The sequence below is a fragment of the Leptodactylus fuscus genome, chromosome 10 (genome assembly GCF_031893055.1).
Source record: "Leptodactylus fuscus isolate aLepFus1 chromosome 10, aLepFus1.hap2, whole genome shotgun sequence".
In the NCBI taxonomy this organism is placed as follows: domain Eukaryota; kingdom Metazoa; phylum Chordata; class Amphibia; order Anura; family Leptodactylidae; genus Leptodactylus; species Leptodactylus fuscus.
The window spans coordinates 9,724,175-10,012,532 of NC_134274.1; the positions used below are offsets into that span (position 1 = coordinate 9,724,175).

General features: G+C 43.4%; 1 protein-coding gene across 1 annotated transcript; it reads left to right on the forward strand.

Annotated features, from left to right (window-relative positions):
* The first annotated feature begins 28,340 nt into the window (after positions 1-28,340).
* ZMAT4 (zinc finger matrin-type 4) lies at positions 28,341-236,161 on the forward strand. Its single transcript, XM_075257878.1, has 8 exons — positions 28,341-28,761; positions 70,829-70,933; positions 82,739-82,831; positions 107,178-107,337; positions 130,778-131,011; positions 189,306-189,402; positions 216,693-216,823; positions 234,868-236,161. Exons 1-8 carry the CDS (start codon positions 28,681-28,683, stop codon positions 234,993-234,995), a joined length of 1,029 nt encoding a protein of 342 aa, XP_075113979.1. The 5' UTR covers positions 28,341-28,680; the 3' UTR covers positions 234,996-236,161.
* Positions 236,162-288,358: the final 52,197 nt, after the last annotated feature.

Genomic DNA, 288,358 nt, shown 5'->3' on the forward strand with positions numbered 1-288,358 from the left:
CTCTGTGCAGCATCCCCGTGGCGTCTTCCGGCTGGAATTCACTCTGCCTAGGCATCCGGCCTAGGCAGAGCCGACTGTGCGTGCGCGCCCTCACATGCGCAGTCGGCTCTGCTCAGGCGTCGGGCCGGGCAGAGCCGACTGCGCATGTCCACGTATGACCGCGCATGCGCAGTCGGCTCTGCCTAGGCCCCGATGCCTAGGCAGAGTGAATTCCAGCCGGAAGAAGACATGGAGACGCTGCGCCGGGAGAAGACTTCATGGAGAATCCAGCCCGTCACTTGTGGACTTGGTAAGTATAATGTTATTGAATTTTACGTACCCCTGAAACGAGCATTTCCCCCCATAGTCTATAATGGGGTTCGAACAGTCGATCAGTGTGCGGCTGTTCGAATCAGATTTCGAACCTCGGACATTTTAGTGTTCGCTCATCTCTAATGATTAGAGATGAGCGAACAGTGTTCTATCGAACACATGTTCGATCGGATATCAGGGTGTTCGCCATGTTCGAATCGAATCGAACACCACGTGGTAAAGTGCGCCAAAATTCGATTCCCCTCCCACCTTCCCTGGCGCCTTTTTTGCACCAATAACAGCGCAGGGGAGGTGGGACAGGAACTACGACACTGGGGGCATTGAAAAAAATTGGAAAAAGTCATTGGCTGCCGAAATCAGGTGACCTCCATTTTAGACGAATAGTGGATTTCAAATCCGGGTCATATGAGAATGTGAACTTTGTGACTATGAGACAGGGATAGCTGTACAGGCAGGGATAGCTAGGGATAACCTTTATTTAGGGGGGAATGTTATTAAAAATAACTTTTTGGGGCTCTATCGGGTGTGTAATTGTGATTTTTGTGAGATAAACTTTTTCCCATAGGGATGCATTGGCCAGCGCTGATTGGCCGAATTCCGTACTCTGGCCAATCAGTGCTGGCCAATGCATTCTATTAGCTTGATGAAGCAGAGTGTGCACAAGGGTTCAAGCGCACCCTCGGCTCTGATGTAGCAGAGCCGAGGCTGCACAAGGGTTCAAGCGCACCCTCGGCTCTGATGTAGGAGAGCCGAGGGTGCACTTGAACCCTTGTGCACCCTCAGCTCTGCTACATCAGAGCCGAGGGTGCGCTTGAACCCTTGTGCACACTCTGCTTCATCAAGCTAATAGAATGCATTGGCCAGCGCTGATTGGCCAATGTATTCTATTAGCCTGATGAAGTAGAGCTGAATGTGTGTGCTAAGCACACACATTCAGCTCTACTTCATCGGGCTAATAGAATGCATTGGCCAGCGCTGATTGGCCAGAGTACGGAACTCGACCAATCAGCGCTGGCTCTGCTGGAGGAGGCGGAGTCTAAGATCGCTCCACACCAGTCTCCATTCAGGTCCGACCTTAGACTCCGCCTCCTCCGGCAGAGCCAGCGCTGATTGGCCGAAGGCTGGCCAATGCATTCCTATGCGAATGCAGAGACTTAGCAGTGCTGAGTCAGTTTTGCTCAACTACACATCTGATGCACACTCGGCACTGCTACATCAGATGTAGCAATCTGATGTAGCAGAGCCGAGGGTGCACTAGAACCCCTGTGCAAACTCAGTTCACGCTAATAGAATGCATTGGCCAGCGCTGATTGGCCAATGCATTCTATTAGCCCGATGAAGTAGAGCTGAATGTGTGTGCTAAGCACACACATTCAGCACTGCTTCATCACGCCAATACAATGCATTAGCCAGTGCTGATTGGCCAGAGTACGGAATTCGGCCAATCAGCGCTGGCTCTGCTGGAGGAGGCGGAGTCTAAGGTCGGACCTGAATGGAGACTGGTGTGGAGCGATCTTAGACTCTGCCTCCTCCAGCAGAGCCAGCGCTGATTGGTCGAGTTCCGTACTCTGGCCAATCAGCGCTGGCCAATGCATTCTATTAGCCCGATGAAGTAGAGCTGAATGTGTGTGCTTAGCACACACATTCAGCTCTACTTCATCAGGCTAATAGAATACATTGGCCAATCAGCGCTGGCCAATGCATTCTATTAGCTTGATGAAGCAGAGTGTGCACAAGGGTTCAAGCGCACCCTCGGCTCTGATGTAGCAGAGCCGAGGCTGCACAAGGGTTCAAGTGCACCCTCGGCTCTCCTACATCAGAGCCGAGGGTGCGCTTGAACCCTTGTGCAGCCTCGGCTCTGCTACATCAGAGCCGAGGGTGCGCTTGAACCCTTGTGCACACTCTGCTTCATCAAGCTAATAGAATGCATTGGCCAGCACTGATTGGCCAGAGTACGGAATTCGGCCAATCAGCGCTGGCCAATGCATTCTATTAGCCCGATGAAGTAGAGCTGAATGTGTGTGCTAAGCACACACATTCAGCACTGCTTCATCACGCCAATACAATGCATTAGCCAGTGCTGATTGGCCAGAGTACGGAATTCGGCCAATCAGCGCTGGCTCTGCTGGAGGAGGCGGAGTCTAAGATCGCTCCACACCAGTCTCCATTCAGGTCCGACCTTAGACTCCGCCTCCTCCAGCAGAGCCAGCGCTGATTGGCCGAATTCCGTACTCTGGCCAATCAGCACTGGCTAATGCATTGTATTGGCTTGATGAAGCAGTGCTGAATGTGTGTGCTTAGCACACACATTCAGCTCTACTTCATCGGGCTAATAGAATGCATTGGCCAGCGCTGATTGGCCGAATTCCGTACTCTGGCCAATCAGCACTGGCTAATGCATTGTATTGGCTTGATGAAGCAGTGCTGAATGTGTGTGCTTAGCACACACATTCAGCTCTACTTCATCGGGCTAATAGAATAAATTGGCCAATCAGCGCTGGCCAATGCATTCTATTAGCGTGAACTGAGTTTGCACAGGGGTTCTAGTGCACCCTCGGCTCTGCTACATCAGATTGCTACATCTGATGTAGCAGTGCCGAGTGTGCATCAGATGTGTAGTTGAGCAAAACTGACTCAGCACTGCTAAGTCTGCATTCGCATAGGAATGCATTGGCCAGCCTTCGGCCAATCAGCGCTGGCTCTGCCGGAGGAGGCGGAGTCTAAGGTCGGACCTGAATGGAGACTGGTGTGGAGCTATCTTAGACTCCGCCTCCTCCAGCAGAGCCAGCGCTGATTGGTCGAGTTCCGTACTCTGGCCAATCAGCACTGGCCAATGCATTTCTATGGGGAAAAGTTAGCTTGCGAAAATCGCAAACTGACAGGGATTTCCATGAAATAAAGTGACTTTTATGCCCCCAGACATGCTTCCCCTGCTGTCCCAGTGTCATTCCAGGGTGTTGGTATCATTTCCTGGGGTGTCATAGTGGACTTGGTGACCCTCCAGACACGAATTTGGGTTTCCCCCTTAACGAGTTTATGTTCCCCATAGACTATAATGGGGTTCGAAACCCATTCGAACACTCGAACAGTGAGCGGCTGTTCGAATCGAATTTCGAACCTCGAACATTTTAGTGTTCGCTCATCTCTACTAATGATCAGTAGACCCCTATTGATCTTTTCGTGATGACTTAGCTATAGGATAGGAAATCGATAAAAATTAATTGGACGACCCCTTTAAGATCCCTTTTAGCTTCATTGCAGCAAATGTATACTAAGTGTTCATACAAGAATAAGTGGCCCCTTACCCGCGCCACTACCAGCCCCCACTTCTGTCCTTCCTACTTGCCTTTCTTTATAGGGTGCTGCGCTGACTCTGCCCGACAATGATGATGCAGTTATAGAGCGGTTATCTGCAGGTTACACCTTCTATAATAAAGCGTGGCCCCGATGGCAGATATTTGATCAGTATTAGCTGTTAGGCAGAAATCTATATGTCTGCTTGTTCTGCATATTTATAGACCTCTGCTTGCACAGGACTTTTGCAATGTAGTAGGTTTGTGTGCAGGATTTTGCTATCATAGAAGGGTTGGAGTTGCAGCTTTGGTTATGCTAGTGCGCACACAAATACGGACACGCTCCTAACTGATGCCTATAATACAGAATCGCAGACGTGACCCATGTGGGAGACTTACCGGGTGGTTTATAAATGTTGTCTCACAGTGTATTAGTGCAGAGGGAGATCCGAGCGGCAGATCTGATGTCAGAGACCCCCATATATAAATCCTACTGTCATAACCTTTCCTGCATAACTTGTAATACATAGACAACCATGTATCTGACCACTGCCATGTAATGCTATGATTCCTCTGCAGTGATTCCTGGGAGGGGAAGAGAATTGTCTACTTCTTTAATATCAAATACATTTTTGACTCTATAATATTGATGATCTGTCTTTAGGATAGATTATTGGTATCAAATTGCTGGAGGTCTCACACCTGGCACCCTCACAGATCAGCTATTTGAGATGACCATGTTGAACAAACAAGTGGTGAGTCCTCTTCATTGCAGACTTGGCACAGTGCTGTGTATTGTATTGTATTCAGTTGTTGTAATATAGACATTTGACAAATCAACATGGCGTGACTGGCCTGAGAAGAGAAAGCTCAACCCAGTGTCGCAATCTCTTCAAACAGCTGATAAACAAAGCTGTTGAGACCACCACCCACCTGATATTGTTGACCTCTCCTAAGCAAACCATTCGCTTCTATATAGACTATAATATATTGCAGTATTGAAGGTGACTGTTCCGTAATAGCACATGATCTCTTGCTATTGGCCTAAATTCAGACGACATTAAAAATCGAGTCGTCGTAGCATTAAATTCACTATATTGGATTGGAAACCTTCACATGGCTGAATAGGTCACGTCCTATTTTTTGTCCATTTTCACGGATCCCACATCGCACTCAAATTGCGAAAACAGGCGCCCTCAGGTGCTATATTCTCCCATGGTCGTGTGACTCTTGGCTTACTTTACTGTTCCCTGTAGTTGTCAAACTTCCTGATTACACTTTGACGTGGAGCAGCTTGTCAGGGGCTTGCAGTAAAGTCGGAGTCTCCCCTGCCAGGAGGACGGTGCATAAATGGACTGACTGATGGATGTTATTAATGTCTCGACACAGCAGGATCTCTTTATGGTACACTGGAGACTTCTGACACCTGGATACATTTCCTATGGACACGCTTACCTCCCGGCCACAGCTGCGCTCAGACATTTATTTAGAATAATCTGTAACATTTTAGAAAATTTTAGTGAACTTGCAAAACAGCATTTAAGAATGTTATTTGTAATTTCATGGAATTGTGTAGGGACTGGCCAGGGATGTATATACAAATCATGGGAGTCTCGTAGCAAAAGTCAGAGTAAAGAAAGAAATTTGGTTCTGGAGGTAATGTGTTTTCTTGATATTTTGAATGATAAAAGAGAGTACAAACCGTTACAATTTTTGCAAACCAAAGCGATGCAGTTTTGCCATGATTTTGCACAAAACACTGCAAGAAATAGGGTTACAGCACATATACTGTATAGTGTATATAGTGCCCTGGTAACAATTTAACATATCCTTCAGTGTATGAGTTTATGAAGCTGTGTTCACATCTGTACTTGAGGGTCCCTCGGAGCATGTCCCACCCACGTCTAGAAAACTGGTGAGGCCAATGTGAAACCAACACTTGTAACCCTGTAGACCAGGGGTGCCCAATACGTCAATCGCGATCTACCGGTCGATCACGAAGGACGTATGGGTTGATCGCGGGATCGGTGTCTGCTTGTTGACAGCGCAGGCTGAGAATCTTCTCCGGACACTGGCAGGCCGGGGCCTTGCACTCGTTCGAAGTCAGGGCTGCGGCGGCCCCGCCTGCCACTGTCTGGAGATGATTCTCACCCTGCTTTGTGAACAAGCAGACACCGACCGGAGAGCTGTCTCCTGCTCTCACGCTCCGACCCGCCCCACCTCGCCCCACCCCTGCCCACAAGAAGTGGGTAGTAGATCTTATCGCTTGGTCAGTTTCTAAATTAGCTCACATGCTCAAAAAGTGTGAGCCCCCCTGCTGTAGACTATAATGGGGGTCCGTGCGCACTCCGCATGGAACATGTGGACAGAAAAATACTTTGTGATCTAATTTCATGTCCGCATGATTCGTGCGAGCAGCAAACGGACCCCGTTATGGGGTCCATGTGCTTTCACTGCACACTGCTTGACAATGTGTTTGGTATTCCGTTCGGGGGGGGGGGGGGGCGGGGTCCCCAAACGGACTCCCCAAACGGACTCCCCAAACGGACTCCCCAAACGGATTACCAAACGCAGATGTGAACGAGGGGTAAGGGGTCGGTTGGACTTTAGCTGATTTGGAACCCAGGTTGCAAAGACAAAACTTGGTAGAGCGAGAGCGTAACCTTATGGCAGACTGTGGGAGTATAAATGAGCCAAGGTCACACCAGCCTATGAGGAGAAGCCCACCACACCAACTGCAATGCAAACCACAAATTATGACTCATGTGGATCTGTTTTTGAAAAAAAGCAGCCATGTTTTTCTAACCTTGGACAACCCTTTATGCAGGTTCTAATATGCAAATCCTTGTTGTTGCAGTGAGTGAGATTTACATTTGCATCTATTATGTAACCGGATATAAAACATTCCAGATGAGATTGTAAAGAAGCCGCGGCCGTTACGGGCAACCTCACATTTTCTTATTAAACTTTAACGACCTTCAAAATGTTATTGAACTTTGAGGATTTTTTTTTTTCCCCCTGCAATCTGCGACATAAAATATCAGCATAGATGTCTCTCTGCTATTGTTACCTGCTCAGATTTCAGCTATATGCCAGGTCTGGTATTTCTGACATTCACTTTCAAGGGCGGGCGAATAGGAAGAACAATCAATGCAGCATCTTTACATGGTAACAATAAGGAGAATAACCTTTATTTCTAAGCACCTCTAATTTGTATGCATTAGTATAGAGTAATGTTTTTTTAATTTTATTTTGTGCTGTGCGCAGGGTGCGCCTACATTTTCTGTATTTATATATTGCTATGGTAGTTTAGCACCTGTTCACATTGGGATGTGCAGTCTGGATTTTCTTCTATCTATCTATCTATCTATCTATCTATCTATCGTGTTGGCCAAAAGTATTGCCCCCCCCCCTGCAATTCTGTCAGATAATCCTCGTTGTCTTCCAGAAAATGATTACAAGCACAAACTCTTTGGTAATATCTTCATTTATTTTGCTCGCAATGAAAAAACCACAAAAGAGAATGAAAAAAAAGTCAAATCATTGATTATTTTACACAAAACTCAAAAAAATGGTCCGGACAGAAGTATTGGCGCCCTCAGCCTAATACTTGGTAGCACAACCTTTAGACACAATAACTGCGCACAACCGCTTCCGCTAACCAGCAATGAGTTTCTTACAAGGCTCTGCTGGAATCTTAGACCATTCTTCTTTGGCAAACTGCTCGCGGTCCCCCCTGAGATGTGAAGGGGGCCTTCTCCAAACTGCCACCAAGAGATCTCTCCTCCCCCATAGGTGTTCTATGGGATTCAGGGCTGGACTCATTGCTGCCACTTTACAAGTCTCCAGGGCTTTCTCTCACCACCATTTTCTAGTGCAGACCTGAAGTGTGTTTTGGGTCATTGTCCTGCTGGAAGACCCATGACCTCTGAGGGAGACCCAGCTTTCTCACACTAGGCCCTACATGATGCTGCACAATGTGTTGGTCGTCTTCAGACTTCATAATGCCATGTACACGGTCAAGCAGTCCAGTGCCAGAGGCAGCAAAGCAACCCCAAACCATCAGGGAACCTCCGCCATGTCTGACTGTAGGGACCGTCCTCTTCTCTTTGAAGGCCTCTTTTTTTCCCCCTGTAAACTCTATGTTGAGGCCTTTTCCTACTTTTGTCTCATCTGACCAGAGAACATTCTTCCAGAACGGTTTTGGCTTTCTCAGGTAAGTTTTGGTAAACTCCAGCCTGGCTTTTTTCTGTCTCTGGGTAAGAAGTGGGGTCTTCCTGGGTCTCCTACCATACAGTCCCTTCTCATTCAGACGCTGACGGATAGTACGGGGTGACACTGTTGTACCCTCGGACTGCAGGACAGCTTGGACTTGTTTGGATGTTAGTCGAGGTTCTTTATCCGCCATCCGCTCAATCTTGCGTTGAAATCTCTCGTCAATTTTTCTTTTGCGTCCACATCTAGGGAGGTTAGCCACAGTGCCATGGGCTTTACACTTCTTGATGACACTGCGCACGGTAGACACAGGAACATTCAGGTCTTTGGAGATGGACTTGTAGCCTTGAGATTGCTCATGCTTCCTCACAATTTTGCTTCTCAAATCCTCAGACAGTTCTTTGGTCTTCTTTCTTTTCTCCATGCTCAATGTGGTCACACAAGGACACAGGAGAGAGGTGGAGTCAACTTTAATCCATTTCAACTGGCTGCAAGTGTGATTTAGTTATTGCCACCACCTGTTAGGTGCCTCAGGTAAGTAACCGGTGCTGTTAATTACACCAATTACAAAAGCATCACATGATTTTTCAAACAGTGCCAATACTTTTGTCCACCCCCTTTATGTTTGGTGTGGAATTATATCCAATTTGGCTTTTTGACAATTCTTTTTGTCGTTTTCCATTGAAGACAAATTAAATGAAGAAGATAATACCAAAGAGTTTGTGGAAGAAACTGAGTATTATCTGACAGAATTGCAGAGGTACTAATACTTTTGGCCAACACTGTATCTATCTATTCTATTCTTAAATATAAATCAGGACAATCTGTTCAGTGTATATTGTCCAGTCATTTTTGATAAAATTGCTTTAGGTAAAGCTAATAACTAGGCTTGCAGTGTAAGGTGAGAAATGTCTTCAGAAATTATTATACCTAATCTTTGGCGGACATACTATCTTGGTGCATTGTGATTTCTGCATCCAATAAATAGAACAGACAATTTACAAGGCCTGAGCAAGCAGAATTTCATTTTCTGCCTTGTATTTTGCCTCATGCTTAGATTTGTGTGTATAAGGAAATGTATACATGTAGTAGATCAGTATCTCCTATAGGTTATGTATATCTTTTTCGCAGTACAAAATAATGGGATAAGTCTTTGGTAAAGTTTCTTTTTTCTGAGCTTAACATAAACTGCTTCCCTAACACAGCCAAAGAGTGAAAGTGTAATTTATTTTTTTTTTCCGTTAAATGTATGGACTTTCTCTAGTAATGATAAGGTCAAAGTCGTGTTTATGACTAATTGACCTATAACCCTGGGTAACTGTTGTCCTAATTAATTAGGCTGAGTGTCAGGCGGTGAAGAAGTCACACCACTCTATATGTTGGTATTAGTTCCTCTCTCAACCAAGAAGGAAATACTGACGCACTTTTAACATACCTCCCACCTGTCCTGATTTCCGCGGGACAATCACGATTCCGGTGACGTGTCCCGCGGTCCCGGTTGGAGGGAGGTATGTCCCGATTCCAACTCAGATCTGCATCCAGAGGAATGTGAATCTGGGGGCAGAGATGGAGGGGACATGAATCTGGGGGCAGAGATGGAGGGGACATGAATCTGGGGGCAGAGATGGAGGGGACATGAATCTGGGGGCAGAGATGGAGGGGACATGAATCTGGGGGCAGAGATGGAGGGGACATGAATCTGGGGGCAGAGATGGAGGGGACATGAATCTGGGGGTAGAGATGGAGGGGGCATGAATCTGGGGGTAGAGATGGAGGGGACATGAATCTGGGGGCAGAGATGGGGGGACATGAAACTGGGGCAGAGATGGGGGGGCATGAATCTGGGGGTAGAGATGGGGACATGAAACTGGGCAGAAATGGGGGAAATGAATCTGGGGACAGAGATGAAGGGGGGACATGAAACTGGGGGCAGATGAAGGGTGTATATGAAACTGGGGGAGAGATGGAGGGGGGACATATAATTTACGGGTGACTGTAGGAGGATTATACTGTGTGCGGGCACATGAAAAATTTATGAGAATGGGCGGAGTCAACATAAAAGTGGGCGGGGCTAAATTTGCCACGGCACGCAGAGCGCGCCGCACATTTTGTCCCTCTTTCGGTTCTTCAAAAGTTGGGAGGTATGGGTACAGGGGGCAATGGAAAGATGTTAGAAGGTGTCCGCATATGTGTCAGCAAGAGAGGCGCGCAGCGGTGAAGCGAGGAGCTGACCTGCGTCGTAAGTCGGACATACCGTATAATGCACCGTCAGCACACGGTCGGCAACCGGGCCCCCCCATTTTTCAATTTGGCCGGGCCCCTGACGCCAGTAGCAGTAATACTGGCCTATCGGCGGCCCTGTACAGAATCACTACAGCTCGTTTCTGGGCTTATAAAATTATTGTAGAAAAATAGCGGGGTCAGAGACTGCAGCATTCAGACAATTGCTGCAGCTTCTTCACTGAAAACCAAAGACCATGCCGTACATGTATAACAGCTATGCCTATTCTTACAGCTATTACTGGAATAGGACTGAGCTACTAACACTCTGTATGATTGATATATGTGATATCACTTGGCTAATACAATAAGAAATGTAACCTATGATGCCTAAAAGGCATGCAAAATTTCCAGTTCCATTCCCCACTAATAATTACAATTCTTGCTAAATCTCCTATGACTGGTTACGTTGTATTACTGTTTAATACTGAGCGTTGCAGAGCACCCTGCACTTACATCTACGTGCGCTGCAGTCGTTTGTCTTCTGAATTCATTAAGGCTAATTTCTGAATAAAAATGAAATGCAAATATCCTGTCAATTCGTAAATGCACAAAACTATTGGAATGGAAGCAATTAAATGGGTGACTAACATTTCCATGGAAAATGTCACCTGACTGCATTTCAACATATTAATCGTTAAATTTTACCTTATCTTAGCGTGAAATACTCCAATATTAATTATATGATAAAACTTTGCAGCGGAGCATCTCGTAGGCTAGGTTCAGTGTAAGAAACAGACTTAAATATATACTTATATACACACACAAGGGTTGGCAGGAGGATGTTTAGCAGGTGAATACATTGATTCTTCCCAAATAAGTTAACCCCAGACAACCCCTTTAAGCCTTTTATGGCCTTACATCCGGCTTCCAGACTGATCAGATACAGAGACTCTTCCAGCACCCGTCCTGTTACACTATACAAGGTCAGAAGCAGAAAGCTCTGTCCCATGTATAGTAGACTGATGTCATCACTGCAGCTCTGATCTCATTGATCAAGCCCCTAACCGATCAGGTACTTATTGGCATACCCTGAGGATAAAACCTTAACCCTAGACAAAACCTTTAAGGTGACGTGTTTAGTTTGCACCATAAGACTTTGAGCCGTCACCAGTCGTGTCCTTTAACATGTGGATAGAGCTTGGACCTATAAAGTTAGCCTGAAATGGCATCATATCATGTGGCGTAATGTGGGAACGGGGACAGAGGAGGGTTAAATTTTAGGGATTCTAATGACGGTACGGAAGGGTTTACATAGGGAAATGTGATAGGCCTGTCTGAAAAGATGTGCCTTTAGTTTGCGTTTGAAACTGTAGAAATTGTGAGTTAATCTGATTGTCCGGGGTAGAGCATTCCAGAGAAGTGGTGCAGCTCGGGAGAAGTCTTGTATACGAGCGTGGGAGGTTCTGATAATAGAGGATGTAAGTGTTAGGTCATTGAGTGAATGGAGAATATGGGTTGGGCGGTAGACAGAGATGAGGGAGGAAATGTAGGGAGGTGCGGCATTATGGAGAGCCTTGTGGATGAGAGATAACTTTATATTTTATTCTATAATGAATAGGCAGCCAATGTAACGACTGGCACAGACCTGAGGCCTCGCTGTAGTGTCTAGTTCTTCAGTCCTAACTCCAGAGAAAGGAAGTTTATTTTGAACAACCTCATTAAAATGGTTGTCTGTTAAAGAAATTTCCTTCTTCTTAGGTAATAGATGAGTTGTCCAATTCATGGCCCTTCCAGAGAAGGATCATCCTGTTATTGTCTGGCAGTGGCCTATAGTCCTCCAACTCTCTGCATCTCTATAGCAGACATCCCCTTCAATAACTAATCTAACGATGTGCCTGCAAATAACGTATTCTAGCATTAACCATTTTGCATGCTCCGCAGTAATGCGGCTTCATTTCCAAAGAAAACAATTACTTTACACCTTTTATAACTTGTCGGTGCCATCAGTCTCCTTGGCACAAAGCAGTTGGAACTTTGTAGCTTGTACGACTGAACTGTCTGCATGAATTTGTCAGCGTTGATGTGGATGACTACGGAGTAATGTAGATATATTGAAGAAAGATTCATGGAACAATTAGCATGGAAGCAATAATGGCTCACCTATTAACTCTCGCAGGGTTCCCCTGTTACAGGGTGAAAGACTCGTACTGCTGTGCCATCATTCATTGTAAATTTACATCTGTTACATTTGCCCGAGCCCAGATTCTAGCCACAAAATTGTATTGTTTACATTTATACATATCAGACCCCTACCACAAATCTAGACCTCAGACCACCCCTTTTATCCTACAATTATAAATGTGAAAGTTTGTGTTTGGATGTTTGTGTGTCAATCACCCAAAAATGGCTGAATGGACTTGAATGAAATTCGACACATAGATATAGAATGTAACCTCGATTAAATATAGGCGACTTTTGATCCTGGTAAATTACATGGCTTCATGACTGTTATGAATTTATGTTCACATACTATATTACACTGCTCTTATCTCGTTTTCTGAGAAAGCCACCAGTGTAAACACACACTAACCCTCAGTGTTCAGACATTTGCATATTATCTGATCTGCTTCAGTCACTGATGACAAACTGACATGGGCAAACACGTTTAATCCAAATTGGAGGTTTGCCAATTTTCAACATGGCTGGAAAAATAAAATGTAATTTGTTGCAAACAACGAGAGCTATGAAGGTAACCAGAAGTCACAGAGTTTTCTTCAAACTGAGCTGAGGGGGGATCACACTCATTATATGGTGTCCCAGAGAGCTGTTGAGATACTGGAACAATCATGGGCACAGCTCGAGGAATGAATTTACCGGCAGGCCAGCTTGACAGCCAACGCCAACAACATGCTCATTATATGGCGTCCTAGCAAGCTGCTCACGTACCAGAACAATCACAGGCACAGCACGAGGAATGAGTTCAGCAGGAGACCAGCTTGACAGCTGTCGAAACGCCGGAGTAGGCGGATCATAAACACCAACAACATGTTCGTTATACGGTGTCAGCTGCTGAGATGCCTGAACAATCACAGGCACAGTGTGAGGAACAAGTTCAGCAGCAGGACAGCTTGCAAGCTGCCAAAATGTCAGAGCAGGCAAACCATCGACGGCAGCAATTTGCTGAATATAGTCGGGTCATCGACGCCAACAACCCACAGACGAAGTCGCAGGCAGAAGCTAGTACATACATAAGAACATTCCTCCGTATACACAGACTCCAGGTTGAGACCCCAGACCAGACCTATGTTTACAGACCACAGACAAGATTCCAAACTACCCCTTTACATATCCGATGTTTAACCACTCATGTATAAGTAGTAATTTTTTTCGGTTTCATTTTGCACCAGTATTGTTTAAAAGATTACTTGCACATTTTCACGAAACCGTGAAGTTTAGTCTACTCTACATGTTTTGATACCCAGTCTTTTTCAAGGATTGTGACCTTGCTTCCAATTGGGGAACCTTTCAGATTGTGCAGAACTCTCTGGGACCATTTAGCCTTAGGCTGTATTTGTGCATTATACGGTTCCTTTGCACATATTTTATGCAGTTTTTTTCCTTTACCACTTAAGGACCCGGGACCTTTTTGACCTTGAGAATCAAGCATTATTTTTCACGTTCCAAGTGGCATAACTTTTTTTATTTTTTCTGTAGCCCTGCAGGTCTTATTTCTTGGATGAGCAGCATTTTTCAGTAGCACCATTTTAGGGTTCAAATAACTTTTTAAAAACTCTATGGGGAGAATGAGGGGGAAAAACACTAATTTTTAACATTTCGGTTACATTTTAAATGAGGCCATCTCCTTTGATCGCACCAAAGAGCTATCTCCCTGACTGATAGGGCCGGGCGGTATACATACGGTATCATTCATAGCAGGGATGGCGGGACTGGGCACTAGCTCTTTGGTGCAACGGAGGAACTATTTAGGCACCCTGGCTTATGGTACTTATAGTTTGATAGGGACTGTTCTGGTGACGACTCTTTTAAATCACTTATTTTTGTGTTTCCATATTGTGAGAGCCATAACTTTTTTTTGGGAAGACAACAATGGTAAGCAAACACTTTACATATAAGGGTCTAAAAACATTGGATCTGAGTTACCTCCATTTGTACATTTCATAGCAGGGGGTCTGTTGTAGGTTACAGAATACATGTTCTACTGATGCTGCTTGCTCAGATCGTGAGCCAAAGCCATCGCTGTGCCGTAAATGTATGGCACAGAGGATTAAAAGACCTCTCTCTGGACCGTACATGTACGACGTGATGATGCAAGTGGTCTACAGAAGGCTAGATGAACATAGGCATGTGCCAGCTCCTTGGTAATGCATCACGTGCAGGGATGGAGCTATAGGGGTTGCAAAGGTAGCAATCACCAACGGGTGCTGGACCCCTAGAGTGACCCAAAGGTCTGTTTGCCACATTTACAGATTTTGCACTCGGACCCAGGAGCTACATGTTAAGTCTCTGAGCACATGGATGGTATCCATGTGCTGCCCGTTCTTTCATAGACCCATTATTTTGCTTCGGTGAGCCAAGGCAACAAAATGAACAGATATAGGCCTGTCATGAGCTTTGTCCTGGATTTATGGCCCAATACCTGGGTCAATGTGCCCGCCATAAAAAACACAACTAGCTTACTGAATATGAAGCCTTAGGATCTGTACCCATTATGCCTTTTACAAAAACCGAAGCCATAACATCAGTGCGAATAGAAATTTATCAAATTATTTTGCACAGTTGAGGAATTTGTGAGCCGGGCCTAAATGTCAGCCTGGACACATCAGATGTCGTGACTTTCCTGCAGATCTCTGGCTTATGCACCAGGCCTTATGAATAAAGTCACTCTCTTATGCACAGGAAGACTAGTGTATTTAATTTCCTATGATGATGGAAACCCTGCCTGGAATCCTTTACTAGAATTATTCCGAAGCGTTCAATACGGCAAAATCCTCAGAGCAAACAAGCAGCGACTGTCCTAGTTCTTGTGGTGGAGGCCGATGGCTCCTGTCTCTTCTGTTATAGATCACTGTGGCCTGCATGGAGGTGTCAGTATTTAGGGCTAGGATGGTTACTTAATGCACATATATTTCACTTTTACCTACAAGGGACTGCGGCTGCAAACACTGGGATGTGATGTAAGCAAAATGTAGCTACGGATCGCTGCTCTGCTAGTCATTGTGAATTGTGGCAGCGGTTATTGTCTGCATATTGTCAGGATCTGGGAATTCATGGGTGTCCGATAGCCTGTATAACAGTCCCAGAGAAGGCACAACTTTAACTTCTGACATCTTCTTTGCAAAGGATAACAAGATGCCTCTCTTTACCGTAGAGATTAGCAATGTTCTTTAAAGGAGTTGCCCTGTTCATTTTTGTTGATAACCTATTGATGATCCGATCAGCTGTGCCAAGGTCCCATGCCACTCATTCAAGTGGACTTGCATCTGGATGGCCCCTTTCATAGTTCCTTGTAAGATCTAGGACTCCCAGCATGCTCCATTCACTTATTTCAGAGATCCAAGAACAGCTAAGCAAGTGTGCATGACGGGAAGTGTACTTTCACAACAGTTCAAGTGCCAAAGGTTGCTGATCCCTGATCTAGTGGCTTGTAAATCCCCCATATAGCCTTAACACCTTCAGTCCTCTTAAAGGGATTCTACCATTGGACATCCTTTTTTTCTGACTAACACATAGGAGCTATTCTTCTCCTACCTTCAGATGTATACCTTCAGATGAATACAGTAAGGGAAGAATACTTGAGAGAACCTACAGAGGCAGAAAACTGGACACATGTGACCAAGAGATGCAAATGGATCACAAGGCCATCACCACTCACACAGCTAAGTAACCGATATGAAACTCTCATGCAGGCGGATGAAAATGACAAAAATAACCTATCAGCAAAAGAAGAAACAAAAGTCACCCAGAGACAATCAGGAGCAACAAGAAATGGTGTTGCAAGGAAGAAAAGAAGAGTAGTGGTTATGGGTGACTCACTGCTAAGAGGCGCAGAGGCAGCTGTCTGCAGGCCAGACTTAACCGCACGAGAAGTATGCTGCCTCCCAGGAGCAAAAATCAAGGATGTGGCCGATAGGATACCAAGCCTCCTCAGCTCCAAAGACGACTACCCATTCCTACTGATACATGTGGGTACAAACGACACGGCAAAAAATGATTTACCAACTATCTATAAAGACTTTGAAAATTTGGGGAAGACAGTGAAGGAACTGGATGCGCAGGTAGTATTCTCATCAATCCTCCCAGTTGATGGTCATGGCATCAGGAGATGGAATAGAATACTAGAGGTAAACACCTGGCTTCGACGGTGGTGCCGAGAGCAAGGACCTCTACGATGGACTTCTTGCTAGAGACGGGATACATCTCACAAAACCTGGGAAAAACATATTTGCCAGAAGACTTGCCACACTCATCAGAAGGGCTTTAAACTAGAAGAAGAGGGGATGGGAAGAAAAAAGAAAGACAAGAACATGCAGCTAAAAGACATACTAAACAAGGTTACTAGATGTGGTAAAGAGGACCCAAGACAAGATACTCAGAAGGAAATTACGAAAAAGGATACAACAGAGCACAATCTGAAATGTTTTTACACAAACGCACAAAGTATGGGAAACAAACAAGGAGAACTAGAGCTGATGATACACAAGGAAAACTATGACGTCATCGGCATCACAGAAACCTGGTGGAACGACATGCATGATTGGAACATACAGATGGAAGGATACAACTTATTCAAAAAGAATAGAACTAATAAAAGAGGGGGTGGAGTTGCATTGTATGTTAAAAAAGAACACATCTCCACAGAAATTACAGTTTTACAGAATGATAATCTACTGGAAATTATTTGGGTAGTAATTCAAGGGAAAAACAATGATAAGGACATCATACTAGGCGTTTATTACAGACCACCAGGACAGACCGAAGACATGGATGAGATTTTTTCACAGCAAATGACCACGCTCTCAAAAACATGAAATAGTGATCATGGGAGACTTCAATTACCCTGACATTCATTGGGAAACCCATACAGCCAAGAGTAAAGGCTCCATCAAATTTTTATCCTCTCTAGCAGACAACTTCATTGCCCAGCTAGTAGAAGAAAACACGAGAGGAACATCCATTTTGGACCTAGTCCTAACCAACAAAGAGCACATGGTTAAGGGACTACGGGTAGCAGGGACACTGGGATTCAGCGATCATACTATACTTGAGTTTGGGGTTGTAAGAAGAAGAAGACCTGAGAAGACACAGACTTCAAGGCTCGACTTTAGCAGGGCAGACTTCAAGAGCCTGAAGGCAAGGGTTAGCAGAATTCCATGGTGCAAAATTCTTAAGCACAAAAATGCACATGAAGGGTGGGAAATCTTCCGTAGGGAAATCATTAAAGCACAGGAACTAACAATACCTAGAAGGAAGAAAAATGGGAAGCACCTAAAAATATCAGGATGGATGACCAAAAAATTACATAACCTGCTAAAAAGGAAACATACAAAAAGTGGAAGATGGGAACTATACCTAAGGAAGAGTACACAGCAGTCTGCAGACTCTGCAAGACATGCATCAAAGGAGCTAAGGCTGAACACGAATTGAAGCTTGCAAAAGAGGCAAAGAGTAAGGTAAAAGGATTTTGGGGATATGTTAAAAGCAAAAGAAAAGTGAAGGAGACCATTGGAGTCCTGAAGAATGACAAAGGAGAAACAGTTAACATGGTGGAACAGCAGGTGGAGCTACTAAATTCATATTTTGTATCCGTCTTCTCCCAAGAAACTAATGGAAATATCGACATTAATGGAGATGAGGGGAAGGAGGACTCCAAGCTGACTATAAGCAAAGGTCTGGTAAGAGAGCACTTAGCCAAGTTACAGGAAACCAAGTCCCCAGGACCAGATGATTTACACCCTAGAGTCCTGAAAGAGATAGCAGAGGAAATAACAGAACCCCTTGCTATAATCTTCGGTAAGTCATGGGAAACAGGAGTGGTCCCTTTAGATTGGAAAAGGGCAAATGTTGTCCCCATCTACAAAAAGGGGAAAAGGGACAATCCAGGAAATTACAGGCCGGTAAGTCTGACCTCGATAGCAGGAAAAATCTTTGAGCAAATTGTCAAGGAACATTTACTTCGGTACCTGGATGGGAAGGCATTAATTAACCAGAGCCAGCACGGCTTTATGACCAATAAATCTTGTCAGACTAACCTGATTTCCTTCTACAACAAAATCACTGAATGGTTGGACCAAGGGAATGCCATGGACATAGTATATCTTGACTTCAGTAAGGCATTTGATAAAGTATCACATAACCGTCTTATTGAAAAAATGATTAAGTATGGCTTTGACAAAAAATCAGTTAGGTGGATTCACAACTGGCTTAATGATCGGGCACAACGAGTAATACTAAATGGCTACACATCGAACTGGAAGAAAGTCAAAAGCGGGGTGCCGCAGGGCTCTGTTCTGGGCCCAGTACTTTTTAATATCTTTTATAAATGATCTGGACGATGGAATTATTGGGGAACTCATATAAAATTTGCAGATGATACGAAGATAGGAGGAATAGCCAACACTAGAGAGGAGAGAGAGTGTATTCAAAAGGACTTAGACACACTGGAACAATGGGCTGAGGCAAACAAAATGGTATTTAACAGGGACAAATGCAAAGTTCTACATCTGGGTAACAGAAATGTAAAAAACATATATAGTATGGGAGGAATAGAACTAAGTGATAGCATAGGGGAAAAGGACTTGGGCATAATAGTAGATCACAAATTCAACATGAGCCAACAGTGCGGTGCTGCTGCAAAAAAGGCTAATAAAATTCTGGGATGTATTAAGACAAGCATTGAATCTAGATCAAGAGAGGTCATTATTCCGCTGTACTCTTCCCTGGTCAGACCACACCTGGAATACTGTGTACAGTTCTGGGCGCCTCAATTCAAGAAAGACATCGATATATTGGAGCAAGTCCAGAGAAGAGCAACCAAAATGGTGGAAGGTCTGCAAACCATGTCCTATGAGGAGCGGCTAAAAGAACTGGGATTGTTTAGTTTGCAGAAGAGAAGGCTGAGGGGAGATTTAATAGCAGTCTACAAATATCTGAAAGGTAGTCACAGTGCAGAGGGATCTCCCCTATTCTCATTAGCACAAGGAAGTACAAGAAGCAATGGGATGAAACTAAAGGGAAAGAGTTACAGATTAGACATTAGGAAAAACTTTCTGACAGTGAGGGTAGTGAGAGAGTGGAATAGGCTGCCAAGGGAGGTGGTGGGCGCTCCATCAATGGAAATCTTCAAGCGGAATCTGGATAAACATATAGCTGGGATGATTTAGGAAAACCTGCACTCGCAGGGGGTTGGACCCGATGGCCCTTGAGGTCCCTTCCAACTCTACCAAAAAAAAAAAAAAAAAAAAAGTCTTCTCCGCGACGCCGTTCGGTAGAAATTCAGGTTTTCTTCGTATATGCAAATAAGTTCTCTCGCAGCACTGGGGGCGGTCCCAATGCTGCGAGAGAAACCTCCAGTGACTCCTCCATGTTCTTCTGGAACCTCCTCTCCCTGAGTCTTCTTCCAACCTGGGTTTCAATCTTCTAGGCATGCGCAGTTGGCTCTGCCATCGGGCCTCAGGCAGAGCTGACTGCACAAGAAAATGGCCGCTTGCACAGCTTACTGTACCCCCCCCCCCAAATGGAAACCTATAAGCATTAAAAAGTGGTACCTGGGAAACCTGCAAACTCCATAGACTGTAATGGGATTCATGTGGTTTCCACTCTGTTTCCGCACAAAACATGTGAAGAGACCAGTCCTGCAACCAGCACTTTTCTCTCTGTTTCGTACGGAAACCACAAGGACCCCATAATAGTCTTTGGGGTCTGCGGGTTTCCTTTTAATGCGTATAGGTTTCTGTTCAGGGGGTCCCCAAGCGGACTCTCTGAACAGAAATCCGAACGCAGATGTGAACCAGGCCTAAGTTTTCAGAACGTGTGCAGGTACTTGGTATGCTACAAATATAACCATTTACTAATGAATCTGTCGATTTCTTATACAAGAAAGTAGGTATCAAAAAGAAGCACCTTTAACAAAATATGAAGTGTTTTTTAAGAAAATAATGCAGCCAAGATTTGTTAAGCAGAAGCCTATGGCAGGCTCACCGGGGAGTCAGTACATGCAGAACTGATTTACATTACATCAAGGTTAGAATAAGTAAACCAATGAGAAAATCAGCATTGGGTTATTGCCGCACATATATTGTGAGCCTCAGTAAGAGGAGCTTCATCCAGCTTGTCTTTAAAGTCTATATCCGTCTTAAACTATTTACTGCATTTTTTTTTATCTTTTCTACATCGCTCCAATTTCTGGTGTTGATTAATTTCTTAATCTATCTTCATATTGGAGGGATTTTCATTTTTCTGATTCAAAGCTCCAATTCCACTGCATAGACATAAGAGGTAAATAATGTCATTCAGACGACTTGAACCCCCATCCCCACCCAGAAGGAGTAATGCAGCGTACTGGTCTACATCTAGCTGCTAAATACTCTTTACTAGAGATGAGCGAACAATGTTCGGAACAGCCGTTCCGAACAACACGCTCCTATAGAAATGAATGGAAGCGGCCGGCACGCGGGGGGTTAAGCGACCGGCCGCCGGCAAAGTCTGCGTTCCAGGTGCTTCCATTCATTTCTATGGGAGCGTGCTGTTCGGATCGGCTGATCCGCACAGTGTTCGCTCATCTCTACTCTTTACTAAAGGGTTAAACTGGAAATTTAAAACATCTGGAATCTCTAATGCCACCGGTCATTACTACTTGGCCCTTTTAGGCACACAGTAAATGACCACCGGCTACGGTGGGTCAATAGCCAAATGGTCCACTACATGGAAACATTTTCAACCTTAAATTGGCTTTGTCATTTCTCTTGTCAGGGCTGCATAAGATTGAGGGGATATGTTGAATTTGGGAATATGGCGTTACCTGCGATTAGATATTCAGTACTTGTAAAAAGCTGCTTAAATACTGATAGGACTCACAAAGAAAGCCTGTGACTCCTGCTTACCTTACTCACGCAAAGATGGAGCCTGTGAGTCCTGCTTCCCCACCCACTCATATAGAAAGCCTGTGAGTCCTGCTTCTCCCACCACTCATATAGAAAGCCTGTGAGTCCTGCTTCCTCCACCACTCATAGAGAAAGCCTGTGAGTCCTGCTTCCCCACCCACTCATATAGAAAGCCTGTGAGTCCTGCTTCCCCCACCACTCATATAGAAAGCCTGTGAGTCCTGCTCCCCCCCCCCCACTCATAGAGAGAGCCTGTGAGTCCTGCTCCCCCCCAATTATATAGAAATCCTGTGAGTCCTGCTTCCCCCTGCTTGGAAAGATTTTGTATGAAATTATTTTTACGGTATATACCATATATGAAATATTTTGGTTGTGTAGAACCTGGCATGCATTTTTTTTTTTTTTTTTAAGTACAGCTGCACCCCTGTAGGAAAGCTCCTCCCCTTTGGCAGTTTGACAATCTCCCTTTCCTTGTCACGCCCCTGTTTGTCATGTGATAGGCCCACATCACATATAATATGGCCAAGACGCCTGCACATGCCGGCAGGTCACCCCTTTTTGCAGGAGCCTTCTGGATGTTTTGAGAGAATTGGTCTTTGTTTTATAGCCATGAGAGCTGTGAGTCCTGACAGCAAGCAGAGATGTTGAAAACCCTGGTGATTAATACAGAAAGTATTGTAGAAAAAGCAGACCACGTCTTTAACACTGATTTACAAGTAAAATGCGGTTGTGTAATTGGAATGAGCACATATCTCAGTAAACTGAACCTCTCCAGTATATTAAAATGTCACTTGCTGGATTCACTTAACCTTTCATATCGGCAGTAACTAGTACACTACAAGGCCCTGCGGCTGTCACATGATTATCCGGCGCAGCTCTCTTCCAAGCGAAATGTTACAGCGTTTACTTAGTCGTCTTATCGGTCCCGCGTCCCCAGAATGAATTTCTCTCTCCAGTATACATGTGTTTTCCTGGGGGCTCATTGAGCGCGCTCACTTCCACATTCATCTAACTCACTGCGTAAATGCAGGAAGGAAATAATAATTTCTTCAAAAATAAGATCTTGGCAATACGTTTACACTCCGAGCTGTATGATGTTTTTTTTCTGAGAGCGCCAAGAAAGACTCATTGCTCCAGGCCGGGCCTCTTTTCTGACATTCATCCCTTTGGCACTTTGCTAAAGCTGAAATAATAAGCCCCAGGATTGTCTTTTATAGAATAGAAAATAAACGGCATAGAATGACAAAGGAAACAAATCAGTCACTTCCTTGTAATCTGGTCATTGATAACACAGACATGCTGATAAGTGAAACACTAAAGGTCTATGAGCCTGTGTCTCCAAATCCTGTATGGTCGCACACGGAGTCCCAACAGGTTCGTATAGTAAAGCTATAGTGACTCCATGTGCTGTTGTATGAGCTCTGTGTTCTACCTTACAAGCAATAATTCTGGGAAAAAATACCACCATAATATGACATTCATTGGGACATGCCACAAACCTAGTTCAACTGGTCCTTGCCTTTGTATCAAATGGGATGCGAATAAGAGCCAGGGGTATAGTACAGTACGGGGTTAATACACACAGTGATGTCACAGTACAGGATAATACACACAGTGATGTCACAGTACAGGATAACACACACAGTGATGTCACAGTACAGGGAAAATACACACAGTGATGTCACAGTACAGAGATAATACACAGTGATGTCACAGTACAGGGATAATACACACAGTGATGTAACAGTACAGAGATAATACACACAGTGATGTCACAGTACAGGGATAATACAGTGATGTCACAATACGAGTATACAGTACAATCTTCCAGCTTTGTACACTATGAGAATATCATTCAGTGGGGTCCCGGGGCAACCCCTGTCGGGACGTTTCCTTGCTGGTAATGATGCAGCATCCATTCAGATATGACGTGATGTATGGTACTTACATATAGTTGTGCAATAGAGAGGCAGAAAGCAACTGCTTTAGGACCCAGTACTGAATTTTCTCATGGTAAACTGCTGCTGCACTTGCCTGTAGCCACCACTAGAAGGCACTCCCTGTCTACAGATTTCTACAGTTCCCATTTTATTCAGTAATGGCTACATAAATCTATGTGTAGTTAGCGCCTCCTACTGGTGGCTGCATTCAGTTAGATTTTTGTGATTAAGGCTAAGGCACCACATAGTGGGCTGCAACAAACAAGCGCTGCAGGAAAAACCGCTGCGTAAACACATCACAGAGCTTTTCACAAAGTTCTCAGATGTTTGTTGCTTCCACTATACCTATGGGGAAACCACCAGTGTTTCCAAATGTATAATTGACATGTTGCGATTTCCAAAACCGCAACTGCGTTTTTGCAATGTGTATTTTTTTCCCGCAATGTACGAGTGGCATTCACTAGAATCCCATCCACTTTGTAGTGAGCGGAAAATGCCACGGTTTTTATCATGCCCAGACCTCAAAGGGGGTTGTCCAGGGATGTAAATATTTATTTGGACCTTGCGAAAATTTAAGTGCTAGCTCTTGCTAATGGGCACCAATGCCTCAATTTTGGATTGAATTCAGCTATATACACTGGACAGGTACACAAAAATGTGTTCAGTCACGTCCAGCACAGGCATAAGACAAATGGCTGGCAGAATCCATATACATTATGCGAACCCAGGCAGCTGACTCATTTGTTGTAAAACAACCAAGTAACTTTTTATGTTCCCATACATTCCCTGTAACTCTTCTGAGCCGAGAGGGATTCGGGCTATATATGTGCAAGAACGTCTCTCCACCCTTAAGTAGTCCACAGATTTCCTCCAGGTCCATCCCTTCCCTCCATTCTCCAGGTACCTGCCACTTTGAGCCCTATATTTTTTGCCCTACTGCATGAGAAGAAAATTAGATTGTGCGGCCACCAGGGACGGGAACCAGCATGAGTAATACATTGTGCCTGTGCTCTGGAATATATCAGTATTATATCAATCGCAAATAGCAATAAATATTTCCTTATTAGAGATGATGAATTAATAGACCGTGCAGGACCCGGGCCAGGTGGGGTCTCTACAATGGAGGATTCACATGGTAATTACTGGACTCGCCGAATTCTGACATTTCCCTTTCTATTATCATCACTTTCTCCTCTTACTGAGCTCGACTATAATTAGAAGTTTTATTATTAGCACCGGGGCTATGTGATATACAGGAAGAATGTGAAATATAGCATCACTTACAGTATGCAGCCGGCCAGCTAAAGCAACCTATGTATATTTTATGACCGAATTTAAAGAGCACCTGTCACATCATACCCGCCAATAAAATGGAATATACTGGTGAAGAGCAATTTATATAGACAAGCTATTGACTGCTGAGTTTATTCCTTCCAAGAAGTGACAGAGAAGAGAGAATAAAATATTAGGCAACAGCTTATAACTCCTCGTATATTATTAAATATTAGCAAATGTCATTGGAATCTAAATCCGTTTTTAATAGGAGTATCCAAGCCACAAAATACTAAAATATTGCAGTTCTGACACTGTCCACTAGAGCGCTCACATTGGGCAGACTTTTTTTTTTTTGTAGCAAAAGCTGAGTCCTCTTCCTATTATTATTGGGTCTTCGATGTAAAGGGTACCCAAGTTTTCATGAAAAGTTGGAATATCTGTAGTCTTTTTTTCTGACTGTATAAACTTTCATACATGATGTCCTGTTAGATTATCTGCTGGTAATAGCCCCATTATGGCTGCAGCACACTTTGTCAGAAATCCCAGATGAAACAGTTCTGCAAGCCTGTCTGGTGCATTATTGTCAATCATTAGACAAATTCCTTCCTTTTTTTGCATCTTCTACTGACCAGATGAATGGATAGACAATGGCACAGATGCGAATGCGACTTGAGGTGTGACGTTTTTTTTTGTTTCGTTTTCCTAAACTACTAATCTGCTCCCTGCACAGTTTGGTGATATCTGGATTATGGGGGGTGGGACTGTTCTCCCTCTCTTCCTAGACTCTGTGGTAGGACCGTACTCCATCTCTATCTAGACTTTGGGGTGGAACCGTACTCCATCTCTTCCTAGACTCTGTAGTGGGACCGTACTCCATCTCTTCCTTGACTCTGTAGTGGGACTGTACTACATCTCTTCCTAGACTCTGTGGTAGGACCGTACTCCATCTCTATCTAGACTTTGGGCTGGGACCGTACTCCATCTCTTCCTAGACTCTGTAGTGGGACCGTACTCCATCTCTTCCTAGACTCTGTAGTGGGATCTTACGCCATCTCTTCCTAGACTCTGGGGTGGGACCATACTCCAGCTCTTCCTAGACTCCGTAGTGGGACCGTACTCCATCTCTTCATAGACTTTGGGGTGGGACCGTACTCCATCTCTTACTAGACTCTGTAGTGGGACTGTACTCCATCTCTTCCTAGACTCTGTGGTAGGACCGTACTCCATCTCTATCTAGACTTTGGGGTGGAACCGTACTCCATCTCTTCCTAGACTCTGTAGTAGGACCGTACTCCATCTCTTCTTAGACTCTGTAGGTGGACTGTACTCCATCTCTTCCTAGACTCTGGGGTGGGACCATACTCAATCTCATCCTAGAGACTGTATTAGTCTATTGATGTTAATTCTCATTCACTGTAGCTGCCATACAATAGAGGAGGGTAGTGTTTGTCTCCAGCATGGCTGGACTTGGAAGTTTTCCTATAAAAACATAAATAGTTCCAACATTAAAAAAAAGAAAAGCTAGCCATTATGGACAGTAAAAACCAGGCTGTATACTAGTGGCCATTAATGGCCCCGACATGAGTTGGGTGAACTGTACGGACATACTGAGCTCCGTTCTTCTGAGCTGTAATAAGGCTGGTAAATACCGCCATTACATGGGTTGCTTTCCAGGCATGTCCATCTCCTATAGCCCTAACAATTCATGTACATGCTAGTATTATGGCTCTATAAAGCCTCTGGGTTGCATAGAGCCTTAATATTGCGCCATTTATATTGTGACCTGCTCCATTAGACACAATTTTAGCTTCTTTCCTAAAATTTCAATAATTTTGATTTTTGTCTTATTTTTGGACCCTACCTTCCTGCCTGTCCAGAAAAATCTGCATAGTTTCCCAGAGACTCTCATTTTAAGCAGATTTGCTTACCCTACCACTGTTGGGTCCAGATCATGTGATAGTCCTACAAACAATAGGATGATGGCATGTGTTAGTGGGTAATCTTAGCTCAGTTGTATGGAGCACCATGGATTGCATGTGCCCTGATACAGCCTCCTGAGGCCTAGCACATAGACAGTGGCTGTCCATTACATGCCTTTGCTCTTGAGGCTCATGACCATAGAGCTTTATAACATATAATGATTGGTGGCCTCTTGTGTAACATTAGTATTAGACAAAGAAATCTATACAGTCATAGCACTTGAATCTACTAGACCATGAAGGATACTGCTGGCCTGGTAAGTGGAGGGCCCCGCCATATGCATGATCTATACAATTACAAACAAGCTCAGCAGGTAAGGTGCCCTCTATCACCTTCAGAGTAGCAGGCGACCGTATACTGTCTAGTAGATTACATGTAAATGATTGCGCTCATTAACGTCATCACTCACAATTACTGGAGAGGCAATGGGGATACTCTATTATTGGAGTGTAAGGGCCCTATATACTCTTTCTGCCGGGGAAGGCGGGTGATGGAGTGGGTGACGACTGATGTGTCAGCTGCAAATCTTTTTCTTGCATTCATAGATAGAAGTATATTTTGAGTCTGTGCTGTAAACAACATATGACTGTGTGTAGATTGTGGAATATCAGGACAGGTATTCTGAGCACACTCCCTGCATCAACCAATGGCGGCTTAATACAGACAGTAAATCTGGAGGCTGAGAAGCCTTGATAACCACAGAGAAAAGACACTGCATGAAACTTGGAATGAAATCAAAGCAAAGTTCTGTAATGGAAGCTTAATCCTTATATTGGCCTGAAATTACAGGGTCTCTTTGTGGAATTCAGGAAGCTTTTCCACAGGGAGTGCAAGGGTTAAGTGACAGACATGAAACAAACATCTATCTATCTATCTCCTATCTATCTATCTATCTATCTATCTATCTATCTATCTATCTATCTATCTATCTATCTATTATCTATGTGTCTCCTATCTATCTATCTATCTATCTATCTATCTATCTATCTATTATCTATGTGTCTCCTATCTATCTATCTATCTATCTATCTATCTCCTATCTCCTATCTATCTATCTATCTATCTATCTATCTATCTATCTATTATCTATGTGTCTCCTATCTATCTATCTATCTATCTATCTATCTATCTATCTATCTATCTATCTATCTATCTCCTATCTATCTATCTATCTATCTATCTATCTATCTATCTATCTATCTATCTATCTATCTATCTATATTATGTTATATCTACTACCCTGTCATATCTATCTGTCTTTAGATGGCATACTGTGTATTTGTGTACTTATACCATGTATTTATTTATTCTTTCTCTCTCTCATATCTATGTATTTATATATGCGATCTGTCTTGTGTCAATGTAAGTCATATTGGTCTATTAAAGTAAGCATCAGTAATAGAAATATAGGACATAGGTATAAAGATAACATGTCATATGTCATCTCTATCTATTCTCTATGTAGGTTCTGTCTGAGTATGTATCTATAATATATCCATTATATGTGCTATCTATCTCATGTCTTTCTATCTGTAATAACTATTATCTATGTTCTATTATCTATTTTTCTATTCATATCTATCTACAGTATCTTTATAATCTGTGCTAATTCATATCTATCTATCTATCTATCTATCTATCTATCTATCTATCTATCTATCTATCATGCGCTCTGTATAAGATTAGTTCCGCACTGCTATATCTGTAACTAATGTAAGTAATGATATGTATCAGTGTTATCTATTATCCATATACATTTGTATATGAGTGTATGTCTTGCATCTATATCTCTATTGCCTAGGCTTGTGGACAGGATTGTATAGAAGGTCTAGCTATTAATGGTCCCCATCAGTTGCTAGGACAGTCTGCTCAGTAATTATGACAATTACACCCTAGGAGCGGCATGCACTGTATATATTTTTAGTAGGGCTCTATATATAAACTCTATAGCAGGAAGCTCACACATTCAAGCCCGAGTCTTAATAACCCTAAATCTGCAGAGTGTTTGCAGCCTGCAGCTTCCGGATGCTTCTTATTTGCTGTCTGAACCACTCAGAGCTCAGAGCTGAACAAGTGTATGAGGACTTGCACTGAGCTGTCGGAGTGATTCCAGCCCCCAGCAGGGACACTGAGAGGAAGAGGAAGGAGGCTGTGAGGAGCTTGTGTATGTGGTGTGTGTGCACAACAGCCAGAGCCAGTCCAACATAGACACATACACTGCACAGCCATACAGTCTCATCTCTGGGAATCAATCACATCAGCCCTGCAAGGAGGACAGAGCAGCAGAGTGGCAACCGACTGGGATAGAATATCAAGGCTTGGATGTATTCAGCCTGTGCTGGGGATCCTATCAAAGAGCAGGACAGGACCTTCACTGGGGTGCCAGGGACACCGGCTGCAAAGGTAAGTTTCCATGCAGCTCCTTTGTTTGGGATGTGTCACTATCACATGGCTGCAGGAACGCAAAGTCTACGTCTTAGCAGCAGAAACAGAGCTGTGTGTGCATATGCCCTCTAATACGCCCCATAGCCTTAAAAGTAGTAGTAGCAAAAACAGGAAACCAGTGCTGTGCCCATCAGTAGAGGCATGTGCCTAGCTTGTCCATAGGCTTCCTACAGCCTTGCCTGGCATCTCTGTCTCAGTGCAGGGGATGGTACTACTGACAGTATAGCAAGAAGCAAAGCTGTGATCTCCTAGAAATGACCCTGACTGCACATCAGCCAACTAATAATAAATCTGGACATTTCACGTGGCGTATAAACAGATGGCGTACCCCAGCGCCTAGGTGCTTTCTAGGCGACAGTCAATGCTGTTTAACCAGAGCTGCTCAGGCTACGATTGTTGTTGTGCATCCCAGATGGGACAAGGGACATTCAGCATTGTTAGTGCTGGACAGCTCCGTCTATGCATTGTGCCCTGCATTCATGTTTGTGCCTGGGAACCTTCCATGTGCCAAGTGCTGGCTCTCGCCCATGCCACACTCAATAACTTTTTCTTCCCTCAATTAGACCATTGATGTTGAAAGCGCTGAAATGTTTACTGGGAAACAGGTGTCTATGTATTCTGGAGACAGGTGAAAATCAATAGACTTGGATTTTGTATGCAGAGTTTCTGGCTTCCGTGAAGGGAAAGTTTACACAGTTGATGTTACTAAACTCTGGGGAGTCTTTTGCATCTGCATTTAATAAATCAGTGCCAAGCTATGTCTTGAGGGATTGTCAGCAATTCATTGGCGGGGGTGGGTAGTGATTGTTCTGTTGTACCTGTAATAAGTCATATAACCCACCCTATTGTATATGTACATGGGGGTATATCCTGGAGATGGGAGGGCGTGTAATATAGTGTGTGTTCCTGGTATAAAGGAAGCCATCCCTGTACAAAGAGGGCAGCGATGTTTAGTAACATGGGAAGAAGGGACAGCATTCCCATCCTCCATCTGGATATATATACCATATTATGGAAACCTAATAATAATCAGTGGGTATAATGCTGGTATATAGTAGCGGAGGCAAGCATAAGGCGACTGGAAGTGGTGTTGACATGTCCGTATAATGTCACGTGTTAGGTGAATTCCTGTTTACAAGGATTAAGGATCTTTGGGGGGTAATAAAACATCATGAAATACAGAGTAGAGGGCCAGATACAAGCTCAGCAGATTCCTGTCTGCACATACGTATATATTTCATGCAGTGTTTTGCCGTCTACATAAATAGTCACTTACTATTTTTGCTACTTCTCAGACCATTTTGTCTACTAAAGTTATTGGGGCCAGAATCTAACCTCTCCATACTTGTCACACCATGTAAACTGTAATCTATGACTCCTGTACGGATCATTTTATTCTAAATAGGTCCAAAATCCTAATTGCATTCATTACTCTTTAGAACAAACAAACCTTGGTTTTTCTGATGCAAAGCTCTGTGATAAATCTTTGTCTGCAGACACCGCTAGTGGGACCCAACTGTGTCAAGGTTAGTCATTGCACTCAATAATAACACTGTAGGCAGTAGCTCCCTCTAGTGGTGGCGGAAGGCAGAGCTTCTGCATTTATTCTCAGCCTAGGCAGGGTATTTGGAGCTCTGTATCAGAAGGCGGCAGCACTGGCCGGTATTTAGTAAAGATATTTAGAAATGAATTTGTTCTGTTCTCTGTGTAGTGGCCATATCGGATATTACAGACCAGCATCCATTCCCTTGAAAGTTTCCCAAGCTGCAGTGACTCCGTTCCGCCACTACACAGAGAACAGCGCTGTCTGCTTCCTGTTCCATTCTCTGTATATCAGCTGATCGGTGTGGTTAGTGGGTTATGCCCCACTCATCTGATATTAATAGCCTTTCCTTAACTGAGAGGGGATTATTCAATCTAAGATTTACTTAGCTGGCAAGGATTGTGTACTACTTAAGGAGGTTTTCCTGCCTCATATCAGCTCTATATATGCTACTGTGGTCTGACCACTGTAATCCCCACCAATCCTCTTGGCCACTCTCCATTAAAGTGAATGGGACACCTGTAGACTCTTTGACTGACTCGCTCACTTGAAATACCAGAGCAATCTTTGGCGAGAAGACCATATTAATGTAATTCCATAAACCCATAGATCGTATTTACTTGTGGTTTGTGTCGGGTGAGTATTGAAGTTCCTGGTGTGAATACTCTCATCATCCGCTCTTAGACAATATTCTCATCACTGGGTGCACAATCCAAAATCCAAAATCTGCTCCTGTATCCAAAGGGAGGGAACTTGGCTTCCAATCTGCGGCTACTGGAAACTATTCCAAAACTACAAAGCTGTGGCTTGCGGTTGAAGAATGATGGGAGTTGTAGCTTCATCATCACGGTAGAGTCGCTCATTGGAGACGACACCGGATTACCTGGATTATCTTCTAATGAAATAACCTCTATATTATAGTCAATTGCAAGTGCAACGGACGGATCTTATATCTGCAAGGAAATTTACTGACTGCATTTATACATATTACTGTTCTGTGTATGGGAAGTAGGCGACAAACACTGCAAAAGTCATCAGTGCAGGACGCAAAGAGAAAAGCCCTCCTGTATAGTGTATGTCTGTGAAGGCAGATGTGTCAATTCTCATCCTCTCCGTATTCTGTCCTTAGGGTGCAGGATTATATTAAATGGAGTCACAATGTCCTAATTCTTACTGTCTAGTAGCAAAATGTGCTCTGGAAAAGCCACAACCACCTTTCTCAGACCACTTTCTTTCCTTGTTCCTCTTGACTGTATATGGTCAGTAGGGGGCGACTATGAGTACAGGAGAAAGCTCCTTATAGTGCAAAGATAATGTGAAGTCAGTGCTGCATCCTTGTGTATGGTAAGAGGGGCATGGAGACGTGCCATGTGTAATGTATGTGACCATGTAAGCATCATGGTTTTCTAGGAGTTCCCTATAAAAATGGAGCAAGAGTATAAGCTAATCCAATGTATAAGCTAAAGTCCAATAGCATATACAGAGTCTGATTGTGTGTTCATGTAATACCGCGTGTATATGTGCATTACAAAGGGCCATTACACTTTTTGCCCCAGATGCAAAACTGACTCAACATGCCCCTGGTCGGCAATGCAATTGGATAGTGTCATAAGGACATAATAAAGATGGATGCCCCGCTCAGGACTCCCGCTGCCGACCAGAGTAACCATTACTAACAAAATGAGTGGCCAGATGCAGATTCCCCTTAGGTGAAAATGGCTGACCCCGGGCAGGCCTGTGTTCATGGCCATACTGTATGTCTGCTGCATGCAAGTGGTGTGAGTGACATAGTTCTATTATATCCCTATCATCAACAAGAGAGTGGCATCAAAGAGTTAATTTGTGCAAGAATGGGTGCAAATCCCTTAGGTCAATAGATTTATTGACCAAGTATCTCCAAGAAGACACAGACAGCTCTACAAAAATGGTGAAAAAAGGAAAGCCTTTAGGGGCTAATAGTCATATTTTCACCATTTTTGGAGTTCTGCCTGTGTCTTCTTGGAGTTATCGGTCTACGATCCAAAAAGAGAGCGGCAAGTAAAATAAAAGGCTGCATACAGATCCCACAGTCCAGAGATGGCGACTACATAGCAAAATGCAAAAACTCATATCTAAAATCTATCTATCTATCTATCTATCTATCTATCTATCTATCTATCTCCTATCTATCTAGCCCTCCCTCCCTTACAATAAGCTTTTTCTTTTGCTATAAGAGAAGACATTCAGGTCTTCCTTCCCCGGACCCCTCATACACTCGCACACTAATTCTTCCATTAGCATGCAGCATTCCCAGAACAATTAATCTATAACCAGATTTTGAAAAGGTCAGAATCGTGACACCTCGAGAAGAAATAAAGAGGAAATTGCTTAATTCAACATGTAATTTGTTTAAATTAGCGTAGTCCGATAGAAGCTCTTGTGCTAAAGAAGGATCAGCCTGTCATCTCTTATTTACAGAAGTTTTTCTATAATTACAATGTCTCTATTTGTTATCTTCTATACAGAAATCTCTTATATTAATGAATTCATCTCCTATCTATCCATCTCATCTGTCTTACTGTTTATATCAAATCTAACTATCTATCCATCTCGTATCTATCTATCTTTAGGAAATCTTTAATATTTTACAGCAGGGGACGGGGATTTACTTCTTTGTGCTTATGCGAGTGCGGACAGTGACCTACGTACAGGACCATCACCATTTACCACCATCTATTCTCTGCATATGAGGTCATGACATACAGATATAAACAGCATTACTGTACCAAATGGAGCATGTCCATTGCCTCCTAGCACAGTATGAGAATTATAGGTAGGGGGAGGGTTGTGTATGTATGGTGGGCTGCATGTTATATGCTTTGTTTCTATACAGTATATATATGTATTTCTATGTATGTAGATTTGTATCTATAAACTCCTCATCATTGAAATTGCACCACCAAAGCGGACAAGCTGTTGGGTTAAGCGACTGATGAAATTTCAAGCAACTAACTCCAAATTGTGACATGTGGGGACATAAAAGGCCAAAAGCAAAGTTGTTTATTTTTTTCAAAAATAATATGAAGCGGTGTGGGTGGATTGTATGATCGATCTGTTTGCAGACATGCTGGTTATCACCGCTTGTCACAAACAGAGAAGGATAGAAATGATGAAAGGAGAGAACCTGGATTATCCCTCTGGCAGGTCATTGCGTTCCTGGGCCAAGATGTCGCCAGTGTTAAACGTTTAGAGTCCAGGTGATTGGAAGAACATTGATGAACAGGAATGAACCTCCGTATGGACGGAGTCATCCGATTGGTAAAAATGACGCGTAGTAATCCATTCTGTACATCCCAAGCCAAGAGCAGCAAACGTTATCGATACAACCCATCTGAAGGTGTTTGCAGGACATTGGGCTACGAGTCAGATGTCCACCTACCAGTCTACTTTTGACCTCATGCCACCGCTTGCAAAGGCTGCCATGATGCACAAGAAGATGCTTTTGTCTCAGATTCAATGATGGCCAGAGATTGATCTGGAGGCCTCGTGAACAACACCATGAAAAGTGCGCCATAAGGGTAGGCCACACCGGTCCTATCCCCGGAATTATGGTTTGGGGTGGTATAATGTATAGTAGCTGGATTCCTTGTAGTCTTCATTTCAGATACACCAAGTATGTGTCATATGTTACATATACAAATCAATGTTATATTAATTTTGGCCGGTGAACTCTATAGTGTCCAAGGAGCCATTTTTCAACAGGACAAGGTCAGGCTGAATTTTGGTTGTTATTATGAGCAGCCTGCATGGTATAAATGTGCGACCGTGGCCTTCAGCATCTCCAGATTTGCCTCCTCCTCTAGCACATCTAGAATGGCAATGCAAAGCGAGCGGCCAATGGTCAATCATGATGATCTATGTACACCGAGGGCTTTCAGCGTGGCATAACATTCCTCGGATAGCCATTATTAACCTCATTGATAGCATGCCAAGGCGAGTAAGTGCAGGGATTTCTGCTCCATACTCCATTTTTTATGATTTGCATATTATTAACCTATCTATCCATGCTGGGATTTCTAGAAAAAGACTTTTCCTTGATGGTGTTACAATTTCAAATTTGCTGAATGTATACAGGAACGTAAATGAAGGTAGTGACCACCTCCTAATAAAGTGGGATATAATAGAGTAACCTCGCCCTCAGATTTGCCAGCAGCAGTGACAAGAGCTGCACTTTCCCAGGATCTATTAGCAGCGCCTGACCCCATCCCTGTAACCTCGCTATTGATGTGATGTGCATCAGTCACATGACCTGTTCGCACCGCATTCCCATTCAGTTGTTTGAAGAAGCCGCAACTGTGCTTGGTAAGCAGTGAAGAAGCCACAAGGAGCTTGTGTGAATGCTGCAACCTCATGAAATAACTGATTGGTGGGGGGGCAGGTGTCAGACCCCTCCCCCCCCCAACAGTCTGATATTAGGGACATAGGTTATCATCATAAAGCTTTTAAAAGGAGTGGTCCGGCTTCACAGAAGAGACGACAGGTAGGAATATGTATAAAAAGGAAAACCAGGAGAAATGTGGAACGGGGCCTCTAGCTACTTTGTACAGTTTAGAATAGTGATATATTGTAAGTGGCAGAGGGACCTTTGGGCCCCCTCAGGCTCCAGTAGCAGTAACTGCTACTTCTGAATCCCCTATAGCTACACCCCAGGAAAGAAGTATATGACCAAACACAATCTGACACCACAGCCAACTATTTTTCTTGACCAGGACCTTTTGAAGCTTTTCCTATGTTCTCAGGAGACACCAGGCAATGGATCTCTGCAGGGACAGGGGCAGCAGGAGGTTGTTTGCAGGTGAGTAAGGGTTTATTATGGAACATACCCCTATTGAGCACTCGTACATGTGGCTTTCTGAGGATGAAAATTCCCTTTATGATGACGGGCACATAGGAATGAGTTGAGCATGGATTTTCTCTCTACGTTGGTGCCAGCAAGAGAATATTGTGACTGTCTCAAATGCATCAAATATTCTTGGGTGTTGATTCCGGTTGGTACTTAGAAAATCTAGATCTTACTGGAAACCTAAGAAAAAAGTGCAGTGCTAAGGTTATAGACCATCGACTTGGCTTTGGTTCCCATGTGCATGGTTATAGGTTTGTTCCGAGTCCCATGAGCTACCTTTGTTTAAAAGTCTGTATAAATACTATACGTTCATTGGACTGATAAAGCTGCAGTACCGTTCACGACCACTAGACTAGGCCTGTACAATGCATTGCTGCCTCTGCAGTCATCTGTGGGGGCGCCGAGGTTCGGCCCCCACCGCTCCGATATAAAGACCTATCCTATGGATAGACAATCAATATTAAATACGATTCATTTATCCGTTTGCCCCTTGGTCACAGTCTAGCGTATGATCCCCACTATGCCGTCTCGTCCTTCTTAGCCTTCTCCTGCATTGACTAAAGCTCCATTATACTTCCCTTCCTTGTTGTTCTCACATGCATCAAGTTGAACTCTGCCGTTTTAGACTGACGTGAATCTCCGCATGGTCCCGCAGACTTTATATTGTGCTGCTTGGCGTTGTTGTGAGATGACAATAATTGCTTTCAGAGGTGGCAGCGTGCCGTCACTCCCCGGTGCGATCAAATCTCCGCTAGAGATGCTGCAAAACTATACAAATCATCAGAAATGGTTTGTTGCTAAGTGACAGCTGCCAGAGCCCAGCTAAATAGTTTAAAGAGGGGGTCTACCTTCTGACAAGCCATCCGGAATATTTCCGAGTATGTCTGTGTACAATGTTTTATGGTGGGTTCAAAGGATAGTGGGAATGAAGGAGGCGGAAACATCAGTATGAGACTTGATCTTACTACAGAAGCATCAAATAGAAAATTAAAGATAAATTGGACACAAGTGATAATGTATGTATATGTGTGTGTGTATATATATATATATATATATATATATATATATATATATATATATATATATATATATATATTATAATAATTTGTATCTATAAGGAATCACCTGACTGTGGAGCTCCTGTGTCGCGCATGTTGAGTCCCCAGGCAATTCAATGATCATAGAGAACCAGTTGGCGTGCAGGTCCAATGAGCTATGTATTATGATGAGATGGGAAAACCTCACGAGACTCATTTCGGGAATATTCGTGAGGTTTGGCCCTTAAGTTTGCTGTGTATCGAACTTGTTTTTGTTATATTCTGTAGTCTCCTCAGACCCCAGATATAATAAACAGAAGGGAAGTGAAGGAAGATAACAGACTTCTTCTCCCTTTGCCTCGCCTCTCTTGGACATCGTTGCGGTGTCCGGCGGTCCCATGACATGTTGTGCAGACCTCTCCTGACCTCTGTGTGATGTCACTCTCCCCGAGATCACCACTGAGGCCTGTGATTGGGCCTGACAGATCACATGAGCATGCCAGGTATCATTACGTTTGATATACCCCATGTGACCCCAGAAACCCAATCATAGGCTTCAGTGGTGAACCCAAAAGAGGCCGAGAAATAGTGTTTCATGGGAGATGAACCTCAAAAGGTTTGTCTACAGGCGAACCTGAAACGTTTGGAAATTTGGGGTCTAATGACTGTGTATAACAGGGGTGTGTTGTGCGCACGTCTTAGTATCCTTTTCTATGAATGTTGTCTCATCCCTGCCTGTAGCTCCTCAACCCCCTCTCAAAATGCTAAAGCAAAGCTTATAATTTACTAATTATATTGATTGTGGGGATAACGTCACTCCTTAGAGAGAGACCACCTTCTCAGGTGTGTGGAGACTTATAGCCATAGTTGCTCCACTGCAAAGGAATATGGGAGAATATGCAAATCTGTCTCCCAAGATGTAAACAGGGAGACAGTGCCTCTGTTTGCTGCCCTCCTTCTGGGAAGTCGGGCATGTTGTTCAGGGTTGCTTGCTATAGAGGGCAGCAAAGAGAGGCACTGTCTCCCTGTTTACATCTTGGGAGACAGATTTGCATATTCTCCCATAATTATATTGAGTCTTAGAATATTAAAGTGGACGTATCAAACCATTATATTAATCCTTTCCAAACCCCCTGTGACAATAGAACATTAGAGTTGATATCAGCCATACTTGCTGTATCTTCTGTCTCCATAGGGGGTGCAGAGTTTGTTTTTGTACTAGGGGAGGGGGGCGGCTGTGTCCAGCCTTCAGCTAAAGCAAAATATAGAAATCACTACCATAACACGTGACGTCAAACCCCCTTGGTGTATTCACATGCCATCTACAGATTGCAGGCCTGTCTGCGTACGGCTCTTATCTCCGGGGAAACTGCAGTATACATAAAAGCCTTGCATGGCTCCCATTGAAGTGAATGCATAACCAATGATTTGCAGCAATTTTCCATAGCAGACTGCCACACTTGATGGCTCAGGCTAAGGGCTCATTCACATGTCTTTGTAAGTAGCCATAATGGGGCTGCCATAGAGACGTCCGTGGTACCTCCTTGTGTCTCAGGCTTCATATTGGTAGAAGGAAGCAATGCGTCTGGGGGAGAATACCTTGTATTACAAAGGCTCCATACTATGCATCCATACTGCTGCTATACACAGGACCTCGGCAAGTGCGGGAATCCTAATAGTCATTTGTATATAAAGATCACATGGAACTAGAACATAAAGAACCTCAAAAATTCTTAAGCAGCCCCTTACTGAAGTGACTTCCCCTCCGCACTTGATACTTATCTTTTTCTTGCAGTTTATGGATGGCTTGCACATTATCTTCCACCACCCATGTACAAGAGGATCCAGGTGATCTACTGAGCACTGTACACATTACATGGACCTTTTGAGACTGATCCTAAAGAACAGTAGGGGGCGTCCTAATCTGCATAAAAATGTGTGATTTGCTGTGATTCTCTTCTGATTTGGTGCAGCCAATGTAATTCTCTCTCTGCCATGTCGTAAAGCCCTGAGAGCGTCTTGTGGTCGGCAGATGGAGCGGCTTCAGGTGTTTTCTCTCATCTCTCCTTTTGACAATATCTCATATAGTAGAATTGTAGCACCTGCAAGTCAGACGGCTCCAGATGTTGTTCATCTCATATCACATCATGAAAGCTGCAGTCACCCAGCAGATATGGCTGATGTTTATATACATCCCTCCAGCTAGTTTGTCATTGAGACGCTGAAGGTCTGCTGCTTCTGTATGTAGGAGACAATCCTTGTTCTATGGAGACCTTGTTGTCTCCACATGTATTCCTTCTATTACTTAGAACTATTATAACATTCATTCTATAAGCTCCTCATCTCAGGCTTATGCTCTCTTCACACTTGGTTGGGGGTGAGGGTTTGCATGCAATGCTGTCCTTGCCAAGGATAGCGGCCTAAAACCCTGCAAAGCCCACTCAAGTCAATGATGGAATATGTGAAGAAAAATTACAAGAATCCAAGACAGGACATAATATAACATATTAAATCCAGGGGTGCACTGCTAGCTATGGAGAGGGTCCTCCTGGAAATTTAAGTGTAGGGCAGGTAATTCTTCTGCCCACCCGTGAACCCAGAAGATGGTGCTTGGCAGAGGTAGACCCGTACATCTACACAGTTGTTGCTTAAATTTGGAATTTTAAGACCACAACTGCTTTCCTTTTAGAAACCACGCCACATAGGGGAATGGGTTGACTCTAGTATTCCAGCACAGCTATGGGAAAGGGGCTGAGTTGTAATACCACATACAACCTGTGAATAGGTGTGGCACTATTTGTGTTTTTTTTGTTTAGTTTTTCAATGACAAAAGCAGCCAACCATGTTTTGTAAATCGTAGACATGGCCTTAAATGGTATCCTTTAGTTCCTGTCATCTTGATACCACCATACCTATAAAATTGATGATAAGATAACTCTGAGACTGAGAAGATGCAACACGATAACGCAAGGATCTATTTTTCCAAGTTCTTTTTTGACGATTTTCTGGGGGAGCGGGGAAATCTTAGAGGAGTTGCCTAATGTATAGCGCCCATCCAGGGGTGTCCAGGATCAGGAAAACATGGCTGCTTTCTTTTCAGAAACCGCAGCACACCTTGCCATGTGTGTATGTGGCATTGCGTCTGTTCTCTCTAAGGGAACTAAGCCATGGTTTTCTAATTGTGATAGTCATGGCCGGTGGCAGCCATGTTGGACCACACATATCCCCTCTATTACATATAATACATGGAGAGGTCATCTCTTCCAAAGAGGGAGCCACTCCTTATTTTGGCTCCATATGTAAGGAATATGAATATAGTAAACGCCCTTAAATGTGGCCTTATAAAGAAGGGTTAAATAGGATTATTTGGTTATTTTCTACTTCCATGATGCAAGTCAATTACAGAAGACTCGCAACGCGCGCCGATCTGCTCAATGTCAGTCTAGATCTGTACACGAATGGCCTCCTGCAAAACCAGACTGAGCTCTGGAGCAAAATGAGGAGGACAGATGGGTACGAAGGTTATAAAATCCTCACATCCCCCAGTCTCTCTTATTTCTCAATCCCAACTCCTCTTCCAATTTTCACAGCCTCACTTTCCACATATTTTCTCCCCGGAAACTCTGCAGGAAGAAATGGCCGTGATTCTCGCTGTTCTGCTTAGGGCTTAATATGAAATATGATTTAGACAAGTAGTAAATAAAGGACTGTGGACGGATTAAATAAAAGGAATTGTGCTGGTCCTGGATGTGCCGCTCTCCCCGCCTGTAGTCGCTCAGTCTTAATGTTCCAGCTTTTCCCTGCCAGGGGTTGGAGGGGGGGGGGGGGGGTAGCAAAGTTAATTTGCAAACCATTCATGGTTGGAAAATGTCATTTTATATTCATCGTACCAGCGGTTTGTGCCGGCGTTATCTATATGCAATGCAAATGAGCTTCTGCCCATCCTCAATCCAAGTTTCCATTCAGTAGGTCAGACGAATGGAGGAAAATATTTAGTGTTGGATAAAGAAAGCCGAGGATTGTGGGGGATTGTCCACTCCTGCTCTGTTCTTCTGTTTGCTGTATTTACTGTCAGAACTTGGTATAGAATATAGTGCAGATTGTGGGGGACATATATGTAAGACGGACACCCCCGAAGGTCAGACATTTGTAGTCCTAAAAAATTTAGTCCTTCAGTCCTTGGCCCTTCACTGGAAAGTCTGCCAAGTTGGCCTGTTCCAAAGTGACTGTCGGCCACTTATCCATGTTTCAGTGCCACAGCCTGCAGGGTTGCATGCCCGTCACTCTGTACTGGAATTGCCGTGTCTCATGGCTACTATGGCATTGTCTTTCTTTGGAGCCTGACTACTTTATGATGCAAGCGTGCAATATGTACCTGGCCTAAATACTGCACAGCCTCTGGGGACAGGGTGTAGAAGAAACGAATGTCCTAATCCCAGGGTCAGGAGGGGCACTATGTCTCCTATGGCCTCGTGGACACGCAGAAGGGTGCAGTCCAGCAGGGTTCTGATTTTCCGTTCCAGTAGCATGGAAGGCATATGGATGACATTCGGCGTCTCATCTGAACGCCTTCCATTAAAAAATGTGAAGCCCCTTGTCCTGTACCCTCGGTTGTGTGTGTGATTATGGAGATCACATCACAGGTCACCTTTTTCAGATGTGCTGTGACTTTAAGGCCGTACTTACTCTGCTAGGAATTCTGAGTAACAACATAAAAATATATTTTCCTTGTTCTAGTCCATATATATATATATATATATATATATATATATATATATATATATATATAAAAAAGTAATTGCTATAATTTTCTGGAATATAAGAGCTGTACAGAAGCCAGTGCTAACCTTTTGCCCCACCAGTCCACTCATTATTACGGTCATGTCCTCTGTACGCGGCCGTCGGAGCAGATGTTAGCGGTCAGGCCCTGTGAGCAGGATGCTGGATGGATACTTGATAGATACAAACAAAAGAGAATATGATGATGGATTGTGGACCTGGAGAAACAATATTTCCTCATTTGTTTTCTGTCGCTTCCTTTTTACACCTGCATTAAGACTTTCTCTTCTAATTGTGTTTGTGGTTCAGACAACATCCAGTGAAGCTTGTCTGGACCTATAGGGTTTGTAATGCTCCTATAGCATATACAGGAGGGTTGTGTGAACACCTGGACCCCATTGCAAAAATTGGTCCAGCTTAACATGCAAGACTGATGTGCAAACTTGTAAGTGTTGTGATATCCGCAATGGTACAGATATTGCCAATTCATGACCTCATACAGACCTATGCACATGACATGCCATATTGCAGAGTATTTTACTATGATCATTGTGCGTGATAGTCATTTGCATTCTGCCCTAACCATTTATATGGCAGAAAGCCTTTAGGCTGGGCTCTGTATACTATATATACTTTGTCACTGACAGTATAATATCTCTTGGGCACGATGGGCTTAATAGCTAATTATAATATACTATATTATTGTTGGTTCTGTTCCCATCATCCGTCATATTGAGGCGTCTTGGCCTACCTAGTAAGTCTCTCCACAGCCGACTAAGGGTAGGATTCTTTACTACTTGCATTTCTTTTTCTTATACTTCAATGTAATTCTACGTTGTAATGTTCTGTAAGTAGTTCTCTACTTTTTAGAGTCCACTTTTGCAAAAAAAAACAACACTTATCCCTATTCTGTCAATTGCTAACAAGTGTTTAGCACCTACAGTACCTAATACAAACCTACAGTACCTAATACAAACCTACAGTACCTAATGCAAACCTACAGTACCTAATGCAAACCTACAGTACCTAATGCAAACCTACAGTACCTAATACAAACCTACAGTACCTAATGCAAACCTACAGTACCTAATACAAACCTACAGTACCTAATACAAACCTACAGTACCTAATACAAACCTACAGTACCTAATACAAACCTACAGTACCTAATACAAACCCCTTTACATGTGGCCTCCGGTAGCTTGAAGGGTAGGACCAGTGCTTGCTGTATTGGATTTGTATTGTGCGCCTTGTCCTCTGCAGCATAGTGAATATATTCCATATCCTTGTTTGCTGCACTATGTATGCCAGACATGACATTTGTCACAAAAAATACTTCATGGCATACGAAGTATGATGTATCCCCAGCTAATATGTTATGTTAGGAGGTTGTCTTGTATCCCAGCATATCCTTTAAAGACTCTTGCTTTCTATTGAAGTTCTATGGAATAAAGCTTATGGCTTGTGCACTGATCTCACCCTGCCCAAATGTATTTGGCTCTCCCCTTCAATCCCGTTTCCTTCACAGCCGTTGCTATTTGACATCTTCATCTGCTGCACAGACGAACAATTCTCCTACACATTCATACACCCAGACGTTACAGTAGTACGGAGTACCATGTCTGAGGATTTACAATAACTTATTGGTGTTGCCCATACACTTAAAGGGGTTTCTCTGTCTTTTTCTACCCCAGTAAATCCATATTGCAATGCTGTACACCTCTTTAATATGCTTTCTATGGCGTCCCTTGCAATCTCTCTGCAAGTGTTTTAGGAAAGATTACATGTCGGACTTCCCATCCAGCTGACAACGCCGATGTATATGGCGTCATGATGTTTCCAAATAATGTACATGAGTCATGTTGCAACAAAACAAGTATGCAATGCTGGTGAGAGCAGGTGCAAAGCATTGTGGGAATTGTAGTTTATGGCTCACTGCTTGCTTGAATCTGGATGGTGGTTGTTAAAGAAGGGAATTGGTACATGCCAAGTACTTGGGTTGAATAAGATATAAAAACCGCAATGATTTATGAGTAAAACCACTTTATTCATAGTTGTACTTTGCCTTTTCAGTGCTGTGGTGCAATGGTAGTTCATTGGACACCCAAAAAATCCATTTAATGCCGTTGGTTCGGAGTCTTCCATTATTGAGGCTCGTATGGCTTTGAAATTTGGTGCCTTTGGAGATGGTTCTGGGGCGCAATCCACCTCTGATTCCATCCAGCTTCTGCCTTCTATTATATTGAATGGTAGGCAGTGACAGATACTACTTTTGAGAATATTTTTCATGTTGTATTACATTTACACAATACGAGGGTCTCAATTACTCACCTGAGAGTCCGTGAGAGTCCATAGAGTGGTTAACAACATGAGGCGACAGGATTTGCATTGGATCAATTTCGAGATACGGTACATGGGAATATCTTTAGGTTCCAATCCATTGTCGCTGGTCAGCTAGGCAATTTATTAGGCTTTACTACCTATCCAGGGATGGAGATGGGAATCCTGTGATCCTAGTACCAGCTGGACGAGCGGACTTACTGTAGCTCCTCTGCCCACAAATCACCAGAATGTAAAGACAATCTGTCAGTGGTTTTGTTCATTGAAAACTGACCGGGTCAAACGAAGACGGGGACAACCATGTAAACAAACCTGGGGTGAAGGTCGTGCAGGTTACACGATGATGGGTAAATGCCAGGTAGATACTCTATCCCGCTCACTGGCTTCCCATGGTTTCAGTAAGTACTTCGCTATTCCCAGGGACCCAGGATGATTATTAATTTGCAGCACACGCATTAAGCCACGTTTTTATCTTTCCTTTTTGCCATTGAAATCCTTTTTTGAAGTTTAAGTATACAACAATCTGGTGTAAAGAACCTCCATCTAATACAGAAGAAAGAAGCCGATACATTGGAAATGCATGAAATGATCAAATAGAAGGCTGTGTCTTTTCTCCGTTGTTGCCTTGAGAGAAATATATAAAAGTCGCAGTGATCTTGAGAACCACATTATTTTGTATTAAAGAAATGAAATTGAAGCCATGTAGATCGTTTCCTCATAGAAGTTCCACCTGGAGGAAATTGCAGTTGAAGTCAATATTCGCAGTATCAATAATTGAGCAGTTTCGGCAGACTACAGTGACGCGCCCATCACCGGGATGTTTATGGATTGGACGGGGGCTGCTTGTTGACTTAGATTGAAGGTTGAATGATAAATGAGCTCAGTGCAGCCATTGTGAGAAAATGAATGTCCACTTGGAGGAATGGCTTGGGCCTCCTTCTAAAAGGACACGTCCATTGTATCTTATTTATGACCAGTGTTTAGGGATCGGGGCATTGAAGAGGTTGTCCGACCCAATAAATATCAGATTCATTGCAGAGACCATTGACAGCATGTAAATGGAGAGTATAGTTAAAGGGGTATTCCCATAACTCTTGTTCTGCAGCCTGCAGGGCTCTGTGCTCTCTTCACTTCCTGGATTTCTCGGCACATTGGTGGGTGGGGTTTCACTTGCTCTGCTGTCTGCTATGTTTGCAGTCAGAAATGAGGGATTGGTTGTAAATGCATTACCACAGTATGAAGCTGATGTAGCAGAGCTGGATTTGAGTCAGCTTGCATTACATACAGAGGTAACGGACTCCATATCTCAGCCCTTATCAACCAAATTCAATAAAACCGGCTGATAAGTGGAAGAGCAGGAGATAATCTCAGAGCTCTCACCTCCCCCTCCCTTATCTGAGGAGCTCCGTTACTTTTCAGACATACACAGCTCAGAGCTGCTTCCAGAAATCAGCCCCTCCCTCCCCCCTGAGAGCAGGCAGCTAAGTCACTGAGGGACTGAACAGATAAGCCCGTGGTTCTGGGGCCCGTCATCATAGAAATGCATGTAAACAATGAAGTGAATAAGCAGCCAAACAAAGCAGTTTTGATAAAGCAATGCATATAGAAAAAATCTTAAATCCACATAAACTAGCCGTATAGATAGGATCCTTGCTATGGGACAACCCCTTTAATTTTTAAAGGGAAACTTTTCACAAACTCCAACAGCCTTCAATAGATGGCGCTCCACTGATTCCAGGACAATTGCAATCTTGTCTCTAGACTCCATTATTCCTGAACAATTCATGCGTGCTTATTAAGATGTCTATTGTCAGGTGGGCGGTCCCACGCAGGTCCGGGTAGTTTGAGACCGCCCATAGAGCCCAATTACCTTTATATGATGCTAAAACTAACAAAAATAATTGCTTAGTAATGGTGGGGGCTAGAGAAAAAATTCCAAGTGGAGCAGCAACTAAAGGTGCTAAGAAGTGGAGCTGATCTCAGCAGGGAACACCGTGGATCTCCTACAACTTTCAGCATTTGCATTACATTAAAGATTTGCAGATTGTGATGTCACATTGTGACAACATAACTCTTAACTGTCAGTAGGGTTACACTGCAAACCACAACCTTGCTTGACACAACTGTTGCAAAATATTCAACGCAATTGACTTCCGTCCAACATGTTTGCCTTTTGGCTGCTTTTTTTTTTTTTTTTTCTTACAACCAATTTACAACTGTAACATAGAAATATCAAGTCTTACATTGCTGATACTGAACACCTTGCTGTGATTTAGACAACACACGGGGATTCTTTGCATAGTTGTGCACAGAGTTGTATTCACAAAGACTGGTCACAAAGTTCCTTCATTCTTTTTCTTGCTCTCGTCCATCACAAATAAAGTTAGACCATGTACAGCGGACACATCGCGTCAACCACTTTATTTGCTGGGCAAGTTTAGACTAAAAACCAGAAGCGTCAGGGCAAGTTTTCCATTCCGATTTGTCACCGGGCAAAGTTTGTTCAATTACGGCAGATGAACATTTAAAATCCATTAACGTCTTGATAAGAGACCCGATCGGTGATGTAAGATGTGCGGACGTTATCTTGCAAGCGCACGTTCCATCTGAAGGCAGCGACTTGCAGAAAACAATCAGCCACCGCTTTCATTAAATAAAGTAGAGCCTGCTACAAATCAGATTATTGTTATTAGGTTTGCCGGCCGTTTTAGCCGACAATGCATCACGAAGGGCAGAGGGCAGCTGCTAAAAGCTAACACTTGCCACTCAAACCAAATGGAAAACGTAGCGTCTCCTCACTTTGGGATGGAAATAATCTGTATATAGCAGATCTGGGCCAAAGATTGCACACAGCAGACCGTGGCGGAGGCCCCGGAATTGTGGGCGCTCTATGCGGCTCTTGCTGAAATGGCTGCAAACAGGACTATTGGGATCTGCTAGATGTTTCTTTTATTCTTGGCCCATTTTGCTTTCCAGCAAGCCAGCTTCTGGAGTTTTGGTTCATTTAACATTGAGTTCAGTAGTATGGGCTGCTGTGCAGGAGGGTCCTTGGGGCTCAATTTTAAATTGGCCGTAGGAAGCTTGCAAGAATAAACCTCTGCATTTTATTAGTTTGCCTTATGTCGTTGCACTTAAGGAGTGACAAATTCAGGTTAATTCGCTAATCACCTTTCGCTCTGTGATGTGGAATTACATTTTCGGAGCCCTGTTTTTCATCGCAGACAATGGGTGCCGGAGTGCTACGAATCGTAACACTGGTGCATTGTCGTTTGTATGTAGGACTATACAGAGGGGTATAAATTCATGTATGTGGATGTTTGTATATTAAAATGAATGTGTATATATGTTTGGATACATTGCTGCACTATATATATGTGCATGCAGTGTCATGAAAAAAAAAAAGGCTTACCATCTGTGAATTCTCTGGTTATCAGGACAAAAAATTAGGTTCTTGAAAGTAGGTAAATACAACCTCAGATGAACAGCATATGACAGATGAGACTGTATTATTATTTAACAAAAACTAGGCCAAAATGCAGAAGCCGTATGTGAAAAATGAAGCACACCTTAACAGGTTGAATAAGTATTAAGAGGCTAAGTAGCAGCTAGGGGGTGCTAATCAAATGTCCATGATTAAAGGGGTTGTCTCATCTCAAGGATCCTATCTATACTGGTAGCTTATGTAAATTAAAGACTTTTCCTAAATATATTGCTTTAGAAACGATGCTTTGTTTGCCTGCTATGTGAACTTATTCCTCCCATTGTTTACCCAGCGTTGCGATAACTTGGACCTGTGAGAGAGGACAAGTGGCATCACTTAATCAGTGCAGGCAGGACAATCAGTTTAGCTATTTGCAGTTTGCTGATAAAGCCTGGTCTGTTATCTCGCTATGTAAACACACAGATAACAGAGTCCATTCTGTACAAGCATCTGCATATTATCTGATCTGCATAAGTATTGTTATACCTCATAGTGTCATTCAGCAAGCTGGGAGGGGAGGGGCGAGAAAAACGGGAAGTGAGAAGGCAAAACTGAAACTGTGAGATGGGAAAACTCGTTTAATTATCAGCAAGTGTGAACAACTCTAAAAAAAAAAAAAAAAAGTAAAAGTTTTAGCAGCTTGCTGATCTGTAGCATTCAGTATGTGTTAACATGATGTCAGGGAGGAAAGACATCAGCAGTGATCTTAGATGTTACCCATTACTCTGGGAAGAGTGATTTAAGGCCACTTGCAAACAATTTTAGGTCCATCATTCTAGAATGCTAAATATTATATACAAGTGGAAAGCATTCAAGATCGCTGACAAATCTTCCCAGGGATAGACATCCCAGAAAATACACCCCAAGGCTGGCTGGGCAGTGCTCAGAGAAATTGTAAATAACCCTATATGCTACATCTAAGGTTTGGCAGTTACTTAGCATATTAAAGGGAACCTATTAGGGTCGGTGCACTCTCTACAGAGGTCTATTGGGAGGCTTTTTTTGGAGGATGACTTTGAGGCAGATTCAAAATCAGCACCAAAAAACTCTGTGTGCCTTACCCTTAAGAGGTTTTTCCACTCCTAAACTGGCCCCAGTGGGTTCAGCCTAAAGTAATGACCTTTCCTGTGATTCTCCTAAGATTTCTATTGCCGAAAAGTCAAGTTCTAAGCTTTTAAAACCTAAGATTGGCATAAGCACAGTCACCATAACTAATCACTGGGCACGAGGAGCAGCTTCATCTGGCCATGGAGTCTTCACAATAAATCCCATCCTGTGTGGTATCGCTGTGTGTCAGACCCTCAGACTGTTACCATACCTATCGACCTCACAAATTGTGACTACATGACTAGATGAAGCTGCTCCCCATCTCCAGTGACCCACAAAGTAAAGTCATCATAGCCTTACTCACACTCCACATTCAACCTGAGCGTGGCCTAAATGTGGTTGGCACTAGTGATGGTCGGTACTACCATTCACTTACATGGAGATACTTTTGTGTATATATTAGAGAAAGGCTGCAGTCACACTAGCGTTCGAGGACTCCATCCCCCATTCTGCTTAAAATATGCGGAGAGAAAAGTCCTGCAAGCGATTGGTTAACACCTATTTTGTTTAATGTGCGCCGGTTGTGTTGGTTAGCTGACGGTATGTTGCACCTTATGATGCATGGGTTAGTGTACCAGTATACTAGCTGGTTAGCGGCTGGACTGTATATTGTGGGGACCCTAAGGATCAGATGATCTATAACCAATTGTCATTTCAAGCAAAGTTTATAGTTGTCCTTACAGTGGCTACTGGGCTCTGGACCTTGAGAGACCCCAGTGGTCCCTCTGCCACATACAGTATACTATTTTTGTAAATGGCACATGGTAATTTTTGCATTGTGGCCCGGGAGCTTCACATGACTCCTCTGGATTATTAGCACCTGGAAATTGTCAGCCCTGCTACAACTGTGTATAAGAAATAATCTGCAATGTTTGCTATGGAGCGAGACCACCAAACAACCCTGTGGAGTTCTGGGCCTCCTGTTTTCTTACATTTTGGGTAATAGTCTGGTGTAACTCTGTAAACCAAGTATTACACACTACAAATGAAATGCCACAGATGATTTATTTCTGTCGGTGAATGTGCAGAAAGAATTTTAGTTGGGAAATAATAGATCTTTAAATTCCTTCTTTCTAGCGCGGTATAGTTTCTCATTATACACATGGCTGCGTTATGTTTGCAGCATTATTGGGATGTTGGAAGGTCTCCGAGCTATGTAGTGGTGTCGGCTCAGGTTATAAATGCCCCTTGGGCAGAGCAGGAATGGTAGGGATAGGATGGGAACCAGGGATAGGAGTGTCCCAGTTTTGGGCAAGGGCTCGTACTTGTGTCTACCTGTAGCATTGCCTTGTGTCCGCCCAGATCACAGGGATGTGCAATACTTCAGAAATTTTGGGGTGTTTTTGTTATAATGATTTTGTAATGGTCTATGTAACCCCACCAAAGGCTTTGCTATAAGATTTGCAGAAGTAACAACCGTGCCCCTTTACCTTGAGAGTCTAAATATACAAAATAATATAACTAATCTATCTCTCTGTAAAGATCTATATAGATTCTATATAGCATTAGACCATTCTCCTTAGGATAAGTTACCAGTATCCGATTGGAGAGGTTCAGCAGCCCCCACACCCCAACTGATCAGCTATTAGAAATTGCGGCAGTCAGGCAGTAATGGTACATTCGTCGGTCACTTTGCCTACTTTCAGCTCAGTAGCAAAGACTGAGCTGCAATATCAAGTGCGACCAATGTGCAGGGTACGGTGCTGTGTTTGGTACGAAGTGAGGAAAGCTATGGCCTCATCATACACCTGATCAGCGTGGGTGCTGGGTTTCAGACCACAACATTATCCTAAGTGTAAGTCATCAACATCTCAGAGCCCCAAACCCCTTTACTTTTACATGTATAGTAGAATGTGAAGCTTTTGCACCAGGGATGACCTCAGTGGCCCCGACCTGAGGCTTTCTAGTTGCTGTGAAATCGGTAGGATGTGCCAGTTCACCCTCCTGTCGTTCTCATGGCCAACACTTTGTTCTGGTATTGCGCTGTGCTTACCACGGGATGCAGGCATGAACCAGCTCCTGGTCTCTTAAGCAGCCAATCTACACCTATCCAGACAATATCAAAGTGCCCCAGACCTCTTAAAGGGGTATTCCCACCTCACATACGAATCAGTCTTCACTGCTGTAAAATCTTCTCTCTTCCTGGTTTCTTGCATCATTTGGTGGGCGGGGTTTCACATGCAACCTGCCATTTAGTTCCGCCCCCAAATTCATGTGTTGCCACCCATATTGGACTATGAAGTACAGGCAGCAGCAACTCCATTCTGTGTTACATACAGAGACTGCCTGTCTCTGCCATAATGAACACAATTGAATTAGCTAGCCTGATAACTGGGAGAACAGAAGAAATGAAAGCAGCTCCTCTCCCCTATCTGAGAGCAGGACCTAGGTCACGTGGTGTAGACACAGGAATAGCTAGAAACACAGGCTCGCTCCCTGCACTTAGCCCCTCCTCCCTCCCCCCTGAGAGCAGCAGATACATCACTTGACTCATGAGCAGCTAAGTCAGAGCTGTGGCCACAAAGAATTCAATAAAGTAAGATAGTGGCCAAACAAAGCAGTTTTGCTGAAGCAATGTATTTAGGAAAAGTCTTTCATCCACATTAACAAGCAGTATAGATAGGATCCTTGTGATGGGACAACCCCTTTAAGGACCCTTCCCCTTTCATGTTATGCCTGAGCAGTAATGTCATGTTGGTCCCTGTGCCAGAAAAAGTGTGCTTGTTCATGTTCTCTCTCCTCTCAGTCCGGTGTTAGACCACGTCTTCTACTTAGACCTGCCTTGACCCCTGCACCTTCTGACTCCACAGTGCCTTGGCTCTAAACACCAGCCATTGCTAATGGAGACAACACTATCTTTTGGGAAAGTCCGTATTCCATAGTTCTGATTTAGCTCTAGGCCAAATCTGTTACCACATCTCCTTTTGGCTCTACTAGAGAAGCTAGGTCTTTCAGTATACCGGGAGTGGGAGCTTTAGAAGAGTTTGGGAGCTACATTTTGGGATCCGTTGGCTGAGGTCGTCTGAGATGCACCAAACTCCTTTGCTATAGATTATCCTAGGGTAGGAAACATACCCCACACGTACCTCCTTTTTGGACATTGCTGGCACATATACGGCTAGCAGTTGGTGGTGATGTTTGTCTTACAGGAGTGCACAGAATTTTGCGAACAAATTTTGCAATTTTTTCTCCATTATTTGCAAATGAATAGACTTTTAAATCCCTGGATAGAATTATATCCCTAATATAATTTTCATATGTAAGCTCTCCCCTTGGCACAATCTTCCAATAACCCTGCAGGAGCGGTTACCAGAATACAAGTACTGTGTAGAGTCTTTGTCTCCCATTGACAAACCACAGGCTGCCATAAACAGAGGGGTTAATTCTGCGGTGGAGTTACTTATAAGAGGGGCGATTCTAATGATACCATGATAAGAAGCAATTGCAGATGTTATTCTTGTAAAACCTTAGGGACAATCTCTATAGAAAACGGTTCAGGTTGGGGGTCCAAGCTCAGGGAAACTCCAGAAGCCGAGCGAACGTTGGTAAAGCCCCCGAGCTCCTATTAGCTTCCAGTTACTGTAAATCTCCGCCATAATTATTACACCATCTAAATAATCCATATAATAAGGCTTTAATAGAGCGGAGCATTAGCACAGTTGCCTATGTACGGCCGCACTTTCATAAACACGGAACAGTAATTGCCTCCTGATTTGTGCCTGGAAATAATGGAACTTGTGTTACTCTACAATGGAGCGCTATTAAGAAAGCGCAGCCTTTAATTGTTGCCTTGAAATGCACCTTGGAGACCAATTCTGTTAAGGACAAATTATATCCCAAAAAAAGTAAGTTAGCAGGAATCCATTTTGAAAGAACGTGTTGCGTTTTTATGTCACAGCCAGGGACACTTTGTAAGCGTTAGCAGATCCGGGGTGAATAATATCTGCAAAATATGACGGTTACCTTGCAACTCTATCTTATATAAAGTCCATGGGCTCTGCTCCGGAGAGCGCCGCAAGTCAGAACAAATATTTATCTGCTAGTGTCTGTACAGAGAATTCCTTATAGGACGGTTGTAACCAGCGAGAGCAGCTCTCTGAGGATATCTATCTGTACGTAATGTCTGCAAATATGAAAATCTGGTTTCTCAATAGGCAAAGTTTGGCAGAAAAGTTAAAAGGGTTTTCCAGAACTTTGGTCCTTAACATAGGTCACCCGTACCAGACACCTGGCACCTGCGCCGATCATCTGTTTGAACCAGTTGCACTACTATGTCATAGGTCATGTGATATCACATTCACTGGTCATATGGTCTGTTTGCAGTTGAGTCCCATTCCAGTGTCCCGCTGTGGTAGACAATAAAGAGAATGCAGCACTTGTGCAGATGCTGTAGACCAGGGGTCTCAAACTCGCGGCCCGCGGGCCGCGTGCGGCCCCCCGAACAATTTTGTGCGGCCCGCACAAGCCTAGGGACGCCGGATCCGAGTTGAATACATTGCGAGATGATTATATCCACTAGCCGCTACGTTCCGGCTAGTGGACATATAGGCGCGAAGTAATGACGTCACATCATCACATCGCGCCTACAGGTCTATTAGTGAAACTGCAGAGCGCAGCGGGGGAGCGTTGGATGGTGAATATAAGTGTTTTTTTGTGTGTTAAAGAGGACCTTTCACCATTTTGCCCACAGGCAGTTCTATATACTGCTGGAAAGCTGATAGTGCGCTGAGTTCAGCACACTGTCGGCTTTCCCGGTTTGAAGAGCTTACGGTCCGGTACCGTAGCTCTTCTATGGTCAGAAGGGCATTTCTGACAGTCAGTCAGAGACGTCCTTCTTCACAGCACAGCCAATCGCGCTGTGCTGTGGAGTGGGGAGGAATGCCCCCCTCCTTCCCTGATAATGCTCGTCTATGGACGAGTACTGCGAGCAGATGGAGGGGGCGTTCCTCCCGGCTCTCACAGCACAGCGCGATTGGCTGTGCTGTGAAGAAGGACGTCTCTGATTGACTGTCAGAAACGCCCTTCTGACCATAGAAGAGCTACGGTACCGGACCATAAGCTTTTCACACTGGGCCCACATCGGGAAAGCCGACAGTGTGCTGAACTCAGCGCACTGTCAGCTTTCCGGCAGTATATAAAACTGCCTGTGGGCAAAATGGTGAAAGGTCCTCTTTAAACATTGAGGTGGAATGAAGGGGCTCATGACACTGGGGGCAGACGAAGGGAGAGGGGAGAACGGCATGACACTGGGGCAGAAATCGGGGGACATGAATCTGGGGGCAGGTGAAGGGTGTATATGTAACTGGGGGAAAGATGGAGGGGGGACATATAGTTTACGGGTGACTGTAGGAGGATTATACAGTGTGGGGGCACATGAAAAATGAATGGGCGGAGTCAACATAAAAGTAGGTGGAGCTAAATTTGCCGTGGTGCGGCCCGCCGACTGGTTGGGATCTTGCTCTGCGGCCCACACGCTGAGTTGAGTTTGAGACCCCTGCTGTAGACCCTTCAGAAAGCTGATCGGTAGAGGTGCTGTGTATCAGACCCCCACTGATCTGATATTGATAACCTGCTCTAAAGAAGGGACATCAATATCCGAATCCTGGAGAACCCCTTGTCCATTAAGATATTATAAGTGAAGGCCTGTATGCAGTGTCTTACTGGTGTTGCAGGATATAGTCGGATACAGACGTGGTAAACTTTAACACAGCAAGTTAGGGTGGGTTCACACCAGCGTCCGGTCCCCTTGTAGGGATCACAGTGTACGTTTTATTTGTTTTTTCATTTGTTAGTATGTTTTTTTGTACAATGGGAGGAAATCCACGCAAACACAAGGAGAACATGCAAACGCCTTGCAGATGTTGTTCCTGGTGGGATTCGAACCCAGGACTCCAGCACTTCAAGGCTGCAGTGCTAACCACTGAGCCACCGTGTTGCCCCCCAGCGTCCAGTCTCTGCTTTAAAGGGATTGGCCACTTTCAGACCAATATTGAGAGAGAAAGGTTATGGTTTGTATAATAAAAAGATATACAATTTTCCAATATACTTTCTGTATCAATTCCTCAGAGTTTTCCAGATTTCGGCTTGCTGTCATTCATTCTCTTACTTCTAGTGGATAAAACTCTGACCATGGTCATGTGATTTTTTATTTTTATTTTTTAACCGGACACACAGTCCTGCATGTCCGACTTTGTGTCCAGTCAAAAAAACAAAACAAAAAAAAAACGGTTTTGCCACAGACAGGCACAAGACAACCACGGGCGACACAGCACAGGTGTAAGAGCGTGCGTAGGTGTGAACCTGCCCTTAAGTGTCAGGCTAACATTTGCTACGTCTTGGCGTTTCCTTATTTTCTAGATGACATGATTTCACGCCATCTCTATCCTATATTGTTTACATGTGGCCGTATTATGATTTCTAGTATGTTAAAAGCCAAGGTAAGGAAGGACACCACTTTATTCTAATGCAGCATAGAACAGATGAGCACATTTCTTTTAATGGAAATACAACTAAATAAAAGTGATCAAACATAAAAAATACACATCCAACCTAGATATCATTGTAATCCCCCCAAAAAACCCCAATAGAACCAATATTAGTTGTTTAAAAAAAAATCAATAAATAAATGCAACATGGCCGGTAATGTTGCACAATTCTTCTGCAAAATTCTATGTACCCCAAAACTTGTTTCCTGGGGAAAAAAAAAGCAAAACATCATAAAATAAAATTTAAAAAAAAAATGTATAAAATAATAAATGCGAATCATCTTTATGCATAATCCTGCTGTTAAATTTATGACCATATTGACAATTGGGAGTTACCACTTCCCTTCCCAAAGGAGGGTGTCCCTGCAATCTGTTACTGGCTGTGCGGTCCGATACAGTAGCGACAGACAGAGGGAGGAACTCCTCCTGGCAGCATAGATTGGGTCTCTAGGCCGAGTTCTACCAGGGAAATCCAGCCAATATTCTGGGCCCTCTCCTGATCGTCACGCCAAAGGGCCCTTCAGGGGGACATTTCGTCGGTGTCTTAGTCTTGCTGACAGTCTCTTTGACTCCCACCCTTTATTTACTCCCCGTTTACTCTTCTGTAGGCTCCATAAATGGGAACGTCGCTGCAGAAACATGTACAGATTGTATACAAACGGAAACTTTGGTTTAATTAACACGTTACTAGTATTGTTATCACACAGCAGATGGCTATATTAAAAGACAGCGCCACCAAAAAATTAATTAGGCTTATCTCCACTGCCGAGGACAAGGGGAACGCTGTCTGCAACATTTCTTCTATTCTGTCAAAGGGAGACGGCAAAATGTCTAGGAGCGGAATAATTGTTTTATGAAACAGACAATCAAAATCCGTAGAGACTTTGAGGTAATTTTCTCTGCAAAAAAAATGGAAATCTGTTTAGATTTCAATGGGAACTGTGTAATACATAATTTCCCCTGCGGGGGTGATACAGTAAATATCAATCATCACAGATTAAAGCCTGTAGCTGGGTTTCCTAGAAGAGGGACGTTGTGGTGATCATCTTATCATCGAAGGTCTGTTATAGAAATACTGGAACGTTACGATGGTCAGTCTCGATCCTTGTCCTCTGTTGAAGTCATTCTCTTCTTACCCCAGTCCAATCCTACACTGGTTGGGCCAAAACTGTAGAGGCTGAGGTGACCTCTACAGCCATTCACTGGGTACCAGTAATGTATCGGCCATGACATGGCGAGCCCAGTGATATAATATATACTGGTCACTTGGGCCTCCACACTTCCGACAAAGGAGCGAAGCCAATGCAAGCCACCAAATGCAGGACTTGGATGTAGGAGAGAATCACACGATGAGCATTGCAAGCAGTCTAAGGGCTAAGTTTTTTGGCAGCAGATTTTGAGGCGCAATCCGCCTCAAAATCGGCGCTGCACCGGCAACCCGATGCAGCTGGCGTGGAATGTTCACATGCAGAATGCAAATTCCGCTGAGGTCTCAGAAAATTCCCCGGTCCTGTAGACATGATCACTGTGCAGCGCGGTGACACAAGGGTAAAGTGGGCATTATACAATCTGAGGTTCCATCCTATGCCGTTGCACCTTCGGCCCAAATTTCTTTTTGACCGTTATTTGTGCAGCTCAGCAGTCTGAGATTAATACAGAGAAATACACGAAGCATTATGAATAAAACAAAAGGTCAAGGGGTCCGGCTCGCTGGAGCTCACAGTTTCAAAATGCGTTGTTAAATATTTCAATAGTGTTATTGGAAGAAACGCCGGTCCTCCGATCTCTGGAGACCCTAAAAAGCATTAGTTTGCAAATTATTGGTAAATGAAACAAGGATGTAAATCAATATGTCCATTACCTGGATGAAGCATAAAATTGCTTACACCCTCAAGCTGGACACATATCCTTTGTTTGTTGTTTTAGGGTCTGCTCACACTACTACAATTACATGAAGTATACACGTCAGGTGGCTGCTGTGTGTGTACATGTAGTAATGCTATCTGGTTATTAGTTGATTTATATTTTACATTATTGTGCAGGATCTACTTGTAGTTTTCAGTTCTCCCTGAGCTGCTGGTTGGAGATCAGTGCACTCAGCAAGAAAAGGAGAATCTGCTCCATAACAGTCTCTCAGAAACAGCCCCAGGGTCATGCACCGCATATGTAGAGAAGTACTGACCTGTACTGTGAATAAAGCACTTGAGCTGTGATAGCTTTTATTTAGCTACAGCAACAGCCTGAACGTGTAGGTCATCTTCTCTCACCCTCAGCTGCTGCTCCCTTCACTCCCTCTTCATAGACTTCTATAGGCATGTATTATCTGATGCATGTGACCTGAGGTCCATCTGGAATTGGATATAGAAGATATTTTATAGTGATTGTCAGCTTAGCAGTGGACAAATAAAGCCTGGTAAGAGGAGAAAGAAGCATTTTTCTCCTGGTTATATTACAAAGTTTCTTCTATTCTGTTGTAGTATCGATTTAAGCTAAATTTATGGCATCGGCTGTGACCATTTTAAAGGGATTTACAGGATTAGAAAACATGATTATTATTTTTTCTTCCATAAACGGTGCCACACTTACTCGCAGGTTGCTTGTGGTATTGCAGCTCAGCTCCATTCGCTTGAAGCCAGAGCTACGATACTAAATACAACTGTGGAGTGATTTTTGTAACCCTGGCCATGGCCTTTACTTTCCTGATGCTTGTTTCGGTAAATACCCTAAGTGTTCCCATAAATAACTCTGAAGCCTCTTCTCTCCAATCTGTATACATTCCCCTACACGGTCAGTGCAGAGTCTGTCTCATTTAAGAGACTCTTTTGGTTCTCAGTTCTGTCTCGGCCGGTGGCTGTGACTCCAGCCAAAATCCTTGTCTAGTTTCTAGGTAACTGGACGCTTTCGCCTTCCCTTTTCTTACTCTTTGCTTTTACGAAAAACCCTGTAATTTACTGAGGCATCAGGTTGTTGAGGAAACGGGCAGACATGGCGGCCTATATGCCATGTCTATGGTGTCTCGTTTCTTATGCTATTATTATTGATGTGATGATTGGTTTTTCCTGATCCTGACCTCGGCTTTGTTCCTGACCTTGCCTTGACCTTCAGATTTTTGTTCCGGTATCTGTATTTCTACTCCAGAGTCCTGGATACCAACTCTATTGTAGACCACACCATAGCAATTGCAACACCACAACGTGAACAAATCTCAAAAAGTTCACCATAGCATGCAAGTCCTGAGCTAGGACAATTGAATCTTTGCCCCCGGTGAAGGAAAGCCTTGCTAGGAGGTGTTGTCGTCTTCGGTAGCCCCGCATTGCAGTGATAAAGCCCAGCGATGAGCGCCACACAGATTTCGTAATTGTCACTATAATGAAACGGATAAGCAGAATTGAATTAGAGCGGTGTTAGCGGCCGAGTGAAATGATCTCACACTTCAAAACTCACGAAAATAGAAACCTTGGGACTGGAAAGAAAGAAAATCAAGCGCCGATACTCATGGTAAATTTCACTCATTAGTATTCAATCACATAAAATTACGTAGTAATTAGTTGCCTAATATCCAGGAACATGATTATTGTTCTCGCTGTAATCAGACGCAGTGCTCATATAATTACCACTCAACATAGTAACACAGCGGTGACCCAAATACGCTCCAACAGTCTCATCCAAGATGGAGGCTTGTCACTTCAAAGCTCAATTGATTGCAAAATTTAAAGGAGCGACCTGGAGGGCGTCAATGCGAAGTGCGATCAACATCTTAGCCGACGCCTTGTTTGTGTTATTCCGATACCCGTTTTCCACCATAGACTTCTTATCCGTAAGCAGTTTCTGTAACAATATTCCTTTTACCATTAAACTCCCCCTTTTGTACACTTCACCTGATTCCAGTTTTAGCCTTGTTCATTCTGGGCTAATAGACAGAATACCAAAACTTTAGGGTGACAATGCTCTTCATGGACAAAGCTATCGGAACAAAACCACTTGCTAGGAGCTCTTCAGTATATGGACAAGTCAAAGCAATGAGGTTGGCGCCAGACAATCATCGCAACATTCAACCTCTGCTTGTGACTTCGTGGTACATAACCCCATACCCGTTCACTCAGGTGTATAGTACTAAGCAGTGTCATTCATGTTGCGAACTTATTGGGTCACCAGTTCCTTTAAGTGATGTCAGTTTGTGATATACCCTCAAAGAGTGTTATTCAGTAGATGGGAAGGAAACTGGAGACAACAGCATCATTGATCCCTTCTCGTGGAGGAGGCCATCCAAAAATGTCAGGACAGGGCGCAACCGATGATGTGCAATATGGTCTGGAACAATTTCCCATGAAACCTCAGACGCCGAGCCCAGGGAATTAGAAAATCATATTCAACATGCCAAAGAACTGCAAAAAGGGCAGAATTGCTGATGTATCGCGTCATCGATGTTTGGGAACGCAACACTTGTTCAAAGCTCTATCTATTTAGGAGCACATTGCATGTCTCGTTCACGTTGCGACACTTATTATACAGTGTTTCGGGGCCTCTTTGGTGTGACTCTCCCTGTGTCATGTTAAGTAATAGGGGTAGTCAGCAAGTACTCCTGAAAATTCACCAGAATACAGTTTTGTATGTCTATGCATCTACTTGGCTTATATTTTTCATGACCCCTTACTTACATGATGATTTATTTTCAAATCAGATGTAGGCTTTCACAAGAGAGCAGTGCATTTTGGGAACTCGCCTGTTAGGTCACCTGAATAATAAACCATAGACAGATTGCCCATAATCCGTGTTGTATAGAATCTGAACAAGCGGAAAATACTGTTAGATATAAACTCAATTTTGAGGGTCCGTGAGGGTCAGTGGTGCCTGGTGTTGGGGTCGGTGATCTTTAGGGACAGTGAGGGTCAGTGGTGTCTTGTGTTAGGGTCAGCATATAGGGTAGGATTTAAAGAAAGCTAGAGTCAATTGTCTGGTTCACCATATCATACCTATCTGATACCCTGATCATTCTTTCCCATTCATCTATTGGAGAGTCCTGTTTCTTGTATTCTTGTTACCTGTTGGTGTTGTGATATGGATTTTATATTTCGTGTTTATTTCACTATCTCTTCATTACATAATTTGTCCTTGTCGATATCGGAGTTCCGGGCAAACCTGCTAGGACCTGAAAAAGAGGATTGCTATATAGAAGTATCATTCTGCCTTTGTACACTAACAATAATGGATGGACACACACAGTGGTATACACGTTTACAAGCATTGCACATAAAAGCAACATAAGCTGGCACACAGCCATTTCTACAGAACGATAGAGACTCTCTATGTGCCTCTGTATATACTCTTTCTGAACCCTTAGGGTGTATATTTACATGCCCCAATTGGCAACAAACATTTCTCTGACTTATACCTTCCATACCTCTGAATAGGGTTTTCTGCAGCAGATTCTTGGATTTCTTCAAACCCCTAAAGGTGATTGCTACAGTCAGAGAAATGTCTGCAACATATTGTATCTTCCATATGTGAATGTACCCGTACCCAACTTCTTTTCCATACACTAGCTTACATCTGTACTGTATATATACTATACATATGTTTGTGTTGTTTACTACAGCACAGTATATTGACCACATGGAAAGTCTCTTGTGTCCAATGACTGGTTCGCTCGGCTTTGAAGTCCCTTTAATTCAATTACCGTATCTGTGTTTTTTCCTCTCCTTCCAGGGGGTTGTCAATAGAATTCATTCCCTAAAGAGATTTCCGAATCTAGCTATAAAAAGAAGTGTGATTGATCCCAGAGTCTCCCCAATAGCAGCTGAGCAGATCAGTATAAGTTAATGAGAAGATCACAGTACGATGAGCAAGGTCAGCGGAGGGCCAGGGCTATCACTGAAGACGATCCATTGTATTGATCCTCCCTATTGTATCAGTGACATCCTGACAGTAATGTAGTGACTGAGGCTGTGAGTATACAGATGGTGAGCACCTGCACTAGACCGCACTACTACCAGACTGACACTGTGCGGGATTACATTGTGTGGCACGGTCACAATAAGTCCTGCTGTCACCTCTGCACTCCCAATATGGCCACAAATGCTAGGTTATAAGGTGATTCCCTTTTCCTAATCCGCTCTCTAATGCAGATGACCAGTTAATGTTTAAACAAAGTAATAGAAGACAAATAAAGGTCTTACCCTAGCTCGAAGCTTCAGTCCATTGTCATTCAGAGCTGCATTCACAATTCTGCTGGTTGTTACTTGGAATTAGTCAGCACTGCCATATACTGGAGTAATTCTGCAGGGGAAATGTGTTATTACAGACAGGGCTAGGGTACATTAACTCCAGCCAGTAACAGGCCCTAATTACTTACCGTTCCAGGCAGGCTTCAGGCCTACTTGTGTGACATCCCTGATGTCAAATGTCAGGGGCCTGTGTCCTTATGCGTTGCGTCGCACTCCCAGGTCAAGTGATCTATTGTATGTCTTTGAAGGTGGTCAACATCAGCAGGAACCTCTCTGGAGCCAGGGATAGATAAGTGGTTTTTATGTTTGTACCCTCCCCTGGGTTTCCAAATATTATACCCCAGAGTATAATAATTGTTCAGGGGTGTCCACAATGGGGCATAATACTGTGTACTGGGGCCAGTATGGGGACATAATACTGTGTGCAGGGGCCACTATGGGGCATAATACTGTGTGCAGGGGCCACTATGGGGCATAATACTGTGTGCAGGGGCCACTATGGGGCATAATACTGTGTGCAGGGGCCACTATGGGGCATAATACTGTGTGCAGGGGCCACTATGGGGCATAATACTGTTTGCAGGGGCCACTATGGGGGATAATACTGTGTGCAGGGGCCACTATGGGGCATAATACTGTTTGCAGGGGCCACTATGGGGGATAATACTGTGTGCAGGGGCCACTATGGGGGATAATACTGTGTGCAGGGGCCACTATGGGGCAAAATACTGTGTGCAGGGGCCACTATGGGGCATAATACTGTGTGCAGGGGCCACTATGGGGCATAATACTGTTTGCAGGGGCCACTCTGGGGCATAATACTGTTTGCAGGGGCCACTATGGGGGATAATACTGTGTGCAGGGGCCACTATGGGGGATAATACTGTGTGCAGGGGCCACTATGGGGCATTATGCTGTGTGCAGGGGTCACTATGGGACATATACTGTGTGCAGGGGTCACTATGGGGTATAATACTGTGTGCAGGGGCCACTATGGGGTATAATACTGTGTGCAGGGGCCACTATGGGGCATTATGCTGTGTGCAGGGGTCACTATGGGGCATAATACTGTGTGCAGGGACCACTATGGGACATTATACTGTGTGCAGGGGCCACTATGGGGTATAATACTGTGTGCAGGGGCCACTATGGGGTATAATACTGTGTGCAGGGGCCACTATGGGGCATAATACTGTGTGCAGGGACCACTATGGGACATTATACTGTGTGCAGGGGCCACTATGGGGTATAATACTGTGTGCAGGGGCCACTATGGGGCATTATGCTGTGTGCAGGGGTCACTATGGGGCATAATACTGTGTGCAGGGACCACTATGGGACATTATACTGTGTGCAGGGGCCACTATGGGGCATTATGCTGTGTGCAGGGGTCACTATGGGGCATAATACTGTGTGCAGGGACCACTATGGGACATTATACTGTGTGCAGGGGTCATTATGAACATAATACTGTGTGCAGGGGCCACTATGGGGCATAATACTGTGTGCAGGGGCCACTATGGGGCATAATACTGTGTGCAGGGGTCATTATGAGCATAATACTGTGTGCAGGGGCCACTATGGGGCATAATACTGTGTGCAGGGGCCAGTATGGGGCATGATACTGTGTGCAGGTGTCATTATGAACGTAATACTGTGTGCAGGGGCCACTATGGGGCATAATACTGTGTGCAGGGGCCACTATGGGGCATAATACTGTGTGCAGGGGCCACTATGGGGCATAATACTGTGTGCAGGGGCCACTATGGGGCATAATACTGTGTGCAGGGGCCACTATGGGGCATAATACTGTATGCAGGGGTCATTATGGGCATAATACTGTGTGCAGGGGCCACTATGGGGCATAACACTGTGTGCAGGGGCCAGTATGGGGCATAATACTGTGTGCAGGGGCCACTATGGGGCATAATACTGTGTGCAGGGGCCACTATGGGGCATAATACTGTGTGCAGGGGCCACTATGGGGCATAATACTGTGTGCAGGAGCCACTATGGGGCATAATACTGTTTGCAGGGGCCACTATGGGGGATAATACTGTGTGCAGGGGCCACTATGGGGCAAAATACTGTGTGCAGGGGCCACTATGGGGCAAAATACTGTGTGCAGGGGTCACTATGGGACATATACTGTGTGCAGGGGCCACTATGGGGTATAATACTGTGTGCAGGGGCCACTATGGGGCATTATGCTGTGTGCAGGGGTCACTATGGGGCATAATACTGTGTGCAGGGACCACTATGGGACATTATACTGTGTGCAGGGGCCACTATGGGACATTATGCTGTGTGCAGGGGTCACTATGGGGCACAATACTGTGTGCAGGGACCACTATGGGACATTATACTGTGTGCAGGGGCCACTATGGGGTATAATACTGTGTGCAGGGGCCACTATGGGGCATAATACTGTGTGCAGGGACCACTATGGGACATTATACTGTGTGCAGGGGTCATTATGAACATAATACTGTGTGCAGGGGCCACTATGGGGCATAATACTGTGTGCAGGGGCCACTATGGGGGATAATACTGTGTGCAGGGGCCACTATGGGGGATAATACTGTGTGCAGGGGCCACTATGGGGCGTAATACTGTGTGCAGGGGCCACTATGGGGCATAATACTGTGTGCAGGGGCCACTATGGGGCATAATACTGTGTGCAGGGGCCACTATGGGGCATAATACTGTATGCAGGGGTCATTATGGGCATAATACTGTGTGCAGGGGCCACTATGGGGCATAATACTGTGTGCAGGGGCCAGTATGGGGCATAATACTGTGTGCAGGGGCCACTATGGGGCATAATACTGTGTGCAGGGGCCACTATGGGGCATAATACTGTGTGCAGGGGCCACTATGGGGCATAATACTGTGTGCAGGAGCCACTATGGGGCATAATACTGTTTGCAGGGGCCACTCTGGGGTATAATACTGTGTGCAGGGGCCACTATGGGGTATAATACTGTGTGCAGGGGCCACTATGGGGTATAATACTGTGTGCAGGGGCCACTATGGGGCAAAATACTGTGTGCAGGGGCCACTAAGGGACATAATACTGTGTGCAGGGGCCACTATGGGGCATAATACTGTGTGCAGGGGCCACTATGGGGCATAATACTGTGTGCAGGAGCCACTATGGGACATTATACTGTGTGCAGGGGCCACTATGGGGTATAATACTGTGTGCAGGGGCCACTATGGGACATTATGCTGTGTGCAGGGGTCACTATGGGGCATAATACTGTGTGCAGGGGCCACTATGGGACATTATACTGTGTGCAGGGGCCACTATGGGACATAATACTGTGTGCAGGGGCCACTATGGGGCATAATACTGTGTGCAGGGGCCACTATGGGGGATAATACTGTGTGCAGGGGCCACTATGGGGAATAATACTGTGTGCAGGAGCCACTATGGGACATTATACTGTGTGCAGGGGCCACTATGGGGTATAATACTGTGTGCAGGGGCCACTATGGGGCATAATACTGTATGCAGGGGTCATTATGGGCATAATACTGTGTGCAGGGGCCACTATGGGGCATAATACTGTGTGCAGGGGCCACTATGGGGAATAATACTGTGTGCAGGGGCCACTATGGGGGATAATACTGTGTGCAGGGGCCACTATGGGGGATAATACTGTGTGCAGTGGCCACTATGGGGAATAATACTGTGTGCAGGGGCCACTATGGGGAATAATACTGTGTGCAGGGGCCACTATGGGACATTATGCTGTGTGCAGGGGCCACTATGGGGCATTATGCTGTGTGCAGGGGTCACTATGGGGCATAATACTGTGTGCAGGGGCCACTATGGGGGATAATACTGTGTGCAGGGGCCACTATGGGGGATAATACTGTGTGCAGTGGCCACTATGGGGAATAATACTGTGTGCAGGGGCCACTATGGGGAATAATACTGTGTGCAGGGGCCACTATGGGGCATAATACTGTGTGCAGGGGCCAGTATGGTGCATAATACTGTGTGCAGGGGCCACTATGGTGCATAATACTGTGTGCAGGGGCCACTATGGGGAATAATACTGTGTGCAGGGGCCACTATGGGGCATAATACTGTGTGCAGGGGCCACTATGGGGCATAATACTGTGTGCAGGGGCCACTATGGGGAATAATACTGTGTGCAGGGGCCACTATGGGGAATAATACTGTGTGCAGGGGCCACTATGGGGCATAATACTGTGTGCAGGGGCCACTATGGGACATTATGCTGTGTGCAGGGGTCACTATGGGGCATAATACTGTGTGCAGGGGCCACTATGGGACATTATACTGTGTGCAGGGGCCACTATGGGACATAATACTGTGTGCAGGGGCCACTATGGGGCATAATACTGTGTGCAGGGGCCACTATGGGGGATAATACTGTGTGCAGGGGCCACTATGGGGAATAATACTGTGTGCAGGAGCCACTATGGGACATTATACTGTGTGCAGGGGCCACTATGGGGTATAATACTGTGTGCAGGGGCCACTATGGGGTATAATACTGTGTGCAGGGGCCACTATGGGACATTATGCTGTGTGCAGGGGCCACTATGGGGCATTATGCTGTGTGCAGGGGTCACTATGGGGCATAATACTGTGTGCAGGGGCCACTATGGGGGATAATACTGTGTGCAGGGGCCACTATGGGGCATAATACTGTGTGCAGGGGCCACTATGGGGGATAATACTGTGTGCAGTGGCCACTATGGGGAATAATACTGTGTGCAGGGGCCACTATGGGGAATAATACTGTGTGCAGGGGCCACTATGGGGCATAATACTGTGTGCAGGGGCCAGTATGGTGCATAATACTGTGTGCAGGGGCCACTATGGTGCATAATACTGTGTGCAGGGGCCACTATGGGGAATAATACTGTGTGCAGGGGCCACTATGGGGCATAATACTGTGTGCAGGGGCCACTATGGGGCATAATACTGTGTGCAGGGGCCACTATGGGGAATAATACTGTGTGCAGGGGCCACTATGGGGAATAATACTGTGTGCAGGGGCCACTATGGGGCATAATACTGTGTGCATCAGGTGGGGGAGCCCGTGTCACTAGTTCGCTACGGGGCCTCGCCATTCCTAGTTACGCCACTGTTCCCTGGTTATATATTGTCTATAGGGGAGCACTCACTGCCTCAGACTCTGTTCACACTTTAGTAGGGGGCCCATTATAAGATGTCACATTTTATGGGAAGAGTTACACAGCATTCAGCATTATTCTTCCTACGAAAATGATGGGACACCGTAACAGAATGTGACAGATCTTCTGTGGATGTTGCTTGCTCCAATCCTTCTGGCTCTTCTTGCTCTCTCAGACAGACTGGACAATGTAGAGCTCCGGGCTCTCTCGGGCTATATCCTCCCTTACAGAACCCTCCATTACATAAGGCTTATGTATATGTCTGATTTCCTGCTGCAGAATATACTATTAACCTTTCTATTTCTGAAAGCATTCTAACTATGCTGCATCATCCCCCTGCCTAAAACTTTTGCACCTTTCTGTTCGTCAGTGCTATAGACTTTAAATGATAGAGCATTCACATTGCAAATGATTATTTTTTTAGCAGTGTGTATAAGAAATGACATTTCCATGAAGCCAAATGAATGTAATCTTGTTCCCAGAATATTCCATGCTGTCCCCATTTACGGCACACGCTGCTCGCTTATTGCCTTACATTACACTAAATGCAAAATGCAGACGTTATTCTGCAGCATGCTGTACTTTACCTAAAATTTATCCTGTAGTGTCAAATATAGAGGTAAATGCTTCCTGATATGTGATGGAGAGCGCCGTCATCTGTCTATATAGACCAGAACTGCAGCAAAACAAACCCCCAAATTATATGCCTTTAACCTGAATTTGTGACCCCTTGGATGATGCTGACGGCTGCATTTTATGACCATACAGCGATAAATAGTGCAGCCCACTTAAAATAAAAAGTGAAGCTTGGTTTAACCATTTAATCCCCCCTATAAGATGTATACATGCAGGCCAAGTCCTAACATCAGGGCTCAGAGATAGCAGGGGATATTATGGACAATTTGATGTCCGCGTCTTCTTTGCCCAGTGTTCTATTCCACAGACTTGGCGAAATGTAATTGAATTTCAAAAGCAATACTGCTGACTTATCAGCAAGACACAGGTAGCAGAATAGCACGTTGGCTTCTTCGTGCAGCAGAGACGGGCGCTGGGCTCTTGTCACTGTGGCAGGGAAAAAAAAATAAATCTAAGGACAATAGAAAAGTAACAAGGAAAAGCCTTGACACCCCAACATGGACACTCAATAAAGTGTTGTATGGAGAAATAAACGGAGAATCCAGGGATGGCTAATGCAATGCAAGAATGCGAAACATTCTCTCAGAAAGGAATGAATACTTTATGTATTATTTCAGAGAATGGCTTGTCACTGGGTGACACATTCTTTGTTGTATAAGCTGGAGATGGACCGTATATGGCACTGAATTGCGTGACTTTGACTCAGGCTGAGCTTCTAGCTTAGTATATGTATGATGCATTATAGAGACGTGAAAGGATTTGTGAGCTGGTACCATGTACCACGTTCATTTCCATCTTTGGCTCGCAGATCTTTATATGTTGGTTGTACGGTACATTTAACAAAGAATGCCAGTAAGTAAGAGCCTAGTATTGATGTCATGGTACTGAATAACAGCGTTATGAAGTTATGTGCTCACTCTGGAGCAATGACCTCCTGTGATGCACATAGTACTTCCTGAATGAACAAAAGTCAAACTGACAATACAAGTCTATTAGAGCCTCCATCTGGCCCTCATAGATGTGCATCAGTGTATGCAACATAGAGCGCCTCAGAGGGGAGCACATAACTTATCAATAGCACTGCAAAATACTGGTTTATTTAAAAATGGGAGGACAATTATTTTTATTTCTACAGGAATGTTGTTTTAACCTCCACCTCCCCCCCCCTGCTGCCGACCCCATCATATGCCAGAATTGATGTTTTCTGTTCATCTCGCCTCTCAAAAACAATAAGTTAAAAAAAAAAAACTGATCACAAAACTCTTATGTAACCACAAGGTCTTGTAAATCTGAAATAAAATATAAAAAGTTATAAAAGCAGGAAAGTAGAGAGAGAAAATGTTACTGTTGTACTGTAGAGCTAAAATGCTGTAGGGTTAAAATGTACATGAGTTATGTGACAGGAATATCTATTTGAGCCATAAATTTAAAAATTGCAAAAAAAAAGTGACTTTTTTTTTTTCAATACAGCACCACGATTATACTGCATCTGGTGCAATGCCAGCTTCCTAATAAAGCATTACTGTGCACATTCTATGTAGGTGTGTTATTGTTTGACAAGACCAAAAATTCTGAAATCTTATAAATGTTTTCAATTATCCCAATTCGTCAGCAACTTTTTCTTTTCTAGAGTAAAATTACCTGTGGGTCAAAGTAATACCAGTAATTGTAATGTTACTTGACGTTAACAATTCTTGCAGTGGAGCTCTGATATTTAGGTGTTTCTTAGATGAATAGATCTCTACAAATTGTCTCTCTGAAGTGTCATCACACAAATACAAGAATATAATACTATACTATACTGCCTCCTATGTCCAAGAATAAAACATTATATTACTTCCCCCTATATATGAGTATATGACTACTATAATACTGCTCCTATGTACAAGAATATAACTACTATAATACTACTTCCTATGTACAGAAATATATCTTCTATAATACTGCCCCATGTACAAGAATATAACTACTATAATACTACCTCCTATGTACAAGAATATAACTACTATAATACTGCTCCTATGTACAAGAATATAACTACTATAATACTATTCCTATGTACAAGAATATAACTACTATAATACTGCTCGTATGTACAAGAATATAACTGCTATAATACTACCTCCTATGTACAAGAATATAAATACTATAATACTACTCCTATGTACAAGAATATAACTACTATAATACTGCTCCTATATACAAGAATATAACTACTATAATACTGCTCCTATGTACAAGAATATAACTACTATAATCCTACCTCCTATATACAAGAATATAACTACTATAATACTGCTCCTATATACAAGAATATAACTACTATAATACTGCTCCTATGTACAAGAATATAACTACTATAATCTTACCTCCTATATACAAGAATATAACTACTATAATACTGCTCCTATGTACAAGAATATTACTACTATAATCCTACCTCCTATATACAAGAATATAACTACTATAATCTTACCTCCTATATACAAGAATATAACTACTATAATACTGCTCCTATGTACAAGAATATAACTACTATAATACTACCTCCTATGTACAAGAATATAACTACTATAATCTTACCTCCTATATACAAGAATATAACTACTATAATCCTACCTCCGATATACAAGAATATAACTACTATAATACTGCTCCTATGTACAAGAATATAACTACTATAATACTGCTCCTATATAAGAATATAACTACTATAATACTGCTTCTATGTACAAGAATATAACTACTATAATACTGCTCCTATATACAAGAATATAACTACTATAATACTGCTCCTATGTACAAGAATATAACTACTATAATCCTACCTCCTATATACAAGAATATAACTACTATAATACTGCTCCTATGTACAAGAATATAACTACTATAATACTGCTCCTATATAAGAATATAACTACTATAATACTGCTCCTATATACAAGAATATAACTACTATAATATTACCTCCTATATACAAGAATATAACTACTATAATACTGCTCCTATGTACAAGAATATAACTACTATAATACTGCTCCTATATACAAGAATATAACTACTATAATACTACCTCCTATATACAAGAATATAACTACTATAATACTGCTCCTATATACAAGAATATAACTACTATAATAATACTGCTCCTATATACAAGAATATAACTACTATAATACTACCTCCTATATACAAGAATATAACTACTATAATAATACTGCTCCTATATACAAGAATATAACTACTATAATACTGCTCCTATATACAAGAATATAACTACTATAATACTGCTTCTATGTACAAGAATATAACTACTATAATACTGCTCCTATATACAAGAATATAACTACTATAATACTGCTCCTATATACAAGAATATAACTACTATAATCCTACCTCCTATATACAAGAATATAACTACTATAATACTGCTCCTATATACAAGAATATAACTACTATAATCCTACCTTCTATATACAAGAATATAACTACTATAATACAGCTCCTATGTACAAGAATATAACTACTATAATCCTACCTCCTATATACAAGAATATAACTACTATAATACTGCTCCTATATACAAGAATATAACTACTATAATACTGCTCCTATGTACAAGAATATAACTACTATAATACTACCTCCTATGTACAAGAATATAACTACTATAATCTTACCTCCTATATACAAGAATATAACTACTATAATACTGCTCCTATGTACAAGAATATAACTACTATAATCCTACCTCCTATATACAAGAATATAACTACTATAATACTGCTCCTATGTTCAAGAATATAACTACTATAATCTTACCTCCTATGTACAAGAATATAACTACTATAATGCTGCTCCTATGTACAAGAATATAACTACTATAATACCTCTCCTATGTACAAGAATATAACTACTATAATACTACCTCCTTAGTGCAATATGCATTACACATATTTCATTGTTTTTTTTTGCATATCCTTGAGGTTAGCCCTCTCTAAATGATTTCCTTGGCATCTGAGTTTGCAGAAAATTAAACTTCCATACAAGTTTTTGGTTGTGGCGAGAACAATCCGCGTTCAGGCGTCAGTGCAGACGTGTGTTATGAAGAATGGCGATCGTTGGTTTGAGTTATTATGGAACTGACAGTCTGAAAAGTGGCGCCAATCCAGCTGTCAGTGATGAATTCATCTCCTCTCTCTCAGGTTCTCCCATCCTACCTCCTTCTTTTCAGCCATAAACTTAAGATCAACTTTTTTTTTATTGTGTTTTTCATAATTGTATTTTTGTTGTCTTTTCTGGGCTAAATTGCATTTTGTTCTTCCATTTTTAGATGAAGTCTGCAGAAGTTGAGGACAGAGCGCTGTTTACAGAGACTTACTGCAAAATCTGCAATGCGCAGTTAATATCCGAGTCTCAGAGGGTTGCACATTACGAGGTAAGCGCGTCTGACACCTGTATTTAACAAAATAGCGTAACTGGCGGAGGCTTCAAAAAGATAGTCGATGGTGATGAAGAACTTTGCTTATATATTGCATCGATGGTGGTTGTTTAACTCTTTAGGGCTGCATGACTTCTTCTTAAAGATGTCTGTCTGAGCTATGGTGATGCAGATGGTTTACCTGAGGTCTTTTGTAAAGGATTTTATAGTGGAACATGGGTTAAATAACAAATGTCTGTTGTCAAAATTTGAAGAATTGCACTGGAGTCTCAATCAGTAGTGTCTGTCGAAAATTGGTTTAAAAAGTTCTGTAGAGAGGACTTTTTATTTTTTTAAATTTTTTTAATGCACCGGTTTCAGTATTTAAACGTCAATGTGGTGCGCCAGGCTCTGTGTGTATCCGTTATTTTAGTGGTCCACATGTCCATTGATCTGGTCCTCAGATGTTAAATTGGGAATATAACAATTTGATTCAATGCATTGGGACCCGGTTAGGGTCCACTTTTAAATTGCACCAAATTTTCGAGAACTTTGCGTCAATAAAAAGTACAGTGTACATGAGGAGGAACACCATCTTTGCTGGCTTTGTTTCTAATTTTTAGTTTATCCTGACCTCTGGGCGTAGACTGGCAGCTCTGATGTCTCCCAAACACTGCACACAGAAAGTAGAGGAGAATCTGCTCATCTGACTCTTGTTCACTCAATAGCAGAGTCTTATAGGACGGCCATCCTTAAGGGTTTTTGCACCACAGACCAGTTCCGAGAGAGACAGATATATTTCACATGTTTTTGGGGAAAGGAGGTCATGTGAATTGGTCGTAGTGCGGTGGCAGGCAGCTCTGTATATTACACAGGTATATTACACATCCAGTGCCGGTCTTTGCCCATGACAGACCTTTTCATGTTTATTGCACAATTTGATTCGTTACATGTCAGCTCACCGCCAGACACCAACTGACCAGAGAATCCATGTACTGCACATACGGGAGTACTGCAACACCAGACCACACACAGCCACATTATAGGCGATATATGAGTGTATATTACACTATAATATATGCTCATACATCTGCTATAACGTGTTTGCATGTGTGCTGTTCTGTAATAATTCAAGAACTCCATTCTGATATTAGACAGGCCCCGAAACTGCAGGAATACCTCACTTACCTCCCCAGGCCTTAAAGATAATGTACATGACTGGCAAGGCTGTTCTATGTTTATAGATGTGGACAACAGCAAGTACCTGCACAGTCTGTACGCCCTGCTCTGCATATACACATCCTCTCCCGGTCCGTCTGCACACTCTGGTTATTGTGCGTCCGGGTACCAGGTGACGCACGGCCTGATAGTTGAGGACCTCTGATATTATAGAGAAGTATTGTTTTATATTGATAAGATGGTGGTGGTCCACGTGACGTCTGGAACATTACCATATAGGTCTGAAGCATGCTACGAATAACATCGGATCCAGGATAATGGAGACTGTGTTTATTATGATTCTTCACCTCCGATTATTAAACTCCAGGGTCTAAAAGGACCCCAGAGTATAATAATAGCGGTGGTTGTTTGGGTTTGTGGGCCTGGGTCTGCTCACAGCCACTTCTACTCCCTTCTTCTGCATCCTATAGCAGAAGGGGAAGCGGGGGCGGCCATATGCAGGCCTGGGGAAGTAGATGAATAGGCCGCTATCTGCTGTGAATACTCCTTCAGGTAGCGGCCTATGAATCAAAAAAGTATCCTTACTCAGATACCTTGTGATCCCTTGATGGACCCCCCGTGCTGCCACCTCCTCTTCTTCGCCGGTTGCGCATAAGATGTCTGCGTCTCAGCACGGAAGACATGATGACGTCTTATCACGGCCTGCGCTGAGACGCAGAGGTCTAAACTAGCTCAGGACAGGACTGCTCAGATTTGTTTTCAGAGTGGCCTGTCTTGGGCTAGTTTAGAGAAGAGGAAAAATAAAAAAAATAAAAAAAAAAATATACAAATAAATGGTGAAATCGCCGCCCCCTCCGTAAGTGCTGCCTCCCCTTGTCAGGTGCAGCCCTGGATAAGACAGAGGTGCTTGGGGTGAAATAGAAACTTCTTATATAGCTCTATAAGCCGAGGATGCTGCATGTGTCCTCCTTCTCACTCACCTCACGTTCTCTCCTTTCTCCTCCGCTATGCATATACTTCTATGTAAACTTATACTTTTGTGAGCTTTGTTCTGTCTTGCAAGTAAATCGGATTAAGCTGAAAAAGCAGCAGATTTCTCTGATAGCATCAGGCTAGTGAGGGCTCAGCACCCGATTCCCCTGCACTATGCGGTGGCAGCTCGTTTTACACGGTATACTGAGCTGGAAACAGACCATAATGGTAAGTGAATGGAAGCTAAGCTTCAGACAATGTCCATTCAGTTCAGCCTATTATCCTGCAATATTGATCCCAAATAAAGCAAAAACCTGATGAAGTAGAAACCAATTTTCTTCATCTAAATGGAAAAATTTCTTTCCTACTTGAAATTTGGCAATTCCAATAAATCCGTGGATCTCGGACTTATCTCCCTTAGTCTGATAAGGTTAACTAATAATAATATTACACCCCTGAACGATCTGCACGGCCTACTGAACTCCTAGATAATCTCTCACCCGTTCCATCTATTATGTTGGTTGCCGGCCTTTAAACTCTCTCGATTTCTGCCGTGTTTTTCTTGTGGATCCCTGTACGAAATATTCCATGTGTTATGTAACAAGTGATTTTTGTAAAGCAATGGAAGTAGGTTTGCATTTATTCGCATTCCTCTTTTGATGCACGCCATGATCTTTTTTGCCTTGGCAGCAGCTGCCTGGCACTGGTTGCTACAATCTAGAGAACTGTTAACTAAAATTCTTAAGTACTTTTCGATGTCAATTTTACTCAACGTTTTCCCATTTTTGGCTAAGGGCCCAGGTAGCAGGCTGTAGCGATTTAAGCGCGGCAGGAGAAACGCATAGTTTTTCCTCCAGTGCTTATCACAGAAAGTCTGCAGAGTTTTCCTCTGTGGACTTTCTGATTCGATTATACCTATACCGAATCCACCAGCATTTCCATAGGTAGAATGGACCTGCTGCAATATCCAAAAATGCAAAGGTATTGATGTTGCAGATTTTTCTGCAATGTTTGGATGCATTTCGCTAGAATCCCATCCACTTTGCAGGGACTGTAAAATGCTGTGGTTGATTTTAACGCCATGTGAGGCCCCGGCCTTAGTCATTTTGGCATGTATCCCCTTTCCCATGTGTGTAACATTACTTTATATCAGTAGTAAATCTCATTTTCCTCTTCTCTGTAACAACTTCTAACCTATCCAGGTCCGCTTGTAACACGTTATAGTCATCTTTTGGGTTCATGTTACACTTTTTAATAGAATTTACAAAAAAAATTGTAATCTAAGCTATGGATATACTGGAGAACAAGGCCCATTAATTCTCCTTGTTGGTAACCTACTTATAACCATGACCCTATCGACCCATGACCCAATGGAGTGCCAGTGATAATCCTCTCTGTTTTCTATCTCTGAGTCAGGGATCTACCCATGACAAATAAATTGATCTAAGTCTCCTATGAGCGTGACACTGGTTGTCAGAGGATTCTCTGCTGGCTGGTTGGCAGTAACTTTACTTAAGGACCCCTGTTTTGGGACATTTGCCAGCCTTCTCTGCCCTATTAGAGGTCTCTGTAGTCTCTTTATTCTGTTTTGTATCTCTACCTAGAATTATTTTTGCTGTAACCTCAATTCTAAATAAACTTTCATCTGCTTTATCCACCTGAGAGATAATTTATCTCTTGTTTTATATAAAAGGTTCCACCCCACCCATTTATACAACTTTTTCCCACGGTCTAAGCATTCTCATTTTGTGTACCAACTTTTTGTGGTACAGTATCAAATACTTCTGAATAAAACAAGGTCCACAACATCCAGAGCCTCCCCCAGGTCCAGTTTAGAGTCTACAGTTACTCATTTGTTTTCCTTGAGACGGGACCTCTTAGAAATCCTTCAAACAAGTTACTCACAACAGGATAATCTTACCAGCCTATATTTTCAGGTCGCCACAACCAACGACACTTCTCTCCGCTGTCTGCTGATCTCCCTGCTCTAATCGCTGTGTTACTCTTCAGAGTGGCCATCACTGCATCTTGCATCCAACCTCTGTACTGTCCCAAAGATCATACACCTGATCCCTGGTCAGCTATGTAAGGGCCAGTGTATGTATCCTGTCATCTGTCCATGGCCAATACTCTGTGTTTAGTATATATAAAGCACCTTACTCCAGTGGAAGGTGCCTGACCATAGTTAGACTGCTTGTGTTTTTACCTGTATACTTTTATCTGAACTGGCTAAGCCTGCCCCGACCTGTGCCTGCCCCGACCTGTGCCTGCCCCGACCTGTGCCTGCCCCGACCTGTGCCTGCCCCGACCTGTGCCTGCCCCGACCTGTGCCTGCCCCGACCTGTGCCTGCCCCGACCTGTGCCTGCCCTGACCTTTGCCTGCCCTGACCTTTGCCTGCCCTGACCTTTGCCTGCCCTTACCTTTGCCTGCCCCAACCTCTGCCTTGACCCCTGTTTGCATATGGTACCAAAAAAAAAAACTCCAGCCTGGCCTGACTCCATTTTGTCCACTAACCTCATCTTTGCCTGTCCCTTCAGTGACACATATCGATGTCTATTGACCAGTCTAGGTAAGCCACCTCTATATTGACACAGTGATCTAGTGGTTGCAGGGAAGACCAGATCCCTAGGATTAAAGGGTGAACGTGAGGCGACCACTAAGACAATGCCCTCAGGAGTAGCCCCGAGACACATCAGTGTTGTGGAGCTGGGGGTCTGCTGTGTTACATGAGGGTCACTTTTTGACCACCTTGAATATCAGCTATGAGTCTGAGATATTAGTAATGATTTCTCATACCTTTATACACAACTTATTGACTCCTCAGATGAAAGGCGGATCCATCTATCTCTCATGGTATAAATATTTTATCACGTTGCAGATTTGTTCTGACCTTTCCTGTTCACATTCGCTGTCAGGGGTCTTTCATGAAGAATCCTTGTTAATGTCACACCTGAGAAGGAGCCGCTCGTCACAAAGACCTTGAACTTCTGGCGTCTCTTGAAGCCATTATTTTTGAGAAGTCGCCTTCAGAGGGAATATATTCCTCCAAAGTGACAGTGTAAATGTGCTTTTCTCACCTCTGTTTGACTTCAAACTAATCATTTTTCTGAATGCTGCCACTAAATGCTACATCTAGAGTAACACCTTCTAGGAAATGTGGTATAAAGCTGTGCGTACATCACACATAACATCACAATGTCAGCCTGGTAATGCAGTCGCGCTGCCCGCAGAGCACAAGACAGATCCAGGTGCCATAAATACGTTTCAACTTCAATGCACCGAGATTGGCTCAATCCATTTTCTCTTTTATTACTGTCAATTGCTTCTGTTAACTTTTTGCAAAGTTTAAAGTGAGTCCTATTTTACCATTCCACGTTTTCGAGGGCGAGTTGGTTTGTTGTTCTTGGTACATGTCGCTTTTTTTTTCTTCTGCATTATTGGCATGCCAGACATGCTGAGGGCAATTCTCACATTCTTTTGGTGAACTTTTGCTTTTCAATGACTACTCCTTCACAATATCTCCTAGCTTTTTCCTGTGTTGCCTTCCACACAACGCATGCATCGGAGGTAAGGAAAACCGCTCTGCCTCAGGTACAGATGTGTCCTTAAAGGGGTTTGCCAGGCAGTTCCACTCCATTGGGACAGGGGAGTGGCCCTATTTCTCGCAGCTTCTTTAAGCAGCAGATTGGTGGGGATCCCAGATGTTTGACCCACATGGATCAAGAGGATGGGTCCTCAATCCTTAAGTCCTAAAAATCTCTTTAATCCTTTGTGCATGTTCTTCCTAAGGACAACGCCTTGTAGGGTCACTTGGATTAGGGTTACTTTGCGCCTGAATGCAGGAGGATGCTGTTGCAAGAAAGCAGTGTGCGCCATATGGACAGCACTGTTTTGGTCTTTTGGACCTCTTCAGCATAGCACTGTCCATAGCTGGGAATCTGTTCCTTTTGGAATAGAAATACTAATTTGGCAATAAACTCTGCATCATGGTAGTAGGCTTATTAACTGAGTCATGCATGATGTTAAGGGGGCTGCCCTCTAGAGGGCAGCATACATAGGCACTGTTCTCCTAATTACATCCTGGAGAATAGATTTGCATATTTTTACCCAGAATCCCTAGTGGAGCAGGAATGTCTTGTAAGTCTCCGTACGCCTATGTAGGCACACACTCTCCCTGCCAAAGTACTATCCTCTGGTCAATGCAGGGCACCCAATAGAAAAGGCTTTGTGCCCATCATAGTCCTGGCAGTAGTATAGCAGCATAGCCGAGGAGTCGTCTATGGTATGAAAGCGTTACGTGATGACTAACCCTTCTCACAAGTGGTCACCTAATAGCACAGTATTGTGAGGGTAATGGAGGTGAGCGAGCAGATATAGGCCAATGTCATGTAAAGTTTTGACTCGGGTTGATGCCAGTCACGCTGTGTAGGCACGAGTACAATTTGTCATAAAATGAAAGACTATACTTCCCAACCTCCAGTCATCATTATTACCTTCACAGCTCGGAGTTAACACATTACACCATTAAATGTGGATTATTAGTCATTAGCGATTAGTCATTTGTGAAGGTCTGTAGCCCTCGACTCCCTTTATTCCTGCTCATAAACAATCGGCTTTGTATTATTAATATTATACATCATTTTCCCAGCACAGATTTTTACAAGTCGGCATTGCCGTTACTTAAGACATCTTGATGTGAATTTTATTTATCTTACAAGACAAGGATCTGTTATAGGTTACAGGTATGACGCATAGAGTGGTAAAACACTATAGAGACGGGTTAGTAAGACTAGCACATCACACCAGGAGAACTTGTAAGAAGCCACAGCTCCTTGTAGTATTCTTAAGCATGAATGATGATCAGGTGATGGTAAAGAATTGCTTTTAGTTTTGGTGACTTTATGCTCTTTATCATTACATTGTATAGTATATACAGCTTGTAAAAATTAACTAAAACCTTACATGGAATCAATATACACTCCGGGGACCTGAATTCCTGTACACGTAAGCATGACTTGCACAAGGCATGAAGATGTTATTTAAAATGACATTTTTGGGGCATTTTTCTAATTGTACAGTGACAGGGGTTAATAAGCTTTGGCATATGGCTTCGGATATACCATAACACTGATGGATGAGGGGTCCGACTAGGGCTGGACGGTTATAACCTAAATCCAGATTGTGATTAATCAGGCACTTTACCTCTGTTATGATTAATGGCGATTATTTAGGCCTGTGATTGGGCCTCAGCGGGTCACGTGACATCAGTGACCCCTGACCTCAGGCCCAAAAAGATCAGGGAGTTAGGCCGAAGCCCAGGGCAATGACACAGTTTGTTTGATCATCTCCTCTGGGTCTGGAACTAGAGTTTTGCTTTTCTAGTACAAATCTCCTCCATAGACATAGAAATAAATGACACAATTCTCTGTCAACACCCACCACTATATAGTGGTATATATTCAATTTAAAGGGGTTGTCCAGGATTTGAGTCGACTTCAGGGCATAAAAGAAAGAAAAGCATACTCCTCTGTTCAGAGCGCTCTGTTGTCCAGTCCCGTTTCCTTTCCTTCATATGTTGGTGCTCGTTGACCCAGAGTCGTGAGAAGCCTATGGAGTCGCGGGATCGGTAATGGCACTTACATATGATCACGATTCCTCACCAGCCACTGGTTAGAACTAGACAATAGAGCTCCGGGAACAGGTGAGTATATAATATTTGTTTGTTTTTTGCCTCTTTTACATCCCCCTCCCCATACTTGAGGATGCTTCAAATCCTGGACAACCCCTTTATTATTATAAGCATGTATTCCTTAAGCTCACCTCCATTCTCCCACTTAGTTGTGGCTATGTGGTAAAAACAAAGCTCAGTTGATACCGGAAGAAATTAACTTCCAAAAATTCTGGATCTAAAAGCAACAACAACAATAACCTATGAATATTCACTTTAAGGTCCATGCACAAGGATGGCGCTGTTTCGTGGGGAATGGGTGGGTGGGTGAAGGGGACTTGATTTTATCCTCAGATGCCCTCTTTATTAGGGTAGGACGACCCGTTTAACCTGAGACCTGATGAATTGTGTCTTCACTTATAACATATTAGCAGACGTCCTTTTGATGGACCTCTGGGGGCTTTTTGCTTTCTCCTCCTGCGTTTTGTAGCCTTTGCTGTTCACTTTAAGGCTCAGACCGCTCTTTGATATTTGTCTTCCTTTCAAGCCTCTTGTTTTATCCCCGCCACATTTGCATTTGCTTATTTATTTATATCTGCCACTTGTGCTTGCAGGATGCTGTGAGCGAGCAATAATCAGACTTGTGTATGAGCTCGGAGGACACGCTTAGATGTGCTAATACCAGTCACACACAGACCGGTTAGACATGCGGCGGCGGCTGCTGCTTTTATATTTCATCCCCATACACACATCGCTGTTCATTATCTTCTTTACACTATGACTGCTTGCTTGCATCTGGTTACACCAAAAAAAGAAAACGTTCATGGCAAGTGTCATCCCCATGTAGTTTTGGGGAGGAACAAAATGACATGATTAATCCGCCGCACAGCCGCCTGGATGACAAGGCAACCTTGAGACGCCCAGAACAGATGTTTCTTCTTGCTCCTGATAATCTTGTGAATTACAGAGATTTTTGCAGCACTGATTCAGGAGTTTTTTTTTAAAGAGCACGGCCCCGGACTGAAGTTGTGTGAGGTTAGAAAGACTCGACAGCTTTCGTTTCAAAACAGGACCCTTTTCCATAGATTGTAGGAACGATTGTGGCCCCCAAATGGTATTGTACTACCACTTTACAGACTCCCACTCAGTAATTGCCCCCCACAGTATACTTCCCCTTTACAAAAACTCTTTAAATATTGGCCCCCTCTATAGGCCCCCACAGAGTGACTTCACCCCATTACTTACTGTGTTACTCCAGCAGGTTACGGCCAATAGTCACTTACCTATCCCCTCTCCTGCTCACTGCCTCCTCTGCTTCACCTCTTGTTGCATGGCCATCCTGATGCTAAAAGTGTCATTACATGATCATATTCCAGTCTCATTAAATGAATGTGGCAGATCTGCAAACCAAGCACAGCCTTATACAATGTACAGCGCTGTTCTCAGTAAGTAGTGAAGAAGCCAAAGCAATTCCATAACATATTGCTTAGGCACTGGGTGATTGGGAAAGTTCTTTAATGGGGTTGTCCGGGACTGAGTCCATGGTGTACAAGTCTTTGCTATAGTGTCCCACAGTTTTTTTTGCCTTTGCCATTTGCAGTGGCATATCGCAACGGGGCCGGCGGGGTATGGAGCCTGTGACCAGCTGGAGGTGGCCTGGGAACCCGGACCGCTATGATAAGTCGGGGAAAGAACTGGTTCCCCGACTGTTATACACACTGTTAATGGAAAGGGGCCCTGGTATATCGCCGGGCCCCTTTTCAATAGATTCCAGCCCAGGGGAGGTGAATTAAAATAATAAATACTCTTACTCACCTCCCCTGGGCTCTATGACCTCTGTAGTGCTCTTCTGTCATGTGACTGAGGCCATGCTGAGGCTTATTATTAGGCCCCAGCAGTCACATGGGGTGCAGCGGAGTAATTGCATCAGTGTGCCCCACATGACCTGCTTAGTCCCAATCACAGGCCTCAGCAGTGATGACTGAAGAGGGCCAGAGATGCTGAAGACAGCAGGACGGAGCAAAGCTGCCCAGGAATGGTAAAGCAAGGTATGATTGTTTTGTTATTTTTAATCTCCTTCCCTGGGCCTCCGATTATTATACTCTGTGGTCTGAGGAGACCACAGAGTATAATAATAGCACCAAAGTGGAGGGGGGCTGTTGGGTGTATATATTACTGGGTGAGCATATAATACTATGTGGGGGCCCCTGTGGTGAGCATATAATACTATGTGGGGGCCACTGTCAGGAGCATATATACTGTGGGGAGCATATATACTATGTGGGGGCCACTGTAGGGAGCATATTATACTGTGCGGGGAGCATATTATACTGTGTGGGGCCACTGTGGGGAGCTTATATACTATGTGGGGTCCACTGTAGGGAGCATATTATACTGTGTGGGGCCACTGTGGAATATATTCTACTGCCCCGGTATTGTTTACATGCTGGGTGCTCCTCACTCACCACCTTCTTGATAATTGCAGTTGTGGGTACTAAAGCTGTACCTCTTTCAAATATCTGTGATACCACTGCAGCACCTTTAATTGTCATGATCAAGAATTCACTCTAAGTAAGGTGTCCCAGACAAAACTTTTCACCAGGGCCCACAAGACTTCAGTTCCGCCACTGGGTTTGCAACAAGAGGAATCCTGCAGGTAGAAAATAAGGAGACCTGGGCACGGGAGCCAGACAGGGGTGGACAGAGCATATGAGGGGGAAAAGAAGAGATGATAGAGAACATGATGATAGTCCAGTAATGTAGGGTTTTTATTATAATTTTCTTGTGTTTTTTTTTTTTTTTTTAAGAATAGCTTTACAATTATGAATGAATGAGAAAAATACAAATTTGTCAAAAAATTTTTGAAAAAAAAAAAGTCAAATGTATTATACTTTACCACTAGTGATTGTAAATTGTTGTTCTCCTCCAGCTTGGGCACGGTTCAGGACAGTCACTAAGGCTACATACACATCCATTCAATATTGCCGGACAAGAATGTGCTGAAAGTCCAACTTTTTCGGCGGTTTCAGCTTAAAAGAATGGACACCCATCAGTTCCCAATTTAGTCAATGGTCTATGTGTGTCAGTCTTAACTGCAGTTCTGGCTTTCTTTTAATGAACCTAGGAGAACAGCCTGAGCAGGACTATAGTTCCGGACACTGAGAAGTTCCATCTGGTTCTGCAATGCGTGAAATAGTAGGAACCAGGGAAATTAAAAGGCAAATTCAAAATGTATCTGGTTTTATATATTAAAACAGGTTGAGAAAAAAGTGATAATAGTGATCTGTTTTTATTGTTAGTGTGTAGTTTTTTATTATTCTGTTTTCTGTACAGGATTACGAGGCCCGTCATTGTGCCTGAGCTTCTCCTCTGCTCTTAACAGCACTTAGTGATTTGCTTTACAGCAGGGCTGTCAAACTCCTTTTCACAGAGGGCCATATGAGGATTATGGTTGTCTTCAAAGGACCATGTTTGGTGTCACAATGCCGACGTATATTGAATTCCTTCAGCACTGACACGGCCTCATAACACAAAAGACACACTGTTTATTCTCCTTGAAACAGAAAACCTGCATTTCCATTCTCATCTTTCATTACATTGTCTTCCTTTTGCATCAGTTTTTGTCCTGTTGGAAAGTATTTCTCAAATCCACTTGGAAACCTGCCTGATGTCTTTCTGCTTGTCATGATGGCCCCGACCCCCTCTGGCAGGTGCAGCGTCCCCAAGTGTGACACCTCATATATGGATCTGCAACTATTGCAAACTCTACGCCAAGATGGCCCCCGCTCTTGTACCCTATCCTGGTGCCCCCCGCCTGACAAGTATTGCATCCGCCTCGAGATATTACTTCAAATCGAGTAGTTCCTGCATGACCAGATATCCCTCTCTCCTCACTACCTGCAGGATCTGTTGTCAGGTGTTAGAATTTTGCAACCACTGACTTATAGGGCCTGGAATTTTTTTAGAACCTGAATCTTAAATATTCCATTTTGTTTTGTTCTAGAGCAAGAAACATGCCAACAAGGTCCGGCTTTATTACATGTTACACCCTGAGGACGGAGGGCCTCCATCTAAAAAGCTTCGCCCAGATGACCCAGTAAGTGAATGAATGTCACTAAGACTTCTCCTTTTGGTTTGTGTTTTCTTATCTTTCCTATGAAGACTCCTTTGACAAGCAGCAGGTTTATCTTTAGTCCTTTGTACAACAAACTGCGATATTATTTGCAATATACGGAGATGGCAGCGAGGAGAACTTCAATATGAGGATTGTTCAAGTTAATACAGGAAACAGCAGAGGGCAGATTGGTTAAATCTGAAAATAATAAGACGTCTCTAGGTGTGAAAGGAACGACTTAAGGCCCTTTTTTTGTTTGTGTCTGAAATAGTGTTTGTGCATAGAGTAATCCTTAACTACTTGAGATATTGAGCTTCTCTGTAAGCTAGCCAGCTGGAGCGCTCGAGGCGTCCTACCCCCGCTCTCTGTTGTCCTGTTAATAATGCACTAAGGATACATCTTATAATAACATCTAGAGTGTCTCCCCCAGGGAAGTATGGACAGACTTTGAAGCAGTTGAGTCAATGTTAGATTCTGCAAACAAGAGTAACATTTGCAGTGCCTTCAACCAATGTTTGTCAGCCCTCTCCCGAGAGTCTCCCTCGCAGTACAGACCGTACCGATCTACAACTACACGGAAACCTGCAGTAATACAGGGGGATTTAGCCATGCTCGGGTAATGAAAACACCATTCACAACAGTAAAACTTGATTTTCTGGTGTTGAATTGCAATATGTGATTCTGGGATGAAAGGCTTCCAATAAGTGTGAGAATAGATGGTAACCTCAAAATAGTTTTTGTTGAATGCCACGTTACAAGGGGTGCCATTCCAAGGGTTTCCCAGTTTGGTAGCCACCCTATTAGACATCGCATAGGACCACAGGCATTTATTGGAAATGCTATCGCATTGGTGAGATTGTTACAGGTGTAGTGCTGTCTTGTGTAAGGACCATGGAGGAGAACCGCAGCAGATCCCAGTGACACTGACTTTGTACCGTCTGGTGCCAAACAACTCGATAAAACTCCTGTGACCTTGGGCTTCCTCCTGTAATATGCTTTGTTCTTCTCATCCATTGGATTTTTTTGCCTGGTTTTTGAGTTTTTGCTTCTGGTGTCACCTCTTTAGCACAGGTTCGTTTCATCCTCTGGCTTCTTTCACCCTGACAGCTGTTTTGTTGACCATCACTGGTTTCATTCTTGACTTCACTACATGTATTTGACTTCATTGTAGCCGCTGCACATTAGTGACCGTATGAGAGTGGCCATACCCCCTTGTTGGGCTAAGAACAAGAATGGGGAGATGCCTTAAGCTAGTCAAGTACATTAGACGTATTTTGGACCAACCTGCCGTTTTCAGCGGGATAGGTCGTCCATCTAATGTGTATAGATACTCCCAACTCTCCCCTCAAGACATATGGTACGCTGCATTTAAATCTTTGTCCTACTTGTCTTTACCCTTTCAGAACACATGCATGTTTAGCTTAACCAAGTGTGCATGTATGAAGAGAATCCGATGGAATAGCTATTGCCAAAGAGCTATCTAAACTGTATAGCCAGCTTTGGGCTTTGTGCCAGTCTAGCGAGAAGCGTAACATGCATGCTGACGACCATGGTGAAAATTCCTGTAAATGTATCGTAAGGGCTTTACCTAGATTTGGTAGGGCTGGGGTTTGTGGTCTGTACCTATAGAGATATAATGTAGCTGACGACCTTGGTGAAAATTCCTGTAAATGTATCGTAAGGGCTTGGCCTAATGAGTTGGGTGTAGACATGGTGGACCTGCTTCATTCTTATGCTCAGTGAGCGGAGCCAAATGAGCAGATCCTTGGATAGAATTGTCAGGAGAATGCAGAGTTTGCTAAAAAGAAAGTTGCTAATAGTTAGTGGTTTATTCTGTTGGAGATATGTATGTTTTCATGGTAACAGACTACAACCATAAACTATATAGTCTGATCCTGGGGTCATGTAAAACTCTCTTCTATCTAGTCCTGCCAGCCCGCACATCAAATAGTACGAAAAGGGAGTAATGCGTGACTGTAGTGTTAGCCTAGATTTGGTAGGGCTGGGGTTGTGGTCTGTACCTATAGAGATATACTGTAACTCAGCACGGGAACTGTATACACAAAGCAAAACATTCCTATATATATATATGTGTCTAATACTGTATATCTGCAGTGAGTTAAAAAAATATCATGAACCTCTGCCACATTTATTAATAATTGTCACATAAAAGCTTTACTTGTAGTCCATGCGGCTGGTAATCTTATTCCTCGGTGCTGGATATACTTGCAGTCAGCTCATATTAGCAGTAGAAATTACCGGTTATTCCCGCCGCACTAATTGGAGTCAGTTTTATTCTGCTTTAAGGACTGAGCTGCTTACCAGGAACTCTCCCTTCACCTTCCCTGCGAGCCGCTAATTGTCCGACTATTAAACAGTTCTGTTCAGAGGTAACGTAAGTTCTAAGGTGAGGAACACGCTGTAGGCAGGCTGTAGGTTTAGAGCATACCCTGACCTACAGGCCTATTGTAGCCATAGACTATCATTAGCCTGTTGTGTGTCCTTTGGGTATATACACTCACCGGCCACTTTATTAGGTACACCTGTCCAACTGCTCGTTAACACTTAATTTCTAATCAGCCAATCACATGGCGGCAACTCAGTGCATTTAGGCATGTAGACATGGTCAAGACAATCTCCTGCAGTTCAAACCGAGCATCAGTATGGGGAAGAAAGGTGATTTGAGTGCCTTTGAACGTGGCATGGTTGTTGGTGCCAGAAGGGCTGGTCTGAGTATTTCAGAAACTGCTGATCTACTGGGATTTTCACGCACAACCATCTCTAGGGTTTACAGAGAATGGTCCGAAAAAGAAAAAACATCCAGTGAGTGGCAGTTCTGTGGGCGGAAATGCGTTGTTGATGCCAGAGGTCAGAGGAGAATGGCCAGACTGGTTTGAGCTGATAGAAAGGCAACAGTGACTCAAATAGCCACCCGTTACAACCAAGGTAGCCAGAAGAGCATCTCTGAACGCCGCACAGTACGTCCAACTTTGAGGCAGATGGGCTACAGCAGCAGAAGACCACACCGGGTGCCACTCCTTTCAGCTAAGAACAGGAAACTGAGGCTACAATTTGCACAAGCTCATCGAAATTGGACAATTGAAGATTGGAAAAACGTTGCCTGGTCTGATGAGTCTCGATTTCTGCTGCGACATTCGGATGGAAGGGTCAGAATTTGGCGTCAACAACATGAAAGCATGGATCCATCCTGCCTTGTATCAACGGTTCAGGCTGGTGGTGGTGGTGTCATGGTGTGGGGAATATTTTCTTGGCACTCTTTGGGCCCCTTGGTACCAATTGAGCATCGTTGCAACGCCAAAGCCTACCTGAGTATTGTTGCTGACCATGTCCATCCCTTTATGACCACAATGTACCCAACATCTGATGGCTACTTTCAGCAGGATAATGCGCCATGTCATAAAGCTGGAATCATCTCAGACTGGTTTCTTGAACATGACAATGAGTTCACTGTACTCCAATGGCCTCCACAGTCACCAGATCTCAATCCAATAGAGGAGCATCTTTGGGATGTGGTGGAACGGGAGATTCGCATCATGGATGTGCAGCCGACAAATCTGCGGCAACTGTGTGATGCCATCATGTCAATATGGACCAAAATCTCTGAGGAATGCTTCCAGCACCTTGTTGAATCTATGCCACGAAGAATTGAGGCAGTTCTGAAGGCAAAAGGGGGTCCAACCCGTTACTAGCATGGTGTACCTAATAAAGTGGCCGGTGAGTGTAGGTAGCAATAATGTGTCTGTAGATGTTTTACCTGAACTCCGCACTTTCCAGTGTGACGATATGCAAAAAGATATGTGCATCGTACTCTGATGGCGAGTCCATGGTGGAAGATTGTTATATTCGTCATGTCACTGATGTCCGTACCAGTGGCCGGGCATTATCACGTATATGTTGTAGGGGAAGTTAGTGACATAGTGACTATGTCTATCTTGCATCCTCTGCACTCGTTTCCTTTTGGGGTAGTTGTCGAACATGGGCACCTTGGGAGGAATATGCAAATCTGTCTCCCAACATGTAAATAGGGAGACAGTGCCTCTATTATGCTGCCCTCTATAGGAAGCACCCTGAACATCATGCCCGACTTTCCCAGAAGCCTTTACTGCATAATGTGGGATTTTTACCAAGTCCATTTCTCAGCTATGGACGGCCGTTTCGGTCTGGTTGGACCTCGTCAGCGCATCGTAGACTTTGTAGAAGTGAGAGACCAGATTATGGGGATAATGTCACTCCTTAAGGAGAGACCACCTATTAGGTGTGTGGAGACTTATCATGGGAGGAATATGCAAATCTGCCTCCCAAGATGTAAATTGGCACCTGTCATTCTTTATGTTCAGGATATTGTTGTACTTCTTAGCACTAAAGGTTCCCATACTTGCTATAATCCCTCGATCCGCGTACCGATCCTGCGTACAGCGAGGAGGTCTCCGATAATGATGATATAGACTTTCCCTAAGCAGCCTCTCATTACGCTTTGTGCTGCCTTTTCCTCCGGGGCATCATGTTTTATGAGTCTTGTTGCTCCATGTTCTCCTTCTCTTTGGTGTATAGAAGTGATAATGAGGATTTGATAATGTCCTCCCCCCCTCCCCCACCTTTTGGAAAGATCTGAGATGATAATAGAGAAGCTTTTCTAGTCACAGTCAATGAATTTTGTAGACAAGAGTCATTGACATTTAATTGAGTGTAAATGTGCTTGAGAATGTGGACGCCGCTCTATACAAAATATATATTGATCATTGATTCTTCATTATGAAGTTACAGATTTCTCATTCCACTTAAGATGAGGCAACGTGTGAGTTACCGGTAATGGCTGATCTCAGATGTGCCATTGGCTCCAACTATAAAGTGCACAAATGTTTTTTGCTGATAAACTATGCCAGGTGTAGGAGAACGGAGCGATGAGGAGTTGTGTACGTTATCTTAAAGGAATCTTCCAGGACTTTATATTCTAAGCCTTTCTGTTAGGTTTATTCCGATAACATGGTCTGTTTTTTATGGCCCATTCTTGTTTGAACAGCGCCTGAGGCTTACTCTTGTTACCCATACCGATCAGCTGAATGAAAGGTGTCACAATAGAGCTCTGCTTCTTCATTATTTATCCAGACATAGCGCTATACATCCAGTTGTGGCTGTGCTTGGTACTGCAACTCAGTCCTACTTACTTGAATGGGACCAGACTCCAGAATTCTGCAATACTGTGAACCATATTGACTGATCTGGGGCCGTTCAGTGTACATGGTCTGTACAGATAGTGAAACAAAGTATATGTACTTTGACTGCTGAAATTTAATAGGATTTATTTACAAGGATTTGTCTTGGAATATTACAGTCTCCAGGGAGTGATGGGGCTGTATGCAGAGCTATGGCTAAGTCTATAGTGTTGCTATCATTCCCTATAATAGGTGTCCAGCAGTACAACAATAAATCCTATATCTTTTTACTATAGTGCTCTGTCCCAGTCTACACAGCAAAGTTCACAAATCAGTTGCAGAGAAAGGATGCAGTGGTCCATGTAAAAATAGGAATATTTTAAGATTTGTCTTTAAGAAATTTACATGTATCAATTGTGTGTACAAGAACAACAATGTGACTCTGACACATGTATATACTGCTCTGCAGAATGCTCAGTAACACGTAGCATTCCCTACCTCATAAGATGACACTGCTCACCTTGTTTATGGAGGCCTGGAAAGGTTCAGGTTCTGTGTGTGTACGTCTCTCCTGTTTGTCCGGAGCCCCTGGGATATTACAACATCGGGGCCATTTGTTTTCACCTTTTAGAATGAAGCTGATGTTGAGAAACATTAGTCACCATTGTAATTGCTAATAGATTGCAGTAAGTAAAGGAGCGTCTAAGCCCTTTTTATCAGTTTGACTAATTTAAGTCCATTGAATTGACTAATGAACGCTAACGAAACCCAATACGTTTCGGAGACGGTGATGAAATTCAGGTAATAACATCAATAGTTCTGCCTCAGGGTACACAGTGCAGAATCCTTAATGCATCCTCCCCAGTTTTCGCTAATGTGGGTGAGTTACCACCTTGCTGAGTCTGATCACTAGTAATGATATGTAATTTCTCCTCATTGTAACATAGGCACGGACGCTAATTAATGACAGATGGCGGTAATAAGTGCGGCGCATGTGATCCGCAGTGCTGAAGTTTGTTTTATTTGTAATTCTTTGTTTTATTCCAGTTTTAATCCCATATAACTCAACAATGGCGCTCACTGTGTTTTAAAATAAATAATACATTGTTTCAATAAATTTGCTAGACTTTGGTTCTCATCACGGACTTGCACAAAAATATACACAGGTGAGCAGTGGTGTAACTAGAGCGGTATGGGTCCCAGGGCAAATCTTGGACCTTGAAATTGGCTAGAAATTGGCATACCGTATATACTTGACTTTAAGCCGACCTGAATATAAGCCGAGGCCCCTAATTTTACCACAGAAAACTGGGAAAACTTATTGACTCGAGTATAAGCCTAGGGGGGAAATGCAGCAGCTACTGGAAAATATCAAAAATTAGAATGGTCAGAGTTTTTGGGTGCAGTAGTTGCTGGGGAAGGGGAGGGAGTGTTTTGGTTGTGTCTGCCCCCTTCCCTGAGCTTGAGGACTTTTTTTTCTTCCCCCCCCCCCACTTGGAATTCAGCCTGGCTGAATATAGGGGATCTGCAGTGCTCCTATTAACTCCTGCAGTTCCCCTAATTCAGTAGACCGGGCACTTTCAGACACAGGGATACATAATGTGTATAATGAGTTTCACAGTAATTTTCTAATTTTTTATGTATTCTACGGAAAGGAGTGATTTAGAACTTTTTTTATTATTTTTTTTTTTACTATTTTGTGGGAGATTATATAAATTACTATTGTGGCTGGTCATAGGACCCCCCCCCCCAAAAAAAAAAAAAAAAAAAATAAAAATAAATTAAAAATAAAATAATAATAATAATTTTTTTTTTGCTTGACTCAAGTATAGGCCGAGGGGGGCTTTTTCAGGACAAAAACTGTGCTGAAAAACTCAGCTTATACTGAATTATATATGGTAGATTTTAATTCCATCCCACCAACATAGGAGCATCTGCCTCCAGTGCCCAGTCTTTACCAATCTCCCTCATTATGTCCCCAATTCTGTGTACGATTTCCAGATTCTTTCCTACGCGTGTCCTCTTTCCACTTTGCCATTATAGCCTGTGGGAAACTGGATTTGTCTTCTCTAATTGTAGTCAATCACTTTGCCTTTTTCTTCTCCATCCAACCCAGACTACCATGACCACTCCTCTCTGAAGTGTATTCTGCTTAGAGATCCTGACCTTTCTAACTCCTTCTCCACCTGTACATGAATTCACCTTCTATAGTGCCCCCTTTGGTGCCCCGCACAGCATTAGAGCCCCTTTTAGACCTCAGAGTGTTACCATCCCCATATCCTGCGCAATACTCCACACAATAGTAGTCTTTTGTGCCACCATATCTGTCTTTGTGTGGAAAAGGAGAACTTGAAACTTGGCTAACTCTATTTACGCAGCCAACAACTCCACCATCTTGGTCTGTCTTTGGGTCTTGTACAGACAGTACGATGAAGTGACCTCCTCGGCCTCCCTGCCCCAGGGCGCAAACGTCCTAACTAATAGCCTGTGGCCTACAAGAGTGAGTGGCAGCCTTGGGAGCCAGTAGATAGTTTTTCTGCTATACTTTGTGTAGATTTGCGGGCCAAGGATGTGTATAAAGCGTCGCTCACCTCGGGTGACCCTGGACATGTTCCTTGGATGCCTTGTGCTAGTAACAGGCAGCCTCCTGCTCATGTTCACACCCCAGTGTTATGCCGCTGAAGATCAGGCAAAGCATGGGACCTATTCTTCATCTAGATAGAAATCATTACAAGTAACTGATTCTAGAATTATAATGGTGGTCAGCATATATAAAATACAACGCCAGTGCTCATGTTTGGTGCGGTATATGCTGACCGTGTTTCATTTTTACCCCTATTAATTTCCCTCTCCTGTAGGAACCAATTACTTATATTCTAGCTCCGCATCTTCTCTTTCCCGTCCACCTCTGAGAGTCTCAAGGTTAAATAAAGGACAGGATCAGTCCGCCTGGGAAAACCCTACTAAGTACATGTGTGCCTATATAGATATGTACAATTTATGGCTAATGCCAACCCACGGCATATGTTACATTATATTACACTATTTACAAGTCCATATTAAAGCCATTACTCACATTTTCATAAGAACATATGGCTCCTTTGGGAAGGGAACATCTTATCAATGATATTAGAAGAGAGGAGCGTGCATTATAACCGTGCCCTCCTGGTGATGTAGAAGAACCATCAATGGGGTATTCTCCAGACCCGGGAAAGGGCTTTGGCCGGGATTCAAGTCCCATATAATTAGAAACGTTCAGCCGCCTTGTTGGGATAGAATTTGTGAGCTGTCTTGTATAATAAACCTCTTCTCCGCACTTACTCCATGTAAACTGTGCTAAGATGTGGGGCTTCAGTCACTTTCCATGTAAATAGCTTTTGTGTAGATTTTTACTACCGCATTTCATTATTTTTATTTTCCATTTTCACAATATAAAAGTAATATTTAAAGGAAAGCTCGGCTAGATCGTAGATTTTCATGCCTGGCAATATATTGACTATAAATTTAGCATGGCACTAGGATTTATGAGAAGAATCTGGCCTTATTGTATTTTCAGTAGTGTTCCTTATGCTTGGTATATCTATGTAGCCTTATAATAAAACTAAAGCCACTACATTAAAGTCAAGGTTGTTCTGGTCAATGTATCGTTGGCTGAAAATCAGCCATTTTTTTGTTTAATTTTTATCGGTGTTGACTCCGTTTCGGTGTCCCATTTAGGAGTGAAATTTGGGTCATTAACGACCCCCAAACTACATCATAAATTGATGGAAAAATAGAAAAAAAAATAGTTAAACCTATTTCCCTTTATTTCAGACTAGCAATACCTGCGACTTCGTCTGCGGCCCTGTTCCCCCTGTGCGCAAGAGACCTGCAGCGTAGCCCCCACGACCCCGTCTTCCAACCCCCCTAACCTCCCCCCCTCTGGACCTCCAGCCGCACCACCAATTTCAATCCCCCATTCCCAAACCCCCTGCCCGCCCCCCCAGACCTCCAGCAGCGCCACCACCAAAATTGACAACATTCCTCGACCCCCTCGGACCTCTACCACTGGACCCCGGCCTCCACCACCCAGCAGGGGACTCCCATGCGCCTAGTGTCCCGACTCCACGGGTAGACGGTGGTTTAATGTATTTTGCTCCCGGTTCCTCCTCCTCTTTACAACCCCTGGGGCCCCGGTGGACTCACCCATCCACGTCGTGTGCTGGGCTTCACCGATGCCGGCACGTTCGGGACCTCGCATAAGCGCTGACATGTTATTTCTTTAGCTCGGCGGCTGGCTTGAGCTGCTATAGCTCCGCCCCCTGTATCGGCCGGCCTAATAAGAGAACAGTGGGAAGGCTGTGTGGCCGGCTTGAGTCTGCACAGCTCCGCCCCCTCCATCGCTTGCTCCAATCAGATCAGCGCGCTGAAGTCATCCCAGGTCCTTCAGCCTCCGCCGACCGTGATTTCGGTGCTCGCGGTTGGGCAAATCAGCAACCTACGGGGATGGTAAGGTGCCTATGTTTCCTTCTGGGCGCCATTCTAGGTATGTGCCAAATCTGACTGTAATCCATTTGGCCGTATCACCGTGATTGAGGAACAAACATCCAAACTCACAAACACACAAACTAATCCAAGACTCTGTCTAGGACTGGCTGATATCTTTAAGGCTGAATTCACACGGGGTATTTTGGTCAGGATTTTAAGGCTGAATCTGCCTCAAACTCCTGACCAAAAAGTATGAGCATGAAGCAACATGCTCATTCTTCAGGCGGAGTCGCCTCGCGAGTCCACCTGATGACACTCCCGACCAGGCTCATTCATTTGGGCCTAATCCAGATCAGAGTGCTGCGACTGGATGCTGGTGCTCCTGCATCCGGTCGCGGCTACCAATATTTTGGACTGGAACCTGAGGCGGCCTCTGCATCAAATTCCGGTCCAAAATACCCCCTCTGAATCCAGCTTAACACTATCTTCATCCATCTTTCGGGGTCTGCTTGGGGATACCCTATCCGCATAAAAAGCTCTTACCCCCAGACCCCATAAATTTTATAAGAAAACCGACGGAGCCGACGAGAAAAGAGCTTCCTTCTCCAAGGATACGGAGTTGCCCATATATAATCCCACTGAATGCCCAAAACCGGGTAATGTCTCTTTAAAGGAAGAATACCGATCCCATTTCTGCCCGGAGCTATCACTAGAGAGCGTCTCCATCTATCAAGGCCAATTTCCTTTTTGTGATTTCTACAAATAGTCGTGTTTGATATTGGTTGAGTCGGTCTTTTATTTAAAGCCTTCCTTTATGGCAGGGACGTCTCTTCCTCTCATCCATGTACTTAGTAATAAAGCGGTGCTGGCATGGTTTCACATTGCACAAATCTGTATTTCCCCCCCACACTCATGCAATGCACATTTCCTGCATGCTGAGAACTCGGAATATTTTATCTGTTTATCTGTCTGCAGATTTCCTGCTGGGCACCAAATGCTGCTGTCTAAATATTTTTAGTGTCTGTTACATAAAAATGGCTTCCCACTGTTAGATTGGAGAAGAGGCGACTGTGGGTGAAGGGCAGAGATGAAAGGATTTCTTCATTAGCAGAGAGCCGAGCACGGTGTCATACCGCTTACCCAGTTATAGCGACGAGGCATTGTGTGCCCTGACCTTTATGGAAGATAAAGAGAGTGGTCATGTCACAACATGGCAGACGGCACATCAATAAGCGCTGCCCGGGATATTGGTTTTGCTTCTTCATTTGTAGCCTGGATCAGATGACATTTTATGACAGCTCAAATCATCTCCATGATTTCTAAGGTTGTATGACACAGACTATAATGGATGAAGACGATAGCTTTCGTCAGAAGTCCCATGGAAAAGTGTTTTTTTTGTTTTTGTTTTTGTTTTTTGTTTTTTCTTTTTATATGTAGATTGTGAACCCAGGTATGTTTTTGGAGTATGGGAGGAAATCCACGCAAACATGGGGAGAACATACAAACTCTTTGCAGATCTTGTTCCTGGCGGGATTCGAATCCAGGACTCCAGCGCTGCACCAGTGCTAACCATTGAGCCATCTGGTTGCCCCAAGTCCCATAGAAAAGTATGTATCCCCTTCCAAATGCTTCTTGTGTGATAGTGACTAATCTTCACTGTGTGCATTGGTTTTCTGGTCTGAGACAAGTACCGCAATGTCACTAAATCTTCGTTCCTTCTGACATTGGAGCCGCCAATCTAATTTCTAGATCTCTAAGGCAAACAAAGCTGAAGTTTTGTGAAAGTGAAAGCAACATTCTCTCTTCAGACCCCAGGGGGGTGTAAAACAAAATACCCTAAGGCCTCCATTTGTTCTCCAATCTCCATTTGTTCAGTTTTGTAATATTCACGTCAAACCTTGCTTGGTATGAACCAATTCACCCATTGACTTTCCAACAAGTCATGGAAACCGCAACAGCAACCAATGAGCCTATACACCCCACCTGTGAAAGCGGGTGCACTTAGCTATGGTCTCTTAATCAGGGGACTGAGATCCCTCAAAAAGTAGCTTCAAGAACATAACACAAGGGGAAAAGGTGAAACCAAAAAACTTAGAGAGTACACAGGGGGTCCTTGGGTCCCTGCTAGCTCCCCTTAGGTTGAGCACTGTTTGAGGATAGAGAGATCAAAGGGGAGGATCTTCGGAGATTTCCCTTTCCAGGTACCAACTGATGATGTGGAGATGTGTTCCGGATTCTTATGGGTAAATTGCTACAAAACTCTGGTTGGACCCCCACCACTCTGATATTCCAGGGATAGGTCATTAATATATAAGTCTAGTTACTGTATATTGAACCTATTTATAAGTGAAAACTCTGCTGTAGTTTATATATACTTCAGCTATATGGGTGAGCGTATTCTTACCAGATTCCGTAGTATCCAGGGAGGTTGCGCTGTCTCACCTGGGACCTCAGGGTGCTCGATGGCCATGTAAGATGCAAGTACTATAAATGACACATGGTCAGTGTGAGCCAGCTACAGATTTTGCATTAGGGCTCCGATGCTTTAATGTTCACTTTAGATAAGTGCACCCTCTCCGTTTTGTTGATGTCGGTAGAGCAGAGGTGTCTGATGGCCATCTGCTGCGGGGTTATAACTTTGCTGCAATCTCAGAATAGCTGACACACCGCTCCGTACTTGGTCTAGATGGTGTTTAAAGATAACTTCCATGGCCAAGCCTTCGTATAAGCAAAAAATTTCTTGATCCAATCCTTTTTTTTTGCCAAGAAACATTCAGCCCTCACATTGACCTTTTGGATGGCATTGTAAATAAATTGACCACTAATGTATATTACAAAGACCTAAAGCCGCAAAATCAAACCTTTGCCTTTCTGAGAAGATACTTAGCTAGAATTAGGAAATTGTCGTGGGCTTTTACTTCCCCATATTGGGTCACATCTGTCCTTGGGTTGTGTCTGGAATAGCAGCTCAACTTTATTGGATCGATTTATATCTGAACTGCATTACCATAAACAACCTGTAAACTGGTGGGGTGCTGTTTTTGTTAATCCTAGACAAGTCTATGAACAAAATGCAGAAGGCAGTCATTGGTAGTGCTTTAGGGACTTGGTACCTGTATAGATGGAGTTTAGTGGAGGAAGTTCACCTTAATATATTCTGGGTTTTTTTAATACTTAACCAGTTTATTGGTGGAGATTCTGATGTAGAAGTGACATCATCAGCCCCATCCTCAGGCTCAGACTATGGACATGGGTAGCATTCATTCTACCTCACATGAACTATCTATCGTAGGTAGTGGAACTGTGTATGGTTTGTGACATTATTGCTTATTCTTATTCTGCTAGTCCTATAGTATGCGAACCCTGACATTGCTTTCTGATAAATGAAGCGTCAAGGTGCGAAAAACTTTTATTCTTGGTATAACATTCGTCTTAAGCTAGGCTGTTCCACCAACAATATGTGAAACATTAACAAGTCCTGTTCAAATAGGCTTACAACATGCTACAGAACCTAAGGGTGTGTTCTCACAACCAAATTTACAGCTGATTTTGAAATGGGTTAAAGAGGAACTACCAACCAACTCCGACATTGTAACTCCGGTTACAGCATAGTTGAAATTTGTTCGCTAGCCCTTACTGTTCCTGAGCAATCATTTGTTAGTTTTATCACAATTGTGCTCTCTACTGTCAGGTGGGCGGTCCTAGGTTTAGACCGAAAGACAGGGACCGCCCACCTGACAGTAAGGAGCATAATTATGCTAACAACACTGATTACTCAGGAATGGTGGGGGCTGGAGAAAAAAAAAATCAGCTGTTTACAAATAACTAAAGCAGTGCCTACTGAAGGATGGAAAGAGTTTGTGGGGTGGTGAAATGTCCTCATTAAGATTCCAAATTAACTCCAAATTCCAGATGGGGATTATTCCTCCAATTGTATTCAATGGCAAGCAGTGAAGAACACTTCTTACTTCATAACACCGAAATAAAGTGGAACCTGCTCAGTCTTCCTGTTGATTAAGCTGCAGAAAACAGGGCAATATTTGAGTCTAATCTGTAAAAAGCCAAAGCTTTAGGATTCCACTGTGGGTTACACAAGACCAGAATTTGGAGAGAAATCTGAGGAGGAATACAGCCTCAAATTCCTTTACAACTTGCCTTATGTGAACCTGGACTTAGAGGTTTTCCCATCTCTCTCTTCTTCTAATGTCCTGTATTTTTCAGCAAGCTGGTGGGGGGCTTTAATTGTCAACACTCTATGAAGTATCTGCATAAAGTATTGCCTCTACCATGAAAAATTATTTATCATGATTACTAATCCTCTAATAGAAATATCAGATATGAACAATAAATGAATATTACATTACACAGATGTGTAGAGAAAAAACTTAAATACCCCAGAGGAGAGAACGGGCTTGCAGTAAACTCAATGTTATCTTTGTGTTTACAGAGAAAAAACAACATTGTCTGAGTCTTTATCAGCAAACTGCATTTATATAACCTAATTGTCCAGACCACAGAGCAGAAGATAACCGCTCTGAGAGCAAGCTTGATCCCCAGAACTCAGCCCCCCTCCCCTCCAGAGAACAGTGAGTCCCATCATCCATCCTATAATGCTAGATAAGGAGAATAGAGGCTGGGTTCCTTAATCATGTTGTGGTTAGAATAAATTTACATAGCAAATGAAGTAGCATTTGTAAAACTCTTGAATTTATATAAACTAGCAGCATAGATTGATAGATTCCTTGAGATACCCCTTTAAAGAGGTTTCCATGATTGCACAATTGTTGACTGATCCTTGGCATAGGTCAGTGATGATAGAGCAGAGAGTAACCAACTACAAGCTCAGTCCTATTTGTGAGTTTGCAGTAGTTTTGTTGGCTCCCTCACATTCAAGTGAATGGAACAAAGTTTTAAGCACTTAATATATGGAGCTGTATAGTCCAGCAAACTGTTGGGCAGAGCTGTTGGAAGTCACAGAGTCCACCCTCCCCTGACTATCTACAATTGATGACCTATTTAAAGGATAAGTTGTGAATAGTGAAGTAGTGGAAACCCCTATAACCTTAGTATTGTCACTTTAAAGACGACCTTTTATGTCCTTGGGCGCATGCGGTTTTATATACTGCTAGAAAGCTAACAGTGCATTGAATTCAGCACACTATTGACTTTCCTGTTATGTGCCCCGGGGCTGGAGATCTCTGTGCCATTACCAATCTCAGCCCACTATCAGAAGGGTGTTCCTGACAGTCTAGCTGGGCTGTGAGTAACGCCCCCCCCCCCTCCTGATAGTACTTTTCCATAGCCTGGTACTGTCGGAGGGGACATTCCTTACTGCCCAGCTATGATGCTAAGCTGTGAAGAACGTGTCCCCCCCCCCCAGTGCTAGTCTATGGACGAGTACAGTCTCGTGGGTGTTCCTCGCAACTCGGCATCACGGCTGGGCGTAAGGATCCCCCCTTCTTACAGTACAGAGCTATGGATGAGTACTATCAGGAGGGGCTTTCCTTACAGCCCAGCTAGACTGTCAGGAACGCCCTTCTGACAGTGAATAGATATCTGTAACGGCACCAATATCTCCAGCCCCGGGGCACATAAATTCAAGCACATTGTTGGCGTTCTAGCGGTATATGAGAACACATGTGCCCGAGGACATAAAGGGTTCTCTATAAACATTACCCCGTACATAATGAATTCACATTCAGTGAGTTGAATATTTAGGGATGTTTTCTGTTAGGTTGGAGTTCTTACATCACAACACTTTGCAAGTCAATTATAGTTATAGGAGCCGGTCATATAAAAATTGAATATTTTAAGAAATATTTATTCTTGCAGTCTACCTTCCTGCTCCTTGTCTTCTCATTCTGTTTTTTCATCTGCAGATTTTTTCCTTGTTCTTGATGTGTATATCACATGTACTGTATACACTTATTCAACACATCTGTGATGGGAAGGACATGGCGTCATCCTGCTCCTTACCTTGATTCTGCTCCGCTCTAGTGACTCTGACTTTCTATCAGACCTTGACTGTGTATGGATATTGACCTTGATGTCAGCATAACTTGACCTTGGAAAGATTTTATATACTTGAGTTCTGTCATCTATAATTCAGGTTCATGCTTTACCTTCCTTGAGGTCAGGAATCTGCTAAGGGACAAAATTTGCAAATCTTTAGCAGTACCATCCCCCCTCCTTGAGGGAAATGCTTCTTTGTGATTCTGCAGGTTTGTTGTGTTTCTCACCTGTAATTAGTCACAGTCAATCCTATATGGTTCACTGTTCCAGTTCATTACAGGATAATTATACAATTACATGCAAGAAGTATCTACGTAACGTTACTTGTATATATTATTTATAGTGTTGGCCCCACATCAGATGCACACTCGATCGTATGAGTGCAAATGCTCTTGGATGATACTTAGTGACATCTGAGTGTATTCTGCAATGTATTCACGTCTATAATCTTCTGTGTCATTGGAACGGAGTGGATGAAAAGCCCATATAGAGTATTGTGTACAGCCCGTCTGCATTTTAGGTAAAGAACCACATAAAATCATTAAAGATCATCTTTCAAAAGGTAAAAAATATTGTACCCAGTTACTAAAAAGGCCAAAGTAAAGAGCCAAACCATATATTACCATGTACACTGTACACTAGCAAACTTTGCATAGATCATGGCTAGGGTTGAGCGATCGTGTTCGGAAAAGATCTGATTCCGATCGTCGATCGAGAAAATTTCACGATAGCGATCGAAATTCCGAACACGATCTTTTTAGGTGGGATCGAGATCGGTGATTATTTCCCACAATGCTTTGCTATTGGTCAAGCATTGTGGGAAAAGCTAACAATGTTAGCCTTACTATTGAGTATACTCTCCGTTCATTCTGAGTGGAGCGTATACTCGGTGTGAAGGCTCCGCTGCGGTTCCATAGGAATGAATGGAAGCAGCCGACACACAGCCTTAACCCCCTGTGCGCCGGCTGTGTCCATTCATTCTAATGGGAGACTAGCTAACATCTCTAGTAGCTACTTACCTGCAGAGATGGCTGGTCCGGTGCCCGGTGTTCTTGTTCTTCTTCTCCTTGCTGCCCCCCCCCGCCTCCCAGGTTAGTGTTAAAGAGCTAGGAAGAAGGCGGGGCTTGTGGCTTAGGAGAGTGTGGGCGGGTACTGGGAGACGTGACATCTCCCCTCCCACACTCTCCTAACGCACCCACACTCTCCCAACCTGAGAGGCAGGGGACAGCGAGGCGAAGAAGAACGAGAACACCAGGCACCAGACCAGCCATCTCTGCAGGTAAGTGGACACCAGGGGGGACTAAGCAGCCAGAGGATTAAAAAAAATCCTCTGGCTACTTAGTGATTAAAAAAAAATCACTACACAGCGTGGATTCTAACAATTAAAGCGTTCAATTGTTAGATTCCATGCTGTATAGTGAATAGGATTGTGTTTAAAATCCGATCTCCGATTAGTAAAAAAAATCCCATTGACTTGCATTGGGTTCGGAGTTGGGATTGAGATCGGGTTCGAATGAAAAATGATCGTAAATTGGATTTCAAAATCGATCCTGAAAAGCCAAGATCGGCTCAACCCTAATCATGGCACAAGAAAATGCTTTTTTTCCCACTTACCAGATTTTTTTTTCACTACTTTACTAACCTTCACTCTGAAATCTCTGCTGAGTTCCATCTTGGACTTCAAAGACAGTCTGTTAGTTTACTGATCGTATCAAATTACACATGTCTGTACAAGTCTGTGGAGAGGGGAGGAGGGACGCAGTAAAGAGAGTCACAGGCAAAGAGACTGCAGCAGCTAATAGGAACTTTTCTATCTCACCCCAAGTGCTTTATTTTCATAATTACTGTTCAGTACATACCTATAATGTCCCATTTGGTACTAAAGTGTGAAACTGTCGGAGAGCACATTCTACTGTTTTCTTCATGTGCAGTCTATGGGAGACATCATATATTGGGCAATAAAAATTTAGAGAGAGAGCCTGCAGGGACAAAACAATTTATTCCTCGTATATATCATCGGAAAGGTTAGATATTCTTTCAACTGAAAAACATGTCACTTGCAAGGGCGTAATTACCGGGGTAGCAGCGGTAACGGCTGCTACACGGCCTGGGACATTAGGGGGCCCCAGCGGCTGATGCTTCAACTTTATTTATTTATATAGGCCTTCACCTGCTAGAGTAACTCCAGCAGGTAACTGGCCCCATCTACTTACCGATCCTGCTCACAGCCGCTGGCGAACCCCACAAACACTATCATTATACTCGGGAAGGGGGGGGGGGGGGTCTTTCCAGAACACTTCCATGGTAGTGTAAGGTAGAACAGGAAGTCTATGGCGTATCCTTTTATTTACTGCAAGTCTTGGGCAGAAATTGGGTTAATTTCTGGTGGTCTAATGTAGAAAAGATTTTAATATTTTGTTTCCTAGTGATTTAGATCTCTGAAGCCGCTCGGGACCCTCTGATTTCTCCTTTTCTCTGACTGTGCATCCTAGTTATAAGAGATCAGCACAGACCTCCATATGTGCTTAGTTTAACCCTTGGTGTGCCAAAAGAGTAATATTTTGGAATAACTTAGTGGATCTATCATCTCTGCTTATAAGGATGTACAAAGATCGAGCTCCAGCAGAGAAATCTGCCATTTAGTTATGAACAGAAGACAAAAAGTAGCTTGTTCTGAGGGATTGGTGTTTCCTCGATGCAGAAATGTAAAGTATCCAACCTGTTATATATTCAGCTACATAAAGTAACCTATCGCTTTCAAGTAAATGTCTCAGCGGATATTGTGTATCAAAGCGTTGCAGCGTTCATCTGCATGTATCAAAGTGTGAACGTTCCCCGTAGTATTCAGAATCCCGGCTTTGATTTTTCTTAATTCTTGCAACTCCTTTCAGATGAGGACATAAAACCCTAAAGTGTAAGTCACAGATCTCAGGTCAGACACTCGACCAACATTCTGGAGTGGCCGTATAATGTTAGCAGTGCACAGCGCTGGGGACAATTGTACTAGATGGTAATAAGTTTAGGATTAGACAGAAAACAACATGGTGCCCAGTTCTTTCTAGAGTCTGGTTGATTTCATGGGAGGAAAACTTGGTGACTATGATAGAGGTCCAGCAGGTAAAGCACAGGTACTGATGGAACATTATTGTCTTGCCCTTGTCCTAACATTGTCTTCCCTGTTGGGTTTTATTGACCCAATTCCTTTAGAGTCAGTGACATTTAATAAGCATCTACACGAGGCGCCGCTGGTTCTAGTCCTGGTGACAAATACTGGGACATGTCATTTGTATATACGTTCTCCTGTATAAATCTGACCGATGCGAACCCAGAAGAGCAACAAGGCCGTGATGAATGTGTGTGACGTCCGCAGGCGATACAGGACGCGGTAGATATAGTACATTCCTTGGGCTCATCCATTCACTTGGTGTTGCAGTTTTATATCCCTGTCGTGACTGATGCCCGGCGTGGAATGGTAATTAAGCAGAACAGTCATCAAAGACTTATCTTAATGCGATGCGCGGTGGCGAAGTACTGATGCAAAATAGCTTTTTTCCATCGACGTAATAAATGATTGAGATGTGGAATAAATTAAACCTTAATACATTTGGGTTTGCTGAGATTTCAGCTGTTTTCTTGCCTTGTGCCAGAGGAAGAGAAGATATAAAAGAAATGAAAGGCCTATGGTGGTGGTTAGAGCAGTGGGCTGGAAATGATGGGCTCTCCTTGGCCAATAAGACGGGTGATTGCTTTTGATGCAGTGTCTTTTAGAAGATGCGCAGGAGATTGAGGGGGAAAGCAATGATACAAACAATTAAAATAAAATCTATAAATAAATATATTTCTCAAAGAGGTGTAGGAGTGAATATATCATATGTGCAACACCACCCAGAAAACCTCATTATTCTGTCCCCCTCCCCTCCTCATAGACTAATCGGGAGAAAGTAATTGCCTGAAAAGTGATATATCAAAGTTTCTTACATTCACCCACACTATTCCTTTATGATGAGTTGTTTATAACGGAGGTACGCTGTAAAGGGAATCTGTCAGGGTAATTTGGGACACAAATCCACCCCCAGACCCTTATGGACTGGGGGTTTAGTGTCACAAATCTCCCTGTAATATAGCCACCTGTGCCAGCAATAAAAATAAATGTGTTCCAGTCACCCTGCCGCTGTTCTCCTTGCGCCTGCACAGTTCTTCAGTGCACATGCCCCGCACCTCCGACACTTGCCCAGTGATGCCAGGGTATATGTCCTCAGCTTCACTGAAGAACTGCACCGCAAGCACCAGAGAGGAGTCCGATGAGACTTATCGCATTCATCTTTAGGTTAATATAATAGGTTTATTTTTTTAAATTGCAGGTACAGATGGATCTAATACGGGGCAACTTGGGACACTAAACCCCCAGGTGCCTCACATTGACCTGACAGATCCCTTTAAAACTTTACCTTTTTCCCAAGAAAATTTGGACCCCTCCCAGCAGGTTATGGGCTGTTGGCCAGTAGGATTTATATATCAATCAGCCATGGCATTAGAACCAGGCGAGAGAATAACCTGGATTATCAGGCCATAATGGAGTCTGTAATATTAGGCAGCAAATGAAGGCTCACTTGTTAAAGGGAGTCTGTCAGCAGTAAAAATCTGTCGTATCTTGTAGAGCTCGTTTTACACTTTCCAAAGATGCCTTTTTGATTCTGCATTACAGCTCCATTTTTAGTAATGTCAGTGTTGTATTGTTGAGGTAGTGACCTCCGCCAGAATACGGGTCACTTCCAGTGGTCAGTCACCTGCTTCAAATCAATCATGCATGTGCGCGCTTGCTAAGAGAGACTCTGACACAAGGTGGTTTAGTTTCAATCTCAGGCCATGCTGGACGCTCTGACTGCTCACACAGTACTGAGGTTTATTGAGAAAGTCACAAATCTTATACAGGAATGCAAGAAAGATAAGATAACGGCAGGCTGTAAGCATATACGTCTTGTATCCGAATACACTGGCGATCAGTCATTGGCTCTTAAATTTCAACATCTCTTAGCTTTCGATTTCCCGAGAAATGATACTGTCTTTCTTGTAAACCACATGACGATCGTGTGCGTCAGCATCTGGGTGCGGTACTGGATACGGGCGCCATCTTAATGTATAAACGTTGCACAAAGAAAAATATAATTTCTTAAGCAGTATAAAGCATGTATAAAAATAAGAATGGACATGGTCTACCTTCACAGTATCAATATGTGAATTAGCTGAAAAGGGCTTGAGGGCGTTTATTCCGCTGCTGGGACTTTGCATCCAGATAACTGCTCCTAACTGCAGACAAGTGGGAGCGGATACGCAAGCAATTGGGTGAGTAGCTGGGTGCCGGTCAGGGGACGTGATCTAATGAAGCTCCAGCAGGAGAGGACACGCCCCTTTTGCACTTTTCACCTAATTTGCATACAAATAAAACAATGATTTTCACAAAATTGGAGCTGCAATGGAGAATAAGACAGACATCTTTGGAAAGAGTAGAAGTTATCCTACCAGTTACTGTCATCAGTTAGATACCGCTTTTCCTGCTGACGACCTCCTTTAAAACTGATGTGTTGGAAAATGGTTGCAGGACCCGAAGGTAATTGATACTGATGAACCCAGTAGGGGTATAGCACCTGGACCCTACCCCAAACAAATGTTTGAGCCATTGGAAGCCATATACTAAGTATACGGACAGAGGCAGCCCTGCTCCTATTATAGTAAATGGCCTGCATTACTACACAGAGCTAGAATCTGTATACATTCTACAGAGGTCCGTATACTATAGTGGTGACACCTTAGACCACAGCCCCGCTCCCATTCATTTGAATAGAACCGTTTCCAGTCCTATACCTAGAATATGGCTTCCACTAGCCAAAACACCTGTTGGGATGGGGTCAGGTGTCAATCCCCAAATGATCTGATGGCCTATCAAGAAACTAAACTTCATTATATCTGGGGTTTATTGGCCCATATCGATAATTCCTATGGTTCATCTGCTAACTTGTTATAGGCCAAAGAGTGAACTAGAATTGATGTAAAATTAACAAATCCGCTGCTTTGCAAATAATCTTCCTTAAGATTCTACGGTTGGGTCTACAGCTGCTACATAGACTTATGTGTCTCCATTACAGACAAGCTAACCATATGTAGTCAGATCCTGGAGTCTTCTTCCCTTCACCTGTCATGTACCTCCTTATACAATTCGTGTTGCCTTGATTTTAATATTGGCTTTAAATGTTTTTTACTTGCATAAAAAAGCCAAAATAAAGGCTGTAAAGACAGAATCTAATAAGCGAGCGCTCGCGTTTACCTCTCCGCCTTGCAGCAGCCATCACAATTTGGTATTTGGCAACAGAGAGATTACAGGCTGCAGAATCTAGAACAAACACATTAGATGGGTTTTTTTCGGTCGCTGTATAAATCATTCCTGATTCATTTTGGTGTATTATTCACTATGACATTTTCACAGCTTGTGTCTGAATTGCCCATAGTCTCAGCCTCATTACACCTGGGAAATGCCTCTGCATTCTGTTTGCTACTCCCCACACCTCAAAAAACTGCTTTACAGTGCAATTCCAGGAGACGTTCTCTACCGAAATTTATTTTCACAATGTAAGCAAGATTTAGACAAAGGGGGTTGAGCAAAGTTTCCAACTTATCTACAGAATTTACGAGAGATAAATGTCTGGTTGGTTGGAGTCCGACCACTGGGACCCTCCCCAGTTATAAGAATGCAGGTCCCTTGTACCGCTGCCTGAATTGAGGTCACACAGGGGTGCGGCTGCTGTACTTATCTCCATGGGACTGCCGAAGAGAAGCCAAATACAGCGATGGTGATCTCCAGTTGCCAAGTCCGACAATTATCACCTGTACATTAATAAGTGATCACTTGTAAATTTGGCAGAACCCCCTTTAACCCCTTGACACTTTGTGTCATACTGTTACTTTGCACTGATCGTATAGTTAATGCTGTAATAATACGGCACCGGAACAATGCTCGCTACGTATCTTCTGGGTTCCATGTGTATTATACAGTCAGGACCTCTGACTATCTGCAGGAGTTGGATAATGCTTTGACTACAGCAAACTAACTCCTTAGATGACATGATCAATAGCGATCATGGGATCTGGGTGGATAGGACAACCTCTTTAAGGCTAAGGCCCCATGTAGCGGGCTGCTTTGGGGAAAAACCACGGTGGAAACGCGTTGCAGTATTTCCCTGTAAGTTTGCAGAGTTTTCCTCTGTGGACTTTCTGCCTCCATAATACCTATAGGTGGGAATCGCCACTTTGCAGAGACTGTAAAAATCACAGCGTTTGCGCCATGTGGGGCTTCAGCCTAATGCTCAAACTAGTCTGCATCCATAATGGGTTAAGTGTCGCGTTTCTCAAAGCTTCCTTGCAGACTGCCTTCCCCTATAGTTATGCGCCCGCACCTGTCATATTGCCTGGACTTGTAGAGAATAGTCGTTCTCGTGATGCTACCATGTGACGGCCGCACATATTATTTTTAGCGTATCTTCCAGTACCTGCACATTATATCCAGGGCTGCTGTTGTGTCTGGATAGTTTCCTATTAGACTCCCATTGTCTTTGGTTCTCTCGATTGTTTTCCTATCGATTCCTTCGCTCTCCCTGAGCTGGGTGCATTAGATATTCTGGCATTGTGTTCCTTTATAGCGGCGCTTTACATTAGGGAGGGGAGGGAGCGCTCACCTACAGGTTAGAGGTACATTCCCCTCCGTTATACGCTGCACCCATGCATTTCCCTATTACAGCGGCGACTAGTTTATTACATAGAAATGAATCCCCTGCTAATTGTGAATTATTCATTAGATGATTGGGATCAATTGAGATGGCAGCTTTACAGCTTCACGTAAGTGCTTTATGCCTTTCCCCGGTAAATTATGGAGACACTTTTACGCCAACATTTTGTCAAGATGAATATTTTCGATGTCATCCGTGGTGGTAATCACATTTTTGATAATTGCGAGCACCAGGTGGAACCTTTTATCATCTCTGATCTATCTCTCTGTATACCGCTGGTTACACGGTAAATAATATCACATTCCCAGCGGCTTATTGGGACAAGTTTTCATTGGTGATCTTGGAGTTTCATCGACTTGTAAAACCGGGAGGAAATTTATAGTTTCATGTCTACAGGCGGCAGAACCGTAAATCTCAGGGGTAGCACAGAATATTTGTCACAGTGAGATAATATAGAACAGGATGGCGGCCGATGGCCATACCTGTATGACTGACGTTCCTCTCCTTGTTTTACTGCCACCACCTCATAGGATTGTCTTAAAGGGACAAGTATGTCTGCTGGATAGCTGGCTGCCCGGGTCTCTGTTTCAATAAACATGTCCACATCTTACCCCTGCGACAGGGTTCCTCTGTTCCTTCTGCCAATCCTACAAGTTCACAGTATGCAAGAAAAGTTGCAACTATTGCTATATGTACACAGCTGGCTGCAAAAATCCCTGTTTCCAGGTGCAAAGCAACAAAAATACTGGTTAGATGGATTCCACATCTCTAGCACTGACTATAGGGCTGATATACATTGCACTTCTAATGCCGTCTGAATATTCATCATATCATACAGTTTTTCATTTACCTTATTGTATGAAGTAATGAGATTATTTTTTGTTATTGTTTCAACAGGAAAGTGACGAAACGGAAGTGGACAAAAATAAATGTTGTACCCTCTGCAATATGTTCTTCACATCCGCCATTGTAGCCGAATCCCACTATCAGGGGAAGACTCATGCGAAAAGGGTTAAACTTGTACTTGGAGAGTCGGCGGACATTCCTCCCCGAGCGGGTAAGAGAAAGCAAATCATTAGAATACAAGTGATATATATATATATATATATATATATATATATATATATATATATATATATATATATTAGGTGTGTGTGTATACAGACAAATATACAGATGTGCTCACACTAGCGCTCCGTCCGTGCTTCAGAAGAACAGACAGACTGACCGTTAAAACAGAGGACCTCCAACTGAGCTCAAGGGACCCCACTGACTATATTTGGGTCTGTCAGATGTCCTTTCTTCTTATCTGGTCTTAAAGAACTTTTTCATCCAGTGATTTTAGACAGACGGACGGAGATGTAAACCCAGCCTTACCGCTCTGAAATTTGGTAAAGGTCTAGAATACCATAACATGCTAGAAAAGAATTTCACAGGTTGCAATCCACATCATAACCACTGGGTGGCCACACAGACACATATAGGATAGACATCTTGTGACAGAGTATCGTAAACACATGTCTTTTTAAGAGCTGGTCATATCTTGGGCTTTGAAACACATCGATACCTAGTAGGCTGTCATCGCATTTATGTTCTTGATAGTGCTGATATCAATGTGATGATGTGGATGTCAACATCAGATTTGTCATCACATTGGCTGATTCTATCTATCTATCTATCTATCTATCTATCTATCTATCTATCTATCTATCTATCTAGTCTATGAAATGACCGTGGACTGATTTTTTTCTACTAGGAGTAAAGAAATGAGATCTAGAAACCTTGAGGAATTGATAGAAGTACATTGGAAATAGTACAACATTTCATTATACGAACCATAACCTTTGTGTCTCAATGTTTCTCTGCAACTGGACATCCCCTTTAAACAAACCCCTTCTATTATATTACTAGTAAAGTCATATTTCCCTTGAGGTTTTATTTTTGTGTGTTTTCTCCCCCCATGTCTCTGCCTCCGGAGTCTAGTACAGATAGCTGAGCCTTACTTGTTCAGCTTTGGCAGGCAGAACTGTGCAGATTTGTCTACAGGCCTTAAATATAACAGGACTGCTATTGCAAGGAAGCCAAGATTGCACATGACTCTTCATTGCCGAGAGCTATCCAGCTTGCTGAGATGAAAGATGTGCCAGCTTGCCAAGTAGGGCATTTGGCCTGGGCGCTGTATATTTCACTGGATACCTGGTACTAAATCAAGTCTCTTATCAATACTAATTTCTAATGGAGACAACAAAAGTTCAGCGCTGCGTTTGCTTCATCGATCATTTACACTTCTCGTACTGAAATAAACGTGACCAAACTGGCATTATTCTCATTAAGGAGCCACGTGAGGAGGCCTTATGGTCTGCAGTCACGATGCCGCATCGATCGCTGATAATCATCATATATTTTACCTTTTATTCATCCATTTACAGTCACTTTCTTCAATCTTCTTGTCTGGGAGCCTGAGAAATCTTATACATTTACTGCACACTAGGAAAGCTGCCAGCACACCAGCAAGTCATCTCCATAGGCCAAAATAACTATAGAGGTCACAGCTGTGATTGAACCCAGAAATCAGGGGGGTCTACAGGACACCCTCACCACACTAGGCTGGGTAACCCTCTTGGCTGGTAGGCAGTCCATGTAAATGTATTCTCCCTGCCCTCTGGTGCACTGGAGTGAGAAGATTTATGATACACAGCCTTCCACTGTCAGAGAGGAGAAAACGAACCCATAATGGAAAAAATAGCAATTGGTCTGCAGCATATAGACAAGGGGGGATTGTGTAGGGGACGCTGTGGTGCAAAAGGGACATGATTAGTATATGGAAGCACTGATCTGGGCACAGACATATTGTGAATAAGTCTTCATGGTGGTCGGCGGCCCAGATAGAGAAGGAAAGGGAAATGTAAAAACTGCTAGAATGTATAGATGGAACATGGCTGATGATTAACATATACTGTACCCAGCTGACACTGCAAAAAAAACAGTGTTTAAATGTAACCCTACAACACTGCTCATCCATGAATATATTAGGAGAGCAGTAGAAGGAAAGGAAATGTTAACTTCTTACCAATGCAAAATCGCATGAACTTTGGCCAGGATATTAAGTCACCATGACCCCATAGGGTAGTATATCAAATTTTGGATTGAAGCCTGTCTCTTGGTGTTGGTGGCAGGGCACAATTTTCACACCTGAGCTAACATACACTATACATGACAATGTGTATGGTCTGTAAGCTCCCAGTTTTTTCAGAACATGGCACCTCTAAATTGGACATATACTTTTAATGAGGATGCACATGTAAGTAGCATTACACCGTGCCCAGATACGTAGCACCATGTAGCTTTTGGCTACGCTGGTTTTTGATATATGTTAGAAAGCTACTTGTCATCTTACCCTACGGCCAATATACGTATTGTAGAATTGTAGCAATTGACAGTGTTTTTTTTTATTCTGCTTGGCACATTACTGCAATATGTGGATTTAGCTTTAGGGTGCATGTCGTCAGTGCGTCTGTAATTGTGCATTCCTTGGTGGCCACCACTGGTTCCCGCACGGTGAGCGCGCACCCTTAATTATCCCATATTCTTCGGGAAAAAAGTGAACTCCGAATAAAACCAGAGCATCAGCTGTGCTTCATAAAAACACAATGAATCAAACTGTTCCACGGGGAATTAACGGCATATGGACTGCATTTAGCCAATTTGTCCATGTGCTACTAAATATAATTCTCTTCTTAGCCCTTATGTAATCCAACAGGGAAGGGAAAAAGTTTAAGAAGTGAGAAGTGAATAGAATACAAAATAGAAAAGTATAATGTATGGTTGGGAGACTCTCCTACCTGCCCAGTCTGGCTGTCACAACCTGCAACCTGCCCAGTCTGGCTGTCGCAACCTGCCCAGTCTGGCTGTCGCAACCTGCCCAGTCTGGCTGTCGCAACCTGCCCAGTCTGGCTGTCGCAACCTGCCCAGTCTGTCTGTCACAACCTGCAACCTGCCCAGTCTGGCTGTCGCAACCTGCAACCTGCCCAGTCTGGCTGTCACAACCTGCAACCTGCCCAGTCTGGCTGTCACAACCTGCAACCTGCCCAGTCTGGCTGTCGCAACCTGCCCAGTCTGGCTGTCGCAACCTGCCCAGTCTGGCTGTCGCAACCTGCCCAGTCTGGCTGTCGCAACCTGCCCAGTCTGGCTGTCGCAACCTGCCCAGTCTGGCTGTCGCAACCTGCCCAGTCTGGCTGTCGCAACCTGCCCAGTCTGGCTGTCGCAACCTGCCCAGTCTGGCTGTCGCAACCTGCCCAGTCTGGCTGTCGCAACCTGCCCAGTCTGGCTGTCGCAACCTGCCCAGTCTGGCTGTCGCAACCTGCCCAGTCTGGCTGTCGCAACCTGCCCAGTCTGGCTGTCGCAACCTGCCCAGTCTGGCTGTCGCAACCTGCCCAGTCTGGCTGTCGCAACCTGCCCAGTCTGGCTGTCGCAACCTGCCCAGTCTGGCTGTCGCAACCTGCCCAGTCTGGCTGTCGCAACCTGCCCAGTCTGGCTGTCGCAACCTGCAACCTGCCCAGTCTGGCTGTCGCAACCTGCAACCTGCCCAGTCTGGCTGTCGCAACCTGCAACCTGCCCAGTCTGGCTGTCGCAACCTGCAACCTGCCCAGTCGGGTAGCTCATCAAGTTCAAGTATTGGGCTTGTATGAACATTTTGGGTGAAACACACATTGATGTTGACATTGGTGGTCACAATCCTACAGTGTCATGTGGCAGGTCCTTTCTATTTGTGGAATTTTACCACCAATTTCACCTTTTGCAATGAATATGGCAAATTAGTGGCATGACCGTGGTAAAACTCAAACACCGAATTTGCTGGAATTCACTGTAGAATTAGCTTTTATGTCCTCTTAGTACTCTTGTGACATTGTGCTCTTATCTATTTATTGAATAGTAACTTATAACTATTGTTAATGTCATTGGTTTTGTGATTTCTCCAACTTTTGGGAGTTTTGTATGTGTTAACATACGTTTGATGTTTTGGGCCATATTTTTTAGTGTGGACTTACTTAGTGTGTTTTGTTTTTGTAGGGAAATCTAATGTTCAGTTTATCTGTAGCACCTCCGCAGGAGAAAGAAAGTATTACATCTTTATCAATTGATACCTTTTTTGTATGAAATATTTTTTGCAGTTTTATCTGTGTGCAGACTGTATATAGTTGATTTTATAGTATGATATAAAACATTGAGAACTGTATTGATGACATTACAACACCTAAATGGTAAATTGATCGGATTCAAACCCAGGACTCCAGCACTACAAGTCCACAGTGCTAGCTACTGAGCCACGATTTGGATTCTCCTCCGGGTTCTTTGATGGTCCTTGCATTTCTTCAGGTATATTGCTCATCTCCGTAGTACACGGCCTTCAATATATGTAAATGACATGGGGACAAAAAGTCTACTTGTACTTTTATTAAAATGACTGAAATATTAAGCATTGTTCCAGCAGAGGATCAGAGTTCACAATTATCTCTCCGCGTTTTATGCTAATCTGGGAAACGCGAGTCCTGTTTTTGTAATAAAAGTATTTTCGAGGTCAACTTCTGTGACCGCACTTGTTGGTTAATGACGTGCACCTCCTCGGCGAAGGCCGCCGCGTATAACTTATTGGAAACGACTTGTTAATATGCTAAATAGGCTGTCGCATGTTCTAAGGGTCAAGATCTCTCAAACCTTCTCTTAAATAATAAGGACTTTCCTTAGAAATTGCTGTGAAGCTTTTTTGGCCGCTGCTCTTGTTCTGAATCTTTGTTCTGTTATTCCACTTGAGGTTCTCATTAGTTATTCATTCTGCACACGGTGTAAAATCCCAGGCTGGGTGAGAAGGAAGGGGAAGACGAGAAAGTAAATGTACAGTATGTATGACAAAAAAATCTGATAGGATGAGTTAAAGTGGTTGCGTACAAGGCAAGGTCAGTGCAAGGTGAAGCACAAAAATAAAAACCTATATTTTAGTACATTCCAAGTCTAGTATTGATATTTCTTTTACTTGCAGAAAACTTTTTGGCACGTTTGTATTTTGTTACGGCAACCGTTTTATTTTTACAGGTAGTCCTCGGGTTACGATGGTCTCGGGTTACGACTAGAGATGAACTAAAAAGTAAAGCTCCCTCGTAACAGAAAGCTCCCAGCACTCCCGACTAGCAAGGACGAGCCTGCGGCAAATCAGCGCTGGTTCTGCAGCAGGCTCGTCCTTGTTAGTTAGGAGAGCTGGCAGCTTGCTGTTACGAGGGAGCTTACTTTTTCTCATAGGAATGAATTGACCAGCGTTGATTGTTCAGTGTACAGCATTCGGCCAATCAACGCTGGTTCTGCCGGAGGCTCGTCTGTGAGGAGGTGGAGTCTACGATCGGACCACAGCAGTCTCCATTATGGTCCGATCTTAGACTCCGCCTCCTGGCCAGCGTTGATTGGCTGAATGCTGTACGCTGGCCAATCAACACTGGCCAATGCATTCCTATGAGAAAAAGTAAGCTTCCTTGTAACAGCAAACCGCCAGCTCTCCCTGTACAGTACGTGATTTAGTGTGCAGCGGCTCACTAAATTGAGGAAGACTGTACTGTATATGGTACAGTGTTCCTCAGTTCCTAGCAACTGTACACTAAATCACGTTGATCCGTTCCTATGCGGCATCGTATGGTATGTTTCCGACTTACATCGAAATTCGGTTTACGTAAGAACGGATCAACATCGTAAGTCGAGGACTACATGTATTTTCTTCTTACAAAAAGTGACTTCATCAAGAGCAGCCATCTTATTCGTCAACAACAAAGATCAGTTTCTCAGCATGTTCAGTCGGTAATAAAATAACACTTACAATGTTCATAACCAATATGGCTGCCCTGCCGGTTGTCACTGACAAGATGGTAGAGATATATCTACCACAAGGAACTAGAATAATGTTCATATTGTCAAATCTTCATCTGGTGATTGTTCGGGGATTGCGCCCCCCCATTCCGCTTGAAAAATGTGCAATTTTCAGATAGAAACCTGGTGCACCTAATTATAGTCTATGGGGTTCGTGGGTAACCCCTTTTTGCTAGGGCTGAGCCGATCTTGAGATTTCAGGATCGATTTTTAAAATCAGATTTCCAATAATTTTCCAGCTGATCCCAATCGTGAAATTTGCTTGATCGCCATCCGATCTTACCCAATTGCTCAACCCTAATTGTATATTATATATGCAGTAGGGTTGAGCCAATCTTGAGATTTAAAATCCGATTTTCGATCTTTTTCCAGCCAATCGTGAAATTTGCTCAATCGCCATCCGATCTTTCTCAATCCCTCGACCCTACTTTTTGCGTTTGCATTTCACATACATATGGTGTCCAAATCACAAAACCTTTTTTCTCCTATTGAAATCGTCACTGTTTTGGTATTGCGGCAATTTTCCTGCAGTTTATGGACCTTCCATTCCACTTCTCACAGGCAATCCTTTTGATGCAGACAGAAGCCTTTCTTTTCACTTCCCATTCCTTTCTAATGTAATTTCTGGCTTTGGCTGAAACGATGCGTCAAAAACTGCAAGTATGAATCCAGCCTTAAAAGGTCAGGCAAATGATAACAGAAAAAAATCCATCCAGTAGTCTCTCTAGACGTCACTACACACAGTTGGCACACATGGCGTCCGTGTGACTATAATGGCTTTATAAATGTCACCACTTGCTTTGGCAGTCACTATTCATCACCGCTGCAGGAATTAATAGGTGTGCGCCTCAGCTCGCAGCTTCTCTGCTGTGATGTATTATAGTCGGAGTAGTTTTGGACATTAAGCTATGGTGTTTGAGCCTTCTCGCTCACTGGTGCACGTCTCCACCTTACTTACATTAACTATCCTAAACCTGGGGTGCAGAACTTTTTGTCAGTTATAAAGTAACACCCGTGTATTATTCATCCAGCCTTGTGTATTTTATTCCTTTTTTGTTCATTCTTCTGTATCCAGTCTCGGAGATAACAACTACTAGACAGACGGTGCAATGGTGGACTTGTACTCTCTATGATGTCATATAGAACAACATATAATGCAAACCATGACACGAGTCCGGTCAGTCCTCCTGCTTGGGTCAAAGAGCTTTCTGTTTTCCAATTGTACCCATCTCGTTGGTGGAGAAAATGGCGACCTTGTAGAGTCAACGCGAAATATACAAATATTCTAAATTCCTCCTGAATTGAAACGTAGAAGTGCTCACTGCAGATGCTGCATTTATAATGTTGTTCTAATAGCCGAAATGTCGTTCACATTGAGGGAAAAAAGAAAACCTCAACGTGCAAAATGTAGAGATGAAGTTCCGCTACGCAGAGCACATATAATGGGCATAAAGTAATTGGAAAATCTTTACAACACCTTACTGGGGGAAAGAAACGGCGTCCAAAAAACTGTAACAATCTCCATTCTTCCCTTGTCACAATAGTGCTGCATTCACCGGGTAAATAAAAGCTTGTTCTGCAGAAAGTGTGAATTGTGCAGGTGAAGTGCGGATCTTACGGTTTTATCATCGCCGTTTTCCGTTAATTAATTCTGCCTCAGCTTCTTTCTAACACCTGCAGCTTCACCGCGCTGTGCCGCCCTATAGTGACAATCCCTTTACAACACCGGTGGGCAGCAAAAAGCTCTTAGGTGTTGTTGAACTTCATCTCCCGGGATGGCGCTACTGTAGACACTAATCTCTACTATCCGAGAAGGCCAGGCCGGGCCGAAATGAGGAAAAAAATCTACAGTCCGCAACGTGAAATGACAAACTTTATCCTCCCCTCTAGTAACATTCGTAGGCCGTATCTCACAGACCCACGTTTTATCCCCAATCCTCCAGCTTGTTCTAAAATAGCTCATCGGCTTCTCCATTTCATTTTGCTTATTGGCTTTTTCGGAGAGCTTTTTAGTATTTCATTTGCTCTTTGTCACCTCCCCTCTTAATCTCCTTCTGGAACTGCTGACAAAGCTGGCATTAAAATGTGCTGCATTTCTGTTTCGAAAAAGTTTTAGTGTTGAGCCCGGGCATGCTGGGCAATGTGATAATGAGGGTCATTCACCGACGGCGGCTTCCACGCTGCACACACACCGCCGACCGTCTGCTCTGAAGTTTGTGCTAAATGGGATTTATAGACCCTGGTCATAATAATTCTGCAATTATTTTACTGGTTGTAAAACTATGCTCACAGATATAACAAAATGGCACAAGGTCTTCAGTGATCGCTCCACTTATTCTTGCTTCGTGGGTGATCTGTCAGATCTCAAAACGGAGGATAGAGTTGCAGATGCTGAGCCCAGGGTTGGCTTTCTGTAAATTGTTGTATTCTAATGTAAAAGGTTGCAAAAGGTTGGGGGTCGCACATGGCGAGTCTAACCCACTGCCAATGACAGTAGCTGTAAAGTGGATAGGAACTGTATACATCCCATCCTCCTAGTGCTAAGGGTGTATAGCACAGGCTGTAAAGTCAGGGGCAAAAACTGGACTTCATTGCTACAAGATATCCCACAGAAGACCACCACATGTAACCACTGCCTAAAGGGGTCCTCTGACCTTTCAATATTAATGAGTTATTCTTAGGATAGGTCATCAATATCAGATCGGTAAGGGTCTGACACCTGGTAATCCTATTGATAAGCTGGTATACAGGCAAAACTAAAACAGTGGACGACAGCTGAGGACAGTGCTGGACCGCTCCATCTCCACCACCATTCACCTGAGCTGTAGTAATGGCCACTACACAGAGGACAGAAGTGTTTTCTTCCCTCTATACACCCACTGTTCCTTGTATAAGCTGCTTGTTTGTGGGTGCACCGTGCTGCCTGTCAGACCCTCAGCTGAGGATAGGTCATCCATACCACATACCTGGAAAATGCCTTTCATAGTTTCTAGGACTTGTAGAACAAGATCTGTGAGTCCTGCTTACTCAATCTGCTCATCTACATGCTTCACCTATAGAGGGAGCCTGTGAGTCCTGCTTCTTCCATATGCTTATAGAGGGGAGCTCCAAGAACAGCAGAGCAAGTATGCATCCTGGGAGTTGTAGTTTTGCAACAGCTGGAGTAGTGAAGGTTGCCTGCCCCTGTTATAGAGTATAGTCACACACTGAGAGCATCCATCCATCATCATGTCGCCATCCCCATACGATGGGTTCCCTACCTGGGTCTGACTGATATCCCCAACCAACAATTGTTTGTAAAAGAAAAGATACCTGAGAAGTATAACAGGGCCGCTCATTGCAAGATTTCTGCTAGACCAGGCCAGTGGATGGAGAATGACTCTAGTTACCTCCACATGGGGCTGCTACAGGACACCATTACTGCATCAGAGGCCGAGCTCATTCTAACATTCAGAGAATTAGACCCTTTATAGTGCGCCATGTATTTTCTTTTCCTGTACTGTGACATCACTGTGTGTATTATCCTGTACTGTGACATCACTGTGTGTATTATCCCTGTACTGTGACATCACTGTGTGTATTATCCCTGTACTGTGACATCACTGTGTGTATTATCCCTGTACTGTGACATCACTGTGTGTATTATCCTGTACTGTGACATCGCTGTGTGTATTATCCTGTACTGTGACATCGCTGTGTGTATTATCTCTGTACTGTGACATCACTGTGTGTATTATCTCTGTACTGTGACATCACTGTGTGTATTATCCTGTACTGTGACATCGCTGTGTGTATTATCCTGTACTGTGACATCGCTGTGTGTATTATCTCTGTACTGCGACATCACTGTGTGTATTATCCCTGTACTGTGACATCACTGTGTGTATTATCCTGTACTGTGACATCGCTGTGTGTATTATCTCTGTACTGTGACATCACTGTGTGTATTATCTCTGTACTGTGACATCACTGTGTGTATTATCCTGTACTGTGACATCACTGTGTGTATTATCTCTGTACTGTGACATCACTGTGTGTATTATCTCTGTACTGTGACATCACTGTGTGTATTATCCTGTACTGTGACATCACTGTGTGTATTATCTCTGTACTGTGACATCACTGTGTGTATTATCTCTGTACTGTGACATCACCATGTTTCTTTTGTCCCCATACTGTGACATCTGTGAGTGCACTGTGCATTATCCAGATTCTGTGACATTGCTATGAAGTATATTCATGTTCAGAGACTCTGTGCCATTTCAGGGATGTATCTGTAATGTTCAGAGTTTGACATCTTGTACCTGTAACAATACCAGTACTATATACAGTATAATATAATATTGTGGGGGTGTTGTAGATTACACCTCTGTAAGAAAGTAAAGTAAAGATGTTGCTGATCACGTTTGGTCACCTAAGCTAAGCCAACAGGTAAGAGCTACGGCTTGATATATTTTGGCCTAAAATAATTGGAAACTTAATCATATCCTAATAATTTCTAATCCTTACTTGCCTTGAAGTGAACACTGACCTATTTTCTTCTATGTGCTCGTAGTGCAGGGGAGTTACATGGCATCTTCTAGATATTTAGGAAAACAGCAATGCCCTAGTTTACAGGATTAAGGGGCTTTTTAGTCAATAGACTGAAATGGGTGAGAGTGTGACTGTCTGGATCTACTGCTAACATTGACTCCAATGGTGGGAGTGCTGCGAGATCTCTACTAATAAACTAGAGAAGGTGCTGAGAAATAGAAAAACTTTGTATTTCATACTGTATGAATAGGTCAACCCTATTAAAGGGAACCTGTCACCATGCTGTGTCATCGGCCGATAGCATGTTATGGAGCAAGAGGAGCTGAGCAGATTGATGTATAGTTGGGAGGACATAGAAATAATTGGATAATTGATAAGTTATATGGAATCTTTTCTCATAAACCTACGGTATTTATCAATTTGCTCAGCTTATTCTGCTCTATAACATGTTTCCTGCAAATTCAAGGTGACCAGTTCCCTTTAAGTCATAATTTCCTTATTGTGGACAGCTTATCAGGAGGACACTGCCTGTATGAGAAGATAACCTGACCACAATAAGGACATCATGGCTGGTTATCAGGAGGACACTACATGTATGAGAAGATAACCTGACCACAATAAGGACATCATGGCTGGTTATCAGGAGGACACTACATGTATGAGAAGATAACCTGACCACAATAAGGACATCATGGCTGGTTATCAGGAGGACACTACATGTATGAGAAGATAACCCCACCACAATAAGGACATCATGGCTGGTTATCAGGAGGACACTACATGTATGAGAAGATAACCCCACCACAATAAGGACATCATGGCTGGTTATCAGGAGGACACTACATGTATGAGAAGATAACCTGACCACAATAAGGACATCATGGCTGGTTATCAGGAGGACACTACATGTATGAGAAGATAACCCGACCACAATAAGGACATCATGGCTGGTTATCAGGAGGACACTACATGTATGAGAAGATAACCCGACCACAATAAGGACATCATGGCTGGTTATCAGGAGGACACTACATGTATGAGAAGATAACCTGACCACAATAAGGACATCATGGCTGGTTATCAGGAGGACACTACACGTATGAGAAGATAACCTGACCACAATAAGGACATCATGGCTGGTTATCAGGAGGACACCACATGTATGAGAAGATAACCTGACCACAATAAGGACATCATGGCTGGTTATCAGGAGGACACTACATGTATGAGAAGATGACCCGACCACAATAAGGACATCATGGCTGGTTATCAGGAGGACACTACATGTATGAGAAGATAACCTGACCACAATAAGGACATCATGGCTGGTTATCAGGAGGACACCACATGTATGAGAAGATAACCCGACCACAATAAGGACATCATGGTTGAATTTTTGACAATTTCCAAATAATGGAAAGTTCTTCCATTCATGGTTGTATTGATTAGAAACTGATGAAGACAACAGATGCCATCATTAGTATGGTTAGATCACTGTAACCATATCTCTGCAAAATTTAATTTATATTTGAAAAAATGTTTCTCTTGTAATCCTCTTCCAATTCATATGGTTATGTTCATAGGAAAATCCCTTTACCTCCCCCACAGTTCTGGACGAATCCTACTCAAGATTTCAGCAAAGGGCTTTCTAGTTCACTCCGAGCAGGATATGTCTAGGGTTAAAGTAAAGTTGCTTATACTTTGTTTCCCTTTAAGCAATGTGAATGAAGAGTTACAATATACAGAGGGCACCAGTGTTATGGCTCAGTTATATTTATCGGAGTCAGAGATTCAAAATCTCACTGGACTGAGAAGTCTTATAGTACATGGCTTTTCAATGTAAATATTGCAGTTGATCAGCAGGATATCTACAAGGGGTAATACTTTGGGGGAGGGAGAAGGGGCAAAAAAGGGGACATGATGACTATGTGGTGGGGGTGCCGGGGGGAATACCAACAGGGTAAGGGAGTGATGGGAAGCTTGACGGCACTGACATGTTGTGAGCAAGTCTTTATAGCGGTCTGGGCCCAGAATGGATTGCAAATCTAGAATGTGAAGTACCATCTGGTGTGTGTGTATATATTTATATCCACATCTAAACCCATCAGGCAAAGTTTTTCCATAGCAACCTATAAACAAACGTATACGTCAGATGTAAAGACCAAAGTGGTGTGAAAAGCTTTGCATTCAGGAATTTCTGCCTCCTAATGTCCTTCTATTCTTAGATTGAATCGTACTATAGATAAATGCAGCTATTTGCTATAAAAACCCTGGCTCTGAGGGATTGTCTGGCTTACAAAGCCCATATGCTAATGGCCTGCTTGGTAGGGTGAATTTCCAGTGCAGAACCTTAGACTATTCGCTAGGAGAATCCCTTTAAGTGCCTTGTTTCTAGGCTGTGGAATAGAACACCAGTGTCTTGTTACTAAGACTGCTCATAGATACATTGCATTCTTTTAACTCCGCCCCTGAGGAGCTTGTTTCTACAGTTTGGACTCTGCTCTCATTTTTCACCCGATATACTGTAAAAAGGTGACACTACCTGATCGGGAGAAGACAGAATAGCCAATATTTATGTGTATATGATCACGTAGACAATGTAACGTCATGTCTGACCCACACTGCTTAGTTCTGCTAACTTCCAGTAAATCAATAAGCTTTGATTTGTGGGGTAGAAGAACTTTTTTTTAATACTTTATTAGTTTCTTAAGAAGGAGAGTGTTAAGATAACGGCTGTAACATTCTGTAACATTCACAATATAAGCCAACTTTTAATGGATGACCGTGTTTAGAGACCTGTTCATATGAGCTGATAAATGTGAAATCTTTTTCCATTAAAACTGGCTGTAACTTGGCTGTGTTCAGACTTTAAGGACTGACGTGCCAGGATCACAAAGCTTTCCAATGTTCTGTCTTTGTAAGATATGGAGACTTTGAGACCGGAGAAGAAATGTCTTCTTTTTCCCCCCCCTGTCCTTGGCAGCTTAGTACTGTACAGAGAGATAGTGAGACAATCATCGCTGCAGCAAAAGAAAAGTGCCTGCAAGCCAAGATCTCCAAAACAGATTTGCTTGGCTGCAAGTCCTTACAAATAAAAGAAAAACCTAGTGAGGTCAGTGAGCATTCTTTTATATGATGGCAGGTCAGTGACTTATTATTATCAGGAAGGCGATGCAATGAGGACTTAAAGGAAAACTCCGCTCCGCTCTGGGAAAGAAATTCGCAGTTAAAAATGGCCGTGACTTTGTAAAACCTTCCCTTTATGTGTCTCGTACTGATATTTTCTTTTCCATTTAGGTCTAAAGCCAAATTCAGAATTCTGCTGCTATTAGATCACATTTTTTTTTATGCAAATAGAGCTGAGCTGTTAGGTCACATGTCTGACTACAGGGGAGAGACAAACTGCTGTCCATGGGCAACCAGCCAAATTTTCTAAATGGATGTGTATACCAATAGCTTTTATCTTTGTGAAAAGAGAAGTTTTGCAACGTTTCAATACACGATTATGTAACAACTTACCATGAATGAATAGTGCGGGTGCATAGAAGAAACTTTGTAATACGTCTTATTAAAGAAATATGTTTCATTCTCCATTTATCAGGCTGTTACATTTTGCATAGAAGTCTATAGAGAAAAAAGACACGAAGACTCTGCTACACTGTAAGTGAGAGTGAGCTGCTCTGACACTGATATATCCTCAAGATAAGACTCTACCACAGCACAGATTAAGGCAATAAATCATATAACAACCTCCTCCTCACCCCTCCCCTCTCCATAGACTTCTCAATGTGAGTACAGAGACAATCATATGAGTAAAGGTAAGGAGGTGGAGAAGGAAACAGATTTCTTTAATAAGATATATTAAAATTTTTTTTATTTTTGTATTGTTCATTTATGAAATGTGGTTTTATAAATGTTAGAACACTTTAATATGAGACTCCCATTTGTAATTTTTGCTATTGTGTTGGGAGGTATTTGGTGAATATTATTTTAACATGCTTAACCTATATAACTTCCTTTTAATAGAAAACAGGCTGTAAATTTCCCACTCTCAATGGTCTAAGCCTCGTTCACATCTGTGTTGGTATTCCGTTCAGGGGAGTCCGCATGGGGACTGTGCAAGCGGTGTGCAGTGACATAGCATAGACCCCATAGACTATAATGGGGTCCATGTGCTTGCCCCGAGATCTCTGCAGGGAACATGTGGAGAGGAAAGTACTTCACAATCTACTTTCCTGTCTGCATGACTTGTGCGGAGATTTCACGGCAACCACACGGACCCCATTATAGTCTATGCGGTCCGTGTGCTTTTACTGCACAGCGCTTGCAAATGCGTACGGTAGTTTGTTCGGGGGTCCCCATGCTGACTCCCCGAATGGATATGTGAACCAAGGGTAAGCATTGCCAGAGAGAGTCTGTCCTGTACACCTGTATTCAATGCAATAGGTAGATTTGTAGCATTTACCTAAGAGGGGTATGGTCACTTCAAATGGCTGTATCTCTGGATTTATACAACCTAGAAACGTGGTTTAGGTAGCATGTGAAAGCTGTGATTCCCAAAATTGTAGCAAAGAAATCCTATTCCTGACTGTTTTTAAGTAGAGATATCTCAGGTTTTATTATAGCTAGTGCTGTAACTACAAAACTAAACTTGGAAGTCTATAAATGCTGAGAATCCCACCCTTCATGTGATACGTAAACCATATATCTAGGAGGTATAAATCCGGAGATACAGCCATTTGTAGCGACCATCACTCCCTTTAGACAATGCTATAACTCTCTATAGTGGCAACACAAATGTTTTATGGTTTTCCTTACCAACCGCTCAGTTAGAGGGTTGCCAGGGAGAATTTTAGAGCCTGTTTTCTGTTAAAAGAAAGTTAGATAGGTTAATCAAGTATAATAGAAAAATGTTCATCGATCACTCACCAACACAATAGCAAAAAATAAAATGGGAGTGAAGCTTTAAACTTTCATTTTCAAGATCTTTTTGTTGACCGTGAAAGGAATCCTTGTTGGGTCTGCTACAATTGTATCCAATCTGTGCGCTATATACATCAGCCACACAGGTAAAATGTATCATCCAGGGACAAAAGAAAACGGCCTGGCCTGGATATCCTATTAGATGTGTTAGAGGTCTGTAGAGTGGATGTGTACATGTACATGAAACCTCCTATACACCGTTATATGACTACACATTATGCCATACAATAAATCCAATCCTGCTACATCTGACAGTCATTGTATCTTTGCACAACCTGACTATAGCTCTACTCTTCACATGCAGAGGAGATTGTTACCCCCTCCTCCCCAGGCCCATGTGCCCAATCTCTGCAATCCCTATTACTATGCCTGTCACAGTTTATATAGAAAACAAGCCAAGACGGAGACCTGAACCGAGGCTCCTGTGACGACACTCATCCTGTATGCAGTAATTTTCGGCTCACGTGTAGCTTTGTGCTATTCTCAGGAGCAGGGCTGTAACTGATCCATGACATTGCATGTAGGACTATCCTCATCACACGGGGCTTGCCCGGCCTGCATTGTAAAATTGTTCTAGGGTGGCCTTGTCTGCTGCAAAGAAGCAAATCAAAGCGACAGTGTAAATCCCCCAAAGGCTGCAAAGGGCTTTTTCTAGTGTTTCCTTAGGAAGGGCAAAATGTAACTTCACATTTGATTACCTTTTGTAGTCTGAGGCTGATGTGTAGTGGCAGCCGACCAAGTGAAATCACATCTCATTAACACAGCTCCTAAAAATGACTGGCCCCGCTCACTGTGGACATGCACCGGCTTCGAGGACGTAATAGAGTGAATTCAGGAGAGATTCCAGATATGCCGGCTTATCCATACAAATATACAAAGATCGTACTAGCCGGCGATTCTGGAGAAACTTCAGGGAATCTATGAAGAGTGACGTTACACTACTTCTTGCCTTCCTCTGTATCATCATGGTGGGTTTATAGGTTGGACTTGTATCTTTAGCTACTATTAGAGATGAGCGAGTACTGTTCGGATCAGCCGATCCGAACAGCACGCTCGCATAGAAATGAATGGACGTAGCCGGCACGCGGGGGGTTAAGCGGCCGGCCGACGTCAAAGCGGAAGTACCAGGTGCATCCATTCATTTCTATGGAGCGTGCTGTTCGGATCGGCTGATCCCAACAGTACTCGCTCATCTCTAGCTACTATGTTACCTAAGTGTCACAGACTCTTTAAAGGGATTCTATCATTAAAATCTCATTTTTTTCTTAACTTGTAGGAATAGCCTTAAGAAAGGCTATTCTTCTCCTACCTTTAGATGTCTTCTACGTGCCGCAGTTTGGTAGAAATCCCACTTTTCGTCTGTATGCAAATGAGTTCTCTTGCAGCACTGGGGGCGGGCCCCAGACTTGCGAGAGAAATTTCCAGCGCCGCCTCCATCATCTTCAGGAATGGCCTCTCTGCGCGTCATCTTCCAGAGTTGGGTTCAAACTTATATGCATGCACAGTCTGCTCTGCCATAGGGCCTCGGGTACAGCCGACTATGCATGCCCACAGACCACAAGAAAATGGCCGCTTACACCAGCTTACTGTGCAAGCGGCCATTTTTCTTGTGCGGGCATGCGCAGTCTGCTCTGCCCAAGGCCTAGAAGATTCAAATCTAGAATGGAAGAAGACACAGGGAGTGGCCGTTCCAGTAGAAGATGGAGGCGGCGCTGGAGATTTCTCTTGCAGCATTGGGGACGCCCCCAGTGCTACGAGAGAACTCATTTGCATATTGAAGAAAAACAAGATTTCTACCGAACTGTGGTGCGGAGAAGACATCTAAAGGTAGAAGAAGAATATTCTGTCTTAAGGCTATTCCTACGTGTGACCGAGAAAAATTGTGATTTTAATGACAGAAGCTGATCAGTAGGGGTCCCGGGCATCTGATTTTACCTATCTAATATTGATGGTCTGTCCTAAGAATAGGTGATCGATATCCTAGTCCCGGAATACCCCTTTAAACATTAGGTCATTTTCCGATACTAGAGTCTCTAAGAAATATTGTGCGTTCTGAGGGCGCTTATTTATTACAACATTCTCAGACAATAGTATAACATAGCCCTAATGTGTCCATACGAAATGTGCTTTTTGTAAAATTGATTCTCCTTAAAGTTTCAACAATTCGGACACAAGTAAAAGTTGTCTCTTTGCTCTCAGTCTTAGCTAAACAGCGAGCAGCGTCTACTTGGGCCTCACAAGGGAGCAGTTTTGTTGATTTATTCGCTGCCAGGCCTAGAGCCAGTTATATTGCCAGCTGAGACTATGTAACATATGCCCAGTTATACGAGCAGCCTAAATACTCCAGATATATAATTTAAGATATTTGCAGCCTTATAGTTGACAGGTGTATACTGCGATCAATATATCAAGTGGCCCGCATCCCTAAAACTGACCTGATGAGCCATCAATCTCTAGTATCCGGAGTGCTCCGCATTGTAAAAAATGCCATCAGTAACAATGTAAGAAAGCTACGGCTCATGAAACAATAGTGAGCTTTACTGTGGGTTTTACACTGATACAGGCTACGGTATATGGTGGAAATCTTGGTTTCCTGATTGGTCTTATCTGGGTTTTATTTCTTTGTGGTCTCCGAGGAGATGTGTACTGTTATAATACATGTGATGTACACTGGTTATGCAGATCAGGTTATGATAGAGGAGAAAAGCTGAGATATTTAGTGATATATAGGGTTATAGGATAGAGGAGAGAAGCTGAGCTCTGTGATATATAAAGTGTTGACCAAAAGTATTGGCACCCCTGCAATTCTGTCAGATAATACTCCGTTTCTTCCAGACAATGATTGCAATCACAAATTCTTTGGTATTATTATCTTCATTTAATTTGTCTTCAATGGAAAACCACAAAAAAGAATTGTCAAAAAGCCAAATTGGATATAATTCCACAGCAAACATAAAAAAGGGGAGGAAAAAAGTATTGGCACTGTTTGAAAAATCATGTGATGCTTCCCTAATTTGTGTAATTAACAGCGCCTGTTACTTACCTGAGGCACCTAACAGGTGGTGGCAATAACTAAATCACACTTGCAGCCAGTTGAAATAGATTAAAGTTGACTCAACCTCTGTCCTGTGTCCTTGTGTGACCACATTGAGCATGGAGAAAAGAAAGACCAAAGAACTGTCTGAGGACTTGAGAAGCAAAATTGTGAGGAAGCATGAGCAATCTCAAGGCTACAAGTCCATCTCCAAAGCCCTGAATGTTCCTGTGTCTACCGTGCGCAGTGTCATCAAGACGTTTAAAGCCCATGGCCCTGTGGCTAACCTCCCTAGATGTGGACGGAAAAGAAAAATTGACGTGAGATTTCAATGCAAGATTGTGCGGATGGTGGATAAAGAACCTCAACTAACATCCAAACAAGTCCAAGCTGCCCTGCAGTCCGAGGGGACAACAGTGTCACCCCGTACTATCCAGTGTCAGCGTCTGAATGAGAAGGGACTGTATGGTAGGAGACCCAGGAAGACCCCACTTCTTACCCAGAGACAGAGAAAAGCCGGGCTGGAGTTTGCCAAAACTTACCTGAGAAAGCCAAAACCGTTCTGGAAGAATGTTCTCTGGTCAGAGGAGACAAAAGTAGGAAAAGGCCTCAACATAGAGTTTACAGGATAAAACAGAGGCCTTCAAAGAGAAGAAGACGCCCCCTACAGTCAGACATGGCGGAGGTCCCTGATGGTTTGGGGTTGCTTTGCTGCCTCTGGCACTGGACTGCTTGACCGTGTGTATGGCATTATGAAGTCTGAAGACGACCAACACATTGTGCAGCATCATGTAGGGCCCAGTGTGAGAAAGCTGGGTCTCCCTCAGAGGTCAGGGCTCTTCCAGCAGGACAAGGACCCAAAACACACTTCAGGTCAGCACTAGAAAATGGTGGTGAGAGAAAGCACTGGAGACTTGTAAAGTGGCAGCAATGAGTCCAGCCCTGAATCCCATAGAACACCTGTGGGGGAGGGGGAGAGATCTCTTGGTGGCAGTTTGGAGAAGGCCCCCTTCACATCTCAGGGGGGACCGCGAGCAGTTTGCCAAAGAAGAAGGGTCTAAGATTCCAGCAGAGCCTTGTAAGAAACTCATTGCTGGTTAGCGGAAGCGGTTGTGCGCAGTTATTGTGTCTAAAGGTTGTGCTACCAAGTATTAGGCTGAGGGCGCCAATACTTCTGTCCGGACCATTTCTGGAGTTTTGTGTAAAATGATCAATGATGTGACTTTTTTTTCATTCTCTTTTGTGTTTTTTCATTGCAAGCAAAATAACTGAAGATATTACCAAAGAGTTTGTGCTTGTAATCATTATCTGGAAGACAACGAGGATTATCTGACAGAATTACAGGGGTGCCAATACTTTTGGCCAACACTGTAGGTTATAGGATAGAGGAGAGAAGCTGAGCTGTGTGATTATATAGGGTTATAGGATAGGGGAGAGAAGCTGAGCTCTGTGATATATAGGGGTATATAATAGAGGAGAGAAGTTGAGCTGTGTAATATGTAGGGTTATATGATCATGAAGTTTCTCTCCTGTATCAGTAGTGATTGAGTTGTGGGACAAGTTTGGGGACTGCTTCTATCCTGTCCTTGTCAGTCCTGGTGTCTGAGCAGTGGGGAACTGCATCAATCATGGGAACGAGGATCCTGTCCAACCTTCTAAATGGGAATATGGGATCCACCATTCATTCTCTATGGGACTTCCAGAGATAGCCAAATATTGTAATCCGCTATTGTTGGTCCTGTAGAAGAGAGTGGAGCTATAAGGGACCCTCATTTTTGTGATTGGTGAGGAACACAATAGTTGGGGTCCCAACAGTTGGACCCCCATCAATTGGCAAGTTACTCCAAATACTGTGATTAGGGTGCAACATGAAATAGCAGGAATACCCTGTAAAGTAGTTAATGACTAAGGTAAAACATGAGTCATCTGTATAAAACTCTCTAGAATTTCCAGATCTTATAGACGAGCGCTGTTAGTGGTGGGGGGAGCAGGAGTTCCCCAATTGTGCCTGGACCTTAATAATATATGAAGTTGTTCCCTGCTGACAAATCCTCTTTAATACTCTCCGGTGTTGTAGTCACAAGAGGAACTTTTACGTTACAATCTTAATCTCGATCTTACTAAAAGTAATGCGTCTGCTAAAATAGAAATAAGATTCTGCATATTTAAAGGCATAAAGGTATCCGGGACATCTGGGGATTTCACTAGCAGGGAGAAGAAAGCAGCACTATTTTTCTGTAGTCAGTCTGCGCTCGGGATCCGCTCTTGGCAGCTTCATATTCTGGTCGGCGACTATGCATCAAGTCATAAATAATCAAGGCTATCCTCCGAGAGACAGATGAAAGAGATTTACTTAATGGAAATCTCTGAACTTGAGATGAGAGCTATTCTACGATTTCCAGGCCCGAGTGCATTAATAACACATTTATCTAGGAATCTTTCTGAAAAAGATAAATGCCTCCACGTCCGAGATGTATTTACTGATGAATATTTTTCTGCTTCTACCAATTGGCCTGTTTTCCCTTCAGAGTCAAAGGACTTGGCATCGCAACGCAGGTTGTCACACAAAGTATTTCATCACACTGGATGGATTTGGCTGCTCTGCATTGCAGCACGTTGTATGGCGGTGACAGGGATCTTCATGTGCGTCAAGTTGCGGAGACCGTTTGTTTATCGCATTCTGGAAGCTTTGGTTACAGGGCAGGACTTTGTGCTAACCTTGTAGGGAAGGAACAGGCCAAGCACTATGTAAATCTTCTCAGAATTCACACGGCCATGAATGGCTTGGCTACAGAATACGTACAGTACTTAAAAATGCATTTGCAGAAAGTTGGCAAAGAACTCCGAATATTATTCACATAGTGGTAAGGAAATGTCTCCGCACTGGAGATCGCTGGCACAAACCCACATTATGACATTCAGCCTGTCCTCCGCAGACAACAGGGGACCATAGATTAAAATTATCGGCAACCAGAGTAGATTGACTTTGGGTCTTTTAGTGGATTTACCCACGTTAGCCCGAGCTATCAAAGAGCAATGACTAAGACAATTATTTGCAGATTGGTTTGTACAATTTTAACAAATACTGCGCCAAGAACCTGTAGTGCAGTTTACACTTTATATGCGCGCACATCGGGCATGTACCATTATCATATAACTAGGGATATATGTAATATTCATAGAAAATAGGTGGGCCAGCAGCAGAGGACACCCATCCAAGACCAGATCATCTTCACTCCAGGAGCTTAAAGCATAATTCTGCAATTCGTGGTAGTGCACAGCACTCTGTAATTTGTACACTAGATGCCATCATTAGAAATTGTTCATTGCAGGTTAGACCACCTCTATGAGAAGACCAACTAAATCGGATTCCAGCACTATCATACACTATGCAGACTGGCAGTCTTTAATATGACCACTCCTATGGAAGACCATTTTTTGTAATTAGGCCATCTTGGCAGGAGCGTAGGTAGGAGGGGGCGACTGGAGCATGTGCCTTGGGTGCTGGCTGTTGGAGGGGGGGTGCCAACAAGACACTTCTGTATTTAGATATAGATTACGGGCATCACATAGGATACATTGTCTCCCCTGCTTCCTACTTGTGATAGGTTTCTCCCTGCCAGCTCTGACTATGAGGAAGGAGAGAGAAGTGTTTACAAGAATCTCATAGGATACGCTGTAGATTCTGCACACAGCACATATAGACATTAACTGTGAGCCAGGCGAATTCTGTTACTCTGCAGCTTATCACTGCAGGAACTCGCTTATTATATCACTGTAGAGACTCATGTATTATATCACTGCAGCGACCCGCATATTATATCACTGTAGAGACTTGTGTATTACATCACTGCAGGGACTTGTGTATTACATCACTGCAGGGACTCGCATATTATATCACTGCAGGGACTCGCATATTATATCACTGCAGGGACTCACATATTATATCACTATAGATACTTGTGTATTATATCACTGCAGGGACTCGCGTATTACATCACTGCAGAGACTCGTGTATTACATCACTGCAGGGACTCGCATATTACATCACTGCAGGGACTCGCGTATTACATCACTGCAGGGACTCGCGTATTACATCACTGCAGGGACTCGCGTATTACATCACTGCAGAGACTCGTGTATTACATCACTGCAGGGACTCGCGTATTACATCACTGCAGGGACTCGCGTATTACATCACTGCAGGGACTCGCGTATTACATCACTGCAGGGACTCGCGTATTACATCACTGCAGGGACTCGCGTATTACATCACTGCAAGGACTCGTGTATTACATCACTGCAGGGACTCGCGTATTACATCACTGCAGGGACTCGCGTATTACATCACTGCAGGGACTCGCGTATTACATCACTGCAGGGACTCGCGTATTACATCACTGCAGGGACTCGTGTATTACATCACTGCAGGGACTCGTGTATTACATCACTGCAGGGACTCGCGTATTACATCATTGCAGGGACTCGTGTATTACATCACTGCAGGGACTCGTGTATTACATCACTGCAGGGACTCGTGTATTACATCACTGCAGGGACTCGTGTATTATATTACTGCACTCCTGCACCTTTTCTCAGGTCATAAATACATTCGCCAGATCTGCAGGAATATTCAGAGGAACAACAAGGGTGCAGATGAGTACGAAATGGACAACTTTAGGGGAAGTGAATATGAGTTCTTGCTATTCACTAGGAAATGGCTGCACAGACGAGGCTGACATACTGTGTACACAAGAGTGCAAACTCTAGACTGGTTTCCAAACTGGCAATCATATGACCCAGTTGTCCATAATAAAAGGATTCAAAATGTATGAATGTAAATGGGAAGGAATGAAACAGATGACACTACTAGATTACCGGTTGATAAATGCCCACCACATTTCCAGAATGCTTCTTTTATATTAAGTGTAGACAACTAAATCATGGGTGACAATGCTAGATTTGATTTGTAGAAAGGTCAGGTCAGTGTATATAGCCAAAGGTCGACTCTAACTTCTAGTGTTCTTATCTATTAAAGAACCTGTGCAAGAAAACCCAGAACCCACAGAGGTCACCATTCAGGAAGAAGACACTTTATGGAGCATCAACATCGGGAGCGAGTCTCGGAAATTCTGTGACCTCTGTCGAGCTTGGTTTAACAACCCTATGATGGCCCAGCAACATTACGAAGGGAAAAAACACAAGAAGAACGCAGCACGGGCAAAGCTGCTACAAAGACTTGGTGAAACCTTGGATTCCGAGGCACTTGAAGGTTAGTCTGTGCATTGTGTGTATTGCAGTGAGGGAGGTGATGCCGTTCTATTACTGAATGTTGGGGTTGTCCAGCCAAACAAAACTTTTGAAAAACTGTTTACCCAGTTATAAAGTCGTCTGACACTTCTCTGCCCCCCACTACTTTGTTTGTGGACAACCCTTTTACTAGCTGTACTGGTTAATGCAATCTTGTTGCTTTCAACTCCATATGAATAGTAACCATACTGTATGGAGTTTTCTTTCCAGAGTACATTGTCTTGGGCCTTTGGGCTTCTATAGAGTGTACTATGATTGTAACATCCTTCTTGTTGCTGGATAACTGCATTTTTTGGCACTTTTTGCTTCAGTGCATCTCCCCTTGGTGCTGCTGTGCTCAGAATCAGTCTCCTTCATCCTCTGGCAGTTGACAGTAGAGTATACTCCCTGCTTACTTTCTCTGTAGAAGATACGTTTTCCGTTATATTGCTATGTTACTGCAGAGTGTCTGCTCCTTCCTGACAAGCAGGGTAGAAAGCAGTTTCTTTTGGCTCCTCTGCAATGACCAGGATCACTATGCAGAGACAGACTGAGGACAATGACTGAGCATGTGTGACCACCAGCATTCTGCCCAGTAGGTAATGTGCACATTACTATATACTTTGAACCGGAAACGGCATTGAATTCTGGAAGCCTACAGCCACCACTAGAGGGAGCTAAGAGTTTCTGTATACTATTTATCTATTGAGCTCTATTAGGCAATGGTCTCATCTGTACCATTGGAGGTCCTAACTCACTGATGCTTTATTTTTTTTTGTCCTGGTCTTGCAATACGACATGTACCAGAATGGAAACCCAGTGGTGTCATCCTGTAATGGATCCGTCCTCCGCTTGCGTTGCCCCTTTAATTTTATATTCGGACATTGAATAGAGTTAAAATCAAACAAAGACACTTTGTAAGTTACTTAACACAAATCTCACCCCATTCCTTTTCATGATATGGCCTGTGTCTATAGACATAGCGCCGTGAGTCCACTACTAAATAATGGATACCTGCCCCGCCAGCTTCTCATATCATTCCCAACAAGATTTTTAAGCTTTGTCCAAATATTGAAGTATTTAACGTGTAAATCTCCATTGTGTGCCGCGGGTCCCCCGATGTATGGGCAGCACCGAGTGAATACAATACTGCTGAGCCCTGGAGTTTGGTCTTGTTAAAATTTTAAAGAGGTGAGTGCAGTCCTCGTCCCTCAGCATAAGCACCCCGCTGACGCTATGTATCTGATTTACTAGGGACAAAGAGACCATTTTTAGTTAATAGAAAGCAATTGTATGTTCTTACCTGCTACATTAGTATCTAACAAATGCACAGCTGATAAATCGTAACCGAGCCATTATTCTTCATACGTTCCTTCCAGAAAGTACAAATATCCCATCTTATGGTAGATCTGACAAGTTCAGTGTCTCATGATCCTAAAATATAATGTAATATTGGACTTAAAGGGGTATCCAGTTATCCAATAAACAGGATGCATCAGTAGAAGACTCCTCCTAATTTATAACCTGTTTTAAATTCATCACCTTTTCTGATTTATTTTCAGGTCATTGACCTCAGCTGTGATGTTTCGTTTGCAAGTTCACTACCCCTCCTTGTGAGAAGTTCAGCCAGCAAACGAAACGTCACAGCAGTATGTGACCTCTTTACCTCTCAGAGCAAACTCATAGGAGTGATTTATTACTTAGTCATAAATACGTGGGAGAGCGATGCTGCATAAACTTAAGTGAGACCCAAGACAGACGCTGAAGCAGGGATGACACCTGTAAAAAAGTGAGTGGTGCACAGAGTGACGGCCGGCAGATGCATCATAGGAAATAGGAGTAGTTTGTCCACAGATTCACAGCTTGTAAACAACAGTGATAGAAGGAGCAGAAAGTAAAATAAAGCCAAGCAAAGGGTGCACAAGGGCACAGTGAGGATTCGGCACTTCTGTGAGGGTATTTGCAGTTAATTTTTGGAAGCTGGATAACTCCTTATGTGAAATCTTGGTGTACCTCCAATTATAAATTAATAGTACAGGTGAATATAATAATCTTTGTAATATATCTTCTTAAATACATCTATTTCCTTCTCCATGTAGAAGGCGGAGTTACTTCTTACATATACGTCTATGGAGAGGGGAGGGGTAGAAGGAGTCTGCTGGAAAAGACCTGCAAATACCAGTAGCAGCAACTTTACTGTGAGTGAGAGAACATAGCTGTATCTTCAAGATAAGACTCGACCACTGCACAGGATGAGGCTATAAATCACCGGACTGCCGCCTCCTCCCCCTCCCCTCTCTATAGACTTATGTATGAGGCTAAAGACAGGTATTGATGCTATAGTGAATATAAGAAGTGTTTTATGTAGAGAAGGAAGCGTATTTCTTTTAAGATATTACAAAGTTTCTTATATTTATATATGGAAAGTGGTTTTATACTTGGAGGTCCACTTTAAAGGGTCTGTCCAAGAACGACAATTGATGACCTATTTTTATTTGAGATTGGTGAGGTTTCCACCCCTGGAAGCATCGCACATTCTGTCTGTAAGATGGATTATACAGCAGGAATAGTGACACAACATTACGCTTGTGCATCAGATGAATCCAATGTGGCAGATCCAAAACAAGACTTGAACCTTGTCACGTGTCTAGAACAAAGCAGCAGAATTCCTCCTGACATGACATTGTAGGGTCATGATGATTAATGTGTTCAAGATGCCTCGAAAGATGTAATATCAGAAGTTGTGGGCGCTACATTACTGGAGATGGGCCATCGATCCATGAAATGCTACTGTCTATTAGAGCTGGGAAGGAATTATCCCCTAAAAGGAGACACATAGCGTTATAGGGGTTTTGTCATTATCGAGATCTATGTCGTAGAAGAACCCGTTGAAGTTGATTTTATGTATTTTTTGGACCCCTTAGGACGATGTATATGAAATGGGTTTTCTTAACACTTCTAAAATAGATGTACAATTTATAAAAGTCATAAAATTGTCATTGGTGCACAGCACAGACAGGAGGAGGTTTCACTGCTAGGGTTAAGCTGATCTTGAGATTTCAGGATCGATTTTAAAATCCAATTTCCGATCATTTTCCAGCCGATCCTGATCGTGAAATTTACTCAATCACCGATTGGGATCCGATCTTTCCCAATCCCTCAACACTAGTCAATGCTTCTTTATGGGAAATGTCACTTTTAGGGTTGAGCCGATCTTGAGATTTCAAAATCCGATTTCTGATCATTTTCCAGCCTTTCGTGAAATTTGCTCGATCACCGATCGGGATCCGATCTTTTCCGATCTCGATCACTCAACCCTACTCATTGACTATGGGATCTATAAGATATAGGATCGGTAACCTCGGACAACACAGTATGGATACCGTACGTTGCACATTGATAATGGTGGTAGTACAGATACAATCCCATTGATTGGGGAAGAAGGCAGAGTCAATGCAGGAAATTCTGGGTGTTTTAAGTTGCCTGCATCGAATAGTGCCTATAGACATCACAGAGAGGCGGTCTGGTGCCTGTTCTGGCGGGCTTGATCTACCCACATGATACATGCAGTGCAAAAATAGCCGGTAGTCAGACTCTCAGCGCTGAGCTGATCATTGCAGATGTAGGAGCAGCATTGTGAACCAGCATGGTCATTTTTGCAATTTCCAGCAAGGTCCAATGTGTGATAAAACTTCTTTGAGCGGGGCCACACGGTGGCTCAGTAGTTAGCACTGCAGCCTTGCAGCGCTGTAGTCCTGGTGTTCAAATCCCGCCAAGGGCATAAAACCATCTGCAAGGAGTTTGTATGTTCTCCCCGTGTTTGCATGGATTTCCATCCCATATTTCAAAGACATACTGATAGGGAAAAATGTACATTGTGAGCTCTATGTAGGGCTCACAATCTACATAAAAAAAAAAAAAAAAAAACTTCTTTGAGCCAATGGAGGGCAGTCCTAGATAATTGGTGCAGCACAAGAGAAAACTTCAGAACTAAACGCACAAAACGTCTAACCAAAGACATGAATGTATTTATATACTTTCTTGTTTTTTTTGTTCTAGAATGAGTGATCGCTCTCAGAATGCAGCCTTACCCAATACAGAATATTACATTTACAGGATAGTAGGAACATAAGTTATAAATAAGTAGAATTTAATATTTTATGTCGCCAACCATCTCCAATAACGCTCACTTTCCAGCACAGCAGAAAAAAAAGCGCATTACTCATCTCAAGTAAATATATTACATTTGGATTGACAATATCATTTGCAGCATCCTTGAATTACAACCTGGTTACACGGTGACAAATGACACTGAATTAAGCCCTGACGAATCCTCGGCATCTTTACTGTACGTCCTTATCTAATACAATTTTACTAGGCTTTCCAATCCCCAGCTGAAGCAGCACTTTATTAAGTGTGTATGGCGACATGATACGGGAGATCATTAACCATGACTGGGAAATAGACGCCGCCGCAGGAGCCATTTTGCTGGGGAAAAATAATATCTGAATATTATTTTATTCAATTTGATTTTTATGCAGAATTTTACCTAATAAAAAACATGCAAAGGAAAATAATAAATTCTGTATTGATATCAAAATGGCATTTTCATTTATTGTAAATGCAAAGATCGCAGTGCCGGGTTGGATAGGATCTCACGCACTTCAGTGAAGCCGAGCTCTGTATACCACACGTCACTGCGCGCGAGCTGGGTGTGCAAGGCCGTATAGTAAAGCGAGGCGTAGTGACCCTGGAAATCCTAGACCTGCAGCAAGCACCAGGCCTCGGAAAACGTAGGTTTTTTAAAAAAATTTGCTTCTGCTGATTGCCAAAGATTTGGGACCCAAGACCCCAGATGACAGATTGGGTAACGGGTTCCCTGTATAGGGATCAGAGCTCGGTGCCTAGGCACAAATACTGTATACTGATAGACTGCAGTTCACACCATAACCACTGGGTGGCCACACAGACAGTTATAGGATTGACTTAATGTTGCAGAGAAATGGAAAATTAACAAAAAAAAGTTAATCAAGCTGATCATCACATCTCCGCATACAACGTGCTGTGTGAATATAGCCTTACCTCACTAAAGGTGAATATTCATCTTCAATATCATTCTGTTATATTAATAGAAATAAGTACAAAATGACTTGTAGGTAAATATCTTCAATTGTCAAATCCTCTGCGTAGTAGTAAATGAAAATGATGAAATTCTTTCCTCTGCTGCCACCACTAGAGGGAGCCTAGGAGCGTACTGCATCCTGGTTATGTGTGGATATCAAATAGGATGTAGTAAGCTCTTTATCTCCTCCTTAAGGTGGTTGCAGGCAGTTGTGAGATCATTCTCTAACGGACTATTTTAGGCTTAGTGGTAAGAGTTGAAATTACAACACAGCAGGAATGGTAATTTAAGTAGATCAGGACTGTCAGAGGGGAAGGGATAAAACCGGTGCCGTCATTGTGCAGGATTGTGCATTATACGTACCCTTGAGCGTCCTGTACATATTAGCATTATTGTATAACCCCCACAGGACGGCTTTCCATGTGGACATTCACTTTATATTGTGCATGGCATAAAAATGAGCAGAAAAGGATGATCGAGAAGCGCGATGTTATTCCCAGCAAACCCATCACACCATGAAAATCTCAATCTAGATGGGTTCATGGAGGTGAAATCACCTCTGGTCATGTCGGGGCGTCGCACTTCCCATTTGGCAGCGGTGACAATAATTACATGTGACTTTAGTGCGACATTTAATGCTCTGAATCGCTTCCGTCTCTTTAGATGCCGCCTCCCCCCCCCCCCCCCCCCCGTAAGAATTCATTGTGATAATGTCACCGTTTTTCCAGGGTCTGTACACCAGACATACTTTGGATTAAAACAATGATTTTACCCTTGAATAAACTGACCATTAGAAAGCTGGGAGGTTGGGGTCTTGAACTCTGCCACGTTGATTTATTGCCTTCCCGCGTTTCGCAATCATCCAGTTCTTTATTTGTACTTGGCCAATGTCACCGCAGTCACCGCGCACAATGTGTGATGGCTGAGCGCTGTTACTTAACAAGACGCGGTCAGAGGCCATTATTGTATCTGCTTCGGAAAGGCGTTCGGCTCCTCGCTAATGTCAAAATATTTATGTCAGATGAACCGAGGACGGGCGCCAAAATTACCGGAAATTAGTTCTGTACATTATGTGCAAATGAACTAGGCGTAATGCCGAGTGTTGGGCTTAAGGGGGCAGTGTGTTAGGTATAACATTTTGTCACAATTTACCTTTCACCTCTTCCTGTCGCAAACATTTTGTCTTTAGCGTTTTTGTTTTGTTTTTTACACCCCGTCTCCCAAAATCCATAATTCTTAATAATACATTTTAGCGACAACATATTCCCCGTGCGGACTCCCCTGAATGGAATACAAATGCAGATGTGAACGAGAAGCGGCTTCTTCTTGCCGCCATTGAATACACTAGGTTGAACATCCTGGGCAGCTATAGCTAGTATATAACAGCAATATTTAAACACAGGCCAAGTGAACGCTTGTTTTGTGTAATAGTAAATCTTGGGATACAAATAGAGAACATGGCGCCCTCTTTGGCTCCCTCTCTTAGTCATGGCCAATGCTCAGCTCCAGTGATTTACCATCCCTAGTCCACGTCTGTGTTTCACTACAGATAACCCCGGACTAGGCCAACATCTCAGTAAATCACTTCTATGGACGTTTCCTTGGCTTCTCATTCAGCCGTAAGACTTCTTGTCAGCGAAAAAAACTTTCCGGCCCGATGAGCGAGTGGGTTCTTTACTGCCAAAATAGTGGAAATGGGATCCAACGATTGGATCAATGACGGCGGAAAATCAAAGTGGTAAAACAAGAACAGATGTCAGTGGGTGAATTAAAGGGAGTTGTCTCAATCGGTCAAAGGAGAGAAAAAAAAAAATCTATCGGTGGAAAGACCTGCCGGGCCTCGGGAACATGAGTAAAGCTTTGACTTTTTATCCAGGTGCTTTTAGTTTGGATCAGTTTCCGGCGACCCTTTGATCTACAAGATGCTCTTTACTTGATGTGCAGAGAAGATTCTCTTCATCCGACGCCATGTAGCCTTGAACTCTCCTTCGCTTTGTGTCCCACTGGTTTTGGCAGCGGCTTTAGAATGAGCCCAGGTAATAATGGCCGTGTTATGTGATCAACACGAGAGAGAGAGAGGAATACAAATTGTGTAACCCCTAAATACTGCAGACAATGCTGTCCTTCATCAAATTGCTAATGTCTCTATCACTTTAGCTATATGGAGGGTTTTTTTTTTTGGGGGGGGGATGAGTATTGTTTTGGTGGTTCATTAAAAAACAGAGGTTCTGCATCGCATTCGTTGTGTGTATACATAAGATTTTAATTTTTTCTGGGTCTGTTATGGAGATACCACATTTTATATAGTGTGTTTTTTTTGTTTTTTTCTTGCTTTACTACTTTTGCACAGTAAGGCCCCACATTACGGAAACACAGCTTTTTTTCTTTTAGATTTTGCTGTGGTTTTTTGAGCCGATGCCAGGAGTGGATGGAGCAGTAGATAGAAGGATAAGAAGCTTCCTATATTTTTGTAGCCATTCTTGGCTTTGCTCAAAAAACTGCAGCAAAATCTGCAACAAAATAGCTGGTTGAGGCTAAAACATGTTTGTGTTGCTGTATTCTGAGAGCTGTATTTTATCTCATTGTTTATACTTGACTGATCTGTGTGAGGGCTTGTTTTTAGCAGGATGAGATGATGTCTTCATTGGTACAATTTTCAAGGGGCCCCAATTTGAAATCTGTTAGGGGTCCCCTTTATAATAGTGGTTATTTTATGTGGCAGAGGGACACTTGGGGCCCCCTCAGTGTCCAGGGTTTGTAGCAATTTCTACTACTGCACTCCCTATAGCTATACTTTGCATATGATACTTCCATATGGTGCCTGCATAAATAGTCCCATAGAGTAGACATATGCGCCATATACAGCAGCCTAGTTAGCCCCATGAGATAAATTTTGGCCAGTTCGAGCTTTTATCAGACATGTATACTAGGCTTACCTTGTACATATGGCGGAGGTTTTCCTTCTGATAGTTATCACTTACTAGATGGAGGTACGTGTTACCTTCTAAGTGGTCCTATTTCTCTCCAGACTGCAGTGGTAGCTGAAATATGGGATAATACATTCATGACTAGGCCGGGGAGTGAATCTTACCAGATGCGATGCCTGTATTACCCCAAGGTACAGCGGGGTCTTTTAACTTAATAGACATTTCATCATCACAGATAGAAAAATTTCAGCGTATGTGAGCGAGAGATGGAAATGTAATGAGTTTAGTTTTTACATGGTTGATCTTGAGATGTTTGTAGGTCCTCCAGGAGGATGAGCATTAGGTTATCGCCGGTAATGTCTTTCTGAATGTATGAGTAGGCTGTAGGAAGATACTCCGAGTGGGACTATTGGAATTAGCTATACATTTGTTAGATATCCCTCCGTCCTTGGGGATGTTCACATGGTAATAAGCCGTGAATGTTCCTCGTTCTGCAATGCTTGTTGTCTGCTTATTCTTATGGTAGAGTTGGAAGGGACCTCAAGGGCCATCGGGTCCAACCCCCTGCGAGTGCAGGTTTTCCTAAATCATCCCAGCTATATGTTTATCCAGATTCCGCTTGAAGATTTCCATTGATGGAGCGCCCACCACCTCCCTTGGCAGCCTATTCCACTCTCTCACTACCCTCACTGTCTGAAAGTTTTTCCTAATGTCTAATCTGTATCTCTTTCCCTTTAGTTTCATCCCATTGCTTCTTGTACTTCCTTGTGCTAATGAGAATAGGGTAGATCCCTCTGCACTGTGACTACCTTTCAGATATTTGTAGACTGCTATTAAATCTCCCCTCAGCCTTCTCTTCTGCAAACTAAACAATCCCAGTTCTTTTAGCCGCTCCTCATAGGACATGGTTTGCAGACCTTCCACCATTTTGGTTGCTCTTCTCTGGACTTGCTCCAATATATCGATGTCTTTCTTGAATTGAGGCGCCCAGAACTGTACACAGTATTCCAGGTGTGGTCTGACCAGGGAAGAGTACAGCGGAATAATGACCTCTCTTGATCTAGATTCAATGCTTGTCTTAATACATCCCAGAATTTTATTAGCCTTTTTTGCAGCAGCACCGCACTGTTGGCTCATGTTGAATTTGTGATCTACTATTATGCCCAAGTCCTTTTCCCCTATGCTATCACTTAGTTCTATTCCTCCCATACTATATATGTTTTTTACATTTCTGTTACCCAGATGTAGAACTTTGCATTTGTCCCTGTTAAATACCATTTTGTTCGCCTCAGCCCATTGTTCCAGTGTGTCTAAGCGAATGCCATGTCATATCATGGAAGGAAACATGTCCAATAATTCCAGGGCAACTTATAAACCATAGATTCAAGAAAATGGGATGAGGATACGGTGTTATACGGTATAGTGGTGTGTGTCACTCCCAAAATCAGGATTTTGAGGTGGATATGGCCTCAAAATCTGGAGCCAAAAACCCCGTGTGAACTTACTCTAAAGGGGTTATCGAAGACCTAAAGGTATTGGATACTGATCACCTGTGCACAGGTTTGGGCTGATGCTGTACCTGGCCGTTCATTTGTTGGAAGCCATATACATGGTGTATGGGCGGAAAACACCTCTGTTACTATGCAAGTGAATGGGACCGGAGCCTTGTATTTGGCTCAGATACAGATGAACTATCCTGTGGATCGGTCATCACATCGGCATCCATTACCCTTGGTTCTGGGACAACCTCTGCACCGTATTTATCTGAAAGCTTTATATCCCATTTATCTGGAGTATTTCTCTCAATGCTGTATGATACATTGTATCAGCCTGTTATATATGACTAATCTAGTGGGCCCTGTGTGTGAGTAGTTATGTGAGGAGTTGCATGTGTCTTCGTATAAAGTACCGTCTACACCAGTCGGTGCCATTTTTAGCCACACGTGTAAACATAAAACTGTTGGCAGATATAAAAGCCGAAATAAATCACCTGCCTGTCCTATACATATGGGGCAGACATCCCTGCTAGGTTCTGCTCTACTTGCACCATTTTAATAAATGACCTTCTGAGTATTACCGTCCTCAGTTACTAGGACAGACTGTCCCCAGGACCCCTGGAGCATGCAGACTTACAATATAATATACTTTGCTTTTTGTACATTCCCATTTATAAGTACCACCAATAAGACGTTGTCCTAGGTTAATGTGTTTTCCAGAGGTCTCGTCCCATTGAGTTGCTGCAGTCACATGAGGAAGGGTTTAATATCCGTCTCCTCTATTATATAACACTAGATCTTAGAGATGACCTGTAATGGCCACCATTGTGCCTAATCTTAATTCAGTAGTAAATGAGCTGAGCGCATGTAGTACAAATACTGGCGGAGACCACATGAATGCCAATACGATGCCCTACAGTCTGTCCCATGTGTCTGGTGTGCCGGGAGCATTTAGTGGCTCATTAACAACCTTCATACCCAACACAGTGTTAACGCAGACTTATGCGTACAGGGGATATTGGGATTTTAGATGATTTCTGCCATAGTTTGACATTGTCTCACTCTTGTGGTATCAGGTTATGGGTTATTTTGACATACAGACGTCACTTGTAATTTCACCTGAATGTCTATAAGGAATTCAGGAGGTTTCATGTGATAGATAAAATGCATATTACTGTAGTACTAGGTGTCAGACGTAATGCAGACTGTCACTCAGCTCCAAGTACTCACCAGAAATTAACATTTCCTGATATGTCGTCTGCCACCAGAACCCTCACAGAGATAGGTTATAGGGTTACCCGAATCGGTGTTCTACCTTTGTGAATTGAGGCCTCCGTCACTGAGATATCACCATGTTTGTCAATGAGCTCTAGAAGAAGTAAATGTAACGCCTTCATTGCTCCAAAGAGCTCTTTTGCATATCAACAAAAACAGTGATATCTTAGCAATGGAGGCAATGATTGACAAGGGAAAACAGTGTTTGATTCAGGTGACAGTAACCTATCTATCTGCAGGGCTGGGGTGATATGCTGGTTCTGGTGACAGTAACCTATCTATCTGCAGGACTGGGGTGATATGCTGGTTCTGGTGACAGTAACCTATCTATCTGCAGGACTGGGGTGATATGCTGGTTCTGGTGACAGTAACCTATCTATCTGCAGGGCTGGGGTGATATGCTGGTTCTGGTGACAGTAACCTATCTATCTGCAGGGCTGGGATGATATGCTGGTTCTGGTGACACTAACCTATCTATCTGCAGGGCTGGGGTGATATGCTGGTTCTGGTGACAGTAACCTATCTATCTGCAGGGCTGGGGTGATATGCTGGTTCTGGTGACACTAACCTATCTATCTGCAGGGCTGGGGTGATATACTGGTTCTGGTGACAGTAACCTATCTATCTGCAGGGCTGGGGTGATATGCTGGTTCTGGTGACAGTAACCTATCTATCTGCAAGGCTGGGGTGATATGCTGGTTCTGGTGACAGTAACCTATCTATCTGCAGGGCTGGGGTGATATACTGGTTCTGGTGACAGTAACCTATCTATCTGCAGGGCTGGGGTGATATGCTGGTTCTGGTGACAGTAACCTATCTATCTGCGGGGCTGGGGTGATATGCTGGTTCTGGTGACAGTAACCTATCTATCTGCGGGGCTGGGGTGATATGCTGGGTCTGGTGACAGTAACCTATCTATCTGCAGGGCTGGGGTGATATGCTGGTTCTGGTGACAGTAACCTATCTATCTGCAGGGCTGGGGTGATATGCTGGTTCTGGTGACAGACTCTTTGTTACAGATCAATTCTCCTTTATTGATGCTCTTGGCTAAATATGTACAGATACATGTATGACGGTACGACCAGACTTTCCAAACAACACGGTTAGGAGATTGTCAGAGATTTTCCATGTGTCTATCTGCATCTACCCAGTGGTTGAGTTGTATATTGAGTTTTGATCACTTGTTGCCATATTATATGGAATTGATTTCATGACCGATTGGAGCACATAACCAGTTTTGAGTTACAGCAATGGCAGACATATGTTGTCAGTGGTTATAGATCAGACATCAAGCCACATTTGGATACATACATATATCATAAGCCAAAAAAGTGCACAAGGGGGTTCCCTGACTAAGATATTAGTTTTCCTATGAAGTGTTTTTTGTTTTTTTTTTATCACCTTTCCCTATCTTATTGGTATATGGTTGTCCCCTCTTACTACACAAATCCTGAAGTGGGGGCGCTCTGACCTCTCTTATTCTGAGCTTTGGTAGTACTGCTATATATGAAAGAGCCATTAAAGGGGTTGCCCCACAATTTAGCCCATCCCCTATCTGCTTGTAAACAGGAGTCCTTTGTGTCAGGATAGCATTCAGGCCTCCCCTTTAATACCAGTGTAGTGCCATTATCCATCTGTCCCATAGACTCCCAATTCCAATCCAATCTCCTTCTCACCATGGCTGTGCGGGGAGTCGGAGCAGAAGACTCTGGACCATTGCAGTGAACAGAGAAATGAATAAAATATACCAAAATAATAAAACTGCTGATGCCGTTCCTATAGATGTTTCTAGATGCTCATGGACGTTCTCCGAACAGGAGATACGGGAAATAAAACTTTTATCGAAGCTGGGATGGCTTCCAAATGTAAGGATGTAAGGAGAGGTATAAAGGAAAGCTGTAAACATGTCTCCCATGTTGGATCACATCCTAGCTCTTGGCCAAAAAACAACCTTGCACTATTCTGTAGCTGACAAATACACCTACATGCTCCTTGTGATGTGATTTAGCCTTTTACCTGCGCCCCGGCCTGTTCCAACTAGTTTTACATCCTGAGAACATCTGAGCGGAGCCAAAGCCAACACTCCTTTATAGAACAAGTAATAAATATATAGTAATACGTGTGTAATAGAGGACTTCATGTATACAGAGTGTACAGAATAACTACAGGCCCAACACCAGGGGAGCGCGTGTCTGTCACATATCTTAATATGAAGGGGAGGTGCATCTTGAATCATCTGATTGGTGGAGGGTGTTCGGCAGTAGTCTCCCCCCAATCTGATATTTATAGTTTCTTCTAAGGCTTGAGATCCCCTTTCGTTCCATGTATATCCATCACTACATCACAGCCACATTGTAACAAAGACTAGAAGGAAATATTATCATATCCTAATGATGAGTTCTTGTAGCAAACATGACAGCGACAGAAGAGACTCCTTAGTCAGTCATGGATCCTGCCAGTCAGGGTGGTTTTTGTTATATTTAGCATGGAGAGGGAGAATCTTAGTCAGTATGTACATTACATCCATAGCAAGGAGATATCGGGAAGAAACACGGAACCAAAAATTCTACATATATATTTGCATGTCTAAAGAATAGTGCAGACAAAAAATGGAGCTGCTATCCTCAAGAAACTGGTTCTCCTGTGTGCTACGGTAGCCTTGGCGTTCACCATGCACATAGTGGTTGGGGAGGGGGCTTGTAGAATGATTGTCTATGGTGCTGTGATAGAGCAGTACACCCACTACACAGTGTACAGAGCTGGATACCCAGATCTAACGGCAGCTGATTGGTGGGGCTCTTGGACCACATGATCTGATATTGATACCAATACCAATCCTACAGATAGGCAAACAATATCTACAGTAGTTTCGACAACCTCTTTAATGCTATGAATGTCTAAGACAATTGTTTCTTTAGAAAAAGAAATCTTATTTGGTTCCCATTGAAAGAAATGCATTAGATGCGTTAGCCAGTGATAGGTATCAAAATGGTAAGTTCACCCGGAGCTGCACTCCTAAGAAACAGACCAGGAGATCCCCGAAATTGCCTCCAAATAGGATTGTCTTCAGTTGGACCTTTTGGGTTCCTTATGCATTTGGGAACCAGATTAGGCCGGAGCCCTGACCCACCTGAAAATTCCCAGATATCCTCACAGACCAGTCAGATTTTGGCTGCCACTTTAGAATTTAAAGGGATCCTATCATTAAAACGACATTTTTTTCCTCTCACTAACACGTAGGAATATCCTTAAGAAAAGCTATTCTTCTCCTACCTTTAGATGTCTTTTGCGACAGCGTTTGGTAGAAATTCCGGTTTTCTTTGGTATTCAAATGAGTTCTCTCGCAGGAGGGCCCTAGCACACAAACAGTACTAGGGGCGTCCCCAATGCTGCGAGAGAAATCTGTAGTGATGCCTTCATCTTCTTCTGGAACGTCCTCTCCCTGTGTCGTCTTCCATCCTGGGTTTCAATGTTCTAGGCATGCGCAGTCGGCTCTGTCGTCAGACCTCGGGCAGAACCGACTGCGCATGCCCGCCTGATGTAAGTGGCTACTTACACAGTAAGCTGGGGTAAGTGGCCACAAGAAAATAGCCGCGCACATGTGCAGTCGGCTCTGCCCAAGGCCCGATGGCAGTCTGCGCATGCGTACAAGTTTGACATCAGAGCCAGAAGAAGATGCGCAGAGAGGCCGTTCCTGAAGATGGAGGTGGCGCTGGAGAGTTCTCTCGTAGCATTGGGGACGCCCCCAGTGCTGTTTGAGCGCTGAGGACCGCCCCAGTGCTGCGAGAGAACTCATTTGCATAACAAAGAAAATTTGGATTTCTAGAAGAATAGCCTTGAGTGAGAAAAAAAATTAATGATAGGATCCCTTTAATACCACAGAACTTGTATAATACATAAGCTATATAATGGAATAATGTGTAAGGATTAATGTATATGGTTGGGGACAGAGACTGACTGGTAGAGATGAAAGATGTCTGGTTGGGAGGAAAAGACTGGTTACCAGATCAGAGACTGGTTGGATGGGCAAACACTGACTAGTTGGGGGCAGAGACTCGCTGCTGGGTATAGTGACTAGGTAGTAGGAATGGGCAATTTTTAATACCACGAGTATAGACTATATTATAGTCTTATATATAGTCTTGGTATACAATGAAGATAAGAGTTTCCACCAGACATGACACAGCAGACCAGACATGACACAACAGGTTGGTGACGTCTCTACTTTATATCCGTCACTTAATAATTTTGCGCTCTGTATCTCCAGGCCGGTGGCGGTAAACGGACTGACATGTCCATTAGAAGCTTATAAAACATGACGTATCGTTGCGAGCCGCGATATTGATTAAGCATAAAGAAAATGAAAATACCATTGAATAGACGTAAGCGGCACAATGATATAACAATAGATTTTTTTCTCTCTAGTTTCCTTTTCCATTTAATTTTTCTCCCTCGCCCCTCAGAGTGAGAAATTGCTTTAATTTTCGTCATCTCGCTTTCCGTTTTGCTTAGGTCCCAGCTGTTTTTTAATTAAATCTGGACTCCGGGGGCTGTGGGACATTTGACAGATACAAGGTTATTGATGAGGTATAGACTCCGGGGCAGAGATGATGTAATACACAATGTGCACACATGAAAAAAAGACTTATTTACAGTCCAAAAAATATTAATGTGCGTATCAGCAGAAGAGCAATGGGGGGAGGGAGCCGTATCGGGGCGAGGGAAACTTTTAATGAAATTGCACTGCTGAGATAGTAATGGATGTCTGGAGCCACAGCGGTAGCTCCGCACTTCTATCAATTCCTCAAAGTCCTTTGATAAACCTTCTATGTATTCCCGAGAATCCGGGAGCAGGAAGGTCAGATAGACTGGAGGTAGATTACCCTGAAAATGGTCGGCGAAAACTGTATACGTGTAGTGCAAACTTACGTGTCTAAAGTAGGTCTCTAGGGGGTGGGGGTTGTATATAGGTGGGTCCACTGTCCATATCATATCCTTTATGGAATAGCAGCTCAGCCCTGTTCACGTTACGCTAGGCTCACACTCGCGTTCAGGTTTCCGTTCTATATCTCCCCTTGGGAAACCCGCATACTCCATAGACTATAATTAGGCCCACTTGGTTTCTGCTTGAAATTTACACATATTTTACGTGGAACAGGGGACAGATTTCCCGAACAGACATCCAACACTAGCGTGACCATAGCCTTAGTGAGGACGAGTTGCAATCCCAGGCACAACCCATAGAGGCAGCTTATTATAACTACCAATAATCCAGCAATATATACTATAAGATTGCAGAGAGGATGTCCGTGTCACCATCTTACCTTTCTGTTATGGAGCACACAGTATAATGACACCGCTCAGACAACTCCTTTTGCATTGTAGTATTTTCCTGCAGATAAATGACGGCTCTCTGCTCTATACTTACAGGTGTGAAGATGCCGGACTCCTCATCTGTGCATTGCCAGTATTTGTGTCCTGCTCGCGCATTCCTTTTCTACCTCATTTAATAATGAATTTCAGTAAATGTTGATGACTAGTCTGTGTCTGGGCTGGTAATGATGGAGTCGTGCAATTGATTATTTGCTGCTGCCAAAACGGCTTGTCCAGCACCATCGGCGGTATACACCAGGGATTGTCTACAGGGGGCTGAATCTATCAGCTGACCCTTCCTCCTTCTCCAATACAAGGGTCACAGAGAAACCATGTCTGAATCTGTGACTGGAGCGGGTCATGTCCTGCCCTTATGATACCTATCCAGTAGACTGGTTGAAAAACTTATAAAGTAAATTTTACCTTCTGTCCCCATAACATTGTTAGGTCCAATATTCTATGCTCAATATTAAAGGGGAAATATGTGTTATATTTTGGTGACAAAGAAATCCATTGAAGTCAACGGGAGGCTGTTTTGTTTTTTTTTCAGTGCGGATTCTGCACCAAATTCAGCGCCATTTTCCTCCATGTGAATGCACCTCGGACTACAGAGTCAGACTACATAAGCTTCATTTGCAGTCTGTAACTATAGAGACACAAAGTTCTGCATATGAGCTGTATACACATGCCATAGGGGATCTGTAATAAACACCGTGTGCAGAATTGCTTTGTTTAGTTCAGACTTTTGTCTACAGACTGATACATGAGGCCAAGTAATTTCTCGAACCCCTGGTCACATTCACGTTGAATTGTTTCCTGTACATTTTCTTAATATTTCTTTAGATGTTCAGTCGTAGATTACCATTTATTTCCAGCGATCGCTCGGTGAATAAGAACATTTATGTAAGAGATGTTATTGTAAGAAACGAATGTTGACATTGGGTTCAGGCGTTCATTGTGTCCTCCTACATCTTTGTACGCTGCAGTCTTATGTAATGAGAATTGTGGATAGTGCAGACAGTCTATCACCAGGTGATTCACATACTCGTGAGCCGGCGCTCTTCATGTGACCTTGGACTGTTCCACGCTATTTCTTAATGAATACGGTAACATTGCTTGTGTATATTTTTATATGTTATCCTATTACTTGGAGACAGTAAAAATTTGCAAAGAGAAATGACTATATCAATGGATATTAACCCCAAAGACAAACCTAAAGTATAACTACAGCGTCCCCTCCACAATGTGAGGAACCCTTCTAATAGCTCTTCTTATCTCAGCTGCCCGGACTATGAAAATGCTTATTGGAAGACACTAAAAACATGACAAAGGCACTTAATACAAATGTCACCAATTTCCTCAACATCTTCGGCGGGGGGTAATAAGGACTCCTCACCAAAGAGAAGACGAGGGGCCTCATTCTCCCACCGGCAGGATACGCAGGTGTATTGTCGCTCCGATCGTTCTCTATGGGACTGCCGAGTGCAGAGCTCCGCTATCTCTGGTAGTCCCATTGACTGACTCTGAATGGGGTTGCACGACCTACTGCTCTATTTAGATGGAGCAACAAGACCCCCATTATTAGTGATTGGAAGCCCAGCATTCGGTGAGTTACTCTAATAAAGGTATAGAGGATAAGTTTTAGGCTTGTGCCAACCCTTTTAAGGGTTAACCCTATGGATTGCCAATGAATCACTGACTGGCAGGTCTATCCTCACAAAGCCATCCCAAATGTCCTTTTAGCTTTGGGTCAGCCACAGTATACAGCCGCTTATACTTCAGTTGGGGAATGGTATTGTGAAATAGGCGTTTGTCTCTTGCATGGTTTTCCAGGGGGTTGTGTTTCTCCTTCTGGAGAGGGCCAAGTAGGCAGAAGGAGCCTTACAAGACATCCAGTGATTCTATTGCACATTTAAAGGCTGAACATAAGGTCCTTCACTTATAATCTCCTACCTAGTGAGGCAATAGAAAAGTAGTTTTAGGTTGGAAATACAGGAGTCTAAATCTACAGATAAAGGTGGAATAATCCATGATGAATTATCTATGAGTGTTATCTCCAGTCCACATCAAACACCCAAACATCTAGATGTATTTGTAGCCCCCTGTACCTGACCCTTCCATTTGGTAACGGCATAGCCTAGTATTGAGCGTGTTTGTCTGCTCGCCTCCTTACGTGACCTGCTCCTCTAACATCGCGCACACAGACTGTTCTCTCGTTGCAATCACACTTGATTAGTCGCAGCAGCTGTGCTGGGATTGCTGTCTTTACTTGTGGGATTTTCGGCCCAGACTCTGCTGACATTGACTTTTATAATGTTCTGTTGCTCTTCATTTTACCCTTTCAGAGCCGAATTGCCGTATTTAATAGAAGCTTCTGTTATCATGCATCGACTCGGCCACCGTCACAGTAGTATACGGTGGGATAGGATAAGCATTAAAGGGGTTCATTAACGGGAAACAGAAATATAGATCTATTTACTGGATCGGAGTCAGAGAGCGAAGACCCTCAGTGATCACTACAATGAGGATCCTGAGCCCCCTCCTCTGGGGAGGTTTTAATGGAGTGGTGGTCAGGCATGTGCAATACCGCTCCATGTATTCCATCTTGGGGTCAATGCACAGAGTTTTTGGATGTGGATTTTGCTCGCAGAAAAAGGAACCCATTTAAGTCAATGGGAGTCGTGTTTTTTTTTTTTTGTGTGCAAATTCTGACATGGAATCAGCACCGGAAAACTCTGTGTGCATTGACCCTTAGGCTACATGCACACAACTGTAGTGGTGTTGACTGTCCACTAAAAAGGACTTGAACTATGCAAAAAATATGTCTCAATTGTATCCAATTGTCATCTGTAACATAGATCCACACAAAGATTATATGATCCTTACACACGTGTATGGGCGAGTCTGTGCCGCAAATACAGATAGGAATAAGATTGGCTCCATGTTCCATGGATGTTTCTGTATGGCCTGCTACGAATGTGTATAGAGCCATAGAAATGAATAAGTGTGTATTATATATACGGGGGTGGAATAGGGGCCTTAGCTCTGTTGACATGGATTGCAGTGATATTTTGCATGGTTGGTCAGCTCCAGATTGGGGGCCCACGTAATAATTGTGTCAGTCAAATTGGTTGGACCCCAGGGGATCACATACATTGTAGATGGGCCAACCCATTTAAGTCTTGAAGGTTTACGATAACTTCCCCTGTTCATATTACGACCCCTCTATGATGTCCACATGCCCCAGCGGACTACTTTAGGCAGCCTATGTTCTGTGAATGAAGTTCCCATCGGGGTGATGACATTATCACCATCACTTGCAGCTTCCTGCAGTGATATAGGACATACCACCCTGTCTGAATAAAGCACAAGGTGTTTACACACGTATGCAGTACTCCTCTCAATGAAGTGTGATGCTAGTCTAGCTATTTGTCTTAAAGTACCTGGGACAGACATCTGCTTGCGCATCGATTCTGTCAGTGCTTGTAAGTGAGAGTCATATTAGTTTGTAAAATGCCATGTGCTTTATGTAACAAGGCTTTCAGGGCGCTCGGTGATCAATGCTTTGTCTTTTCTGCAACAAGGTCTTTGATCAATACTCTAATGTCTTCGAGGTAATACTGGGGCAAACTGAGCATTTGGAAAACAGTCGGTGCCTGAGGGTGGTCCATAAATAAAGGAAACCCAAGTGAAGTTGTTTATAGAGGTGAACATTTTGTTGAAATTTGAAGAACCGCAAGCGCTAGTCCATCACTGACCAATGGTCTGATCGTTCCATGTCTCATCTAGTCCATCACTGACCAATGGTCTGATCGTTCCATGTCTCATCTAGTCCATCACTGACCAATGGTCTGATCGTTCCATGTCTCATCTAGCCCATCAGATATGTATTTATATAACCACTATATGGTATTATTTTTCATTTCTACAGCACCCTACTCCTCTCTGCGCCTTCCAGAGCAGATTTCTGAAGGTCTGCTGGTGTTTTTGAGAGCAGTTCTTCATGGATTTCAGCCTTCTGTTGCAAAATTTCAGACATACAATGTATAAGGACATGTTAATGTTCAGGGAAAAACATTTCATAAGCTTAGAAATTGCAGTTCTTGCTGTGTTCAGCATCTGATGTCCTTGGGTATAGTATAGATGTATTCTCAATGTCGGCTGGAAGCCTTGCAATGTGTTCTGCACAGCCTGCCAAATCGTCACATATGTCATCTGTTGCATTTGTCAAGTCACCGCGCTTATAAGTTAGGTATCGCCCTCCATGGGCACTTTTTCTCCAACTATTTTCTGTTAAATCATCAGTAGATAAACCTTGAGATGTAAAGTTTTGTGGAAACGAGATGCAGCTGTTGTGTGGCTGACTAGTGAGGCTTCCAGAGCAGATATCACCTCAGGGTATGTTCACACTGTGCATCGATCATGCTGATTTCAGAACACTTCCCACATTGGAATCAGTGTGAAAAAAAACAAACCACCCACTGTCTCCTCCTTACTGCCTCCTATTGTTTCCAGCGGGAAACAGCATGTCAATTATTGCCGTGGTTTTTAGCACAGAGCGAGGCGATAGGTGTGTAAGCCTCAGCAGATATCACTTGTCTGTATTTGTACCGCGTGATATCCCCGGAATCATGTACATCGTTTGTATTCAGGAAGTGACATCGCTGTGAGAGCTATAAAGGTGTTAGAATGGTGGTTACCGAAAAATAACAAGAAGAAATTGTAACATTTTCTGGCTCTGAACACTGGAAAATTTTTATTAAAAAAAAAAAACCCTGAATGTTAGGTTTAGTTTTGCAAAAAATTTTTTTATTGCATCTAAATAAAAAGGGGAATCAGCTTTGCAAATATTATGGATTAAAAATCTACTATTTGATGTACCCAGCCCTACAGATCTCCATGGTGTCAGACTACAATCAAGCCTTAATTCAGTAGTTATACCCTTCCAGATGTCCCCTACTTACACCAGGTTCACACTAGTGTTCGGATTTCCATCCTTTGGGTCCTCTTGGAATCCCTGAAAGACAGAAACCCAATGCACTTAATAAGCGATTACACGTGGAAACCTGCAAAGTCCATAGACTATAATGGGGTCCGCCAGGTTTCTGCTGAAATCCGTGCAGGACTTTTCTATCGGCTAGTTTTAAGCAGAAAGGGGCCCGGAGTCTCATACGGAGACTCAAACACTTGTGTGAACTTAGACTAAATTATATAGACCATATAGGGTTTGTAGCCGAGGATGTATAAGAGCTGTATATGTAGGGATGTTAAACAGGGTTTAGTTTATATTTTAGATGCATTGTAGCAATAAAAATGGTTCCGAGGTATTACAGAAGATTATTAGTGGGGAAGAACTAGTGGCCATCCAAGGTCTGTCTTACCATACCCTTCTTCACACAGGAACTGTACTTATAATGTCAACGCCTCTAAATAAACAGAGTTGTAAGGGCAGATAAAGACATTGCCGGGCCACATTAACATTTTCTATAAACAAGAAAATAAAAACGACACGTAAGATCCAGACCTTGCATTTCCCATCGGACCAAGAGAGAATGTTAAAAAGATTAAAAATGCACCATCAATATAAGGAAACCAATCACAGTGTCATGGAGGACCAGGGCGTAGCGCATCACTCACAAAAAAAGGCCCATGTAAGAAGATTTACCTGCACTAGTATTTGTAAAAAATACGTGCAACACCGGCCCTCTGGGAGAACAATGTGCAGCGCCTGCCACAAAATTTTCAGGCAAGTGCATGCCCTTATAGATGGAGCATAGACTCGTATGTAACATGACAGCTAGCCTGGGGATGCAGGAGCTCCGCTGGGCCTGGGAGACTGGCCTGCTCTTCTGGGACTTTGAAAGGTCAACTTTTTTTTTTTTTTTTTGCAAGCCTCCTAGATATTCTAGGAGCTTTAGCAATTATGTACTCACGTCATCTACATTACATTACATTATCAGGACAGAGAATCGAGATTTTCAAGCAGTGCTTCTAACGTTCTTCCTATCTGCAACCACAACTAGGAGGAACTTATTACATACTGACTATATATTGAATCCATTAATAAAGGAGTCTCCAGTAGGCACTTCATGTCAGGAGGACCCTGGTGCTGGAATGGCTGTGGACAGTGCCTGGCTCCTTCTGATGAGGCTGGTCGGGTTCTCACTGATGCACACGGCTTCAACCAATGCTTTTGTTCTGTTGATGCCGAGTGGTGGTAGATCATGGTGGTTGGAGAGTAGTACCTGGGGCTCGTATTTTGTTGATGGATCGGGGAAGGTTGACAGCGTTCTAAAAAGTGGCTGTATTCTGATGATGGCTCTAGGAGGATGGTAAATGGTGGCCCTGGATTTATTATTATTATGGCTACGACTAGACACTATCATAAACTTAACGCATCTTTGTTGCATGTGGTACATCTGGTTTTCTGTTGCTTTTTTTCCCCCCTATGCTCCAAGCACAGCACCATCATATCCAGTGTTGAGCCTCCTCTGGCGGCTGCGCGCCCCTTCATGTGTAGATATTCTCTTCTTCTTATTCTTCGCTGCGTCGCTACAATCCTGCGCATGCGCTGTAGTGAGAAGTGCTGTTGCTAACTCAGAAGGAAGGTAAATGCTCGCTATTTGGGTTACCCAGTAAACTTCCTGAATTGTGCATAGAAGGAAGATACCGAGGCACATGTGTGTGCTAAACATGAGCCACAAACCCCAATCCATATCCTGCCCACCACATAGTGTGTAAATGATTTATTATAACTCATGCCAGTGTACTTGTGTGACTTAGAAGTGAAATCCGCTCCAGTTCCTCCCTAGCGTAGATTTCCATTCCAGCGCAGGGAAAGGTCCTTGAAGAGGCCGCAGCTTCTTAATAAACAGTCCAATTGCTGCAGGGAATTGGAGATTTATGAAGACTGGTGTACAATATGCCAATCTTAATACATTTTCCCTAGTGTATTCATAGTGCCGACATTGCTATGAGGTCTGTAGAAGGTCCTGAGTCTTGTAGACATTGCCGGGAAGGCTTCAGACGGGTTATGATTCCCCATTGCTCCCTTGCTATATTACCAGCAGCACGTCCACTTGTGATTCCAGTAACAGACACTTTAGGGAATTGCTGACAATACAGCTCACTAATATAATGTTTACATTGGCACCAAGACTGGAGCTCGACTTCAATAAAAACTTTACAACCCCTTTAACAATGATGCAATAAATATATTTTATTAGTGTTCCTCTGAAGAAAGGATTCAAGAACTTCTGACTGACACTTCAACGACGTCTATGGTACATCAGATATTCTTAAAGCCATTGCTCTGTGAAATGAGACTTCCATCACAGGCCCCTATGATGCACTTTCCTTCCAGGACATGTTGTTCGGAGGCACCGATGATGCTTTGCCTCCTGGTACGTGCTTGATGTATAAATGATTTCTGCAGGAGATGATCATGCTAAGATTGCTCCTGTCATCCAGCGCCTAGTGAATAGTGTGCAGCGACAGATGCAACAGAGATACAAATGATCCGTCACTATGTGAGTCACTGAAAACTGCGCCTGATCCTTGAAGAAGAATCAGCAGCAGCGGCATCTCGGCTGTATGTCCTTGGAATGTACTGTACTCGACACACGTTAGAAATGCGTAGTACATGCTTTGTTCTATCGGTAACAAATATGGAATCTTATATTGTTATACAGCATGATAGGATGCTGTTTAACGATGTATAAACTCTAGAGCAGGGATGTATAGCCTGCAGCCTGGGTATCACACTAGGCCCGTAATGCTTTACTATAGTGGCATCTTTATATCCTGCACTGCTCCTAGATATCAGGATACATGTACGAGCCATCAGGTACTTGTGTATGTTTCTTATATCGGACAGAAGAGATGCAGATGGCACTACTGGGGTACAAAGTGTGGATGACACTGCTAAAGGACCATTGTTATAGCTCACTCTAATATGGGGCACGTAATTTAGGCAATGTATAGGAACAATCCAGTCAATACTATTGCCATGTTGTATCTGAGGGAGCAGTATCTTATATTGTGTCTTGTATCATTCATTCTTGTCTTCTGTCACCAGGTCCCAGCATATTACGCCAGCCTCACAAGTAGATAGGTCAGGGTCGCCTTTTTTTGTCAAATTATCTTTTTGGCGCAATGAAGATGTTGCTGCTTACTGGTTTGGAGCAATCCTAAAAGCTTATTGCGCATTAAGAAAAAAAGGTGATATCTTGGCAGCACAGGCCCCGATTTACTAGAGGAAAACGAAACTTGGTTCATCGGACCCTAAACTATTTATCTGTATTGATATACTGGGCTCTGGTGACACACTCCCTTTAAGCATGCCCTAACTGCCGGGGAAATGCATGAAGCCAGCCCTTCGCGTCTTCTTCCGGCGCTGGGAGTCAAACTTCAACGCATGCGCATGTCGGGTCTGCTGTCGGGCCTCGGGCAGAGCCAACAGCACATGCTGGCAGCCATTTTTTTGTGGCTGTTTATGCGAGCATGCGCAGTATGCTCCTGTACTCCATTAAATTACAGGACTTGCACATGTGTAGTAGTTTGACCCCAGCGCCGGAAGACGATGTGTAAAGAGGCCATTCCAGAAAAAGATAAAGGCGTCGCTAGAGAGTTCTCTCGCAGCATTGGGGATGCCCCTGGTGCTGTTTGAGCACTGGGCACGCCCCCAGTGCTGCAAGAGAACTCATTTGCATACCGAAGAAAACTGGGATTTCTACCGAACGGTGGCGCGGAGAAGTCATTTAAAAGTAGGAGAAGAATAGCCTTTCTTAAGGCTGTTCCTACGTGTTAGTCAGAAAAAATTGCATTTTAATGATAGGATCCCATTAAAGGAACCCTTATACGTCTCTCTTCTGCTGTATCTGCTCCTGGCTTTGGCTAAAAGGCACTGCTAAGTCGTCAACCAAAAATGTGGCCGTTCCGGTTGAGGAGAATCCCTGTAAGGCGCAGGTTCTTCTCTTTCAGCCCACTCCTGGTTTTGTTTTCACCGCCATTGCTCTCATTGCATATTTCTCCAATAAAATGTTATGCATATAAAGTACAAGCGTTCCTTTACATGAATGCATTAGCCCCCTCCCTTCCATAAATTGTACATATAAAAAAAAAAAATAGCAAATGATTAACATAAAATATTTTGCTTGTAAATGTTCTGCATATTCTGCATAATGACCTGCCCGGGCTGCGTTCTCCTCTCCGCTGTATTTTATGATAACATCTTGCACATGTAATGACACCTGCGCCGTTGTTGCTATTAATGAAGAATATATACGGTCCCCATAATGTGCCTCGCGCACACACTGGCTTCTCCTGTGTCACATTTTTACGCCGCCATATTTTATTTACTCCTCCAACAATAAAACATAAGGTAACAGGTTCAGCAAAGCACAAAGTCGTTGTTTCTTCCCGTAATGGCACGTATTTAGACACAACAGGCGAGAACTATAGCGGCTTTTATCACGGCAATATATGGAAGTAAATATCCCCAGAGTGGTGGTGGGGCCCGCCAGTCCTCGTATCTTACCTTGGTTTTCTAATGTTTTGTCGCATGCTAATTGGGACAGGTAGCTTTGCCGCTAACATAGCAGAAATGTTTTATGGATGTCTCTGAAGTCCTTTTAAAATGTCACCGAACAGAAAACACTGTCACTGCGGAGAGCGGAGGAGCTGGCAGTCGCCTCGCCATGACAGCAGAACAGCAAAAGAGGTTTTTTGTGTTGTCGTCGTCTTTTGTCCTTTTCGATTGCTTGACTCACAGGTTACCAGATGGGAGATCTCTACAGGGCACTCACCGTCCTGCTGTACTTGTCACCATTCATTAAGGATAGGAGGGGGCAGCCATATAATTCTCACACAGTTTGCTAAGTAATCTGCGCACAACTTATTCTGCTTCTCTGAGCACTTCTCCTGCCTTAATACTTCTTGACTTTTACACACTCATCAACCTTTTCCGTTAAAGTCGCACAGGGATTTAAGGAATACAAGACGTTAGTGATGAACGCAAGAAATCTCTGTTCCTTTCCAAGTAGAACATGGAGTCGTCTTCTCCTGCCCTCAGAGTCTAAGAAATAAGGAAGCTGTCTGTGCCCGTCATAGTCATCACTAACGCTGTCTTATTGAATGCTGAACCCTCTGAAAACTTTAACATCTGCTGCTCTTCAGCAATTTGCAAGTGAAGTGGTTTTGCTTCTGCTCACATCATATTTACCCACATTCATATTTTGACATCTTGTTTTTTCCATTATGATGTCTTGAATTCACCTTCACCTTATTTGCAGAATACCGATTAACTCTTTGCAATAGACTTCACGACTCATTCAGACTTCACCTAGTTGTGGTATTGAAGCAGGATCAGTGGGAGTCCTAGTGAGTGGACACTCCTTGAGGTCTGTTTCCTCCTGGTCCATCCATTTGCTATGTGGTTACCCACATCTTCCTTTGTCAGGTAGTAAGTGAATAGGTAGTATTCAGTATCTGACATAAGGAGCCTGTATGGTGGTTAGGTATTACAGATTCATATAAAGCAATGCTTCTATGGAAGAATTCCTCTGTAGTACAATATGATTAAATGTAGACAGAGGCACATGATATAGAGGCCTATTATCCCCATATTACACATCCATACCACATGTATATACTCAGGGGTGTGCACAAGCTTTTGCAGAGGGGGGAGCTCTTAACCCACAACAGAATGCCCTTTTAGTGCCCCCCCCCCCCCCCCCAGTTTAATACTCTGCTTAGGAAACCCCACACAGTATAATTCTGTTGCTCCTATTACACACACTATATAGGTTACTGAATACCCACCACCCTCATGGTTCCCCCTTCCTACTCTCGTCCTAGTACTGACACATATAAGGAGCAGGGAGTCCTATGAGAGGCAAATACTGAGAATTATACTCATCACTCACTCCCTGGGTTACCCTGCTGGTATGAGCAGTTTCATCAGTACTAGCAGTTTTGATGAGGAATGAAGTAAACCATTAGAAACTCATAATCCGTCTTCAGATTCTCGATATGTATTCTCCTCAGAGCAGCACCGCTCACTACTGTCACTTTGTTTTTCATGGCGATACGTGAAGTCTTCTCTGGCTCTGCAGCTAGTCAGATTTCTGAGATGCTGAGCCAACCAGAGCGCTGCCTCATTTTCGAAGTTGAGGTGAGATATATAAAGTCTGTTCAGAACTTCCCATGTGCCTGCTATTAGTTGGAGTTATGCTTCAGCGCTCAGGAACCTGTTTATTTGCTGTATTCCTGACTTTTTACTGGATATCTGCCTGCTTACTGATTTGGCTTTGACTGTGAACTCTCTGACTTGACCTCTGCTTGGAAATGTTTATTCCCGATTCTAATTTGGATATTCTGGTTTGACTTTGCTTGTTTTGCTGTTGTTTTCCTGGTCTGATTTTAATCTGCAGTTACATCTATAGTCTGCACTATGCTGCTAATATACTGATGCTGGGTCCTGATTTGACAAAGTCCAACCTGCCATGCAGCTGGCACTGATGAAGCGGTCAGGGTATTGCCAGAATTTAGATAGCTTGTGCTGTTATCTGTCAGCTTCTGCAGTTTTGGACATTATTTTGTGGCATTTCCATTACAATCAGTACATGACGAGTGACTAGATCCGTTACACAGTTTCCATGGCTATAGTTATGAACGTGTAACAGTCAGGAGTGTTTGTGCCTCACCTATCACACATTGCCATCTAGGAGACTTTTACTACTGTCCCTGCAGACGCTCATTTTTAATGGTTTATGAGCGGTTTTCTTACGGTTTTATCTCAGCCTCTCAGCTTGTTTAACTGCGGCTCATTTATTCAGGTTATAAAACGTGTTTGCTGGATACTGTGCTGAGTGTTAATTGACAACTTAGCTATATTTTATTAGTAGCCCCTCCTTCTATTCTGCATTTTGTAGTCCTCAATTTAAAAAAAAAATCACCATCAGCCTCTTTGCTAACAGCCATTTCAGATTATAGAGAGGAATAGACTAAAATATATTGACAACTGTTACAGAAAGCACTTTCCCAAATTGTCCATGGGCCTCACATGCTGCAAGCAGACACTGACACTACCTGCAACACTCCCACCCACCTATAGCTGCTATGTGCCTTGCCTTTATGGTAGAGCTTGTAATACAGAATAGTTTGCTTCAAAATTTTTGGGAAAAGAACAAACTTAATTTGACCACCACTGTATTACTTTGTACTTTCTGGGATTTTGATACTGATGACTCGTCCTTCAGATAGCTCATCAACCTCAATACAGTGGGGGTCCAACATCTGACACCGCACCAATCACCTGTTCTAAGCAGTAGGATTGAGCGATCGGTATCAGAAAAGATCGGATTCCGATCGGCGATCGAGTAAATTTCACTATCGTGATCAGAATTCCGACCCAAGTGACTTTCTCAAGTGACTTTTCCCATAGAGAAGCATTGACTAGGGTTGAGGATCGGGATCGGAAAAGATTGGATCCCGATTGGCAATCGAGCAAATTTCGCAATCGGGATCGGCTAGAAAATGATCAGAAATCGGCTCAACCCTATTCAGCAGCCAATGGAACCACATGGTGGACAGAGGAGAAGACAGCTCAGGTCACTGTTTAAGGGTCATTGAGTTACTATAGATCAGCTCCTACGTAACGGATGTATACTTACCTTAAAAATGAGGGTTCCCTGATCCCAGTCTAGTCGGATGCATCTGGGTGACTCTCTCCATTCCCTTCTTTAGGAGTTTACTATTCTACAACTCCCAGAGAAGTGGATGGAGAGAGAGTTACATGTGCGGTCACCTCTCTACTCACATACAAAACAGAAGTGGGGTGATCCCCGATTCCCCCTCCCCCCCCCCCCATATTCAGACAGGTATACCAATTCAAACTACATCAAATAAAAATCAGTCATTCTGAGAACTCTCATGTTCCATAAACTCCGTATTAAAGAATGCGAATACATCTTATTCTTGGATCATATTCTTATTCTCCATCCCGTGAGCTGCAGCTATTCCTCATTCTCACACACCACCGCTAATGAACTCTTAGGAATACAAGACGGATTGCAAAGAACTTTTTCTCATCACTGCTCTTAATAGGGCACCACCTCGGGCACATATGATATTCGGATAATTGACTCTTCCAGAGCAGACTTCACCATTTTATTTGCATACAGTTTTCCTTATACCACATTACTTCTCCTAATGATGCTCCTAATCGTGTATTTTTACAGCTCGCACGCGCAATTATAATGTGACTTTAGGGAGTAATCGCATCATGCAGCTCCTTCCACCCGCCAGAGGACACGTCCCATGACGCAGGTTAGATTTCTCAAGGTGAAGCGGTTGCTCCTACCTTTGTCCCCATCTAATATGCTTGCGAGACTGTAAGTTGATCCGGGAACGTTGCATAGACGACCTCTTAACATTGGTATGAAAGACAGATAATTAGGTTTCCCCTTTTCATTAGTTTCATATCAATAAAAAGTTATGCGTGGTCCCGGGAGGACGATCTCTTCCCGGTACATGTTCTGCAATCTAAACTAAACGACTGGAATTGAAGCCATCTCTATGCAAAAGGTTCATCTGATATCAATCCAAGAGCGAGGTATAAAAGGGTAAGAGCCCCGGCCTGACCTCATCGTGCCCCAGAGGACAGAGAAATGAAGGCAACAGTAGAAAGGGGCGTTAGTCTGCACGGAAGGAGAACTTTATACACGAGAGGGGTCTAATGACTTTATGCAGAAGGTGAAAATTGATAGGTTGCCTTGACTACCGGAGGAGAGTCATGTAGCTGGAACGCGTTATAATTGTTTAGGAGGTGCAAACTGATTCCTGCGAACTGCAAAACATAAAGAATAAAGCTACAAGTCTGCCATCGGCAGGTTCAGTACAATGCTGGAGGACATTGTAGGCTATTGGATCTGAAAATAAGTGACTTTTGAGAATGTGAATCCTAAGCTATGATTTTTATATAAATGGGAACTTTTTATAGTCGAGACAATTACATTTTTGGCCACCGTTTTTATCCCCTTATTCATTTTCAGCCCCCTTTAATATATAGTTTGCAACCCGTTCTTGGTTTTAGTCTTTGCTCATGTGGACCTGGTACTCCTAGTAATGGACTCGCTATACCTCTCTGCAGCAGGGTAGCAAATGTTCTGCTGCGCCATTTATAATGCACAGGGGAGGTTTGCAGTTCTGGTGACTCAATGTATGCCTGGTAAATACAGCATTGACATGTTTTATATTAGTGATTTCCACTGAGCAGGGTTCCACGTGGACTTTTTAGGTGCCACATAAACCACAAGTAACAAAAATAGTCTTGGGACCGCCTCAGGTGCTACTGACTTCAAGAGGTTGTCCAGGCAAAAATTTTATATTTTAAGCAGGCCGAGGGAGGTGAAAAAAAAAAATCCTCACCTTTCTCTGCTGCTCTGATGCCTCCGAGCACAGTCCGGTCCTGCCAGTCCATTGTTGCATACCTCCCAACCGTCCTGATTCCGGTGACATGTCCCGCGGTCCCGGATGGAGGGAGGTATGTCCCGATTTCAACTCAGATCTGCGTCCAGAGGACGCAGATCTGAGTTGAACACATACGCGGCTGAAGCAAGGAGCTGACACATGTCAGCTCCTTGCTTCGCGACTGAACGCCGCCTACTGGCTTGTAGACGCGATGTGATGATGTCACATCGCGTCTACAACTGTGCGCCAGTGAGAGAGAGAGAGAGGTGCGCAGAATGCAGCGGAGGAACGAGGAGAAGGTAAGTGTAATGTGGAGGTGGAACGTGAAACTGGGGACAGATGAAGGAGAGGACGGCATGACACTGGGGGCAGAGATGCGGGGACATGAATCTGGGGGCAGAGATGGAGGGGGGACATGAAACTGGGGGCAGATGAAGGGTGTATATGAAACTGGGGGAGAGATAGAGGGGGGACATATAATTTACGGGTGACTGTAGGAGGATTATACTGTGTGCGGGCACATGAAAAATGAATGAGAATGGGCGGAGTCAATACAAAGTGGGCGGGGCTAAATTTGCAATGTTGTCCTCCAGCAGAAGTCCCTGCTGAATGTAGCCAGTCAGCAGCTTCAGAAAAGGACATGTGAATGTCACTACTTGTGACTTCCCGGGGTCACGTCCTGATGCCATTGATTGGTCACAACAGTCAGGTGACGACTGAGACCAATCAGTGGCTTCAGTAGAAGAGATCCGTGATGTCACAGCGGGCAAGGCGTTTCACTTCTAGAAGACTCCAGAGCACCGAGTACAGGTGAGTTTGAGTTATTTCTTTCTTTATTTTTTTAATATATTTTTCATCTCCCCGGCCTATTTTAGAAATAACCTTTTAGCATCACCAGTTTGTGAATATACATTTTGATAGGTTGTAGCATTGGAGGATAAGGGTTCCCTATAACAGACCTTCTTATTAGGGCCATCTATAATCTAGTAGACACAAGTATGTGACAACCTGTAATGCTCCACAACAGATTACACAAGAAAACATCAAAGTACACATGAATAAAACAATAGTTACTGAAACTCTGTTGGCGGGCCCTATACAACCAATTTCCCGCTGGCTTCATTTATACCCCCCCGTCTCCTGCCGGACGTCCACCTCTTTATATGTATTGTGAATTCTTATGCATTATTTTATTTGAAACAATTTTCTCCTGGAAGAGGCACTTAAACGCCCCTGGTGAAGCGCATCCGTACATATCGTAAGCCTCAATGAGTAAAGCGCTACAAATATTTAGGAAAAGAGAATTTGAAAAGACTTTACAATTATTAATGACTTCCGAGCCGATGAGAGTATGTGCTGCAGAAGCTGAAGAAAATTGTCGGAATAAGTGCTCTTCCATCAACAGGCTTAGAAATGTGTCTAATCTCACGGGTATGTGAAAAACAGAGGCTTCCATGAATAATACAATGCAGAGTGAGAACTTCTAGGTAAAATAAATGTGGCTTTAGAGATTTGTTTACCTCTTGGATGATGGCATGTTGGCAAGCTCTTGGACTAAATAGATAGATTGAGTGGAAGGAGCCAGAACGGTGTAGAACCAACTTTTTGGTTCCCAGGGCTGATACACACGCTCATTTGTGTTCCTTTTTTCCGGGTTATAAATTACAAGGCCAGGGGACATAAATACCCACGCTGAGGCCATGTAGCAGAACAGTAAAATGGGATATAAGGCACTGAAATCCAAGGGCATACTGTGCAAAAGATTTACACAGGTGTGGCAAAATGCTGCAAAGAAAGAATGAAGGGTTAATAGTTTGTGCCAATGAACAAAATGAAGTGAATGACGGAAAGAGAAATCTAAACCCCATTAATATTTGGTGTGACCTTTGCTCTTTGGACGAGGAGTCTTGGAAGTGATGATATGGCCTCCGGTGATATAGCCCTGATCTCAGCATCATCCAGTCTATCTTGGATAACAAGCCAACATCCGCAAAATATCTGCGCTTGGATCTCCAAGACGGCGGCGGGGACAACCTCCCTGTTTTTACCCCAAAGTTTCCTTGTGTGTTCCATGCGGATGGAGTGCATGGAGACTGCTGCATTCACTTCTATGAGACTGTCAAGATGGTGATCTGCGGTGGCCACACATGCACAAGCCACGGCTCCATACACATGGACCTTGGACCATACACATGGACCTTGGACCATACACATGGACCTTGGACCATACACATGGACCTTGGACCATACACATGGACCTTGGACCATACACATGGACCTTGGACCATACACATGGACCTCATGATCACTGAGGAGTCCCAGAAGTGAGACCCCCAATGATCACACATGTCCCCTTCCTGTGCATAGGAGATAAAATGTCTACATCACGAAACCCCTTTAAGACTTGACTATTCAGACTGGTGATTCCCTTCAGTGCTCCAGCAAACTCTGACTTAGACTTTCTTGGGTGAGGGTTGTTTCTTCTTCCGGCGGTGACTTTGGCTGCCATGTGCCTTTGTGCACCCTGCTCTATCTGTACAGCCTGTAGCGCTACTAAAATTCTAAGAAACATCAAATAATAACCAGTCTGATTTTGAGAAAACATCAGGAAACCTAGAATGATATAAGTGTACGCCATGAATACTGCATGAGATACAGTTACAGTAAACATACTAAAATATTAAGAAGGATCCGCGACTTGTCTTGAAGTCCGTGTTAAAGTGATGTATTAATACAATCTTTAAAAAGTGCTTAAAAGTATATAAAAGCAGATCTCAGTCCGCCAGAACCCCGGCAATATTTTTACATAATTATTAAGCCGTCCTGCTCAGGTAACATATGGCAGGCTTCACAATGGATTATGTGATCGGGATGAGAAGAGGAAAGGAAAGGTAGTTTTGTAAGAGAAAATGTTGAACATAAACCTCGGCGGCATAGAGTAGAACGCATACAAAAGAACATTGCATTCATCAGTATTCTCTATGAAACCCATTATCTCTCCGGGATGCAAATGGACGAGTGAATCTAAAATTTAAAATGATCCTTTGCTGTACCACGGGTAAAGGTAAGTGGCGCCACCAAGATGTAGCTACATGACGGTACACTTAAGACTCTTGTGTGTGCAAGAAGACGGGAAATTATTCTCGTCCACCTCTCAGACTTTTCCATTTTTTTTTACACTGCCCAGAGATCGTCTCCTTCTCCGAGCTCTCTGTAAGGGACCGCAGAAAATCAATCAATACCGCAGACTAAATTTTCTCGTGTTCTTCTACTTTTTGGATAAAACATTGCTCTGATTTAGAAGGTACTTGACCAAATTAAAGTCAAGCCACTTTATAAATCTTGGAAGAACATTGCTGGTTACTTTAATATTGTGGGATGGAAAAGTTCTTTTAAAAGAAAAGTAGTGAAGCCAAGTCGTAGATAGGTTTTCCATCATCGGAAAAGGTTCGGGTCACTGCCTTAACCCTATATACATATCCTGGTCCAGGTAGTGAGACTTGTTGGCGTCTTGCCCTAGAGTTTCGGCAAATGTTCACCTCTAAATGCTTGAAGTTTTTTTTTTGTTTTTTTTTTATTTCTGGGCTAAAAATCAGCAGAAGAAGAAAAACTAAAGATCATGACTTGGGTATTGAAAATTTCCATCTGTTCCAGCGCAGTCCATCTAGTTGGGTTGAGCCGAACTTGAGATTTCAAGATCGTTTTTAAAATCCAATTATTGATCATTTTCCAGCCGATCGCAAACATGAAATTTGCTCGATCGCCGATCAGGATCCGATCTTTCCCGATCGCTCAACCCTACCATCTAGTCCTCCCCAATGGCGTCAATATGATGTTATCAGTGCTGTTAAGTAAACCAAGACCAATGGGGTTGGAATGAAGTATTGGAAGAGTGGAAGATTTATTAGATAGGAGGAGGTGTTTTTTTTTTTCCCATTTTCTTCCTTGATTACAATTTGTCCAATTTCAGGTAAACCCCTTTAAACTCCCCATTAACAACTAAATGGTGTTCATTTAGCATTATCACTTCCTTATAATGGGTGTAAGATTCGTCTTGTGAATACTTGCGAGGTTCACCAGTGAGTTTGTCTCTAAAGAGACTCCAGAGCGTACAAATATTCTTGGGTTGTGAGCCACAAAAATCTTATGCTTGGCTCAACTTAAAATTGTTAGAAAATTCTTATACTCTGTTTATGATCTTTTCATCCTACCTAGCCACTCATGAACATACAAACTTGGGGTGGCCAAAAAGGTTAGGTCTCCAAAAAGCAAGGGGTGATTGGTTTCTAGTAGGGTTGAACCGATCTTGAGATTTCAGGAACATTTTTAAAATCTGATTTCCGATCATTTTCCAGTCAGTAGCGATTGTGAAATTTGCTCAATCGGGATCCGATCATTCCCAATTGCTCAACCCTAATTGTATATGATGTATACAGTAGGGTTGAGCTGATCTTGAGATTTCAGGATCGTTTTTAAAATCTGATTTTTGATAATTTTCCAGCCGATCGTGATGCTGATTGCTCTATCGCCGATCGGGATCCGATCTTTCCTGACCGCTCAACCCTAGTCAATGGTTCTCTATGGGAAAAGTCAATTTTAGGGTTGAGCCGATCTTGAGATTTCAAAATCCGATTTCCGATCATTTTCCAGCCAATCCCAATCATGAAATTTGCTCTATCGCCGATCGGGATCCGATCTTTCCCGATCGCTCAACCCTAGTTTCTAGGCAAGTTCAGTTCTCCTGGATGGCTGGCAGGGTTGAACATGGCCCATACTTAATAGCCTATTCACCAGATCCCTCTGCTTTGTGGAGCTTTGATGATCATCTCTAATATTTGTATTCGAGTTTGCATTTATTTATCTGCTTGCTAATCTAGCGCCATCATCTTCTGCCTCGCTTTTACAGACATCAAGGTCACTGTACCCTATAGGGATCACAACCTATATTCTCTATCAGTATGGGAACTTTGGAATTTGGGAGGAAACTCGTGCAAACACGGGAAGAACATACAACCTCCTTGCAGATGTTGTCCGTGGCAGGATTTGAACCCAGGACTCCAGCACTGAGCCACCGTGCTGCATGAAATAAATTTACCTATGCAATTCCATAATCCGTCAGCTATTCTACACCCAGCTTGTACATATCCACCCCATATGTTACTTGCCATATTACCAAGCAGAAGTGAAATCCATCTCCAATCTCTGATATTTCCCAGACATGAGCAGAAACATTAATTTATTCCCGTTCCCGCTCCCTGTACAATTTCAGTGACAATATAATGACAGTAAGTTCTTGTAATGGTAATTATACACTTATTTTTTATATGGTTACCATGATAATTATGTCGTCCGCACTCACTAACACCAGCAAGTCTCGGATTTCAAAGTGCCATAAAATAATAGGTGTCTGGATAAGAACATGCCCAATTATTCACTTAATGAAGAGGCAGAGCTTGTTGACCACCTCGTAGGCGCTGCCTATATAATTACATCTGCGCTCGCACAGCCCCGGCTCCATTTTATTCCTCTTTACAGAAATGTGAACGCTGTGCTAAATTAAAACCTCGTTGTTTTCACATTTTACCTCCTAATAATGAGCTCGATAGATATTGTGTTTGTGTTAAAAGCCCCGAATATTGAGGGGGTGTAATAAAGGACTGTAATTTGGAGCTTTGCTCATGAAAGGAAATAGTGGGGAAAAAAAAACTTCTTTTGATGTCATTGGGATTAACTGCTGGTTATTATCACTTGGTAACTATGACATTTAAAGGGGTAAAAATCATGGCCGGCCGTAACAGAAAGGGGCATTAGTAAGGAATTATTTGTATTAGCCTAGGAATGGGCTTTAGCTGCTGAGCAGAAGCAAAATAATTTGCAGTTGTTATGTATAATAATGGATTCATCTCAATGAGTGTTTTCTTGGGTTATATACAGTGGATAGGAGAACCCAAAACTTAGTGGCCATAGACCGCTAGGGATGAAGACAGATCTTTTAAGAACCCCTTAAAAATGGAGGACGCTGCTCTTCCGTCCTCCATTTTTAAGGAGGACGGCAGAGCAGCCGTGTGCTCTTGAAGAACCCTGTATAATAAAGGCTCACCTGTAAGATCTCACAGCACAGGCTTCATTCTATAAGCTTCCAGCGTTGGGTACAAGCCTACTTGATGCCAGGGCTAATGCCTATTCAGATTGTCTAAGACTGGCTGTACACATAACAGATGAGATGTCTGTAATACTGCATATCCATCGATGGCGGCTGCATTCACTCCATCAACATAACCAATAAAAATGCTGATCATTCCATCAAAATGAAAAATGCTTGAGTGCAGGTGAAATAGCTGACTGAGCATGTCTCTTCATTTCGTCCAAAAGTGGGCACTTTTGGATGAAATGAAGAGGAGCGCGAGAGAAGAGGCAGAGAAGACAGAGGCTGTCGCTGGAGAGTGTTCAAGCAGCACTGGGGACTCCCCCAATGCTGTATGAGTGCAAGGGAACGCCTCCAGTGCTGCGAGAGAACTCCTTTACGTAAGGAAGAAAGAAGATATTTCTAAGGAATGGCAGCGTGGATCAGAATAATAATGGTCAGGGTGGGTTCACATCTGCGCCCCGGTCTCCACTTTCAGGTTTCCATCTTCTGTCGACAGGAGGCGGAAACCAGGCAGACAGTGTTCGCCAGTGAACATTTTGTGGTCTTCGTGGTGGAACTGTTTTTTTTTTTTTTAACTGGACACAGTCCTGCATGTCCGACTTTGTGTCCGGTTAAAAAAAACCCAAAAAACTGTTTCGCCGCGGAGACCACAAAATGTTCACAGGTGGAAACTTTGCAAAAGTGACTGCAGGTTTCCGTCTCTGGTCCAGTTTCTTGGGCAGAAGACAGAAACCTGAAAGCGGAGAATGGCCACAGGTGTGAACCCACCCTTAGAGGAAAATAGCCTTTCTTAAGGTTGTTCCTACATGTATTTAGTTTTCAAAGGGTATTCTAATGATTGAATCCCTTTAAGGAACTCTATTGTAGCCAGGTTTTTCTTCACTCAGAGCAAAGATTAAAGTTTGCCCAGTAGTTACATAAATCATCTGGTCAAGGAAGAGCAACTCGCGTGACACCCCTATGACACCTGCCACCTTGGCCCCTTTGCCTGGCCTGGACCCCATCAGGATCCTTGTAAACTGTTTGTAAACCAGTGACATCACTCATTGGGATGATGGTTATGTGTTATTTTCTCCATGAGTAGTCTTCTAAACCTTGCCATACAAATCAGGCTCCATTCAGTTTTTTCATCCGTTTGCATAGACATCAATGTGTTAACAATAAAAATAAAAATGTTTTTATTTATTTTTTTGGACACACACTTTGTATATCATACATTTGCATTCTCCCCCCCCCCAAAAAAAAAAAAAATAAATAAATAAAATTTTCTTCAAAACATTGATGTCTATGTAAATGATTGACCATCCATTTGCGTCCATTTTTAGCATCCGTTAAATCTGAATGAAGCCTTAGACAGCCCTTCACCTGCCAACACCCCAATATACATGCATATTCGGGCAAGCATTTTTTATTTTATCTTTTTTTTTTTTTTTATTTGTGAAAGTCCCTTCCCAATTCCCAATATCGCTTGTGGTGGAAAACCTACCCAAAGATAGAAGAAAAAATAATTGGCATGTTGAAATTGAACACGCCTTCTCCTTCTTGCACCTGACATCTGTCATTTAGGGGGACTGTTGGCTCCCTATGCACAAGAGATGGTTGTCCAGACCCACCAATATCCTCAGGCTTCGTTGATAGACATGTAATGAGTACGGCCAGTTAGTAATCCTGGCATATCATCCATAACAGCAGGACAAGTAGGACTATAAGTGAGAGGATTAGAAGATATTAACCCCACATAATGCCTGGCAGGTACATAAGTGACTTGGTTGTTTCCGCCTTCGCTGCCTCCTTGTAATCTCCATATTCATCGCTTTCTCGTTAGCATTTAGAGCTGTAATGATGGTAAATAATGGCCGCCATGCTTTGTTGCTCCAGTGACTACTTTTAATTATTTTGTGTTCTTTTCTGGTTGTTGGGTACAGAACATTCTGAAATGAGCACGATCTAGAGACAACAAATCTCCTCTTGCTCCATTCCCTTTGTATACAATCTGTACACGAGACGAAGGCGCTGGCCTCTTAACCCTGGCGCTCGGTGCGGGCCTTGAATGGATGTTTTTTCATTTGGCATTTCAGCAGATGGTGACACTACTCGCTATTGTTTCATCTGTCTTTGTATTATTATTGTGCGCTCTTAAAGACGGGCAATCAGAAAGGCGTTCTCCGTGCCCGGCTCGGACATATTGTATATTGGGGTCAAGTGAGGTTCATCATAGCATTGTGATGTGTGATCGATTTTCATTGCACGTAATGATATTTTGGGAACATTTAACCATAAGAAGAGAGTGCTCCAGCGACTTCAGATCAAGGAACTCAAAACGGTCGCTATAAAGATAAAAGATGTAAGAGTCCTATGAGGGAGCTGTTCTTTCTTAAAGGGATTGTCTACGATCAAAATTATATGGCTGCTTTTTTCAAAAAACAGTAGCACACTTATGCATAAATCAGAGGAGTAATATCAAAGCTTGTGGGCTCCAGTGGGGCAATGTGGTGGCTCAGTGGTTAGCACTGCAGCCTTGCAGTGCTGGAGACCTGGGTTCGAATCCTACCATGAACATCAACTGCAAGGAGTTTGTATGTTCTCCCCATGTTTGTGTGGATTTCCTCTCATTCTACATAGACATACTGATAGGGGGGGAAAAAAAAAGCTTGTGGGCCCCAATGCAAAATCTGTAATGGGGCCGGTCTGCCTTGCCCTATTTAGAATAGAGGTATAGTTTATTTGTAAAAGGTCCTTCGGGTCCCGGTCGGGATCCTGGGCCTGGTCACTATTGCCATCACTGTACGTTCTCTAGCTACGCCCCTGCCACAGATTATGCATGGCAAAGCAATTGGGTCTACTTACTTTAATGTAACGGAGTTGCAATACCAGGCCCATAGTGAGGTGTAAAGAGGATTTCTTTTCTATAACAAGTATCCCAATTCTTCCTTCCTGCACCACTCATGGGACAGTAACATAGAGCAAGTAGGTGAGCAGGTCCTGGCACCTCCTCTAGAAGAGCTTGTTCCATAGGCTTTGCTAGATGCAAGGTTTTTAACCTATTGAATGTTCGATCCTCTGTAGCTTGTAGAGCTTGACTTGATTCGGGTGCGCCTTGCTGCCACCAGTTGACCACAATCACACAGGGAGCCCTATGTATTTTAGTCACCACAGTGTTCCTTGTCGTAGACTGAAGTCTCAAGCTGTTCCTCATATACAGCTGTATTATATGATATTAGCTATGGCATAAGGGCATGATTCCTCCATCTGCCCCCTGTCTGCTCGTGCAGGTGTCTAGAGAACTCTGGTCACTCAATGCGCACTTTAAATTGCCACGACCCCCATGCATCCCGTCACTGGTGCACGCGGCTACCTACGTTACATTTTGATATTTCTTGACTGCTATATTATTGCTATGTGTACTTTATTCCCCCATGTCATTTTTCCTGCTATCTCGCTGTGCACTTCAGACAACTGGATGTCTATGGAGTGATTGGCGTTAAATTGTCATCTGCTCCCGGAGTCAACTTGTGTGTCACTTTAAATTAAGAAATATTGAGGATATTGTCGTGGGACATCAGAGCAGCCGTGGAAGAATACGCCTACTTATTTTCCAATCATACAGAAATGATCGCGGTAACCTTTAAACACCTCTGGGGCATAAATACAAGGATGCGGTGCGCAGCCTCGGAGTTTAGAGAAAAATAAATATCGAGATTAATGACCATGCAGCAGAGCCGGAAAGTGGAGTAGAGAAACATTGCAAATTGTTCTTAGTCCGGGAATGCAGGAGAGTTGCAATAACATTTTAAGAGCAGAGTGAATCAATCTCCAGGACAATAATGAAATAAAATAAAAAGTGATGGTTATTACTACTACTCGCGTATCAGCAATGGGGTCAAACTGCAATTTATTGCTCTGTGACCCCTGAATTGTTTCCCTAATACCACCCAGTAAACAATCTCAGAACATGTTGTCCCTCTCACTGTCTGGTAGCATGTACAGATGTAGTAAAGTAAAGTTTGGCATGGCTGTGTGTGTTGTATGTAGTGTAAGACTGTAATCCCTCTAAGTCACCTTAATCCTCAAAGTTTCCTCTCCTGTTTTTCTTCTGATTTTTGTCATGTATCTGCAGTTGCTCCTGTGCTAGTCCGTAGAGATGAGCGGTTACAATGTCTCCTATAGACAGTATATAGAGAACATAAGGGCTAGTTCACATGGGGCTAGTGATTGCGTATTTTGGTCCTGATTTTGGGCAGGAAGCCGCGTCAGAATAGAACCAAAATGTGCCTGTTGCGGCTTTCTGCTCTGAAGTAGGCCCAAATGAATGGGCCTAGTCCGGAGGGTGTTGTCGTGAGGCGAATGCCGGGGCTGAATCAGCCGTGGAATCCACCTGAAGAAAGGGCAGCTTGCTTTTTTTTTCCGTGAGCGGGAACACACCACTCACGGAAAAAAGAGGGGGCGGATTATGACGTGGATTCAGTGTCAAAATCTGCCCCCTCTTGCCCCATGTAAACGAGCCCTAAGATTCTGCTCTCTATCTCCTACTGAGCAGCACCATTTAAGACTTTATACGCAAGCCCTGAATACAGCACTTTGGGTAAGATAGAAACCTTACTAATTGCTGCAACAACATGTCTGTAATAAGATAGTTCATTAAGTTGACAGTCCGTCTAGGCAAACCAAGAAGGATTCAGAAGAGATTTCAGTAAATGTCAGTTTAGAGAGAAGAGGAAAGGAGCCTGATACCATAGATGGAGAAAGAAGTATTTTTCTCTGATATAGTATGCCATTCATTATATTTGATTGTACTATTGATTTATATGGAGTTGTTGAACCTTAGTCCCTAATGTTAGCAGGGGTGCAGTAAGGTCCCTTTAGCTGCAGGCAGGCATTTAAAGGCAAACTATTGTCTGTCTTGATGTCCCAAAACCAGTGGAGATTTTTCATATATAATACATGCTGTATAGAAATTACTATTCTGAAGTCAAGAAAAGGGAACCACTTGGGAGAAGAGTCAATGACCATGAGCAAAACCTGCTCAGACTGGCTTGATTTAAAGGAATTTTCCAGTATATAAATATTGATGACCTGTCCTAAAGCTTGCCCACTAACATCTGTGGAGGTCTGACCTCCAACACTTCCAGCCATTGGCTGTTCTCAGCAGCAGAGAATGCAGCAGGAAGCAGACAGCACTGTTCCTTATAGTGGTGGAACTGAGTCATTGCACATCAACTCCAAGTCAGCACAACCTACAATAAAATATTCACTCTATAAATATAGCTCTGCTACATGAGGTCCTTTACACAACCCAATATGTAGTTAAGATCCGTAAATGGTTTATAATAAGAGGACTGCTGTAGTTATGTTAAGATTCGCTCTAAGATGTCAGTCATTGCTGTTCTTGTCCATTGTTATTCCTTGTGCCGGGTGTTCTCTCTGGAAATGCCGTAATCCACAGGTTAATTGGACAAATAAGCTGAACATTATATTGTATATTATCCTGGAGGCAAAGATGGTGACACCCAGTGAACTGGAAAAGGAATAGAAAGCGTCAACTCACCAAAGGACCTGACCCCGAATCCCCTCTACTGCGGGAGACCTAGGAGATGCCGCAGGGCTATGAGGTGGATGCCCAGGAAATTATCGCTGGTTGTCAGATTGTGATACAATAAAAGTTACAATTAACATGTAAATGTAAAGACCTATCACAGCCGGGAAGCCTCGGGGATAACATAGGAGCAAAGTTTTATCGTTACCATTTTTTTTTTCACTTTTAATTGACGATTAGACAAGCGCTGTGTTAGGTTTCTCCGTATATTTGGCTAGCTGGAGGCTTTCTTTAAAGCGTAGCTAACCTTTCAACAAACATTTCATAAATCAGTAGCACAGGAGGAATCACAATAATTCTGGCCATTATATGACTTTTATATTTTGCATTTTTAGTGCTTTCCTCTGCAGGCTCTTTGTCTAATGCTCATTTTCCATGACCTTGTGGCCGGAGACAAGATGCTAAGGCCGGAGGATGGAGAACGTGTTCATGTACATTTCTTAAGGCTGGATTCACATCTACAATTCCACCTCAAAACAGTGGAAAAAACAAGTCCTGCAAGGCGAAACTGGGTGGAAATCCGGCAGACCCCATTATAGTCTATGGTGTGTGTGGGTGTCCTCCGGTAACACTTGTTAAGCAGACAGGCTCTCCATCCTTTGGGTTCCGATGTGGACCTGAACGACTGAGTGCTAAACAACAGTGTGAACCTAGCGACACTCAGAGGCATCAAGAGGATGAAAGTACTGACCCAATGTGAATAAAGCACTTGGGGTAAGATAGAAACTTCCTATTTAGCTGCTTGCAGTCTCTTGCATTCCTGGGTGCGTACTCCCTCCCCTCTATATAGACTTCAATTATGAGCTATAATATGACATATCTGAGACCTTCTGTCAGTCTTGTTGTCACAATGGATTTCCACAGAGATTTCAGAGTGAACATGAGGATTAAGAATTGTTCACACAGAGTCAAATGAGCCAGATTTTGACATAGAATCCAGCTCATAAAACCGCCTCCCATTGAAATCAAAGAAGTGAGCTGCCCTTTCTTTATGTGGATTCCGCGGCCGATTCAGCCTCCTACATCCACCTTGCGACGCCTCCCTCTGGACTGGGCCATTCATTTGAGCCTAATCCGGATAGCCGCGGCAGGTGTATTTTAGTCCGGATTCTGACGCGACCTTCCTAGTAATACAAGGATACCTTGCCTGTGCTCTGTATAACGACGTGTCTACCGTCAATGAGAAGCTGTCATTGTGGCCATACTGGTTGTCACATCGGCCACCACAAAGTGTCTCTCGTTTTCTTTTCTGATTTAATTAGTGATATTTATTATTCAACTCGAGCAATTAAAATTTTAACACTTATTTTCCATTTGCCTCTTTGGTAATTCATGATTTACAGCGGTTTGGAAAGCGTCCCAGCCGCACGTTCTAAAAGACTGTTAATGAGTATTTTCTGAAAATTTATTTCCCTTTCAGAAATATCAAAATTATTGAAGTGTACACACTAGTAAACTAAATCTACCCACACTGGCCGCGCACCATATATTTAACTACACTCTGCCTCCTCTGTCAGGAGAAACGGGTGGCGTGTATGTCGTGTTTAACCGTGAAGATTAAGTGATAATATATTTGCAGTGAAAGATTCGCTAATGTAAAACATGTTTGGAAACTGCCAAATAGTCTAAACAGGATTCAGTACAAGGAAAATAAGAGTATCACAAAGGCATATAGACATCATAGGAGCGGCTACATCTAGCAGGGCACTACTATAATCCTGCTGCTATCATGGCTGACCTGTCATGTCCATGCATTACATTGCTGGAGACTAATTGAATACCCAACATGTAATACTGAATTCCTCCTGTAGTGGCCACTGCAGGGGAAATATGCAAGTCATAAACAGAGCCGATACTATGAATTACACTTTTAGTTTGGGGCCAGGGTGTCTTAAAAACTACAAGGGCCCACTATGAACATGCAAGGTTCAGATGTGAATTCCCGAAACTGCAACTTAGTCTGAGCCCAATGTCAGATGGGAACCGTACTCTAAAGTGAATACCCAGGCACTGCACGGTCACAATGTTATATGTCTCCAGATACATCCCACATGGGTGCATTTTACGATTCTTCTGCCAAACTTTCTTCCGCGTTCCTCAATGTTACACCTGGGACAATATAAAAGAATATATACGATCAGGATGTTTTTTGTGGTGTCAGCTCTTCAGCTGAACTGATCCTGTCTTATCCTGTGCAGAGGCCAAAAATGTAAAATATAATTTTTTTTTTTTACTATCAAAAAGAGGAGCCGTGTAAAATGTCACAACATTAAATTTATACTTCCTTATGAGGGTCCAGCACCGTATAAATCTAAGTAATAAATCTGGACAGGCAGACATGAATGGAGCCATCGAGCATTGTAATGTCTGCTGACTGAGACATTCATCCTTGTCTCCTCCATCCCAGATAAGGATAAAGTGCAAGTTGTAGCTTCTGTACTGAACAGTGTTGGCCAAAACTATTGTCCTCCCTGCAATTCTGTCAGATAATACTCGTCTTCCAGAAAATGATTGCAAGCACAAACTCTTTGGTAATATCTTCAGTTATTTTGCTTGCAATGAAAAAACACAAAAGAGAATGAAAAAAAACTCAAATCATTGATAATTTTACACAAAACTCCAAAAATGGGCCGGACAAAAGTATTGGCGCCCTCAGCCTAATACTTGGTAGCACAACCTTTAGACACAATAACTGCGCACAACCGCTTCCGCTAACCAGCAATGAGTTTCTTACAAGGCTCTGCTGGAATTTTAGACCCTTCTTCTTTGGCAAACTGCTCGCGGTCCCCCCTGAGATGTGAAGGGGGCCTTCTCCAAACTGCCACCAAGAGATCTCTCCCCCTCCCCCACAGGTGTTCTATGGGATTCAGGGCTGGACTCATTGCTGCCACTTTACAAGTCTCCAGGGCTTTCTCTCACCACCATTTTCTAGTCCTGACCTGAAATGTGTTTTGGGTCATTGTCCTGCTGGAAGAGCCCTGACCTCTGAGGGAGACCCAGCTTTCTCACACTGGGCCCTACATGATGCTGCACAATGTGTTGGTAGTCTTCAGACTTCATAATGCCATGCACACGGTCAAGCAGTCCAGTGCCAGAGGCAGCAAAGCAACCCCAAAACATCAGGGAACCTCCGCCATGTCTGACTGTAGGGACCGTGTTCTTTTCTTTGAAGGCCTCTTTTTTTTCCTGTAATCTCTATGTTGAGGCCTTTTCCTACTTTTTCTTATCTGACCAGAGAACATTCTTCCAGAACGGTTTTGGCTTTCTCAGGTAAGTTTTGGCAAACTCCAGCCTGGCTTTTTTTATGTCTCTGGGTAAGAAGTGGGGTCTTCCTGGGTCTCCTACCATACAGTCCCTTCTCATTCAGACGCTGACGCTGGATAGTACGGGTTGACACTGTTGTACCCTCGGACTGCAGGGCAGCTTGAACTTGTTTGGATGTTAGTCCAGGTTCTTTATCCACCATCCGCACAATCTTGCGTTGAAATCTCTCGTCAATTTTTCTTTTCCGTCCACACACAGGAACATTCAGGTCTTTGGAGATGGACTTGTAGCCTTGAGATTGCTCAGGCTTCCTCACAATTTTGCTTCTCAAGTCCTCAGACAGTTCTTTGGTCTTCTTTCTTTTCTCCATGCTCAATGTGGTCACACAAGGACACAGGACAGAGGTTGAGTCAATTTTAATCCATTTCAACTGGCTGCAAGTGTGATTTAGTTATTGCCACCACCTGTTAGGTGCCTCAGGTAAGTAACAGGTGCTGTTAATTACACAAATTAGAGAAGCATCGCATGATTTTTCAAACAGTGCCAATACTTTTGTCCACCCCTTTTTTTATGTTTGGTGTGGAGTTATATCCAATTTGGCTTTTTGACAATTCTTTTTGTGGTTTTCCATTAAAGACAAATTAAATGAAGATAATAATACCAAAGAATTTGTGATTGCAATCATTTTCTGGAAGAACACGAGTATTATCTGACAGAATTGCAGGGATGCCAATACATTTGGCCAACACTGTATGTATATGAGTATATGCCAGAAACCAAAGAATTACTAATATGTCCATTACTAGAGAGTAGAGATGAGCGAACAGTAAAATATTCGATATTTGTTTCGAATAGCCGCTCAATATTTGACTATTCGAACAAATATCGAACCCCATTATAGTCTATGGGGGAAAATGCTTCATTTCAGGGGATCCCACCATTCGACTCAGGAGGGTCACCAAGTCCACTATGACACCCCAGGAAATGATGACAACACCCTAGAATGCAACTAGGACAGCAGGGGAAGCATGTCTGGGGGCATCTAACATGCCCAAGTCACTGTATTACGTCGGGATCCCTGTCAGCTTGCGATATGTGGAATGCGTTGACCAGCGTTGATTGGCCAGTTTACAGCATGTGGCCAATCAACGCTAGTTTTGCCGGAGACACGTCTGTGAGGAGGTGGAGTCTAAAATTGGACCAGAATGGAGAGCTCAGCGCACGATCAGCACTGCTACATCAGAGATGAAGCAGAGCTGGCCATGCGTTCAGCTCTGTACACCGGAGATGTAGCAGAGCTGAGTGTGCGCTGAGCTCTTCTACACCCGAGATGCAGCAGAGCTGAGTGTGCAGCAGGGTTCAACGCACACTCAGCACTGCTACATCTTAGATGCAGCAGGGCTGAGTGTGCGTTGAACCCCGCTGCACACTCATCTTTGCTGCATCTCTGTGTGTCTTGAGCTCTGCTGCTTCTCCGTGTATCAGAGCTGTGTCAGCACTGCTACATCTGAGATCGGACCACAATGGAAACTGATGAGGACCATTCTTAGACTCCGCCTCCTCCGGCAGAATCAGCGTTGGCCGGAGGAGGCCAGATTGGCCGAATGCTGTACTCTGTATGGCATTTGGCCAATCAACGTTGGTCATTGCATTCCTATGGGAAAAAGTCAGCTCGCGCATATCGCAAGCTGACAGGGATCCCGACCAGATAGAGCCCCAAAGAGCTGGGTGAGTAACCTTCCCCCCTAAATAAAGGTAATCCCTAGCTAACCCTGCCTGTACATCTGTCCCTGTCTCACAGTCACATAGTTCACAGTCTCAAACTAATCGAATGTTAAATTCACTATTCGTCTAAATTGGAGGTCACCTGATTTCGGCCGCCAATTTTCTTTTTCCAATTTTTTTGAAAAGCCTCCGTTGTCGTACTTCCTGTCCCACCTTCCCTGCGCAGTTATTGGTGCAAAAAATGCGCCAGGGAAGGTGGGAAGGGATACAAATTTTTACTGCATTTGCCTCGTGGTATTCGATCGGAATCGCATACCTCGAACGGCCTGATATTCGATCGAATATCTATTCGACCGAACGGTGTTCGCTCATCCCTACTAGAGAGTCATTACTCTGATCAGTAGTCACAGAGACTGGTAAATGTCTATGCAGTGGTGATACAAGTAGGGAAGCTTCAATAGTATATAGTATCTATGGGATTGGCTCCATCCATGGTGCTCTATAACCAGTGACAGATGGGTTAGATCATAGGGGGCGCTAGTAACAGACTATTCTTTTCACGATAGTTGGAATCCAAGGTTACCAATCTCCACTATCAGGGGCATATAGGGTGCGGGGGTCATCCTTGGTGGAGGTCCTCATACACAGCACATTGTCCTCTAGTGTCCCTATACATTATAATGCCCCATAGTACATACATAGTACTTAGCCTAGGATTGAGAGTTGAACCTGCTTCAGTACTTAGCACTGCCCCTCTCCTTCTCTGGTCCTGGTCTGGGGCTAAGAGTGACAAATACTGAGAATCTCACTGCCCGGCCCCCACTGGTAACCAATGAGCGGCCACCTACGTGATGATCATGAGCCAGGGTGTCATCAAGGGGGGATGTTTTAACCATGAAACCACCCCCTTGTCCACACCCTTAGCCCACCACTAATGCTCTAGAACGCTTGTTTAGCTGACAGATATTCTTTAGTTCTGAATTGGGAGAGGAATAAAATCTATTGCCAGAATGGATGCAGAGTTGGTACACTCCCTAAATTACAAAATAGATCGTACGTACCAGAGGTTGAGAACCTAAATTCTAGGTACCGTTTACCACATCACAAAGTTCTCACAGGTATTTACTTATCTAAGTGATTCACTCAGTAGAGATTTGCCTTGGGGTAGATTTCCAGAGCCCATTGTTTTACACTGGCTGATGTGAACCACATGGGAAGGAATACTCCTACTAATACTCGTACGAACTTGTTCCTCCACGTACAGCTTCATTGATTCCCATAGGACAATGTACTGCCGTCAGCTGAGCTGCGCTTATACTACACAAAACATGTGATGGGTTGGCCAACAAGTGTCTGCCTATTTGTTGGCTGATGGGGAGGAGATTTCCCCGGGCCATGAGTTTTCCTATGAAAACTTCTTCCCAATAATTGTGTTTCTATTATCAGGTTTCTTGAGTCTCAAATCCAGTAGGACAGTCTTGGTTTTTTGGATGTTGTCCCTGTATACTGGTTATCTTCCTTCACAGTACTGAAGGCTGAACAGCCGGGAGGGTACTTAGGACTTGGAATCCTTTGCGAAGACCTGATAGACTTGTATATTTTAGGTTGCCATAAAGAGGGTCTTCATCCAACGTACGCTGCATTCCTACAGACCAAGTTCTTTTCTCTTGCCAACATATACCGCAGCATTGCTGTACAGTCCTTGTCATCAGCCATTGTCCCCAGTAGGGCTCACAATCTGAATTTATTATCGGTATGTCCCATGCCATTGGCATGGCTCCATAATCCCTTCCCTTTTAGAATGGCTCCAGGAGTTCCTAGAATGGAGGGCCTGGTTGCAGATGACACTCCTGACCCTGCTAGGTTTGAAGCCCTCCGGCGGCTGTGGGTTGTGTTTCAGGAAATCTCGGAGTTCTCCTCTCTGTTCAGTTGTCCACCTCTCTCTGATTGCACGCCTGGGATATTCCAAGGTCCGACCTCTTCTTTTCTGCTTCACCTATAACCCCACTCCACTTTCTTTGGTCCGATGTTTGTTGTGTATCCTCTCTCCCTACCGTACACCTTATTATTGGTATGTCTTTGGCGGAAACCCATGGATACATAAGGAGAACATACAAACTTGATGCAGATATACTCTATGGTTGGATTCAATGATGCTACACGTCAACGGCGCTAACCACTGAGCCACCATATTTCCTCCGCTTCATATCCATTGCACAGGCTGGTTCTATGGTATATAAGATTTCCACCCTTATGTTGTATATTCCACTGTGCGACAGTCCTTACTGAATATAAGGACTTACCGGAACATTATTAATCACAGTTATCGATATATACAAGGCCGTAAAGTATTCCGCAGGGAGCAGTACATTATGACACATGTTTACGAGACTCTCTTATTATTAATACTGCGGCAGCCGACATCATAATTCACAAATAATAATTTCAGAGATATTCTCTAGGACGCTGCAATCTCAAGTGAAATGAACCTCCTGCTGTTCTTATAATTTCTCCGGTCACAGTGGAAATATATTAGCGGTGGAATCTCGGTGCCGGAGATGGCGGTGCATCCTGAAGCTCCGGGATCTGTACGAGGCGTTCATGCATCATTTTAATAACAATTAGAAGATAAACATTTGGTTGCTCAAGTGAAATTAAATACATTATTATTACATTGTTGTCGGAGGATTAAGTAGATTGATTTATATTTTATGTTATTAAACAAGCAATTGAGTTTAATTATGGAAATATGTGGAAAATCTGGTCGATTATTATTACAGAAACTGATCTCTGGAATAAAACGGGCTTTTTACATTGAGTAAATACATTACATATCGTGTAATGATCTCGGGTTACAGCTTGTATTATACTCCGGAGCTGCATTCTTAATTATGCTGGCTGTTATTGGAATTGTTGACAGACTGATGCATTTCTAGGACACCTTTACCCAGAGGATCACTGCCCATAAAGAGGTGGTCTAGAAATAACTATTACCCTTAGGAGCAGTCCGCACCGATCAGGTGTTTGGAGAAGCTCATGACTTGAACAGACTGGATCTTGATGTAACGTCTGTGTCTTCTACACAGCACTATGTTGAGAGTTAGATCCCACCTAAGGGATTCCACGCGAACACATTCCGTTGTGGCTTTCCGCTCCGGATTAGGCCCAAATGAATGGGCGTAGTCTGGACAGGTGGTGCCGCGAGGTGAATGCCGTGGCTGACTAAGCCGTGGAAACCGCCTGAAGAAAGGGTAGCTCGCTTCTTTTTTCCGTGAGCGGGAACAAACCGCTCATGGCTAAAGGAAATGACCGGCTCCCGTTGATTTCAATGGGAAGCAGCAGGATTTTGACGCAGACTTCGCGTCAAAATCCTGTCCATTTTGCCCTGTGTGAATTAGCCCTAAGGATAAGTCATCAGCCCTTAGCAGATGACCTGAAAATGGCTGGAATCAAGCATTCAGTTTTTGTAACCAAAACCAGAAATGGTTTCAGAGGTATGAAGGAGTCACTAGTATGTTCTGGCTTCCGGCTTAATACTTCCGGCTTTGGCGTCAAAGCTTGTAACTAGGGTTGAGCAATAGGGATCGGGAAAGATCAGATCCCTATTGGCGATCGAGCAAATTTCACGATTGGATCGGCTGGAAAATGAACGAAAATCGGATTTTGAAATCGATCCTGAAATCTCTAGATTGGCTGAACCCTAATGCATATATAATATGCAATTAGGGTTGAGTGATTGGGAAAGATCGGATCCTGATCGGCGATTGAGCAAATTTCACGATCGTGATCAGCTGGAAAATGATCGGAAATCGGATTTTAAAATCAATTGTGAAATCTCAAGATCGGCTCAACCCTACTTGTAACCAAAAGTGTCTGCAGAGCTGATCTATGTCTGAGGCTGGTCACCAGTATAGCCAGCATTTGGCTTAGCAATCGATTGCTCTGTGTCAGAAGAGACCAGCATGGGGATTGGAGTGGTGGGAGATTGTCGATAGACCTCCAAGATTGTATTTTTTGACCCCATTCTGACCCTTTAAAACACTAAATATATAGACTCCAGCCAGGCAACTCCTTTAAGGATGTCTGTGTGAGCGTTAGCATCAGTTACTATTTAGGATACTTGTTTTCAGGGATTGTTCCAGTCTTTCTTGCATCAGGTGGGAATTTTGCATACAGTCGATAGCTCAACATCAACATTTCACAAAAACCTGACATAAACCCGATACAAAAAAACGTAAATTTGCCTGAGGCAAAACCAAAAATAAAACCACAGGTGTTCTGCCCATCTGTGCTGAGAAATTGTGCAATGATTCAGTATTGTACCTTCTAAAAATGGGACTGTAGAGTCAGCAAGGGAACAATGATTCACCCAGAACGTGTTCGGGTAATGCGTGCACTAGATCGAGGCAATATTTCCAAGAATTGACTGTGGGAGATGTTATCTAAGTACAAGCAGTGTATGGCGCCACATTAGCAAACACTGTGATGTAACCCTTGTCTCTCCAGGTCTCTAGTTGCTACTTCAGCCTTTCGCGTGTTGTCATATTTTTAGATCTGGATCTTGGTGGCTACTAAGACGTCAGTAACAGATGGCAGCCGTGGACGACTTAGTGTGAATTCTGCTTCTCTGTACCAGATGGAGCCCTTAAGAAACATTGCAGAACTCTTCACTTACCTTCATAGTTGAGGTTTATGTTAAGAAAATATTTCTTATTAGTTGGCCATAGAAACACGATGTGATACTGAACCTAAAATCCACTTACACACTTACTACTTATCTACCCTCCTAGAACACCGCGTGACAACTGTACAAAAGGGAAAGACGTTGCTGGCATCTGGACATTTGCGTGTGGTTGCAAAGGAATCGAGAGAGGCGAGTTATCCGCACCATCTGCTCCAGGGTCGCTATTAGTTTAGGCAGTCTGGTCTGGAGTTTGTGTTTGCTTTATGGGTTTGGTCTGTGGTTATATTTACTTAGGGGATCTGGGGAGATCTGAATTTGTTTATGGGGTCAGTATTAGTTTTGCACTGTTAAGGGAGTCTAGTCTGAGGAGATCTGTATTTATGGGGTTTAGGGGTCCTGTATTGGGTCTATATTTGTTTAGGGAACCTGGTTTAAACTCTGTATTTGGTTAGGGGATGCAGTGGGGATTAGTATTAGTTTTTAGGTTTTGTGTTGGGTCTATATTTTGGGGGTCTCTATGGTGTGTGTGTGTGTGTGTGAATCTGAATTAGTTTATAGGGTCTGCATTAGTTTAGTGTCTTGTATTGGGTCTATGTTTGTTTAGGGAGTTTGGTCTGTGGTTTTTATTGGCTTGGATATTCTGGGGGGATCTGAATTTGAAGGTCTGGGGGTTCTGTTGTGCATGTAACTTTATTACACAGTCCAGTCACATTAATGTGACCACCTGTCAGAATCCAGAATAACCACCTTTGGCAGACCAGACCGCTGTGAGACGTGCAGGACGAGAGGGGATGTTTTGATGATGATCACTGGGATGTTAAGCCAGGCCAACTCCAGTGCCGTAGCCAGTTACGCGGTTGAGCATCCAAGGCGCGAACAACCCGATCAAAGTGGTCCCACAGATTCTCGATTGGGTTCAAGTCCGGGGAATTTGCTGGCCAAGGGAGTACGGTAAACTCATCCGGTGCTCCTCGCACCACACACGTACACTGCAAGCTTTATGACACGTCACATTGTCCTGCTGGTAGATGCTATCATCCTGAGGAAAAACAATTCGCATGTAGGGGTGAACATGGTCCGCAAGGATAGATGCATACTTGTGTTGATCCATCGTGCCTTCCACAATGATGAGTGCACCCAGATGGCTGATGACACGTGCCTTCTGCGACTGGTTATTTAACGTTGATGTCAAAAGTAAGCGGTGGTCACATTAATATGAATGGACTGTGTATAACGTTACATTATTTGGTATCTTCTGAGACAAAAAAGTTGGAGTTAGTTCTGACAACTATATGCAGTGTCCAGAGTCAGCATATAGATGCCAATAGTGCAATTAGATTGGAAGAGTTTGGTCCACCCCCTTCTTCAGAGGACCCGCCATGCTTCATTCCACCTGCGGGTAGTGCTGCCGTGAAATTGAACCCCTACTATAGGTTACAGCTTGGGATTTGTCCTGAGAGGGTCATCCTTTTAGTATGGTCACCTCTCCATGTATTATGGTTCCTCAGTCTACTGACCAGCCTCTAGTAGTATAGATCTGCTGTAAATATAGCGGCAGCTTTTAAGTAAACAATGGCTGCTATACATCTGTGTATCCTATTAATATTATAAATGTGAAAGTTTGTGGGTTTGTGTGTTTGGATGTTTGCATGTTCGGATGTTTGTTCCTCAATCACGGAAAAAACGCTCCACCGATTTGGCTGAAATTTTCCACAAACATAGTCATTACACTCGATTAAACAATAGGCTACTTTTCGTCACAATAGCGCACATACGTTTGTGCCAGGACCCCCACAAAACCCAAACTCACACCACCATCTCTGCAATCTCACACACTTTGGACCATAGCAAGGCACAAAATTCATATTGCCCTCTGCAGCCTCGCCCCTAACCCCACACAATCTCATATACATATACTTTACCACTTTGCCCCTCACCTTAACGATTCTCCAGGAGGCGCTCTTTAACGCTCCAGAGCAGCCATGTTTGCCGACCCCCACCACTCTGACAATCCGTGACACCGCCCACCCCTAGGCAGTCTAATAAATGCAAAAAAAAAGTTTAAAAAAAGTAAAAAAAATATACAAAAAAATAAATAAAAAGGATTAAAAATTCAAATCACCCCCCTTTCCCTAGAACACATATAAAAGTAGTTAAAAACTGTGCAACACATACATGTTAGGTATCCCTGTGTCCAAAATCGCCCGCTCTACAAAGCTATACAAATATTTTTCCTGTTCGGTAAACGCCGTGGCGGGAAAAATGGTCAAAAGTTCCAAACCGCCGTTTTTTCACTGTTTTGATTCTGCTAAAAATTTGAATAAAAAGTGATCAAAGCAATAACATTTCCCGAAAATGGTAGAACTACAAAGTACACCCGTTCCCGCAAAAAAAGACGCCCCATACATCCCCGTACACGCATGTATAAAAAAGTTACGGCCGTCGGAATATGGCGACTTTTCAAAAAATAATTTTTAACACAGTTTTGGATTTTTTTTAAGGGGACAAAATGTAAATAAAACCATAGAAATTTGGTATCCCCGGAATCGTAACGAAACACAGAACACAGGGGACAGGTCATTTTGGTTGCACAGTGAACGCTGTAAAACCAAAGCCCGTAAGAAAGTCGCAGAAATGCATTTTTTCTTCAAATCCACCCCATTCAGAATTTTTTCCCTGCTTCCCAGTACATTATATAGAATAAATAATGGCGGCATCAGGAAGAAAAATTTGTCCCAGGAAAAATTAAGACCTCATATGGCGCTGGGAGCGGAGAAATAAAAAAGTTATGGGGTTTAGAAGGAGGGGAGTCAAAAACGAAAAGCAAAAAATGCCATTGGCGGGAAAGGGTTAACTTCAAATACCTCTGTCCCAAAGTCACTATGTAAAGTTTATACCAACACCGTATATATAGCAGCTCAAATACAAATTACATGCAACACAAAAGTCTCACGTATTCTCTGAATTAAAGCAAAAACAATATACAAAGTTACATTTCATATCCCATCCCTTATAAACAGTACGAAAACCTTACCCGCGCCTGTATCTACCCACTACTATAATCACTGCAGACGAAGTCGCGGGTACCAGCTAGTATATGTATATATATGGATGGGAAGTTACATTTATTTAACACATGCGGCAGAGGAAAATAAACATGAATAATGATGCTATTGAGCACAGCGTCGCCAGGGGCTGTTCTATAGTGTTTATTATACAGGTTGTATACTGTGACAGCTGCGATTTGAGTCCGTTCCAGCTAATGTTGTTTCCACCACGAGAGGCCTGGTGCACTGCATGTGTGTTATTACTATGCAATAGGGAGAAGATGGATGCTCGCTGTGTCTGCCGGTGAGCCACGTGGGGAAGCAAAGTAATTGTAATATGGTCCAATTACTGCACAAACATCAATGTAAATGTCATGTTCTGTATGCAGCGAGACGTGGGGGAAATACAAATGAGGGGACCCTGCTGCGTCCATACACCTTGAATGTGCTGTATACACACATTCACTTTCATCTGGTAACAATGGAATCCAATAGGTTCATCATATCAGATGTTACAGATTGTTGGATGGAATAGAAAACCTTATGGAAGAATACACAAAATAAAATGTTAACGTTGGAAAAATTGCATGGCCGTGTGCGTAGTATTATGTACTTCATAAATCAGAGGGTGTTCACGTTCACTTGGCCATATATTAACAAGTATCTAGACACTTGTAAGAGTCCCACACCTCGTGATGTGTCAGTAAGGGGTTAAGGTAGTGACTGCGTTGATGCCTTGCAGATATGTTAATAAGACTGAAATAATCGTCTACTAGCGAGACAAAGCAGATGACATAATAGAGCGCGCTCACTGACACTGCGCCATAAAGCCATCTCACATGTGGGAATAGCTGACGGCGTTCGGATTTCTAATCTACATTAGTGTGGTCAAACAGCTCCAAACAATCCCGCGCTTTAGGGAATATTGGATACGTTTATTAACCAGAGCATGTCGCTTGGTGCTTGTTAATTGAATTACAACCGCACTGACAGATCTCCTGGCATCTCCTCACTCTCCGCCTTCAGTAGGATCGACCCCGCTCGGAGATCATGTACTCATGATGTTCTGCTATGGCTCTGGGTGACTATACACAGGACACCATCATTGAGTTTCCCTCATTGCTTCTACAGGAGAGTGTCACAGGGCACCTTATTATATTGGCACCCAGAATACCCTGCTCCACACACAGCTGATGACCCATACAGGAGGCTATGCCTTGTACTGTAACGCTGCTCGAATGGGACGGAGTTGCAGTACCAGTCACAGCCACATACATGAATACAATAGGGGCTATGGCTGTCATTGAAGCAAGCAGGACTTTTCTCTTTTTCATTTTTTGGGCAGTCAGCGGACCCGATCAAAGTCTATGGGGTCTGCGGGTTTCCACAGGTAACCGCTTTCTTAAGGGGATTAGGTTTCGGTTTGTATGGGTCCTCAAGCGGACCCCATGAGCTGAAACCCGATCGCAGCATAATTTAGCTCAAACCTGATTTCCCATGAAACCAATTCCATACAATATGGCAACAAAGTTTTAGACCGGCAGCAAAGCAAAACACAGGGCGGCCACATAGAACATATGCGACCTATCACAAAATCATGTAGTCTTGAAAAGCTGGTCATCTCGTGACACACCTCTCTGGACATGTCAAGGTAAGGAAGATCACATGTGTCTTAATGCTCGATGCATGAGCCACGACTATACTACATATCTATCTAGATGACTGTCACCCAGTATATAGTACCATGGACCAGGATATATTTTTAGAATGGATTGTGACCATATTGAAGGTTTCCGTGTCCCTCCCCCATGAAGTTCTGCGCCGCTGTCACCCGCAATAAGACTTGCTTAGTGTACAATATCAGGAGCCGCTCTAATGCTACGACAACTCTCTCCATGTAATAGGAAGCCAAAGAGTGACAAGTAAAGTAATGTCCTTGACATGTTGTGTGATTCATACAGCGGCGATGCCGGCACGTCACTTATTATTGGGAGACAAGATGACAGCTCGGAGAGATGGAGGGAGGAGATGGCGATGTGCGATCAATCTCTGGCCATGGCGTTTATTTATTCTTCTGTCTCTGCCTATAGTGTAGATGACACTGCCATGTTCATTAAGGCGCCTTTATTATATCTGGAGGAAATAGGATTTAGGATGACTTCTTCTCCTTCTTATAGTCCACCACCGCGTGTACACAAGTATATTTTCCGTTCTATGCTTTCTCTTTTCTCATTTTTAACCATTTTTACTAAATGTAAGTCAACATCACAATGGTGGGGCATGAGGTGATCTTGGTCAATGTGGTTTATTGCTTATTTGCACATGGTACATTGGGGTCTCTTAGACGTCCATAGCTAATACCCAGAGACTCGTGGATTGAGGTGTTTCGCATGTTTTACAATGATTTCCACATTTAATGCCCGGGCTGCCTCTAGACTGAGATCTGTCATATAAATATTTATAAGCCGTAAAAACCAGCAAATGCAATATAAATGATAATGATAACAGCAAAAGCCTGTAAACAAAAGGCCCAATAAAAACGGAAAACCAAGTGGTGAGAAGTTTCTAAATCCAATGATTTACATCCTATAGATAGTATAAATTAGGCGATGTTCACATTTACGTTGGAGTCTCCATGGAAAATCACCTGCAAGTCTGACTTCATCTTCTTCAACTTCCATTCTATTAAGTGGGTCCATGGGGCTCTCTATAGCCGTCCGGCAGCCAATCTCTGGGTCCTCTGGCGGATCAGAACAATGGACAGCCCGACACTGGTGTGAGCCTAGTGAAGAACAGGACTAACAACTAATGGCCTATCCTTATTCTGATGATCTGCAGGGTGCTTGAAGGTCACGTGTTTACATATCAAATATTGATAACCCCTTTAAGGAACCTTTAAATATTAAGTATTTACTATTCTTAATAAGAAATGATCGCGCTATCCTTCTAGCTGCGTGCACTGGAATAGTAGTCGCCCAGATATGTATTGAGGTAGTCCTGCCGGTTATACGTGACATTAGGCCTGTTCCATCTGCTGCCTCTCCATGCCATGTACAATAATAGTCCAGAATATTGCTATCACAGCAGACTATTCCTATTCCGGGGCGACTTGTCCATCAGTTTAGACCTTGTCATTTTCTTGTCTCTCCAGCATTACGGAGCAGCTATTCATGTAACACCTGCAACATGGTGCTGAATTCAGTGGAGCAGTATCACGCACACCTGAAGGGCGCACGGCATCAGAACAAGTAAGTGACAACCCCATATTATCTGGCTTAAACATTGTGGGGGAGATTTTTAAACCTGAAACAGGGAATATTTTCCCATAGCAACCAGTTATTTCTAAGAACAAAAAACAAACAAACAAATTACTGCTGGTATTTATATACATTTATTCAGGTGCTGCATATTTGTTGCTGCGCTATATAAGGGACAGATGGTTCTGCACCATACAACCCCCTCAAGGACGAATGGACCTTAGGGGGTTGTATTGACCCTAGACTAGTGTATTGTAGTTACCCCTAGACTAGTGTATTTAGCAAAAGCTGTGGGGTGAATGGAGAGAAGATTCTGATTTATGTCACTGAGGAAATAGGTAAAAGACTTGGGCAGGTGAACTCCATTCACTATGGTAGACAGTGGTCAGGGCTGGCAGAGTTCAATCAACTCTGTAGTTCAAGTTTGGGTAGTAGTGAGTTGTCAGAACGTAACCCTTAAGTACTGTCATGGTGTTTATCATAATTATATGTGTATGATAGACACCATGATAGGACTTATGCTCTGTTCACATCTGCTTTTGTATTCCGTCTGGGGACAGTCTGCATGGAGACCTCTCCCTGAACAGAATACAAATGCAATTGCAGGCGCTGTGCTGTAAAAAGCACATGAACCCCATTGACTATAATGGGGTCCATGTGGTTGCCACGCACTGCCCGCACGAATAAGCGCTTGCAATTGCGTCTGTATTTCGTTCTGGGGAGTCTCCATGCGGACTCTCCCTGGACGGAATTAAAAAGCAGATATAAACCAACCCTTAAAGAGGACCTTTCACCATTTTGCCCACAGGCAGTTCTATATACTGCCGGAAAGCTGACAGTGCGCTGAGTTCAGCACACTGTCGGCTTTCCCGATGTGGGCCCAGTGTGAAGAGCTTACGGTCCGGTACCGTAGCTCTTCTATGGTCAGAAGGGAGATTCTGACACTTAACCAGAGACGTCCTTCTTCACAGCACAGCCAATCGCACTGTGCTGTGAGAGCCGGGAAGAATGCCCCCTCCCTCCCTGATAATGCTCGTCTATGGACGAGCTGTGTGAGCAGATGGAGGGGGCTTTCCTCCCGGCTCTCACAGCACAGCGCGATTGGCTGTGCTGTGAAGAAGGACGTCTCTGGCTACCTGTCAGAAACGCCCTTCTGACCATAGAGGAGCTACGGTACCGGACCGTAAGCTCTTCACACCGGGCCCAGATCGGGAAAGCTGACAGTGTGCGGAACTCAGCGCACTGTCAGCTTTCCGGCAGTATATAGAACTGCCTGTGGGCAAAATGGTGAAAGGTCCTCTTTAAGGGTTAAGACAGAGTCAAATGCCAAAGAAAGCAGAACTGTGTTCGTAGCTGCTACTTGTACCTAAAGGACCTTATTGCTCTGTGACTGGTTGCCTGGTAGAAGGTCCTTAACAAGTCTAAGGAAAACTCTGGCACAAGCCTTTTACAGGGTGAATATTTAGTGCACCAAAGTTTATCTTCTGAAGTCTATTTCCAGCCAGCCTAGGCTTCTTAAGGACCCTGCGCCGACTACCAACAATGCCTCTTGTTAGGTCTGTGCAGCTTATTGTGGGTTTCCAACCCAAATTTACTTGATCTGATTTACTTACAATTTGGTGACAACACGTCACCTATCTCTGCTGCTATTGTTTCCTCATGTTACTGTCATACTCCAGTGTTAGGGATAAAAACTCCATTGACCTCCTTATTACTTGTGATTTTTCCCTTAGTCCAGCTGTAAATGTAAACGTGCCATAAAGCTCCAGAGGCCGCAGCATGTAATAAGACTACATCCACATACGAGACGTTTATCACAAAGCCCAATATACTTCATCCTATAGAATTTTATTTAAAGACATAAAGATAATAATGGGAATGCTTATAACTTGATGCCGTCCTAAATACTGAAATTCTTACATAAAAAGCAGCATTATATTCAGGAAATTACATAGGGATGTGCGCGGGATATTGGCGAAGGTGAGATGAGATTTTGCATATTGAAAAAGTAATGATATCGGACCAGCCATCTCTGCAGGCAAGTAGCTACTAGAGATGTTAGCTAGTCTCCCATTAGAATGAATGGACGCAGCCGGTGAACAGGGGGTTAAGGCTGTGTGCCGGCTGCTTCCATTCATTCCTATGGAACCGCAGCGAGCTTTCACACTGAGTATACACTCCGCTCAGAATAAGTTGAACGTATACTCCGTGTGAAGGCTAAAATTGTTAGCTTTTCCCACACTGCTTGGCCAGTAGCAAAGCATTGTGGGAAATAAGCACCGATCTCGATTCCACCTAAAAAGATCATGTTCGGAATTCCAATGGCGATCGTGAAATTTTCTCGATCGCCAATCAGAATCCGATCTTTTCCAAACACGATCGCTCAATCCTACGTACTGGCTTTCGATGTATTAAAGCAGCAATGATGGTTGTATACAAATTAGTAAGAACAAACCGATGCCCATGAAACAGATATCTAGTGATTATTTCCACCTCGCTCCCCATATCTGACACTCCCGCTGCATACAAATGGATTCTGGTTTTAATAGGCCAACAGCACAGTGGGTTTCAGCATTAATAACACAATGTCCCAGATTTTGCACAAAGGGAAGTGTCTCTCCAGTGAATTGCACCCTTTCTCTTTTTAATTCTCAAATCACAATAAAGTTTACACTTCTGTAAATCTAGGCCAGTGTATTCACAGGTTCCGCGGTCTAACCCATCGTATATTATACTGTGCGGTTCGCTCTGAACGTTTCCTTCAGTATTCGGACAGCACTAGGCCATGGTTCCCTCATTTTTCTGTCAATGTCTCTGAGGTCGGAGATAAATGAATTATTCAGATAAAGCTCCTATAAGCAGACAGTACTAGACACTGATTGTGACAGGGCAGAAATAACGCTGCTATAAATCCAGCCGTTCTTCTCTGCTGCCCGGATTAGTCTCATCTAGTCATATTCTTGTTGTCAAACACACCGGCTCCTCCATGGACCCAATTATTGGGTTCTGTTCGGCGTTGAGACATCCATTATAAATGTAAGTCACAATCCTTTACCGGGTTCTTCGTGCAACAATCCCAATGGCGTCTGACCTATAATTGAGGTTCCCGTCGTTTTGACGTCAACAATACTTCTACATCCTGCGCTATCAGATGTGAAACCTGCCGAAAGAGTCAGTGGGATTCACAGAGAAGCAGAAGGATTATGTTCTAGCTCCATACCGTAGCTGTGATGCTAGTGTGAACATAGCCGATCTTTACAATGGGCTCCCATGACCCTGGTGATATAAGCGGGTGCATGCAGAGCTGTCCGCCCTTAACTTGGCTTCAGTTTAGTTAATGTCTCCTGATTTCTCTTGAAACAAATACAATGCAAAGCGGTTGATAGGGAATCCACATCACAACCACTGGGTGGCGATATGGAGGCATATATATATATATATATATATATATATATATATATATATATATATATATATATATATATGAAACTTCTTGTGGAAGAGTATCACAAAGTCATGTTGTTTTGGAAAGCTCATCTCCTGACACATCAAGCCAGGATGAAAGGTAAGTAAGGGCACATCTTTATCTCGCAGTGGGGCTTTCCTTAGTTATCTAGACGTGTGTGTGCGTGTATATGTAAATATATATATATATATGTGTGTATGTATATATATATATATATACAATGTTGTTTGTGTGTTTGTTCCTCAATAACGCAAGAACAGCTGAACAGTTTTCAATGAAATTTGGCGCATAGATAGTTTGTAACCTGGATTAACACACAGGACATTTTTTATCCCGGTAAATGACATGGCTTCACGACTGTTATGAATTTATTTTCACATACTATATAACACTGCTGTTGCAGCAGCTTATCTCAGGTTCTGATAATGCCAGGTCTGTTAACGCTCTATGTAAACACTCAGCTAACCCTCAGTCCATTGTGTACATGCATTTGCATATTATCTGATCTTCTCCAGGCAGTGCTGACACACTGAATTGGAAAACACCTTTAATCCGAATTGGCAGTTTGTCAATTTTAAACATGCATGGAAAAAGAAAATCTAATTTGTCACAAACGACGAGAGCTATGATCTTGAGATTTCAGGATCGATTTTATAATCCGATTTCCGATCATTTTCCAGCCAATCCCAATTGTGAAATTTGCTCGATCTGCTTTCTCCTCAAGCGGAGCTCAGGGGGATCATTAACACCAACAGCACACTCATTATATGGTGTCCCAGCGAGCTGCTGAGATGCCCGGTACAACCACAGGCACGGTGCGAGGAACAAGTTCAGCAGCAGGACAGCTTAAGAGCTGCCAAAACGCCAGAGCATGCGGATCATCAACGCCAACACCACGCTCATTAAATGGCTACCTAGCGAGCTGCTGAGATGCTGGAACAATCACGGGCACGGTGTGAGGAACAAGTTCAGTAGCAGGACAGCTTAAGAGCTGCTGAAATGCAGTAGCAGGCAAACCATCGACGGCAGCAATATGCTGAATAAAGGCAGATCATCGATGCCAACAACACGCAGATGAAGTCGCAGGCAGAGGCTAGTATAATATATAGTATTGAAAAGCATCCTATTATATTACTCCCAGCATGACTTGACTATACACCTGCTGTTAGAGATCTACTACCCGCAAAATTTATTCTGACCCTAAAATTAATTTTGAGCCCGAAATGGACCACAAAAAAAAATCAGTTTAGATCCCAGACTAGGCTTGTTCATTAAGTTATGGGCAGAATACACCGAGCTTAGACTCTGCAGTATGTGTATCCACTACAGAGGAGTCCGGTCAGGTTCATTATTGAATAGAGATGAGTGAGCCGATCCGAACAGCACGCACCATAGAAATGAATGGATGCACCTGGTACTTCCGCTTTGACGCCAGCCGGCCGCTTAACCCCCCACGTGCCGGCTACGTCCATTCATTTCTATGCGAGCGTGCTGTTCGGATCGACTGATCCGAACAGTACTCGCTCGTCTCTATTACTGAATATTCCCTATAATGGTTGTAGCCCTCATCTGTGGATGACTGGCCCAGGGGGGAATCCCTCTTTGACATTGGTGCAGACCCTGACATTGTGGGACTGCATACTGTGTATTGGTATAGATAATATATTCAGATAGGAGGTGGCCATTTGTCATGTTGGTTAGGAGTCGCCTACGGGCAGGTGCTTTACCTCCTAGGCCTGGAATAAAACACTGCCAGGATCGGGATATTTAAATTTCAGTGACTGATGTCTTTGTCAATACCAGAATGTAACCTGGGGCGGGCGCCTATGTGATGGATGCCAGGAAGAGATTATTTAAGAGTAGTACATGGCAAATCTCATGTGGTGTCATCTCAGATGTGTCTTGTGCAAGCAGCAGATAATCCTGGAAGAGCAGGAGCAAATATATATAAGGAGAGCAAGGGAAACCTGGAGGAGCGCGTTCTCTAAAATCTAAGAGAGCTGTGACAAATGTATCACGTACCTGTGCCATTATTTATAAATACTGATGTAGCCGTCAGACAACTGTGCAAAATCCCTTTTTTTAAAGATGAAGCAGATTTTGGGTTTGTCCCACACAGAGATTGTTCATGATAGAAAAAAAACATAGCTGCTGGCTTCCAAAAACTGCGCCCCATCAGTGCACAGGTTGTATGCGGTATTGCAGCTCAACGCCTTTTACTAGGGTTGAGCCGATCTTGAGATTTCAGGATCGATTTTAAAATCCTATTTCCGATCATTTTCCAGCCAATCCCGATCGTGAAATTTGCTCAATCGCTGATCGGGATCCGATCTTTCCCGATCGCTCAACCCTACCTTTTACTTAACTGTAAGGGCTACACTGCTCAAGTATCAGAGATACTCAGAGAATACTTTAGGAAACTGTTATGTGACAAATGATCAATTTCCTTTGCTGAAGATTCTGTGTTTTTCTCTCTGGTCTTACTCTACAGATGTGTCGGGGGTGAAGTCTGTTCATGTAGAAGAGACAGGTTTGTTACTTGGCACAACTCATAGTGCTCTAACTCGGTTTGTGTTTTACATAGAACAGCCAAACTTAAAGGGGTTGTCGGAGGAGTTGAATTTACCATAATATATATATATATATATATATATATATATATATATATATATATATATATATATATATACAGTATAGCAGATTTTTTTCTGCAGTGTATGGATGGGATTAGCCAAAATCCTGTCCACTTTGCATGTAATGTAAAATGCAGCATTTTCCCAATATGGGTGCTGACCTAAAGAGGTTTTCTTATAAGAAATATTCATTATTACCTATCCACAGGACACAATAGGTGATAAGTGTATAATTGCTGGACTTCCAACCACTGGAACCCCCATGGATAATACGTGAATAAAGCAGTAGTGCATATGTATGACCACCTCTCCATTCACTTCTATGGACTGATGGATTTCTATACTTGTCCCCTTCGGTGGTGGACTTAATACAGCTCCATGTGTCAGGACACTCATTCCTGTGATTTGTGAAGGTTCCAGTCATCAGACATTTATCCACTAGCCCCTTTAAAGAGATCCTAATACAGGGAGATTCACCTGAAAGAGGCCCCGAATATTCTGTAATAACTCTCGCTAGGATGAAGCGAGCAGTTTGGTGCTCCTGAATGGCGGTGATACGATACGTCAGCAATTTTGTGTTTGACATGCTGAATAAGTTCTCCCAGTCTCCAGTGTTCGGCGTCTCAGAGGTTTCATAGGTGACTTCTCCAGACAATGTTGCACGTCATTGATTGTGTCCTGCACGAGAAGGGATCCATGATCTGGTGGTTTCCTACTTCCATACCATCTTCTGAATAACATCTGACATTACTTAAGGACTCACTTCTTGGCACTGTACTCCGCCATCCTCACGAGAAGTCAAGTGACTGGAGTGAAGAGGTACAGGGGTATGCAACTGGAAGTTGCAAACTGAGGTTAAAAGGTCGTCATGGCATCCATTATGGGGACATCCCGGCTTGTTGGCAGCTCCATATACTGAGGACCGCATTGCACATTCCTTCATTGACATTGCTTTGTCCTATTATTACAGAATATTCTTTTGCGTGAATCTTCCTGTAGTTGGGAATTGCTGGAGTCCGTCCTGATATCTGAGCAGCATACATAATGACGGGGGATTGTGATGGACGTCTGGTCGGCGTGTAATGCTGATAATAATATCTCCTATAATACAGTCCTGCAGATGGAGATGAGATTAGGTCGCTCGCTGCTCACACTACATAATCACAATGTCCTCTGCTTTGTGCCTCACTGAGTAAATGCTCCATGTACTAGTATTAATGTACAATCCAAGACTCCATTACCTTAGATGAAAAGCGCTCATCCCAAATAATGTACCTCTCCAATAATGAGAAATAATTGGTTAACGACAGCCCATACTGTATATCTACAAGACATCCCATAAATAGTGATCCCCAAACTACAACTCCCAGCATGCCCTGATGGCGGCACATTTATAGGTACCTGCCAACCCCATGCCCTGAATGTGTTGTCAGTGGAACAATCTTTAGAGCTCTACATTGCCATCTGTTGGCTGCGTCTGTAAGGACACCCTTCTCTGTACATACAGTATCGCTATAATGTTGCCGTCACAAGTAATTTAGCAGCACGTCTGCGCTTTGTGGTAGCTCAGACCTGGTTTATGTTTTGCAGGTGATACAATTCTTACAATGGCTGGCGTTTATTTGCGGAATAACTGCAGTGCGCCTTCTAACGTGACAGCGGGGGCAGGGGGCGACGGCGGAAATATATTCCACGGTTTTATTGGGGTTAGATACTAAAGGTAAAAGACTTTGTATTGATTTTTCTTTATAACGGTGTAAATTGACGATGCGGGGAGAGACGCGGGATCACTTTTTCTCCTTCTATTGATTCTATAATCTGAGCTGCAGCCAAGAAAAAAAAAACCTACCGTCCTGGTGGTGGCATATCTCAGCTTCATATTCTTCTATGTACTCTACCGGGTCTGAGGCTTTGTTACTTTCTAATAAATGCATTTATTGGAGACTGAGTTCAGTCCATCGAGTTGTTAAATTCTGTGCCTGGGAAAGCTGAGTGACAAGCAATGTGGGGGCCATGATATCTCTCATGTGGTCTGACCTAGTGTTGGAGGGCTGGATAACCTATCTGCCCAGCTGGGTGTAGTCCTATCTGGTAGTTCCACCAGGGACCAGTTTCAGCAAGACCATTTTTCTATGGCTCGGTGGGGGCGGGAAGGGGTGAGGTTGGGGGGCGCGGTTAAGCATGGGGGTGTAGAAAAGCACCTCCGGTATCGGTATTGCTGATGACCGGAAGTATCACATGCATTCCACATGGCAGAGATGCATAGAGAACTGTGACAGTGGTATGATGTCAAGGGGATAGTATGGAGGCAGGAAGTAAGTGTAAAACAGAAGAAGTTGCCCAAAGTTTGGTAGGCGAGTGCGGGGTGGAGCCAAGACCCGCTGCATGTCCTGCATAGTACTAGAATCCCGGACATACAGCGGGTCCCGGGTCAACCCTGCACTTTGCTCACCTTATCCCGATGAGCAACAACCAAGCTGCTGACTCCTCGCCGCCGGTACGCAGACCACTGCAACATGCCCCACGGCCCGGTACTGGTCCGCAGACCGGCGGTTGGGGACCCCTGGCTTAAATAATCCCACCGTACAGTGCTCAAATAACATGATCTACTGGCAAATGCTAATCTCAAACAATACGGTATGGTCAGCCATATTTCCCCTATGTTGTACATACAGTATAGATCTGACATCTCTGGACTATGTTACATATTAAAAAGAAAACTGACAAGTGAATACAATCTATTGTTCACAGTTATCGGCCATTTCACAAAGTATCAGTAGCAGAAAGTTGTATAAGTTGCGGTGAGATTTTTTATGTATACGGTGGTAATAATATTCAGGTTTATAGTGCTATAATCTGAGATCCTGCAGACAGATGTGTTTATAATGAAGCATTTCCCAGGTTATCCCTGGAGTCACAGAGCGCTGCATCTGCACAAATATCTCCATGTCCCCAGATGTTCCTCCGCACCACGTCTGTCTCTAAGGGATACATTCACACAGAAGGGATTTGATAGACAGTACTAATAGCAATCTCTCCAGCAGGCTCAGTGCAGTGCTCAGTTGTTCTTCTTGTAGTGCGCTCAATCAGGTTGTTGTTTTATCTTCCCCCATGTGGAGATGAGGGGAACTACAGTTTGTATTAATGTGCCAATGTATCTGATGACATCACACTGCTAGAATACAGTATATATTTTAATATAATAGCCAATTTTGTTGTTGTGCCCTCTAGTGGCACTGCAGCACGTTGGTGTCTTCACACAGTTCCACACACTGGAGGATTAGATACACGCGTCTGCACACAGTACCACATGCCGGAGGATTAGATACATGCGTCTGCACACAGTACCACATGCCGGAGAATTAAATACATGTGTCTGCACACAGTACCACATGCCGGAGGATTAAATAAACGAGTCTGCACACAGTACCACATGCCGGAGGATTAGATACACGCGTCTGCACACAGTACCACATGCTGGAGGATTAGATATGAGCCTCTGAACAGAGTACCCAATATCAGAGCTTTACTCCAGGTATCCATAGCAACCCAGCCATTTTTCTTTACTGCTGTATGTCAGCTTTAAAGGGGTAGGGCACAGTGGATGACACTGTTACACAAGGTCACATACACACAGCTTTACTCCAGGTATCCATACCAACCGATCACAGATTTTTCACCGATATCCAAACTGAGATAAACATGATCACATGATGCTTATGGACACACACACAAACGACATACAAAATACACCAGTGCAAAACTGGGCAATTCTTATGGGGCCAGTACACAAACAAAAAATGAAATATACCCATGCGAAGCCGGGTCCTCCTGCTAGTACATATATGTGGGGCTGTTATTAAGGCATTGTAGGATAGTATTATTTTATTTCATTTTCTATAAAACCAGCCCGCACAGTTTATGGTGATCACTGGCGAGATCCCGGGACTCTGACCTTTGCCTTGACCTCCCAGATTCGGCCTTGATCACACTTTCCCTCAGAGGAATTACTTGTATCAGGAATGACAAATCCATTGCACCATTGTACAGAGCGATGTGAGGTTTCCCAGGACGTGACTGTTTTCCTCCTCCATCCTCAGCCAGGCTGTGTACGTATAATTAATGCTTCCACCAGGGAGGCCGGGTTAGGTTTTAATTATTGAAACCTTTATTCTAAGCAGCTGTTCTATAAAGGCTATTTTATTAGGAAGCGATCGCCTCTTTGGCCTCATAACTTGTAAGCTGCAGGGAATCGCTACTACTTCTTCCTTTCCTTGGGCTTTGGAATTAAGAAATGCGTAGGGAATTTTCTTAGGGTAGATCAAAGTAGGTGTTGTACAGTATAATAGAGAGCAGTGTCTCATAGGTCGACAATATGAAGTGAAATGCAAACCAACTTTGCAATAGGTCTTAATGTTCAGTGTTTTGTGTCTACAGGCCAGATGCAGGCCTATGTATCTCCACGTGAAAAACTGATACCCAAACCGGACTTGCGGTGTTTTCTACTTCTTGATCCTATAACATAAATGAGAAGTAATGGGGTGGATAGAAGAGAGTATGACAGCAGGATCAGACTACAAATGTGTTGTAGTCTGTTACCATGGAGACAAATAGCTTTGGATAAGAGCTCTAGACTCTAAATAATGGGAAATTTGAAAGCAAGACCCATTGCAAAAATACAAGTTATCCTGCACTAAATGCACTGGAAAACTATGTGGTCATGGCCTTATTGTATAAGGACATCCATACCTCCAGAACAGGCTACCCCAGGTGATAACCTCATGGCTGACTACTGTCTCCACTTGTCTAGTTCTTTATTATTACAGGAATTACCATATTTTTTTTATCGCCAACTTATCCTTCCAGTGAAACGTAACTAAGAGGAGAAGATTGCCTTCCTAGCTCTCAAGGGGCATGTTGGCAATCACGAGGCCTACGTAGCTTACGGAAATCTCATGTTTCTACTATGACTACACCTGTATACTATGAGCCATTTCAGAAGAAAAAAAAAAAAAAAAAATTCCCTGATTTGACTAGAATCTAAAACTAATTTTTTTTGCCTAACTGTTTTTGGAAGACGACGACCTACTGCGTCTTATCTTGAAATGTTCTGCAATTATGCACTCGATGTCCTTAAAACCAGTTGAAGGGGAGGTCCTGCAGAGCCCACCTGACTAGATAAAACTCTGATTTCCAAGAAGATACTTAAAATTTCTTGAGAAGAACGGCTCTAAACCGACATGAAAATTATGCCAATTATCCTCCCGGCCCTGGTAAATTTCTGGCGGAGAGCGCTAATGAGAAGCTCAGAAGATGCCCCCACACTGCGGCTGCTTACTAATCCTGGTTTAATGGCCACGGGCCAACACCAGGGAACTAGCCATGTCATCTACCCTCTCCAATAAGAGATTATTGTATCTATGAAATACACGAGATGGACAGAATGCTTTTACTGTATGGCAGAACGTTTACATAGAATTTTTGCTTTTTGGAAGCTGGTGATAACTACAGTAGTATGTCTGCACCTAGGGAGACCTGGACACGCTTAGGGAAAGGCAGCGTCACTTTAAATGGCACTATCTCAAGCATTAGAAAGCCTAGAACCTTGCTTTTGGTGTCATATGAAAGAAGAGCTCACATATATATATATATATATATATATATATATATATATATATATATATATACAGTCCTATGAAAAAGTTTGGGCACCCCTATTAATCTTAATCATTTTTAGTTCTAAATATTTTGGTGTTTGCAACAGCCATTTCAGTTTGATATATCTAATAACTGATGGACACAGTAATATTTCAGGATTGAAATGAGGTTTATTGTACTAACAGAAAATGTGCAATATGCATTAAACCAAAATTTGACCGGTGCAAAAGTATGGGCACCTCAACAGAAAAGTGACATTAATATTTAGTAGATCCTCCTTTTGCAAAGATAACAGCCTCTAGTCGCTTCCTGTAGCTTTTAATCAGTTCCTGGATCCTGGATAAAGGTATTTTGGACAAACAATTCAAGTTCAGTTAAGTTAGATGGTCGCCGAGCATGGACAGCCCGCTTCAAATCATCCCACAGATGTTCAATGATATTCAGGTCTGGGGACTGGGATGGCCATTCCAGAACATTGTAATTGTTCCTCTGCATGAATGCCTGAGGATTTGGAGCGGTGTTTTGGATCATTGTCTTGCTGAAATATCCATCCCCGGCGTAACTTCAACTTCGTCACTGATTCTTGAACATTATTCTCAAGAATCTGCTGATACTGAGTGGAATCCATGAGACTCTCAACTTTAACAAGATTCCCGATGCCGGCATTGGCCACACAGCCCCAAAGCATGATGGAACCTCCACCAAATTTTACAGTGGGTAGCAAGTGTTTTTCTTGGAATGCTGTTTCTTTTTGGACGCCATGCATAACGCCTTTTTTTTATAACCAAACAACTCAATTTTTGTTTCCAAAATGAAGCTGCCTTGTCCAAATGTGCTTTTTCATACCTCAGGCAACTCTATTTGTGGCGTACGTGCAGAAACGGCTTCTTTCTCATCACTCTCCCATACAGCTTCTATTTGTGCAAAGTGCGCTGTATAGTTGACCGATGCACAGTGACACCATCTGCAGCAAGATGATGCTGCAGCTCTTTGGAGGTGTCTGTGGATTGTCCTTGACTGTTCTCACCATTCTTCTTCTCTGCCTTTCTGATATTTTTCTTGGCCTGCCACTTCTGGGCTTAACAAGAACTGTCCCTGTGGTCTTCCATTTCCTTACTATGTTCCTCACAGTGGAAACTGACAGGTTAAATCTCTGAGACAACTTTTTGTATCCTTCCCCTGAACAACTATGTTGAACAATCTTTGTTTTCAGATCATTTGAGAGTTGTTTTGAGTAGCCCATGATGCCACTCTTCAGAGGAGATTCAAATAGGAGATCAACTTGCAATTGGCCACCTTAAATACCTTTTCTTATGATTGGATACATCTGGCTATGAAGTTCAAAGCTCACTGAGGTTACAAAACCAATTTTGTGCTTCAGTAAGTCAGTAAAAAGTAGTTAGGGGAATTCAAATCAATAAAATGATAAGGGTGCCCATACTTTTGCACCGGTCAAATTTTGGTTTAATGCATATTGCACATTTTCTGTTAGTACAATAAACCTCATTTCAATCCTGAAATATTACTGTGTCCATCAGTTATTAGATATATCAAACTGAAATGGCTGTTGCAAACACCAAAATATTTAGAACAAAAAATGATTAAGATTAATAGGGGTGCCCAAACTTTTTCATAGGACTGTATATATATATATATATATATATATATATATATATATATATATATATATATATAATCTCTGAATATAAATATCATGATGATGAGAATCTCCTCTTTCATAAGTCACGAAAAGCAAGTTTCTATGTTTTATAATGCTCGAGTTCTCTCCATGAAGTGACCCACCTCACAGCCCGTACTCCTTACACAATGAGAACATGAGAAGCAGGAACAGTTCTCAATAGAGAAGCCAAGAAAAGAGTGAAAAAATACAGGATTTCACACAAAGGAGACAAAATGTGCTAGTAAAGTGTATTACAAAATGTATTATTAATGTTACAAATGCTTCCAGAAAATCTAAATTTATCCCAAAGTTTAGTTGCGCTTTAACGCTAGATCAATTACAATATGGGCATCAGGAGGGGACTAGAGATATATATATATATTCTGTAGTGGCAAATGGTGGGGGAAATAACGTGGTAGCATACAATGTCAGGGTCACTATAGGGGAGTTGTAATGTGTGGGAGCACAAAGAGACATTGATGAGATGGGAGTGAGGTCTTACAATACATACATTTGCCATGGTGCGTTGCACATTGTCCCTCTTTCAGTCCTTTTGTATTGCAAATCCAGCAGATCGTGTTGTCCAATGTCCAGATGTAGCAGAGCTTAGTTGGTCTATCTGTGGCATAGTTAGTTGGCATATCTATGTAAGTCGAGCAGAACATGTTCTCATCGAAATTCATAACAAAAACAATAAAAGGTACATACACACACAGTGTGTTACATATTATGTCGTCCATTGACGCCCCGTAATAAATTCCCCATCAGTCATAGAAATATAATTCCTTGGTGTTGATGTAAGAAGTATGGCCGCAGCAATAGTAATAAGTCTAGGGTCTTGTAATCCCACTGGTGACACCTCTAATAGATGAAATCCATAGGACTGTTGTCAGACCCTCACCCTGGTGATAATTTGGCTATAAGACACCTAGGTAAGAGTGCTGACTATTATTACTGTACCCAAACTACTGCAGCCCTATAGGCTCCTCCATTTGTATAGGACAAGCAGCAGACATTTGCAAACCCAAAGATTTGGAGAGATGTTGAAAAGCTGTAGATGGATCTTGTATTCGATCACCGATATAAGTGATATAATACAAGAGTGTCGTGATATAGTAAATGTTTGTCAGTGCCTTAAAGGGGTTAACCCTCTATTAACAGGTATGCCGTATACACAGGGTAGGGGATAGGGGTGTGATGGTTGGGGGTCTCTGGCACTTGTGCTTCAAATGGTGCAGTGGTCATACATGCACCCCATTGCTGCTCTCGCACAGGGCACTTGGAGACCCCCTCCCCCATCTTCATGTTCATTAAACACTTATTCCCAGGAGAGGGAATAAATACTGAGTTGGGATATCATAATAACTTGCAGTAAGTGTTCACTCAGGGGCCATGTTTTTCTGGCTCTATACAGTCTGTTCTGCCTTGGTGCAAGTGCTTGTCTAGTGATACCCGAAGGCCTTGACCAGGTGTACAGGTCAAGTTGGTGCCGATTTTTTTTTTTTTTTTTTTTTTAAAGGAAGGCAATTGGACCGTTCTCAGAGTCATGTGAGTGTCTTTGATTTCTGTGGGGGGTTCTGTCCTGTTCTGATATCATGGAGGAGGATAGGACCTGGGCTACAGCAGAATGGAACAGGGCATTGAAGCCCCGCTTAGATGGAAGACTCAGTCGTATGCATGGGGCCCATAATGGTTGGGTTTGGAGAAAATCCTGATTCTAGCCATGATCAAACATGAGTGCAACATGATAAAAGGCCAGCCCCCCCCCCCCCATTGATGAGGGCACCTCTTTCTCAGGTTGCCAATAGGACATGTTATGAGATACGACCGCCTCTTTAAGCTGTATACTCTCTCTGGCATGAGACTTCAGCTCTGTGCAGGTTTGGTGCAGTCACAGCCATTACATTTTGCAATCATAACCATCATTTTTGGATACATATGAAAAACATTCCATGAATGCAAACAGAGTTATTGCTCGTTCCTATCCATCATCTTTGTATATCCAGTATTTCAGGGTCAAACACTAGAGAGCTACAGTGAATAAGCAGAGGGGAGGAAAGCAAGACGACGCATAGATCACAATTACTCGGCAGCAGACACATTCAGGGGGCTGCTCCCCTCCTCTAAATTGCATCCTTCATTCCCTGAGCTAGAAACTTTCCCATGTCGTGTTCTGTCCTTACACTTTCATTACTGGCCCATTTTTCTTGTCTTCTCTGACACTGACAGATCCTTCTGCCGCTGCCCACATACTCTGCGCCCATAAACACACAGCCGTCACATCCTGGCAGGCAGCTGGAGGCAGCGCACGACTTACATCTCTGTCTAGGATGGTTAGTAATTACCATAGCCATGATCTGATACGCCAATGGCTTCAAGGTTGAATTAATCCTGATATAAAGTTGCAATAAACACAGATACATTGTTTAACCCCTTAAAGACCAAGAAAATTTTCATTTGAGCGTATCCGTTTTTTTCCTTTCCTAGAGCCGTTATTTTTATATTTTTTCAGTTCAGTGTCACGTGACAGCTTATTGTTTGTGGGATAGATTGAAGTTTGTAATGGCGCCATTCTGTATCCTGTGCAATGTGCTGGGAAGCTGGAAAAGAAAATCAGAACATATCTAAGCATTGCAATCTGCTAATAAACCTGGCAGCAAGTGTTACATTCCCCTGTAGGAATGAAGAAGCATTACACTGTGCACACTGACCTCACTGGGCTTCACAGAAAGCCCATTATGTGAGTCTCCCCAAAACAGGGAACTCTTTGTAGCCACTCTTGGCACCAGATAATGATAGAGTCAGAATGAAGGACCTCTACCCCCTCTAACTCAGAATAGAGTATTTTTGGGGGATGAAAAGCGTTTTCTCACCTAGACAACCCCTTTAAGAAAGAGTGGAATGCCTTGGAGTCCCTGTGTTACTATTTTTCCAGTGCATTTGAGTTTTTATGTGTTAATACAAGGAAATACAGCTGACGCCGGACTAGTTAATCCCAAACTTTTGGCTGCAGGCGCCTTTATTCACTTGACTAGCGCAGCGCTTGAGTAGAAGGTCAGCAGATTGTGTTGCAGTTCAGTGATCGGTGCAGTCGACTCAAAAATTTTCAGCATGACAAGCTGATATTTCTCTCACCATTGACCCAGCAGGTTAATCCACACAAACGATAAGGCAGTGAAATGTGGTGAAGGGTGATATACAAAAATAAGCTGAGAAGTGCGCGAGGTAACTCGGAAACTCTGCATCGCTCTCCTCTAGGCAGGTTTATCAGACTCTCACAGCCAAGGTGGAGCAGAGAATACCAAGCTGTATATATATATATATATATATCCTAAAATGACATTTTCATTAAAGCCTATGGCATTTTGGAGAATTATAAATCAGGAAAACATTTTATAAGGGCGCCCCAGGTGGTGGTGGTGATGATAGACAAGGTGTCCTGTGTGACGGGGTCTCCACATCCATTACATACATTGGAAATACATGGTCACCATAGCAGCACTTTTCCATCTGATGTATTTATCTATAGGCACATAGGGCAAAGAAAAGGAAAAATAAACCTAGAAATTACATTAAAAAACATATCCCGGCAGTCACATCCTTAAAGGGATTCTATCATTGGATACCTTTTTATTTCTCACTAACACTTAGGAATAGCCTTAAGAAAGGTTATTCTTCTCCTACCTTTAGATGTCTTCTCTGCGCCGCCGTTCGGTAGAAATCCCGATTTCCTTCGATATGCAAATAGTCTGTCTTAAGGCCATTCCTATGAGTTATCGAGAAAAAAAGGGTACCCAATGATCGGATCCCTTTAAAGGGGTTTTCATTCTATGGACATGTATGGTGGTGTAAGTGCAGGTCCTCACTGAAGATAGTCTTGATATTGATATTTTCCTGCCTTTATATTTGTGATACTTCTATGCATGTCATCATTGCAGATTGTATTAATAAAGTGTCACGCTGCAATGGGAAAAGCCTCACAATATCAGGAGTTTTCACACCCCTTTGGGAGTCCAGTTCCAGGGTTTCGTTCTGTGCCGTGTCTGTATCTGCCGCTACAAAAATCTTCATTGCAGACGCTACTTTAAACTTTTGTCAGGCCTTTTAGGTTTTATTTTGCTTCTGACCTAGTTCCTCTACCGGGAGGCTTTAAATAAGCGATTACAGCCCCTTTTGAAGAGATTTTTTTTTTCCGTCTTCCTTCCAAGTTGTTTTGTTTGAAGCGTGTAGGAGGAGGTAATAGAGATATACAGCTGACTTACTTGATGTAAAAAGACCTAACCCCTGAAGCCGGATATAATCACTCAGCTCGCACTGTCTCTGACTCCTGGGCCATCCTGATAAGAACCTAACAACCTAGGAGAGATTCGGCACATTGTGCTACTGTATGAATGATGGATTTTATTATTTCCCCTTATCACCGTTTGACGGAAGACTGGATAAATAAGTGAATTAACTGGAGCTGAAGAGAATTAAATACAGAGGTGTCACGGGACTTGAGTCAAAGAAATAAGTTTTACAGAGTCACTGGACATCTAATGGCTGATCGGACCTTTTCTTGCCTCTGTTCGCTTCAAATAAATGGGGAAGAATTGATTGTAATGACCATGGTGAATGCGCTGGACATTGTAGGAAGGTTTACAATATTGTAAAGGCACTTTATAGAGACAGTATTGTACCATGCTGTACAATATAAGCTAGAAAATAGGCCTCTATGGAATAACCAGTGATGACATGCCATACAGCTCATACAATGTATTCGTGCGACAATACCGCATTGACACAATGGTATAAGCTGGGTTACGGCAGTCAGTATTGGATCAGAACAGATTTCCGTTCCCCCAGAACCACTAGAGAATGTGATTGTGAAAGATCTCATTCGGATGTCGTCAATGGGAGAAGACACAGGCCAAGATATGAGAGTATTTAGAAATGGTGCCAAGGGTCAAACCCAGGAGTACGGCAACAGGCACTAGGCAGAGAATCTGTAGGACAAGCCAGGACCATTGTCAGGAACAAGGCTGAGGTCAGGATCCGGATTAAATTCAGGAATAGCAGATACCCACAGTCAATATTAGGCAATATTTATGTTTTATCTAAAATTGCAGTAACACATTGGATATAAAATAATGGTGGCAGTCCTGTGATATAATGCAGTTTTAGAGCCACAGTCCATCTCAGGCTGACTAAACTAAGAGGTAGAGTCTAAAGGATCATTTCACAAAGCTGTGTTTGGGCTTGGAAGAAGAGCCTTTGGATTAGTCAGATTTACCATCTTGTCAGTTCCGTTCAGGCCACTAAATCTGACCACTATATGGACTGTTTTTCATGGCTTAAAACATGCCCATGTGGAATGGCCCCAAGTAGTCCCTTGATCTTCTCCACAAGGAAATATGGACTTAGCTGAAGGACTTCTAGGTTGCAGTCACAGGTTGGTAGAGGTAGCATTGATAGACCAGGGCATTGTCACCAGAATGTGACAGGCCAAAGGGAGAGCATGGAGTCGAACAGTAGGCACAAAGCAGGCAAACCAAAAGACAAGGCAGGAGCAAGGTCAAGAACAAGGTGGAGATCAGGACCAAACGGAATAGCAATGTACATGAACTAAAGACAGACAAGGAATGAATCTTAAACATCTGGCATAGAATGGCATAATAATTCCCCTGTGAATACAACTCTGGAATTTATGAAATTGAGAACGATGGCGTGAACATGAGGGATATGGCCAAGAACAGGTGTCAAAGCAGGAGTAGAGGCAGTACCCAACTGCAAAACCATCAGTAACAAGCTGCGGTTACCCACCGGAACTCGGGCAAGGAACAGTCCATTGTAGGACATTGTATTTTAGGTTTTCCCAGAAGGATACAGATTAACAAACTCCTAGCACCAGGAATAAAATATCTGCAAGCTTTTGTTTCAGAAAGAAGATTTTCAGCGATATCTGTTGCTCATAACTCAAACTGTAGGACGTGGAGTCACTTTCCCTGCCTCCGCATAGATCTCATGGCGCACATGTTCTCGGGGCATGGTATTTCTCCTCAGAGGTCTCTTGATAGCTGGTTCTTTATAGAACTTTCCACATTCCCTGCCTCTTAGTGTTGAGCTCTCTCTTATCTTCTAGGTCCATGCAGGCCACATTGATGATCTGTTAGATCATCCTTCACTAAAACAAATATGGCCTGCAATTTCATTGTAAATGTCTACACCCCGGTCTGTAAGAGTAATACGTGTTTGATCTATTTCACATAGCGGAGAGTGAGGTAGGAGAGCAATCGTGACCCAAGGCTGAGAGATCTGTCACCACCACTGACAGCTCATTACAAGCTTGGAGAGGGCATCCCTTGAGGAAGAAAGGTGGGCGATTGATAGTCCCCTTCTGGCGTCTGTGCCCTTGAGTGAAACAAAATTCAATAACTTGGAAGAGAGTGCAATAATCTTTCTCCATTACCCTGACTGTGAGAGCCATCATAGAAGAGGCTATTGCAAAATTGAATAAGAAGAAAGTTACACTGATGTGATAATGATCTCCATGATTAATTTTAATATACCAGATACTGCAATAACACACTGAGCTGTCAGGACGGTTTATACAACCTATGGCCAGAAACACTTGATGTCACTGCCATTGGCATCGGAGCGATGCTGAATACTCATTAGGCAGTGAATCATCTTTCTCCCTTTTCGCACCACATCGAAGCTCCGTCTGTACCTACATAGCCGGCAAACTAATTAAGATGGGACTTCTTTAATCAATCTGTAACTATGCCAGGATAATTTTCTTTGCCCGTCATCCCTCCTTTTATGTACAGAGACATTTGTGATGCCCACTAGTTGTAAAGACACAATAATGGGCCTATTAATAGTAATAACTCTAATAAACTGGGCCATGAACATAAATATTAATGTGGCCTTATGACCGGGACTAACAATGCCCAGCCTTGGAAGTTTTCCTATTGTCGGCTGCCTGGAACTGCACCAAGCCATAGAGTAAAAGTCAGTGGTCCCGGACCAAAACTGAATCTTGCAATATCTGTCAAAGGTCAGATGCCTTTAATATATGGCACCTTATAGGCATATACTGATCTATGCAAACCCAGAAGAGGTCAAGGGACTCTCTTGGCCTTCTTCAGGCCAAGTCATGTTGGCTAATGTACTGGATCTTGTTAATTCCTTGCAATGCAATAGATCTGCACCCGCCCCTGGGGCGTACTACAGCTTCCAGCAGGCAGAGCAGCCATTTTGTACACACCTTTCCTCCACAGTACCATGCACGTGACACTTCTGGATTCTGCTGCCAGTGCCCATAAAATTTTTCCTTCTTGCTAATGTTAGGGCCAGCCAGAGCAAAGGTTCCTAGTTGTCTAGTGTCCTGCACAGTTGTACCAGTTTGGTACTGCTTGGTTTATCTTGTACCCTTTGCTGATCCAGTCTGTTCCTGATCATAGCACCAGCGCTTCCAGCCGTGACCTTGGACTGTATGTACACTCTGCATTTAGCCTGATCCCAGGTCTATAACCTGCCTGGTCAGATGTCTCCAACAGTGGCACCGCTCTGAGACCTGCCGATCTCCCTGTAGTAACGTCCAGTTCCTGTACAGTAATAGTCCTATGCCGATGCATATTTGCTAATATTTCGGGTTGCACCAGTAAATAGGAGATGTTTAGTTAGTTTCCGTCTTTACTTCTTGATCTGATGTCATTTTTGTTGCATTCACAGTTTTTGTTTTTTCTCTTTGTTTTCTACCAAAACAAAATGTCCTTCCTCCTTTGCTAGCGCGCTATTGTTTGTGCTTAAAAATAATGCATTGCTTTATAACCCGGAATCCATAAAGCGCATTACACCCTTGATATTTCCAATGAGAATGTAGAACAACATTTAACCGTTTTATGGCATTAATAACGTGTATTTTTTTGCGTTGTTAGTTTAATGAGTTCCTGAGGGAAAGTCTATGAAAATATATCTTGATTTTCTGTGCAGAAAGTTTCTGCGCTTCTCAGGTTCGGGTGTTTTTTTTTTTTTTCTGTGATTTTTTTTCCAACGTTATCCGCGACTCATAAAAGTGATAATTATTGAGAAAATCTCAGATTTTACAGACCTGTTTGAATGACGCAAAGTTGGACCTTGCGCTATTGTTCTCCGACACACAACACAGATGAAATATGGATCTATAGCGTCTTTTTGGGAAGGTGGCGCGTGAAGAAATATCTCCATCTGTTTTTGCTTACAGTCATTAGGAGGCGAGACGCAGCGAACCTAGAAGAGTATTTTCAGAGCTTGTCTAATGTCTCTCAATGCATAATCAATTACTCGCACCCTCTGACGACTTGGAGCTGCCGGGTGCTTGATAACCAAATGAGCTCTGCTGAAGACTGGAAATGAATTACCGCAATATCTCACAACTAAGCAAACAGTTATTTTAGGATTTCTCTGCATAAGTACATAAAGGGACAAAATCGCAAACACAAATAGCTCATTCGGTCGCCAGATTGTTGGGTACATTTTATCTCTTACGAACTTAAGACTAGAAGCCAAACCCGATGACAGCGCCGCACTACCTACACTTGCTGCTACATTTTGTACAGTGTGGCTCGCAGTATGTAAATATTATTGAGAGCTATGCTGTCTTGTTACAGGTGATCTAGGAATCAGATAACCCCTTAAAGGGATCTTATCATTGGATACCCTTTTTTATGAATAACACGTAGAAATAGCCTTAAGAAAGGCTATTCTTCTCCTACCTTTAGATGTCTTCTCCACGCCGCCGTTCGGTTGAAATCTCGGTTTTCTTTAGTATGCAAATGAGTTCTCTCGCAGCACTGGGGGCGGGCCCAAGTGCTCAAACAGCACTGGGGGCGTCCCCAATGCTGCGAGAGAACTCTCCATCTTCGTCTGGAACGGCCTCTCTCTGTGTCTTCTCCCGTCCTGGGTTTCAATCTTCTAGGCCTCGGGCAGAGCTGACTGCACATGCCCATTGCTACAAGAAAAATGGCCACTTACACTGTAAGCTGGTATAAGCAGCTAATTTCTTGTGGCCCGGGCATGCGCAGTCTGCTCTGCCTGAGGCCTAGAAGATTGAAACCCAGGATGAAAGAAGACGCAGAGAAAGGCTGTTCCAGGTGAAGATGGAGGCGTTGCTGGAGATTTCTCTCGCAACATTGGGGGGAAAAGGGGCGCCCTTAGTGCTGCGAGAGAACTCATTTGCATACCAAAGAAAACCTGGGTTTCTACCGAACGGTGGCGCGGAGAAGACGCCTTTCTTAAGGCTTTTCCTACGTGTTAGAAAGAAAAGGGTATCCATTGATAGGATCCCTTTAAGGACTTGGAAATTGTTACTGCATGAATGATTGCATGAAGATTCATTCATAACTTCTGATTGTTTATGTGGCCATTCATTTCCAATGTTGTCAGCAGCCCATCCTGTGTACATGGGGCAATGAGCTGGTAACATGCAGTCCTTTACAATATGATAAGAACACTTGCACGCTTGTGAGCTGAATGCATGGCCTTCTACACTGGGAAATCTGGAACCAATGTTGGAAGATCCCTTTAATTATAGGGGTGGAGTGTAGTAGTTGTACCCTTGCCTAAAGGACCCTCTGCCGCATATAAATGGCACAATAGCCTTAATTTTTTTAATTTTTTGCATTTTAGCTTGAGGTTACACCTAAAAATGGATTTCTTGAGTCCAGAATGATCTGTTCCGATACTGAAAAATAGTTTGCCACCCATCCACATGCCCATGGCCCGCACCAGCCGGACTCTAATGGCATCCACATCTTACCTGTAGTGCCCAGCTCTGGCTGATCCTCTACATGACGGACAGCAATAAACAGACATTTGTCATATCCAGCTTATCTGCTCGGAGGCTGCTTTGTGAAATATGATCGAGCAGCCGCTGGATCTCCCGCTGCCATTTATGAGTGACTGCTTAATTATGAGGTTTTGTTAATCCCTTGTTAAATAAATGAAGTTTTCGCACTGTATCCGTTTTTTTTTCTTCTTCTTTCTATAAGACCTGTTCTGTTGTAATTGCTGTGAATTGGGTTGGAAACGCGCCAGGTCTTTTATTAGCGAGATAAATGTGAAGTGCTTCTAATAACGCGTCTGATTGGAATTTAGGCGACGGCTTCGTTTGAAATTTGTGTTCTTCCTTTGACGCCTTTAGGCTGACTAGAGATAAACATAAACCCCTCAAACAGAGCCCGCTCCACAGGGATACATTTATATGCACAGCTCCGCCAGCAGCGGCATGTTATAACTTGACTTCTTTTTAACCTTGAACATATCTGTTATCCATTATTCCCAGAGAGCTGCGCATCGGAAGAGGAACTACGGCAAAGATGGGGTTTGTCAGGAAGGTGATCACTGATCCCAAGGGTAGAGATCACAATACAGGAGTAGTAGTCCTCCATCCATATTGGTAGCCATTTATTAGTAAATTAGATTTACCGTAGGTGGTAATGGTTTAATTGCTGGGGCCCCCTCCAGTCACTAAAACACTCCACCTGGTCACTGTGAGGAGTATTAACTCCTTCCTGACATCTGCCATAATAGTACATTGGAGTCGGGTATTTAAATATGGCGGGTCAGAAGCTAAGCGGGCCGCCATAGCCACTGGGTCTCTGCTGTATTATACTAATCGCCAGTGAGGCACCATTTTTCCTGCGGCATATAGTCACCACCATTTTGGGTAGAATCGTCAGTGTCCAGACTGAGATACAGGGCCAGTGATCCATTGCCATGACAGTCAGGAGCCTATTGAAGGCTCCAAGGCTTTTCTGGCTTAGATTTATATCACAGGCTGCTCTATGCAAGCTGTCATACAAATGCCATATATTTTGCATGCATTAGTGATCAGACCCTCATAGGGTTCAAGATTAGTATTGAGCGAATACTATTGGAATCCTAGATTTGAATACCTCCGCTCCCATAGGAATGCATGGGAGCGCCCGATCGCAAAGGGGTTAAGCACCGCCCTGCGCCGCTGGCCGGCTTCAATGCATTCCTATGGGAGCAAGGTATTGGAAACTAAGATTCGAATACTATTCGCTCAACACTATTCAAGACCCTTCAGGAGTCTAATAAATGCAATGTAAAAATTTATATACGTAGTAAAAAAAAAAAAAAATTAAATCACCTAGAATACATTATATACATGTTAGGTGTCTCTGCTCACTGTCTGAAAATGTCAGATTTACAAACTTATAATAATATTTTTTTCTTGTACAGTGAATGCCGTAGCAGAATAAAAAAATCTCTATTGCTGAACTGCCATTTCTGCTGTTTTGCCTCTGATAAAAATTTTAATAAGTTAAATGGTAGAACTACAAAGTACATCTGGACCTGCAAAAAAAAAAAAAAAACACCAAAAAAACGCCCTATGCATCCCTCATGGAAATCTAAAAAAATATGACTGGGGTCAGAATATGGCGACTTTAACAAAAATATTTTTTGCAGAATTATTGATTTCTTTTAATTGGTTAAAACGTAAATGAAACTACGGTATATAAATCCCCAGAATCATACCAAAACCTAAAATACAGGTGACATGTTATTTTGGCTGAAAGCCCGTATGAAAATTGCACAAAGGTGCTTTTTCTCCATTTCCATCCAATTCAGATTTTTTTTTCCCAGCTTCCCATTACATTGTACAGAATAATAAATGGTGGCATCATGAAGAACAATTTGCCCCATAAACATTAGGAGCTTATATGGCTCTGAGAAAGGAAAAATAAAAAATTATGGGGCTTGGAGGCGAGGAGTCAAAAACGAAAATACTCATCAGAGGGAAGGGGTTAAAGAAGTATTCCCACAAAAAGAGTTATTCCCCATCCATAGAATAGGGGATAGTATGCGGATCAGTGAGGGGTATGATCACTAAGAACCCCACTGATCAGAAGAGTGAGAGACTTAAGCCCCCCGATTCTGATCGGGCAGCGTGCACACGGCTTGGCTAAGCCAAGTGTGCAAGTGTATGGGGCTTCTAGGGGCAGCGGCTAGCTAAACTACTATTCAGCGGAGTGCTACCTAATGTATACGGACAGGCTCCATTCCTAGTGATAAGCCCCCTAATGCATCTTGTCATGGTCTCTGAGGCATTGCATACTTTTCATTACCATTATTTACCTTTCTTCTCATTCTGACACACTGTAACGAATGGCATTGAATTGTAATCACCCCGACAAAGCCTCAGTAATGAATTCTACTTCAAGTGATCAATCCTATCGCCATGAAGTACAATAACGAAAGTGTAACAACCCCAATCGCTTGTTTCATGGTGAATAATCCTCCAGAGAGGCGAATTCTTAGAAAGCATCGAAAGGCCAAAGCAGGTCACAATTAACCGTCGTCCTGAAGATTGAAAGGGCTTTTCCACTAGAAGTCGCCTTGAGAATAACCAGGCTGAAGATGTTGTACACGATGGCTCCTTTCCTCTAAGAACAGCGCTACACCTGGTTGTGTCTGGTATTGCCGCTCAGCCTGTGGACAGGTGCGGTGCTGTTCCTGGAAGAAAGCAGCCTTGTTATTTCCATTCTATAATCCTCTATAATAAAATCTATATATTTTAATGTCCGCCGCCATTGTGCTGCAACGCTCTGTCGTGTGTGTCGCTCTAAGCTGCGACGTCAGCAGATTCATTTCCAGGTGATCACAGATGGGAAGTTCTGCCGTCTCTGAGTAAATGATTTTTCTAAAAATACACATTAATTTGTATTCATGAACACGGACGGCTGACTGATCTCTAAAACATTACCTTTGAGGGGAAAATTGAGAAAAGATTAGCTAAGTGAGTGCAGCCATAAAACATGCAGCCATATTAATGCACCATTAATGTGAATGTCAGCGACTGCTTAATGCCGTCATGTCATGTGTGAGTATAGGAGTACACGACCGTGCGGTATTGACAGCTGTGTGAGGCGGAAAAATCACATACCCAGCAAGTAGAGCAAACCCAATACACCCTGTACTGCAGCTGTAGGGACGGGCGATGGTATACACTACACCCTAAAATGACAGGGGTAACAATAGTTATAGCATTTTCTTCTGAAACGCTGCAAAGCATGAAAATCCTAAGAGCGAAGGTGTTCAATACCATCTGCCTTTGTGACTAATGGCTGTCATGTAGTCCATTCCTACTGCAGGGTTTAAAGGGCGGTAAAGGGGTTTTCTAGCCCCAAATTGATTTTGCATACAGAGGACCTATTTACAGGAGAGGTCATCAGTATGTGATGTGAAGGGTCTGACACCCAGATCCCGCACAGATTAGCTGTCACCGGTGGATGGGCTGCACATGCAGCACCACTCCTATTCAAGTAATAAAGGGGCGCTGCAGAATTGAGCAGAGTTACTACTGCTCCCCGTACACTGTACCCCCCATAGATCCCATACTGAATTATTAATGACCTATCCTTAGAATAAGCGAGTGATATCACACTCATCGATCACATGGCCCTATTGCAACCCAATCCCATGAAAGTGAAAGGGGCTGAGCTGCAATACCAAGCACCTCCACTATACAATGTTCAGCACTGTGCTGGGTAAGCAGTGACCAGGCTGCAGCCACCAGTGTATCTAACACAATAATGGTCCAGCAGAAGATTTCCAAATTTGAATGGCGCTACGGTCTGTCCCCTAGGGATTGTTAGAAAGTGGACCCCAGTATCATTTTATTTGGGGGGGGGGGGTCCAAGGTACCTCAATCCCAATATTAATTGGCGGGGGTTTCTGACCCAACTCATGACCTATCCAAGTGGTTTCCATTGAGGATCCCATCCCTATTATTACTAGCTTATGTAGTAGCCTCAGTATAAGTAATGTCATGTTTTTTTCCTCTTTTTTTCAGTGCAAACAACATCACAGACGGAGCAAAATTAAATGGACAAAGCGGTCTACAGAATTCTGCTGAGAGGCCGATGCCGCCAAGGATCACCTACCACACGAGGAACAACATGCAGAAGAGACTGGCTAAGGAGGGTAAGTCTATACGTTGTCTATGCAGTACTAAGGCCGGCCGTACTGTACACATCAGTGGTGACGCTGTCGATACAATTGGCCAAACTATGTTTTTACTAACATTTCCAACACAATGGTAGATAGAAGTCATTGCCTATCGCTAATGGTTGTTCACAGTAACTTACTACAATGTATGGCCGGATGTGGAAAGTGATTTCCGCCATTGCACATCTGCCGCAGATCCACAGTGACTCCATGGCAATTTATTCCATGTGGATTTTGCAGAGTATGAAATCCACATTATTAGTTCGCCACGCGTGTCTGTTTACATCTATTGTACTGTAGATTATTACACACGTTGTGCAACAAATCCATCAAATCTGAACGCAGTGTACGGAGCGAGAGAGATTGATACATCGATTCCATTCTATTAATCTTCATGCTTATTACAGGACGCGACTACATAGATTGGGAGATTAACATTCACTATTTAGTCTGGCCTAGAAACAATTTATTCGGGTAGATTGGAAAATCCAATTCTGCTTCGTGCAGGAATCCTTCTCCTCATCGCTGGCTGTCATCTCTGGAAGCGCCGCAGTATTTGTATGCATGAGATGGAGCTTATGCATGCAGGCAGGTGGGATACAGTTCACACTGTGCATCCAGTGCCAACTCTATCAGTGTCAAAGGAACAGAAAGGGTTATTTAAAACATAAAATTGTGGAAAGGATCAGTCCTATATCTTCTCCTACTGCAGAATATTACGTCACAGCCACAAATCCCAATCTCGTAGGGGTCTACTGTGCTGTAACTTTGGATCAGGACAGGATTTTCTTCCATAATACAGATTGTGTACTAGGTCTACTGTGCGGATCAGCCCTTTGGGTCCATTCAGACAGCTCAGATTTGTCAGTCAACAATCCATACATGTGAATGGATTTGCAGAATTACCACTTAAAATGTTGGAACCAGCACCATAAGGGGTAGGAAAGGAGGACGAACCCCATGGGATGACATTGGGGATAGTATTTCTGCAGATCTATTGCACATCCCTTACTGTAGGACGCCTAGTTATCTGAAGTCTGTGCATGGCAGGCTTATAGCGGGGGTGGTGGGAATACAGAGGTAGTAGCATCATCCAGGGCCGCGACCCCTAATGCCACAAAGATGGCGCCAGTATTATACATAGTACATGGTAGATGGGTTTGTGTTCTAGATTTTACAGTGGTGTCTTGGAATTCTGCATCCAAACTACCAGACATTTATAGCATACAAGTAATAATACCTGCATGCTTAAAGGTCTTGTTGTAGGTCATTAATATCAATGGCTGGTCATTAGGATTAGTGGGGTCTGGCTCACAACACCCCCCATCGAGGGGGTCTGAAGAGGCCATGGTTCTCAGGCTAGTGCTATGGCCTCTCCTTTACTAGACACAGGGCTGTACATTGTGTGGCTGTACCTGGTACCAGTACAGGCCGTGTCCCATTCCCTTTAGTAGGACAGAGCTGCAGTACTATTGACCACCACTACAGCGTATATGGCACTATAGAACCTAGGTCAGCTATACACTTTAGATTTCACATGGTTGTTACAATCTGAACAGCCTGAGTTCGGCGAGTCCGTGTTCCTGACAATATTTTTAGCCAAAAGTATCCAACATGGCTGATCTGTTTTTGGCAGAATAATGTATACAGCCAATACATGAATGGCCCACAGGTAATACCACATTTCTCCTGTAGTGGCCACTGCAGGAAAAATATATATGATCATCTGATAAATGACCGGACAGCACATACTGGTACCATACAAATAAACATCTGCAACCTCAAAACGTCCACCATGTTTAGACAGGGAAACCTGAAATCTGATAAGGGTTTTGTTTATTTTATATTATATCAGTCCAGATCTGGCCAATGAAGCAGGACAGTCGATGTACAGTGCCTGTATTTCATTACTATAGCTGTCAGGAGCAGGTCAATAACTCTGGATGTGATCAAACGGATGTGACCAGGGAAATAAGAGGCGATGACTATCTATCAATCCATCATTAGCGGCACATCAGTGTAATGGCCGTATAACTCTTCTACCTCTCCGCACGTCTCTTTGTGGATACAGCAGAGCTCTGGAGAAGCAGAGTCACTATAAATCCAACATAATGCGCAAATTATAAAAAAAAATCCAATGAAAGATTAAAAAGAAAACCCTGTATGTGTTGCATTACAATGCATTATACGCTCTTTGTTGTTCCTGGTTACAGTATGGCTTCTACTTTATCATTGTGGTAGATTTTTCCACAAGACATGAAAAGCATGAACTATATATAAATGACCTCTCTGGATTGCTCTTGGAGTCAAATGAAGGAGCCGTAGGCAGGGTATACATTTTAGGGTGTGCTATACATGTAGGGCCACCACAGATTTGGGGTCTGGTATGGTTTTGCTCTCCGTACATACATTAAATGGTCACAGTGGGCACTTAAAGATCGTCCCAATGGAGGACATGATCGCCATAGTTGGGTGACATATTATAAGTAAAGGTCAGGGTTAATTTGGTGTTCAAGAATAACATGTGAATGGGGTTTTCAGCAATAGATTCCGATTCTTTGGCACCCATAGTGTTGTATGGTTGGGTCTTTAGCCAGATTGGGAAGACATTTGGGAACCGCTCCATTATTTGATGCCCTTCCCTCCTCCCATTAAGACTCAACATGAACTTTTTTACATTTCTCCTGGATGGTTGGAAGGAAATCGCTATAAATTACAAAAAGGATAACGTCGCCCGCTCCGCGCCACGTCCTGCGCTAATCTCCGAGACATCACTGCAGTACAGTTTGATGACCTGACTTTGCATTATGATTTCATCCTGTTTGGAAACTTAATCCGGGATTAGACCTGATTAGTTTCCAGCCTTATTTACCGTAGGGATGAGTCAAAATTAAGAAACCGAATATCGTATTCCTCTCAGGAAGCCGCACAGGAGGGGGCTATCGGTCAACAAGAGCAAAGCGGAAAATCATTCGACTAATCTTCCTTTTCAGGAATAGCAGTCACAGGCCGGGAAGAACATTATACCCAACATATGTAGAGGATTCTGGCAAATAGGGGGTCATTGGGGGGTGGGAGTTATCAAAACTGAGTGCAGGGAAAAGTAAGTGACGACTCCGAAATCTCAGATTTCAACTCTAATTTCTCATAAGCCGTTCTGAGAGTGAAAGAAAAGTCTGATTGTTTTCTATTGTTGTAGATAGATTTTATTTGTAAATTTCCCCCAATATATGCAATAGGCCATTGATATAACCCAAAAATAAGAAACAAGCAAAAGAGAATATAAAATCTTGAGCTAAGTGACATCTTCCATGATCTTGTCACAAAGCTTCTCCACCTTGTGAGAAAGGTAGTGGTGTGAGAACGGTAAGGGTATGTTCACATGGAGTTTTTTGCAGGCGGATTTTGACGCAGAATCCGCCTGCAGAAAAGGCTCCCATTCACTTCATTGGGAGCCGTTCACTTTTATTTTTTGCTGCTAGCTAGTGGGAAAACAAGCGACAGGCCCTATTTTGCTGCAGATTCAACATCCGCGACTCGAGACTCGCTCCTGATTTGGCCCATTCATTCGGCCTAATCAGGAGCAGGGTGCCATGACGGGATCCCGTCGCAGCTGGCCACGTGGAGAATTCACACAGCGGAAAAGGTTTCCGCCGTGTGAACATACCCTAGAAGTTGAATGTGAAGCCCCTGGGTCCCAGTTAGAGATGAGCGAACACTAAAATGTTCGAGGTTCGAAATTCGATTCGAACAGCCGCTCAATGTTCGTGTGTTCGAACGGGTTTCGAACCCCATTATAGTCTATGGGGAACAGATACTCGTTAAGGGGGAAACCCAAATCCGTGTCTGGAGGGTCACCAAGTCCACTATGACACCCCAGGAAATGATGCCAACACCTCTGGAATGACACTGGGACAGCAGGGGAAGCATGCCTGGGGGCATCTAACACACCAAAGACCCTCTATTACCCCAACATCACTGCCTAACAACTACACACTTTCCACATTCAAAAAAACCTCTATCAAAGTGGGAAAATACCTGGAAACCTTCTTTACTCCCCAAATGGATGGACACAAACCCCAATTTAAGCTCAACAAACAGTAACAACCACCCCTTTAAATCACGTTCCCCATGACAACCACAAATGGAATAGGCAATGGGAATTCCAAAAGCCCTCACCCTTAACTGTCATTTTGAGTGTGTGTGTGTGTGTGTGTGTGTGTGTGTGTGATGTGGTAAGACCTTCCAAAATTCACTTTTCTAGCCCTTAACATGAGCCCTTCCAAACAAAGTTACATGACCTTAAGCTGAGCTACCAGCAGAGATTGAGGCCCTTGGCATGAGTAGAGCCTTGCACCAGCAGTGTTTTTGGCACTTAGGGTGAGTTGAGCCTTGTACCAGCGTGTGTCCCTTAACATCAGGCGGGCCCTAAGTTCTGCGCTTTGCACAAAAGTTCCACATTAACTAGGCTGAATGGTACAAAGATTAGTAGGCCCGAGAACCAGGAACAGGTCTTGCAATGGCTGTCGGATAACGCTTAAAGCACATTGTCCACCAGCCAGTCAGCCTCTACCTCCTCTTACCCAACAGTCTTGTCCTCCTTCCACCCAAAATTCCCAATCTTCTCAGAACAATAACCCCAACTGTCCCTGCTCCCCAGAGCTGTTCTCCCTTCCTTTGACTGTACCGCAACCTGCCCCTCCATTTCGCGATTCCACGGACCTAACAGACGAGTATCTGTGTCCAGATGCTCAAACACTAGAGTCTCCTCCATTCCATCTCCGGTCGATTTGGTGGCGGATGACCAGCAACCCACCCTCATCGACGACGATGAGACGCAGTTGCTGTCAGGGCAGCCAGTTGACATGCGCATTGTGCAGGAGGAGGAGGCGAGACAGGAGTTGGAAGAGGAGGTGGTGGACGACGAGGACACCGACCCCACCTGGACAAGGCAGATGTCAAGCTGGGAAAGTAGTGTGGATGTTGAGGCAGGTGCAGCACCAAAAAGGGTAGCTAGAGGCAGAGACATGTCCAGAGGCAGAGGTCAGCTGCTTTGCCGAAGCCAGGCCAGACCCGGAATGTCCGAAGATGTTCCCTTTTGTACCCAGCCCAGAAAAACTCCCCCATCGAGGGCACGTTTCTTGAAGGTGTAGAGTTTTTTCAAGGAATGCGCCGAGGACAGATATAGTGTCGTCTACACAATTTGCCTCTCGAAATCGAGTAGGGGCCCTGAGAAGAGCAACCTGTCCACCACTTCAATGCACCGTCATTTGGAATCCAAGCAATGGAATCAGTGGCAGGCAGCAACGGCAGGACAAACGTCGCCCGCCGTTCATGCCACTGCCTCTGCTCACAGTGCTGGCGATGCACTCCAGAGGACGAGCCAGGACATCACTTCATCTGCCTCCGCCACTTTGTTGACTTCTCCCTCATCCTCCCCTGTTTCTGTCTTATCTCCTTCTCCTGCACCATCAAAGGCACCATCAGGCGCTTCTTTACAACAACCCACCATCTCTCAGACATTGGAGCGCCGGCAGAAATACACTGCTAACCACCCACCCACGCAAGCCTAGAACGCCAACATCGCTAAACTGCTGGCCCAGGAGAGGTTGGCGTTCCGGCTTGTTGAAACTCCCGCCTTCCCGGACCTGATGGCAACTGTGGCACCTCACTATGCCGTCCCTAGCCGTCTCAACTTCTCCCGGTGTGGCGTCCCCGCCTTGCACCAGCACGTGTCACTCAACATCAGGTGGGCCCTTAGTTCCGCGCTTTGCTGCAAGGTCCACTTGACCACCGACACTTGGACAAGCGCCTGTGGTCAGGGATGCTGCAGTGCTTATCTTTAATGACAGGCAGGGTGAATGTGGTGGAGTCTGTTCCCCGGGTGCAAACTGGGGTGGCCTATCTCCTCTCCCAGGCCAAAATTCATGGCAGGAGTAGACTGAAACCCTACGACGCTGCAACCTCCACCACAGCTACTAGCGGCAAACGCTAAAACACTGGTGTGGGGAGACGTCAGCAGGCGGTGCTGAAGCTCATCAGCTTGGGGGACAGACAGCACAGTGCCTCCGAGGTCAGGGATGCCATCCTGGCTGAGATGGCATTTTTTTTTCCCTGCTACACCTGGGGCCTGGCATTTTTACGCCTGTGATAATGGCTGGAACCTGGTAGCGGCTCTGGAGCTTGCCAGCCTCCAACACGTTCCATGTTTGGCCCACGTCTAACCTAGTGGTGCAAAGTTTTTTAAAAACATACCCAAATGTACCGAAGCTACTGTTGAAAATGCGGCGCTTGTGCGCCCACTTTTGCAAGTGCACAGGAGTCGCTGCTAGCCTAAAAACACTCTAGCAAGGCCTACATCTGTCCAAACACAGGCTGTTGTCCGTCATTCACACACGCTGAAACCCTACAATACCATATCTTGAGCAGGGTGTGTGAGCTGCACAGACCTTTGATGGAGTTCCATCTACAAAACCCAAGGGTTCCTCAAAGTCAGCAACCAAAGTTTCTGCACCATGAGTTTCCAGGGGTGGCAGAGTTATGGCTAGGGGAAGAGGCATGGATAGGGATGATGTCTAGGGGCAAAAGCAGTGTGGATGTGGAGGCAAGCTAAGCAGGAAAAACTGGGGGTACAAGCTAAGGCATGGACTGGGGTGATGTCTAGGGGCAAAAGCAGTGTGGATGTGGAGGCAAGCTAAGCAGGAAAAACTGGGGGTACAAGCTAAGGCATGGACTGGGGTGATGTCTAGGGGCAAAAGCAGTGTGGATGTGGAGGCAAGCTAAGCAGGAAAAACTGGGGGTACAAGCTAAGGCATGGACTGGGGTGATGTCTAGGGGCAAAAGCAGTGTGGATGTGGAGGCAAGCAAAGCAGGGAAAATGGTGGCTAGAGGCAAAGGGATGTCCATAGGCAGCAAGGGCAAAGATGCAAAACTCTCCCGTTTCAAGAATTTTCCTGACTTGTTTCCCCACAAAACATTCCTGGGAGGAGGGCTGAAACACCACCCTCCTCCTCCTCCGCTGTTAGATTTACCCCAGCTACGAGCTGAAAACGCTGCAACACTGGTGTGGGGAGACGTCAGCAGGCTGGGCTGAAGCTCATCAGCTTGGGAGACGGACAGCACACTGCCTCTGAGGTCAGGGATGCCATCCTGGATGAGATGGCAATTTGTTTATCCCCGCTGCCCCTGGGGCCAGGTTTTTTAGCTTGTTGGAGGGCTCTGGAGCTTGCCAGCCTCCAACACGTTCCAAGCCTGGCCCACATGTTCAATGTAGTGGTGCAATGATTTTTAAAAACATACCCCAAATTAGCTGAGCTAAGGGTGAAAGTGCGGCACTTGGACACCCACTTTCCCAAGTCTACAGTACCTGGAGCTAGCCGCAATACACTCCAGCAAGGCCTACATCTGCCTGAAGCACCTACTGTTGTGCGAGGTCACCACACGCTCTAACCCTAGATACCGTATGTTCAGCAGGGTGTGTGAGCAGCAGAGACCTTTGATGGAGTACCAGCTACAAAACCCAAGGGTTCCTCAGAGTCAGCTCCCTCACTTTCTGCACCATGAGTTTCCATGGGTGGCAGACTTATGGCTAGAGGCACAGGCATGGATAGGGGTGATGTGTAGGGGCAAAAGCAGTGTGGATGTGGAGGCAAGCTAAGCAGCAAAAACTGGGGGTACAAGCAGCCGGTGACATCATCACTGACAAGCACAGCTGTCTGTCAGCTGACAGGCTGACTTTCACCAAAATGAACAGACAATGGATAGACTCATCATATACATGTCAGTTACATGACAAATTTAGTGCAATTTGCAAGTCCAAGATGGTTTGGAGATCTGCGGAGAGGAATCTCACCACCTCTTGCGGGTGCCATCATTTGGAAGGCAAGCCCTGGGCTCAGTGGGTGAGAGCAAGCGCAGGATAATCGTCGTTTGGCCTGGCGGCCACTGCCTCTTCCACTGTTGACAGGGCTGGCGCTGCAGTCCAGACCAGGAGCCAGGACACCTCCACATCTGCCTCTGACACTTTGGGGAGTTCACCCTTATCCTCACCTTTTCCTGCCATTTCTCCTTTTGCCCGCGCCATCATGCGCCTCTTCCCAGCAACTCCCCATCTCCCAAGCCTTTCATTTCATGCTAAAGTACAGCGCAACCCACCCACATGCCCAAGGCTTCAACGGCCTCATCTCAAGAAATCTGGCCCAGGAGATGTTGGAATCCCGGCTGGGGGACACTCTGCCCTTTTTGGGCAGAGTGTCTACTGCGCCACCGCACTGTGCCGTCCACACCAGCACTTTCCCCCAAACATGAGGCGGTCCCTAAATTCAGCGCTTAGCCCTAAAGTTCCATGTGACCAGTTACGAATGGACAAGTGCATGCGGACAGGGACGCTACCTTTCAATTTGGGCACAGTGGTTGAATGTAGTTGAGGCGTGGACCGGGTCGCAAAATGTGGTGGCCTGACTTGTCTCCCCACACAACATTCCTGGGAGGAGGGCTGAAACACCACCCTCCTCCGCTGTTAAATTGACCCCAGCTACGAGCTGGAAACGCTGCAACACTGGTGTGGGGAGACGTCAGCGGGCCGTGCTGAAGCTCATCAGCTTGGGGGCCAGACAGCACACTGCCTACAAAGTGAGTCATGCCATCCTCGATGAGACGGCAATGTGGTTTTTGCCACTGCACCTGGGCCCAGGCATGTTGTCATGTGTGATAATGGCCATAACCTGGGATTGGCTCTGTAGCTTGGCAGCCTGCAACATATTCCATGCCTGGGCCACGTTTTTAACTCATTGCTGCTAATCTTTTGAAAAAGGTACCCCAATGTTCCTGAGCTACTGGTGAAAGTGTGGCGCTTGTGCGGATAGTTTTTAAAGTGTATAGTTGCCGCTGCTAGCCTCTATGCACTCCTACAACGCCTGTACCTGCTGGAACAACGGCTGTTGTGCGACGTCTCCACACTGCTGGCACTAAACATATCATGTGTTGAGCAGAGTGTGTGAGCAGCACAGACCTTTGATGTAGTTCCAACTCCAAAACCCTCGGGTTCGTCAAAGTCAACTCCCTCAGTTGCTCAACCATGAGTGGCCATGGGTGGCAGACTTATGTGAAATCCCATCCCATCCATTGCACTGGACACGAAACATTAGCATGCGCTCAGCACAACTTCGGATATGGCAGATGCGTTAAGCAGGGTGCAGGGTACAACACAGACCAGGCCCGAGCACCAGGAACAGGTGTTAGAAATACTGCAGCATCTGCCATTTCCTTCCAATTTTGGGGTTTTGGACCCGCCACCGACTTGTCTGGACCTAAGTGGGGATCATGAGACACAGTTGCCATCAAGGCAAGCTGTGGTCATGTGCGGTTTGCAGTAAGGGGGCAGTGCGCAATTGGAAGAGGAGTTGGTGGATGACGAGGCCACCGACCCCACATGGACAGGGGTGATGTCTAGGGGCTAAAGCAGTGTAGATGTAGAGGGAAGCTAAATCAACAAAAAACCTGGGTAGAAGCAAAGGCATAAACTGGGGTGATGTTTAGGGGTGAAAGCAGAGTAGATGTGGAGGGAAGCTAAGCAGCAAAAACAGTGGGTAGAAGCAAAGGCATGCAAAACTCTACCCTGTTGGAAGACTTATTCCTAGGTCTGGAACACGTTAATGGCCCCCCTGGACAAATTACTGCCACTCAGGGGCCTAGTGTCACCAGGAGGGACAAGTATAGGCGCATGTTGTGGGAATACCTGGCCGACACCAGCTCTGTCCTCTCCGATCCCTCTGTGCTCTACAGCCTAAACTTATTTTCTCATCTTTTTTTCTGAACTGCACATCTCTTGCCTGCTTCCTTTGGGATCTTAGAAATGGTGGTCCACTTCCACAGATGGTAACTTCAATAGACAGTGTAACGGGAGTAGCTGAGGGATCGCTGTCTTAACCACTTTTTGGCACAAAATTAACTTCCAAAGCCAAATATGGTGCAAGTATATGATGCAAGGACACCTACACACCTATCTCTGACACATTGGGGAGTTCACCCTCATGCGCCCTTTTGGCCTGCACCATCATGCGCCTCTTCCCAGCCACTCCACATTTCCCAAGCTTTTCATTGCAGGCAGAAGTACAATACAACCCACCCCCATGCCCAAGCCTGTAACAGCCTCATCGATAAACTGCTGGCCCTGGAGATGTTGGTGTTTGTTTATGCTTCTGGAGACCCAGGCCTTCCGTCAGCAGATGGCAGCTGGGGCACCTCCCTATGCTGGGCCTAGCCGTTACTACTTCTCTTGGTGTGCTGTCTCTGCCTTGCGCCTGCATGTGTCCCATAACATCAGTCGGGCCCAGAGCTCTGCGCTTTGCTGCAAGGTCCACTTGACCACCGACACATGGACAAGCGCCTGTGGTCAGGGATGCTGCAGTGCTTATCTTTAATGACAGGCAGGGTGAATGTGGTGGAGTCTGTTCCCCGGGTGCAAACTGGGGTGGCCTATCTCCTCTCCCAGGCCAAAATTCATGGCAGGAGTAGACTGAAACCCTACGAAGCTGCAACCTCCACCCCAGCTACTAGCGGAAAACACTGTAACACTGGCATGGGGAGATGTCAGTAGGCCGTGCTGAAACTGATCAGCTTGGGGGACAGACAGCACAGTGCCTCCGAGGTCAGGGATGCCATCCTGGCTGAGATGGCATTTTTTTTTCCCTGCTACACCTGGGGCCTGGCATTTTTGCGCCTGTGATAATGGCTGGAACCTGGTAGCAGATCTGGAGCTTGCCAGACTCAAACACGGTCCACGCATGGCCCACGTTTTCCAACTTGTTGGTGCCATGTTTCTTTGAAACCTACACCATTGTGCCTGATATACAGGTCAAAGTGGGGCCATTTTCGTAAGTGAGAACTAGCCTCTGCTAGGCAGAAAACATTCAGAGCACACTCCTCTCATCTTCGCACCGTTGGCTGGCGGAGGAAGACGAGGGGGTTGGAGTGGCATCTGATGTCCCTATCCCACACGAGGCTAGAGGGTGCACTTCAGTGCATCCCATTGCTTCACCACAAATGGTGTGAAGGGGAGTGGAAAATGGAGGAAATGGAGAGTGACCCTTACAGTTGGGGCCAGCAAAGGCATGCCAAGTAACACACTGGCACACATGGCTGACTTCATCTTGGGTTGCTTTTCAACACATATTTCACATCATGAAGAACAAATAATACTGGATTTTTTCAAGCCTCGAACCCCGGTCTAGGTCTAATGTCTGTTCCTTTCTTATATTAGGGGAGAGGGAAAAAAAATTACTTCAGTGATACGTTTAGCGTACATAGACTGACTATTAATGTGTATCCCACTTAGTGTTGTTAGGGTTACACACCGTCACAACCTGGCTAAAGCTTCTATAGCTGTTAATAAAGTCAACATAACTTTACGGTATCCAAAAAGACAGCTGGTACCGACAGAGAGCAAGACAAATGTCACCCAAAGCTGTGAGCTCTGAACACCCACAGTGACTTTGGCGTCATCATCATTATAAGGGAGCGGGTGGTAATAAATAACTTGGCAGTGCCTAAAACCCAAAAAGCTTATACAACTATATTTACATTAAGATACACAAATGAAACTTTTCAGTAGCATGTCATGAGACAAGCTGATAAGCTCTTCCTTTGTGCAGTGCTATTTGAAAGTTAAACGCTGCCTTTATTTTAATTCTGGAGAAGGTGCAGACATTAGATTTAGAACATGTTGTCTTCATTGTCCAAATCCTCTATATAGGTAACGCGTTTTTCGGGCCGAGCTGTCTGGGAACGAGCTGGTGCAGCACTGACAACCTGGGTGAATATGGCAAGAACCTGAGATGTAGGGTGAATGAATCCCCAAATTATTTGTGGAATTCCCAGTGAGACAATGGCACTGTATACCAGTATTAAAAATTGTGGGTGCACATAACCCCCATATATTCTTTGAATTCCCAGTCAGACAATGGCACTGTATAGCAGTATTAAAAATTGTGGGTGCACGTAACCCCCATATATTCTTTGAATTCCCAGTCAGACAATGGCACTGTATACCAGTATTAAAAATTGTGGGTGCACATAACCCCCATATATTCTTTGAATTCCCAGTGAGACAATGGAACTGTATAGCAGTAGCAAAAATTGTGGGTGCACGTAACCCTCATATATTCTTTGAATTCCCAGTGAGACAAAGGAACTGTATAGCAGTATTAAAAATTGTGGGTGCACATAACCCCCATATATTTTTTGAATTCCCAGTCAGACAATGGCACTATATACCAGTAGTAAAAATTGTGGGTGCACATAACCCCAATATATTCTTTGAATTCCCAGTCAGACAATGGCACTGTATACCAGTATTAAAAATTGTGGGTGCACATAACCCCCATATATTCTTTGAATTCCCAGTGAGACAATGGAACTGTATAGCAGTAGCAAAAATTGTGGGTGCACGTCACCCCAATATATTCTTTGAATTCCCAGTCAGACAATGGCACTGTATACCAGTAGTAAAAATTGTGGGTGCACATAACCCCCATATATTCTTTGAATTCCCAGTCAGACAATGGCACTGTATAGCAGTATTAAAAATTGTGGGTGCACATAACCCCCATATATTCTTTGAATTCCCAGTCAGACAATGGCACTATATACCAGTAGTAAAAATTGTGGGTGCACATAACCCCAATATATTCTTTGAATTCCCAGTCAGACAATGGCACTGTATACCAGTATTAAAAATTGTGGGTGCACATAACCCCCATATATTCTTTGAATTCCCAGTCAGACAATGGCACTGTATACCAGTATTAAAAATTGTGGGTGCACATAACCCCCATATATTCTTTGAATTCCCAGTCAGACAATGGCACTGTATAGCAGTATTAAAAATTGTGGGTGCACATAACCCCCATATATTCTTTGAATTCCCAGTCAGACAATGGCACTATATACCAGTAGTAAAAATTGTGGGTGCACATAACCCCAATATATTCTTTGAATTCCCAGTCAGACAATGGCACTGTATACCAGTATTAAAAATTGTGGGTGCACATAACCCCCATATATTCTTTGAATTCCCAGTCAGACAATGGCACTGTATACCAGTATTAAAAATTGTGGGTGCACATAACCCCCATATATTCTTTGAATTCCCAGTGAGACAAAGGAACTGTATAGCAGTATTAAAAATTGTGGGTGCACGTAACCCCCATATATTCTTTGAATTCCCAGTCAGACAATGGCACTGTATACCAGTATTAAAAATTGTGGGTGCACATAACCCCCATATATTCTTTGAATTCCCAGTGAGACAAAGGAACTGTATAGCAGTATTAAAAATTGTGGGTGCACGTAACCCCCATATATTCTTTGAATTCCCAGTCAGACAATGGCACTGTATAGCAGTATTAAAAATTGTGGGTGCACGTAACCCCCATATATTCTTTGAATTCCCAGTCAGACAATGGCACTGTATACCAGTATTAAAAATTGTGGGTGCACATAACCCCCATATATTCTTTGAATTCCCAGTCAGACAAAGGAACTGTATAGCAGTATTAAAAATTGTGGGTGCACATAACCCCCATATATTCTTTGAATTCCCAGTCAGACAATGGCACTGTATACCAGTATTAAAAATTGTGGGTGCACGTAACCCCCATATATTCTTTGAATTCCCAGTCAGACAATGGCACTATATACCAGTATTAAAAATTGTGGGTGCACATAACCCCCATATATTCTTTGAATTCCCAGTCAGACAATGGCACTGTATACCAGTATTAAAAATTGTGGGTGCACATAACCCCCATATATTCTTTGAATTCCCAGTGAGACAATGGAACTGTATAGCAGTAGCAAAAATTGTGGGTGCACGTCACCCCAATATATTCTTTGAATTCCCAGTCAGACAATGGCACTGTATACCAGTAGTAAAAATTGTGGGTGCACATAACCCCCATATATTCTTTGAATTCCCAGTCAGACAATGGCACTGTATACCAGTATTAAAAATTGTGGGTGCACATAACCCCCATATATTCTTTGAATTCCCAGTCAGACAATGGCACTATATACCAGTAGTAAAAATTGTGGGTGCACATAACCCCAATATATTCTTTGAATTCCCAGTCAGACAATGGCACTGTATACCAGTATTAAAAATTGTGGGTGCACATAACCCCCATATATTCTTTGAATTCCCAGTCAGACAATGGCACTGTATACCAGTATTAAAAATTGTGGGTGCACATAACCCCCATATATTCTTTGAATTCCCAGTGAGACAAAGGAACTGTATAGCAGTATTAAAAATTGTGGGTGCACATAACCCCCATATATTCTTTGAATTCCCAGTCAGACAATGGCACTATATACCAGTAGTAAAAATTGTGGGTGCACATAACCCCAATATATTCTTTGAATTCCCAGTCAGACAATGGCACTGTATACCAGTATTAAAAATTGTGGGTGCACATAACCCCCATATATTCTTTGAATTCCCAGTCAGACAATGGCACTGTATACCAGTATTAAAAATTGTGGGTGCACATAACCCCCATATATTCTTTGAATTCCCAGTGAGACAATGGAACTGTATAGCAGTAGCAAAAATTGTGGGTGCACGTCACCCCAATATATTCTTTGAATTCCCAGTCAGACAATGGCACTGTATACCAGTAGTAAAAATTGTGGGTGCACATAACCCCCATATATTCTTTGAATTCCCAGTCAGACAATGGCACTGTATACCAGTATTAAAAATTGTGGGTGCACATAACCCCCATATATTCTTTGAATTCCCAGTCAGACAATGGCACTATATACCAGTAGTAAAAATTGTGGGTGCACATAACCCCAATATATTCTTTGAATTCCCAGTCAGACAATGGCACTGTATACCAGTATTAAAAATTGTGGGTGCACATAACCCCAATATATTCTTTGAATTCCCAGTCAGACAATGGCACTGTATACCAGTATTAAAAATTGTGGGTGCACGTAACCCCCATATATTCTTTGAATTCCCAGTCAGACAATGGCACTGTATACCAGTATTAAAAATTGTGGGTGCACATAACCCCCATATATTCTTTGAATTCCCAGTGAGACAAAGGAACTGTATAGCAGTATTAAAAATTGTGGGTGCACGTAACCCCCATATATTCTTTGAATTCCCAGTCAGACAATGGCACTGTATACCAGTATTAAAAATTGTGGGTGCACATAACCCCAATATATTCTTTGAATTCCCAGTGAGACAATGGCACTGTATAGCAGTAGCAAAAATTGTGGGTGTATATAGCCCCAATTCTATTGCTAGGGGACTTGCAGGGTATTTCTGAGGTGAAGGTGGGGGGGCACACCATTGGAACGGGGATTTGGGGTGTATATATGGGGTATACGGGAATACACTGTCAGTGTGTTCCATTCAGGATCCTGGGAAAGCTGGGTTGCGGCGATTGAGCCCGTCAGTGCCACGTTACACTGACAAGCTTCTCCCTGGAATTGAAGTTATATGTAAGCCCAATATATTCTTTGAATTCCCAGTGAGACAATGGCACTATATGGCAGTAGCAAAAATAGTGGGTGTATATAGCCCCAATCCTATTGCTAGGGGACTTGCAGGGTATTTCTGGGGTGAAGGTGGGGGGGCACACCGTTGGAACGGGTATCGGGGGTATATATCGGGTATACGGGAATACACTGACAGTGTATTCCATTCAGGATCCTGGGAAAGCTGGGTTGCGGCGATTGAGCCCGTCAGTGCCACGTTACACTGACAAGCTTCTCCCTGGAATTTAGCTCTTATAAGAGCTGTTGGTTGTCTTCTCCTTCCTATCCTAGCCTGTCCCTGCCTACCCAGAATCTAACCCCTAGCTAACTGGACGGAAACCTCCGTCCTCGGTGAATTGCAAGCTCAGAATGACGCGAAGCTGGGCGGCGCTGTTCTTTTAAATTAGAGGTCACATGTTTTCGGCAGCCAATGGGTTTTGCCTACTTTTTTCAACGTCACCGGTGTCGTAGTTCCTGTCCCACCTACCCTGTGCTGTTATTGGAGCAAAAAAGGCGCCAGGGAAGGTGGGAGGGGAATCGAGTAATGGCGCACTTTACCACGCGGTGTTCGATTCGATTCGAACATGCCGAACAGCCTAATATCCGATCGAACATGAGTTCGATAGAACACTGTTCGCTCATCTCTAGTCCCAGTGCAAAGTCTGTAACGGGGCTCCACCTATTCTACTATGTGCAAGTTATAAAACTGGCACTGCCTCTACACCCCTATACCTACAGACCTGCGTGTATAGGTTTACATTTGTGTTGCTAATATAAGTAGTGTGCAGGATTATAAAACAGCACCACACTTGCTCATAAGATGTATGTGGTATTGCAGCTCAGACCCATTCATGAAAGGGTACCAATGCCATGGCATAGCAATTTATCAGATCTTATCAGTGATGGTCCAGGTACTAAGAACCTTCACAAAGAGGCAGAAATGCTCGGCTGTGCCCCTTCCTTTAGGTCCGACCAGAGTCAAGCAAGTAATACATGGACTGCTCGCACCACTCTGAGGAGAGACGGTCAGAAACATAGTGGAACAGTATGGACTAGTACCCCTTAGGTTTATTACCTGGACCACTACTGATCCACTAAAAAAAGCTAGGCAGCCTTTAGATAATACAGAAAAGTCTATGGACACAAATGGCGCCTTGTTCCTAATCTTGGACAACCCGTTTATAGTCCACCCTTTATTTCTGGAATGGCCAGATCACTAGGCCGCTCCTCTACCCCCATGTTGGACTCTCATACACTCACTGATGCAACTTACTAACCCTTTGTTATATCGCTGTTTAGAGTATTCAGCTGGCAGCAAAACCCATTCCCAGAGGACAGGTGGCAAGGTTGGCACTGAAAAGGCTAACGCTCACAGTACTATAAAGCCATTGTGCTGATGTAGTATAGCGACACCATAATAAAACTTACCACCGGCAAGTAGCGCAAAAAAACCTGTGAGCAGTGATGAGCCAGCAACAGCAGCACAATGACTGCCAGCCCAGCACGAGCTGCTGCCTCTGCACTACTATTGGAAATGCAGATTTCTAGACTTTATTCCAACAATTAATATTTCTACATTATCCCCAATATGGTGCTCAAGTGCGTAGTGGCCATGAAAATGCTTCATTTTAGTAGAGATTATGCTGGGAATGACACTTTGCAATATTCTTATAGGGTAAAAGGAGGATTCAGCAATGTCTGAACGCTGCAGTCTGATCGCTTATTAACACTTAATTAATAAATCTGCAACCACCGTGAAACTGGAGAAAGCAGAACTTTAGATATTGCTAAAAATTCATTTCTACTTCGAAGGCCTGGTGTCAAATCTGCAACAGGGCCCCTACCCAGCCTGCAGTGCTAGTAGTCACCCACATGGCACTTGGCAAAACAGCTAGAGGCTTTGTCTGGCATTGCAGCTCCATCCCATTCATTTGGAGGGAGCTGATCCGTAATGCCCCAAATAATCTGTGCACAGGAATGGCGCCTTTTCTTCTAATCTCTTCATCTCTAAACTCTTACCCCCTTTAATGTACATCTTTCATTGGTTCCCTTCAAAAGGCATTTGCAGTACACCTTGTCTTGTGCCTTTTGACCTTTCATGCCCCCTAGATTCAATGAAGAGGTTGAACATGGGACCTATGTGAGAAGACATATTCCTGTAACCTCCTGCTGCAGCCTGACCTATGTGCACGTCATAGTCGCCTATGCCATAAGACACCATAACGTGTAGTCGTGAAGGCCCAGATCACACAATCACTAGTGAGAAGGAAATCAATTATGTTTGTCGGCTACATTTCTGCTGTAATATCTTGCACCGAGGTATATCCTGACAACTAAATGCAGAATCTAATACTGAACATACACTTTAGCCGGTAACTATTGTTCTCCAATGATCCCCCATGCACAGGTACACTGCATGCCTAATATCTTGGAGTATTGTACTAAATATCTTTTGTTCTATATGGCAGGGAAGGACAACGACAGCGGGAGAAGCTCTCTAAGTCCACCGCAAGTTGCAGAAGACACAGGGGAATGTTCTCCAGAGAATAACTTCTTCTCCATTATGGTGACAGAGGAAACTCACATCCTGTGCTGAGATAGTCCCGGCCACTTCTCAGACTTTCTCCTCACTAGTACACAGCACAAGAAAGGGCTTAGTTTTTTTTTTTCTTAAAGAAACCTTGAAACGAGCATGGATTGACCTCAAGAACTTTACCTGTTCCTGCCAAGTTCATCCATCCATAGGGTTTATGGGATCCAATGGCAGGTGTTTGGTGGGATTTTGTAGCTTCAGACTATTCCTCTCCGCTGTAGTTTGAGCCAGCATCTTGGAACTGACAAGCATAGAGTAAAGCATCTGCTGCGTAGAACCTTCTCAAGTCAATGGACCTTCACCTTGGTTCCCTTTAGTAAGGACCTTACAGCAAAATCCTGATCTCGATGCATCTACGAGACCCGAAGGAGTCAATTGCAAAGTTCACATTGAAAGCGGATTCTACCCAAAGACGATGGAATACAGATGTCCGGACAGCTCCTTACTACGCGTCTTGTTTGACCTTTTACCGTCAAGTTCCTTTTTAACTCTTCACATGTATCATTGCTGAACCGTCAAAGAAAATCCGGTTTTACCCGAGTGCAACAATTTCTAGAATAGATGGGGATACCTGGAAATAACTTAAATGGATCCTCCATTGCTTGGAGTCACCCCTGCTGCTATATGGGCAAGTCAGCCATACTAATAGTATTATGGTCTATGGGCTGAGCAGGAAGCCTATAGGAGGATACAATCTATATACACCGCTCCATCAGTGTCTATTGCGCCTTTGACCGATGTACACAGCGCAATGGATGCAAATGGTGGGTACGGAGCATTTCGGAGGCACAAGGATCTTTTGCATTTAACCCCTTACTGGTATCATTAGTTGTTCTGCCATTTTGCCTGCAAGCAGCTTAACAAGGAATAGTTTTTAGTTTCCATCCTGAACATGCGTGTGGTCTTCTCACCCTGAAATGTTGATGCAGTTTGGACATGGACTAGCATGGGAGTTGCAGATAAGAACGCCCCTGTGGTCAGCGCCCAGATGATCTACAGGATTTGTTTTGCATTTTCGTCTCATCACGCGTTTCTTCAGATGAGTAGCTCTGTGCTGGGAGGACGACATGGCAAATCCCTGCTGAGCATGAGACAATCTGGCTTTGGAGCGTAATGTTTTTGTTTTTTTTTTAGCATTTGTGAGCTGCAAAATACTGGCGTATAGGATTCAAAGCGGTTGTAGGACTTCATATAAAAGATGTGATTTATTTTTCAGATCTGGCAAAAGTAGCTGGAACATGGGCAGAGAGGATCCTTGGTCTGTGTCCACCTTTGATCATTGTTCAAGTCTAATGTTGTCCTCAATATATTTGCCCCAAATCCTCTGCATAGAGATGTCGCTACACTATACATTTCTTTTCCTCTACAGCTACTGCATATATTTATTCTTTAAAGAGAACCTGTCAGGGCGATTTGGGACACTAAACATTGCATAGGTCCTTGTGGAGTGAGGGTTTAGGCCTCTCTTAATGCCATGAATGCCCAAATCACGTACTCTAAGTGCAGTTCTTCAGTGAAGCCAATGGAGTACAACTGCTTCGGTGCACATGGACCAACCTCTGTGGCGCGCTCCTCTCTGGTGCATGTGCACCAGAGAGGAGTCCGACACAACTCATTGGATTCATCTCTAGGTGTTTTTTATAATGGGCACACATGGTATTACTACAGATCTATATGGGACACTAAAAACCCACTCTGTAAAGACCTGAGAGTGGTTTAATGTCCTATATGAACCCGACAGGTTCCCTTTAAGCTCATTGAGGGCATATTCACATCTGAGTGTGAGGTTCAGGTGAGAGCTAGATGGTGGGACCTACCGTGATGAAACAAGCCTTGTAGCTCCATGGTCATAGAAAGATCATGTCCTCTGACAGTGTTATACGCCGCTGGACAGCATGCTGAATTCAATGCTCTTTCAACTTTTGCCTGTACGTGCCCTAGATTCAGAGATATCATTGCTGTTAGTTTTGGCACCGATATCCTTGGACTGTCAGAGAGACCGTCCTCACAGTGCAGCGTCATTGGGCTGTAAGGAACACCCCTCCTGACTGTACAAGGCTATAGAAGTATACCTTCGGGGGGGTGCGTTCCTAACAGGTTAGTAATGACACTGCCAGCCCCTCTGACAGTGCCGAAACTAACACTGGTATCTCTGCAACCAGGGCACGTACCGATAAAGTTGACATTGAGCTGGAATCAGCGCATGAAATCAGAGGGGGAGGAAGGTCTTCTATAACATTTCAGTGCACTTAACTCCCATCCTTAGCTGCTGAGAATGCCCACTTTTGTATAGGGTTACCCAAAAAGCCCCTTTGTTGGAATTGTTACAGAAAATTTGGGATTGTTGCATTTGGCTCTTAGGAGATCCTGCTGCTGCTTCTTCATGGATTGGCTAAATACAGCCATGTATTAAAAAGTCACCCTTTATTGGACCCATGTAATCCTATATATGCCCTTCAGGTCACACACAGGCCGTCTTTACTGACCACCAGACATATGGAGATCTTGTTTTCCCAAATAATATAAACTCTCCCATGTGTACCACCCTACTGAAGCTGCGATGGACATGGGGTTACTATCCAGAGCTCCATACAGATAGCAGATGACCTCCCTACTACTGTATGTCTATTACCTTGTACTTACCTACAACAGGGTCATCTTAAAGGTGCTCATACAAGTAATACTTACTAAAGCAGCACTGTCATATCCTTAAAGATACAGCTGGGTAACATGATAAATACTATGGGTATGCCCACCTAGATCATTTATTGCCTATCACGCAGGATAAGCTGATTACCTCGAGAGGTTAAGGCCTTACTTCTGGGACCCTCGCCTATCTTTTATTTATGGTGTATCTTATTGATAGATTGCACTAGACCAAGGACCTCTATAGTCTTATACAAAACTGCTGACTAAAAGTCAGTGTGTAGTCGTGACAAAGAACTGGTATAGGATTTATTCTTTCCAAAGGCCCATGGATGGCGGAAAGGCAATTTAGACATATAGGAAAGGGATCTCTACAGTTACAGTAGTTTAAGGAAGGCCCTAAACCAAGAGGTAATGGCGGAAAGAGGTTACTAAGAGGTAATAATGGTGAACACTGTGTCAGCATTTAAAGAAGGCCTAGATACTTATCCAAGGATAAATACATCGAGAGTTAGAAATAATTGTTAAATTTATCAAGAAGCTGGCACGATTGGGTCTGTGGACAAAACATGCCACATTTCTCCACCGATGCCCATCTGTTTGCACAGGCCATGAGATTTCAATATTATCTGTACAATGCTTCATTTCACCTGTGGTGGCGCTGCAGGAGAATTGAACACTTGCACCAGGTGACCGCTGATGATCTCAGTAGGGAGTATCCAAAAAATCAGTCATCTAAAAAACGAAGGGTCACTGATTTTAAGAAACACTGCGGGGACAGGGGGGGGGGCATTTGTAAGGTGACACTTTGCCAGTCCTAGATCTTGGCCTATACTATACAACTGCTTGTGCATGTAGCTTTAAATAAGACGGGTAAGACAGAAATTTAGGATATTTGCATCCGTGTGACTAATGGGATATCTCACTGTTGGAGATTACTGCCACGTTGTGGTTCTTTTCTAGGGTGCGGATCGGGGATGCCATAACATACCATTCACATGACATGTACTTAGATGGTGCTTCCAGAAAAATGGAGGTGGATGTAATGGTCAATACTAGCACCAGCTCCTTTTCATGAGTTGGGTTGGTATCAATGTCACAATGGGGATTAACCAATCATCAATGTGATTTTTGGGACCACCCACTTTCAAGGACTAGTGGTAAATAGATTTCCCATTCCCAGAAGTGAATATTGCACGGTGTACAGAGCCATAGAGAAAAGAAGAAACTATTGATCTATACAGAACGTTGCCTTATCAAATAGCAATAGACAGGTATTAAGGGTGTTGGGTATAGAGAGTCTTTAATGCAAGCATGATCATAATGCCTTTTACAGTCCTGTAGAGGGGGCTCTTAACCCTGAGGACCCTACGAAAATGTCTCAAGGAAAAAGGTGTCAAAAATCCAGCATTTAAGAAAAAAAAAACAAAAATCTACGTGTGTAATTTCTATAGTAATTTTATTAATGTGCTTCAGTATTTCCTGAATATTTAGTAGAACGTCCATCGCTTCACCGTATGTACAGACAAGTCGTACCCATCAACCGTATTCTAGCCGCACACTACATTGAGCTTTGTGTAGCCTTGTGGGCAACCAAAACAGATGTCAAGAAAAACTAACCCAGCCGGGGCTATACAGGCGATATTGAGTACCAAGACCACTACTACTTGTGGTAGCAGGGGCGTACATAACTGAGGTGACCCCTGAGAGATGGGACAAATGGTTTTTCCATATGCCTGTTCCTCATGGGCGGGGCCAAGCTGTGCAAAACTCCTCCCTGGAGGAACTGCAAATTCGGAATTTAAGATAGGAAGGAACTAGTGCTAGGGTCATGCTGCTATTTTACAAGGGCATATACACTATAGAAGCAGCCCCTGCAGCTGCTATGGAACTTAAGATGACAGGGGCCTTACTTGTGTTGGCCCTAGTCCACTTTTTCAAGGGTGGTTTCTACCTACACAGTTCTTGCCCTTTCCACATACAATACATTGTTGTGGTAACCATTTCTTTAAAAAAAAAGATAGGTGCTGCCCCTCCAGAGTGGGGTGACTGTATTTGTCTTCAAGTTATAAGCCCTTGGCAAGCGCTACTGACATATCAAGTTGTATTGGTATACAGTTTACATTGGTGGTTCTAGGGGATGCAACGTCTAGGACCTTTCCTCAGATTCCCCGTTCTTTGCCTCCACCTGTGGACTCTGATCCTTTCCATTCTCCAGCTCCTCATTGTTATTGTTGAGCACATGGCATTACTGAAAGCATGACATACTAGTGTTGTGGTGAGTTGTGTAGGGCACGTTGTGTGTTACACTATGGAAACAGGTTATGTAATACTCTGTGTGGTTTACCCACCCTCATGCTTCTGTGAAACAAATGTATGTGCTAAAGAAAGAATAATAAAAAAAAAGTATATATACTGTGCTGTGTGTGATGTATAATAGGGGCAGGAGTCACTGTATACCTCATGCTATATTGTTCACGCGAATGGGAAATGGTAGATACCTACAGCACCCCCTAATGGTAAGGGTACAAAAGAGAATGAGATATAAGTGGCAAATCCACATTAGCCAAGCTGAACCAGGGATATTAGAGTAAAAACATCCAACCAATATGTGTATACAGCTCCTGTTTAGTACTATGCATCTCCAAGGTAGCAGGCAACAAACCTTGTGTGTACGTGATCTTGCTGTTATATTTTACCCCATCTATTCCCTCTTTTTTGGTGATGAACATCCAATAGGTTATCAATGAACAGAAGACAGATGGGAGGGAGCATGGCTGTAGGATCAGACTACACAGGGCTTGTTTGTAGTCTGTAGTAAAACAAGTGGGGGTTTGTACTGAAGACTAACAAATGCTTACTTCATATTCTCTCTACACTTCCCTAATACACAGTGCAGCTTATATAACAATCCCCTATTACAGTGGTGTCTGCAGAGGCGTAACCAAAAGCTCTTGGACCCCAATGCAAATTCTGTAATGGGACCACAACTACCTTTGCATCATTTACAATAGTGGACAATTTTATGGAGCAAAGGGAACTCCTAATGACGGTTACCTCTGCAGCCCTGAGTACATCCAAATGAAGAAATATAATAAATAATAGAAGATAATTTTGATAATGATTTTCTTTTGAGAGTGGACATGGATGTACGTCAGCGAACTGAACACCTGGAAAGAATCATGAAAACTCCATGTAGTCAGAAAACTGGTCAACACTTCACAATTGACCAGGACTGGCCACAAATTGCCATCAAAATGTGGATACGAGCACCTACCAACACTTAGATAGTAAGCCTGTGGCACTGGTGTTGTCATCTTTAGTCATTTATGGCCTGTCCACCTCTAGGATCTACAGAATGGGCAGTCCTTGACATTCCCCATCCTGCTTATCACACATAGAAGGTGTTATCTTACAGTGTAACCCTGCCTATGATGAGGACTGCTTCCCCACAGATGTACGCAGCACAATTCCTCCGCTCACTTATTTACCACCCGATGGGGCCATTGAGTAGATTCTATTATCAGGACTGATGTCTACAATATCCTAAATAATTCACAGTAAATTACAAAGGAGCAACCAGGGAAGTCAAATGAAATAATAAAGAGCCTACCAGCCAATAGATTCCGTTTCATCTGATCCATAAAACAACAAGAATAATCCCAGCGCCTCCAGCGAGCACGCTCTGTACCCAGTGTAAAATGACATGGCTCATAATGGAGGCCAGTGCTCTTATTACTATCACCACCCTAGGAATACTGAAACCCTGTGTTATACTGTCAGAGGGATCACAAAGCTTCCAATATATATTCATCCTCAGGGGGTAACATTTATTACAGCAGAGTTATGGAGAGGTTGTTATCACCATGTTTCTAATATAGCACCAACATATCCCTTAGTGATGTACAAGATCCCAGAGCCTAGAATGGGTTTACCAACAGACATTAAATTAACAACTTCTACGAATGAAAATAAGTATGTAAGAGACATCAGTCAGGTTATCTCAGCCCCATCTACACAATGAGACCAATTGGAATGCTGGACAATTTCAGCTCAGAAGTCTGCAGAACTATGAGTGCAGCTCTAGAGTATAATACAGGCTGTAACTGAAGATCAGTACAGGATAAGTAATGTAATGTATGTACACAGTGACTGCACCAGCAGAATAGTGAGCGCAGCTCTGGAGTATAATACAGGATAAGTAATGTAATGTATGTACACAGTGACTGCACCAGCAGAATAGTGAGCGCAGCTCTGGAGTATAATACAGGATAAGTAATGTATGTACACAGTGACTGCACCAGCAGAATAGTGAGCGCAGCTCTGGAGTATAATACAGGATAAGTAATGTAATGTATGTACACAGTGACTGCACCAGCAGAATAGTGAGCGCAGCTCTGAGGTATAATACAGGATAAGTAATGTAATGTATGTACACAGTGACTGTACCAGCAGAATAGTGAGCGCAGCTCTGAGGTATAATACAGGATAAGTAATGTAATGTATGTACACAGTGACTGTACCAGCAGAATAGTGAGCGCAGCTCTGAGGTATAATACAGGATAAGTAATGTAATGTATGTACATAGTGACTGCACCAGCAGAATAGTGAGCGTAGCTCTGGAGTATAATACAGGATAAGTAATGTAATGTATGTACACAGTGACTGCACCAGCAGAATAGTGAGCGCAGCTCTGGATTATAATACAGGATAAGTAATGTAATGTATGTACACAGTGACTGCACCAGCAGAATAGTGAGCGCAGCTCTGAGGTATAATACAGGATAAGTAATGTAATGTATGTACACAGTGACTGCACCAGCAGAATAGTGAGCGCAGCTCTGGGGTATAATACAGGATAAGTAATGTAATGTATATACACAGTGACTGTACCAGCAGAATAGTGAGCGCAGCGCTGGAGTATAATACAGGATAAGTAATGTAATGTATGTACACAGTGACTGCACCAGCAGAATAGTGAGCGCAGCTCTGGAGTATAATACAGGATAAGTAATGTAATGTATGTACACAGTGACTGCACCAGCAGAATAGTGAGCGCAGCTCTGGAGTATAATACAGGATAAGTAATGTATGTACACAGTGACTGCACCAGCAGAATAGTGAGCGCAGCTCTGGGGTATAATACAGGATAAGTAATGTACTGTATGTACACAGTGACTGCACCAGCAGAATAGTGAGCGCAGCTCTGGAGTATAATACAGGATAAGTAATGTAATGTATGTACACAGTGACTGCACCAGCAGAATAGTGAGCGCAGCTCTGGAGTATAATACAGGATAAGTAATGTATGTACACAGTGACTGCACCAGCAGAATAGTGAGCGCAGCTCTGGAGTATAATACAGGATAAGTAATGTATGTACACAGTGACTGCACCAGCAGAATAGTGAGCGCAGCTCTGGAGTATAATACAGGATAAGTAATGTAATGTATGTACACAGTGACTGCACCAGCAGAATAGTGAGCGCAGCTCTGGAGTATAATACAGGATAAGTAATGTATGTACACAGTGACTGCACCAGCAGAATAGTGAGCGCAGCTCTGGAGTATAATACAGGATAAGTAATGTATGTACACAGTGACTGCACCAGCAGAATAGTGAGCGCAGCTCTGGGGTATAATACAGGATAAGTAATGTAATGTACTGTATGTACACAGTGACTGCACCAGCAGAATAGTGAGCGCAGCTCTGGAGTATAATACAGGATAAGTAATGTAATATATGTACACAGTGACTGTACCAGCAGAATAGTGAGCGCAGCTCTGGAGTATAATACAGGATAAGTAATGTAATATATGTACACAGTGACTGCACCAGCAGAATAGTGAGCGCAGCTCTGGAGTATAATACAGGATAAGTAATGTAATATATGTACACAGTGACTGCACCAGCAGAATAGTGAGCGCAGCTCTGGGGTATAATACAGGATAAGTAATGTAATATATGTACACAGTGACTGCACCAGCAGAATAGTGAGCGCAGCTCTGGGGTATAATACAGGATAAGTAATGTAATGTATGTACACAGTGACTGTACCAGCAGAATAGTGAGCGCAGCTCTGGAGTATAATACAGGATAAGTAATGTAATGTATGTACACAGTGACTGTACCAGCAGAATAGTGAGCGCAGCTCTGGAGTATAATACAGGATAAGTAATGTAATGTATGTACACAGTGACTGCACCAGCAGAATAGTGAGCGCAGCTCTGGAGTATAATACAGGATAAGTAATGTAATGTATGTACACAGTGGCTGCACCAGCAGAATAGTGAGCACAGCTCTGGAGTATAATACAGGATAAGTAATGTACTGTATGTACACAGTGACTGTACCAGCAGAATAGTGAGCACAGCTCTGGAGTATAATACAGGATAAGTAATGTAATGTATGTACACAGTGACTGCACCAGCAGAATAGTGAGCGCAGCTCTGGAGTATAATACAGGATGTAACTCAGGATCAGTACAGGATAAGTAATTTATGTACAACATAACTCAAGTAAAGATACCTAGATAGTTGAAAGATATTTTAATATACTGCATTGCCAAGATTATGTGAACACCTGACCTGCACACTTGTGATCTTTAGGCTTATGTGCAGCTGGTCCACTACAGAAACCCATTTCATGAAGCGCTTGCTGCAGAGTTCTCACTTCCAGAGGCATCATTGTACTATGTAGTGAACAATACGATAGAGACTTCGCAATTTTATGCATCATGCATCTCAGCACTGTACGAGCCCTTCTGTGAGTTTGTAGGGTCTTCCTCTTCATGGCTGAGCTGTTTCTTGAAAATTCCACTTCATAGTAATAGCACTTAGGGTAAGTTCACACAGGCGGATACATACGTTTGGCTATATAGTGTATTTTCTTAGGAAATTATTTCCATAGATCTCTGCCAGATCCATATAGTCTAATATTTTACATAAGTGATTCTGTCTGTCCTTCACATCTGTGGTCAAGACACTGACAGATTTTATAATGGACAAAAAGAAAAATATGACAAGTCTGTATAATATTTATGACTCTTCCGTCATATCCAAGGACACATTCATGTCAAGCTTTATATTCTAATTCCACAGAAGAAAATGTGGTGATAAAACTCTTCATATTCCCTAGTAATGGATTTATTATATACAATGTGAGGTCATGCAAATAATACAGGACTGAATAGGATGCACAAGGTTTATTTAGTTTTTTTCTAAGGCTGTGTTCACATCTGCATCAGAGTCTCCAGAACAGATTTATCAGAAGTCCGGCAAGCACGATTTACTCATGACGGATAGTCTGACCCAGCTGTAGTCAATGGAGTCTCTTGGGCTCTGTTTGTGACAGTCATAGAATTGATCCGGTTTTGACTTTTTTTTTTTTTTCTCACACAGATGCAGGTGTAAACCTAGTGTAAAGGGTACAAAATATTTTTCTAATTAGAACTACTGGTGACTACTGCTAGCACTGCGACTACTGCTGCTACTAGTACTGAGACTACTGCTAATACTGCGACTACTGCTAGCACTGAAACTATTGCTGCTACTACTATTACTACTGCTAATACTGTGACTACCTCTGTTACTAAGGTGACTATTGCTAATACTGTGACTACTAGTATTGACTATTGTTGCTACTACTAGTACTGACTATTGCTGTTACTACTACTAGTACTGTGACTACTGCTTCGAACACTAATGTGACTACTGCTGCTATTACTAGTACTGTGACTACTGCTAATACTGTGACTACCGCTGCTACTACTAATACTGTAACTATTGCTAATACTGTAACTCCCCTGCTGCTACCCTGTTTCCCCGAAAATAAGACACCCCCCCCCTTCACCTTCTGGATCACATACTACCGGCAGTCATGCCGGCACTCCGCTAATTGTTCCCCGCTTTGTTTGCCGATTGTTCCCCGCTCCAGCCGCTGCATAAAACATCCCCCGAAAATAAGAAAGGTCATATATTTCGTTAGCTAATTAATTATAAGAACATGTCTTATTTTCGGGGAAACAGGGTAGTACTACTATTACTGTGACTCAAGTGTATGGGTCAGTGTTATACACAAATGATAGTTATAGGACCAGCTCCATATTTTGTGGTTTATTTCTGCAGCCTGGACACTAATCCATGACAATTGCAGCATATGAATGGGTCCATGTGTCATCTGTTTTCACGGATCCACAACAAAGGCTATTATACGGAGCAAAGACTATGGTCTTGTGTAGCCTAAATGAGTAATACAAAGTAAGGCCTGGTTCACACCTGTGTTCAGTAATCCATTTGGGGAGTCCGTATTGGGGGAACCCATTGACAAGCGGTGAGCTTATGAAAGCACACGGACTCCATAGACTATAATGGGGTCTGTGTGTTTTCTGTGCAGTGTCTGCATAAGTCATACGGACAGGAAAGTATTTCATGAAGTACTTTTCTGTCCAAATGTTTCGCGCGGAAACCACACGGACTCCATTATCTATGGGGTCCATGTGCTTTCATAAGCTGCGTTCGGTATTCCGTTCGGGGGCTCTACATGAGGACTCCCCGAATGGATTGCAGAACGCAAATGTGAACCAGGTCTAATATAATGTTCTTACAAATAACACATAATGCTCAATATTGATTCTTACCATATAAAGTATTGTGCAAAACTATTCATCCCGTAACAGCTTGCTCTAACAATGGCTGGAGTCATGTGTGCAGATTTCACAGGGAATCCAGACTGACCTGCTGCCGGCTGTAAAGGGGATTATAGACTTTTTCAAGGCGCTATATAAACTGGAAATTGGTGCTCACAGGTTAATAACAATGATCCTTTATGAGGCGAGAAGTAACATCATTGTTAATAATCCCAGTGATCGATTCTGACCCCGGGATGCTCCAGCTGTAATGACTTCTATTTAGTGCACGGTGAGGATACAGGAGCCGCCATGACGGTCTTAAGAAATCATCATCAAGCTCTGAGCACAGAGAAGGAAAACTGTGAAAGACGGCAAGTAAAAAGAAAAACTAGGGGGTAATAAATTATACATGGCTCTGTCTGCTGGATGAGTGTAAGAGAGTACACAGGCATTTAACTTCCAGTGACAGCTCCCCCGAACTTACTGTCCAAACACAGAACTCCAGAATGTAGACGCAGATATTATAATTAATGCCCTGACAGAGACGAAGGAGGGGGGAGGGGGAGAGTTAGTCTTCATTAACTCAGAAAAACAGCCTAAGACATTACTAACAGCCCAAAATGTAAAGCAGCTGCAAATCCCTGCACATCGCAATTCTGATAGAGTACATCACTCAGCTTTTCCCAAGCACAGAACGGCAAATCAGCCAAGTGAATGCTTTCCTTTCTTCGATTGTAAAAGGGCTGCCTTTCAGGACATTGGTGAATTTCAGTAAAACCCAGAAGGTGTGTCGGTTGTAGGGGGTGGGGCGGCGTTGGACTGGGGGGGGGGGTGTCTTCCATTCAGGATCTTCATCTACTAGAGAGAAGAGAAGCCCTCTGCCCTTGTGTTACATGAACAGCACATCGATTGTAGCAGATAAGATGTAATACTTCATTTCTCCTGTGGGAGAACTGCAGAGAAACTGAACACTTGCTGCCAGAAAATACAGCTGAAGATTGTGACTTTCAGTAGTGCAGGTTAAGGCTCCTAGCCCCAGAGTGCAATCTGTAATAGGGGCCCATTTGCCGAGTCTATAACTATCACTGTTTAGATCCATAAATCATGACATATAAGTGCCATGTACGGGCAGAGGTAGTAGAATGGAATCGTCAGGGGCCTTAAAGAAATCTCTAAACATAAGACAATACCAGTATTATAGACAGCACATGGCAAGTGTGGACCATGTAACATACACTCACCGGCCACTTTATTAGGTACACCTGTCCAACTGCTCGTTAACACTTAATTTCTAATCAGCCAATCACATGGCGGCAGCTCAGTGCATTTAGGCATGTAGACATGGTCAAGACAATCTCCTGCAGTTCAAACCGAGCATCAGTATGGGGAAGAAAGGTGATTTGAGTGCATTTGAACGTGGCATGGTTGTTGGTGCCAGAAGGGCTGGTCTGAGTATTTCAGAAACTGCTGATCTACTGGGATTTTCACGCTCAACCATCTCTAGGGTTTACAGAGAATGGTCCGAAAAAGAAAAAACATCCAGTGAGCGGCAGTTCTGTGGGCGGAAATGCGTTGTTGATGCCAGAGGTCAGAGGAGAATGGCCAGACTGGTTCGAGCTGATAGAAAGGCAACAGTGACTCAAATAGCCACCCGTTACAACCAAGGTAGCCAGAAGAGCATCTCTGAACGCCGCACAGTACGTCGAACTTTGAGGCTACAGATGGGCTACAGCAGCAGAAGACCACACCGGGTGCCACTCCTTTCAGCTAAGAACAGGAAACTGAGGCTACAATTTGCACAAGCTCATCGAAATTGGACAATTGAAGATTGGAAAAACGTTGCCTGGTCTGATGAGTCTCGATTTCTGCTGCGACATTCGGATGGTAGGGTCAGAATTTGGCGTCAACAACATGAAAGCATGGATCCATCCTGCCTTGTATCGGTAACGGTTCAGGCTGGTGGTGGTGGTGTCATGGTGTGGGGAATATTTTCTTGGCACTCTTTGGGCCCCTTGGTACCAATTGAGCATCGTTGCAACGCCAAAGCCTACCTGAGTATTGTTGCTGACCATGTCCATCCCTTTATGACCACAATGTACCCAACATCTGATGGCTACTTTCAGCAGGATAATGCAATGCCATGTCATAAAGCTGGAATCATCTCAGACTGGTTTCTTGAACATGACAATGAGTTCACTGTACTCCAATGGCCTCCACAGTCACCAGATCTCAATCCAATAGAGGAGCATCTTTGGGATGTGGTGGAACGGGAGATTCGCATCATGGATGTGCAGCCGACAAATCTGCGGCAACTGTGTGATGCCATCATGTCAATATGGACCAAAATCTCTGAGGAATGCTTCCAGTACCTTGTTGAATCTATGCCACGAAAAATTGAGGCAGTTCTGAAGGCAAAAGGGGGTCCAACCCGTTACTAGCATGGTGTACCTAATAAAGTGGCCGGTGAGTGTATTTTGCAATGGGGCTCACAAGCTTTAGGTTGCACCTCTGAGGAGCAGAGACAGACTGGAGTAAGGGCTCGTTCACACGGGGCAAGAGGGGGCGGATTTTGACGCAGAGTCCACCTCAAAATCCGCCCCCTCACAATAGAGGTCTATGTAGACCGCTAGCGTTCTTTTTTCTGCTAGCGGTTTGTTTCCGCTCGCAGAAAAAAGAAGCGAGTTGCCCTTTCGTCATACGAATTCCGCAGCTGATTCAGCCGCGGCGTCCGCCTCACAACAGCACCCTCCGGACTAGGCCCATTCATTTGGGCCTAATCCAGAGCGGAAAGCCGCGATGGAATGTGTTCACGTGGAGCCCTGTGTGAACTAGGCCTAAGGGAATGTTGAAGAGACTGCAGGGAGTAGTAAGAGAGACAGGCCAGGGCAGGTGGTAATGGAGAGACCGCAGTATATTATAGTTACTGCATTGTATGATAAAGGCCATTCACGTATGAAGGAGAACATACAGTTAACAAACCGCATGTTCTGCCATGTTGCTAGCAGGGTACATAATCTGCTGATACTAATTTACCCCACTATGTCTTTTACCTTGCCCCTGTCCCCTGGTACAATGTCACGACCTGCGCTGCAGCTGTCAATTAACCCCGGCACATAACAGCAGCACACATCAGGTAGCAGCGCACGCTCGCTAAATTCCCACATCAATATTATGCAGGTCATGGAAGAGAAAAAAAAAAAAAAAAAAAACCTGAGAAAATGTGTGTTTAAGAATCCAGGCACATCACATCTGCAGATCCAGTCCATTCTGCATTCAGAGAGGTGCAATGTCTGGGGCCGGCCGCTGGCCTTGGATAGTTATTTCATTACGGAGGGGTGGGAGGTCGGTGTAATCGAGTGTAGAAAGTGTGGAGGCTTTCCTCTATGCACAGATAATAAACGCAAGCAAGATTAACAACAAGGGGAAATACAGCCATACCTAAATGTGTATATCACTCGAGTTCACCCAGCACCAGCTCTGATATCTGCACATCAGAGTAAGAGCTGGGATGTAGGATATAGAATAATATACTGTAAACAGAAATGTAATAAAACATCAAATCAGTCTGATCAGATGGGGAAAAAAAGCCTCTAAAAGGTTTTTAATGTCGATAATTTTGCAGCTTTCACTTGAGCAGAGCAGTTACAGCTATCTTGTCCTCTATCAGCTGCAGGCAGAAAGGAACTTACTGCTGACTGATCCTATACAATGTGCTGAGATTTTCTGCTGTCTGCGAGGAAGGCAGAGCTGCTCCATTCATTGTCTGGTCACAGAGTGCTTCACATGGCTCCGGCGAACACAGACTGAATGGCCTGGATACACACAGAATTACAAATGGACAAACTTGTTCAGAATGAGCCAGATTTGTTACAAATTTTCCAAAGGTTTTTGGTCTGGCCACATCTAAAATTTTGGGGGTTCCCAAATTATTGTTATACTCTGAAGTTTCTTCAGACCCCATAGTTATTTGTTATGAACCATACATGCTAGGAAAGCCCTTGACAGGCTGCACTTCACACAGCCACATATAGTGTAGACATCTCTTGACAGAATATCACGCTTCAATCAAGAGGAAAGGTAAGGAAGGACATGTCTGCACTTTGCACCAAACTTTTGTGCTTCCTGGGTCAGATCTGTGTCAAAGTCTTTGCTCGGAGACTCAGTTGCAGTGTCTGACGGATATCACCTGATCCTGCAAAATCCTGCACTCAATGGGCCCTATTGTAGTCAATGGGGTCCTTTTGGGCTCTCTTTGTGTCAGTCATACAATAGAATAGATGGAGTCAATGTTTCCATTAATCAGGTGCTCCAATGAACCATTAGAAAGGGTATGTATATATATATATATATATATATATATATATATATATATATATATATATGTGAACCTAGCGTAAGCCATGACACCTCCTCATAATTTCTGGTGTATTATTGCTTGGGAAATCTTCCGTATGTTGCTTTTATTTATGCCAAATAAGGACATTTTCCTGGAATAGATGCATTAGTTTCTGCAAGGTTTTTTTTTTATAATGGCACAGTACCAGTAAAATGAAAAGTAGATTATTGGGGCCGGACTAATGGATTTTTATGTACTTAGGTTTACAAAGCAAGATGGAACATATTAAAATATAAAGTATTTTGCAAGTCAATGGGAAGTAATGGGCAAGGAAGGGGAGAGAATTTCTAGTAAACAGAAGGACACCACTGGCCAACGCCTGGAGCAGGGTAAATGTATACTGTAGTTCAGATAAGGACGTACAGATAGGATAAAGCACTAGATGGGTTATACTTGTTTAGGGTTCTCATAACTTGTCCCTCTAAGTGGTCTGCAGGGTGAGTTGCTGGGAGCACTATAGGATTTATATGGTATACTATCTGGAAAGTTCTATACCAGTGGCATAACTACTGTGGTAGCGGCTGCCACAGGACCCGGGTCATTAGGGGGCTCCGCGACAGCCGCTACCGCTGCGGTTTTTTCTTAATAGGCTGTTACCGGCTGGAGTTACTCCAGCTGGTAACTGGCCCTATTTACTTACCGATCCTGGCTGGGCAGGGATCGGTAAGTGACACCACGGGCCCCGCAAAGACTATTATTAATTAATGATCAGAGGCCAGAGAGAGGTAAGAAACATAAGAAACACTGTTGCTTACTAGAGATGAGCGAGTACTGTTCGGATCAGCCGATCCGAACAGCACGCTCCATAGAAATGAATGGATGCACCTGGTACTTCCGCTTTGACGTCAGCCGGCCGCTTAATCCCCTGCGTTCTAGCTACGTCCATTCATTTCTATGCGAGCGTGCTGTTCGGATCGGCTGATCCGAACAGTACTTGCTCATCTCTATTGCTTACCTCTCCATGATCCGGGCAGGCTTCAGGCCTAGTTATCTGACTTCTCTGATGTCACATGAAACCGGCCTGCTTCCCAGGTCATGTGACGTCCAACGTCATTGAAGAAGGACGACAGCGGAGGACTGCAGCAGAGACAGGGGACAGGTAAGTAACAGTGTTTTTTTTTTTGTTTTTATTCCCCCGGGTCTCCGATTATTATGCTCTGGGGTCTGAAAAGACCCCAGAGTATAATAATTGTTTATGGGTGTCCACAGTAGGGCATAATACTGTGTGTAGGGGCCACTAAGTGTCATAATACTGTGTGCAGGGGCTACTAAGGGACATAATACTATGTGCAGGGGCCACTAAGGGACATAATACTATGTGCAGGGGCCACTAAGGGACATAATACTGTGTGCAGGGGCCACTATGGGACATAATACTGTGTGCAGGGGCCACTATGGGACATAATACTGTGTGCAGGGGCCACTATGGGGGATAATACTGTGTGCAGGGGCCACTATGGGGGATAATACTGTGTGCAGGGGTCACTATGGGACATAATACTGTGTGAAGGGGCCACTATGGGACATAATACTGTGTGCAGGGGCCACTATGGTACATAATACTGTGTGCAGGGGTCACTATGGGGGATTATACTGTGTGCAGGGGTCACTATGGGGGATTATACTGTGTGGAGGGGCCACTGTGGGGGATAATACTGTGTGGAGGGGCCACTATGGGGGATAATAGTGTGTACAGGGGCCACTATGGGGCATAATACTGTGTACAGGGGCCACTAGGGGCATAATAGAGAGCGCAGAAATGCGGAGGAGGGGGTTGGTCCCGCCATTCCTAGTTACGCCACTGTTCTATACCTTAGGGTGGGGGCTGGGATGATATATGTGCTCATATAGCAGACTAGCCAAGCTAATGGGTTCCCATTATCTGAGCAATTGCTTCTATCCTTGTTTGTTATCTTTTATGTGCCATTTATCTTGCTTATTATCTTTTCTTTTAGTAAATTCTCTATATTTACTGGCGTAAATACTCAATTAATCCCAAAAAACATATTATATGTCTAAATGCAAATTTTTACTTATTGTACACGCTGAGAGTAATTTATGTTCATGTTTGATTCTCTTTTTTTTGGATGTGAACTTTTGCTGTCTGTGATATGAGTCTGCATAACATAGACTTTGCATTGGACGATGAAGCATTCCTTTATTCGACAAACGGAACACAACCCCTACTGATTCATCACCTGAAACAATGTGCATGGTGGATGATGACAAAGGGGGCGGCAAGGTTATAGGGTGAGCTCTTGTGCACAAGTCAGGTGTACACGATATATAGTCACCTTACTTGTTTGTTCTGTTAATGTGTCTATAGGAATCTTACAGGGCATTAGCATTGACTACAGCTATTTAGCTAGCCAGGTACAAGAAGAAATATACATAGGGACTGATAAGCTGTTGGTTTGAGGGCTAGCTGTGGACTGCCCTTGTTAGGGCAGAGTTGTCTTTGGGGACGGCGGACATAAGGAGGATCTTCTTAGGGTGAGTGTAACATCGGACACATGGCACCCTGACCCGTTATATCTGACCCCTGCATGAGTATGGTAAGACCCTTTCATATTATTCTGAGTACACAGGAATGCTTTCTGTTCTGCCGTAAGTTGAATTGTAACTTTAACTATATTTTGTGGTTTTTGGCAGATCTGGAGTGCGCACATTATGTTTACTACATGTATATTCATTTGATATTAGAATATGTTCAGTATTTTGTCATAAACTCTTATTGTGGTGCAGCACAGTGGCTCAGGGGCTAGCACTGTAGCCTTGCAGTGCTGGAGTCCTGGGTTTGAATCCTGCCAGGAGCAACATCTGCAAGGAGTTTGTATGTTCTCCCTGTGCTTGTGTGGATTTCCTCCCATTCTACAAAGACATACTGATAGGAAAAAGAAAAAAAAGTACATTGTTATCCCTATATGGGGCTGACCATCTACATTTAAAAACAAATAAACACTCATTGTGTGTATGGGCCACCTAATGGATTATTATACAGTCACACACTGCAGAAACCATTATAAAGCTGTCTATTCAGCATGAAGGTGTGAGTAACGTAATATCTGAGGTTTGAGTATGTGCACATTTATCAGAGGTTTCACCTTTTTGCTTGACTATTGACCACAGAATATCTATTTGATTTATTTTTTTTTGTCTACTGTCTCATCTTGGCATGAATAATAGAATACCAGTTTTAAAATATTATTATCATTATTATTATTAACCCCTTAACGCGTCCTGGCAAGTAGCACGTTCGCGCTCAGGTCAGTACTATTACTGACCAGTAATGGCGCCGGCACAGAAGCTGTGCCTGCGCTATTACACCCGGCACTCGGCTGCATTACACAGCCGAGGGCCTGGACGAGCTGCCCCAGTGAATTGCCGGTCGGAGCTCCGCTCCGATCGGCGGTATTAACCCTCCCAATGCCGCGGACACATGTCCGCGACATCGGGAGTGTTTTCGGTCACATCACCCCCCCCTGGGCACCCCCCGCGGTGAGATTGGAGGGTGCCCTGATGAATTTTATGTAGCCCGGGGTCTGGTTAGTGACCCCGGGCTGCTAGGACCCCTGCTTACCTGCTGGATCCTTGCTGTCGTGCCGTCCTGCCCGGAAGTGTGTCTCTGCGTCTGCAGAGACACACTTCCTATATAGCCTGCAATACACGTGTATTGCAGGCTATAGTACTGGACCAGCAATCAGAGTATTGCTGGTTCAAGTACACTAATAGGAGAAATAAAAAATGTGAAAAAAGTGTAAAAAATAAATAAAGTGTGTGAAATAAATAAATTAATAAAGCCCCAAAATTCCCTTTTTCTATAGCAAATGAGTTATTAAAAAAAAACACCTAAAAAATAATAAAAACAATGCATATTTGGTATCGCCGCGTCCGTAACAACCTGTACCATAAAACTAAAACATTATTTCCCCTATATGGTAAATGTCGGGGGAAAAAACGGAAAAAACCCGCCGGAAATAATGTTTTTTTCCCATCTCACCTTAAAAAATATGCTATAAAAAGTGATCAAAAAGTCGTATGTACACCAAAATAGTACCAATGAAAAGCACAGGTTGTCTCGCAAAAAATAAGCCCTCAACCAACTCTGTCAATCGAAAAATAAAAATGTTACGCATCTCAGAAGATGGCGATGCAAAAAACATTGATTTATGTCCCCAAATGGGTTTTTGTTCGGCAAAATTACTAACGCATAAAAAAACCTATAAATGAGGTATCGCCGTAACCGTACCGACCCGCAGAATAAAGTTTACATGATACTTATGCTGTACACCATGTGGAAAAACATTTAAACAGTAAAATGCAATGCTAGAATTGATTGATTTCTTTTTATCCAGCAAAAAAAGAGTTAATAAAAAATAGCCAATAAGCTATAGGCACCCAAAAATGGTGTCATTACAAAATGCATCATATCCCAGAAAAATAAAAGCACTCATATGGCCACATCAACACAAAATAAAAAAAATATAGCTTGAATAATGTGAAGACAAAAAAAAAAAAACAAAATCGCCAAATGCGTCAGAAGGGGAATATATAAGCGGTGCGACCGTATATCAGGGTACAGACCAGTTTTGCAGCTTACAAGAGAAAAAACAATAGAAGAGACCCCCAAAGTGACCCCCCCAATCATAGGAGCTACCGGGACATAGTAGGGAATTTGGTGCTCCCAATGTCCTCCGCACCGCTTACATATTACCTCTTCACCATCCGCTGTGCATTCACGTCTGGGATACTAATACTCACTACACCCCCTGATAAATTCTTTGAGGGGTGCAGTTTCGAAAATGGGGTCACTTTTGGAGGTTTCCCACTATTGTGGTACTTCTAGGGCTCTGTAAATGCAACATGGTATCTAAAAACCATCCTAATGAAATTGCTGCCCGAAATCCCTAAAGGTGTTCTTTGATTTCTGAGGACACGTATTGAGTCACGTTGTACAGTAGGGCCACATATGGGATATTTCTACAAACTGCAGAATCACAGAAATAAATATTATGGTATGTTTTGCTGTTAACCCCTTCATTGTTACGGGAAAATGTGGTTCGAAATGGAAAATGTGCATAAAAAAAGTGACTTTTGGAAATTTCACCTTCATTTTGAATTAATTCCTGTGGAACACCTAAAGGGTTAATAAAGTTCCTATATACAATTTTGAATAGTGTGAAGACTACCGTTTCAAAAATGGGGTCATTTATGGGTCTTTTCTATTATATAGGCCCCTCAAAGTCACTTCACAACTAAATAGGTCCCTAGAATACAAAATCTTGAAATTTTCTTGAAAATCTGACAATTTGCTACTAAAGTTATAAGCCTTCTAACATCCTAGAAAAGTAAAAAGACATTGAAGAAACAATGCCAATATAAAGTAGACATATGGGAAATGTTAATTAGGAAGAATTTTGTGTGTTATGACTGTCTGTGTTTTCACGAGAATAACAGAATCTTTCAAAATTGATAATTTTATGAAATTTTCAGTACATTGTCCGTTTTTTAACAAACAAACGCAAAGTATAATGACCAAAATTTACCACCAACGTAAACTACAATGTGTCACGAAAAAACAATCTTGGAATCACCTGGATAGGTAAATGCATTATGAAGCTATCCTCACATAAAGTAAAAGACGTCATATTTGAAAAACAGGGTCTGAGCCTTAAGGCCCAAAGTACCCTGCGTCCTTAAGGGGTTAATATACATTATATGTTATATTTTAGGGACTCTTACTCTATCTCACCAATAGTCAGTCTCCTTACCCCTCTGGTAGCTGTAAAAACACGTCCAGTATGTTGCCCATTAGTCTCCTTCTCCCTGTGATAGCCATAATAGTAAATTCCAAAACAATCTCCTTCCCTATCTGTCCATTAATATTTAGTTCTTAGTAAGTTCCCAGTCAGTCTCCTGCAGATAGGGAAGTTACTGTAGATTGTATTACAGTGGGGGCTGCCAGAGGGAGAAGGAGATTGACTACAGACTATATTTACGACTGACTGGTGGCAGTGTGGAGGAAGCAAAAACACAAGACATTTAGAGAACATGTAAGGGGCTTTGTAAGAGAACAGAGTCATGTGACACGGCCAGCAGGCCGCCCACAATAGCACAGTTAAGCTATGGTGCTAAGTAGGATTTGCAGAGAAGAAATAGCCAAAAAAAAAAAAGTATATATTTGGGTTAAGCAGGGCTGTGTATGTTACAATAGCAGTTAGTAGCCTTCTGGGACCTTTTTAATGATCTTTATTTTGTGACATGGCCTTTTATTATTGATACAGTGATTTGTGTTGCCAAGAATAGTTTCTCTCTGTCCCCTGGTAGAGGGTCGCCATCCTTCACGGTGCGATCATTAACATATTTCCGGCTCTCTTCCTTGAGTAACACCCGCCCTTCTTCTTCTTCTTCTCCTGTGGATGTCAGGAAGTTAGCGTGGATAAATCAGAGCAAATCGGCTGTCAGCCCGTACAGCTGTGCCCTCGCCTCCTTAATGACTTCTCCTTCCCAATTATAATGAGGATAATACATTGACCGTGGATAGGAAATATAAAATCCAGCATTAGTGACACTATTGTGGGACACATGTGGAGCAGAGAGAAGCAGAACAACTTATTTAGCATCTAATTCACATTTCTTGTCACCTCGAATTAAGGCATGCCAATTCCTAACCATAGGGGTGAAATTAAAACAATGTACGGTAGGTTGTATATAGGGGCACTGCCATGACAGATATTTATAGAAAGGGGCTGCTCTTTCTGTAACTTGGCTCCATGGACAGGCACTGCTAGTTTTCCATATTACTCATTGTGCCTCTCCCCAGAGCTGCATCCCAACAAGGTCTCTGCTGCATTGCTGCTTTGTTTGCATGTCAGCGTCGGGTCAATAAGGTAGCTGGTGCCCTGATGGCATCTGACCCAGTGGCCTACCTTGCCTTGTCTGCAGATTGAAATCCATGCTTCTGATTTCCAATTGACCTGGATCCTGACCTTGGCCTTGTTCCTGGTTTGTTGGGTACTTGTTGTTCTACTCCTGGCATTGAACACTCGTTGGTGGGCTACTTCGCATATTATAGATGAACAATGGAGGTCATAGCAGTAAAACACTGTGATCAGCTTATAGTCATAGGAACAAGAAGGGATTGTCCAAAGTAGACAACCCCTTGAATTTTTTTTAAAGGTGTTTGTCTTTAAAGAAGATTGTCCAGGATTAGAAAAATAGGGACCCACCACACTGGTTTATGCCTTGTATTGCAGCGAATAGAGTGAATAAGACTTCCCGCAGTACCACAAACAACCTGTGTACAGGAGTGGCGCTGTTCTTAGAGTGTGAACAGAATTAGAACAACACGGCTGCCTTCTAATAAGGTCTGCTGTGACTATTGTCTTGTGTTAAGTTTTACAATGAATTCCTGTAAATCATCAGATATGAGCAAATCTGCTGCACAGCGATAATAGTGAAATATTACAGAGCCCTCTGACATGATCATTTCTTGGCATATCTTCTATCTAAGATGCTCATTATACTTAATTAGTGTCAGGTTTTATATGTTTCTATCTATTAGTGTCACGGTTTCATATGTTCATGTCTAGCCTGCAGCGGAGAAAGTATTATTGATGGGACCCTGCAAAATATGGATTTCTAGCGGGTTGTCACAGCGCTGCCTATAGCCGGGTGGTCAAGGCTCATGTAGAGCTCTAATTTTAGTAGTGAGCAATTACTCTTACATCTTTATGAGAAATATGCAAATACCGGCCTAGACACCGATAGTCACCGCTACGTCGTAATATGAAGAGTCACAAACATATAATATACTGGATATTAGTGTAGTAAATTGCAATATTAGTATGTCAGTATATGGTAGCATTAATTTAGTATATTCATATGGTAATAATATCAGTATATTAATATGGTCTGGATTTATTAGCACAATAATATAGTAATAGTGTTGTATATTATTATTATTATTATTGTTGTACTAGTATACAGTAGCATATTAATTTAATTGTATAATCTAGTATAAGTATGTTAATATGGTATCAATTTATGAGCATACTCAGTGTAGTAATAGTACTATATTAGTGCTGTATTGGTTTAGTACTAATAAAGTAAGAGAAGTATTATCGTCATTGGTATAGTTTAGATTAGTTTTAGTACAATAGCTATTGTATATTCTCGAGTATAAGCCGAATTTTTCAGCAAAGTTTTTGTGCTGAAAAAGCCCCCCTCGGCTTATACTCGAGTCAGCAAAAAAAAAAAAAAAAAAGAATTTGTTTTTTTTTAGGGGGGGGGGGGGGTTTATAACCAGCCACAATATCAATGTATAGAATCTCCCATAAATTAGTGCAAAAAAAGAAAAAAAAAAAAAATTAAAAAAAATAAATAAGTGTTCTAACTCCCTCCTTTCCCTAGAATAGATACAAAAGTAGAAAATGACTGTGAGACACATACACATTAGGTCTCCCTGTGTCTGACAGTGCCCAGTCTACTGAATATAGGGTATCTGCAGTGCTCCTGCTCCGTCGGGAAGGGGTTAATAGGAGAACTGCAGATCCCCTATATTAAGCCAGGCTGAATTTCAAGTGGGGGAAAAAACCCAGTCCTCAAGCTCAGGGAAGGGGCAGACAGACAACCAAAACACCCCCTCCCCTTCCCCAGCAACTACTGCACCCAAAAACTCCGACCATTTTAATTTTTGAAATTTTCCAGTAGCTGCTGCATTTCCCCCCCTCGGCTTATACTCGATTCAATAAGTTTTCCCATTTTTTTGTGGTAAAATTAGGGGCCTCGGCGTATATTCGGGTCGGCTTATACTCGAGTATATACGGTAAGTATTGGTATATTATAGTAAAGAACAGTGTACCATTCGTATATTGGTATGGTATAGTGTTATTATACTGGTCTGCTATTAATATAGTTTATTGAGTGTTCCAGTTCCAATTTTTTAACCCCTGTAAAGGCTTAAAAAACACCCTATATATCCTCTCTGATACGCTGGAGAGTTTTCGTTTGGGTCTGTGGTCTTTGATGACATTCAGTCTGTGAGTCAGTCCGCGGCTGATTCGTCATTCTTGGTTTGACATAAGGATCAGCGATACAGCCAAAGGTTAGAAACACTGAGGACACACAAGACCCTTCATGGGAACGTTTAAGCCTCGGTAGTGGTTAAACGGTTAAACATAGGAACTGGAACACCCTGTTATTCATATAGTATATAGTATAATAGTCAACAGTATTAATATACTGTAGCAATAGGCACATCAGTATATACTTTAGTATACAACAGTATTCATATAGAAGGCCCGGTTCACATCTGCGTTCGGGTTTCTGTGTAGGAGACCCATTTGGGGATCCCCAAACTGAAACCTATCCGCATAAAAAAAGAGGCTACCTAAAGAAACCCATGGACCCTAAACTATAATGGGGTCCATGTGGTTTCCACACAAAAAACGCTGCTTGCAGGACTTTTGTCTCCACATATTTCATGCAGATAGGGGAATGGAATATCCCAAATGCAGATGTGAACCAGACCTTGGTGCGGTTAATAATTATTAGAATAGTCCAATATTTTAGTTGTTGTGATCATTTGGCCAATGTAAGACGTCTGGGTCAGATTGATCTTTGTTATTAAAGATACTTTTCCAAGATATCTGCAGTAGACATATTACAGTTGGCAGCAATATAGCCTTTTTTATGGTCTGCATTAGGAATACAACAACTAAGCTTCAACTTGTCTACAGCCACTACTGCTAAGTATATGTTTCCATAGTGTAGTCAGATCCTGCAGTCATACTTCCATCCATCCGCCTACTACTACTTCTTATTAGCAAATGATTGAGAAAGAAGAATCAGATGCAGGATCAGACTACGCCATGGAGAGAGAGAGGTCTACAAAGGGGTTGTAGACAGTAAATAACATTTGCAAAGTTGTTTCAATTTAGATACAGCAGAATAACATAGAACTTGGATCTAAGGGAAGTTCTGAGTCAATGAGGTGATTTTGAAGTGGAAACGGCCTCAACTATCATCTGCAAATTCCTCTGTGTGAACGGCCCTTTAGACCCTACGTTTAGCATAACACAAGGCATCAGCTTTGCACAGTGTTCCTTTAAGAACGTACAGCAATGCTAGCTGCGACTTGCCCTGACAGGCTCGTGAATGATAAATATTTCTGTCTCCCATGGCCCGCTCTGAAGGAGTAAATATAGCTAAGGATTGGTGTCACATTTGGGCTATTTATGTCGGGCTCGTTGCAGTCTTTTCTGTTGCTATTTTGTATTTTCAGCATAATTATGATCCAGTAGTAAGGACTGTGGAAGGAATCGCAGCGAGTTATGGTAATGAATGACTTCTGGAAGGATGAGAATAGAAAGCAATTCTAGTTAAATATGCATTTCTTATTTTAGGGCGACATTAAGAGAGAAATAAAAGCTGCCGGTTATGGAGGAGAATGCCATGTCCCCCGGCTAAATGTTACGGTATGGAGATTATGGAGGGAACCCAGATTATATTTTAGGACACCTGGAATAACACTGCAGGGGGGGGGGGACAAATAACTAATAAGTTTTTAACACTTTAATACTTTGCACCTTTCATTGCTTGTTGAGCTGTAACTTGAACTCTTGAGGCATCTTAAGTTTCTATTGTTTATACACACTCACCGGCCACTTTATTAGGTACACCATGCTAGTAACGGGTTGGACCCCCTTTTGCCTTCAGAACTGCCTCAATTCTTCGTGGCATAGATACAACAAGGTGCTGGAAGCATTCCTCAGAGATTTTGGTCCATATTGACATGATGGCATCACACAGTTGTCGCAGATTTGTCGGCTGCACATCCATGATGCGAATCTCCCGTTCCACCACATCCCAAAGATGCTCCTCTATTGGATTGAGATCTGGTGACTGTGGAGGCCATTGGAGTACAGTGAACTCATTGTCATGTTCAAGAAACCAGTCTGAGATGATTCCAGCTTTATGACATGGCATTGCATTATCCTGCTGAAAGTAGCCATCAGATGTTGGGTACATTGTGGTCATAAAGGGATGGACATGGTCAGCAACAATACTCAGGTAGGCTTTGGCGTTGCAACGATGCTCAATTGGTACCAAGGGGCCCAAAGAGTGCCAAGAAAATATTCCCCACACCATGACACCACCACCACCAGCCTGAACCGTTACCGATACAAGGCAGGATGGATCCATGCTTTCATGTTGTTGACGCCAAATTCTGACCCTACCATCCGAATGTCGCAGCAGAAATCGAGACTCATCAGACCAGGCAACGTTTTTCCAATCTTCAATTGTCCAATTTCGATGAGCTTGTGCAAATTGTAGCCTCAGTTTCCTGTTCTTAGCTGAAAGGAGTGGCACCCGGTGTGGTCTTCTGCTGCTGTAGCCCATCTGCCTCAAAGTTCGACGTACTGTGCGGCGTTCAGAGATGCTCTTCTGGCTACCTTGGTTGTAACGGGTGGCTATTTGAGTCACTGTTGCCTTTCTATCAGCTCGAACCAGTCTGGCCATTCTCCTCTGACCTCTGGCATCAACAACGCATTTCCGCCCACAGAACTGCCGCTCACTGGATGTTTTTTCTTTTTCGGACCATTCTCTGTAAACCCTAGAGATGGTTGTGCGTGAAAATCCCAGTAGATCAGCAGTTTCTGAAATACTCAGACCAGCCCTTCTGGCACCAACAACCATGCCACGTTCAAAGGCACTCAAATCACCTTTCTTCCCCATACTGATGCTCGGTTTGAACTGCAGGAGATTGTCTTGACCATGTCTACATGCCTAAATGCACTGAGTTGCCGCCATGTGATTGGCTGATTAGAAATTAAGTGTTAACGAGCAGTTGGACAGGTGTACCTAATAAAGTGGCCGGTGAGTGTATTACCCCTATTGGTCAATCCCTGCCTGGCACTGGAAAGGGGCAATCTCTCCTTGGCACATGATAGGGGTCTTACCCTACAATTGAAGGAGTTTGCTTCTAGGATGGGGACTTGGTGCAGGTTGGTGGGACCCCCCCCAGCAATCTTCAGAACGTGTGTGCTTTGTACCCCAGTCTGGATGGAGTTGTGGTTAAGGTTCAGGTTAATGGGAGTGCCAAAGACACCAAAGCACAATGGTCCTATTGGAATGAACAAAATGGAGGTCTGCGTTACCCAATCACCAATCCAAAAGCACCCCAGTTATCATGATCAGTGGGGTTGCATTGGTCATATATGACTCTCATAAGAAGTTTGGGAATCATTGCACTAACAAAATTTTGCAAAGGCCGTATAAGTTATACTCTTCTCAGATCTATCAGTTTCTTAGAAAGCAGGGTGACAACAAACATCTGCATAATTCTAACTGCAACCTGGTAGGCCATGTCCGCCTTATTACGTAGGGTATGTACAACGTCACCAATATCTCAGGGGTGTAGCAAGGCTTGTTGGCAACAAAGGGAACAGATACAAGGGACTCCAAGATCAGACTACACAGGATAAGTTTGTAGTCTGTCACCGTAGAGACAAATAGATCTTCACAGGAGCTGTATACACAAAATAAGAGATTTTTAATCCAGTCTATTGCCCTTAAAATATGTAAGTAATAAAGTTGAGCTCCAGCACTTGAGCGCCTTCCTATACTGAAAGATGTTTCTATCATGATTGGTATTTCATCCGCAATGTATCGCTACAGTCTAAAGATGTTCCTAAGTAATAAGTAGGAGCATTAGACATCATTGAACCGGATTATAATGAAGCTTTTACATATGTGCTCCGTCATTACCGCTCTTTCATCTGGCTGCACATCTGTTCAGGGTTTGCATACATTTTCTAGATGCCGCAAAGTTATTTCTGGAGTCTTAGTTTTATTGACACAATCTAGGAAAGATGACCCTGAAGATATGCCGAGGCCATTACTCTCTATGAAAGTGTCTACACCTCCCCTTTATTATCTGATATACCATACTTGCTATACTACAACCCTGTTCTTCCCACCTCAGAGCATGCAAAATATTGCTCATCTGCCCCGATCTGACCCTGACATAATGCTCACCCATCAGACCATAACAAAAATGACATTCAGAGGACATGTTTGGCGTCCTCTACATCCCTGTGCATCGTCCCCTCAGGTGCTATTCATAACATGGTGCACAAATGTTGGAAGACATTCCCTTTCACAAGGATTTAAAGTTGCTACACATCTATTATATTTTAAAGAAGTTTCTCCAGGTTACAGATATTGGATAGGCCATCAATATCAGATTGATGGTGGGGAAGGGGGATATGACACCCAGCACCCTCACCTATTAGTTGTTCCCATCACTGAACAATACATAAGATAAGATAATCCTTTAATAGTCCCACAATGGGGAAATTTCAATATGTTACAGCAGCATAGTAATACAGATACAGGATAATACACAGTAATATATTACAGACGTAGACACAGATATGCTGAGAAGAGAAAATATACTAGAAGTCCATAGCAGCTAAGGAACGGAAGAGAAAGAAGGAAGACTTCATAGAACAGGGTCGATTTGGTGGGGGCCCCAAAGTAGTTTGAAAAGCTTGGGTCAGATCACATTCATTGCTCAAGTGGTCTGACTGTAGTTTGGTCCCATTCAAGTGAATGGAGCTGAACTGCAATACTATACACAGCCACTATACACTGTATGGCACTGTGTGGGGTAAGCATTGAAGAAGCTGCAAACAGCTGTTCGGTGGGGGTGCTGGGTGTTGGACCTCCATCCTAAGGATAGGCTATCAATATTAAGATCACAGGAGGATGACTATAAATCCTTCATATCCAGTGATACCTTGTATATAGAGTAGTTATACGTACATCTTATATAAGACACACAGCTGGTCTATAGAGACGTATTTTAAGGTAATGCTCCATGGGAAACAAGCTGCAAATTATTTCTCCGCCGTAAGACATCCTAATAGACCTCCCACAGAAGTGCCCATGTAGAGGTACCAAGCTTATTGTTAGTCTGTAAGAAACCAGGAGGATGTGGCCTCTCCTTTAGGGGTCGTAACTTTCCAATATTATTATTTATTTATTTTTTTTAAAAAAGTTGCCAAATTTTTTCATGCAAAAAAAATCCTAATTCATGCAGACTCCGGAAGCAGAATGTCGGATTTAGGAAAACTCTTTGAGGTTGAGCAGAACTCAGTCATGACACCGTATTCAAGGGTAATGAAATATTAATTAGTACCTTGCGCTCTATTAGAGTGACGCAGAATATTGGAGAGAAGACATTTACACTTCGGTTTAAGCTGTAGAAAAACAAAAAGAGAAAGCACCGCGCTACACCTAGTGCATTATCACTTGGTAACAGAAGATTCTAATAACAAGTGTAGGGATAATCACCTTATTCAGCTGTGATATGTCACAGCCCAAATATAGCTAGAAAAATAACACAGGGTAATCTCAGCAGCAGATCCAGCCGTATAGAAACGTAACAGACCAGAAAAGTAGGACCAACTTCATATAAACTCTATTTGCCACAGTATGAGTTAAGAAGTAAAAGATCCGCTTAAGCGCGGATCTTTTACTTCTTAACTCATACTGTGGCAAATAGAGTTTATATGAAGTTGGTCCTACTTTTCTGACATTTACACTTCGTCATGACTAACAAGAATTAATATTATCTCCCCGTCATCATCTTCTAAGAACAATCAAAAGTTGGTCATTTTGGCTGTTCTGTGGAAAGCTGAACGCTAACCAATATGGCAGCTGTTACCATTGTCACCCAGCTTCCTCATAGCCCTGAATGATAAATGTGCCTGGTGATGAAGGAACAATTGCTATGTACTGTAATACATTGTAGTCTATGGTGGAGATGCAATCACACCTCGCAGTAAATGGACAACTCTCCCGTTATGTGTTTAGTTAATATTCCACAGGGTCATTCAGGGCTAACAACCTTCATACTGCGAGAGTCATTTCATCCAGATCCACTATAAGCAAACAATAGGGTCCGAGGCAGAAGAAGGCAGCCCAATAGGCCCCAAACATTTTTCAGTACCTGCTACGACAGTCCTGCAGGACCTGATGTTAGAAGATGAGAATCTACACAATGGCTGGGCTGAGCGTCAACATTTTGATTGGTGGGGAACCCAAAGGATATAGAGAATGATAGGACAAAAGGAGCCTTCAGAATTTTGGCCTGCCGGGGGTTTTCTTCTATAGCTGCTGTCCATGGTACTGCAACAGTGAGTCTGTATTCTGCAAAAGTTTGTAGCTAGGAGCGTCGCTGGGTAAGCAATAACACCACATCTTCATCTAGAGCAGGGGTAGGGAACATACAGCTCTCCAGCTGCTGCAAAACTACAACCCCCAGCATGCATACTTCTCTGCTGTTTTTGGAACTCCCATGGAAGTGAATGGAGCATGCTGGGAGTTGTAGTTTCACAGCAGCTGGAGAGCCGAAGGTTCCCTACCCCTGATCTAGAGAATTGGTGAAGGTCCAGGCCATACACCATCACTAATATACAGGCCATAGCTCTAGCAAATATTCCATCAGAAGGAAAATCAAAGAATAGGGAATAACTGGCAGATCAGTAGAGATCCGACTGTTCAGACCTTCAGTACTGGGGAGGAGGATAGTCTCCAAATCTTCTAAACAGTGTAGGTCTGAGCAGTCAAACCCCCATTGGTCTGCTAGTCATCCCCTATTCTATGGATAGATGATAATTTGCTTTCATGGGAAAAACGTCTAATACAGAGAACAGGAGGCCAGACACAACTTGCCTGTAATCTCTTGTACATGATCAGCTGTCTCTGTATTTCGCTGTTCTGCCAGACATCAGCAGAGAACACGACTGAATATCTGTCAATCTGCCGCTGTATTTACACGCACAGTCTTGTAATATTGGAGAAATCAGATTTTTTTTTCACCGTTATTGACCGTGTTGGCCGATTAACCAGGGAAAAAAGCTGACATTATGGTAAAATACGGTCTACAGAATATTAACCCCATCATGGCCAGATCTTGATCTGTGGATGTCCATAGAGAAAGATACACACTAGAGGCTTCCCTCTGTTTTAAAGGAAATCAGAATGGCCATGACTTGGGGTTTCCTTACCAGGGAACTAATGTCTGTGGTTTAAATCGCTGTTATTGTAACCTATGGAAAGAGGTGTTACGCTTGGTTACCCCAGAGTTTTGGGTGAATGGAGCAGTGGCCACCAACCCATTCTAGTTCGGGCAGTTGCATAGAGAATACAGCGGTAGTCACACATGTATACCGCCACTCCCTGCACGACCCATTACATATCAGTATGGGAGCTCAGACAAACATGGGTGCATTATGTGACATTTCTAGCAACAACCACCAAACCTAAAAGAGTAACTCCAGAGTATAATACAGGCTCAAGATCTGTACAAGATACACAATGTACTACATTTAGTTACATTAAAGAGATACAATCATTGGATAGCCTTTTTTTCTCGATAACACATAGGAATAGCCTTAAGAAAGGCTGTTCTTCTCCTACCTTTAGATGTCTTCTCCGCACCGCCGTTCGGTAGAAAGCCAGGTTTTCTTCGGTATGCAAATGAGTCTCTCGCAGCACTGGGATTGTCCAGGGAACTCTCCAGTGACGCCTCCATCTTCTTCTAGAATGGCCTCTCCATGTGTCGTCTTCCGTCCTGGGTTTTCAATTTTCTAGGCCTCAGACAGAGCCGATTGCGCATACCTGGGCCACAAGAAAATGGCCGCTTACACTGTAAGCTGGTGTATGCGGCCATTTTCTTGTGGCTGCTTACACTGTAAGCTGGTGTATGCGGCCATTTTCTTGTGGCTGCTTACACTGTAAGCTGGTGTAAGCGGCCATTTTCTTGTGGCCCAGGCATGTGCAGTCGGCTCTGCCCAAGGCCTTTGATTGAAATCCAGCACGGAAGAAGACACATAGAGAGGCCATTCTAGAAGAAGATGAAGGCGTCGCTGGAGAGTTCTACAGTCCTCCAGTGCTGTTTGAGCACTGGGGCCGCCTCCAATTGTACAAGATAACTCATTTGCATACCGACGAAAACCGGGATTTCTACTGAACGGCGGCGTGGAGAAGACCTCTAAAGGTAGGAGAAGAATAGCCTTTCTTAAGGCTATTCCTACGTTTTATCGAGGAAAAATAGGTATCCATTGATAGGATCCCTTTAAGTAACCAAACATTTTATCGAAATTTGCTTAGTGAGAATGCCCAAAAAGTAAAAACCTCATAGCATCCCATATATTTGTAAAAGTCCCTGCTTTTCCCTATAGCTGCTAATTTCTTGGTGACCCCTTGACCCCAACAACACAATGCTAGTCACGCGGCTTTCATTTTATGGCTGACCCTGCCATTGACCACACAAAGATGGTGCTATATCCTATCAATCACTATAGTCCATGGTTCTTTGTTCCATATCCGCCCATGTTCTATGAATCAAATCTGCAGCTTCTGATGAAATTCGGCACTCACAGGTGACACGGCCCCTATTAATGGTTTTCCGTCAAGTAACCCCCAGTTCTATCCATCAATGCACGAAACTAATGAAGACCCATAGAAAAATGAGAACAATAGAGAACGCTTGCCATAGCATAGGTAGTCATAAAGAAAGCGCTATCTTTAGCCCATCTTTCACGTTCCTTCAAGTCTTTTTTTTGAAAACCTCTTTGCAGCGATGGAATATTTGAAGATGAGAGACTGGTGCGGCCTCGCCGGCCTCCTGACTGTCAATAATCCTGCCGAAATGTCAGAGAACAATTTATTGGCGGTCATTACATGGAATGTAGTTTAATGTTTGGAGGAGGTAGGAAAAGCAGGATTCATGTCTTCCATATATTACAGATAATAAAAGAGAGGAGACGGCCTTGGAGCCCCCTCCCCATATCGCCCTCTGGAGGGGTTTCATCATACTAATTTCACTTTAGGGTCTCTTATTTGATCGCAAAAACAATGAGGCGATAAATAAAGGAGTCGAGCAGCGAGGGAAGGGAAATCTGATTTATAGAATTCATATTTTATTCCCTATGAAAAAAATAAATGTGAAAAACAAATATACAAAAATATTTCTGCGCGGTGGTACAAAATAATGTGTAATTCACTTCAGAACAAATTAGGTTAATATCCGAGTCAAGTGATGGTTACGGCTGGGTTGGCGCGCTCACGCCGACTATTATTGATTTGTTTATCCTATTCTGTATAGAGCGCCAGCCTCCGCACCGGGGTCATGTGATCAATGTTTCGCTTTTTTTTCCCTGCTTTTCCTTCTCTTTATGCAAAAAGTGATTTCCTGCACAGCAGATTCCAGGCCATGAAGCATCTAGAGCAAAAAGTCTCACGACAGTTATTTTTAAAGGGAAGCCATCACATTGTGTCTACAGTCCTACAGTCCTATGAAAAAGTTTGGGCACCCCTATTAATCTTAATCATTTTTAGTTCTAAATATTTTGGTGTTTGCCATGTCAGTCTGATCTATCTAATAACTGATGGACACAGTAATATTTCAGGATTGAAATGAGGTTTATTGTACTAACAGAAAATGTGCAATATGCATTAAACCAAAATTTGACTGGTGCAGAAGTCTGGGCACCTCAACAGAAAAGTGACATTAATATTCGATAGATCCTCCTTTTGCCTCTAGTCGCTTCCTGTAGCTTTTAATCAGTTCCCGGATGAAGGTATTTTGGACCATTCCTCTTTACAAAACCATTCAAGTTCAGTTGTTTGATGGTCGCCGAGCATGGACAGCCCGCTCTCAAATGATCTGAAAACAAAGATTGTTCAACATAGTTGTTCAGGGGAAGGATACAAATATCAGAAAGGCAGAGAAGAAGAATGGTGAGAACAGTCAAGGACAATCCACAGACACCTCCAAAGAGCTGCAGCATCATCTTGCTGCAGATGGTGTCACTGTGCATCAGTCAGCAATACAGCGCACTTTGCACAAGGAGAAGCTGTATGGGAGAGTGATGAGAAAGAAGCCGTTTCTGCACGTACGCCACAAACAGAGTCGCCTGAGGTATGAAAAAGCACATTTGGACAAGCCAGCTTCATTTTGGAAGAAGGTCCTGTGGACTGATGAAACAAAGTTTGAGTTGTTTAGTCATACAAAAAGGCGTTATGCATGGCGTCCAAAAAAAACAGCATTCCAAGAGAAACACTTGCTACCCACTGTAAAATTTGGTGGAGGTTCCATCATGCTTTGGAGCTGTGTGGCCAATTCCGGCACCGGGAATCTTGTTAAAGTTGAGGGTCGCATGGATTCCACTCAGTATCAGCAGATTCTTGAGAATAATGTTCAAGAATCAGTGACGAAGTTGAAGTTACGCCAGGGATGGATATTTCAGCAAGACAATGATCCAAAACACCGCTCCAAATCGACTCAGGCATTCATGCAGAGGAACAATTACAATGTTCTGGAATGGCCATCCCAGTCCCCAGACCTGAATATCATTGAACATCTGTGGGATGATTGGAAGCGGCCTGTCCATGCTCGGCCACCATCAAACTGAACTGAACTTGAATTGTTTTGTAAAGGGGAATGGTCCAAAATCCCTTCATCGAGGATCCAGGAACTGATTAAAAGCTACAGGAAGCGACTAGAGGCAAAAGGAGGAGCTACTAAATATTAATGTCACTTTTCTGTTGAGGTGCCCATACTTTTGCACCGGTCAAATTTTGGTTTAATGCATATTGCGCATTTTCTGTTAGTACAATAAACCTCATTTCAATCCAGAAATATTACTGTGTCCATCAGTTATTAGATATATCAAACTGACATGGCTGCTGCAAACACCAAAATATTTAGAACTAAAAATGATTACGATTAATAGGGGGCACAAACTTTTTCATGGGACTGTATCTGCAGGCAGCAGGTGATATAGCATTGCTGATTCATATATAATTTTGTAGGAAAGGATTCATTACAAATCTGTATTCCACTCCAATCTCTGCTCTTGGTAGGATGAAGGGTCCAGTGGTCGTCCTAGTCAGTGACTGACAGCACTCCCTAAGCATAGGGCCGCCCACTGGACTCCCAAACATAGGAAGGTCAGACTTTACAATATATGTTTATTTTTCAGGTTTTTTTTTTTTTTTTTTTAGCAAAATCGGCACTTTGCACACAAAAATTGCAACTTTTTTTTTAGTTTCTGAACTGTTTCCCAAAAAGGGGATGTGGTAAGGGCAGGCAATGGGCAGGGCCATATTTACCATCATGTACGCCAGAAATCTGATATAACTGATAATGGAAATGTACGCCAGTTACAAGCAGGCAGAGGCTCCCAAACCAGCATATGGTTCCCCTCATGTATGAGAAGGTGTGTGACTCGTCAGACATAAGGCTCACCCTCTGCTGGCTCTTCGGCTATGTACAGTGGCCAGTCTTCACAAGTATGTGCCCATAAGAACAATACTAGGAAGAACTGACATTGGTGCTATGTGCCAAACTCCCTCCTAAGCTGGACCGGGCTTGGGATAAGCTTTCAATGTTTGGTGGGTCTCTTATGGTCAGCAGGGCAGGAGTTACGCCAGGAAAAAAACCCACTTGTAATGATGTGACAACATAATAAATATGGCGAACCTGGCCTTTAGGCAAAGCCCCTTCACTGTGCTCATTGGCGATGGTCCAAGAAGGCTGGACCCACACCAATCAGACAGGACATTAGGGTCATTGTCTGTCATCTCCCAATGCCTACTGTGCTGTTATGTTTGATTCACTTATATATAAGGACTATATACAGCGTGTCATCTATAATACATAGTACATTTGGGGTATGTTCCTACTATGTACAACATATGCATATGTATATTGTCAACTACAATATAATGTACCTTGAAGGGGAGGTATATAGTATATACAGTTAAGCAGGTGAAATACTCAGCGTCTTCCATGATGAGATGCCGGGCGTCCAGGGTGCCGTCAGCGCGCCAGTGATTTCTATGATCACTAGAGGAATTTATGAGTTGCTTGCTCGTGTCATAAAAGCCCATTATTTGGCAATGACAGCTTATTGTAAACCTTTGGCTCATTCATTATCGGGTATAGAGACACATACATTTATCTACCTATCATCCGCTGCTCTGTACAGCCTCGCTCTCATGAATCAAAGCTTTATTAAAATATCTGGAATCGAAAATGACGGCTGATGTAGAGTACGTTCAGAATACGCCGTCTCCTCCACCAGATTAAGTCCACAAGGCCTCTTAAAATGAGAATGAATCTGATAATCTTCTTGCTGAGGGTTTGTAATCTTTCTATCCTGGCTGCAATGGAAATTAGCTAAGGATAACCTTACATGCAGAAGCCAGTGTGAACGGACAATGCTGCAGTATAAAGCACGGGGGCGGAAAAGCATGTCTGAGTTTTTGATAGGACAGGAGGTAGATTTCAGACTACCTCAGATACCTGAAGACCGTGCATCTTATCTGGACCATAGCTGTGCAGGGAACCGCAGCCAACTCTAATACCTGTAATAGGGTCACGTTGCAGTTCCCCTGCACAGTAGATGGCCAGGACAAAGCTGTGCGGAGAAAAAGACAGTGATGGTGCAGTAACAATCATAGGATCATGGTGGTTCCAGAGTCAGAACCCCACCAATCATATAGTAACACCGTACCCTAATATGCCATCACTTAGAAAAGCCCTTTAAATGAGTTGTATCACAAATCAGTTATATCACGCCTGCTATTCACAGGATAAGGCATGAGTGAGTGTCAGATTCCTGGGGTTTGATGGCTGGGACCCTCAGTTATTGAGAACCCAGAAGCTCCCCTGAATACTCAAGGAGCATTGTGTGCTGGCGTCCTACTCATATCTATGGGCTCTCAATCTCCGAGACCCCCAGCAATCTGATACAGGATAGGGGATAAGTGTAATAGCACAACCCCTTTAAGCAGTAATTGTATTGAGCACCCCCTGGTGGTGGTGGCAGGAAATGCTATGACTGTGCATTAAGGAAACAATAGGACATTGATGTCCATTTACTAAGGGCCTTATAGCAATAAACATGTCTGCCTTCTGTCTACACCTGTGTTGCTGATTTTGGAGGTAGATTCTGCCTGAAAATCTGTGGCCTGATCCGCTCTGATTCTGTCTCCAATGGTAGACAGAGATTGGAGCAAGATGCTGAAAAATAAGCGTCCTACTTGATCTTGCTGCAAACTAATCTGGACCTAATTCGATGCTCGGCTTTGGCATTCTGCCGTGGGGTGGCGGAAAATAAAGACAAAGTCCTCATCATTTTTCGCTGTGTGAACATACCTCTACAGCTTAGCTTTATTCGCCATATGGATTAGAGCATAAAACTATTCACAACCTGAAGGCCTTTGTGTCACTCTTTCTGGAAGAAGGCAGCCATGTTTTTCCAGTCCTAACCACCCCTTCCCTTTAAGTCACTGTACAGTCTTCATCTTTTCTTTTAGTCCAATTTCCTTAAAAAAAAAAACAAAACAGCACGTCGGCTATAAATAGCTGTGATGTCACGATACGCTCTATGTAATTATCCCAACCAGAGAGACTTCAGTGTCACGCCGCTGACATTTGATAAAGCTACAAATTATTGTCTTTAGCAGAAGATTTCCTGTGCATTAACAGCTTGCAAAGGAAAAAGTGGGTAAATATTTGGCAGGAGACATCAGGGCCGGTCAGCGGAGATGGCAGTGGAGCACGTCGTGAGGATGGGGGGGGGAGGGCTACTTACCTTTCCAAGGATACATGTTCCCCTTGTAATCAAAAATAATAACAATAATTAAGCTGTTTGCGACATAAATCGAAGCAGCGCCACATGGAGAGAAGAGTGTCAGGTCTTAGGAAATGATGATTAAAGCCAAGAACATTATTGAAATGGAACAATGGACTCTGATGGCTGCAGAGCCGAGATAAGGTTGTATCACTTCTCGGTTTGGCTACGTCCCACAATGCGGCAGAGGAGGGGGAGGGGGTGACGTCCTGAGACAACAGCAATGCCATGGGTAAGATGAAAAATCTAAACGCCTACTTACACATACAACAATTGTATTGAAAATCAGGTGGTGACTGAACGATTCTACCAATGGGACTCTGTGGAGTTGGGGTCCACAAGCTCTCATCCAAGGAAACCTACATTTATACGGCGTTTGCATGGGCACTAACCTGTCTGATACTTGGTTCGGTTACTGACCAGAAGACAACACTGTGTCCATGAGCAGTTATGGCCTTCTATAGATCATCCACTACTGGACACTTTGTGCTTGTAGAGTATTTAGGTTAGTGATCTTAAGGCAGATAAAGATTTCTATCCACAGTAATAACTTCTAGGATTGAGGAGATTCCTTATAGCCCAATCCCCCTCCTCTCTAAAACACCTTGTAATTCATAATCTAGTCCCTGATCCCTGCCACCAGACATCACATCTTCTCTAGTAAATGCCAATAAGGTCTTGTGGACATCCAACATGGTCATCTGTGGACGTTATCACCCAAAAGTCTCTCCCCTGAAACCAACAGATTCCAAAAATCTAAGAACTACTGAGTGAGGGATGGATCTTGGTATAACACAAACCTGAAAAAGAGGCTACACAAGAGGAGGCACAGGGAGGGAGAGGTGGATGAGGTGTAGACTGTAAGTAATCCCAGGCTATGGTAGGTGGTACATGCCATGTCTACAGCTGGTACTGACTATTAAGGTCCATCAAACCAGCTGGTTTTGGCAGAATGACCAACCATACGTTTTGTATATGGGTGTCCCATTTGTAACAGAGCACAGGAGATCAACGTGGCGATCAGGAAATAAGTCAAGAGGTCTCTGATAGGGATCTACTCCCCTATCCCTCTCCATTCAGATGATGTGCTAATGTATGGGGTCGGGAGGAGGAGATGTCAACGGAACAAGTGTTGAACCAACAGCTACAGTATCTAATGTGTAGGGCCAGCTTTAGGCTCCTTACCAAAACTGGTCCTCACCTTCATGGGGATGATTTAGTTGACAGCTTGACTTATTGCGGGTGGTTTATCATTGGACTTATGGCTGCACCATAGATTGGTGATAACTAAGTTTAGGACCAGACACGGATGGTCCTGTCTGAACCTAGTGACCCCAGTGCTGTGGTACGCCATGATAGATTTTAGTCAACATCCTGAGAACCATATCCAAGACTATTATACTTCCATGTAGAACATGTACAGCAGTGATACTAATACTACATACTTGGCATTCTTCCGTCCCCCTAAACTAAACCCCCAGTGTCCTCTCTTTAGTCATCGTCTTAGTATTCTCCTACTTTCTTCAACATTAATTCTCCTACCGCAGAGAACGGATTAAAACTGAGTTCTATAAATGGATGTCAGATATTCCACCAGGTTGTCGGCTGTAGCTAAAAGTTTGCTCAGCTATTAAGCATATGCATGGCCTAAAACTGAGAACGAACCGAGTCGGGGGGCTTATCAGCTAAATGCGACGATTAGTGCCAAATGGATTGCTCATCCTTATTCTGTTCCGCTTAGATTTGCTGCAAATGCCACTCGCGGATGATTCCTAAGACGCAGCCCGAATTCTAACAGGATTGACCCAGGAGATTGCATGTCAACATCTTGATCTGCTTTGACAGCAATTTTACATATTATCGTCAGCGAGGAGAAGATCTGCCCTGCTTGATGGCAGAACACTTGTCACAATGCGCTGCTTACAAAAAAAAAAAAAAAAAAAATCCCATTCATCGGAATTAACCCTTTACACGCTTCTCAAGCTGCCGCTGTCTCAGACGACATTACACGCTAATCTTTCCGCGGTTTTCATTACCGTTAGAAAATTACATTGAACTGACAGGGCGTACCCGATACGAGGGGGACAGAACGGAGCAGAAAATCACAAGTTAATAACCTTTAGTCTTGGCGGAGATTGCTTTTAGAAGAGATTAGCGAAGGCTTCTGACAGAAATTCTAATGTTGTCTTTGTTGATGTATATGTTTTGTGTCATTTATTTTCTATTATCTCCTGGTGTTTGTAGCCATGGAGATGATGTCATATCCACAAATGATATTCGCCAAAGGACCTCCTGCCATGTCTTACAGTACAGGAATTAACCCTCTGCTTGTCAATTTCTACTGCAGACTGAAGAGATTCTGCATTAGGGCATGCTGGGAGTTGTAGTTCTGAAATATCTGGAGATCCGCTGGTTGCATTTCAGTCCCTCATTTGCTGTGTACAGATGGGGAGCCTGAGTGTCCCCTGGAAAAGGACTGGGTATAATGGACCAGGTCTTGGTTTCCCTATGATGTTTCTTCTGAGGGTGTCTGGTATTGATTTCCGATATTGATGGACTATCATTCAGATAGGTCTTCAATACTATACCCATGACGGTCAGACACCCAGAACCCAGCAGTTCGGCACAGCACGACTCTCAGTAATGTTTACTGCCACGCTGATCTGTGGGGGTCCCAGCCTCTTACAGATCTAATATTCATGTCCTGTCTAATCCATAGCCATACAATATTCCAGCGGCCATATTTTTTTAAATGGATGGAGAGATTTAAAAAATAAAAAATGCCAAATTGATCACTTAGATTTTGTTTTTGACTCCCCACCTGCCAAACTCCATAACTTTTTTAATTTTCCGATTGACAGAGCCATGTGTGGGTCTGATGATTTCAGGATAAATTGCACTACATGATAGTGCCTTCTATATGATGCCACAAAATGTATTGGGGAGCTGGAAGAAAAAATTCACAATGGAGTGGAATTGGAGAAAAATTGTGTGAGTATGGGTTCACACCTGCGCCCGGTCTCCACTTTGCAGGTTTCCGTCTTCCGCCTGAGAAACTGGACAAGAGACGAAAACCAGCAGTCACTTTTCAAACCCATTCAATTGATGGGTTTACAAAGTGTTCGCTCTTGAGTGTCTTCTGGTCCCCGTGGCTAAATAGATTTTTTTTTTTTAACCGGACACAAGGTCGGACATACAGGACTTTGTGTCTGGTTAAAAAACATACAAACAAAAAAACCAGTTTCACCGCGGAGACCAGAAGACGCTCACGGCCGGACACTGACTGCCGGGTTTCCGTCTCCTGTCCAGTTTCTCGGGCACAAGACGGAAATCTACAAAGCGGAGACCGGGCGCAGATGTGAACCCGCCCTGACTTTATTTATGTCTATCATTTTATGTTTTATCACGTTAATAAAATGAATATATATGCAAAACTTTGTAAAAACTCTTTCTTCTTGGAGTCACCATGTTCCAGGGGTAGGGAACCTTTGGCTCTCCAGCTGCTGTGAAACTACAACTCCCAGCATGCTCCATTCACTTCCATGGGAGTTCCCAGAACAGCAGAGCCAGTATGCATGCTGGGAGTTGTAGTTCTGCAACAGCTGGAGAGCCGTACGTTCCCTACCCCTGCCATATTCTGATACCCCAATTTTCTTTTTTTTATATATTTCCATGTACAGAGATCCTCAGGAAGTCCTTTTTTTTTTTTTGGGGGGGGGGGGGGGGGGGCGCAGATATACTTCTTTAGTTATGCCATTTTGGAGAATGTCTATTTCATTTATCACCTTTTATTAAAAAAAATCTTTTCCTGCTACTGTATTAACTAAAATTATATATTACTATCATTATTATTATATTTGAACTTTAGGGGGCTGATAACTAATGCCATGCATTACAATGTTAATACAGGTCAAATACATTTCAGAATGCCGACACATCTATTATAGGCTGCACAGAACAGCCTGTAATAGAACAAAATGCCAGATAAGCCTGTGAGCCTTCATGGCCATGAATCACCAATGTTGGATCACCTTCTGGGGACCAGCAATACAGGATAATACAGGAGAGACCCGGTAGCTATAGCAGCCACCATATTTAAATACCCAATATTTGCCTTACTATTACGGTGGATATCGGAAGGGGTTAATTTTTTTTATTATTATTTATTAAAGCCAATAACCGTCTGATACTTGCCAATTGTGCAAGGGGTTTTATTTGCAGGAGTTGCCATTTAAATCATAAACAAGTTTACAATAGAAGATAACACCACTGACTCCTCATTACATCCAATACAGACAATACATGATGTCACAGCTTATCTACTCCAACTCCCTGACTAGAGCATGTCTAGTAACACTCCCCGTAGGCCTCAATAAGATTACTGCCGCCTATGATCATAACTATACTGCTAGGGAAATATCAGAGAAGACGCTCAGGCAGGGTGACCGCCCCCATATTCATGTACAGAAAATAAGATAAAAAATATATAATCTGCAGGGTAATACATCCCCTTCAAGGGGTAGTCAGATGTAATGGTACAAAAATCATCAGACTTCTGGAATGAGTTTATTAACCCCCATTCGATCGTTCCAGGAAGTGTAATGTGGCTGTGTTATATCCAATCCTCCATGAATCTTTGCACGTTTCCACGTTGTGCAATTTCTTAGTGCAAGAAGTGATCAAGGCAGACTCGGGATGCAAAAATGAAGTTGGATCTGTGTCCTTCACCAAGGAAGGAGCCATTTTTAAGCCCTTCGATAATATAATGAGCATCTTATGCGATTTATTGTACACAGTTAGTAGTCAGAGATTGTCTCGCTTGCAGGAAAGTAAATGGATGAAATGCTTGTGTTTGGTAAGTGCACAGTAGTGCGGCTCTGAATGTTTATGAAGCCATGTGTGGGAGTAATTAGGATTAAGAGAACATAATAAATCTTATAGCGCGCGGCCACATTACGGCTGCACATAATAAGATGTTAAACCAGCTTTAATAGGAGGAACATATGTTACGGGCCCATTATTCATGCAGGTGCACTTTACCCCTCATTTGATTTGTAAAAGTAATATTTATACAATGCCGAGTGATTTAGCTCGACCAACTAGGGCAAGGGCTCTATTAGTTCCCTGTGCTTAAAGGATTACAAATGTCAAGAGGACTATCTATCAAGTGCCGAGCTCAAAATGAGATTCAGAATGGTCATAATAGATGATGATTTGCAAGGGATTATGTATTGATCTTTCAAATAAAATGGGGCGATAAATCCATGGAAGCAGCACAAAATGTCATGTAAATGTGCAGTGTAGACATGCGGGAAGGTCTAAGGAACATGGAGATGAAGTCAAGTATCGGCTATACATAATCTGCCCACATTCATTGCAAACTAGACTGGGAATATTTGGGGATAATTCAGAAACATCCGGTTGTCCCAGGAGAGATATTAGTGAAGGTTAGATAGAATTTACCATTTGTTGTATCTCCACATTACCAAAGGTAGGGACAGAAGGTTATGCATCCCCATCCAAAATTTCCTTTATACGAATGGAAGTACTAGGGTAGCTAGCTTTCTTGGAAAACAGCCTTGAAGGTGATAGTTTGAAGCAGGACCTGGGGGTTTCAGGCTGGTTCCAACCCTGGGTCATATGATCAGAACCAGCCTCGGTCCACCGTGTCGCTCCTCGCCTCCTATACTTTAGTAAGGACCGCTTCCATACCACAGGTAACAGATAACAAGAGAAAAAGGAGGTGGAATGACCCGGGGACAAGAGCTGGTTCTAATTGTGTGACCTGGAGTTCAATGAAAAAAGTTGCCAAAAGAAGTTAATTTACTCTCCCTCTTTAAGTATAGCTGGTAGTCGGTATGCATTACACTTGTGCTATGTAACCTAGCCTCAATCTTGTCTTGAACCAATTGTTTTCTATGGTAAAGAACTACAACCAGGGTAGGTCATTTGCTGTAGACCATGGGAACAATTGAGACCACTATTTGAATTCTTTAGTAGCCAAGCAATAAGAAGAAAAGAATATTAGGCCCATTCCAGAGAGATCATTAGCAACTACCAGTTTAGGTGCCACAGATTTTGGAGCATTTGTAACCTGGTCTTAGACTTTATGAACATTGGGTTAGTCAACAAGTGAACTCCTGCCATGCTGTGCATATGTAGAGAATATATGCAGACAGATCATTTAAGGCTTTATCAATCCCCATGTGGAAAGATAACCATAGATAAAAGCAAAAATATAGCTTGAGGCAGTTTGCATAGCAATTGTACAAAATACAAGTGTGAGACATTGAATCGGCACGGATCCAGCCATCTCATATCAAAACAAATAAGATCTATAGGATGCTCTGGGAGCCCATACATATCTTCATAACCTAGTCCACCATATGTACTGAATACTGAAGCCTGACGTCCTACCTTAGCGCCCACTGGTGGGAGGCGAGGAACGCCGTTTACTGCGGCTGAAGGTCCTAAACCATCTCCTAGAACCTACCAAGATTAAAAGTAAAACGGTACATGTAAATTTTATCATGGTATATATACCTTTTGTAGAAAGGTTGGAACCAAAGGCATAAAGGGGCTATGCAGGATTAGAAAAACATGAATAAAGTCCAGGACTTGAATTTATTATGGGGTCTGTAGTTACTGAGGGATAGTATTTTATTTGAGGTTATTTATTTATTCTGGGTGAATTTGTCTGGTTTGGTATCTGTATTTTGGGGGTGCATTCCATGGTTAGTTCATGGTTATTTTGAGATATCTTATTTCTAGGGTTTAGTCTGAGGTTTCTATTAATTCAAGGGTGTGCTGAAAGGTATAGGCACTACTTATGACTGGAACAATGTAGGTTAGCAGTGTTTAAAGGGGTTGTCCCATGAAAAGCATCCTATCTATACTGCTAGCTTATGTGGATTTAAGACTTTTCCTAAATACATTGCTTTATCAAAACTGCTTTGTTTGGCCGCTATCTTAATTTATTCACTTCATTGTGGACACTGCGTTTCTATGGCCACTGGGCTTATCTGCTCATTTCCCAAGTGAAGTAGCTGCCTGTTCTCAGGGGGGGGAGGGGGGAGGGGGGGCTGACAAGCAATGGAGCTCCTCAGATAGGGGAGGGGGGAGATGAGAGCTCCGGGATTACTGTGCTATCTTCAGCTTTTCCACTTATCAGCCAGTTTAATTGAATTTGGCTGATAAGGGCTGAGATAAGGAGTCTGTACCTCTGTATGTAATGCAAGCCGACTCAAATCCAGCTCTGCTACATCAGTTTCCACATCAGCGTCATACTGTGGTAATGTATTTACAACCAATCCCTCATTACTGACTGCAAACATAGCAGAGCAAGTGGAACCCCGCTCACCAATGTGCCGAGAAATCCAGGAAGTGAAGAGAGTTATGGGAATACTACTTTAAGGACAGGGCCTATGTAAAGGTCATATTTTTTAAAAAAAATTGAGACTTGCCTATTAGACCTCTTGAATATCAGTTCCGGAGAGCCATACAGCAGTATTCCTGCACGCTTAGATCTAGTTGTAGACCCGTGATTGGGGCACCAGACAGTGCTGGAACATGTAGTAGTAACCAGAGGGCACCAGATACATGACTCGGTCACCATTAACCCATCTCTTACTATAAATAAACCACCTGTGAAGTTTCCATTAGGCTCTCCTCTACCAAAAACCCAATCATTCTCATTTTTGAGCAATTTAATGGTAAGGGGTCTTAGCTTTCCTTGCCTAGGATACCAAAATTCCTTGCCCAGACCCAGACCATAGATTCTGTGTGGTGTTGCAACTTGCAATTCAGACCACTGCAACTCCTCTGCAAATCCAGACACAACCCTTGGACTGTTGTGGCACTGTCCTGAGAAAGAAGCCATGTTTTACCAATTCCATACAATTTCTTCAATTTTCCAACCCAAAGATGACAACTGTAATCTGACTGGTCTTGAGAAATCAGTATAGATGCCCAATGCGTTACAGCTCCTATTGCTCTCGCCACTTTTCATGAGTGATGTCAAGGTCCTCAAAATATATTTCTGTAATGGAGTGAACGTGACCTCAGAGTAAAGTGTTGCGTGAAGGAATACATCTTTTACAGTGAGGAGAATGGTTTTCCACACTACCAGTCCTCATCAGAGCGTTATAACATCCGCTCCATGGCATATGATGTCTTATTGCCTTTTGATGGATATTCTCTGGGGGCTACATAATCAATGAGCTCTCGTTTTATCACGGTTTACAAAGTCTATTGGGTTATATTTCCGCAGAAGGTAAACTCCTCCACTACAATGCAGCAGGCCCAGAAGCTACAGTGCATTGCCAAGAACACATTGAAAAGGGCACCCAGGGGTTGAATCTTTAAAGATTCCCCTAAGGCTCTGCAAACTTTCCAACAACCTGGTATTTTGCAAAAGATTAAACTTGGGACCTGAGGCATTAGACTAAGGAAAAAAAGCTGCCTAAAAATGCACTATTTGCACACTCTGGTCTCTCTCATTAATCTGGAGCCCAATGTACCTTAAAATGAAAAGCATTCTACAAGAAAATCAGAGATTCTGGCAGAAATTCAATCTAAGTCCTCTGAAATCAAATGCTACGTTACCTTGGTGCACATTGTAGGTTTGGCTGTTATCAGGGATCTGCAGCTATGTAAACCGGTGTAGAGTAAAGATAAAGGAGGCGTATAGGGTCGGGACATGTGCAGTGACATTTTTAATTTATGCATCGCGGTGCGGTATTATCTGTTACAGAATTGTCTTTACAACGAAACCCAGATGGCAGATATACTGTATAACCTCTACTCTTAAAGGGGTTGTCTGCATTCTTCAAGCCCTTTTCTTGTGCTCTACTAGGTCATAGTAAGGTCAAAAGGGAACAAAGACCAAGGCCCCCACCTATAACTCAAACTATAGCGTTTCTGTAAAAAGTGGCTTTATCTCTTTACGGCTCTGCATTATATAGAGGCATTTGCAAATTAACACTCCAAAATAAAAATGGATTTACAGGGTAGCTACTTATAATAGGTGGCACTAGGACTAGGCAGTGACCCAGTAGTCTGTCAGTAGCGAAGTCCAGATAGCCCATATGGGAACACAATGGGCAATGCTTAATAACCATTTGGAGTGGCCCAAAGTCGAATTGGTCATGTGGCATGGTGGCTTCACAAGCCACTGTCCATAATACAAGCTTGGCCATGCTTCCAAAGGGTAAATATACTCCATTGTACACAGCTTTGTCAGTATAGGGGTAATTGGGGGCAAAGCTAAATCTCTACTCACGTTCCAAAGCTTCTTCTATGGGCGTAACATAGAAATTAGTAGGTACCTCCAATAGGTGGCACCTGCCTTATTCCTTCTGGACAAAATAATTTGCATTCTTTTCCCCCTCATTTTGACCCCATACCACCTGGGACTCTTCATTGAGAGCCTGTACCGTCCCAAAAGCTATGGCTGACATTGCAATCCTATATTTTAGGACTTTTGCTTAATAAAAATGGCCTAATAATCCGACTTCTGCTTTATTTTTCGTAAGATATTTTATCCTATTAATATTATAAATGTCAATGTGAGTTTGGATGTTTGTGGGTTTGTGTGTTTGGATGTTTGTTCCTCAATCACGCAAATCCTGCTCCATCGATTTGGCTGAAAGTTTCCACAAACATAGTTACTATACAGCATTGTGCAATAGGCTACTTTTCGTCACAATAGCACACATACGTTTTTGCCAGGACCCCCACAAAACCCAAACTCACATCACCATCTCTGCAATCTCAAACACTTTGGACCATAGCAAACCACATAATTCCTATTACCCTCTACAGCCTAGCCCCGAACCCCACACAATCACATTTACATATACTTTACCACTTTGCCCCTCACCTTAACGATACTCCAGGAGGCTACCTCTTTAACACTCTGGAGCAGCCATGTTTGCCGACCCTCCACCTCTTTCAAGATCCGTGACACCGCCCACCCAGCCACTCCACTGTGTTGCCAGGAGCATGCGCATCTTACCCACCTACAGAACGTCTTCCTGCACGCCACCATTTTGCGCCTCCACTGTAGGCCGCAGCGCCCAAAATACTCTCTCCAGCCCGCCACACTCCCCGACGGCACTCTCTCCTCACTACTGTTTCGTGTTCACGATCCACCCACCTTCCGTAAGTCTCCACGCCACACTGCTAAGTTCCCAAACCATACTTGCATTGGGACAGCGGCTCCACATCCGCGATCACTCCTACTCTCCTCTATACTCCGCTGTACCCCCTTCAACACACCACAGACACGTTACGGCCCATAATATCTCACCAATCTGCCTTTCTGCCCTCTCCATCAATTTCTCCTCTGCAAAACACCACACATTCACTTGAAGCTCATTTCACCCCTTGCCGACATACACCGTACTACTACGGCCCATGCCGGCTGGCTCGCTACTGCTGCTCACTTAACTCCTTGCCAACATACGCCATTGTACTACGGCACATGGTGGCTGCCATAGCCCTCCGGTTTCCTAATGTTTCATACAGTTGCCAACCCACCGTAATGTCCCCGGATGGTGCCCACAGCAATCGTGGACATAACCCTTTCCAGCATCTACCACATACCTGTACCGCGCCTCTGGTCTGTGCCCCGCTGCGCATAGGCATCCTCCTGTTGATCTCTGCCACCCACACTGAGCTACCCTGCCGGCGTCAGGTTGCTATGGCAGCCACCAGGTCTCCCACGCCTCCCTCCCATCTCACTGTTTTCAGGCTTCTGCAGGCTATGCTACATAGCCTGCAATAGCACTGCCACTATTATGCAATGCATTACTATTGCAATGCATAGCATTATTCATCACACCCCCTGCTGTTCAACAACCCTATTCTTTTGCAACCTGGTCTATGCAGCCTGCAAAAGAAATTAGGATTGTTTTGCAATGCATGGCAATGCATTTGCATTGTCATGCATTGCATTAGTCATCAGACCCCCTGGGGTTCAACACCCCCTAGGGGGTCTAATAAATACAAAAAAAGGAAAAAAATAAAAACATTTTAAAAGTATTACAAATTCAAATCACCCCCCTTTCCCTAGAACACATATAAAAGTACTTAAATACTGTGAAACACATACATGTTGGGTATCCCTGTGTCCGAAATCATCCGCTCTACAAAGCTATACAAATATTTTTCCTGGATGCTTAACGCCGTAGCCGCAAACATACTGAAAAGTCCCAAACCGCCGTTTTTTCACTATTTTCATTATCATACAAATATCAATAAAAAGTGATCAAACCAATAGCATTTCCAGAAAATGCTACCGGCGTCCCTTCACATAAACTAGAACTCAAAATTGGCATTCCTGTTCTAGTGATGCGTAATCTCGATGCACCCCGATTGTGTAATGGCACGAGGCTACGTGTCTCACAACTAGGAACAAATATCGTTGCAGCCACTATTCTTACAGGAGCAGCTACAGGTGACAGTGTGTTAATCCCACGCATTCCAATTTTACCAAATCATTTCCCATTTCAATTCAAACGACTACAATTTCCCCTTAAGTTGGCTTTTACAATGACCATTAATAAATCCCAAGGACAAACGCTGAAAGTAGCAGGAATACATTTGGCCACACCAGGCTTCTCACAGGGACAACTTTACGTGGCTTGCTCAAGAGTGTCCTGTGCCCAAAACTTACATGTACTGGCGGAAAATAACAAATCATACAATGTCGTATATCGAAGTATATTCACTTGAAATACCTCTGTCCCAAAGACACTATATACAGTTTATACCAACACCGTATAGCAGCTGAAATACAAATTACATTCAACACAAAAGTCTCATGTATTCTCAGAATTACAGCAAAAACAAGATACAAAGTTACATTTCATATCCCATACCTTATACACAGTACGAAAACTTTACCCACGCCTGTATATACCCACTTCTACAATCACCGCAGACGAAGGTACCAGCTAGTGATCTATATTATCAACACTATATATTGGAGTACTGTTATATTGTAATACATTTTATATACACAAGCAGTAATGTCATTCATTTATGCCCCAAGGCAGAGCTGGAGTTGGACTTTTTTGCATCTGGGGCAAAGATTGCCACCTTGAATTTAAATGCATAAACCCATACACATGCTGCAGAAACAGCCCGAGATACATAGAGGATAAAGCTGAGAATTAGGAGGCACAAGGCGTTTACGTCCCTTGTGATGACTTGTCAGTCACAGCCTCGAGACCCCTAAGGATACAGATCATCAATTAACTATTCTATTCTAGTAATACGGAAATGCCTCTGCTTATTATGTCCCAGGGTCAGGGGATGATCATACACATTAGGGAGAGTGTGTGCCTACATAGGCGTACGGAGACTTACAAGTCATTCCTGCTCTGCTAGGGATTCTGGGTAAAAAAATATGCAAATCTATTCTCCAGGATGTAATTAGGAGAACAGTGTCTCTGTATGCTGCCCTCTAGGGGCATCTGGGAATCTGTTCCTTTTGGAATAGAAATACTAATTTGACAATAAACCCCGCATCATGTCAGTAGGCTTATTAACTGAGTCATGCATGATGTTAAGGGGGCTGTCCCTAGAGGGCAGCATACAGAGGCACTGTTCTCCTAATTACATCCTGGAGAATAGATTTGCATATTTTTTACCTATTATGTCCCAGTCTACACAGCAAAGCTGACAAGGGAACTCCGTAAAGCTAAAAATTGCTATGCGTTGGCTTTTTGTTTCTGTTTTAGTGGGCACTGTGAATTCAGAGAAACCTGGAAAACCTAAGAAATTTGTTGTGAACTGAAAGTGTACCTAACTTTTCAACAAATCAATAGTAAAGTGTGTGCACATGGAGAATAACACAATTTCAGGTCATTTTAAGATTTCTATTCTCCACTTTTTAGCAGTTTTCCCCCTATGTAGGCTCTATCTGTAATTTGCATTGCGACCTTAGTTGGATGGTGGAAACTAGTTGCCATACACTTCACACAGTAAGTAGAGGAGAATCTGCTCCATAACTGTTTCTCTCACTCAGGACGAGCCCCATTACCATACACAACATATAGAGAAGTACTAGAACATACTGCTTTGGTTATGAAAGAAATCACCTATTTAACTCCAGCATCAGACTAAGCTTTCTTGTCCTATAGGCTGCACTTCTTGCTCTCTTCCCCACCATAGACTCGTACACATGTTTAGTCATGTGACTTGCAGTGTGTTGCCAGACTGTTAAACCATAAGTCAGTTGAGCACAGGGGGGAGAAGGGCTGGGTGAGAAATCAAAAAATAATCTAAGATCAACCAGGATAATTGACGTGATTTTGTTCATGCCGATTACTTCGGTTCAGTTATTGTAATATTTGCAATATTATGATCGGAGGGCCAGAGGAGGTGATCAAACAGTGTTGCTTATCTCTCCTGGGCACCGGTGCGGCTCCCTGTTCTCCCCAGTGCAGCTGCCTGTCGTCAGTGATTGCTGAGGCGTGTGATTGGGGCACATGGTGTCGCAACACTTGTCTATAGTTCATGATGGCACATAACAGTGAGGACCAATCACAGTTCTTGCTGTTCCCTGACATCAGTCAGACGCACAGAAGACAACAAGGAGTCACGCTGGAGTCCAGGAGAGTTGAGTATTTGAGTGCCTCAGCTTATTATACTGAAGAGACCCCAAAGTCTAATAGCAGTTTCCGTTCGGCCATGTTCTGTCTGAAGAAAACTGCCGGGTGAACTTGGGCATGGTTTCAAAAGGGGCACGACCTAAACAATCACCATCAATCGTAATTAAGATAAAATGCCTGATTAACCGCAATTTCAATTTAGGTTATAATCGCTCAGCCCTAGGGGAAAGGAGCAGACAAACGGCCTGATCAGAGCAGTACAAGGCATCTCTCTTATAATTGCCTTTACTAATAATTTATGCAAAGTTTGTTGAAACATTAGTGACCATCTAAGGCCAAAACTGCCTGTGAAGTGAGGGGTTAACACCTACAGCATCAGGTGACTATATTTGTATGGTTATTGAACATGACCTTCAAAACAATCTGGGACTATAAATCATCTACCAATAAAAGTAGGGGAAAAAAAATCTCCATTTGCTTTATTCTTCCTACAGATTAATCCATGAAATGCCCTTGAGGACGAGCGACATAACCTGGATTTTATAAGAACAGCATTTATAGCTGAGCTTTTTATTTTATCTATACGACCCCAGTAGTTTGCCATTTCTGAGCATTCATTCCCGAAATTACCCGAAAGCTTTTACTGATTTGGTAGAATAAAACGATGAACTTTTGGAGAATAGGATCTTTGTATCTATTTTAACTATTATAGTGAAATGCCAAGTCAACATGTACCGGGAAACATAAAAGATGACATTGAAATTGGCCCTTCAGGAAAAAAACAAAATCTATACGGTCTGACCATGTTGTTTTTGCAACTTTTCTTTTGTATTAAATAACTCTGCTGTTTTAGGTAAAAAAATTTGATGTGATGTCACAATAGACTGATAATATACAACATGACATTGCACAAATATTATACAAACAAAAAAATCACCTTGTATATTCTGATGCCAAAGCATAGGACACATGACAAGGACAAACGATTGTAAGGGCTCAAAGCGCAGGGAATGTTATGGAGTAGGGGGGTTAATGGCTGCCGAACAGGTGCTCATCCCCCACACCCACAATGGACTGCTGTTTTATGGGAAGTCTATCAGCCTATTTTTGGTACAGGGAGAACATACAAACTCCATACAGGTGCTGCCCTTGGTAAGACTCAAACCCAGGACTCCCAGGGGTGCAAGCCAACAGTGCTACACAAGCAGCCACCATGCTGCCTATGTAGATATAATGCACACGTGATGTTCCTGCACAGGGAAAGTGGTAAAGTAAAGGCAAACCCCCAACAAGGGAGGTATGGGTTACAACTTTTCTCAATGACTTCCATTGTCCATAGTTATCACTAACTGCACCTT

Coding starts and splice junctions, on each gene's coding strand:
- ZMAT4 (XM_075257878.1), top strand. CDS start 28,681: ATGTATTCAGCCTGTGCTGGGGATCCTATCAAAGAGCAGGACAGGACC. Junction 131,012..189,305: donor GGATTCCGAGGCACTTGAAG/GTTAGTCTGTGC, acceptor TTGTCTCTCCAG/CATTACGGAGCAGCTATTCA. Junction 216,824..234,867: donor GAAGAGACTGGCTAAGGAGG/GTAAGTCTATAC, acceptor TCTATATGGCAG/GGAAGGACAACGACAGCGGG.